This window comes from Pteropus medius, unplaced genomic scaffold, assembly GCF_902729225.1.
Source record: "Pteropus medius unplaced genomic scaffold, Ma_sr-lr_union100, whole genome shotgun sequence".
NCBI lineage: Eukaryota > Metazoa > Chordata > Mammalia > Chiroptera > Pteropodidae > Pteropus > Pteropus medius.
The window spans coordinates 30,673,899-30,962,256 of NW_024354875.1; the positions used below are offsets into that span (position 1 = coordinate 30,673,899).

Here is a 288,358-nt window from a genome sequence, read left to right on the forward strand (position 1 = left end):
ATTCTTCATCAGCTTTTATCAGTAATAAAGCTCATATTTTGATCATCTAGCTGCCTGATTCTTTTGTCTTATTTCCCAGTTGGCTCAGAAGTTGGGTGAGGATGAGGAATGTTATTTTTCCTATACACATTAAGAATTTATCCTGCAGATATATTTACAATGTGTGAAATGACATATATACAAAAATTCACTGCGGCATTGTTTCTAACAGCAAAAGGCTGAAAACAATCTAAATGTCCTTGTAGAATTATTTAAATAAATTAAGACACTGCTGCATAATGGAGTACTATAGAGCCATAAAACTTGAGCAAGCTCCAAAACAGATTAAGTAAACATCCAAACCACAAAACAAGAACAACGTACAGAACTATGAGTATAGTATACTATTAATTGTGTAAGAAAAGGAAAAACACATAAATACTTGTGAGTATATTCATAGACTTTCAATACGGATATACAAGAAGCTGGTGACTTTATTTACTTATTTTATTTTGCCTTGGGGGAAGGGAACTCAGTAGCTAGGTGCCTTTTATATTTGTTGCTCCTTAAAGTCAGAAATAATGGGTGAATGCAAATTCAAATCAGAAATCATCCACCTTAACACAGCATTAAGTACCTATACCTCTTTCAGCTATTATTTATTAGTAATGGATTATAAATTAACCACTCAATCATTTAGTCAATCAAAATGCATTTGTACTTGGTCATGTAAAGTGGGGTGATTGTTACAATTTGACTTTTTTAAAACAATTTACATTTGAATAAATCAGCATGTAATTGAGTAAATAAAATTTTCAAATAAATGGAATAAAAACAGCTTCATAAAGAGTTGTGCAATATGTCAGTTTAAACATGAAAATTTATTTATGTGTTTATTTTTATTTATTCAGAAACTACTTATTGAGAGCCTCGTTTGTGCCAGACCCTGCTCTAAACTCTGGGAAAAACAGGGAAGCAAGACATTGTCTTAGTAGAGCTTCCTCTAAAAGGGCATACAGACAATAAACAAGTAAACAAGCAGATAATTTTAAAATGTGATAGTGCTGAAAGGAAATAAAGCAAAGTTAAGAGAATAGAGTGGCTGAAGTGGGAGAGCAAGAGGGATTATCTTTCCCAAGTTAATTTGGGGGGTGGGGATAAAATTTATTAAACACATATAGCACACCTCTCTGTGCCAAGCACTGTTTTGGGCTACTGGACACAAAGGAGTAAACATAGAAGACACCCTTGCTGCTCTCAAAAAGCTTATGACATTCTGTTGATGCAGACCGACAACAAACGATTAAATCAATATTTAAAATGCAGAGTCACATTTACCACGATGCCACGGGGAAGGCTGGGAATTGCTGAGATTTGTAGAAATGTCCTAGATGGCGTGTGGAAGCCAGGTTTCGACCACTATACATTCTCATGTAAGCATTTCTGGTAAATTGCTTTTGAAAAAGCTCAGAAGAAAGAACTGAATCTTTCTTCTAAGTAATTTGTCATGATTTATTTTCATATTTTAAATAAATACTTTAACACTTAATTTTTTAACTTTAATTTTTATATTTTGTTTCATAAAGATTCCCTCCCATCCCCAAATAATATAAGCTTCAGGCCCCACAAAACCTGGCCGTATCTGTAAGGATGCAAAATCTACCAACCCAGAGATAAGTCTTTTTGGCATGAGGATCATGTTAGGCTGATAGTTTTAAGAAACTGAACACATAGGAAAAGCTCTAAAAACTAAGTTACCCTTTTGTAAGGGACATTTACATATATAAGAGACATCTCCACTTGTAAGGATGTCTCACATTAGCAGGAAGAGGCGGTGACCGTATCTCTAGAACTTTTATCAACGGAGAAGGCAATGACTTAAATCTGCATAACAATCTTACCCTTGTTTACTGTGCTTTTCCTGGTCACCTCCCATAACTGACTCCTCACCCCCAACACCTTTGCTTATCTTCATCTGGCAATGTTATTTAAAGTGGTATTTTCTGCCATTTCAGAGTTACTCAAGTTTTCCTGTGTCTCTCCCATGTATAAAGGAGGTGTATACTTGTTATGAAACTTTAATTTGTTTTTCTCCTGCTAGTCTGTCTTATGTCAATTTGATTATTAGATCAGCCAGAAAAACCTAGAAGAGTAGAAAATCGTTCCTCCCAGACATAGCCATAATAAAAATAAAATATCAGGTGGTCTGGCATGAAAAAAAAGATACATAGACCAATGGAACAGAACCAAAAACCCAGAAATAAACCCAAGTGTATAGAGTTAACTCATATTTGACTAGGGAGCCAAGAATACTCAATGGAGAAAAGACAGTTTCTTTAATAAGTGGTGCCAGGGAAATTGAATATTCACATGTGAAAGAATGAAACTAGATTCCTATTGTAGGCCACTTAAATAAATTAACTTGAAATGGACTAACAACTTAAATTTAAGACCTGAAACCATAAAAGTCTTTGAAGAAAACTCCTTGTATGGGTCTTGCTAGTGATTTTTTAGACATAACACCTAAAGTACAAGCAACAAACTAAACAAATGGGAGTACATAAAACTAAAAAGCTTCTGCACAGCAAAAGAAACAATCAAAAGAATGAAGACAATCTACGGAATGGGAAAAAAATACTTGCAAACCATGTTTGAGAAGGGCCTAATATCCAAAATATATAGGGAACTCATATACCTCAAAAGCAAAAAAAAAAAAAAAAAAACCAAACCCAAACAATCTAATCAGGCAAAGGACCTGATTAGACATTTATCCAAAGAAGATACACGCATGGCCAATATGTACACAAATCATCAGGGAAATGCAAATCAAAACCACAGGTATCACTTCACATTTGTTATGCAATGGCTAGCATCAAAAAGGGAAGTGATAGCAAATACTAGTGCGGATGTGGAGAAAAGGGAATTCTTGTGCACTGCTGGTGGGATTGTAAATTGGGACAGCCACTGTGGAAAACAGTATGGAGGTTTCTCAAAAAAATAAAAAATAGAGCTACAGTATAATCCAGCAACCTCACTTCTGGGTGTAGATCCAAAGGACATGAAGGCACTATTAATGTAGGGAGGAGGCAAGAGAACTAAAATGTTGAATCAAGCTACATTCAGAGACTGCAATACACTGACCAGTCCTGCAGCCAGGTGCAGGGACACCTGCAGAACAAAGGAAGATTTCTGCTGGGATTGCTAATAACCCATTTCCCACACCTGTGAAGGAAAACAAGCAAAACAGAGTCTTTAAGTGGCTGCCCTACACAAAATAAAAATCGTTAGTTCTCTATGGCTAAAAGTATGGGGAACCTATGGATTAAAGGCTGGTAACTGCCAGCAGGCCTTTCACTCTACATATTCTTACCTTTTCAAGCTACATACTCTTCCCCTTCCCCTTCCTCTTCTTTTTTTCTCACTGTATGCCCATAACAAAGGAAGCAGGAAACAAAGTCTTTCAACTGTACTTTATAGGAATTAAAGAATGATACATAAACTGAAAACTCAGGGTACCTCTCACTGTCTTTCTCTCAGTCTCTCTTACCGCCTTTACTCTCAGTGCCTTTACTCTGTCTCACTTTCTTCGTCTCTCTCTGTTGTCTCTGTCCCTCTGAGTCTCTCTCAGGCTCTCTTACTCTGCCTCTGAGGGGAGACCACACTCTATGGAGTGTTACCCCTTCTCCAATAAACTTTCCTTTTGACTCTTAACTTTGATGTGTGTGTTAAATTCTTTCTACATTCTTCTCCAAAGAATCCTCTTCTCTCAGTGCAGGGTTTGGTCCCCCAACCACTTGGGAAAATTTGCCCTGTCCTGCATCACTATGTCAAAGAGATATCTGTGCCCCCATGGCATTATTTACAATGGCCAAGACATAGAAACAGCCTAGGTGTCCACAGAGGGATGAATGGATAAAGAAATTGTGGAATATGTATGTATGTATGTATGTATGTATGTATATAATATATATATATCATTTTATAGTCCATTGTGTATGTGTGTGTATACACATACACATATATACACACACATGCATACACAATGGCATATTAGTCACAAAATCAAGGAAATCCTGCCATTTGCAAAGACATGGATGGAACTTGAGGGCATTAAACTAAGTGAAACAAGTCAGAAAAAGACAAACTGTATGATCTCGCTTATATGTGGAATCTGGAAAAAAAAAATCATAGAAAAAGAGATCATATTTGTGGTTGATGGTTTATTAGAGAGGGGGTAACACTCCACAGACAGAACATAGTCTCCTCTCCGAGGCAGAGAGTGAAAGAGCCTAAGAGACTCAGAGGGACAGAGACAATAGAGAAATGGGGACAGTGAGGGAGACAGAGTAAAGGCACTGGAAGAGACCTAGAGTATTCAGGAATTCAGTTTATATATCATTCTTTCCTTCCTGTGAGTTATAATTTAAAGACTTTGTTTCCCCATTCTCCTTTTCCGATATGGGCATGTATTGAGAAAGGATAAGAGTATGTAGCGTGAAAGGCCTGATGGAAATTCCCTGCCTTTGATCCATAGGTTCCCCAAGATTTTAGCCATAGAGAATGAATGATTTTTTGTGTGTGTCAAGTGCCACTTAAAGACTGTTTTCCCTTCGAGGTGTGGGGAAATGGTTTGTTAGCAATCCCAGCAGAAATCTTCCTTTGTTCTTTCAGGTTTCCTCATGGTCTAGCTGCAGGGCTGATTAGCATATTGAAGCCTCTGAATATAGCCTAATTTAACACTTAATTCTCTTGCGTCCTCTCTACATTATGGTTAGTAGAGGTGGTGGGTAAGGGGGAATTGGATGAGGGTGGTCAAAGGGCACAAATTTCTAGGTATAAGGTAAGTACTAGGAACAGAACATACAACCTGATGGCTATAGTTAACACTGCTGTGTGTTATTTGATATATGACATATACGAAAGTCATTAAGACAGTAAATCCTGAATTACCACAAGGAAAAAAAACTGGAAAAAAAAAGTTATCGGGCGGCGATAAATGTTATGATAAAAAATAAATCGGGATGGAGTGGAATAACTGTGAGGGAGGTACTATTTATATAGGGTGGTCAGCAAAGCCTTTCTGATAAGATGACATTTGTACTGAGGCCTCAATGAAGGAAGAAAGATTAGAAACTTGGAAACAAGTGCAAAGGCCACGAAGCATATGTGCTGTGAGATCTTCTGTAAACTTGTTAACCACAAGGATTTATCCTAGGCTTAGTTAATTCTTTTAGAATACTTTACATCTACAAAAACCTAGGAATAATTATATTAATAAATGCATGCATTCATTAAGCAATCAATTTAGAAGAAATGCAAAAGGTGAATTTTGATGAAAACGAGTTCTTTTTTTTTTCCAGATGAATCTGGAATTTAGGACTGTACAAAGTCTACAAGCTGATTCACATGTCCCCACTTGATCTTCCACAATGACACTCTGAAATCCTAAAATGATTAAATTCTCTATATCTATCAGCGACCCTTTCTAGTCCTCTTACTCTATGAACCAGAACAAACCTTCTTGCATCTTCTGTGAGTCTCCTAAAGTTTGTTTTGTCCAGAGACAAAGGAGGAAGAATGCTTCAAGATGGTAATTCTTAGCTCTGTTTTTAGAGTAAACATACCCATTTAATGAAAACACAATGTTCGTGCACTGAGTGTTATTTTAAGGGAAACAGCAGAGGAGGGAGGGTTGGGGGAAAACCAAAACATCAAAAGGTTATTAAACAACCTGGAATTAATATGTTTTTTAAAAAGTTTCCAAAGGTGTATCCTGGGTTTTTTTTTTTTCCCTATCTTCAATAAAGAAATGGTTATTGAGAAGAAGCATGATGAATTGAACTAGATTCCAAGCCTTCCTGAGGCAAAAGGCAGTCTGTTTTATTTACTTTTATATCTTCAAGGCTAAGCACATGTTAGGCACATGATGTATATTTTTTGGAATTAATGTTAAACTGAGCAATAGCAACCTGTTGATATTTGGGTTTAATTTTATATGTGGCTTTCTTTTTGTTTTTCCAAAGCCTGCCCCGCAAAAAACCCAAGAGAATGAAATGGAGAACTCCCAGGTCCTGTCCAATAGTCACAGAGAATGGGAGACTGCCTGACTGTGGTCATCCCAAGGATTTCAAGGTCCAGAACCTGGAAGGCAGGGCTGGATTGCATGGCTCACTGAGTTTCTGAATGATCACATTATATGGTAGCCAAAGTTGTTTCTGAGATGACGTAGTTGGGGATATAGAAGGCAGGGAGCCCATCATTCTATGCTCCTTTGAGTTGGGGGATATCCCACTCTACAGAATTGCCAAGAAATGAAATCTTGGGGTACACTCTGAGAGACGCAAGGAGATAATGGGAAGCCACATTCACCACTCCTGCATCTGAATCTTGTTTATATATGCTTGTTGGTGCATCCAGAACTAAACCAAAGTAATACCAACTTGAATGGAAGTCAAGTCTTTATTCTTTCCATTCTCCAAACCCAGACCAAATTCTATGACAATTTGTGCACGGTTAGTATTATTTTAAGAGAAGCTAGAGGAATATGCTCCTGCTCTAAAGAATCGAATTTCTAGTGAGGAAGACAAAAACCTTCCTCTAGTGAGGAAAGAAAAAAGAGTGTAAAAATTGTTACATTGAAAGCAATGTCAAAGCTACGTGGTCTAAGACCTATAATGAACCACAGGACATTCACTCCATTTGAAGTGACAGTGTGGAAGCATGCCTTTTCAAATTACTTATATTTTTTTAAATAAAAAATTTAAACATAATAAAAGATTATCTAGTAGGGAATAGCTTTATCTAAACTAGCCTTTCTGTAGACCATGAAACCATATACTTCTACCCCTGACTCCTTCTTTGGGGTCAAGGTAGAAGGCCACAGTACTTAACTCTCAGGGGTGTCTGCAGCTCATTAGTCACTCTCCCTCACTATCAGATAATGACCTACCACATACTTTACTGAAAAAATATAGCAACTAAACAGGGACTCTATTCCACTAACCACCAATTCCTCCTGTATCTTAATCAGTATATTCTATCTACTTGTTAAAAGTGCCACCACTCTATCAAAGTCCCGGGCTTTTCAGGCTCTAGATCCCATCTTCTCTCACTTTTTCAAGGATATCACCCTTACACTAGTCCCCTCTTTCATGGATCCCCAGTTTCTCCCCCTATTTTATGGAATTTACCATCCTTAGAATTAAACTATCATCTTCAAAAAAAAATTCCATTGTTTAAAAAAAAACAACCTAGATCTCCTTCCAAGAGCAGCCTATTTTTCTCTTCCCCTTCATAGGAAAACTTCTAAAAGTGTTATCGGTCCTTTCTGTTTCCATTTGCTCACCTCCCATTCACAGTCACAAGCCACTCTATGGCTTCCATTCCCATCACATCACTGCAACTACTATTATCAAGTCACTATGACTTTTATGTTGCCAAATTCAATAGACGCTTCTATTTCTTGAGCCAGGTTGACCTTTCTCAATTATTAGGTTCTTTTGTAAGGATCAGTAGCCTCCAATATATGGAGGTAAATGAGGGCTATATCTCGCTTCTGATTTTGAACTCAGTACTTTACGGAATGAATTTTATCGAACTACCAGTTAGTCTCCCCTGTCACCATAAAATCTTGAACTTTTATTTCTCCCAATTAAAACATTTCCCCCAAAAACATCAACTCCAATTATTCATCCTGAAATTCTGGCTATTGCTACCCCAAATCACTTAGCTGGCTCCCTGACCAGTGTTGCCTTATTTCTCACTGTAGGTGTAGATTTGTTACTAAAACCTTGAATTTCTATTTTAGCTCCTCTAAAAATTTTGGGTTTCTCAGGACAGTTATCACTTGAAATCTATTATCTGTTAATGATGATTCTTTTTGACAATTTTTCAACAATCAATTAAGTTTTAGCCTAATATATGAGAGATTGCCTGCTGCCCTCTCTACTTCAATGGCTGAGAGGTCCACCTGTACCTAGTGAAATTTATCAGTTCAGTAAGTTCAGAGGCCATTTACCTTCTCAGATGGTGCTATTTAGTGCCATTTTTGGACTTCTTTTTAAAACTGAATTTCAAAAGTTGCAGCCAAACTAATTAGTTACTGTTGAGTATTAAGAAACCAACTCATAATTCTGAAAATGAATGAAGAGAAGAAAAATCAAGCATATATCCTGCTTTTCTTGTACGAGCTGTACATCAAGGAAACAAACTATGAATGTGGTCAACTTTTTTTTTAAATAGAAGAATCCCAGTTAATGAATGCAGAAGGAATGATAGACTATCACCACTTTAATGAAATAATGGATCTATCTAGTCAATGATTAACAGTTGCTAAAAGCTTTATGTGAGAGGCTGATGGGGAACTATATAATGATAGATCAGGCTGACAGTACTTGAACCCACCGAGCAATTTTAATATTCCAAAAAGAAAGACAGACATTATATGCCTCTTGATGTGATGTAATAAGAACACAGTATCACCTACAAAGTGTTTCTTTTAAAATATCTAGCCTGAATCTTATCAAGACTCTATATCCAATTTTTAGTTTATAGGAAATACAGGGAACAGAGGAACATTTTAAATAACAACCCAGGATACAATCAACCAAATCTAACAAATTCTATACGGGAGAATGACTTGATTTCATTAACAAATAAATGATAAAAAATATGAAAGAAAATAACCTATAGATTAAAAGAAACTTAAGAGCTACATAAAGGATACAATATGCGAATAACATTTGGATCCTAATTTGAATAAAGAAACTGAAAAAATATTTACAAAACAGTCAAGGAAATTTGAATACTTACTGGATATTGATGACATAAATAATGTTTGTGAAATTTTATTTTTTTAGTATGATAATGGTAAAGATGGTTCTATTTTTTAAAATAGTTCTTATTCTTAAAGATACAGACACAAAACTTTATGGATGAAATCATGATGCTTGCCATTTGCCCTAAAATAGTCTGGTGAGGGCTTTGGGGAAGTGGGTGGCATGTACATAAAACAAAATTGGTCATATGCTAGTGAATGTAGAAACGGGGTGATATTTGGGAATTCATTATACTATTCTTTCTATACTATTTCATTATACTATTCTTTCTACTTTTGGAGTAAGCTTGAAAATGTCCATAATAAAAATGAAAAAAACAAAAAAACATGGAAAACAAAAACTTGCAACCCTCTGAGCTCTCTTCTTGAGAGTTCTTTTCAAAGCCTATGAAAGGCTTTTAGTAATATCTTTACATTTTTTATTTCTTTTCTTCAAGGCCCCTGATTCTCTTAAAATTCCCCATGGCTCTTTCGAGGTAATGTATTGTTTCGTTTCTATTCTTTAATGAGTAGAATTCTTTCTCCTGGGATTTTTCTACTAATTGCAGTTATGCTTCCCAGTGTGTGGATCAGAGCAGTCCTCCCAGAAGGAGGCGCTGCCCTCCAGCATGGTTCCAACCTGTATTACAGAGAAGATGCCCCAGGCCTTCCTATGGTGTTCTAGTCCCCACAGAACTTTTCTGGGAGACGGCCGCATGACGGTGGAGGCAGATTTCTTAAAGCAGCTTTGCTTCTGGAATGATTTTCCACCACTTTGCTGCCAGAGTTGTATGGGTCAGCATTTCCTCCAGAATGCAACTTACCTGTCTCAATTGGTTTTGTTTCCCTCACCCCCTTCTTCCTTGATGAGGTTCCTAGGCTCTTTTAAATCTATGCCTGTCATCTATCCAAAGGAGAGTGCTTCATGCTCTAATTTAATTGCTGTTGTTGTTGTTATTAAAGCGAGTCTAGTATCTACTTCTTTTGTGAGTATTCTGTGCAGGGTCATATCAGAATTTGTGGAGCAGGATGCTAAATGCAATTTGAGAGCCCTCTTAAGAAAAAGAATACCAAATTAGGAAATAATTATCTTTTAAAATAGATAAATAAATCACGCCAAAGACAAATACCACCAAATCCAGAAGAAATTAATTTTAAATTATTTAACTGAAAGAAACACCTCTATAATACTTTTATTCTTACATTTTTTGGTTGTATAGACTTCAATTACTCTTCATATAACAATAATTTTGTATTATTTTCTATAAAGAGGGTATTTTCTACAGAAAGGTTGTAAAGTTAATTTAGTCTTTCCTTTAGAATAGTTAGAATTTCTCTAGGATGATTTTTATTATTTGGTGCTTAAAAAAATCATTCTATTGTTATTGGTTATGCCTTGTAAATATTTAAAAGAATTATCAAATTTGGGAAAATATCTATCAGTCTTTTTGACACTTGGGCCATAAGATTTCAGGTCATGTAAATATACTTGATGGTATTCATTAATGTCATTAAAATTGTGTAATATAATTTTAGTTATATTTGTTATCATTATTTTCAAATGAGCAAAAAACTGAATTTTTTCCAATGTGTTCTTAAGATTCTCTCCTCTTTGTTAATTGGTTTAACAGGAGGCCAAACAGTCCAAGAAGCTTATTCATTTCTTTTTTCGAAATTTATTTCTTCTTATTCATGAATCACTTCTATTGGTATAATTTGTTTCTGAAGTTAGAATAATTTCTACTGATTTTGTCATTCCCTTTCTCACTTTAGCTTTATACTCCAATAATTTTATCTGAATTTTTCTCAGTTCTTTAATAAATAAATCAGGAACCTATAATTTCCTCACGTATTTTGTTGAAATGTTCTAAAATGTCTGCTCAAACTATAGTTATAATGGCTTATTCTCACTTCAACTTCTTTTTTAAATAGATACCAAAAATGTTATATTACTTCAAGTACCACTAGGCACTATGGCCAATAGGATAAAGGAAAATTAGAAATGGAAAGAAGAGTAATTTTAATTATTTTAGTTAAAATATCTTGCTTTTTGCTAATTCAACAAAAACATGATTTTGTGAACATTTTGCTAGGGTTCCTCCCAGAGCCTTGGGAGGGGCCCATGCTACTGAGAGGCCCTGAAGCTTAAACTTCATTAGCTTCACTGTAAATACACCTCTAATCTTGAAATTGATACAGCTCTCCTCTTACTCCTGTCGGACAAAGTGTGTTCCTGTGTCTTGTTTGCTGAATCTTCTGTTTGTCCCTTCAGATCCACTCTCCACCAGCTCCTTCTTCACCCAGGGGGTTAATCTGTACAGACAACTTCAATAGCTTCTAGTTGAGTTCAGCCGAAGGGGAGCACTGACAAGATGCTGGAGGGAGAGGGACAACATGCTCTTATTTTTATTCCCTTGGCTCCTTCCCTGCAGGGTTGGCATGAGTTGAATGCATCTTATGAGGGCCCTCTCTGTAAAGTCCTCTGTCACCAGTGACCACACCTTTCTTTTACTGAATCAGCCTTCTACATGGTAATGGAGCTCTCAATATTACTAGCCCTGCACTATCCTTTAGGGTTTATCTATGCTCTGCCCACTCCCTTGTGTAAAGTGGTTTATTAAACTCAAATTACCTAATTTGAGTATATCACCTTTTCTTATCTGACTCTGCTACAGTTAGTAACATCAACTTTGTGTAGGCAGCAAATTTTTCACTTTACATTTAACTTGCTCTTTTTTCCTCTTGTAAATGTTAATAAACAGAAACCTCATTTAAAATAAGTCGGGAAGCCAGAAGGGGGACCTCTTAGGCCCTATGTTGACCACAGAGCCCAAGAGGAAGGACTCTGTTTATAATAGCTCTCCCAACTTCCTCTTTTCTTGTATCAAGAAGTTTCCTCTCCTTTTTTTTCTCAGTACTTGCACACGGTTTGCCATTAGACCTCACCTCCTGAATTGCAATTCTTTGTTGTTCTTGAATAAAATCATTTTGCTAGAGAAATTATCTGGCTGTCTATATGTTTCAGGTCAACACTCTTTAGAATCATTCTTTATGAATGTCTTTATTTCGAGATCATCTGATCTTGGAAGCTAAGCAGGGTCGGGCCTGGTCAGTACCTGGATAGGAGACCACCTAGGAATACCAGGTGCTGTAGGCGTTAATAATAAAAAATATATATAAAAAAATAATAAATGTCTTTTTTTCATGTAATCAGCATATGCATACTTCCGAGGTGAGCAATCAAAAGAGAATTATCTTTCTTTAAGCTGTTCATTACCTTTTTTTTCCTTTTTATTATGGTAATACATATAATATAAAATTTACCATCTCATCCACTTTTAAGTGTACAGTTCAGTGGTATTAAGTACATTCACATTGTTGTGAAATGATGCAGGACAGGGCAAATTCCCCGAGTCAGGGAACCAAGCCCTGCACTGGGAGAGAAGAGGGTTCTTTGCTGCATGCAAGAAAGAACTGAAACACCTGCCAAAATTAGAGTCAAAAGGATAGTTTATTGGAGAAGGGGTAACACCCACAGACAGAGCATAGTCTCCTCTCCAAAGCAGAGAGTGAGAGAGCCTAGGAGACTCAGAGGGACAGAGACAATAGAGAGATGGGGACAGTAAGAGAGACAGAGTAAAGACACTGAGAGGGACCCTAAGTGTTTGGGGAATTCAGTTTATATGTCATTCTTTAGTTTCTGTGAATTACAGTTTAAAGACTTTGTTTGCCCATTTTCGTTTGATGATAGGGGTATACAGTGAGAAACATAAGAGTATGTAGCATGAAAGATAAGAATATGTAATGTAAAAGGCCTGCTGGAAATTCCCCGCCTTGGATCCACAGGTTCCCCACGATTTCGGCTATAGAGAATGAATGATTTTATTTTGTATAGGGCTCCACTCAAAGGCTCTGTTTTCCAGACTATATAAAAAACCCCTAGAAATTATTTTTAAAAAACGATACAATACACACAATTTTAAAATGGACAAAACACTGCAACAGGAAGAGAGCTCTCCGCAGTACCAAACCATACTGGCACCCTGATCTCAGACTTTCAGCCTCCAGAACTGTAAGAAATAAAGTTATGTTACAAAAAAAAAAAAAAACCACAAGGCCAAAACACTTGGATAGTTGCTTCACAGAGGAGGATGTCTAAATAGAAGGTAAGCATTTAAAAAGGTTCTCAATATTGTAAATCAGCAAGGAAATGCAAGTTAAAGACACAATGAGATACCACCACACCATTGGTAGCATGGCCAAAATTAAAAAGAATGACGGTGCGTTGTCCTGGATATTTAGCTTATACGTTGATGGTGCAAGTGAAAAAAGATATGACCACTTTGGAAAGCTATTTGGTAATGCATATTAAAGCCAAACACATGCCTGCCCTGTGACCTAGTAATTTCACTCTTAGCTGTATATCTAACAGAAATGAGTGCATGCGTCCACCCAAAGACATTCACAGGAGTGTTCAGAACATCTTTATTTATAATAGCGAAATGTCCATCAACAGAAGAATGGATTAATAAATTGTGGTATATTTATATTTTATATATATACACACACATGCATACATATATACTACATGGTTCCAGCTAATATGTGATAGTTATTTTTAAGGAAGATAGTGACTGGAAGGGGAGCACAAGGGAATTTTCTGGAGTGCTAAAAATGTTCTGTATCTCAATCTGGGTAGTGGTGACAAGGTAGTGTTCATTTGTGACATTTCATTGAGCCATGTACTTAAAATTCATATACTTTGTATGTTACAATTCAATATTTAAAAAGTTTATGTCCTCCAAAGACTCCTTCTTTTCCTTTTATGTGTCTCGAATATTTTATTTTAGACAAGGTCTTAGTAAAGAATTTGTGTTGTTTTATCAACTTCCATGTGTTGCCTCCTATAGAAGTTCTTCTTATAATTTATGTGCATACAATCTGTACAGTGTGTCAAATTGACCCAAGAAAATTTGGTTGTTCACAATTACTAGATAATTTGAGGGATATTAGAAGCCTCCAATTGTGAAATCTAGGTCTCCCCTCAACAACCTCATGCCTAGGTGATCTGTTACAATGAAGGTAGGTCTCAGACAAGACTCTGACACACATTTAAACACCTATTAGCAAGAAGGCAAAAACAGTCCTACAACACATTCTCAAAGCTCAGGGAGGCACTAGATTTCTGGGTTTTAGGCACTCTGACATTCATTTCTCTCTCTCTCTCTCTCTCTCTCTCTCTGTCACACACACACACACACACACACACACACACACACACACACACACACACACACACACACACATGAAAAATCTAGTATAAGCCCAACAGACTTCAGAGTGGTGCTCTTAGCTTGAAGTTTTGATTTGAGTACTCTGCCACTTAGCGACAGATTTGTTGCCTAACCCTGATCAAAAAGATAGAACACTGACATATCTGCCTTGAGTAAGCGTTTCATGATGTTTTTTTCTTCTTCATTTAAGTCAAGCTGGAATAGTAAGTCCATTTCATGAGGCTATCAGGGCTGTTATGGTACTCCAAACTTGGTTCAATTTTGCTCATGACCACATCCACATGAAGCTAGTGGAAAGAGAACAAACTTTCTTCAAGAATGACATAGAAGTTACATAAATCACTTACATACAATCACATCTCATTGGCCAGACATGGTTTTATTTAGCTGTAAGCGAGGCTGGAAAAATGTAGTTTTTCTATTGGCTGTGCACCTGGTTAAAAATCGGGGGCAATTTTATTATAATAGCAGAAGGGGAGAGCCAATATTGGGGGATAAGTAACAGTCTTTGCCATAATGACAAACTGGTTTATGTCAGGCTGCAACCCTTCTCAGCAGAATTTACCGTTGATTACTCCTTCCTTGAGACATTCTCCCCTTTTATCTTCTATGGCACCATATTTTCCTAGTACCTCTCAGGTTGCACTTATTCTAATCCTGTACAGGCTTCTCTTCCTTTATCCAATATCCAAAGAGTGAAATACTAGAGTGTTCAGTCTTGGGTTCTCTTATCTTCACTGTCTATATGCTCTAGAGAGCTTACCTAATGCCGTGACTTTACATGTCTTCTATGTGCTAACAACTCCAAGATTTGTATCTCCAACCTTGACTTCTCCCCTAAGTTCTAAACTCATTTACTAACTATTTATATTTCTCCTAAAGTTCTTTTTTTTTTGACTCAGCATTGTTTGTGAATTTTATCAATGTCAATGCAAGTAGATCTGGTTTGTTTGTTTTCATGATGATATAGTTTATTATTTCATTGTTTAATTATACCACAATTTAGTCTCCTTTTTATTCCCAGTGCTAAGCTCCATACCAGGACATGTAATAAATAGTTTGCTGAATAAGAGTGGGAGTACCCTAACACTCATATGTTTTGTTCTATTAAATACCTATATTCTCACTGACTTGATCAAAAATTGTTTTTAATTATGTTTGGCACAAAGTAGAGACTAGACAAATATTAGTTGAGTGGATTAAAGAGAACTTGATTAATTCCAACTTTAACTACCTGAGCATAATTCTACTAATTTTTTCTCATTGGCTTGATACAATGTTTGGACTGTATTAATAACTGCATTTTTTCCACATAAACACGTTTGCTGTATTTTGGGACTGTCAAAAGGCCCTGAGATCACATAAGATATTTCACCAGTATCATTTCAAAATGTCAAGAAAACTGAGGGAAAAATAAGATTGCCTCACCACAAGAAATTATTTTTTAAATTGACTAAAACTATTGCGTAAAAAGTATACTAATAGGAAAGGTCTCTGGCAGAGGCAATGTTTCTGCACTAGATGGCATTTTGGTCACTTAAAATCATGTTTAACATGTGCTGCTCCTCTTACCATAGCCTAGGCACAGGTCCTAGCAAGGTACAGATTGTATCATGTTTAATGCTCTTAACAACTGAATAAAGTAGGTGATATCTATCGTTGGCCCCATTTTGTACAAGAGATAAAGTTGAGCAACTTGCCCAAAGTCACTGTCTGTAAACTGGTGAGCCCTTATTTGAATGCAAGCAGTCCAATTCCAGAGTCTCACCTCTTAAACACTTATTGTATTGTTTTCTCAACTCTAAGATTCCATGAACCTCTGATATAAAAAAAAAAAAAAATTGACTTGTCCTAACATTCTCTATCACCATACCCGACGTGGGAACTCAATTCCTTAGGAGAGAGAACGCAACTCTGCGGGCCGTGAAAGACAGCGACCGGCGCGCATGCTCACAAAGCGGCGCCAGCTTCTGCGCGGCCGAAGCCCTGCCCTCGTCGGCCGCAAGGGCTGCCGGGACGTCCCCCATCTTCTTTGCGCGCGTTAGGCCAGCCGGCAGCGCTGGAAGCGTCGAGGTTTCTGTCGCTTTTATTGATACTGTGGCCGGGCTCTGCGGGACCAGGACCTTAAAGGTGAGCTACTTCCCGGGGCTAATGAGAAAAGGGTCTGATAAGGTCTGCTTTGCATGGTGCGGACAGCGCGTTCTCTTTTCTTTGCTGCCTCACGCTGGGCGCGTCTGCTCCTCGCCTTCCTCGGCTTCCTCACGTTCCGGGCGTGCGCCGCGTGGGCCGAGGCCCGAGGCAGCGCGCCGGCGGGGATCTTAGAGGGGCCCCAGCGAGGAATGCAGGATCCTGGGGTTCTCCGCACGTGGCTGGGACCCTGGCGAGCCAGTGGTTGCTTTGGGTCGGGGCTCTGGCGGGGTCTTTGGACAGAAGCTGCCCGCATCCCCGCTGCGTCTTTAAAGTTTCTTACCTCTACTGGCTCCCAGTGTCGCCGAAGGCGGGCATTTCGGGCTACCTATGTTAGGTTCTGGGGAGGTTGGTGCAGGCTGTACTCAGGAGGGTTCTTTGGATCATGTGGGACAGAGTGGAGGCCTTAGAATCGGGGGCTGTAGGTGTTCCCCTGGCGTAACTCTTGGGTTTTTAAGGTCTCCCTTCACTCCCACTAAGGCTTCTGTGCGAAATGGGTAGGCGTGGCTAATATTTCATATCTAGTTGTACATTTTGAGAAAGTATGTGATGAAACGAAGTTCCAAAATTGAGTAGGCCTAAGAAGTCTTGCAGGGACTAAGGAGTTCTTTTATCTCATCTCTTGCTTTCTAAGGGGCCCTAGATCATGGCAGTAACTTAGGAATGTAAATTGTGGTCGTCAAACCCAATGCGTAAGATTGAGCAAACTTTGTAGTGGGATATGCACCATACAAATCCCTATTGCAAGAGCTTCTCGTGTGCATCCATCCAGCTTACTGCATAGTAATTAGTGTATAAGCTTTGCTTCCAAGAAGTGTACCAATGGTAGTTCATCACTAGAGTGAACTATTGGCGATATCCTTAATGAGTTCTGTTTGTACAAGATGAATGAGTCGGTGGTTTAATACAACACTGGAGGCAAGTAATTTAAAGTGAGATTTGGTTTTCTGATCCCTACCTAGCAGACTTAACTACACAGCTTCATTTTTACTGCTCTGCTACTCAGGAAACTGGCTGAAGGTTAACCAATATTAATATATGGAATGAATTAGTTAGCATAGCCCCAGTTTAACGTTGTCGTAGTGTCCCCAGGCTCGAAAATTGTCTTTTTCATATATTCCTTAGTATACGATTGAACCTTGACTGTAATATGAGTTTTTCACCTTAAAGTTTTGATACTTAATCTTTGTGATAAGTTTTATTAGTAAGTCAGCTGTGACTAATTTTAAAAGAAATTCGACCCACACCAAAACAAGTAGGACTGAGATGCATAATGAAGATAACCACTTGCATTGTTATAGAAGATGGAAGAATGATTTACTGATAACTTGTCAGTTTTCCATCATTTATTCCAAAGTTTTCTTTTTTGAAATTTGAGAATTGAGTAGAGAAGTTGAACACGGGCCTTTTCTTAAAAATTCTTGAATTTTAAGAAAACGGTGGGATATTGATAATTTTAAAACAATTTTTTTCTGATCTTGAGTTTTATGTTAAAAAAGTAATAATGCCAATCTGGGAAAATTTACAGATAGCCACCACAATGGCTGAAAACGGTGATGAAAAAATGGCTGCTCTGGAGGCGAAAATCTGTCATCAAATTGAGGTATGATCCTTGTGCTATTCAACTGCAAAAACAAGCTGTTTGAAAGGAAATTTAGGGCCTTAAATATAGAAAGAACATTTAGTCTATATATTGACTTATTCATATATTGACCTATTTAACACTTGGCTTGTCTTCAATTTTTAGAATTAGATGTACATATACAGTTTTATATTGGTATAGCAAGTTTATTAAACTGAAGGACTGCAAACATTTCAAAAGATAACATTATAGACTATTACTTTTTTCCCCCCTTTAGGTTTCTAGTCTATGCAGTGAGGATGATAGAAGTACCTTCCTCATAAGGTGGTTGTGAGGATTACGTTAGTTAATAAAATGTAAAACATTTAGCAGAGTGCCTGTCACTTAATAAGATAACATAAAAATCTTTTGTAAAGTACCTTCCCTGTTAAATAGCACTTTATATTTTTGAAATGCCTAGTTTGTTTTTCTGCCCAAATAATTTTTCTCTGCTATTGTAACCTTTAAGAGTATCTGTTTCCAAAGTCCGTTTAGCATTTTTTTGAACTTGAGTATTTAAGTTGAAGCTTTACAGTCTCAATAATGGCTGCATGGGAAATTATTTCTTAATTTATATTTTATATTCTTACTAAAGAACTTCAGATTACATTATTTGGTGTGTTTTTTGGCAGCTCAGAACTTTTTTAAGTTGCACTTCTCTGCCATTTAAAATTTCCTATGTTGCAACTTTCTGTATTAATTTCTTTATAATTGTGAAAAATTACAAATTATTCTATTTAGTATTTAGAACAATAGAACATTTAATAATGTCCTTTCTACAATTTGGCACCTTTCAAATCCCACCTTCTGAGGTAATCAAGATTAAAAGCCTCATGAATATTCTTTTGGTCAGTGTTTACAGTAAAATAATTTTATTTCCTTCTCTTACCCTCACCAAACATGGGATGTATTTTAGGGGAGTAAAGTTTTGTCATTAATAAAATGCCCATTCCCCAATTTAAATGTAGGATATTTCCAGTATTTTTAGTTGTAATAGTTTTATGAATATCTTCATATATGTCTTAAACATGTTTACTGACTTAAGATAAAATTCCTGGAGGGAGATGTACTGGCTCAAGGGTTATGCACATTTTAAAAAACTGTTAATACTTATTGCCAGTTTATATCTCTTCCTGCATGACCATTTCTCTGTGTTCAGGTTAATACTAGGTATTCTTGTTTTTAGAATTTTGGCCAGTTTGTTAAATGAAAAATGCTGTTTCATTGCATTAATTTACATTACTTTGATTAATAATGAGGTTGAACTTTTTATGTTTATAGTACATTTTTCCAGCAATTTTTTAAAATGTCCTTAACTTGTTTTTCTGTTGAGGTTTTTATTTATTTCTTCCCTCTTGATTTATAAGATTTACTAACAAACTTCTGTGTTTGTCTTTTACTTTTTATGCTACTTTTGACATTCTGAGTAGTCACACCTGGGCCTTTTCATGTAGTTTTTTCTTTGCTTTTTATACTGAGAAAGAGTGCCTCTATGCTAAAATTAGATATACATTCATATATTTTTTAACTTTTAAAAATTAGAGTGATTCAATTTCTTTTTTTTTTACTTAATCCTTCCCACGCTGCTTCGAAATGAAGTTTTTCAATACTAAATCCTTAAGTATGTGTTTATTTGTTGTAAGGCTTTCTAGTCTGTTGACATACATGTTAATTACATTGTTTCAGTAATCAATTTTAATTTTATCTTTTTGGTAATTTGTATTTTAAAGAAGAAAACATTGCTTCTCAAGTTATGACATTTTTTTGATACGTATTTTTAAAAAATAGAACTTGGTGATGTAATGGTAATTAAAATTGGATTAGAGTCAATATTATACAGTGCTCTGAAATACATTGTAATTATCTTGCAGTATTATTTTGGTGACTTCAATTTGCCACGGGACAAATTTTTGAAGGAACAGATCAAACTGGATGAAGGCTGGGTACCTTTGGAAATAATGATAAAATTCAATAGGTAAAAACCTTTAAAAAATCATCTTTAGATTTTCTGTTAACAAGCACTACTACTAAGTCTTACAATGCTTTTATATATCTTCAGGTTAAACCGTCTGACAACAGACTTTAATGTAATCGTAGAAGCATTGAGCAAATCAAAGGCAGAACTAATGGAAATAAGTGAAGATAAAACTAAAATCAGAAGATCTCCAAACAAACCCCTCCCTGAAGTGACCGATGAGTATAAAAATGATGTAAAAAACAGATCTGTTTATATTGTAAGTGAGCCTCTAATGCATTTAATTAAATCTTATATGTATTTAGACAGAACATATAGTAGAGTGGGTAGGAAGAAAGGCTTAGGAGTTACAGCTTTACCACTTACTATATATATGTTTTTGGGCAGTATTCTTAACTACTCTAAGTCTTATCTTCATAATTGTAGATTTTTTTTTTTTTTTTACCTTAGAACTGTTGTGAGAATTAAACGAAAAACCCATATATGTACCATTGGACAAAATCTTTGGCATATTGTAAGCACCCAGTGCATATCAACTGTTCTTATAAACAGCTAAATTTGATAGTAATTTTCTTTAGCATATTAGTTTTTAAGTATTTTTTATTGAAAATTTCAGACATACAAAAGTAGATTGGATGTATAATGTACATTATCCAACTTCAACAGTTATTAACTTTTGATTACCCTTGTTTTATCTCTGCCCCAACTGGATTATTTTGAATAGATTCCCAGATAAACGAGTCACTCAGATTGCACGGGAGAACAGTGGCACTTAAGCAGAGCTGTTAAACATTTAGGAGACAGAGATAGATATGTATATCCTGGCTTGATTTCAAGACAAAATGAATCAATTTCTGGTGAATTGTTTACCTGAGAGGTTGTTTGTACATATCTTCCTACTCTTCACAGAAAGGCTTCCCAACTGATGCAACTCTTGATGACATAAAAGAATGGTTAGAAGATAAAGGTCAAGTACTAAATATTCAGATGAGAAGAACATTACATAAAGCATTTAAGGTATGGTTGTATGATGTTACAGACTTTTTCTAGTTGAAAAATATATGGGACATAACTAAAAAAAATCTTTTCTTCCCCTTTTAAAAGGGATCAATATTTGCTGTGTTTGATAGCATTGAATCTGCTAAGAAGTTTGTTGAGACTCCTGGCCAGAAGTACAAAGACACAGATTTGCTGATACTTTTCAAGTAAGTCTTTTCGCTGATATTTCTTCCGGCCACTCAGTTTTATGGAATTGATACACTGGGATAAAGAGCATGGGTTAGCGTCCCGTAATAAGGCCAGTATATTTTGTATCCGTAGGTATCTTTTGAGAAATGCCTGAAATTTGCTTAGTGGAAACTTAGCCCTTTGAGACTATAAAGAAGTGTTTTTCAGTACCTTTTTCCTGTTAGCAATTAATAAAGGAGGTTAAATTTTAGTACTTATTTTGTATCTAAAACTTATAAGTAGGCTGGCTATGAATATTTGGGCTTCTGGTGTAGTTAGAGAATAAATCACTACAATTTTTATCTGTTACTTCTTATCTATATATGCATATTTTTATATGGTATAAAGGATTAATAGGGCTTCGGAGCACATTCTTTAATGTGTGTCTTTAAAAATTAAGAAAAATCATTTTTATGATCAAGTTGTAGACCATCGTCCTCCACTTAGATTATACAGCCTTCTAAATGCTGTGTACTAAACCTGGTAGACTTAGAGATGCACTGTGGTGAATCATGCTATTAGTGTTAAACCCTCAAAAATATTTTTTAGCATGTTTATTTTCATAATTGCTTATTCTTGGGTCTGAGAGATTCTAGAATTTTCTTTTGTGAAATGAACATATAGAAAACTATGAAACATAACTACCTTTTATTCTGTATATGAACGATAAAACCAATATGAGATTGTTTATGGGGTTTCTTTTGGAGGATCATGAAAATGTTCTGAAATTAGGTAAGTGATAGCTGTACAGTCCGTTAAAAAACATTGAATTGTACACTTTAAAACAGTGAATTTTATGGCCTCTTAATTATTTCTTAGTAAAGCTGATATTTAAAAAGAAAGGAGTAACTTCCTTGGCATCTTTTGAATTTTTAGGTAATTACGTTGATAGAAAATATAAATCCTATGCCATGTCTTAAATCATTCAAAATAATTTAAAATCTTTGTTCTCATGAATTTAGCCTCTATATTTTGTGTCCTTTAGGGAAGATTACTTTGCAAAAAAAAATGAAGAAAGAAAGCAAAATAAAGTGGAAGCTAAATTACGAGCTAAACAGTAAGTATATCAAGCTAATTGTAACATTCTAATTCCTTTAAGCTTTGACAAGGATAAGATAGTGGTTCTGTGAAGTGAAGCTGATGATCTCTGAAATGGGTAGTAATATGCTTTTCTTTTGCTAGTTAAACATTGAGGTGTTAAGCCGCCTTGATAATCTGGGGGCCACAATGCATTGCACTCTAGCATTGGACAGCCAAAAAACCCGACTGGTTTTGCTTATTAAATAGTTTAGTGATCATGATCAAGGTTAACTTTATCAGGATTAAATTATATAGTAAATGGAAACATTCTAATTACATTTCTATTTGTAGAGAGCAAGAAGAAAAACAAAAGTTAGCAGAAAATGCCGAAATGGTAAGTGTATATTGCTGGGATCTAAGAAATCTAATACTCAAAATGATGAAAATATCTGAGGATTTTTCATAGAAAATGAGAGGAAATCTGTAGTCATTGCACTAAAATATAGCCAAATATTGCCTAAAATTATTTTTCCAGAGATAATTTGTCAGATTTATGTAACATGTAACTAATATTACCTGTTGGAGAAATTAAATATTTAAGTTAAATCAGAAGCCGTTGTGGAACAAAAGCTGCCAAAGGAAATGTATCAACTGTTTACTTCAAAATAGCCTTTTTATTGTCTAGCCTTTTCTTTGTATAGGTATACTGTGGTATAAGCTATTTCTGATTTGTGGTTGCTTTTGAGAAATTTTATTGCATTGTATATTTTTGTAGAAATCTCTAGAAGAAAAGATTGGCTGCTTGCTGAAATTTTCGGGAGATTTAGATGATCAGACCTGTAGAGAAGATTTGCACATCCTTTTCTCAAACCATGGTGAAATAAAATGGATAGACTTTGTCAGAGGAGCAAAAGAGGTTTGGAAACATTCATATGCTTTTTAGTAATGTTATAGTTTAGGAAATATAATTAGAAAGGAAGCAATTTTTTATTGTATTTATAAAAAGTTTCTATTTGATCATTTACTCCATTTTGTTATTGCTGTCACTACTCGATGTTTGATATGTGGTATTTTCTCAGTTACTGTGAATAATTGTTGGTATTAGTGACTGCACGTTTTGTAGAGACTTTTTTCCCGATGGTCAGTAAAATTCATTGAAACTGGTAATGGCAAGGAAGATTTGCAGAGTAGGAAAAATTACTTTGAAGGAATTAACTGTCAGACTAACAACTGAAGGATGTGACTTATTTTGTTTTTGGTGTAGGGAATAATTCTATTTAAAGAAAAAGCTAAGGAAGCACTGGATAAAGCCAAAGATGCAAATAATGGTAACCTACAATTAAGGAACAAAGAAGTGACATGGGAAGTACTAGATGGAGATACGGAAAAAGAAGCATTGAAAAAAATCATAGAAGATCAACAAGAATCTCTAAACAAATGGAAGTCAAAAGGTCTAGTAATTCTGATTTTTCTCTGACAGTGTGGTTATTTTAACTCATTTGCTTGAGTAAAAATTGTAATTGGTGTTCAAAGACATTGACGAGATTTTAAACATTTCTTTACTGATTCCTCAATTATGTCTCTGCAGGTCGTAGATTTAAAGGAAAAGGAAAGGGAAATAAGGCTGCCCAGACTGGGTCTACTAAAGGAAAAGTACAGTTTCAGGGCAAGAAAACTAAATTTGATAGTGATGATGAACGTGATGAAAATGGTGCATCTGGTAAGTTTTTCTAAGTCCTTTGGTACTTTCATGAGAAATTATTTGTGGGAGAGAAGTGATGTGTTTAACTTCTGTATGAGTGACATTCTTGTATTGTGATTTATCCTGGTTATGCTGTTTTACAATTGGAAAACGGATGTTTGGAGAATAAGTTTAGAGAGCAAAACTTCCTATGAGCTTTTTCTCATTGGTAATTTTGCTCAATATTAATATACAGTAATGTTTACAGTGAACTTAACAAAAATTGTTATTATATAGGACCAGTAAAAAGAACAAGAGAAGAGACAGACAAAGAAGAACCTGCATCAAAACAACAGAAAACAGAAAATGGTGCTGGAGACCAGTAGTTTAGCCAACAAATTTTTTATTTGTTTTAATTAGGTTTTCAGCTGCTTTTGTTTTGGGAAGCTTTTAAAAAGAAAACCGAATTAGGTCCACTTCAATGTCCACCTGTAAGAGAGGAAAATTTTTTGTTGTTTAACATGTCTTTTTGTTATTCAAATGAGGATTTTTTTAAAAAATGTATAGTTCTGTTTGTTATTTCAGATGATTCAAATATCAAAAGAAAGATTCTTGTACTAAATTGCCTTTGTAATATGAGAATGTATTAGTACAAACTAATAAAATATATACTATATAAAAAGCCAAAATTTATTTTTCTTTTTCTGTCCAAAGCATTTGAGAATTTATCTTAAATCAGAGTATTCGCTGTTGATTATAGGCCTGTCCCATAACCCGTCTCCTAGGCTTGTTATTTGTATTTACTCAGGCAACTTGATAACAATAGAAATACTGTAAAGTTTAAGAGACTTACTGATTTCTTTTTATGAAATTTGTATGATGCTGGCAGGTCATATCTCAGCTCTATAAAACAAAAGCCACTTAATGATAAAAATTATATTTCTAAACATTTACCACCCTTAACTAAAAAAAACCTGAAAAAACAAATTAAGAATGCATTAAACGCTGGTAAACTGAACCTTTTAGACCTGTCACTTTAACTTGGTATCCAAGGACTAAGCTGATGTCTCTCTCCCTAAGATTAGCCATGGCAAACCGAGTTGGGCATTTCTGCTATTTTGGTCATTTATACCAAAATTTGAAGTTATAGGGAAAAGTTTAGAAGGATAAGTGGACAAAAGTGTACCTTATGAAAATGATAGTAGCTTCCAATTTTTAATATCCTAATCTATAGCTGGAAATCTCATAATTGCTTATTAAAATTTTGTTTGGATTTTAGTAAAAGTAGAAAGTAGCTAATTATTTTCTTACTAAGCTCTCAACTGAAAACCCATTTTTCAAATTCTAAAGAATAATGCAGGCTATACATTAGATGACAGTAGAAGATAATAGATGTCAATGAGTCTACCTATCCTTCATATTTTACAAAATAAATTTTAACGCTAGGTCATAGGTCTCAAATTTTCATGGGCAATCAAATCACCTTCAAATCAAATCTTGAGGTGTAGGTGATAATTCAGTAGGTCTGGGTAGAACCTGAAATTGTGCAAGTCTAATAAGCTCCCAAGGGATGTCAATGCTGCTGATCCAAGGACCAAATTTGGAGTAGCAAAGCTGTGGTCTGATATACTACTGGAACTGTTCTAAGGTACTCCATGTTGCATCTAATACCTTAAATTAGGTAAGGAATGACAATACTGAATATGTAATAGGAAGACCTTTTACACATTACTATGAACAGTAATAGATCTAGTTAATAACAGCTAATCCACAGTTTATTGTGTAAAAAACATTTTCCCCTTATTGTACTTTTATTTCAGGCCTTTCAGAATTATTTGGATCATAGTTAGCTTTTAGTTGCATGCTTTTCCCATTTCGATGTTTGTGAATATTAAACTTACTAATAAAAATGTATCAAGCATGATTTACTCATAGTGTGATTATATTTTATCCCCCCACTTAAAAAAAACTTCATGTTATTTGATTTCAAGGGCAATTAGAAAATTGAGATAGAAAGGTAAATCAGGCATAATATTTTACACAAATTCCAAACAGGTCTGACCAAGTCCAAGCCCAAGCACTTAATAACTGTAGTTAGTTATAGTGGGTTCTGTCTGAGCCTTGGAATGACCAAATACTTGAGTACTATTAGAAATTTTCAGTAAACTGCATAAATTGGGACAATCTTAGGCAAACACTGAAACCCTGCTTTTATGCTATTTGCTACTATTACCAATCATGCCATTATGCCACACTGAAAAACATGATTTACAGTATTTTCACAGCACCTATATAAAAATGCTGGCTCAGCTAATGCATGTTGACTTTCTTAGATATTTTATGAGAGAATTGTCTTACCTGCAATAATATCTATCTTGATTTTCCATTCTGCAGCTTTCTTTTGAATATGCTGAACATAAATAACATGTTAATGTGAACTGATTCTTAATTTTTAAAAATTTGTTTTTTACTAATACTCGATACTAAGTTTTCAAGCTTTTAAGATTTCATTAGAATTTAGACGCTTAAAGTTTTTTAACTAGACAATGTTTAGAAAATAAACCAAGCCATTTCAATGCATTTCACCATATGAGCCAAATTACATAACTAAATCCAAGTATAATAAAGCTATTTTTTAAAAAAATACATCAAAATGAACAATGTACTCATGATTTCTGCAGCATTATTTCATCAATATATATAACCATCTTGGAAACCATTCAACAGAGTTCTGTCTGTGGGCAGTTCAGTGGCCTGGTATAGTAGTTAAGGACATGGTCTCGAACCAGACAGCCCACATTTGAACTGAAGCTTTGCTACTTAGTAGCTATGTAACCCTGAACTAATTGCTTATTCTGTGCCTCAGTTTCATCATGTTAAATGAGGATAATGGTATCATCAGATTGTTGTGAAATGTGAAAAATGCTTTGAATTGTCGTGGTGCATGTAGTAAGTACTAAATGTTAGCTATTTATAGGTCTAAAATTCTTGAACCACTATAAAATTTGTTAATTTGTTATAACTGCTTTATGAATTTTTAAAATATATATATAACACTCCAACATTAATAGAAATGTAAGTTACCCATAATTCCCTAAGTAAGTTACGTGCATAATTTTCTAGGAATACTTTCATAGAGATCAATTTTTAGTAGTATACGCATTTAGTTCATGTTGGTAGTGTTCATAATACTTAATTGGCACCAAGGTGATTGATAAACTTAGCTTTCCCTAAATTTTAGTTTTAAATATTTCCATTGTAAACAATACTGACAATATGTTTATAAGCGTAGTTTTTTCTTGAATTTAATAATCTCAGTTTGGGTATATTCTCATTATTTCAAGATCTAGAATTTCTGTATAAAGATACAGATTTTAATGCAAATAATATTGCAATTTAATGGGCTCTTAGGATCTTTGACAAATTTGTTAGAAATAAACTGACATGTTTTAGCTATCTGAGACCTAGGTTAGAGAAAGTTTTTAGACGTTAGATTATACAATGAAATGTGGTTGATTCTGGCAGAGATGTTAAAAAATAGGAAAACTTGAGATAAACATTGAACACTGCCTGGCCTATCTACTTTGCTTTAACTACGAGCCAAGAACTTCTCGTAATGCCTAATGAAGAAAAAGATGGCAGCAGCTTTGAGAGTCACACAGCTATTAGCATGCCTGCCAGGATATGCTTATATTTTACCTAAATACTTCTATCAAAAAATTACACTTGATACAAATGTACCTATGAACAGAGAGCCACATACTTTTAAGGCTAGGGTCCACAGTTAATGGGTCTGAGGTAAATTTCAGTGACAATGTTACTAATTATGTAGGATACTTAAGCAAAATTATCAAGTTTATAGCAGATGTATATGTAGAATAAAATAAGGACTGTTAATATTGGAAGTTCATTCTTCATTATACCTTCTTTATATATACACCAGATTAGTTTCTTAAATTTACTGTGCTAATGAAATACTTATGCACTGTCTATTGAAATGCACTTAATGAAATAATTTGCTTAGAATTTATTAAGCTGGCCACAGCAATGCTGATGGGAGTTCCTTGGTAACATGGCTATAGGAATTCATTCAAATAATTAGACTCTGCTGCTTAATTGCATTTTTTTACTGGCATGTTTTACTTGGTCTGCATGAACTGTATATAAGTAACAATATTTGTTATGACAAGCTGTGCAGAAGAGTTCATAGCAGGCTTGACTGCTTATCCTTTGAAAAGCCTGCATATAAAGTTGGCCCTTGCATGGAGTATGGGAACTCAGATTTTGGGAGGGTTTTCACTCTCCATTCCCCTGATACCAGTGGCTTATTGTGCTTAAACTATTCATGCTAATACCTGTTTTGCTGCTTTGGTATTTGGGTATGTGCCAGGCAGGGGTAGTTCCTACATGATCAGTCCCCAATAAAAATCCTAGGCACTAAGTCTCAGTTTCCCTGATAGCATTTCACATGCCCGTCACAAAAATTCACTGCTGAGAAAATCATGTGCATCCTGTGTGACTTCACTGGGAGAGAACTCTGGAAGCTTGCATCTGGTTTTCCCTGGATTTCAACCTATGCACCTTTCCCTTTGCTAATTTTGTTCTGTATCCTTTAGCTGTATTAAATCAAGAGCCATGAGTATGACTACATGCTGAGTCCTGTGAGAATTCCTTTCCTTGAGAATCATTAAACCTGAGGAGGGTCTTGGGAATCTCCTCAACACAAGATTTTTAGATATCAATAATTCGTGGTGTTTACTTTCACATATTGAATGGAGATTTACTTACCAGTAAAGTTATGTTGTGATCTGCTACTTAACCTACATGTATCACTACTCATCGTTAGCAGTATTTTTTTAGCCATGTAATTTTATATTTTTAAAGAGTTATAGATTACCACATATCCAGAATTTGTTTCCAACTGGATTCCAGTACACTGTATTTACACAAAGTATTTTTCCTATAAAACTACTTTAAAATCTCTTAATGTAATAGCTAACAGTGATTAACATGTGCCTGATACTATTATAAGTACTTTGTAAATATTAACTCATTTAATCCTCATAACCATCTAAGTATAAGGTACTCTATACAAGAGTACAGATAAGCATGGGATAAGTAATGAAACTGAACCCAAGTATATTGACCAAGATAACACAGCTGGAATGCAGCAGAGTTTGGATCTGAACCTAGGCAGTCTGGCTCTATTGTCTGTGTTCTTGATCACTATTTATATTGACACCAAAATAATGTACTACCCCTGCCCTTTTCTGGAATACATCTTATATACATACCCCTATGTGTTATATGCTGGCAAGAATAATGATGGAAGAGGTGGGTTCTGAACTCAGATCAGTTTAGCTCCAGGCTATGTGTTCTTAAAAACCAGGGCTTACTGCCTCCTTTACATGTACCAGTCTACACAGGGACACTAGGACCTACAGCCATCAACTACGACTTACCCAGGCAAACAAAATAGACTGTAACCCTAATTATACCACACTTCTGAATTATAGTCTTTTCCTAGTAACAGTTCCTGCCTGAACAAATATTTGACAAAAGAAGTTATATGGGCTGGAAGCTAATCACAAATGCCAGCCAGTTAAAGGGAAAATTCAGTTTTAAGTATCAGATGTTAAAAAAGGTCAGGAGAAATAGATACCCTCGTATTTTGTATTCACAGTAAATCCTTAAAACACTGTCATGAATTTAAAAGTAAATGACAAAATATGATGATTTGAACCTACCTCTCTAGTCGAGGATTTGTGTAAAGAATATACTGCTGTTCTTGCCATTTCCAAAGCAGTCTTCAGAAATGCCATATCTGTCCCTGTTAAGAGTAGAAAAAGCTCCTATTTACATTATGTACCTATTATCAAAATAGAAGATTAAATGAATACCAAAATAGTTCAAATTCTTTCTGCAAAAAGACAAGGTACACATAAAATATCTAAATATAAGGTTGACAGAATAAAACCAGAATTATACTGTCTTAAATAAGGCTAAGGTAGATAATTACACAATAGAATATATAGATGTCAAATTATAATGTACACCTGAAAATTATATAATTGTATTAACTAAAGTTACCCCAATAAACTTAATTTAAAAAATAAAAAATAAGGCCAAGGTAAAAATTCCAGTATATTCCAAATTAACTTTCAAAGAGAACAGAGTAGTAATGACAATGGGGGGTGGAGTTAGAAGCAAGGACTTTTTAAACCATGCATGTCTTTTCTTCTTACTGACTTCTTACCTTCCTTGCCTACAGCATACACGCAAAATAAACAGCCACAATGAGTCACTGTTACTGAGAGACACATGTTGAAACCCTCAGGCATTAAAAAGAGGTTCTAAAAGTATAAAATCTTTAATAGGATTCATAATCATAAGGGTTAGGTAAATCATTTTCGAAAGTGGAGTATAAAAGAATAAAAATATTTCATTTAGTAAAAATTTGTGTAAACAAAGATTGAAAATTTCAGTTCCCTTCCATGCATCAAGCAAGTTCAAACTAAAAGTGTAATAACTAGACAGGAAGGACATTGCTTTATTTAATGAACAGTGATAAACACATAATCCAATCAATGAAAACATGGTTTTAAAAACTTGCTTTTCTATAAATACTCCAGTACACCTGATTCTTGTTACTAACCTTTATTATTTTTGGTCCCAAAGGGAGGATTCATAATTACCGTATCAAATGACTTAGACATCCTGTTAGATAATGAGCACACATCACATTGAACCATGTCAACATTTGTTAACTCAAACTCTTCCACATTCCTATTAAATATTTCCAATGCATCTTCATCTATGTCAAATCCAACACATAACCTATAAATATAAAACACAAAGTGTAATCACTTATAGCTCCCAGGTCAAAACAATAACAAAATTAAAATCATATACCTTTTTAACTCAACTAGTAAAGAGTGAATGTTACTTTTCAACAGCATGATTTCCCAACCTGGCAGGGGTTGGAAACTCAGCTTTGCATAAAGGCATGTTAACTGCTGCTCTCACTATTTTACTTTTTAGTTTGTTTTGATGTTCTGCTCATTCGAAATATACTCATTATCAGATTCTTACTCCCCTTATCTCTTACTGTAGAGTCCCATAATCAGTTGATCCTATTTATGCTTATTAAAGCCGCCCCATATCCAAATAATATATACTGGATCACCTACCCTGCTCCTAACATTGCGGTTCCGATGCTAAGCACTCCACAACCACATCCTAGATCTGCAATCACTTTATTTTCAATGTCATCATATGTATTATGAATTGTATAGAGCATGCATGCTAAAAGATCAAAAACATTAGAGAATAATCAAGTTTATGAATAAAATCAATTTGTGCAACTGACTCTCTAAAACAGTTTGTCTTGCATTATTTAGTCCTTCCCCAAATGGTGTTCCAGATAATTGAAAAAACATAAGGCATATAACCTGGTATGCAGTAAGAGGCCACACAAAAAAAGTAACATATACCAGTGGTTTCCCAAAACTAGTCTCTGCTGACAACACCAAGAACGACAAAACTCTGAAGTAAAATGAGAAAAATATGGTTAAAATGTTATTTTTCCTCAGTCTATTCAAAAACATTGCACACATACATATATCACTTCTTTCTTTGATATTAAATAACTTGTTAATATATAAACTTGGCAACCCTACATTAGTCTCCAAAATCATTTTAAATTTTATTGATCTGTGAAATCTGTAAGTCTGGGAACCACAAATACTGAACAAGCATTAACATTGAAATGGCATAGAACTATTTTGCAACAAATTTGTCTCCTGAACACAGGTACCATAAGGTTAAGCTAGAATGGGAAAGGAAAAGACCTACATCCAAAATATAGCCTTAGACATATTCAGACATTATATTTATGATCTACAGACACATAAATTTATAACCTAGTGAGGCCTGATAAGAGAACTATCGAGAAGTGCAGAAGCTGCTATCGGAAAGGGATCTTTCAAATACACAATGGTCTGGGATATACTGAAGGCTAAGCATGAATAAAACCACTGATACCTCCCTGTGAGTATATGAACCCAACAAGGATTACTGGCCATCATTGATGCCCCAGGATCCAAAGGTTTTAAGGAAAGCACAATTACAGGGACATCTCAGGCTGACTGCAGTTTTGATTACTGCTGCAGGTGTCAGTAACTTTGAAGATGGTTATCTCAAAGAATTAGGACACCCGCGTACATATTACACACCGGATGTGAAACTATTATTATTTTGTAATTGGGTTCCACAAAGAAACCCTAAAGCCAAAAGACATTAAAGAATTCATTATTATCTAAACTGAGAAAACTGGTCTTAACCCAGACACAATTTTGTGCCAGTTTTCGGTGGGAATTACGACACTGTGTTGGAGTTAATTGCTGGTATGCATGTATTTCCCCTGACTTTTATTGGTAGCTTAGAAACAGAACTATATTGGAGCTGGACGGGGATTCCTTCTTGATGGTGTTGCCAACAATTAAATTTCATAAAACTCTTCAATGACTTTAGTAATACTTTTATTAAACATGAACGGTTTTTCCTGTATTTTTTCCCAGTATTAGTCTCTTGCATCAAGCAACATTGCTGATTCTCAGACCATTCTTTAAATCTGAAATGCATCCTCATCTTTATATAGCACCTATTCCAGATTTGTTAAACTCAATCCTTCGATTACCAACTCTAGTATTCATTTCTAGGGCAGAGTACACCGTAGGAATCCTTGTGTTGACAATTCATTGCAATAGGAAATTGCAACGAATTCTTATTTAGCAAATACTTACTGAGCTCTTAACAAGTATCAGAAATTCTTCCAGGCAATGGAAATTGTGTGAACAAGACCAACAAATTCTTTGCCTTCGAGTTTACAGTGCCATGAGAGAAACGGATTTAAAAAAAAAAAAATCTGACAGTGTTAAGGGGTATGTAAAAACCAAACAGTAAAATGATAAAAGTGTATGTGTGTAGGGTGTCTTTAGCTGTGGTGTCAAGTAAGTCTTCTTTAACATGATATGTAATCTTACAGATTTCTTCCAGACGTTTTTGGTATCTAAATAACTGTTCTAATTCATTACAAGAGTAGATAGGATAAACCCGTGAAACATGGGCGTGGTCACCAGCCTCCCTACCTGCAATGTGTGGCCTGGTCGGATACTGTTCCAGAAGAAGCTTGGGCTTTTCGAATCCATCCACTTGTTGCAGGCGACTCTCTAGTTCCTTAAGCCTTAATTTCTTCATTTTAAAAAAAGTGTACGTTCTCAAGGTTTAATGGCACTGGATCTGCAACATCTGCAGAGAAACCTATTTAACCTGAATTTTCCCACTCCACAATCCCCTGCCCATATTTCAGCGCCGCTAGCCAGTGGCCGGGAAGGGGACGCAGAGCGCTTAGGGCACACCAGCCTCCGCCGTTCCCGCTGTCCATGCGCCAGCGGCAGGCGGAGTCTTTGGCCAGCCCCCGACCCGCTTGCCTCCAGGGTACCCAGCGGCGATCTCGGGGTCCTTGGAGACGCGCGGCGGCTACAGCCTGGAGTCACGGTAAGATTTCAAGTACCGCGTCCCGGTATTTCAAAAGACAGCTTGCGCTTTGGGGCCGGAAACTCCACCACGCACGCACGCACGCACGCGTCTGCACCCAGTGGTCCGGCGCCGAGCAGCAACCGCGGCCGGGCTCACAGGTTCCTCCGGCAATACGAGCGTTTCATCCTCATCCACCTCCACCCGCGCCGGGTCCGCATCAACGATAGAGCCCGCCCTTCTCGCAGCCCTGGGTCTGGCCCCAGCCGGCTTGTTACTTGGTCATTACTCTCTAGCGTATCCTTGAGTACCAGCAGACTTTCAAAGGATATGGGACAAAAGGTTGATAACGTTGGAGAAGAGAAGGTTAAAGTGAGTGTGAAAGTCACAGTCACTTTGTTTTAATGCCAGCTGGCCTTTCTGCCTCCTGTCTCCCAACTCCCCTCTCAAAAAGTTGCAATTGCCATTCACCTTTGCTTCCGGGGCCGTTAGAATGCCCTACTTTATTATAACTGTTTCCCTCTTAATAGATCACCTGTGTCACCTCAACTCTACAGGTGGTGAAGTGAGAGAAGCTCAAAGAAGAAAAAGTTTAATGAAGGAATAGGTAGTGGTCTTAAATGCTAGAAAAAGGTCAGGCTTTCATAGAAGAGTGAAAACCAAGTTGTGGATTTTGAACACAATGGAAGCTTAGTAGAAAGTAAATGTGAACAATTCTTAAGAAACGTGACTATGAAAAGAGGAGTGAGAATGGTCGATGCTTGGTACTATTGAGAAGTTTTTGTTGTTTTTTTTTTAAATGATAGATGTGAACATACCTAAATATAGACATGTTAAAACTAACAGAAAGGTAGGTTCAAAATACAACAGGATATTGTTGGAGTTAGGATCCTGAGAAGTAGAATCCAGTGTTTAAGTAAAAGGATCGCCTTTAATCTAGGGAATGGACCCTTTTCATTATTAAAGAAAAAGGAGTGGATGGAAGAGGAAGTAGAAGGAGTGGTGTCTGAGGCTGCTATATGTCTCTCCTTATGCCAATATCACACTGTCTTGATTGTTATAGCTTTGTAGAGAGTTTTGAAATGAGAGATGTGAGTCCTTCAATTTTGTTCTTCCTTTTCTAGGTTATTTTGACTCTGGGTGACTTGCATTTCTGTATGAATTTTAAGATCAATTGGCAAATTTTTGCACTTGGAATTTTCATAGGGGTTGCGATGAATCTATAGGTCAATTTGGGAGTATTGCCATCAAAATAAGTCTTCCAATCTATGAACATTTATTTAAACTTTTCAATTTATTTAAACTTTCTTTAATTTTCAACGTTTTATGTGTTTAGAGTATGAGTTTTATACTTTTATTAAATTTGTTACCAAGTACTTTATTCTTTTTGATGCTATTGTAAATTGAATTGTTTTCTTAATTTTATTTTTGGATTGTTCATTGCTAGTGTAAAGAAATACAATTGATTTTTGTTATTGATCTTGTGTCCTGTAACTTTTCTGAATTTATTAGCTCTAATTTTGTGTATGGACTTCTTATTATTTTCTATACATAATGTCATGTTATCTGCAAATAAAAATAGTTTACTTCTTTCTTTTTAATCTGGATGTCTTTTTTTCCCCCTTGCCTAATTGCTCTGGATAGAACCTCTAGTACAGTCTTGAATAACAGTGGTGAAAATAAGCATCCTTGTCTTATTCCTGATCTTAGAGGGAAAGCTTTCAGTCTTTTATTGATAAGCCTGGTGTTAGCTGTGAGTTTTTCACAGATGCCCTTTTATCAGGTTGAGAAAGTTTCTTCAAAAGCAGTAATTCTATGCACCATTTTGCAAAGTTATATATTTTTTCTCCTGAAATATTGAGACAGGCAAAGAAGTCCTGACAGTTAAATAGATTCAGGATAGTTGTTTTGACAGAGGGCTACAATAGAAGCATGAGAGATAAGACAAAGGGTGGTATTGGTTAGAGGATGCTATGGTATTGGACCAGGAAACCTGTGGCTAGATAGAGAAAGAAATGAAAAGGAAGGGAATAAGACTGAGGGGAACAATATTAGAAGGGTGAGGACTTGATGATGTTAATAATAGGTTTAATGGAAGAAAGAAAGTGAGAAATTAATAAGGGTTGAGTTCAAGTAATGGAATATGGAAGTTGAAGATTTGTATAAAGTACTTGTGGCTAGAGGTAGGAGCAATGATTGACTGCCAACAGGTCTTTTGAAAGATGATGGAAATGTTTTAAAACTAAATTTTGGTGATGTTTGCATATCTTTTTAAATTTCTATGCTTAAAAAAAGCCACTGAAATGTAAAAATGGGTAAAAAATATATTAGTATGTGGATCAGTTGTAAGAGATGATAAGGCTGAAGTTAAGGCCATGAAATTGGGTGGCTGCAGTGGAGCACAGGTAGAAGATCATTGTCTGATGGGCTGTCCACATGGAAACTGAAATCTCCATATGGTGGTAAGAACTTAAGATGTAGAGGAGAGCTGCTTTCAATTGCCAACTCTTTAAAAAATATACAGATTCAAAATTGATTTGTACAAAAAACACTGATAAAGAGGGTTAAAGAGTGATTTCAGTGGATAGCACAAGACTTAGAGGCAAGTACTTTCCCCACATGACCAGGAGACTTATTTACTTAAACTTCAGTTGATGGATTATTTGCTATTAGTTCTATGTAACAGACACCGTTCTAATGGTAAGTGGGAACTGCATAAGATGTGAATCCCTTCCTGTACATAGTTAACAGTTTACTGGAGGAAATGAAAGATAAACATTTGAAAAGTTTAGTAAAAACCACTAGCATCTATTAAAGTGGCCAAAATAATTAGGAGAAAAAAGAAGACACATAATACCAAGCCCTGGAGAGGATGTAGGCATGTGGAATTCTCACACTTTGCTTGTGGGAATACAAAGTGACTTAGCCTCCTTGGAAAAATGTTTGGCAGTTTCTTATCAAGTTAAACATACGTTAATCATGTGATTCAACAATCTCACTCGTTCATATTTACGCAAGAGAAATGAAGACATGTCACATAGAAACCTATATACAGATGTTTATAACAGCTTTATTCAAAATCAGCAAAACTGTAAATAACCCAAGTGTCTACCAACTGGTGAATAGACATTTTGGTACATTCATATACACCATAGAATACTACTCAGCAGTGAAAAAAATGATAAATGCAACAACTGGGATGAATATTAATAGCTGGTTATGTTAAGTAAAAGAAACCAAACTCAAAAAGCTACATATTGCATAATTTTACTTATAAGATACTCTGAAAAAGCAAAACTATCAGAAGTGAATACAGATCAGTGGATGCCAGGGACTGGGTTGGGGGAGGGATTGACTATAAAGGGTTATGAAGACAACTTTAGGGATGATAGACTATGGTGATTTTATGGCTATGCATTTGTCAAAATTTATAGAATGTGCCTAAAAGGAATAAATTTTGCTGTATGTAAATTATACCTTAATAAATTTGATTTTATAAAAAAGTGTAATTTATACATTTATACATTATACATTTATACATTAATTTCACAGTTTTCAAACTTTTTGGTGTCAAGGTAGCTATATACTCTTTAAAATTATTAAGGACTTAAAAAATTTTTTGTTTGTGTGGATTATATCTAATGATATATTTGCATTACTGAAAACTAATACTAAGAAATTTAAAAAAATTCATTTATTCATTTAAAGCAATTATAATTCCATTACATGTTAATATAAGCAACATTTTATATGAAAATAACTTTTCCATAACAAAAAACATTAGTGGAGTCTCTTTAATGTCTGGCTTAATAGAAGAAAGCTTGAATCTTGTATCTGCTTTTGCACTCAATTTATTGTGATATTTTGTTTGGGTTGAAGTATTTGAAGAAAATCTAGCCTGACACACATATTGGAGAAGCAAGGAGTGTTTTCGTTGTCTATCCTGATAATTGTGGATATTCTTCTTTGTTAAGACAGCACAAGTTGAAAGAGTTAATTTCTTGAAGTTTAATTGCAATGTGGAATCTTCAGCCATACCAATGAACTTTTCATACTGTTAAATTACAATCCATTAGTCTACCTGGGATTTGAATAGATTTATTTTTACTCATACATGATTTTATAACATCATGTGAATCCCTTCCTGTACATAGTTAACAGTTTAGTCATGTGGAAAATATTGCTTCATTGAGTTATCCAAGTCTTCTAAAATGTTTTATTATACAATATCAGAAAATCACATTTATTAATATCACCACCGATCTCCTCAGAAAAGTCTTTAATTATTGGAAACACTGTCAGACTCACAGTGGCATATACAAATTTTTCAAAATATTATTTTTGCTAGAAACATTAAATTTTTTTATTGGCAAAAAAACTCAGACATTTTCCATGAAACGACAGACTTATTTCATCCATTTATCAGAAAATGGCTGCCATATACCAAGTTTGAATAACCATAGTTTGCCTGCCAGTCATAGTTTCAAGTAAAATTGTGTGCTTAATATCCAGAATATGTAAAGAATACTACAACTCAATGACAAAAAGACAAAGAAGCCAATTTGAAAATGGAAAAGGACTTGAGTAGACATTACTCAAAATACTATATATAAATGACCAATAAGCACATGAAAAAATGCTCAACATCATTAGTCACTAGGGAAATAAAAATTAAAACCACAGAAAGCTTATACCCATTAGGATGGCTATTAACAATAAAAAGAAAAATAAATGTTGGCAAAAATGTGTAGAAACTGGATCTCTTATGCATTGCTGGTGGGAATGTAAAATATTGCAGCCTCTGTGGAAAGCAATTTGGTAGCTTCTCATAAAGTTAAACATAGTGTTATATCATATAATCTAACAATTTTACTTCTAGACATATACTCCAAAGAATTGAAAGCAGGGACTCAAACAGGTCCTTGTACATCAATGTTTATTTTAGCTTTATTCACAATATTCAAAAGGTGGAAACAACCCATGTGCATATCAATAAATGAGTGGATAAACAAAATGTGGCTTATACATACAATGTAATACTATTCAGCCATAAGAAGGAATGAAATTGGGGTGCATGCTACAACATGAGTGAACCTTAAAACATTATATTAAATGAAAAAAGCCAGACACAAAATGACAGCTATTGTATGATTCCACTTATATGAAGTATCTACAAACATTTGTTGAATTAATTTGCTGCATGGATAAGACATTAGATGAAAATCTGGTTGTTAGTAGAGATTCAGAGAAAGAAACTTTCCTTAGGTAAAAAAAAAAAAAAAAGAAGAAGAAGAAGAAGAAGGGAGGAAAAGAAAATTAGGAAAACTTGTAATGATATTAAATGATAATAAAAAACCCCCAGAAGGTTGTTAAGCATTTATAACCTTGGAAAAGTTGCTCTTGTAGAGGACCTAATGTAAGTCAAACCCTTAATGCACTGTCATACTCCCCCCCCGCCAAATATTTCTAAAGCATGAGTTGAGAAAATTACTAAAAATGTTTTTGCTTCAATATTAAACAAATAAAAGACTGGCAGTAAGTATAGTTGCAAGGTAGTTACTAAGGTAGGAAGGAAAGGAAGGAGGGGAGGGAAAAAAGGGAGAAAGGAGAAAGATGGGCACATGCAGGAACAGTGAATGATTTTTTTTCCAGGGTTTGTTCATATGTTTTGAAAACTGTGAAATGAAGAGTATCACTGCTACTTGTGAAATGGGGATAATGGTAAGTACCTCTCAGGGTTGTTGTGAATCTTAAATATGATCACTTGGAAGAATTCTTTGTGAGTAGTAGGCACGATGTTTCTTATAGTGTGAATTTCAACGTTTGTCATTAGAACTGGTGAACTTACTGTACATAGTAAAGGTCTGGTGTATATTTTGGAGGCTGGGAAGAAACATAAAGTTAATAATGTTGTAGGTAACTTGTATCTTTATGTTCCCAGCACGTACGGCCTCCTCTGCCTTCTGGTAATAAGGGTGGCGTGAGCACAAGTTGGGTCACAGTTCTTCTCCAGAGTTTTAAGTGGCCCTGGCAGAGAAGAAACACTTTTTCCTCTGTTGTGAAGTTGTGGAAATATGTTCTAGAAGTGGGGTTGAGAGAGGCCCTTGTACAGAAGTTATCGGAGACAATAGAGCTGATGCTCACTGAAAGCAAAGATGGAGATGCATCCAGGTTCATCTCCCCTTTCCTTTCATGTTTTATATGATCTAATATGGTCTATTTGGTTTAAGATAGTTCAAGTTGGGTTTTTATCTCTTGCAACCAAGAAAGTCTTGATAAATACAAAAACAATTTTGAAGTACTTACATTAATTTATAAGTTGTCTGTTAAGGGTGTCTTTTTTAACTTTGGAAGCAATGATGTTATCTATCATTTGTTTATAGCTTTTACCTTATCTGTGTGGTTTATTTTAATTTGAAAAGCCAATTTAGAAATATCACAAGATTCTTCTTCATGTTAATTAATATGGAATACATAAAAACACATAGTTTTTTAGATACTATTTTGTAGCTTTCTGTAACCGCAGTATGTGCATTATTTATTTAATGTCCAGTAGAGTAACAGTAGCATGCTTAAATGTAATCCTATAAAGTATAACATTTAAGGGAGTGCAGAGATTTCAGCTGAATTTCAGTTTGGCTTTCCCTCATGGAAATATGATCCTTGTAGGAATTCCCCATGACACAGCACAATGATTTAAGAGGTAATTTAGAAAAAGAGTTTTTATATTACACTAACACACTGTAAAAGAAAAATGTCAGACTTCCTGGATCCAAATGATAGCAGCCCCAGACACTCTAAAAGAACCAAAAATTTGAGAGTCTGTCATATTGACTTTGAAAGCTAAAGCAGTAAAATAGTTTTTCCCTAGATAGAAACTTGATTATTTTATTCATCTCAAAAAATAAGTAATACTTCTAATTATTATTAACTGTTTTATTGAGGTATAATTTCATACCATAAAATCCACCTGTTTTTAGAGTAGAATTCAGTGATTTTTAGTAAATTTACATAGTTGTGCAACCATCACCATAACCTAAATTTAGAACATTTCTATAATCCTAAAAAGATCATTTGTGCCTATTTGCAGTCACTTCTGTTTTTATCTCAAGTAGATTACTCTTTTGCTAATCTACTTTCTGTCTCTATTGATCTGCCTTTTCTGGACAGTTCATGTAAATGGAATCACACAACCTGCATTTTTTCGGTATCTGACATTTTTCATTGACATAACATTTTTGAAGTTCATGTTGTAGCATGTATCAGTAATTTATTCCTATTTATTGTTAAATAGTATACCATTACATGAATATGCCACATTTTGTTAATCTACTTATGAACCGATAGACCTTTTGGATCATGAAGTTTTTTGCTATTATGAATAGTATTGTTACAAATATTTACCTAAAAGTGTTTGTGTGGATATACATTATAAATTCTCTTGGGTAGATGCCTAGTGCGGAAATGAAGGGCTTTACGTTCACTTTATGTTTAACTCTTTAAGTAACTGCCATTTTACATTTTACATTCCCATTAGTGAAGTATGAGGGTTCCTATTTCTCCATATCCTTGCCAAGATTTATTATTGTCTGTCTTTTTGATTATTGCCATTCTAGTGGATGTGTATAGTGGTATATCATAGTTTTAATTTGCATTATTTAATGGCCACTTACATATCTTCTTTGGTGAAATGTCTATTCACATGTTTTGCCCATGTTCAATTGGTTTTTTTGTATTGTTGTTATTACCAATTATTTTAATAGTTCTCTGATATTGAACAGGTCTGATATCATCATGATCAGAATAGGTGGGAAATCTAGCAAATGTCCAGGTTTCTGTACATGTACTGCAATGTCTATGTAACTAAAATAGGGGAAGGTATTTAAATGTTTTGTTGTTGTTGTTGTTACATAATAAAAGAGGCATTTGTCAATAGTGGAATTTTGTAGAAATTTGTAGAAATTTAGGAGTGCGTGGAGATGCTGAAAAAGCTGAATTTCCAGCATGCATCATCATGGTCAAGAATAACAAGCAGGCATCTTTGTTATTCTTTACAGGAAAGCAGTCTTGGAGAAATACCAGTACTCTTCCCCAATTCCCTTAATCCATAGACACTGATTATTGAATACATACCAGTTCTACCTTAGTTTGAAATGTTCCTAGATTTTATTTGGCTTGTAATTTGGTGATTCATTAAGAGAATTATGGAGCAACTTTTCAATTATTTATCATTGTTAAATGCTGATTGTGAAATGCTTTATTAATGTAGGAGGTCAGGACATGTGATATAGTCTGTTCTATTTATGTACAATTCATTTATAACACTGGAAGTTAGTTATGGGAATTTAAATTTAAATTTCGATTTTTAGTTCTTTGAAGGATCATTGATAATCTCTTCCAAGATTCAGATTTTGCTAGATAGGGCAGTATATAACTTCTGGAGCTTCGATTTCTTAGGTCTGAGGTGGGGCCTGAGGATCTGTTTTCGTGAGTAGAGCTTCAGGTGATTCTCAGGATCAGGCAAGTTTGCAAAGCACTGGTGTGGTAGAAAGAGCAGGGCTTTAGAATCAAATAGACCTGGGTTTTAGTCTCATCTCATTTAATTGCTAGCTGTGCGTTTTGGGGGACATATATTACCTTCTTAAGTTTTAATTTCCTTTAATAATAGTACTGACTTTAGAGCAGCAGTCCCCAACTTTTTTGGCACCAGAGACCTGTGCTCCTAGGAGAATCTAATGCTTGGCGATCTGGGGTGGAGCTGAGGCAGTGATGCTAGCACAGGGGGGAGCAGCTGCAAATACAGATGAAGCTTCGCTCACACTCACCACTCACCTACTGCTGTGTGGTCAGTTTCCTAACAGGCCATGGATAAGTAGTGGTCTGTGGCTTGGGGGTTTGGAGACCCCTGCTTTATAGGATTTTTGAGAAGATTAAAAGAAATAACATCTATAAAGAACAGGACCCATAATAAATATACAACAAACATTTTTTATTGCAATTGTTCCATTTAACAACAATAATTAGACAAATTTGAGCACTTAAGGGCAATGATGAAGAAGACTCATTTTGTCCTCAAATGTACCCATTTAGCAGTGGGGTGGAGATGAGCTTTACAGCAAAGGCAATGTTATGTCATCAAATAAGTTCAGGGTCATTGTTTATTTTTTTTGAAGAATGACATGCGCAGACATTGCTAGAATAGAGATGTGGGGTGAGCATGTGGGATGGAGTAGGGTGGCAACTAAGAACAATAAAAACCCAAAGGCAGGAAATGACAAATCATCTTCAGTAAACAGTAAACAGTCCCATTGGTCTCTTTCATATGGCAAACTTAGAGCAGTGTCAAGAGATAAGGATAGAAAGATAGGCTGAGTTTTGAGAGATTTAAGCAGTTTGGCTTGTTTTAATTAAAGATTTTGAACGCAATAATGATTAACCGGGTAATAGTGTGATGGTAAGAACTGGGAGGATCTGAAATTAGAAGGTTGCTTCAATAGTAATAGTAATTCAATAGAAATTAAAGGTTTGATAAGTAGGAATTTATATCTCAAAATGAAATGCAGATGCCTAAAAGACATCTGAAGAATGATGCGTATAATTCCTATAGTCCAGGTAAAAAATTATTAAAATATAAAAAATATTAAAGAATTTCCGTAATAAATATATATATTTTAAGGCGAGTCCCTTCCTTCAGTAGCTCTTAACTTTGAGAGCCAAGAGGTGGTGGGGGAAGGGACAGAGCAGCGTCCCTGGCGAGAGGGGGCGTGTGCAGACAGAGCAGGCACCGCAGCGGGAGGGGGCGTGTGCAGAAACAAGGACGCAGGCGGAGGTGCGCGGCAGCTCTAGGGTATCGCGAGAGTTGGGCGGGCCGAGCCATCGCAGCAGTCAATTCCCCCACCCTCCCGGGAGGAGCGGCCAGCCTTGGGCTCTCCAAATTCTGAGCTCTCATCATGGCGGCGGCGGCGGCGGCGGCGGCCGTCGGGGGGCCGCAGCCGCCTCAACCCGAGCTGCCCACGCCCGGACTGGCCCTGGACAAGGCGGCCACCGCCGCGCACCTGAAGGCAGCCCTTAGCCGCCCGGACAACCGGGCAGGTGCTGAGGAGCTGCAGGCGCTGCTGGAGCGAGTGCTGAGCGCCGAGCGGCCGCTGGCCGCGGCTGCGGACAGCGAGGAGGCGGCGGCTGCCAGCAGCGGAGGCGGTCCGGGGGCGGCAGAAGAGGAGGCCCTGGAGTGGTGTAAGTGCCTTCTGGCGGGCGGCGGCGGCTACGATGAGTTCTGCGCGGCAGTGCGGGCCTACGACCCCGCGGCGCTCTGCGGCCTGGTCTGGACAGCCAATTTCGTGGCCTACCGCTGCCGGACGTGCGGCATCTCCCCCTGCATGTCGCTGTGCGCGGAGTGCTTCCACCAGGGTGATCACACCGGACACGACTTCAACATGTTCCGCAGCCAGGCCGGGGGCGCCTGTGACTGCGGGGACAGCAACGTGATGCGGGAGAGCGGGTGAGTGGAGCCTTCCCCTGGGGCGGGGGTTACGGCGGGCGGCCCAGGCCAGGGTCTAGGGAGGCCGGGAATGGGGACCCTGGAGCCGATTCTGAGCTGTCAAGGGAGAGGAGTGGGGGAGGGTGCAGCCACATGGGGTTGGAGGTGTTTGAGCTGTCAGCGGTGGAAAGGGGGATGGGGAGGAGGGAAGATCGGAGAGCTTGTTTAGGGGACAGGGCTGTGAATTTGCGAGGAAGCCAGGGCAAGTGAGTGATAGCGAGAGAAGAGCCAGTGCATAGGGTAGCAGGAGAGGGAGAAGGAAAGGATACTTGGGGAATCTGGTGTCGAGCTGTCAGTCGTGTACTTGTTGGGAAAGGCTGTAAAGCAGCTTGGTTCTTGGGAAGAAATGATGATGTGATTTGGATTGGCTGGGAAGGCGAAGGTCTTGGGGACCAGATTTGGTCGCGGGATGATGAGAGTCCGGGAGGCGGTCTTGGAACTGCAGGAGAGGGAGGACAGCTTGAGGAAAAGGACTTCTGAACTGTCAGTGTGTCTCAGTACGAGGGAAGGAGCTCTTGAGCTTATGGAGGTTGAGGGAGGAGGGAAGGGGAGGGGCCTGCATGAAAAGTGACTGTTGAGCTGTCAGTGGAGTATTTGGTGTGCTGGAATGACATCTAGAATTGGGCTACTGAGCAGTCAATTATAGAATACCCTCCATACAAGAACAAACAAAACACTAAGCGAATTAGGAATCAAGTGTTAGCTTTTCTCCAGTTAAAAGGGCGCCTTATTCACTGACTAATATGTGACATCTTTCTAAAAGGAGACACTCAACAAAAGCTTTTTCAATAGGAGCAGTGTTGCGACTTAGGACAAAAGACATTTCAGAGGTTGCAGTGAGTTAAAGAGTTGGTAGATGTGGTGTCTTGGCTTGGGACATGATCTTCATGCCTAAGGAAGTCCTAGAGAAAGAAAAAACTTAGTGAAAGAGAGGAGATTTTAGCTGGGCAGTAGTTGAAAGAATGTTAGCAAATCCAGTTATTCAAGTTTTTCAGATTTTAGCTCTTATAATTGTAGAGCGTAATCCCTTTAGAAATGGTCACTACTTCCTTCTTTGGAGTAGTTGTAGGTTACTGTTACTCTAGAATGTTTGTAACTAGATGCAAACAAGGTTCCTAGGATATTAAAAATGAACAAGACATGGACCTACCCCTTAAGCCGCTTACACTGGAGTAGAAAATGATAAATTCCTTTAATACTCCAGGAGTTAGAGGAGGCTTCCGTGCAGAAGAAAAAGACTTCAGAATGGAGGTATTTTGAGGTTACTACTACTAATAGGATTACTAATAACAACAGTAATGACTGCAGCTAATATTTGAGAGCATAAAGTGTAAGACCAACACTTAAAAATACTTTTTAAAAATTAATTTTTGAATAGACAAAATATATAGATAAAAAAGCAAAAAAATAAAAAGTAAAAACACACAGTTTGTGAAGTTTCCCTCCAATCTTGTCTCCCATTCTGCCTAGTTCTTTCCCACCACTGTTAGTTTCTTAGTTTAAAAACCAACAAAGATGAAAATATATTTTGATTTTTCATTCTCTTTTATGCAAAAAAAAACCCATACCACATTCACTGTTTTACACATCTTGCATTTTCCCCTGATCTAAGAGGTCTTTAGATGTCAGTAAATCAGTGTACTCTATTTAGAAAAACAAAACTGCTGCATGGTGCCCTGTGTCATGAATTTGCCTTTATTTAATCATGGACAGTTGGGTTTTGAGGGACAATTGGGTTTCTAGTATGAAATAAAAAACCTGGTATACTTGTCTTTTCACACCTGTGCAAGAATATCAATGGGATAAATTCTCAAAAGTGTGATTTCTGATTTGCTCTCCATAAGACTAAGTATTAAGCAGAGTATGAGACTCTTGTTTCTAACAGCCTTACCAACAGCATTATTAAAACTTTGGATTTTTATTGATTTATTGGTAAACAGTGGTCAAATATTGACTGCTTTAAATGGTTTAATTCATGTAATCTTCAACAACTAAGATTATTACTGTTGTTATTCCCATTGTACAGAAGAGGAAAGTGGAGCACAGAATTTTAAAAAACTTGCTCAGGATTACGCAGATAATAAGTTAGGCATGCTGGATCCAGAGCTTGACCACTCAACATTTCTCTCTACTGCCTCTACAGATAGCATTCTTGTTGGTACTTCTATTAATGTGTTTTGTCTTTGTCTTTTTCTTTTTTTTACTATGCCATTCTTATTTGGGCCTTTGTTTCTTTTTTCTTTTTAAAAACTTACATTTTTAAAAACTGTAGGAGGCACTTCAGAACATCCGAGAAGGAGTTGAAACATTCTTTTATTGATATTTAGACATTTTTACTTCTTAGTCTAGTTTAGCTCTTAAGAGAACCTCAAAGATCATGAAAGTAGGAAGTAATATTGCTTCTATCCTGCATTTTAGAACATAGTGGTAATTATCAGGTTGATCTGAATGAGAGACAAATCTGATATCTAATTGTGATGCTTCCGTGCAGGGGTGGAAATAGGTCAGTAAGTTTCTTTGAAGATACTCATACAGGTTTAGGGCATCTGGGCTGTAGATAGTTTACGTCCTAATATCATAGCTTTGCCTTTACTGACATCTCATATGCATGTATTTATTTTTTTACCCCAGTTTGGCAACCCTCTATGAGTTGATGTATAGTATCTAAAGATTTACTGTCTTTCTGAAATACAGAACTATTGCCTGTATGTGCCAGCAGTTTCCATATCCAGTTTCAAAAAGGCCAAGAATGAACAATAAACAGTATTGTGGTTACATGATTATTCTGAAATATTTACAACTCTTTGGGTTGGATAGATTAAGTTTTCTAGGCTACATACCTAATCTACTGCTTTGAAAGACAGGTGATGTTAACCAACAGTGCAGGTTAAAAGGCTGCCTCTGGGGAGGGGGTGGGGGGAAGCCCACCTCTGGAACCTTTTTAGAACTGGAAATCATCAACAAATTCTATCAGTGTTCTTGGTTGGCAAAGCTGGATTATCTTGGCATTGACAGAATATATTTAACTTTTCTCAGTTTTTGACATTTCTGAAAATCCTTTTAGGTTACTAAATATTGGAAATGTCTTGACTTTGGGGTTGTTTGTTATTCTAACAGCCATAGAAGTTTGTAAATCTCATTGTTCAGTAAATTTTTAAGGAAGGATTCCACTTTTCTCTATATCTGTGTTCTTAGTAACAAAGGAAATCCTGCAGTGCTTTAACCCTTTTCCTGAGTGTTTGACTGTTGTGGGTGTGATTGGAGATGGGGAAGAATCTTGGAATCATTACAACCTGTATTACTATTTAATTTTCAAATTTGTAATTATGGACCTATTTGGGGAAGAGTCAGTTATTTTTGATTAGTAGTATCGATATAATAAATGTGACATTAACAGATATACAAAGCAAAGGAAGAAACAACTGAGAATTCATTTGTGAGATGAGATCACAAAGGCTATGGAAACTATATATTAATTGTATATATAATATCATAGTTTTGCCACTAATGAATAAGTGCAGTCATTGTCACAAATAGTTTATGGATGCATGAGCCAAAAAAAATGTAATGGAAAATGTAAAATAATGTCTGACTTGTTTGGGATTCTGATGGTACTAACTAGAAATTGGAATTTTAAACATTTAGTTCTCAAATTTTGATGCAAAGGATGACCATTTTCATGTTCAATCCTGTATTATAGATATATTTGCCTCCTTGCTGGTTCTCTCTCAGATTCTAAGCTTTTTAAAAAATAGGAACCTTGTCTTACTCTTAATCACAGGCCAGCACAGTCTCTTGCACTTAGTAGGTGCTTAGTAAATGTGGAATTAAACTGGGTAAAGTAGTGGCTGTTATACCTGAAAATTTGTCCTAAGATTACATTGCTTTAGTTTTTCAGGTATTGATTATTAAATCCATAACATCTTTTTTGAAAGTACTTCAGAGATAATTTCTTTCTTAATTTCAAAAGTAATAGATATTGTTTATAACATAAAAACAAATGGATAAAGTAGAAAATAAAGGTTCCTCTTTCTTCCATCCTACTCCTCAGTGAGAGAGTCCCCTTACTTTCTTTTGGGCTTAGTTATACATTTAAAAGATGTTAATTATAATTTACTTAGCATTTGTAGATACTTTGTTATGAGAAATTTTTAGGTTATGTGGTCTGTGGCAATGCCAGAAAAGGAAGCAGTGAGTGTTTGGTTGAATTTCTGTACCTTGCCTTTTCCCCTTTAACATATTTATTGTACAGTGTGTCTTATTAGTATACATAGAATGGTTTTTATTTTTTATTTTAAAATTAAATAGTATTCCCTTGTATTTTCATATTTTTGTATTTTACTGTAATTTATATAGTCAGTTCTTTACTGATAAATGTTTAGATTGTTTCTAGTCTTGGGCCATTATCTTGGGCTATTATATGCACTGTTGCAGTCAGTATGCTTCTATATACTTCTTTGTGTTTATGTGTGAGCATATGTTGAGGATAAATTCCCAGAAGTTATATCTTGGTTAAAGGAAATGTTCATTTGAAACTTTCATAGAGCCATCCAAAGAAATTAATTTACATTTCCACCAACAGTGTATAGAAGAGCGTGTTCCTTCACGTTGTGGCTAGTATACAAACATAATATCACGTTGTGGTATTATCAGTATTTCTGATCTTTGTTGATCTGATAAGGGACAAGTGATATCTTATTTCATCTGTTACTCCTCTCCCCACTGCCCTCCTCTCCCATACTGGAGTATTTTGAAACAAATCTCAGGTGTCTTATAACTTAATTTATAAATATTTGAGTATGTATCTCAGTAAAGAGATATGAACTCTTAAAAATAAAATATAATGCAAGTATCCTTTGACAAATGAATTGATTTACAAAATGTGCTATATACTTAAGATGGAATATTATTCAGTCTTTGAAAGGAATGAAATTCAGTCCAGATTCAAGTTGGTAGAGTAGGTAAATATTGTGCTTGCCTCTTCCCACTACATCAAAATTACAACTAAATTAAAGAACAACCATTGTTGGGAACCACATGAAGACTGGCTGAACAGAAGTCCTATAACTAAGGATATAAAGAAAAAGCCACTTTGAGACTGGTAACAGGGGTGGGGATGAGGAACAGGCAGGCCCCTCACCCATGGTGTGGTGGTTAAGAAATGGAAAAGATATCTCAATTGTGGAGGTACCCCTTGAAGAGTGAGGGATCCCGGCTCCATACCGTCTCCCTAGACCAGGGTACCTCTCCAGGGAAGAGGAGTCCCCGTAACTTCTGGCTGTGAAAACCAGCAGGAACTGTGGTTGAGTGAGACGAAGGGTGTTCCTCTTAAAGGGCCTGTGCATTGACTTACTCACAGACTCACTCACCCTGAGCTCTAGCACTTGGGCAGCAGCTCAAAAAGTGTCAGAGACATATGAAGAGGAGCTGAACTGAGTTGCTTCAAGGCAAGAGCTGGAGGGGCAGGGGGCAGGGCAGCTTGCTCGGGGTTGGAAGGGCTTGCAGACCCCCGCCCAAGAGGCCTCAGAACCTGGTGGCTAGCACCAGAGCACCACCCAACCATTTCCACAAATGATATACCCAAAGGGCATACTAGGCAGGCACCAGAATCCTGCTAAAGCGAATCCTGCCCTGTAGGGTCAGCCCCTGCACACAACAGCTCCTCCACTGTAGTCACAGCTAATCATCCTGAAGGTCAGTACCTCCTATTTATGTGCCAACAGCAACCAAGGGTCAACTATAACAAAAGGCACACACACAGCCCACACAAGGGACAAATCTGGAGTACCCAACTCAGATGAAAAGGGAGATAGTGCCACTGGGTCTCACAGGACACTTGCTACATAAGACCACTCTTCCAAGACTGGGAGACATAGCAGATCTACCTAATACATAGAAACAGAGAGGTAGCCAAAATGAGGAGACAGACATGTCCCAAATGAAAGGACAGGACAAAACTCCAGGAAAAAAAAAAACCAAACTAAAAAAAATGGAGACAAGCAACCTTCCAGATGCAGAGTTCAAATCACCGGTTATAAGGTTGCTCAGTGAACTTAGGGGAAGAATAGATGAACTCAATGAGAATGTTAATAAAGAGATAGGAAACATAAAAAGTGGAGGTAGAAAAAATAAAAGAGAACCAGTAAGAAATGAAGAGTACAATAACTGAAATAAAGAATACATTGGAGCAGGGGTCCCCAACCCCCGGGCTGCATACCAGTACCTCCTGTGGCCTGTTAGAAACTGGGTTGCACAGCAGAAGGTAAACAGTAGGCAAGCGAGCCAAGCTTCATCTCTATTTGCAGCCACTCCCCAGCTCTAACATCACTGCCCCAGCTCCAGCTCAGATCGTAAGGCATTAGATTCTTATAGGAACACTGGTCCCTAGTGCCAGAAAGGTTGGCGACCACTACATTAGAGGGTATCAACAGATTAGATGAAGCAGAGGACTGAATCAGCAATTTGGAAGACAAGGTAGTGGAAACCACTTAACTAGAACAGCAAAAAGAAAAAAAGAATTAAAAAAAAAATGAAGATAGTTTAAAGGACATTTGGGACAACATTAAGTGTACCAACATTGCATCATAGGGGTACCAGAAAGAGAAGAGAGAGAGCAAGGGCTTAAAAACCTATTTGAAGAAATAATGATGGAAAAAACTTCCCTAACCTGGCAAAGAAAATAGACATACAAGTCAAAGAAGTGCAAAGAGTCCCAAACAAAACGAACCCAAAGAGGCTCACATTAAGACATATCATAATTAAAATGTGAAAGTTAAAGACAAGGAGAGAATCTTAAAAGCAGCAAGAGAAAAGCAGTTACCTACAAGAGAGCTCCTATAAGACTGTCAGGTTATTTCCAAACAGAAACTTTGCAGGCCAAAAGGGATTGGCAGGAAATATTCAAAGTGATGAAAAGTAAAGACTGACAACCAAGATTACTCAGCAAGGCTATCATTCAGAATTGAAGGACAGATAAAGAGCTTCCCAGACAAGAAAATGCTAAAGGAGTTTATCACCACCAAACCAGCATTATAAGAAATGTTAAAGGGACTTCTTTAAGAAGAGTAGAAAAGAAAAAAAAAAAAAAGGATAAAAAGTAGGAGTACTAAAATGATATAACTACATGCCTGTCAATAATTACTTTAAATGAAATGGACTAAATGCTCTGATCAAAAGACATAAAATGGCTGAATAGGGAAGAAAACAAGACCCAAACATATGCTACCTTCAAGAGATCCACCTCCAGTTGAAAGTCATACACAGACTAAAAGGGATGGAGAAAGATATTTCATGCAAATGAAAACAAACAAAAAAACTTGTGTAGCAACACTTACATCAGAAAAATAGACTTTAAAACAAAGGCTATATAACAAGAGACAAAGAAGGACATTTCATAATAATAAAGGATTCAATTCAACAATAGGATATAATTCTTGTAAACATTTCTGTACCAAATATAGGAACACCTGAATATATAAAGGAAATATTGATGGACATAAAGGGAGGGATTGACAGTAATAGAGTAATATTAGAGGACTTTAACACCCACTGACATCAATGGATAGATCATCCATACAAAAAATCAACATGGAAATAGCAGCCTTAAGTGACACATCAGACCAAATAGATTTAATTGATATTTTTAGAGCATTTCACTCCAAAGCAGTTAGAATGTACATATTTTTTAAGTGCATATGGGACATTCTCCTGGGTAGACCATGTTATGCCACAAAACAAGTCTCTGTAAATTTAAGAAGGTTGAGATGACATCAGGCATCTTATCTGATCACAATTTATGAAACTAGAGATCCATTACGAGAAGAAAACTGAAAAACACACAAACACATGGAGGCTAAATAACATGCTACTAAACAGTGAATGAGTTAACAATGAGATCAAAGCAGAAGTGATAAAATACCTTGAGCCAAATGAAAATGAAAATACAATGACCCCAAAAATCTATGGGAAACAGTCAGAGCAGTACAAAGAGGGAAACTCACTGCAATACAGGCCTACCCCAAGAAACAAGAAGAGTCTCAAACAATCTATCTTTACACCTAAAGGAACTGGAAAAAGAACAAACAAAGCCCAAAGTGAGTAGATGGAAGGAAATAATAAAGATCAGAGCGGAAATAAATGAAATAGAGTCTAAACAATACAAAAGATCAATGAAAACAAGAATTGGTTCTTTGGAAAGATAAACAAATTGATAAACTTTTAACCAAACTCATCAAGAAAGAAAGAGATGACCCAAATAAATAAAATTAGAAATGAGAGTTGACAACTGACACCAAGAAATACAGAGGATTATAAGAAAATGCTGTGAACAATTACATGCCAAAAAATTGGACAACCTGGAAGAAATGGATGAATTCCTAGAAACATAAATCTTCCAAGACCGAATCAAGAAGAAACAAAATCTGAATAGACTGACAACTACTAATGAAATTGAATCAGTAATCAAAAAACTCCCAACAAACAAAAGCCCTGGACAGGATGGCTTCACAGGTGAATTTTACCAAACATTCAAAGAAGAATTAACATTTACTCTTCTCAAACTATTTCAAAAAATCAAGAAGAGGGAAGGCTCCCTAATTTTTTTTATGAGGTCAGCATTACCCTGATTCCAGAACCATACAATGACATTACAAAAAAAGAAAACTATAGGCTGATATCCATAATGAACATTGGTGGAAAAATCCTCAGCAAAAAATTAGTAAACCGAATTCAGCAATACATTAAAAAGATCATATACCATGATTAAGTGGGATTTAGTGGTTCAGTGTCCACAAGTCAATGTGATACATCACATAAACAAGATGAAAGATAATTATATATCAATACATGCAGAAAAAACATTTGACAAAATCCAGCATCCATTTATAATAAAAAAAACTCTCAGCAAAGTAGGAATAGAGGAATATACCTTAACATCATAAAGGCCATTGTGTCAAACTCATAGCTCGCATCATACTCAATGGTGAAAAGCTAAAAACATTTTCCTTAAGGTCAGAAACAAGACAAGGATGTCTACTTTCACCAGTTTTATTCAGAATGGTATTGGAAGTCCTACCTACAGCAGTTAGACAAGAAAAACAAATTAAAGGTATCCAAATTGGAAAAGAAGCAGCAGAATGTTTATTATTTGCAGATGGCATGATACCATATATAGAAAACCCTAAATACTATACCAAAACATTAGCACTGATAAATTCATTGAAGTAGCAGGATACAAAATTAACATTCACAAATTGGTTGCATTTTTATACATCAGTAACAAACTATCAGAGAAATTAAGAAAACAATCATTTACAATTGCATCAAAAAGTAAAATACCGAGGAATAAATTTAACACATGGAGGTAAGAGACCTGTAGTTGGAAAACTAAAAGACATAGAGGAAAGAAATTGAAGGAATTACAAATAAAAAGGACATGTGCTTATGAATAGGAAGAATTAACATCTTTAAAATGTCCATATTACCCAATACAATGTACAGTTTCAGTGCAATCCCAATAAAAACACTAGTGGCATTTTTCACAAAACTAGGACAAATCCTAAAATTTATATGGAACCACAAAAGACCCCAAATATCCAAAGCAATCTTGAGAAAAAAGAACAAAGTTGGAGGTATCACTCTCCCTGATTTCAAACTATACTTCAAAACTGTAGTTATCAAAATGGTATGGTACTGGCTGGCGTGTGCGCGTGTGCAGACACACCCACCCACCCACCAATGGAACAGAATAGAGTCCAGAAATAAGCTCACACTTGTATGGTCAATTGATCTATGGCAAAGAATACAAGACTATACAATGGGGGAAAGACTGTCTCTTTAAGAAATGGTGATGGGAAAACTGGACAGGTATGTGCAAAAAAAGGAAACTAGACAACTTTCTTACACAGTATACAAAAGTAAACCAAAAAATGGGTTAATGCCCTAAATGTAAGACCCGAAACCATAAAACTCCTAGAAAAAAATAGGAAACTCTTTGATATCACTCTTAGTAATATTTTTTTGGCTGTGTCTCCTCAGGCAAGGGAAGCAAAAGACATAAACATATGGGGCTACATCAAACTAAAGAGTTTTTGCACAGCGAAGGAAGCCATCAGCAAAATGAAAATACAGTCTGTTGAATGGGAGAAGATATTCAATGCAATCTCTATCGATGCAATCCCCACCAATGCAATCCCCACCAATGATACATCCGATAAGGGGTTAATGTCCAAAATTTATAAAAAACTTATACAATTTAACACTGAAACAATTTGATTAAAAAATGGTCAGAAGACCTGAATAGACATTTCTCCAAAGAGGAGAAACAGATGGCCAATGGATATATGAAACATCACTAATTATCAGAGAAATGTAAATTAAAAGCACAATGAGATATCACCTCATACCTGTCAGAATGACTGTCATCAATAAATCAACAAAGAAAAAGTGTTGGCCAGAACATGGAGAAAAGGGAACCCTCGTGCCCTGTTGGTTAGATTGTAAATTAGTGCAGCCACTATGGACAACAGTATGGAGTTTCCTCAAAAAATTAAAAATAGAACTAATTAAAAATATGACCCAGAAATCCCACTTCTGGGTATTTATCTGAAGAAACCTGAAATACTACTTCAAAGAGACTTGTGCATGCATATGTTCATCGCAGCATTATTTACAGTAGCCAAGATATGGAAGCAACCTGTGTCTATGGATAGATGAATGGATAAAGAAGATGTGGTACATATATATACAATAGACTATTACTCAACCATAAAAAAGAATGAAATTTTGCCATTTGCTGCACCATAGATAGATCTAAAGGGTATTATGCTAAGTGAGATAAGTTAGAGAAAGATAAGTATATGATTTCACTGATACGGGGAATCTAAAAAAATAAACAGAACAGAAACAAATTAATAGATACAGAGAACATTTTCATGGTTGCCAGATGGAAGGGGATTGGGGGGATAGGTGAAAAGTGGAAGTGACTAACATGTATACATTGAGAATTATAAAAATAGTCAAGAGGATGTAAAGTGCAGCATAAGGAATGTAGTTAACATTGTAATAACTATATATGGTGTTAGATGGGTACTAGACTTATTGGGGTGATCACTTTGTAAGCTGTATAAATGTCTAGTTGTTATGATGTACACTTGAAACTAATATAATATTTTATGTCAACTGTAATAAAAAAAATAAAAAAATGATTAAAAAACCCCAAACAAAAAACAGTAAAAAGAAAAAAGTGAAATTCAGGCATATGCTATAATATAGATGAATCTTGAAGACATTATACTAAGTGAGATAAGCCAGACACAGAAGAACAATATTGTTTGATTCTGTTTATATGAAGTACCTACAATAGTCTAAATTTATAGAGATGGAAAGTAGAATGATGGTTGCTAGGATCTGGGGGAAGGGGAGAATTGGAAGTTACTGTTTAATGGGTACAGAGTTTCAGTTTGGGAAGATTTTGAAAAAGGTTCTGAGACAGATGGTGGTGATTATTGCACAGCAATGAGAATGTACTTAATGCCACTGAATTGTATACTTAAAAATGGTTAAAGTGATAAATTTTATGTTATTTATATTTTATCACAAAGAACAACTATAGTACCGTTACCACACCTAAAATGGTCACACTTATTTCTTAATGTCTTCAAATATTCATTGTGTGTTCACATTTTCTCAGTTTCTCAGGATCGATTTAGAATTAGGATCCAAACAAAGTCTTCATATTTTATTTGGTTGTTATATCTTTTATCTCTTTTAATGTGTAGTTCTCCATTTTTTCTTCTCTATGATTACCTGAAGTAACTCACATTTTGAGTTTTATGGATTGCATCTCTGTGTTTAACTTTTTTCCTCTGCCCATTTCCTGTAAACCAGTAGTGGATCTAGAGTCTTGATCAAATTTAGGTTCTATTTCTTTTTTTGGCAAGAAAACTTTATAACGGTGCAGGAACCACAGAATGTCTTCTTGTCTCCTTTAATGTTAGGATTCATCAGTGGATTCAGGTGTGTCAGCCTGATCCATTTGTTATCAAGTTCCCTATCATGTTAGAGATTTTAGCAGCTGTTGATTTTCATTGTGCAGATCCATTATTTTATTAGTGGTTGTACAATGGTGATCTTCTATTGAATTATCCTTTCATATTTTAGTGCGAGTTCTCTCTAGCATACTCAGTTTCAAGGATCAGCTATACTCATATTTGTATCTCTAGATATATTTTTCAGAGATCTTGTACTAAAGGGATGTGTACCCTGGTCAAACTTGAGAAATACTATATGCTGTGTCTTCTTGGCTATTTGCAATGCATAACATCTTTAAAAAATGCTATAGTAAAGAAATCTGTAACTTTAAATAACCTAAGTTTCATTGGTTAAATCCAGGGAACTATTATTTTTGAGTCATACTAATTTGAGAAATTTTGTCCATTTGAATATCTTGCCATTACCTTAATATCAGCATTTCTAAAATTGAATTATATATCTCTCCAAAATAGTTGTTTGTAGATACTCCTTTTCTTTCTTCCTTTAGAAAAACATAGGTATCATTTTTTTTCCCCCCATCAGAAATCCCAGCTAATGGTGGCTTAAACCTTGAAGACGTTTACTGTTTTGCGGCTCAGAACTAGTTCAGCAGCTTTTTAGTATCATTGGGCACCCAGGCTTTTTATGAACTTTTGTTCCATCACTTATAGTTTGTGTACTTTTGGTCTGTCTGTAATTTCTTTTGGGTAAATACCTTGGTGTGTAATGAGTGGATCATATGGCAGATGTACGTTTAACTTTTAAAAATTAAAATTAAATTATTGTGATTTTATATATATTTTTAACTTTGACATTTTAATTTTTTAAGTGTACAGTTGAATGACATTAAGAACTCAATGTTTACTTTTTTAAGAAGCTTTCAAAATGTTTTCCCACTAGAGTGTTTCGTTTTCTGTTTTCTGTGATTTCCTTTGGTTCATGGGTTATAGGAGTTTGGGGGAATTTTCAGATTATGTATTAGTAATTTCTAGTTTAATTCTGAGGTAAATAGAGAATATATTTATATGATATCAGTTCATTTAAAATTAAGGTTTCCTTTTTCTATTTTTTAAGGTTTTTTTTTCATAGCCCAGAATATGGCCTGTCTTGGTGAATGTTCCATGTGCCCTTTAAAAATGTGTGTATTATTAGATTGTTGTGTATAGTGTTCTATAAATATCAGTTTGGTCAAATTGGTTGGTAGTGTTAAGGTGATCTACATTGTTACTGATTTTCTTTGTACCTATTCTGTTTATTACTGAGAGAGGAGTGTTGACGTCTCCAAGAATAATTGTAACTGTCTCTTTCTCCTTGCAGTTAGTTGTCAGTTTTTGGTTCTTGGATTCTGAAATTCTTTTGTTAGCAGTACACTTAGGATTGTATGTCTTCTTGGTAAATTGACTTCTTTATCATTATATCATATCCTCTTTCCCTGGTAATGTTCCTTGTTCCAAAGTAGACTTTGTCTGGTATTAACATAGTCACACATGTTTCTTTTAATTAGTAGCAACATGGTATTTTTAAAAATCGTTTTTCTTTTAAACTCTTTGTAAGCAGGGTTGGGCCTGGTTAGTACTTGAATGGGAGACCACCTAGGAAGACCAGGTGCTGTAGGTGTAAAAAAAATAAAATAAAATAAAAAAATAAAAATAAACTATTTGTGTCTTTTTATTTAAATCCCGTTTCTTGTACGCAGTTGATCTTGTTGGGCCTTGCTTTTTTCAATCCAATCTAATAATCTCTGACAATAATATTTAGACCATTTGTATTTGATATGATTATTGATATGGTTAGATTTAAGTCTATCATCTTGCTATTTGTTTCCTTTTTATCCTATCAATCCTTTCTTTGCTTTTCCCCTTTTCTGCCTTCTTTTATTTTTTATGTTTCCATTTTACCTCTTGTTGGTTTATTAGCTTGTTATCATCTTGTTATTTTACTGATTGTTTTATGGTTTACAGTATATGTCTTTAATTTATCACAGTATAGCATAGGAACTTGGTAATAGTTTGTTTATATTTTTTCTCTTCCAGCTTTTATCCTGTTGTACATTTTATTTTTACATAGATCATAGACTCCTGAACGCATTATTTTTATTTACAGTCAATAATTTCTAAAAGAAATTTAAATAAAAAATTATACCTATCTATTTACTATTTCTAGTTCTCTTTGCTACTATATGTCGATCCATACTTTCACCAGGTATCAGTTTCCTTCTGCCTGAATGACTTCATCACATATCTTGTAGTGCCGGTTTGATAGTGATGGATTCTTTCATTTTTTTGTATGTCTGAAAATGTCTTTTGCCTTTTTTTTTTTGCCTTTGTTTTTGAAAGATAATTTCACTAGGTATAGGATTCTAGTACTTTAAAGATATTGTTCCAGTATCTTCTTGCTTGCATTGTTTCCAGATAGAAATGTGCTGTCATCCTTTTCTTTGCTCCTTTGTATCTAACCTAATCTGTTTTTTTTCCTGTGGCCGCTTTTCAGATTTTTTCTTTAACCCTGCTTTTGAGCAATTTGGTTATGATGTGCCTGAGTGTAATTTTTTTTTTTCATGTTTCTTGTGCTGGGGTATTTTGAGTTTCTTGATCCTATTGGTTTATAATTTTAACCAAGTTTGAAAAAAATTTGAACATTATTTCTTCATATATTTTTCTACCTTCCCCTAATTACATGCATATTAGGCTGTTTGAAGCATAGCTAAGTGATGTTTTTTAAATTTTGGGAGGTCTTTTTATCTTTATCTTTTTAATTTTTTTTAGCTTCTATTTCTATATTTTCAGGTGCATTCATCTTTTCTTTTGTCCTGTTCAGTCTGTTCATCTAATCCATTCCATTTTTTATCTCAGATATTGTAGTTTAATCACTAGAAGTTCAACTTTTTTCTATCCTCCATATCTCAACTTTTGAACATACAGAATACCGTTATAATAACTTTAATGTTCTTTTCTGGTAATTCTAATATCTGTGTTAATTCTGGATTGCTTTCGATTGATTATTCTTCTTATTATAGATTTTTTTTTTCCTGCTTCTTTGTATTCTAGACATTGGATGCCTGATACTGTGAATTTTACCTTGTTGGATCCTTAATATTTTTTCTTTTTATGAATATTTTTGAACTTTGTTTTTATATAGAGTTATTTTTTTTGGAAATAGTTTGTTTCTTTCAAGTTCTGCTTTTATGATTGGTTAAGTGGGTGTGGAGAAGTGCCCTCAGTCTAGGGGTAATTATTTCCCACTACCAAGGAGAGGATCTAATCTCCCATGAATTATGAGATTTTCCAGTCTGGTTGCTGGGAACAGACATTATTCTTGGTGAATACTCAAGGGTACCCTGTGTAGATTTCTGGAATTATTTCTCTGTGGAATTCTTTTTGGAACTTTGTCTTATCAACTTTAGCTGTATTGATTTTCCTGCACTCTCAGTTTTGTCTCCTCAGCTCAGGAATTTGCCTGGCTCCATTCGATTCTTTTTCTTTCTGTTGTGGCCTTGAAACTCTCTCAAGGCAGTAAGCTGTGACACTTATAGGACTCATTTCATTTGCTTCTCACCTTCATTAACTGATATCCCATGTCTTGAAAACAATTGCTTTATATGTGTTACTTGTTTGTTGCTTGTCGTTGTTGTTGTTGTTATGGATGAGGGGTAAATCCATTGCCTATTACTCTATTTTGGGCTGAAGTGCAAACACACTGAAGTGTAAGGGTTTTAAAAACTCTTTATTTTGATATGTGTTTTATTTAATTCACTTTTATTAATAAAGTATATTTTTGGAGCAAAGAATAGTATCACTATAGTGTTTTTTCCCTTTAGAGTTAAGTAGTACTTTGATTATAACAGATTGAGGAAAAGTGTTAAAGCCCATCTTCCTTTTTAGAGAACAAGTATATTTTTAAATGAAATGTTTAACTCTTTTAATTAGTATTATTTGCTCTATTCTCATTGCTGTGTTACCTTGGTCATTCACCTAAATAGACTTTTTTCTGTATATGTGCTCCTAGAAAATCTGCTTTCTGCTCTAATTTTGGGAGAGTACTACCTACTTTTACAGAAGGGGGCTCACACCTTCTTAGAAGTCTACCCTCATCTGCTTTCATGGGTAGATTTTCCTGAAAACATGTAATGTCAGGTTTCTTAATTTTTAAGTTAGGTATCAGCCTGTTATTTATAAGGTTGATTAGATATTTGTAAGTTAGAATTTGTATGGCATATCTCTTTTCATCCTTTTACTTTTAACTTAAATATATTTTTATGTGTTTGTTTAAAGTACTTTTCCTTAACTAGACTTACTGTGGTGATCATTTCACAGTACATACAAATATTGAATCATTATGTTGTACATTTAAAAGTAACAATGTTCTATGACATTTATATCTCAAAAAAAGTGCATTTTTTCTAGAGAGAATATATTTGGGTTTTACTTTTCTTCACTCCAACCTGACAGTCTCTGTTTTTTAATTGGTATGGTTAGACCATTCACATTTATTGCAAGTCTTGGTATGGTTTTATTAGCATCCACTATCTTAGTTTTCTGTTCTGCATTACATTTTTTACCCTTCCCCTGATAGCAATCTGTGAGGTAGATATTATTGTCCTCATTTTATGGAGAAGGAAGTTAAGGGTAAAGGTGAGTCTTACTTAATGAGTAGTAACTGGCATAGCTGGGGTCCAGGTCTTCTGAATCGGAGTCTGTTGATTAGATATTGTTTTGAAATGTGAACCACTCATTTGCTTACTGATTAACCACTTGCACTAAGACACACCTTTTTAGAGGTGCTCATATTGCTTATAATTTGCCCTCTATAACTATTTTTTCCTGGTAGTTATTTTTGGGTGAGAGGGCAGTATGGTTTAATCTCTCTAGGCCTTAGGCTGCTTATTCGTAAATGTATACATAGATTTTTAATGCTAGAATACACCTTGGAGGTCATTTACTACCAACTCTTTATTTTGTAGTTGAGATATACCATAGACCTTTGAAGCAGTGGTTGAGATCTCTGTATTTTAAATACTTTCTTCATAATCTAAGAGCACTGGCCTCTTGATTAATAGACCAATGGAATAATGGATTAATTTGATTAATAGATTAGGCAGACTTTTGCAATTTCTATCCTGTGGCTCTACATCCTTTGGATCCTTGTAGAAAATGGAGTTAGCAAGTTATAGCCCTGGAATTGCCGCTTGTTTTTGTAAATAAAGTTTTATTGGAACACACCCCATTCATTTACTTATATTGTTTTATGGCTGCTTTCACTCTAAAGAGGCAGAGCTAAAGTACTTATGACAGAGACTATATGCCTCTCAAAGCCTAAAATATTTACTATGTGGCTCAATAAGAAAAAAATTGTTGTCTCCTATAATACAGATATGGTCTTTTGAATCTAAAAATGTGTATTCTTTCCCAGTGAATTAAAATTATTAGCAAACTTGTGAATAACTATTAAATAAATAATTTGAGATCTCATCCAAACTAAAATACTATGAAAAGATGTTAATTTTCAATAGACATATGCTTGGCTTTAATACTGTCTTTTTTTCTTATCATATACTAGTGTAGGCATAACTAACAATCACTTAAACATTTGAGTTCTAGTTTGAAAGATGGGAGGGAGGACTTACTTATGAATGTCTGAGAAAATGGTGCTGCCATTAGATAAAATAAGGAACCCAGGAGGAGGAACAGGTTAGGTGAACAGAGATCATAGACAACTGGGACAGGAGGCAATTTTTGAAGACTTTCCATTTTGTCTAGCAGTGATTCATTATTTATTATTGATCAGGGTTCATTATAAGCTATGGGCAGATTTTTTTGGTCAGGTAATTACAAAGATGTGCTGGTTCTGAAAATGTAAATAAATTTTCTTTTTCCATATGAATATACTTAGTTTCTTTGAAATCTGCATGAATTTATGCGTGTTGTTCATGTGTTTATATATATGTGCATAGGAGGGAAAGAGGAAGAGAAAAAAAAAAAAGAAACCTGTTAAATAATTCTGGTTGAAAGTTTCCCTGAGTACAACAGGTATTCCCTGCTATTAGAAAATAGAGTATTCCTATGAAATCTTTGTAAGCAGAAATGGCATAAAGTGTAGAAGGAATTACCATTAATTTATATGGAAAAAAGCATTCCCCGAACCAAAAAATTACCTACCAAATCATACCAAATAACACATAAAACCTAAAATAAAATTAACATATAGTAAAAGCAGGAATGATAAGTGTATAGCTTGTATAAAGTAGAAATAATATATGTACAGTATAGTTTCACTTACCAGAATCAGGAAGACAGTGAGCACACTGGAAGGCTGAGAGGTGGTGATAATGGTATGTTAGGCAGAGTTGTTGAAGGTTGAGCTGGTGGGATGTACAGGAGGCTGAGGTGTAGGTGAGAGAGGCAGAGGGTCATCTGTTAACATCTCATCGTTGTCTAAATCTATCAGGGTGGGCAGGTCACTAATGTCTACACCTTCAATGTCTGCCTGTCTCAATATTGAAGGTTGAGGTTCAGAGTTAGTCATCTGCTGTGGCTGATGTGGAAGGCTTGATATATGACAACATGTTTAACTGCTTTTGCCTCACCACATTTTCCTATTGTACAATTCTTTGTAGGCACTCAAAACGCCCTGCAAGCCTGTCCTAAACCTACATGCCCTTTCAAAATTAAAGTCATACTTTTCTGCAATCATTGCAGTATTGTCAATCATAGTGAAAATCTAATGCAAGTGCTATGTATTTAGTTCCTGGACGACTTCACTTTGGGGCCATTTGCTGTTGTATAAGGTTTCAGTTCATATCCTTTACTCTTGCAATTGCATGAGCTCTTCATCTGTAAATTGTTGGTCGTGTGACACTAAAACCTCTTCAACATTATCTTCATCAGCTTCCACAAACCCAGCCTCCTTAGTCAAAATCACTGTTACGACATTTATTGTTGTTGGTTTGAAGCCTTTAAGTTGTTCACTACTTTGTGACATGGTTTCCTCCAAACACAATTTCTCATTGAGTCTGTTAGCCTGTTGAGAATATCTTCAAGGTTGGTGATTGCCAATTTTAGATTGTACTCTTTCCAGATCTGTTGTAAAGATGCTTTTGAGTTACCTTTTCTGTCAATGGCACTTACGATAAAATTTATCATATTTTGCATATAGTGAACCTTAATTGTACCTATTAGGCCTTGGTTACGTGGTTACATGGTTGCAGCAACTGACATCATATTCAGCAGTAAGAAAACAACACAAATGTTACCACCATACTTGGTAATGCTAGGTGGATGAGAAGCACAATTACTGACAATCAGAAGATACTTGTTATTGAGATTAGTTTCTGTACAGTATTTTTCAACAAAAGGACTAATGTATCCACTCATGTACTCAGAAGAAAATAACTTGGCTATTCCAGCTGCTTAGATGTGAATGAAACACAATAGAAAGTATATTTTTATCAACACCTTTGAGTGCCTTGCGTTTTTCTGAATGATATACCAGTGGAGGCCTAAGGACAGACAGCATCACTAGTGGTGTTGATAGGCGTTAAAATAAATCTGTCTTGTGCCTAGCCTGGTTTTCTTCTATCAAAATAAATGTATTGCTTGGCATTTTTTTCCAATAAATTGCGCTTTTGTCACAGTAAACACTTGCTTATACAAATAACCACCTTCTATAATTATTTTCTTCAGTTCTCCTGAGAACTTTACAACAGCTCAGGTATCAACTGAAGCGCTCTCTCCAGTAACTTTTAAGCTATGAAGCTGCCTTCTCCTTGAAAACTTGTGAAACTACCCATGACTACCTTTATATTTTTTAGCAACACTTTGATCAATGTCATTCATTGCTTTCTGTTTCAACTTATTAAAAAGACAGATTCTCCTTAAGTATAAGATAACAGGACACCACACTTAGTACAGCCATCAGTCCACTCAAGCAATAGACTTTTTGTTTTACCTATTACTAGATACTGAATAAAAGAGACCACTTTGCTACTAGCAGAACCAATAGTAACTTCAGCAGCTTTCAAGATTCCTTCTCTCTGTGTGTAAATAGGATATAGTAGATGCAGACAAGATTAGCGCATGTACAGTGTCTTTGTTTTGTTCACTTTGATTGAAATGGTTATGATCAGTTTTACGCTAAGTGTAATGGTTAATTATGATCAGTTTTACGCTAAGTGTAATGGTTAATTATGATCAGTTTTACGCTAAGTGTAATGGTTAATTATGATCAGTTTTACGCTATGGCCTGTTAGGAACCAGGCTGCATAGCAGAAGGTGAGCAGTGGGTGAACGCAAGTGAAGCTTCATCTGTATTTGCAGCCGCTTCCTAGCACCAGCATCACTGCCTCAGCTCTACTTTAGAATATCAGGCCTTAGAATATTATATACTTGTGGGTGCCAAAAAGGTTGGGGACCGCTGCCTTAGGACTTAACTTGCTAATGGATGCACAAAATAAACTGAGATAAAACACAGGTGCTTATGGACACAGTTCAAAGTTATGTTGTCTTGATGTTGAGATGCTCAGTGTAGTTCCTGGGAAAGGAGCTTGGTGGTGCCACTTTCACTGCTTGGAGTGTGTGCTGCGTCTATAAGAGCTCGCTGCAAAACAAATGCTGAACACTATTTTTGCTTTTTGCCTTTTTTCGTAAAAGCAGAAATTCTCTTTGGATTTCTTTTGATTAATGAAAACAGGTACTAATATATATTTTCCATAAAAGCCAAGTGGCATAAAGTGAAGTTTTAAAAAGTGGAGATAGTTATATATTGTTTATTTTTTAAACAATAGAAATAAAATGTAGGTGTTCTTTATCTCTGAAAGTATTAATATTGTCATAGTTTTGGTAATTATATTTATCATGGCTTACTCGATTACCATCTTTTAATTAAGTACTCTGAAAGAAAAGAGGTTTGGGTTTTTATAAACCTGAAATTAACACTGGCGATTAGGGTTAAACCCTCTCATTGAGAAAAAGGGAAGTGCTACCATCCCTTAAGTTTATTTGTGGAAATGTTGAGTAGGGGTTTTAACTCAGATTCCGAGTTTTTATATTACTAAATCTTAAGTGTTTTTTATGTTACCAAATTTACATACATAGGAAAGCATGTATAAAATATATGCAGATTAAAGAATTTTAGTTAAATATGCACCACTAAGAAATAATTAAATATTGATAAATATTTGATATTACTTTAATATAAAATGAATTTAAGCTATTATAAAATCTCAAGATAGTGAAGGTTTTTTTTTTAAAAGACTAAAAAGAGCTATGGAGAGTATTAAGTGATTATGCAGTGACATTAGAAAGAGGTTAGAGAGAGTCAGCCTTAATGCCGGTATTAAAATACTATATATAATAGATTCTTAAACTAAGATACTTTTTCATTGTCATTTAATTAAAAGTACCATGGAGCCCAGATTCACCCCCCCCAGCTTTATTGAGGTACAGTTTACAAAACTATATAAATTTAAAGTGCATAATATGATTTGACATATATATGTATACCACAATAAGGTTAATTAACATATCTACCACCTCCCATGGTTACTTTTTTTTTTTTTTTTTTTGGTGGTCATCTTATAACTGAAGTTTGTACCTGGGACCAATAACTCCTCATTCCCCTCCTCCCAGCCCCAGACAACCACCATTCTACTGTCTCTTTCTATGAATTTAACATTTTTCAGATTTTCACATATGAGATAATAACAATATTTGTCTTTCTCTGTCTGACTTATTTCCCTTAGCATAATGCCAAGTTCATTCTTGTCACAAATAGTAGGATTTCCTTCTTTTATGGCTGAATGATTTTCATACACACACAGAGTTGACCCTTGAACTACATGGATTTGAACTGCATGGGCCCACATAGTTGGGAATTTTTTTCAATAAATACTGTAAATGTATTTTTTCTTTCTATGATATTTTGAACATTATTGTAAGAATACAGCATATAATACATATATAAAATGTATTAATTGATTATTTATGTTATTGGTAAGGCTTCCAAACAATAGTAGGCTATTAGTAGTTAAGTTTTTGGGGAGTTAAAGTTACATGCAGTTTTGAATGTGTCCCTAACCCCCTGTTGTTCAAGGGGCAGCTGTATATATGTGTGTGTGTATGTATATAACATATATACATGTGTATCATATATACCACATTTTCTTGATTCATTTATTTGTCAACTGATCAAACAACTTGGTTTTTTCCATGTCTTGGTTATTGTGATAATGCTATGATGAACATGGGGGTGCAGATATTTCTTTGAGATAGTGATTAAATTTCCTTCAGATATATACTCAGAAGTGGGATTACTGGACCATGTGCTATTTCTAGTTTTAATTTTTTTGAGGATCCTCCATACTATTTTGCCTAATGCTGTACTTATATTCCCACCAATGGTGAACAAGAGTTCTCTTCTCCACATTTGTGTCAACATTTGTTATTTCTTTGCTTTTTTTGACAAAAGCCATTTTAACAGATGTAAGGTGATACCTCATTGTGGTTTTGATTTACATTTACCTGATGATTAGTGATCTTGAGCACTCTTTCATATACTTGTTGGTCATTTGATGATTAGTGATCTTGAGCACTCTTTCATATACTTGTTGTCTTTGGAAAAATTTCTATTCAGATCCTCTGCTCATTTTAAAATCAGATTATTTGCTTTTTTGCTGTCGATATGATTTATTTATTTTGAATATTAACCCCTTACCAAATAAATGTTTTGCTGATATTTTCTCCCATTCCTTAGACTGTCTTTTCATTTCATTGATTCCTTTGCTGTGCAGAAACTTTTCAGTTTGATGTAGTCCCATCTGTTTATTTTTGTTTGTGTTGCTTGTAATTTTCATGTCATATCCAAAAAAATAATTGCCAAGGCCAATATCAAGGAGCTTTTACCCCAGTTTTATTTTTCTAAGACTTTTGTGGTTTCAGGTCTTATATTTAAGTAATCCATTTTGAGTTAACTTTGTGAGTGATGTAAGAAAGGAATCCAATTTCATTCCTTTGTATGTGAATATCTAGGTTTCCCAGCACCAGTTATTGAAGAGATTGTCTTTTCTCCATTGTGTAGTCTTGGCTTTCTTGTTGAATATTAGTTGACAATATATGCATGAGCTTATTTCCAGGGTTTCTATTCTGTGTCATTGGCTTACATGTCTGTGTTTTACTAAAACAACTTTGTTTTAATTACTATACCTTTATGACGTAGTTTGAAACCAGAAAGTGTGATGCCTCTAACTTTGTTGTTCTTAAGATTTCTTTGGCTATTTGTGGTTTTTGTGGTTTCATACGAATTTTCAGATTGTTTTTTTCTATTTCTATAAAAAATGCTATTGAAATTTTGATAGAAATTGCATTGAATCCACAGGTTACTTTGGATAGTGTGGAGATTTTAACAATATTAGTTCTTCTCCTCCATGAACATGGATGTCTTTTCATTTATTTGTCTTCTTTCATCAGTGTTTTACAGCTTTCAGTGCATAGGTCTTTCAACATCTTTGTTAAATTTATTTTTATATTATTGTTTTTGATGCTATTGTATGTGGGATTTTTTTCTTAATTTCTCTTTCAGGCAGTTTATTTTTACTATATAAACATGGAATTGAATTTTATATGTTGATTTTGTATCCTGCAGCTAGTAATATTAGTTTCTAACAGTTTTTTGGTGCAGACTTTAAGGTTTTCTATATATAATATCATGCCATCTTGTAAACAGAGATAATTTAACTTTTTCTTTTCTCATTTGGATGCCTTTTATTTCTTTTGTTTGTTTGTTTGTTTTCGCTTGATTACTCTGGCTAAGATTTCCAGTGCTATGGTGAATAGAAATGATAAGAGTGGGTACCCTTGTCTTGTTCTTAATCTTAGAGGAGGAACTTTTAGCTTTTCACCGTTGAGTATGATGTTAGCTGTGGGCTTGTCATAGATAGCCGTTATTATGTTGAGGTACATTCCCTCTGTATCCAGTTGGTGAGAGGTTTTGTTTTTGTTTTTGTTTTTGTTTTTTTTTTTAACCGTAACTGGGTATTGAATTTTGTTAAATGCTCTTTCTATATCTGTTGAAATTATCTTATGAGTTCTTATTTATTTATTTAATTAAAGAAATGATTTAAATTTTTGTTTTCTCCTGTCTACCTTTCATATGGATTCTACCCTTCATTTTGTTAATCTGGTGTCACATTGATAGATTTCCATATGTTGAGCCATCCTTGCATCCTAGGGATAAATCCTACATGGTCATGGTCTATGTTCTTTTAATATGCTCTTGAATTTGGTTTGCTAACATTGCTTTTTGAGAAATTTTGCATCAATATTCATCAGGGATATTGGCCTGTTGTTTTGTTTTCTTGTAGTGTTCTTATATGGCTTTGGTATCAAGGTAATGCAGTGTTTCCTCCTCTTCAGTATTTTGGAAGAGTTTGGGAAGGATTGGTGTTAATTCTTCTTTAAATGTTTGATGAAATTCACCAGTGAGGTCATCTGGTCCTAGGCTTTTCTTGTTGAGAGATTTTTGATTACGGATTCAATCTTTTTAACTTTTTATTGGTCTTTTCAGATTTTCTATTTTTTTTACTCATTTAGTATTCTTAGATGGTTTGTTTTGAGGAATTTATCCATTTCATCTAGGTTGTCCAGTTTGTTGGTATATAATAGTTCATAGTTGTCTCTTATGATCCTTTGTATTTCTGTGGTATCAGTTGTAATATCTTCTCTTTAATTTATAACTATTAATTAGAATAATTTTTTCTCATTTAGTCTAACTAAAGACTTATATTTAAAAAAAACTTAGTTTTATTGATCTTTTCTATTGTTTTTTTTTCATTCTCTGTTTTCTATTTTCATTCTACTGCTAACTTGGGCTTATATTTTACTTTTTCTGGTTCTTTACTGTCATATTTGGTTGTTTATTTGAGGTCTTTCTTTTTTCTTAATGTAGGCATTTATGAATGCTATAAATTTTCCTTTTAGAACGGTCTTTTGGTTTTGGTTTGTATTGTTTCCATTTTTATTTTAAGATATTTAAAATTTTTCCTTTTGATTTCTTCTTTGACCCTTTGGTTCAGGAATGTGTCAATTTCCATAAATTTGTGAGTATCCCAGTTTTCCTCTTTTTTAATTTCTAGTTTAATACCTTTGTGTTCAGAAAGGATACTTGATAAAATTTCAGTCTTATTGACATTTTTAAGATTAGTTTTGTGACCTTACATATGATTTTTCTTGGAGAATGTCCTGTTTCATTCTTGAGTAGAATGTGTATTCTGCTGCTTATGAATGGAATGTTCTGCATATATTTTTTAGGTTCATTTGATCTGTAGTGTCCTCCTGTTTCCTTATTAATATCCTGTCTGGATGTCATTGTTGAGAGTGGACTATTGTAGTCCCCTTCTATTGTCGTATAATTTTTATTTCTTCTTCTAGTTGTGTTAGTATTTGTTTTATATATTTAGGCGCTCTCATGTTGGGTGCATAAAAATTCACAATTGTTATATCTTCTTGATGACCCTTTTATTGTAATATTCTTCTTTGTCTCTTGTGACCATTTTTTTCCATCCCTTCACTTTCAGCCTGTGTGTGTCATAAAGCTAAATTGAGTCTCTTGGAGGCAGCATGTCATTGGATCTTAGTACTTTTTTTTATCCATTCAGCCTTTCTGTGTCTTACAGTTGGATAATTGAATCCATTTACATTTAAAGTATTTATTCATAGGTAAGGACTTACATTGCCATTTTACATTGCATGTTGTTTTCTGTTTTGTAGTTCCCTTTTTCCTTTCTTCTTGCTGTCTTTTTTTGTCATTTGATGACTTTTTGTGGTAACATGCTTTTGATTTGTTGCTCTTAATTTTTTTGTGTATCTACTACATATTTTTCTATTATGGTTACCACAAGACTTACATAAAATATAAGTCTTTCTTAAAGATGATAACCTAAAACTCTGTAGATTTACTCCCTCCCCTCACTTTTTAGGTTATTGGTGTTACATTTTCTATCTTTTTACATTATATATTTGTTAACAAATTATTATAGTTGTAGTTATTTTTAATATAAGCATTTTTAACTTTTATATGAGAGTTGAAAGTGATTTACATACCATATTTGCAATAATATAGAATCTGAGTTTTACTATCTATATATTTACTGGTGATTTTTATATACTCCCGTTTTCACAATGTTAATTAGCATTCTTTCATTTCAGCTTTAAGAATTCCCTGTAGCATCTCTTATAAGTCATGCCTAGTGGTGATGAACTCCCTTAGCTTTTTTTGTTTGGGAAAGTCTTTATGTCTCCTTCATTTCTGAAGAGTGGCTTTGCAGGGCATTTCTTATATTCTTGGTTGGCAGTTTTTTTTTCTGTCAATATCTTGAATGTATCATCCCGCTCCTGTCTTGTGAGATTTCTGCTGAGAGATTCGCTTATAGATTTATGAAGGCTCTCTTATTTGATGATTTGCTTTTCTCTTGCTGTTTTCAGATTTCTTTTTGTCTTTGACTTTTGACATCTTAATTATAATATATCTCAGTGTAACTCTTTTTGGGTTCAACCTATTTAGGGAATTTAGGGCCGTATGAACCAGATATTCATTTCTTTCCCCAAATTCGGGAAGTTTCCAGCCATTTTTTTTAAAAAATAGACTTTTAGTTTTTCTCTCTCTTCTCCCTTTGTGATTTCCATAATCTTACATTGTTTTTTTTTAAATGGTGCCCCATAAGTCTCGTAGGCTGTCTTTAGCTTTCTCATTCTTTTTCTTATAGTACAGTTATGATGGCAGTTAATTTTTTCAGATATTTTCTGAACATTTAATCCTTAGTTTTGAAAGATATATTTTTCTGTGTGAAGAGTTCTAGATTCATAAGTTGTTTTCTTCCAGCACTTGGAAGAAAATATGTCTCTCCATAGTGTTCTGGCTTGCATAGTTTCTGATGAAAAGTCTGCTATCATTTATATCTTTGTTGCATTGTATGTAATGGCTCATTTTTTCTGGTTGGTTTGAAGATTTTTTTTGTTATCACTGATTTTCAACAAATAGATTATGATGTGTCTTGGTATGCCTTTAAAAAAAGTTTATTCTGCTTGGAGTTTGATGAATTCTTGGACCTGTGATTTTATGGTTTTTTAACAGATTTGGAAAAATTTCAGCCATTCTTCACATATTTTTTTGTTTCCCTTCTTCTGCTTTGTGGGATTCCAGTGCAATGCAAGACTTCCTGTTATCCCACACCTCACTGAGGCTCTGTTCATTTTCTCAGACTCTGTGCTTTATTTTATATAGGTTCTTATTGCTATGCCAGTAAATTAACTGATATTTTCTTTCTAATTTCTAATCTGTTGATCTCATTGGTGTATTTTTTGTTTCTGAGAGTGTATTTTTCATCCGTAGATATTTGATGTGGGTTTTATTTATCTCTTATTGTGGTGTAAGTTGTGAGGAGATTCCCCCTGCCCCAAATCTTGGCTGGTTACTCAGTTATCTCAAGAGCATTTCTCTGATTGAACCATATTTTCCTCATAGATTTGAAATCTGCCTTTGTCATAAATTAAATTTCACATTTATTTGATTCTGTTTCTGGACCCATAGTTGTTTGTCTATGGATATGTTTTATCATGTGCCATTATCATATTGTTCAATTTATAATTTATTTACTTAATAATTTAACATATTTACTTCTCTAATTTTACTTTCAAGTCTTCTGATCTTATATGCAGACTGTAATTGAATTTAGAACTTTTAGTTTTCATAAATTTTTTGCTTTTGGTTTCCTGGTACTTTAGGCCCAACAAATAATATTAAACATGTGTAGATGGAATTTAAAATGTTTCCTTTTATTTCTGAACTATTTATGTAATTTAACAATTTTAGAGGTGAGATGAATCTATACCTTAATTAAGCTATACGTATTAGAGATGTAGAAATGTCTACCTAGAGAAATGGTACAAGAACACATACTGGTGAATTTAGAATTGAATTCCTGACCTGAATCCTCCTTTCTTTACTGTATAGTTTATTTAATTGTATTTATCGTTAATGTCTATATCTAATCTCTAGAATGTAAGATCCCTAATGGATGGATACAGTTTTGATTATTTTAATTTTAAAACAAGTTTTAATATCTGATAAAGTTACTTTATCCTCATTATTCTTATTTTTCAGAATTTTTTTTAGCTATTCTTACTTTTCCCTAGGAACTTTAGAATGAGCTTGTTTATTCCTTATTAATATTTTTACTGAGTTCATAGTAAATATATAGATTAGTTTAGATAGATAACGTATATCTTTATGGTATGCCTTTTGTGATCTTCAGTTTTTTTCTTTTTTTAACAATTTTTATCAGTTAAATTTGTCCTTTAGTGTTTCTGAGAGTTCCCCTTTTGTAAAATGAAGACAACAGATTATTTTAGGGGCTTTTAGTCTGGGCAGCATTCCAGAGATCTCTGTGAATTACCTTACATTATATGCAAAATAATGTATTTGTTATTTGTGCTAAATTGGAAATGAGATGCGCATGCCAAAGGCTAATTTTTAGGGAAGCTTATCTCAGATGTTTTTTACATTTTTGAAGCATGTGGCTGAGTTATTTTAGTTGGCCTCTCCTTGTCCTCCTTTCTCCTTTCCAAGTCTCGATAATTTCCAAATGGACCTCTGGAATCCTCTTTTCTTTCTCTCCTCTCCTACTTCATTTCCTTCCCTTCCCTTCTCTTAGAGTCTGGGAATTCTGCTTTTAGTCATTTAAGTTTTGTTTGTGACACTTCACCGAGCTGCATACTTATCTTTTGGGCAATTTTCTGTCCGTCATACTTCAATAAATTTTTTTAAAAACCTGAAGTAAAATAAAATTTTGAGAGGTTATTTTATCAACTGTTTATGTAGTTCTATTTGACCATTCTATTATTGCCATAACATTGTGCTCCATTACAGAATATTTAACCTTCTTAATCATTAAAAACCATTGGGTTCCTTGGAGAAAGTATCTGTGACCTGCGAACTGCTGAACACATTACTTCCTACCTCTCTCTCTCTCTCTCTCTTTTTTTTTTTTTGAGCCATTACTGTTGTCTGGAAAGCTCTCCTGCTGTTCACTTGGGGAGAAATCTTTAGTACCTGTTTATATGCAGTTGCATTTGCCAGGTCTCTTGATAATATGCAGTTGCATTTGCCAGGTCTCTTGATAATATGCTCTACATATAGAGCTTCGCATGTCTAGTCTAGCTCCTTCATGTCATATGACCTGTATCCTAAATATCACCTCTTAAGGAAGGCCTTCCCTGACAAACTCAATTTGAAGGAGCCTAATGGATACATTCTATAAATTATGCTGTCAAATTATTTTCATAGAGCTTATTACTCATATTTATTTTTTTTGTTTCTCTGTCTGCTACTGCCCCATTCCCCCACAATAGAAAGTTAGCTCCATGAGAACAAAGCCCCTGTATTCTTTAGGTCTAAGTGCCAGGCATGTAGTGTTTCTTCAAAGCACATTTGAAAAACTGAGGTTATTAAGTGAGTTCCCAGTTATTCTTGAATTGGACACCTTTGAAATCATTTTTGGTGTTCTTCTATTAGAGTAAGTCTTTGTTTCATCAAGCCTTTATTGAACATTTGCTATGTAAGATGCTTTAGTTCCCACACTATGGTCGGTTTAAAATACAAAAACTAATTTTGTTTGTTAATCTTATTGTATGTTACATTCACATTGGACAGTCCTATGTTATTTAAACTAGCTCACAGAGCTTGGTTCTTCAGTCTTGTGGCTATTAATTTGTTCAATCCACAGCCATCTGAAACATTCCTGTAACCCCAGTTCCTAGGTTGCTTGGACCCTTTTAGCTGTCCCTTGGGCTTAGTTCCAGGTTGAAATTTTACTCCTTGAAGCCACTTGACACTGTTCAAATTGTTCTTTACTCTCTGCCCAGTAGCTCTTTTGAATTAGTTTCTGTCTTGCACAGAGTGTCTAAGAGAGCTTTCTTGTGCCCTCCTTTATCTACTCTTTCTCTTCCTTCTTTTCAACCATGAAGGCTTTCATTGTTTGTGCCCAGTATATTTTCTTATTCTTCTATTTTGGCTTTCCATCTCTTTTCTCTCCTTCACACTTAGTTTGCAGGCACTTTAATGATCTTATATCACCACTTGTTCTCTGACCTGTGATTTTTTATCTTTAAAGGCTTTTAAAATAGAAATTGTAGAATTTTAAAAGTTTCCTTGATTTTACATAGATTTTGTGTACCCTAGCCGAAAGAGGTTCTTAAATTCATATTTCCCTTTAAATAAAGGTTTGGACCTTAGGGATAATAATTACTACCTTTTTCATAATGTGAAATAAGATGTAGAAATGATGTTTAGGTGGGGCATTGAGACAACTGAGGAGGCTACTCAGACCCTGCTCTTATGTCTGCCTAGAGGACTGAGGAAATCAATATCTCTTTTCTGTAATCTCCTGGACCTAACAATTGGAAGCTCTGCCTTAAAGGTAGATAGATTTCAACAGTCTGTGAATCCTTTGAATGTTTTATTTTCTTTTTTTGTGTATGTATATATATATTTTTAAGAAAGAGTTATAACTTTTATTAGATTCTCAAGGGAGTCTATATACCAAAGGAGGTTTAGAAGGAATGCTTTAAATTATGGAACTAAAACCAAATGAATGACATATTTATTATTGTTTATTTATTTTTGGTATGATTTTTTCCTCTTGATGACAAAGTTATAAATATGTTTCTTTTACAAAATTCAGACATTACATAGGTAGAATTAATGTAGAAAGTAAAAGTATGCTATATCCTATTTCTAGTTAATTTATACAAAATTAGGTGTAAATACAATTTTTCTTCTTACATACATCAACATTTTTTGCCTTTTCTTTCTCTAAAGTTTTATTTATAAAAGATTATAATATATATATACTACTCTGCAATTCTTTTATTACTTTGTTTATCTTAGAATTCTGCTTCATTACTTGTTGATCTACCACATTCTTTTTAACAAGTACAAAATATTTTATGGATCTACCATAATTTAGTTAACCTTCATTCTGTTACTGAACACATGAGTTGTTTCTAACTTTTTTTCGTGGGTGTATTCTTTTAAATTTAGGACTATTTCTATATAATAAATTTCTAGAAATAAAAATGCTCATCTAGGGTTATGAACACCTAATGGTTTAATAGATATTGTCAAAATGTCACCAAAAACTGAATCTATTTATACTTCTATATGTATAACGAAAATTTCTGAACATCCTTTCAACAATGACTTAGTAAAGTGAATCTTCCCCAATCTGCAAGATGAAGAAAACATTTTGTGTTATCAAAATTTTCAAACATACATAAAAGTAGACAACAGAACATTTAATCTCCATATATCCATCACCGGACTCAACATTTATTAGATTTTTGCCACATTTCCTTTATTTGCCCTTTTTCTCTTTGCTGAAATTTTTCCTACCTTGCTCCCTCCATCTCCACTACTTTTTGAAGCAAATCCCAAACAGTATGTTGTCTCACCCTGACATGCTTCAGTATTCATCTTTAAGAAAACATTCTTTTTAAAAATTTTTAGATTTTCAGTACATTTCAAGCATATATAACTTTCAAACATATAAAAGCAGCATAACTAGTATTATCTTTCATTAGAAAAAAACTCCTTTGGTGGCATTTAAAATTAAAAACAATTAAAAAATTTTCAATTATAGTTGGCATACAATATTATATTAGTTTCAGGTGTACAACATAGTGATTAGACATTTATGTAACTTAAGAAGTGATCACCCCAATAAATCTAGTACTCATCTGACACTATACCTAGTTATTACAATATTATTGACTATATTCCTTATGTAATAGTTTATATCTTTATGACTGTTTTGTAACTACCAATTTGTACTTCTTACCCGCTTCTCCCTTTTCATTCACCCCTCTAACCCCCCTCTCATCTGGTGACCATCACAATGTTCTCTCAATGTATCTATGTATCTCAGTGTACCTATGAGTTTATGTTTTTTTTTTTTCCTTTAGATTCCACATGTACATGAAATTACATGGAATTTGTCCTTCTCTGTCTGACTTATTCCCCTCAGCACAGTACACTCTAGGTCCATCCATGTTGTTGCAGATGGCAGAATTTTATTCTGTTTTATGGCCAAATAATATTCCGTTGCATATATGTACCACCTCTTCTTTATCCATTCATCCATTGATGGACACTCAGATTGTGGTGGCATGTATTTAAAGACCAATTCAAACTACATTCTTTTGACTTGGAAGGAGTACTTTATTGGCTTTAATATGGCCCATGTTCTGTTTAACGAGCATAACAAAATGAACCACCATCTATCCATCTGTCAGTTTTAACAATTAGCAACTCATAGTTGGTTTTGATATACTTCTGCCTTTTCCCCTTCACCTAACTGGCATATTTTGGAGCAAGTCCCATACATTATAGCATTTCATCTGTAAATATTTATATAAATATAAATAAAGAATTGCCTTTCAGTGGTAACTACAATGCTGCTGTTGTCACACACACACAGAATAATTCCATAATATCATCAAATATCTGTGAACATTTCCGTATATAAACACGGTGTCATTATCACACCTAATAAAATTATCTATTGAACTAGTATCCAGCTCATAATTAGACTTCTTGAATGTATGAAAAAATGCCCTTTTCAAGTTTGTTTTTTAGAATCATTTTACATAGTACATGTGGTTATTGAGTCTCTCGGGTCTATTTAATTAATTAATTAATTAATCTATTTATCTACTTATTTATTTTATCTATCTATCTATCTATCTATCTATCTATCTATCTATCTATCTATCTATTTATTGGGTCTATTTTAACTTAGAATTGTCCTCCTACCTCCTATTTCGCCTGCCACTGACAGATTGCAGAACTGAGTCAGTTTCTTTTTCTTTCTTTTTGTCTTTTTTCTTTTTTTTTTTGGGCAAGGCAACCCTTGGTTGACCCTCAGAAGGCAACCCTTGGTTGACCCTCAGATTGCAAGGACTTTGTCAGCTTACAATTACTTATTTTTTTTATTTTTTATGCCTATAGCACCTGGTCTTCCTAGGTGGTCTCCCATCCAAGTACTAACCAGGCCCAACCCTGCTTAGCTTACGAGATCAGACAGGATCCAGCTTGTTCAGGGTAGCATGGCTGTAGACTCAGTTTCTGTATAATATTCTCCATTTATAATTCGTCTGTTTACTTTTTAGTGATGTCATGTAATTTGTTCCTTTATCTCCTATGCTTCTAATAAATAGAAGGTAGTTCTAGCGGTTTGATGTCATTTACGTTCAATGTGTTTGGTAAGAACACTTCATAAATGGTGCTGTGTATTTCATAAGCATCATAGAGCCTGATTTTTTCACTTCTGGTCATACTAAGATTGGTAAAGATATAACAGTCTGATCTCTGGATAATTTCATTTCAAGTCTTCCTCTAATGGCTCCATTGCATGGAACAAATATTTCAGTAGGTATCACAAAATGGTCATTTTCTAGTTACTCATTTTTTACTTTAATGAAATTCATTCCTTTGATAATTTTTTAAACAAAAGAAATATACTTTGTTTTATTTACAAAAAGCATTTTATGAAACAGAATATGTACAGAGTTATCCCAATTCTGTTTTCAATCATATCAATTAAGAAAGGGAAGATATTTATTCAGTTTTATTTGCTGATTTGATAACTCATTGCTTTGATTTATTAGAGAACTTGAACATCTTTTCACATGTATATTAGCTATTCTGTGCATGTTTTGTGAATTGTTCATGACCTTGCCTGAGTTTTCTATTGTTTTCTTTTGCTTATTCATTTTTGACAGTTCATAGATCATAGATATTAATCTTTTACATATTTTACTTATTATAAAAATTTTTTCCAGTTTATAATTGTCTTCTATATAGAAGCTTTTGATTTATGTAGTCAGTTTTTATCTTTTATGGCTTTTGGTTTCTGGTCGTACTTAGACTTTCTATACCTTGAGTTAATGTAGTGGGAGAGTTTGGTTTTTTCCTGGTAATTTTTTTTTACATTTCATTTTGATCTATATGGAATATATTTTGCCTGTGGTGTAAGAAATGTCAAATTTATTTTACGCATTTAAATAATCAATTGTCCTAAAGCAGTTTGTCTTTTGCCCACTGCATTGAACTGAGATGCCACAGTTTTATATTAAATTCACAAATTTACATAGTCTCCTTCAACTCCCTGTGGTCCATTGATGTTATCACATTACCAAATATTTTTAATTACAATAGCTTTTGTAATATGTTTTAAGATCTAGGTGACTATCATCTTTTTTTTTTTTCAAGTTTTACCGAGTTTTCCCACACACATACTCTCATTTGAACTTTAGAATTAGCTCGTGATTGGGGTTGAAATCAAGTGGTATTAAGTTTTGTGGGACTGACATTAAAAAAATGGTTTTTCCATTTGGGTGTGTTGTTTTCTCTATTCAAATCCTTTAAGTTTTCAGCTAAAATACTTTCTACACCTTTCCTAATAAGATTAATTTTAGGCATTTTATATGTTTAGTTTGGTTATTTTATGTTTGGTCACAAAATACCTTATTTGTGATCATTGGATTGTGAATATAGAATCATTTATTTTTGCTCAAATATACCAGTCATACTTCAAAATAAGTATAAATAAAATTGGAATGTATATACTTAAGTGTTTAAATTTTTAAAATAAACTTCAGGTATTTCTATCACTTACCTATTCATTTGTGCAATAAGTTAGATATAGTTTAGTTAAAGAATACAAATGATTGGGAAATGATCAATTTATATTTAATGGTTTATAAAGGATTGGCGTAATAAAGTAGTAGTTAGGGTAATAAATTGCAGTTAAAAATATAAACCCTGTAATGAGATTTTCTTTTTGTATTCATTCTAGTTGGATCCTAGCTAGTATGGCCTTTTATTAGGAATAATTCTCCCTCAGTGCCATTTTTGATTCAAAGGCCTATTAAAACTATATTCTTTTAACTTGCTGTCTTAAAAATCATAAAGGAAGAATACTTGGCTTTGTTATTTGCTTACATTTTGTTTATGGATATTATAAATAGGACTACTGTAATCTGACAGATTAGACATCACTGTTAATTTTTTTTTCTTTGTCATATTGCAGGTTTTGCAAAAGGCATCAAATTAAATCAAGTTCAAATATTCCCTGTGTTCCCAAAGACTTACTGATGATGTCTGAATTTGTTCTTCCAAGATTTATTTTTTGTCTCATTCAATACTTACGAGAAGGCTATAGCGAACCAGGTATGTTTAATCTACTCTTTGTTAGTACTCTTTTCAAGTTCCCGATTAACAAAGTTTAGCATTAATAACGAGTTGTTTTTTTCAGATTTTTTTCTGCTTAATAGTTTTTATTTATGACTATGAAATACTAAATAAAAACACTAAATATTAATTATATAAACTCATAGATGCCTTGTAGTTGACTCAGTCACTCTGTGCTCCTGGGAGCAAAGATGTTTTTGATCAAACTTACTTGGCCTTTTGCTTATGAACAAATAATCATTTTATAGGGTTAAAGTGACTTTATATGTAATTATGATAGAGCACAATTAAGAAGTCCTGGAAATGTTTGAATCTATCTTAGATTTTTAGAAAATTAAACTACTATTTCACCAATATTTTTCTCTTTCTCTCCTCCCCTTTTTTGATAGAGGACTATATGTTTTTGTTCCCCTCCATATATAACAACTTATGAGAGAGAGTCAATTGGTTTACTCCTGTGTTACTGGTAGAACATATGCTAGTGTTAAAAAGAGAAAAACATGCAAATTTCTTACTTTTTAAGATTTATTCACAATCCTGATTAATATACTTTAGCTAAATATTTGGATTTAGATATCATCTATTAAAGTTCTCAGTCTGACATTGTGGATTATGGATATCAGTTAATGGTATAAAACAAATTTATTAACTTTTTGTAATTTCGTTTACCTTTCTAATGACACTTGCATTTTTATCATATAAAGGACTGCATTTTCCATTACTTTGGAAGTTTTAATTTATTTAATACTGTAAATAATCTTACATCCAATTTGAAACTATGGCATACATCTTTATCTTTGTCTATCCCTCCCCCATCCTTAAAGTGTGAAGAAATATTATATAGCATCTTCATTACACCTAAAGCAATCATGTTACCTTTGTTGTGAGCAAATACTTTCTACATTTTTAGTAAAGTATGCAATCCTTTAAGTACTTGTACTCCTCTCAGAGTACGTGACTTAAAACATAGAAAGAAATATTTTCATTTAGTCCCGGACTACTCTGGCATGTAGGAACCAGAGACCAGCTGGATTATTGAACTTGTCTTCTGTATGATTTCTCATACACTAGTTTACAGACTTTTTGGGAATTTACATTTTGTATTTAAAGTGTCTTATTTTAGAAAAGTAATAGGTAGAAATTATTTATTGTTAGAATCTTAAAACTTAACCATTAGTTTAATCACAGATTAATTTGTACAAAAGTGTGTTATATTAATTTTTTCCTATGGCAACATTTAGCAGTTATAAAAGGTAGATGATATAGATACATAGCTTTGATAATTATGTGTTACCATTATCTGAAAACATAAAGGAATGAATGGAAGCACTTTTTTGTTTTAAGATGAGCTTCATGAACTTCGAGTCACAAAATTTTATTCTTTATATAACCACATGTGCTCAGCATTCATTTCTTCTGTGCAAAAAAAGAAAAAAAAGATTTGAAAATTAAAGAAAGGACTGGAAAATTTTCAATTTGTGGTAATGGAAGTTCATAGATTACATGGTTTTACAGTTTACTTGCGTTCCATTTCAATCAAACATACTTGGCCTTTTGCGTATCAATAATCATTTTATGGGGTTAAAGTGACTTTATATGCAATTCTATTATGATAGAGTACAATCTGGAATTTCATCCACAGATTATCATTGTACTAGGTTGTGAGATCCTTGGTGTAGGAACTATGTCTTATTTAGTTTTGCTTCTCAGTGCCTTTCATGGAGTAGATGCTGAATAAATGTTGAATGAAATTGATGTCTTCTTTTCTGGGCACACAGGTCTCTTATATGCATTCTTCTTTTACCAGTTATAGTTAGCTCTAAATCTCTCCATTTACTTTTTCCTTTCAGACCTCAGTTTCTTTAAAACATCTCTTTATTTTTCTCTTAAATATTCTTTTTCAGTTGCTATTCAAGTTTTTTTCTTCTCCCTCTATCTCTACTAGGCACACATTGCCTGGTATTTTAAAATTATTTTAGTAAAAGCACTCATGTTTATGAAAACAGTTATTTTTCATTTTAGTTGCTTTGACCTCCAGCTAACATGAGTCTATATTTTTGGAATATGATAGAGGATGTGTTGTTTGCTCCACAGGTTTAAATTTAGAGCTGACATAATTTTGTCCTAATATTGTCATAGTACTCTCAATATATTTTATTTCTGTCTTGTTTTATTTTAGGGAATTATCTTTACTTTTTCTGAGATACTATCTAATTTTGAAATGATCTTATGATTACATTTATATATCTGGAAATATAGGGCCCTCAAATCGAAATCTTTTTACACAAATTAAATGCTTAATACTTTATGAAGTTATGTCTTTTCTGCATCAACCCTTTCTTAGAGGACTGAATTCCTGAGCAGGTCTACTCACCCTAGGCTGAGTGCTGGGTGGATACCTACTTTCTAAATAGAGTTCTTATATTAACTTTTTTGATTATAAAATACTATCATCTAATTCATTATAATTTAAAAGAATAAAATATTGTTATTATCGAAATATTTTAAATAAAGTTAATTATATGTCTTTTTAGCAGCAGATGTACCATCAGAAAAAGACCTTAACAAAGTCCTTCAGCTTTTGGAACCTCAAATTTCCTTTTTAGAAGATCTAACTAAAATGGGAGGAGCAATGCGGTCTGTTCTTACTCAGGTTTTGACAAACCAACAAAACTATAAAGATCTGACTTCTGGTGAGTAAAATGTTAAAAGAACATTAACATTTACTTATATTACTATAATTATTAAGTATTTTAGAACTTAAAAGTAAAATGTAGATTTTTTTCATAGACTGCTAAAGCTGGAAGTTATTAAGAATACCTCTTTTATGGGTGAAGAAGCTGAACTCCAGAAAAATTAAGTGACTGGTTCAAGACCTTACAACTAACTTATTTTGAAGTTGGGACTAGAACCCAGGTCTTCTAACTTTTGGTGTGACATATTCATAATTATACTCTACCTCCCCTTCTCCAAACAATAATAACAACCACTCTATGTCTTTATTTTTGGTATTCTAAACTTTTGGGTTATATGGCTGAGGATTTTATAATAACGTTGAATTCAAGTTATAAAATTTGGAAATGCTATATTGTTATATACACATGAAAATGTTATATAACAATATAGCATGCTATATAAAAGCATATTCAACAATTATATAAAACACTTTAGTTTTTATACTTTTTAGCTCAAATTTATAGTATAATAAATATATCAATTATTTTAAAATCTTGTAAATATTTTAAATGGCTTTTTTTTTTGCTGGCTCATGAATAGCATATTTTGAAAATTGAAGTTTGTTTTGTTTCTTTAGAGCGGTGAACATTTTCATGTGTATTGTTAGTTATTTAGAGATAGTCTTGATATATTTATTTCTTCAGCTAATACCTATTAAATATCCACTGTGTGTTGGGCTTTGGGCTAGGTATTAGAGCTTGGGGTGGAAAAGGTAATAACTAAACTAGGTAATCTTGTTCCTACCCTTATAAAGCTTATGGTCTAGTGAGTGAGATGACATTAAAAACCCCAGACCAAAAAATTGTGTAATTATAAACTGTAGTAAATGCTATGAGAGAATAGGAAGTTTTTATAAAAACGGAGTCCTGATTTCACAGAGATGAGGGGAGTTGGGGTGGTAATGAGTTAGAGTCCAGGTAGAGGACATCTTCTGCTTTTGACTATTGGACTAGCTCTTATACCATAAACAACATAAAACTGGAAAAAATGCGAGGCACCGAGGTTCGGCATTCGACAATAGGCAATACAAGACTGTAAAGCTTTGAGAGAAAGAAAACCATAAGATGAGCCTCACGATTGCCTTGAATCTCTCTTTCGGGACAACTTCCTGCCTGTCATTAGTGCAGCAAGCTGGCATAGGAGCAGAACATGGTGGTCCAATTGGGCTAAGTAGGGCAACTGAAACTAGACTCTAGGGCAAAATACCAAGAGGTAGTAGGGAAGATGTATATGGGACCCCTGAAAGTGCTTGGCTGAGGACTGAGATACATGTGTACAAGATGAGACTACCTAAGACTTCTTAGATAGCGACTGCTATGGGGTTAAAAGCAGAATATAGATATTAGAGCTTAAGCAATATTGGGAGACATTGGAGTTTCAGTTCAGTCAGACCAGAGAGACCTTATTACAATAACCTAGGCATTTAGTTGAAACAAAAGGCCAAACCTAGAATAAGGTCTATTCTAGGTCAGCCTTAATGAAACCTAAAACCCTGATGGTATCTGTAAGGGAGATAGAGTTTGGAGATTATTCCTATAAGTTTAGAGGGCCTTTTACTATTATTCCATTCTCCATAATATATTAGAAAAAAGAAAAAAACTAGCAATAATTAATAAGCTGAAATGTAAAAGTGAAAGTTCTAGGATTATTTAATTCTAGAACCTAAACTTTTCAATATTTTATGGAATAAATTAGTTTTAATTGATACTTCTATAGAAATTATGCTTTTGATTCCTTATATATGACAATAAAAGGCTTGGTACAATAGGAATTAACAGTAATTTCAGTTGTAATATTTGAAAATTTCACTCAGACATTGTCTTCTCCAGAAAGCTTTTCTTAAATACTCTGCTTTGGGTAAATCTGGCTACATAGTATTATGAGAGCACGGATTGTCAAACTAAATAGTGAAGTCAGCTACATAATTGTCTTTTATCATATTATCTGACTTTCTTTATCACTAATTTTCAACATCTTTGAAGGCAGGAATCATTTATTAATTTTTGTACCATGCGTCTGATGTATTTTAGATGCTCAGTTCCTTAGCAGATTTCATTATTTGTTCTAAACATGCTGTGTGTACATTTTGGGATTGTTAGGCTAAACATGAGCACAAAAATGTTGTCTGAAACTTTTATTCATTCTAGGGTTTCCCCTTCATTAGCATATTCACCTATTTTATATAGGCATATATTAGTGATTGAGTTGGCTGTGCATATATTTTGAACAAAATGTATTTTTTCTTATTTTAAATTTGTTTTAAATATTAGGTCTTGGAGAAAATTCTTGTGCAAAAAAAAGTCATGAAAAGTACCTTATAGCTTTGAAGAGCTCTGGACTTACATATCCTGAGGATAAACTTGTATATGGTATACAGGAGCCATCTGCTGGTACTAGCACTCTGGCAGTTCAAGGTTTGTCTAAATGTTTAATTTGGACAGTAGTAACTTGCTGTATTAAAACAGAAACCCCTCAAACCTTACTCATCATTGAAGAAATTTAAATAATGTGTCATTCTTTGTAAGGAAAGTAATAAAAGATACAAAAATTTAGAAGCAAGAATGAATAGGTTGGCCAAAGAAGAGATTAGGCACTTTTCTTAAATGGAATTTGGTTAGTTAATTAAGGTTTTGGTTCTAACTAGTGAAAAATGTAGCAGTTGTTATATTTAAGAATTGCCCAGAACTTTGGTAAACCATAATTTAAAACTAATAAGGGAGAACTTCTGAAACACCACTTGTGATGATTAAATTTGGGTTTTCACTGGAGATTTCTGATCAAAGTATAAAATATTAGGTCCAAATTTATTAAAGATAAATGTTGGACTCTGCTAAGATAACTGTTAGAATGAAGTGTCTTACTATAACAAAACTTAGTTTTTGATATTATTATATTGCAAAGTAATTTTAAATTAAAGCGTTATATAACTATGAAGGGCAACTTTTTTTTCCTTTCCAAAGGTTTTGCAGGTGCAACAGGGACATTGGGACAATTGGATTCTTCAGATGAGGTAAGATTTAAAATTTAAAACTTTTAAAAAATAGAATTAAAAAATTTTAAAACTGTACAGATTTGTGGATATTATCTAGTTTAAATTCGTTTGGTAGACAAAAACACTAAAAACACTAACACTAAAAACACTAAAGCTCAGAATGGACTAACTTAGTCAAGATCACACAATTAGTGACAGAACAAGGACTACAACTAGATTTTTACTTGTTTAAAATTCATTTCTCGGCTATCAGTTTGAAATTTCAATGTTTATAGTATTAATAAATATTTCTAATAAGTCTTTTTAACATTACTGTATTTTCCTAGTATGCAATTTATAAGGGAAAATTGCTTTTTACATATATTTGTTTATAACCTTAATGCTTATAAATTTAAATTGCATATTTTTATTGCATTGTACATATAATGATTGATTTAATGAGTTTTGAAACAAAATTGTGTTACATATAAACACATCTTTTTTCTTTAAAAATCTATTTTGATTTGATAATATTAAATTAACTGAGCCAAATATCTTCCTTTTGTTGAAAGCATGATTTCTGTTACTGAAGTCTTATTATAATTGATTTATTGCCTTATAATTTAAACTTTATGGTAGTATTCTCCCCCACAAGAAAAAAAAAAGGCTCCCATAAAATCCAACATTCTGTGGAGTCTCATTTTGGACAGTTTTAAAGAGTTTTCAACAAATTGGAGAGGCAGTTTAGTATGCTGCTTAAGAGTTTGACTCTGGAATTATAATACCTGGGTTTGAATCTGACTCCTGTACCAATAGTAGTGTGACTGTGGGCAAGTGTCTTAACTTCTCCATGTCTAAATTTCTTCATCTGTAAAATGGAGGTAATAATAGTACTTATTTCCTGGCGTTATTGTGAGTATTGAATGAGTTAATAACTGTAAGCACTTAGAGCAGTAGTATCTGGCATATTGTGAATACTATATGTGTTTGTTAAATAAGATAAAATCTTATTTTTAAAAATTGGTGTAAATGGTTAGCTAAAATTTTTGCTTTGTTTTAAATTTTAAAGAGTTACTTTTAAGAATAGTAATATTGCTATAATCACAAATAGAGAAAACTGGCAGATATTTGAAATAGACTTTCAGAAATATATAAACATTTAAATTAAAATGGTAATAATTCCATTTTGAAGTGAGAGGAGGATATCGATGAGGGTAAGAGTGCTAATTCTTTATCTGTCAAAGAAGGAAGTGATTAGATAATAAACGTCATTTTAAACTGCTTTTTCTACTTTCATTAAGGGCATGTGGTGGGGTGGGGTGGCTTCTCATAAGGCGAGATCTGGTAATACTCAGGAGTTGAATGTGAATGGATGCAAGTGCACTTCCTTAATTAAAGCCAAAAAGATAGGAAAGGAGCCTGGTAACTATCACCAGTAGAAACTTTAGAAAACTATTACATAATGAATTTAGTGATATTATAGAACCCTTTATTAAAATATTTTGATGTGATCTAGAAAATTCCAGAGTTTTATGTTAGTATTTATATGGTTGATTAAAACTTTCATATTATTTTCATATACTGAGCATTATACATCCCAACAGCCTTGCTAACAATTGTACTTTATTTTCATGAATTAGATTTGATTTCTGGGCATGTGGAAAGCTGATATTCAACATAGATACTTTCTCCTATGTCTAGGAAAGAAGTAACATTCATTTTTGTCTTGGCCTAAACTCTCCAGATTAGCTATTAAAGTGCTGGTGGAGTCTTTAGTTGTATATTATTGCACTGCAACAACGTTGTTTTGTAGGAAGGTCCTATTAGGAGATCCTTTTGTGAGCATGAGTTGAGGGGCTTTTGAGTCTTTTCTAGAAGCAATTTCTAGAGGCATATAGAGGATTAGAAATACAGTCTTTCTTTGTTCATTACCATTCTGATTTGTGTTTTTTAGGTCTTCTCTTCCTTCCTCTTAGATTCATAGTTTCAGCAATTTCTGTGTGTAATGTGTTTTATATAATTATTTGTTCCTTAATTATAATTGTCTCAGTGTAAATATAGTAAATACTTTTTGATGGTGATAACTTCAAAATACTTCATTTGAGCATCTGTATTCATAATGCACTATTTTTGTGATAATAGCTGAGAGTTACTTTAAGAGCATGTGATGAATATTTAATGTATATATTTAAAGGTAGTTTAGATTCTTTGATTTTTAAATCATTTTATAATAAGACTTTTAGTCTATTTAAAAGTATTTTTTATAGTTTATATATTTATTGTATATTCTAATTGGTATAAAAATGGGATCATTTGGGCATTTGAAAGCTAAAGTTGAAGTTGAGTTTAGTTGGAAATAGATTGAGGGATATCTACTCTAGTTTTTTTTCCCTTTCTCCCCCCAGCTTTATTGAAGTATAATAGACAAGTAATTGCTCATATTTACATTGTACAATTCAATGAATTTTTTTCAATTATAGTTGGTATACAATAATATATTAGTTTCAGTTGTACAGCATAGTGATTAGAGATCTGTGTAACTCATAAAGTGGTCATCCCACTAAATCCATCTTCCCCCTTACATATTTTTTACGACATTGTAGACTATTTTCCTTATGCTACAATTTTATCTCCATGACTATTTTATATCTATCTATTTGTACTTCTTAATCCCTTTGCCCTTTTTTACCAGCCCCGCCCAGACTTCTCTCCCATCTAATAGCCCTCAAAATATTCTCTGTATCTATGAGTGTGTTTCCATTGTTGTTGTCGTTTATTTTGTTCTTTAGATTCCACATGTACATGAAATCATGCAGTATTTGTCTCTATCTGACTTACTTCATTCAGTGCAATATCCTCTAGGTCCATCAAGGCAATATCTTTTTCCTTTCTCTTCCTTTTAGTCCGTGTGTGTCTTTTAATCTGAAGTGAGTCTCTTTTAGGCAGCATATGTAGGGGTCTTGTTTTCTTATCCATTCAGCTTCCCTATCTTTTGGTTGGAGTACTTAATTCTTTTCCACTTAAGGTACTTGTTGATAAATATGTAGTTATTACCATTCTTTATTCATGTTTTTGATTCATGTTTTTTTTTTTTCTTTAAAGTCTCTCCAACAATTCATATAATACCGGCTTGATGTTGATGAATTCCTTTAGCTTATTTTTGTCTAAGAAGCTATTTATTTGTCTTTCGACTCTAAATGATAGCTTTGCTGGATTAAGCGTTCTTAGTTGTAGATCCTGGGTTTTCAGCACTTTGAATATTTTGTACCAGGCTTTTCTGTCCTGCAAAGTTTCTTTCGAGAAATCAGCTGCCAGTCTTACGGGAGCTCCCTTGTAGATAACTAATTGCTTTTCTCTTGTAGCTTTTAAGATTCTCTCTTTGTATTTAACCTTTGGCATTTTAATTATGGTATATCTAGGTGTGGGCCTCTTTGGGTAAAATTTTTTGGGACTCTCTCAGCTTCCTGGGGTTGTATGTCTGTTTCCTTCACCAGGTTAGGGAAGTTTTCCATCATTATTTCTTAAAATAGGTTTTCAAATTCTTGCTCTCTCTTCTCTCCTTCTGGTACCCCTATAATGCGAATGTTATGTTTGATGTTGTCCTATAGGCTCCTTAAATGATCTTCCTTATTTTGGATTGTTTTTTCTTGTTGCTGTTCTGATTGGGTGTCCTCCGCTACCCCATCCTCTGTATCAGTGATTCGATCCTTCACTTCATCCACTCTGTTGATTCCCTCTAATATACTCTTCATCTCAGATATTATATGCTTCATTTCTGACTGGTTCTCTTTTATAATTTCCATCTCCATTTTTATGTTTTTTATCTCTTTGTTAAAGTTTTCACTGAATTCATCTACACTTCTCCTAGCTTCATTGATTATCTTTATAACCAGTGTTTTGAACTCTGCATCTGGTATATTGCTCGACTCCCATTTTTGCTGGAGCTGTGTTCTATTCTTTCATATGGGACATGCTTCTTTGTCTCCCCATTTTGGCTGCCTTTCTGTGTCTGTTCTTATGTGCTAAGCAAATCTCCTGGTCTTATTAGTGTAGCTTTGTGTAGTAGGTGTCCAGTGGCACAGTCCTGAGAGGGGTTTAGCTGCAGGCCAAGTTTAGCCCAGCCTGTGCCCCTCTGGGGCCACCTGTTAAGATTCAGCAAGCAATCCATAGATGCTTTGCTTATAGTTGCCTCAAGAAGCCATGCCAGAAACTGAGATCAGCTGCCACCAATGTGAGCCTTGGTGCCGCTCAGCAAGTGGCACAGGACTCGCTGAGGACACAACTGAATGTGGCTTGGGTGAGGCCATGAGTTGGGGGAGGTGGAGTTTCAGGGAATCCTTGGATGGAGTGACCTCTGTTATCTAGTTCGATGACGTCTCAGCTATGGCAGTGCTGCGTCCACACACTGGGACGAGGAAGGGCTCAACAGAAGAGCAATGGATACAACTAGCACTTCTGCCTGGGAGAAAGCCTCGCCTCTGGCCCTTGCTTTGACAACTCTGTCCCCCCGTAAGTTCCTGGTGCCCCTGAGCAGCCAGCCTGGTGCTGGTGCTCAAAGTGAGCAGGTCCATCACCTTGAAAGTCTGCTCTTGGACATGGTCCCTGTAAGAGGCGTCTCTTGCTGCCAGCTGCTGCTGCCGCCTGCTGCTGCATAGCCTCTGTCTCGCTCAGCTACGTGAGACCAGGCAGCCTGACATCTTCTCCCCCTCTTACCTCCCAACTGTTTGTCGTAGGGTGATTTCTTATTTTTCTCCGTAGGGGTGGGGTTTCTGTTCATCTAGAACCCCAGGCACCTCTGCTTGCTGTTTGCTCCTTGTTTCTGTCTCAGCTTTGATGTGGTTGCAGGAGGGGATGAGCAAAACTTCTATCATCTACGCCATTTTGCCTGGTTCTCTCCTACTTTAGTTTTTAAGAGAAACTTGAGCTTTAGAGTTAGATCTGAATTTGAATCTTGTCTCATAATATTACTGTGCTTTTTGCCAAATATTTAACTTCAACTGCCACATCGCATGCCCGGTCCCCAGATGATCCCCAGGTTAATGTTAGGATTAAATGAGATTACATAAAATTAGAAACTATCATGACCAGATACAAATTAGGCTTTTGATAAATGTTTCCGGTCCTAATGCTTTATGTGTAAAAGAGATTCAAATATTTGAATTTTTGAGCTCTCGTGGGTCACATTATAGATATTTCTGCTCCTTCTTCCAAAGAATACTAAAGCACAGTACAAAAATAATTACGTTTATCTTTAAAAAATTAATTAGAAGATTAACTAAATATTATACAAATAGATGATAGTTGTTTTACCAGACAATTCAGATAAAAGGCCCCTCTTTACTCTCACTAATACTGGCCTCTCCTCTGGGTAACTACAGTTAATAGTTTGATGTCCTTGACAGACCATTTTCTTATGTAGTTAAATATATGCTTATAGAAATGTATAGTGTGTCTGTGTGTGTGTGTGTGTGAGAGTACATAAAAAACGTTATACTATTTTGTGTCCTTTTATTTCCTCTGTTATGTATTGTACAAATCCATCTTTGTTTGTACTCTTTTATTTCCATCTACTGTATGGTATTCTGAAATATGAATAAACTTCAGTATATCCAATCATTTTCTTAATCTTCAGTTTTTTATTATAAGACACAATGCTAGATTTCTTTTCGTGTAGATGTACAAATAGTTCTCTAAGTTGTGAAGTTACTAGGTTACAGGGTATACATATCTTAAATTTTAATAGATTATATTTTTTTCTGAGTATAAAAGTCACACATACATATTCGAAGTGAAAAGTATGGAAAAGTGTAAAATAAGAATATTACCTGGGGCAATCGTAGAAGAATTTTAGTGATAAGTTCAGGAAATTTTTTATTTTAAGATTGTGATTATAATTTTTTACACAAAAAGTCATTTATGTTTTATTGATTTATGTACTAGAGAGCCATTGCTTTTTGGTTCTGAACACATTTTCAAATCTTGAGTTAGAAAAGTCGTGTAATATAATGAAGCAAAATGAGAATTAGGAGAGGTATTTTGAAGGTTATAAAAATTAAAAATGCTAGATCTAAAAGTGGCCTTAAAGTTTATCTTGTCTAACTTTCTTATGTATAGATGAGGAAGCTGAATTCCATAGAATGAACTGATTTACTCAGGCTAGTGAATTTCTTCTAGTTAGTGGTAGAGTTGGAAATGGACATACAGTCTCCTATCTGTTGATTTAGAGTTTTTTCTGTAAAGTGAATGAGCCACTGTTCTTGTTACTATTGCTTTACAGCAAATTTGTCCTAAACTTTGTGGCTTAAAATCATCATTTTTTTTTTTTTTTTTTTTTTACTCACAATTTTATGACTCAAGAATATGGGAAGGACAACTGGGAGGTTCTCACTTGGGTTTTCTAATGTGATTCCAGTTAGTTGTTGGCTGCAATTGCAGTCTTCTGAAGGCTCAGCTGAGATGAAGATTTAAGATGGCTCACTCACAGGACTGGCAGTTGTTGCTGATGTTCCATAGGGAGCTCAGCTGACTCTTGACCAGAGTGCCTACGTGTGGCTTCTCCAGCATGGTGGTTTCAGGTTGTTGGACTTATTATGTAGTAACTGGATGAGCAGTATTAAGAGCAGAAGCTATAGAGCCTTTTCTGAGCTACCCTTGGATGTGACATACTGTCATTTCCACTGCGTCCTTTTAGTTGTGAGTGATTTGCTGAGGTGGGAATAGATTCAGTGAGAGGGGACATAGGTCCTACCTCTTAATGGGAGGAATGTCAAAGAATTTGTAAACGTGTTTTAAAACTTACACAAACAGTTTGTGACATTTGTTAGTCTTTTCCTTGGTTGGATTCTCTTGATACCTAATAATTACGAGTGAATTACAGCTAAATAATATACCAACTGTTGATTATAGGTTTTCTCCATGTATTTCAGTGGTACTTACCTGTTGGGAAAAATTATAACATGATAATGAAATACCACTGTAGCCAGAGAGGTTATTATGGAGTTTTAATTAAAATTAAAGTTTTCCTTAAGTTAAATACTTTTATACATTGAGAGAATAAAAGCTTATGTTAAGATTATAAGATATTTTTGTAAAAATTGATCTTTACCTTTGTAAAGCAGAAGGGAATAAAATTTTACTAGCATTTATTGCAGCTTTAGGAACAGAATATACTTTTGAATTTAATAATGAAATTATTTCTGCTAGTCTCTTGTTGGAGTCCTCTATCCTGTTGTATTCTGCTTTTATTTCTTAATGGGAAACATTATTTTATTAGGACCAGTAACTTACATGGAAAAAATATTTCATTTGGAGCTAAGCATCATAAATAAGAAGCAAGTTAAGTATTTAAAGGGGTGTCAGTTTTAGAATGATTTATTTAGAGAGAAAATATAGGCATTTCCACCTACTCACTTAAAAACTAATGGCATTAATATTTTAAATTTGTATTGCAATTTTATTCTTTTAAAGGATTTTTTATTATATTACTTAAAAAGATAAAGAATGCAAGCAATAATTTAATAAAGGACAGAATACATAAAGGTGAAAGTAGATGAAGCAATAAGATAGAATGTGATAGAAGAGTACCCAGATACAGATGTTCGTGAACAAATACCTATTTTATGCCATTTAAAAATTTCATTAATGCTTTTAAAGTCATATTGCCCTGATTTTTGGCAACTGGTATGTTTGCTTTTAGTATTTATATTTGAAATTTATAAATGAAGTGATGGATAAGGCTTAAGGATTGGAGTTTCTACAACCTTACCCTACAGGCCCATGGAATTACTGAGCAAGCCCTTTTCATGATTTCATTCTTGTAATTTAACAAATTATATAAAAAGGAAGAAAGGATGAGAAGAGGATAGTGACATCTCTATTACTACTATAGAGATTGAATTAGAACAATTTAAAAACTGTCGTAAGTTAGAATTTAGGATTGGAAGAGATTGTAGAGGTAATCTAATCCTACCACTTTATTTTAAAAAAGAAGAAACAGATTTGAAACTACAATAGCAGCAAGATTTCTATTTGCAAAGAGTTTTATTTGAATGAGTGTACATATTTCAGTCTACTTAATTTTATTCATACATGTTGTGTCAGATATTTGTCTCTGCTATCTCTAGACTAACAGAACATTATGTACTCAGCAGTGCTATTTATACACATGCCATTCTTCATATTACTACTTATTTTTTTGTGTAGCTCAAATGAAACAACAGTAGAAAATGTTTGTGTTGAATGGAACCAAAAAGAAAAGAAAATAAGCAAATTATAACTTTGTGGTAATTTTAAATTTAGATATATATTTATTCATTTTTTGTTTAGAATTATTTATAATCAGATATTTCAGTTCAAAAGAAAACAGTCTCTAGTATTATATGTACATGGATCTAATTAGAGAATTTCCCAGAGAAAGTAAGATCTTTTAGATTAAGATAACTTTTGAAGGAAAGATTATATTCAGTGTGGCCATTGTCATAAGCAAGTGTCCACTTATCTGTGTGTAATGACCAGATCATTAATTTCTGTGACTTTAATGTATTTAGCTGTTAATACAAATGAAATTATTTCAAACACTACCCCCCCTACCCGTGCAGCTATAAAAAGATGAATGTCCACTGTGGAAAAATTGAAAAGTATAAAAAAATATAAAGAGAAAATTTACCTACAGCCATACCATCCAGGGATAACCATTGTTTATTAATTTTGCTTGCTTCTAGTCTTTTTCCTGCATACACTTATATAGTTGAGAAATAATCACTTAAAATAAATTACACTGTAGATATGCTCTCAATATTATTGCCTTTATTTAAGACAGAATCCAGGTGAATAGTTAAAACTAATTTGTCAAAACTTGTAGCTAAGGCAAGATTATTAAAATTAAAAGTCAGAGTTGCTTTACATAAATTAATAGGTAAAAGAAAATTAAATATTTTTGGAGGTATAAGATTTAATTTTAATTTGTTAGTTATAAAAAGTACATTAATGGTTAAGGGTGGGATGGGGAATCACAGAGACTTGGTGGGGAGGACCTTAACAAACATCGACTATATTTTTTTCTAGTGCAGGAATTGATTTTACAACATTCCTGATAATTGGTAAGTCTCTCCATAAACACTTCCAGTGGTAGGGAGCTTATTTAGTTTGAGGCAACTTGTTAATTACTAGGAAGTTCTTCTCAATACTGTGTTAAGTAATTTTCACACATTTCTTATTTTCCTCCTAGAAAGATTTTTATTTTTATTTCCATATAACACCCCTTTAAATATTTAGCTTTAGTTATTTAATATTATTTTCTGTACGTACCTCTTTCAGTTATTCACTTCTTTTAATAATCTATGATCCGCTCAGTGTACTATGTTGGGACATCCTTTGGTTTTTTTTGTTGGCCTTTCAGCAGCTACGCTAGACTGTTGGCAGGAACTCCAGTGGTCAAATGAAATGCCTAAGTTTTTTTTTTTTCCCCCTCTCATACTTACAGCTGACATGTTAGAGCTCTCTCTCAGTTTGCACTTGTGCAAGTTGATTTAAAGCAGACAATCTCAGAATAAAGTGTTTATAGAAATCCTTGTTTCATTTTATTGTTCTAATCTCTCAAGATCTTTGGATTTTATGTTTATAACCGGATATGTTAAATATTCCTTTTAGCCTTGTGTATTCTGTATTAACCTTCTTTGAGTATTGTTTTAACTACTGTGAATTTACCTGACTTCTCTTATGGAGCTCACATTTTTTTCATCTGTCTAGTAAATATATCCAAGAAAGAAAGACAGACGGGTTAGTGTGGGTTGAGAAACCATATGCAGATTTTGTAGACTTGGAATTTGAATCTATTTTTCTTATCTAATTTTGGACAAATATACATACTTTGTGCCTGAAACACATGTAATGTGTTTCTATTTTACATCCTTTTTTCATTTATAATAGTGTTTGAACATCTATCTGGTGACAATGAATATAGAGCTCTAGCATTGTTCTTATTCATAGGGTACAGGTATGCTATAATCTATTTACCCAATCCCCTGCTGTTTGAAGCCAAAGATTCTCTTTTTTTGTTATTGTAAGTAACATTGTGATGAATAGTTATGCATATAGTTCCTATTCACTTGTCTGATTATTTCTTTAGGATAAATTCCTCGAACTGAAATTTCTGTTCCAATGATAAATACACTTTAAGGACTTATGACATGGGTATTGACAAATCGCCATTCAGGAAAATTGTACTACGATATACTCTCATCAGCAGTGTGCAAGAGTACCTATTTTCCCACTGGTTTAGATGGAGATAATCTCCTTTCCTGTGGTTGATATCTACTGTGATGTCAAGCCAAACTCACCGGTCTATGTTTCCGGACTTTTGTTATTGTGCCTTTGCTTATGCCGTCTTCTCTTTTTGGAATGACTTTCCTTACCTTTGTCTGGCTAATTTTACTTGTCTTTTAGGCTATAAGGCTGCGAAATTTATAGAACTTCATATTTCCATGACCATGCTTGATCAAGGGTATTTGTTTCATAAGAAGTTTCTATTTGAAATTATGATGTAATCCTAACTTGGAATATAACATAGTTTTTCTAGATTTGTCTTTTCTCTCAGGGTTAGGAGAACAGTTTCATAAATGGCTGTTAGCTAAAATCTTAAATCTCAGAATCCCCTCTGCCCTTTGACATGATTTTACATCCTTATGTCTGTTTTCTGTCTTTTAAGTCTACAAATTTCATTCTGGTTGACTTTCTCCAAGGGCAAGGTGAGGGTGGCAGAGGAGGAGAGTGCAGAGTATAGTTTGACTGTCAGTCCTGGTGCCATCAAGGCTTTAGCAAAGGTGAGGATTAACAGGGAGGGTATATTGAAGTGCTCAGTGAATGCTGAATGACTGAACTTACTGGTAGCTGTGGAAAACCCAAGGATGGCCCTGAGGACTTATGCTGGACTTGACAGAAACCTGAAGTTAAGACTGGTTGTAAGCCAAGGAAGTTACACCAGCAGATAGAACAACTCGAAGCTAAGGCTATTTTTCAGCTTTAGAGATTTGAGAGGCTCCAATTGAGAAATCTGGGAATTTGTACTACAGTCCTAACATGCATTGTTAGCACAACAGATCGTATGCCAGAATACTACCACATACGTCTTTATAATACCAGTTGGCTCATACATGTTTGGAAAATAGGAAAAATATGTCAGTGTAACATAGAAGTTTTGGATTCATATGCTGTCTTTCCTAGTTTAGGAAAGCTAGGATAATGGACTAGAGTCATAGCCTTTAGCTGCAGGGGAAAAAAACTTGAACTCAGCTACAAAGACAGCAAGAGCCTTTGCAGCAACATTTTAAGAAAATTAGAAGTGTGCACCTATATTCAGGCTTTTTCCCTAAGAGGCACACCCCTAGCTTCACCTTAGTTTTGCTAGTGGCAGGCCGCTTCCTCTGCTCTTTCCTTGCCTTTGTCTCAGCTGGCTAGCTTCCCACTCTCTTGTTGTGGTACAGTGTACCATCCCTTGAGATTGCCTGAAACCGCTCCAAGATGTTTGCCTGGGTATCCAAATGATCTCCCCAGGTACCGGTTATGGCTTTTGTCTGCTTTTGCTTGTTGTAGACTCTTTAAAGCCTTTCCTTTATTTATTGTTTTACCCTTCTTCCCTTTCTTCCTTCCTATGCTAATCAACTCCCTCTTCAGCTTCTTTGTTTATTTGATGTTATGTTTATAAGGTTAGGAAAATTTTTATTTTGGTATTTTGGGGTGTTAAAGAGTCTCGCATTTGAAACAGATTAAGTTTAAGCACTCTTATATTTTAATACTAAGGATTTTCATTATATATTTTAGTCAAAATTAGCATTGAAAAGGTACTATAGCAGATACATAAAAGTAAATGTGTTAATAATATATAAGCATGACTATATTATATATTTAGTGATTTATAAGCATATTTATGGTTATATAAAATACATAAATTCATGAATAAAACTATTATAATGCTGATTTTGTTTTTCTTCAGGAGGATCAGGATGGCAGTCAAGGTCTGGGCAAGAGAAAAAGGGTCAAACTAAGCGGTAACACCAAAGGTATTTATATTTAATTTTTTCCTTGTATGAAAAGCTCCTAAAATGCTTAATCACTAAGAACACTTGATTTGTTAGCCATATTCACACCAAAGCTGTTTGAGAAGCAAGTTACATTATTAGATTTGCCTAATGATTTCCTTAATAAAGTATTATTAGAGGGTGATCGTAGGGCTCAAATAAAACCTTTACTATTGGGATTTTGTCTTTTTTTTTTTTAAATATAAAACATTCATTATCATATTTGATCCAGAAAAAAGTACGTCTTTTCATTGATTCTTTGATTTGAGTCCAGTGTTTTAGGTGTAAAGTTTTAGTTTGGTTTACATGTTTTCATAATCTGGGTTATGCAATTTCTAGAATGAAAAAGGATAAATAAGGGAGAGGTGGTGAAAGAGAGAGCAAGAGAGAGAACATGAATGAATGAATATGAGAATGAATGAGAAGAATAGCACTTAATACACAGTTCTCAGTAAGGAGTTAATACATGTTCACTCAAAGAGGAAGTAGATATGCTTGTAGTGAAGGAATAGTTTTGTAATAATAGTAATGAGTGATATTTATTGAACTTTTTGTATATGTTAGACATAATGCTCTATGTGTTGTTTCATTCATTTTCAAGGTAACTATATGAAGCAGATTTTATTATTACTATTTTATGAATTAGAAAATGGAAGTATGTTAGAGATCACAGCTAATAGGAGGTTGATCTTTAATTCAAATCCCAGAGCCTAAGCTCTTAACCACTAGGTTTTCTTGGCCCTCACTAAAAGCTTTTCTAGAGTACTTGTTTTTAGTTAGCAGCCTGTACTCTGGATTTTTGCCATGGATTTCCAAAGTTTAACATGGTCTATTGTCTGGTTTATTATTGTCTGTTACAGAGTCTCCAGTGGTTAAAATAATATTTTGATGAAAAGACGAGTTTTACTTCTGGTGCTGATTAAGTGTATCTTGTTTGGAATGTTTAGGACTGCCTGGAAAGATTGGGCAAGCAGGTAGCTTCAGTTGAGGCTCATTTTGTAAGTCTGTTCTTAGTTGCTTAGGCTGCTGCATTTAACTTGTAGATTGCTAGCAAAGGGCATGAAATTTGATCTGTGGTCCAGGATGCATACATACACACATGCTCCCCTTTTTCCTGGCTCAGCAGAGAACCTGTAATGCCTGAAGAAAATTGGAAACCCATATGGCTGCTTGGCCCTTTGACTTACCAGAGTTGTCCATGTGTATTCTTGAGTCCTTGAGACACATCTGAATTGGAGCAGATTGTTAGACACATACTTGAGTTTAAGCTTTAGGGATGCCCAGAAATATACCTGTTATGGTGTAAGATGTCATTGTTTTCCTTTAGCCTGATCAAGCTCTGGCTGAAGGTACTTTTTATGCAGACTTGAAGTTTATTTTCTTTTATCCTGAATTTTTTTTGCTTTTGGGATTGGATTGTCTTCTCTTTCTTCCTCCACTGGTAAGAAGTAGTAGAGATTTCAGACTTGATCCGTTACCATTTTTAGTTTAAGTATGTATATGGAAGAAACAGCTTTTTGAATTAGTAGAACCTCTGGTTTTTAAAAAGTGCCTGTTGCTTTTGAAGATTATTGAGGTAATGAGTTGCAGAGCCTGAACTCTGCTGTCTAATTAAAACTTTTACATTTCTCATGCATTTATACTACATACTGGTTCTTCAAAAATTTCTTTTAAAAATTTGGCTTACGGTAGTTTAGGCATTGTAAAAGTCATGACAATTTAATCAAGATTTTAAAGGTAAATAGCCATACATGACTAATGGAAGCATTTCTAACCACATTTCCATACATAACACATAAAGCACATAACATAGGGTTTAAATATCTTGGGAAACTGACATCACCTAGTTTAAGAACAATAAAGAATTGTGGAAGTTTTTTTTTTTTTTGGTCTGAAGATGAAAAAATCAAATTGTTCGTAATTATACCTATTTTCATTTTAGTAGATGCCACAGCTTTTCTGATACATTTGGATTGTTTTATTTATTTAAAACAAAGTGAATGTATCTTTCTTTTTAAATGCTTGACATATAATAATTATGGTAGTTGCAGGCTTTTCATTTGACTAATGTAAGCATGTGGAGTCATAACTGAATTGTAAGATTAATATGGCTAGTTTTGTTCAGCTTTGTAAATGTGTTAAGAAGCACTTGTCTGTGAGGGTTTTATTTATTTATTTATTTTGGGAGTCTGTGAAATTTTCAATTATTTTAGCGCCAAGTGAATTGTGAGAATTAAATTGGCTTCAGCAGTGTGCTGTGGATCATATTTTAATTTTTAGTTATAATCCTTACATTCCTGCCACATGATCCACTTGGGCCCTAATTTTATTACTTTTTTGGCTTTGGCTCTATTAGTGTCTGTCTCTGAATATATTTTAACTTATTTCTTGCAAGACTGGTTTATTTCTGTTTTTAAATCATTGTCATATCCTGGGAATGAACTATATCAGGAGGAAGAGTTTTCTGTTTTAAGAGTAGAAAATTATGAGATTTCAAAAATAAAGTTATTTAGTTTCTAATAAAGGGATGTATAGTGTAATCATATTTAGATTTTTATTCATATTACATATTGTTTATACTGAAGGCCCCTTTGAAAGGGAGTTAGGTAGAGAATTGGTAAATATTTTTGCTTCTCTGTAGTTAAAATTATGGTTTCTCCAGAAATATAGAAATTATTATTCTGAAAATAATTACTAATGGAAAATTAGTAATTAATTACTAATGGAAAAATGAGGTTAAAGTTATATGTAAGAACTGATTCAAGTCTTTTTAAACTCAGAATATTTTATAGAAGAATCAAGAGGGCCATGGCATACTGAGTTTGTTGTTCCTCTTTTAGACTCATTTCCTGAGGGAGATGTGGTATGAACACATTACTTAGTAATAGAAGAACTGTGAAACTGGGGTAGGGTTAACTGAAAAAAATGCTACAAGGTTATTATCCTGCAAGACAATTTGAACTGTAATGTAGTTAGGGCCGTATCTGAATATTTTGGTGCATATGATACTGTTTTTTCAAATCTTTCATGGAACTCTAGTTCTTGCTTAAGCACTGTCACTGAACCAGTTCATTCACAGTTGACACTTGATGTTCTTATTGATGACTGAGAGCAGTAGTCCAAGATCATTTGCTCTAACAAAGATTAATAGAATTTTCTAGTTCATTTTTAGGGAAAAAAATTAGAGAAAGCAAGAGAAAGAGATAGCTAAAGTATTAAAAACAATCAGTTCTTCATATACCTGTTGAGACCTTTCTGTTGACTGTGTCAAGGATGCAGAGATTAGCAAGATACAGTCTAGATTCAAGGAGTGATACTTTTCCTCATATATTTTTACTAGAAAAAAAGTAAATGCTTCTGTATATTAGAGCAAGCAATATATTAGTAACTATTTCTAGTGAAGTTAGTATTTTATTTATGAAAGATAATTGTGAAGAAATAGATAAATTATTGAATGTCAAGATTTCCCTCCTTTTTCTAAAAATTAAAAAATGTAGATAATTTTGGACTTTATGTCTTTAATAGTATGTTTTTAGCTTAAAAATTATTATTATTTTAAATTAAGTACCATGAATAGTGTTCCTGTAAGGTAATTATTTTGAATCTTAGTAGAAATTTTAGATAAATGGCTTATGTTTATGGAAAAGTAATTACTTATTATTTTTTAGTTGCTACTTTATATTAAAATATAAGGATTCGGTATTCTGTAATTTATATGCTGTGGAGATTATAGAAACCTAGCTTGATGTTTCCATATTATCACTAAATTATTAAAGGGGTAGCCTTAATTTTTAGATACATTTAGGTGTTTGAGGTTGATGGGTTATTAATTATTGTAAGATTTAAATGAGATAAGGAAAAATCATTAGGTGATAAATTTTTTTTTGTATGCAGATCAATCCATAATGGATGTTTTGAAACATAAAAGTTTCCTAGAAGAACTATTGTTTTGGACTATAAAGTATGAATTCCCCCAGAAGATGGTAACTTTCTTACTCAACATGCTTCCAGATCAGGAGTATAAGGTATCTATATTTTTTCCCTTTCCTTTCTGAGCTTTGTTTCCTTTTCTTTGCCTTTTCATTATTAAATCTTTTTGATATATTTCTCAGCTGTGGCTTATTGTATTGTAGCTCTGAAAACTGATATAATACTATGAAAGAGCATTAGCTTCCTCTGTTGCCAACACAGGGGCTGCAGAAAAAGTGTCATATTGTAGATCTGTGACAGAGGACCACTACTAAAGCAGAATTCCTGAGGGTTGCCTTTCTGCATGGAACTTGATCCAGAGTGGATGCTGGGGGACAAATACATTTGCACAGATAAATTTTTAGTTACAAATTATAATAAGTTTTCTAAAGGAAAGATACAAGGTGCTATGAGAATGTGTGATGGGGGCAGCCGAATTTAGATGGTGGTATTAGGCATGGGAAAACATGGGATTAGTAGCTGCTGGCCATAACTGTTAAAGGCAGAACAGTTATTGGCTCATGTACACATGTAGGTAGGTGAAGTCTCCAGTCCCAGAGGGTCTGGACCCATCTGTTAATCACCATATAGTTACGGCAGTGACACAACCTAGTGTATGAGAAGAAAATAAATCACGCTGTAGTTCTTACGGTTTAGGTAATAAAGCTTTATTAGCAGTGACATTTTAATAATGCTGTTGTTTTGTGTATTTTTACCTGCTTAAGAAAACAACAGAGGAAATGTACGTGTTAGAGTATTTAGTCAGATTAGCAGTCAGCTTTCAGATCAAATAGAAGAAGGTATTTCTTTCGGTGTAATCACGTTGACTCGTTAAGTTGTATGAAATCCTCTGTGATAGGTTTTAGCTGAGACTGTAGATTTTGTTGTTAAAGTAGCACAGAACAACGACATATACTTGGACATTAGTAAATTAATGTGTTTTGAGCATAGTGAAAATTCATATTTTAAACCATGATATTGTAATTGTTTTAACATTTTAATAATTTAAAATGCCTATTAAAATTGTTTAACAATTAGAGTATTTTGCTAATGTTCCAGTAAAAGAGGAAAATGTGACTTTAGACTACCATCATCATTGAAATTATTTTTACAATTACCTTGGACATTTTTACAAGCTAATAATAGTTTTAAAATGTTAATATAATATATGGGAAAATGTGTTATAAAACTCAAAGTTAAATTAACGTGTCTTTTTCTTTCTATTTAAAAAAATTTATAGGTTGCTTTTACAAAAACTTTTGTTCAGCATTATGCTTTCATTATGAAAACACTGAAGAAAAGTCATGAATCAGACACAATGTCTAACAGAATTGTGCATATTAGTGTTCAGTTGTTCAGCAACGAGGAGCTAGCCAGACAGGTAACAGAAGAATGTCAGCTGCTGGATATTATGGTCACTGTGCTATTATACATGATGGAAAGTTGCCTTATTAAAAGTGAGCTACAAGGTAAACTCAGAATTATTTTCACTAATTTTATTATTATTACTATACAGTGTATACCTAGCCTTAAAAACTCTTTATATGCTTAAAATAGTTTTAAAAAGATTATAAAATAATACACGTTTGTTAAAGAAAAATTTGAAAATTTTCAGCAAAATTTAAAGAAAAACTTTAATTTTGTAGTTTTGTTATTCACAAATAACTTGTTAACATGTTTGGTATTACTTTTCATTTTCTGTGATATGAATATATTTATAGATATAAATACATTAAAAATATGCTACCGTATATACATTTCAAGAACACGGTTTTTAATGATTGCAGGTATTACTATCACATGGTTTTACAATAATTTTTTTAACCATTTACTTATTAGACATGTCCTATTTTTTATCAGCCTTAGACATTTTTATATGCCTGTACTTTTAAAATTTGTTTTATATTTTCATTTATTATTTAATTATAATAAAAATAACAAAATATAGATGCAAAATAACTTACACCCAGAATTCTATAAAATAGTTTTTATGAATTTGATTTGAAGGTCCGTAGTTGTCTTACATATTGCATATTACTTTCTTATCCTTTATGTCTCCAAGTGAGCTCTTGTTGCAGTCACTTCTGGAAGCATTATGGTCAGATCCCACTGGTGTATGGATGTGTATGCTGTAGCCACGTCTCCTGTTCTCCCTCCTACTTCATGCCACTTTGTGTGGCATTTCCACCGGTCTGTCAGTTCAGGATTAAGCACTTCACACCATGAATATCTATTGTCTCAATATGATTCCATCAAGTGGAAAAAGAAGTTAGCTAGAAATGTAATCCCTTGTACCCTTTCTCCTAATACCCTATCTCTGGGGGCCTCTTCACCATTCCACAGCCTGTCTCTCCCTAGGTATCCCCATCCACTTAGAAACTGCCTTGGATTTGAGGCTGGGAGGAGCCTGCTTCTCTGAGAATATGCCTATACTTTTATAATTTAAAAGTTGGACTAAATCTTGCCTTTTCTGCGTTTTTCGATTTTCTTCTTTTGTGCCCACTGTATGGTTGATACCCCTCAAACTGCCATATATCTAGGACCTCTTCACATTCTCATTTCTCTGTGGTTTTTCATCTTAACTTTACCTCCCTGTAATAATTTATATTATTTTAATATTTGCTATGTACTAGATACTTTGTTAATATTATTTATATGTTTAAATTAAGCTTCTAAACAACTCCAAGATTGACATTATTACTATTCCCACTTTAAAGATGAGTAAATCGAGACTTAAGGAAGTTAAGTCATTTACTGTAAAGTATACAGATAGTAAATGACAGAGCCAAGAAGGACTTCATAACTCCTGATGTGAGAATCTTTGTTCTTAACTATGACAAGGCCAGGCCAACACTGATAGGGCATTATCTTCTCTTGTTGCCACTTGGAGCTAACTTTAAAAATAACAACAAACAGTCCTTCAAATTAAATCTTAAGACCTTTCCATTTTCTGTGGAGGAGAAATCTAATAGTTAAGACTTGCATTGTTTTATTGTTGCCTCCTTTTGCATATCAGCTCCTATTTTCTCTTTATACTGATGGTCTATTTTCAGTATATTTTCATGTAATACCATAGCTTGAACTTGTTATATGCTCAGTATAGGACACAATGCCTTATATTTAATAATAGCTAGCTAATAATTATGATAGTTACTACCTTTTGAATACTCACTATATGCCATGCTTTTTTCTCAGTACCTTATATGTATTATCTCATTTAACTACCAGTAATTTTGTGGAGTAGATACTGTTTTCTCCATTTTGTAGACGAGGCAGTTGCGGCTTAGAGAGTTGAAGTCAATGGTCTGTTATTTTACAGCTGTAAGTGGGTAGGGCTTGGGTGTCTGACTTCAAAACCCATACCTTTTTGCCCACTGTGCAACTCTGTCTTCCCATTGTAGGTGTGGTGGGAGAGTAATACATTATTCACATTAAGTAATATACCTCTTTACTTTTTTAAAGGAAAATTTAAAAGCTGCTTTGTATTAGTTATTCTGTCTTCATGTAAGATGACCTTTTCTGTCTTAGAGATTTAGCTACATATATTGCTTTTTATTTTTTAAAGTAGTATCTATCATTATTCAGGTGTATCAATGATGTTCTTATATAGAATTATATTTAGAGGTCTTTTCACAAAAATAGAATTTCAGATTAATAAACTAGAAATTTTTTTAGAGTTTAGAAGTATCTGCTCTTTTGAAAAGAATCTGGAGTCTATTTTCTTGACTAAGTGGTTTAGCTATGCTTATTATACATGGTTTGCATTTGGTCTTAGAGAAAACCGTTTTGGTACAGCTAGCTATCTAACCATCCACACTGCTGCCCAATCTAAAAACCTAGGAGTCATTTTTGGATTCTTGTCACGAACATCACTGTCTGTCCTTTACACCTTCTAAATGTCTTAAAATAGCCACTTCTCTGTGCCTTCACCATAGTTCAATCCGTTGTAGTCTCTAGGCCTCTACCACTAGTTATCACCACCTTCCTTCAAGTCACTTTGCACACTACACATCTGATTATATCCCCTCTTTTACCACCCCAAACCCCCTCCAGTGGCTTGCCATTGTCTTCATGTGAACTCTAACCTCCTGAAGCTGATTTATAAGGCCTCTGGCCTCATTCGTGCCACCCATCCTTTATATTGTTTGTCTCAGTGAATTCATCCTTTTTTTATACAGCTTCTTCTACTTAGAACACTGTTTCCTCCCCCATCCCTAGTTTATTTGGCTAATCCTAATTCCTGCTTCATTCTGTAAATCTGTTTAAATATCAGTTCCTTGGGAAAGTCTTTTCCTGAATTATAGACTACTTTTATTTGTTCTTATGACTTCCTGTACTTTTCTTATTATAGCCCTTATCACACTCTGCCTTCTTAGATATTAACCTCAGTGGAGAGAGAGAGACTATGTAAATCTTGCTTTATTTACCACCTTCTTTTCAGAGCTTAATAGACTACCTGTCCCTCAGTAAGTGCTCAATAAATATTTGTTGATCATTGGATCTCATCAGCACAAAATCATAGCTCTATATATTTATAGTGACTAAAGTACCTGTTGGGTAAAAATAGAAGTCCTAATCATTTTATTTCGTTAAAGATTCCAAGGTGTTTTTCACAAGAACAGTAGTATTTAAAGCAGTGTCAAGAAAATAGTGATTTTGATTAAGTATATTCTGCTTATTCATCCTCTAGTTTTAATTACATAGAACAGTGTTTTTCAGTGTTTAAAAAATTTTTAAATCCCAGCATCCCTAAGCACTGTCTCATCAATATCAGTGGCTCAGCAACTCACAGTGGCAGTAGTAGTTTTCAGTCAGTGGGCTTTTCGGAATCTCAGGTGTGGGTAATTTGTAGAAAGCCTCTCACCCCTACTCCCTCATTAAGTTATACCTTCTCTCATCCTATTGAGAAGCACTGAAAGAGAGCATAGTTAACTTTGTGGGTCCTGTTTTTATATATGGTTAAATTTCAATGTGATAAGAGCTCTCATATTGGTTGAGCACAGGCCTCAAGTTCAACAGCAAAGGCAGCACAGTAGGTCTGAGACTCAAATTCCAAATGCTTGTTTAGTTCTCACTTGTTTAAGTTCATACCTTGCAGAAAAAGCAGATATAAACCTTGCTAGAAGAAAGTGACTGTTCATATTAAAAAGCAAGAATTGGATAAAATAATTTCATGGACTGAAACCTAAATTTAATGTATGTAAATTAAGAAGTTCAGTAAAAGCCTTCCTCACTGATGAATTTGACAAGGAGGTGGTTAGTTGAAAAAGATGGTTAAAGTGAGGAATCATTAAACAAATGATACATATATATATCTTAAACAGTAAAATCTAACTTAAAACACAGAAATGCATGTTCATTCTCCAATCTTTTAATTATGGGCAAAGCATTTTTAAGATGTGGTTTCCTTGACTGAAGTTCTTTCATCTTTCTTTTATATTACCACATCTGTAAAGCATTATCTGTGATTTTTAGTTTCAGTTTTTTTAGAGTAGGAACATTAGATCTTTGTGAAGCAATCTGGGCATAAAAATCTTTCTAGGCTTTTATGATTTTTCTTCTCCAAGATTTTTTTAGCGTTTTCTTAGGCATTTACTTTTATTGTCTTGCAAAAGTTTATGATCCAGTTTTTGTAATACCTCTCTTTATGCATTCATATTTCATCAGTTTTTATACTTTTAATTTAAATTTTATAATTATAATAAAAAGAACAATTAGCATGAACAGAAACAAAAACTGACTCTGAATAAGCATAAACCTCAGCTTGTGTACTAGGTAATAGGCTATTAGCTTTGAGCATTCTGTGTATTATGGGTATTGTATTTTATAGCGGAAATAGGAAGCTTGTTTGTCTAGTGAATCCGTTAAATAGGAATAGGTTAAGAGAGCTAATGTATATGTGCTATAACTTCTAATAGTAAAGATTTGGGGCAAGCATAACCACCTCCCCCAACAATGTATTTAAACTCTGAGGATATTTTTTTAAAGGCTTAACATGTTTGTGTTTTCTGTTTTTTCATTTTTGACATACTGTGTTTGCTAAAACATTATATTTACATATTCATTGAATAGAAGAAAGCAATTTAATATATATTGCTTAAATCATACAAATGTGATTGCTAAGATGGAATGAGATTAATCTAGGAATAAAAGCATTTTGTTGATTGGAACTGAAATACTGCATTATGTCATTAGAATCCGGAAAATAATGTGGTCTTGTAAACATAGCTAGCTCAGTATCATGTAATACGTTGGACATATGGTAATGATTAGTATAATGACGTGCTAAGTGTTATGTTAACATTTCATTTAAAATATGTGTCTTTTTCCATTATACAGGTGGGGAAATTGATTCAGAGTCTAAGTAACATGCCTGAAGCCATATAGTTATTAAATGGCAGGCTGGGGTTTGAACTTAAGTGTCTCCGATTCTACAGTGTATAATCTGTGTCATTGGTAAAGTTTAATTTTTAAAAACTTATTTTTGGGCTATGTGTGTCTGTTTTAGATGAAGAAAATAGTTTACATGTGGTAGTGAACTGTGGAGAAGCGTTACTGAAGAATAACACTTATTGGCCTCTTGTCAGTGATTTTATTAATATCCTTTCTCATCAAAGTGTGGCTAAGAGATTTTTGGAGGACCATGGTTTGTTAGTTACATGGATGAACTTTGTGTCTTTCTTTCAAGGTATGAATTTTACTTTTTTGTTAATTTCTTTAGTTTACAAAATGCCTAATGCCGAACTATCAAATACTAATTATAAGATAATAAATAGCACACTATTCAGGTTACATACGAAGTGTTTCATTTTAATTAATTGATATTTGTAAGTACTTTAATAAAGTATTCATGAAAACATTATAGAGTTATGAAAAATGTCAAATTATTAAAAAAGAAACAGGAGAGTAAGAATTTATTTTAGTATTTTAAATTATTAATCTGGAAGTTTCTAATCTGTTGTCTAAGAAAGATTCATAATGCTTTTATAAAAATTTCAACTAACATCAGTTAAAATAGTTTTGACTTTTTTATTCAGTATATTGTATTATGTTATATAAGAAAGAGACAATTTACAAAGTGATTCTAAGAAAACTTAGTTTGTAAAGAATTCCAATAAGACTTGTTTTATTTTTTAAAATTTATGTATTTTTATACATATTGTTTATATATGCCATTTGTGTGCATGTTAGAATGTGTTTGGTACTAGGAAGTATTTTACTTGATTTTTAGTATGAATACTTGCTAATATTTTGCAAGGTTTATATCTGTTTTAATTTTTGCAAGGTATGAACTTAAACAAGCGAGAACTAAATGAGCATGTGGAATTTGAGTCTCAGACCTACTATGCTGCCTTTGCTGCTGAACTTGAGGCCTGTGCACAGCCAATGTGGGGGCTCTTATCACATTGTAAAGTTAGGGTATGTTGGAAATATTTTTGTTGATTTCTTTGTTTTCCTTTAAAAGAATTAAGAAAAAGATGTGAAAACATTGATTTGTTTACTTGTTTATAATAATGTTGCAGTGTTTAATTCTGAACTCATCTCTGTGAAAGCTGACTTGAGGCAGCAATTATTATTCTTAGGCAGGTTGGAATTTATATTATAAGATCTTTCCAGCTTTCTCTTATTGTGAATAGTTTTGGGACTTTCATAAGTCTCTACTTTCATCTTTATTTCATTTTACTAATTACCTGTTAGTTGCCTAATGCTTCTTTTAAGGGATGAAGATAGTCTTCAGTAACATTTACATTTTTAGGATACCAAGCACAAAATCAGTATATATTTCATACAATTTCCAGTTGTATATAAAAAGAATCTAAGGGTAGCATAGCAGCAACATAAATTCTTATAATTGGATAAGAAAATGCTTATTTGTAATTGCGTGTATTTATGTCTTTCTATACAAGTATATATTTTACTTTTGCATTTTAAAGTATTGATTTGATGGTTCTCCAGAATCCTTGGACAATCCAAAAAAATGGAATGTCCTGATCCTACTAAACTAAGGACTTGACTAAGATTTTGCTGTATGAATCCCATGAAGTCCAGCTTGCTAGCCTGTACCAAATAAGCATGCTGGACAAAATTTTACAGTGGAAATATTTTGAAATCTGGATTCTGGTCTGGGCTCTGCTTTTCTTAGGTTACTGGATCAACTCATTTACAAGTATTTGAGTATTTGAATTTCTTAGTTTCAGTCTTTTTCTTTATTTTTATGGTAAAATGAAACAAAATGGAAATGGGATAGCAGAGGCTTTTGCCCTTTTTCACAGAGTTATTGTGAGGCTCTTTTCCATATACTCTTTAAATATATGTGTTCTTTTAAGCAGATTTATGTTTCCTCTCATGACTTCAGCTATTCTCTAAATCCAGATGACTCACAGTTTGTTACAGTCTACCCATGTTCAAATTTCCAACAACTCTGGGTATTCATGTAGCTCTCCTTATAGGTAAATGAATTTTCTCAGGTTCCTAACTGAAAAATCATCTGTTCATATTGTATCCTTTATGTTCATTTAATGGTATCTTACATGATGCAATTATCTAACACACGAACTTTCTCCCTGGTATACCTGTTGTGTTCAACCTGTAATCAGATGCCATAAATTCTCTCTTTCATTCCAGTAATGTCTCCCTACCACTTCTTTCCTCTGTCTTAATTTATTCATATTTTTAAAATCTAGGTTTTTAAGGTAATTTCTTAACTGGTTTTCCTACCTCTAGATTCTTCCTACTATAATCTGGACCAACACTTAAGTTACTTTTCTAAATTCTGTGCATATCTCTTCTTTGCTTAAAAATCATTCAACTTCTTATCTGTCTACAGGAAAAGGCCTGTGTTTCCTGTAGACACATTTAAGATTCTCCACAATTTTTACTCAATTTATCTCTCATAATTCACCTTCCTATACCCCTTCTACCTCTGTGCCTTTATTGGGTTGATTACCATTCGTCAATATGCAGTATGCTTTCCTGATTTCTATGCTTTTGTTCAAGCTAGTCCCTTTTTTGGCATATCTTCTCTCATTCTCTCTGCTTAGTCCAGTGCTGCTTTTGCATGAGAATCATCTGGGAAACTTTAAAAATACATATGCCTAAGCTCCACTGTCAGAGATTTTGATTTATTTGATGTGCAGTAGGACCTCAGCAGTGATTCTGACTATTGTGAAGAACCGCTAGTGTTAGTGTTAGCTTTTCAAAAATTCTATTCAGAAGACTTAACTGATGTGTAATCTGCTCATTTAAGTTTTTTCAGTCAGATTTATGGTTCCAATCCAGTGTTTTCTTAGTACCTTGTTTGATTTCCACTGTAGTATTTATTAAAAAAACTGTCATATAAGGTTTGTTTGTTCATTCATTCAAAAAATGTTTATTGAATACTATTCTGTGGTAGATACTAATTAAATACTTGCATTTATGGTGTTGAACCAAATAGATATGGTTCTTGCTGTTATAGAGGAGCCTTATAAGTGAGATAGACATTAAGTAAATACATAGATTTTGTAAGCTTTTAATAAGTGCTCTATGAGATAGTAACAGGTGGTTGTGAATGTATGTGGAACTTAATTAGATTGAGGCTCAGAAAAGGCCTTTCTGAAGAAAATATGAAGCAGCCAACTATGTGAATAAAATTGGGGTTAGTGGGGGTAGTCAGGGAGGTAGAATGGAATAGCCTACCTCCAATAGCAAAGTGATTGATCCTTTTAAGAAATTTGTGGCTGGAGTAATAAGTGGAACATTGAGTTGGAGAGATAGGCAGGGATCAGACTATTAAAGCAGGTCCTTATAGATCATGTTAAATAACCTTGGATTTAATTTTAAGGAGAAGCCAGTGAAGGTTTTTAAGCAGGGGTTTGTGTGATTTGATTTACATTTAAAAGATCACTCTGATTGCTGGGAAGACTGATTGAGAGGAGTGTGGGGAGCAACAAGACTAGAAGCACGGAGACCAATTAAGATGCTGTGATAATAGTCTAGATGGTAAATTCAGGTTTGAAATTCAAGGTGGATTCAAGATACATTTTGGATAGCAAAGATGTATTTTGGAGGTACAATCAATAGACTTAGTGATGGATTGTATATTATTGATGAGTGAGAGAAAAGACTTTTGGGTAACTGTGTATGGAAATAATATTTACAGAGGTAGAAAAGATTGATAGTAAAGCAGGTTTAGAGAAATCAGAGTTAGTTTTAGGTAAGTTAAGTATGTGATGTCTATGAAAAATCCAAGTGGAAATCGTGAATAGGCAGTTGGAATATATGAGTTGGAATATATGGCTGTATGTATCTCAAGCTCAAAAGAGAAGGCTGGACCAAAGTTATAAATTTTAGACTCTTGGGAATATATATAATATTTATTGCCACACGAAGAGATAAGACCAAGTAGGAAGAGAAGAGCAGTAGACCCGGAGGAAAAAACTACTAACATTTGGATGTGGAGGGAGAGGAGAAAACCAGAAGAATTCAGTATCATATAAGCCAACAGAAGACAGTGATTCAGGAGGAAGGTTGATATGATATTGATACGAAGAGACAGTATTTTAGGAGGATTATTCTGACAACTGTCTTGAGGACGAATTTGGATTATGAAGCTGGGGAGTTAATGTGATAATGAGAAATCATTGTTTCCAGACAGTAGTTTATTTTTCAGCTTTGAAGGCCAAGATTGCAATGTGTTTTGTGGTTCCCTTAACTTAAGAGGTGAAAGAACAGGGAGAGAGAAAGCTCATATTGTCCTGGTATAGATCTGAGAGTAGTTTCTCAGTTAAAAGAATATTTAGTTCCTAGATAAGATGTTCTCTTGACAAGCACCTACACTATGCCAGATATTGTTCTTTACACTGTATTCTTTATATTTTTATCAAATCCTCATAACATCTCTTATGAAGTAAATAGTATCATCCCTTTCTTTCAGAGGTTAAATAACTTGCCCAAGTTCACACAGCTACGGGTGAAACCTGAGTTTGAAAACAAATCCATTTGATTTCAGAACCAGTGCTCTTTACCACTTTACTATAATTGTCTCTTAAGTAAGAATGTCTTTTGCAGCACTGTTGTCAGGTTTTAGAAATGTAAACTAGAAGAAATACTATTTTTTAAAGTAAAAAGAAAGCTATTTCTTTTTGTTTATATTTTCTACTTATAAAATATGAAACTAAAGGATAAGCAATAAAAAGAAAACTTCACTTACTTTTTGCCCTGAATGCTGTTCGGTTCCTGAAAATGTTAAGAGCTAGTTAAGTAATACTAGGTTAATAACAGATAGAATGGATAAAGGGATGGCACATTTCTAGAATCTTATTAATTTTTGCTTTCTGAACGAAACAAGCAAGCTATAAAGTCTCCATCTAGTGGCAGTTTTGGGTTACTGCAGACTTGACACGAATTTGGCCACTACTCGTTGGGGCACTTGTCAGACTTAGTGCTAGACTATGACAGAGCATTTTACATACATTATTTCATTTCCTTCTTCTTAACAGTACTAGTAGGTAGGTAGCATTAATTCTCATTTTTACATATGGGTAAATTGAGACTCATAAAATTTAAATAATTTGCTCAAGATGATAAAACTAACAAGTAGAATGTGTACTGGATTTTTTTGGATGAGTATGTTAATGGTGGGGAGATAGGAGAGAGATGATTTGAACAGATTATAAAGTATGCTGTATTTAGGAATGGAATTAACTGGCCACCTTTTTAAAGACTCTTGATACTTGCTTTTCATATTGTTCTCCAGAAGGGTTGAGTCAGTTTGCACTTGTGCCAATAGGCTTTAATGATACCCTTTTGCCCAAACCGTTGATAAAATGGGAGAACACTTTTTTCCTTTTTTTTTCAACATTTGTTTTTAAAAGTTTTTTTAATCCGTGAATTATCTGCCATTCTGATTATCATGCATATTTATGGTAACTTATAAGTGCCATTAAAATTTTTCAGTAAGAGATAGGGAACAGAATGTGTAAAATAATATTTTTATAAAAATAAATCTTGGGGGGGGTGACTCTATAGTGTAGTGGTTAGCCCGTCTGCTTTACACGCAGAAGGTCCTGGGTTCCCGCCCCCCAGTGGAGCCACAGACCCAACCCCCCAATCCTCCCTCCTGCAATCTTGCCCCTGCAGGCCCAGGGGGCCCCCCGGCAAGCATGTGGGAGGAGACGCCCCGCTTTCAGAGGTCCATCTCTTAAGGGGAAATGGCAACATCCATAGGTCAGGGGTGGAAGTGGTGGGAGGGGTTTAAAGAGCGGGGAAAAAGATAAATCTTATATGGCATAGATTAAAACAGAGTGACTGTTGGCAAGGAAACAAGGCAGATGATATTTGGTCTGGTTGGTAGCAGAAATAGGTGGAAATAGGAGTAAGCCTGCATGATAATATAAAGGAAGAATTAATAGGACGTGGAGACTGAGCAAGATGAAGGAGAAGTCAACAGTGAATGTGAGACTTGTAGCATTATTTTAAAGGCCCAGAATTTACATATGTAGCTGATGAGTTTAACCTATTTAACTTTGATGTTCTTTGTACTTTTATTATACATTGAGGCCCCCACATGTTTTTTAAAAACATTTTTTTGTTGCAATAAAATTCACATAACTTAAAATTTACCATTTTAACCATTTTAAAGTATACAATTCAGTAATTGATAGTGTATTCACAAAATTGTGCAACCATTACCACTAATTCCACGACATTTTCATTACTCTCCAACGAAACCTCTTACCTTCCAGTTACGTTTTCTCATCTTCTGGAAACCATTGATCTCCCTTCTGTCTGTGTGAATTTACCTAATCTAGACATTTCAAATAAATGGAGTCATACAATAATTGGCCTTTTGTGTCCGGCATTTTTCACTTAGCATAATGTTTTCATGGTTCAGCTGTATTGCAGCATATATCAGTTAGTACTTCATTCCTTTTAATGGCTGAATAGTATTCCATTGCATAGATATACCACATTTTACTTGTCCACTCATGCATGGGTTGATTTTATTTTTTGGCTACAATAAATTCTTCTATGAACATTTGTATACAAGTTTTTGTGTGAATATATGTTTTTAATTCTTGCGGGCATATGAAAATAGAATTGCTTGGTTAAATATGTTTAACTTAAAAGTGGCTATACCATTTTACATTCCCACCAGCAATATATGAGAGTTTCAGTTTCTCCACATCCTTTCCAACACTTTTTATTTTATATATTAAAAATTATAGTCATCCTAGTGTGGAGTGGTATCTTATTGTGGCTTTAATTGTATTTTCGTAATGACTGATAGTGTTGAGTATCTTTTCATATACTTATCTACTTTTGTAGATCTTATTTGGAGTAATGTCTATTCAAATCCTTTGCCCATTTTTTTGAAGAGAGGTTATCATAATTTTCCCATTTAACTTAATACTTGCCTATTTCACTGGATTTATTTCTCCAGAAAACATTATAATTCTCTATCACAAATTCTTATTTTAAGTGGCACATACTTATCCTTTTTTCTTCTAAATTTTGTTGTGAACAAAGTATTTAAAGGCTACTTAGCATACTCATATGTTCTGTCCTTTTTATTGTTTTTTTTTTTATTGTAGTAAAATATACATAACATGAGATTTACCGCTTCAACCATTTTAGATGTCCAATTCAGTGACATTAAGTACATTCACAATGTTGTGCAGCTATTATCACGATCCATTTCTAGAACTTTTTAATTGTCTCAAAAGACGTTCTGTACTTGTCAAACAATAACCTTAGGGCATTTATAATATTTTTGGAACCTTTTGAAATGGAACCTGGTTTATATTACATAAATCTCTTTCAGCTTTGATTCATTTTAAGGATTATATTATATAAAAGGTAGTAGATTGTGTTCTTTAATTTTCCTAATTGTCACTTGTCATTACTATTAGTTTGTGAAGGGATGATTTCTTGAAATGGCTAATGTGGTTATTTTGAAAAAAAAAAATTTACCATTATATATATAATGCATATGACTTATTTTTATAAATTGCATGTAACTAAAAGTTGAAATACATATATATATATATATATATATATATATATATATATATACTGAAAATTTGTATAACTTATGATTTCAGGAAACTCAAGAATATACTCGAAATGTTGTTAGATACTGCATTGAAGCTCTCCAAGACTGGTTTGATGCTATTAACTTCGTAGATGAGGTATGTATATTTCGGATATATGTAAAAACATTTAAGAAAAGTGTTAGGTCTCATTTAATGTTGAAAATAATGAATACCTTTTCATGGGATAAGGGAAAGAAGTCAGAATGAATATAATATCATTAGGCTTTAAGAAAGGAGATGTGAGAGACCAGTTCTATGACATTTAGGAGGTTCCACAGTGCATTAATCATGTTTGCTTATTTCCTGGAAAAGGATATAATTTTTAAAAAATGTATATGTCTCAGTATTTGTCAGGAGTAAATTAGTTTCATTTGAAGAGGTAAAAGTGACAGTGCAAATGTGAATAGGATAGGGGAGATTAATGGAAAAGGTATCAGTTGGTCAGCATTCTTCTATGGGCTTTAACAAGAATGATTGTTGTTAGTGAACTGAGACAAGTTGGTACAGAACATCCTCTGTATGATTAAATAAGGGCTTGCTTCTAATTTGTCAGCCAAGTTTACTATTAGAAGCCCTTTCTATTCCTCTTACAAAGTGGTGTCAGAATATTCTGTATGTAGAAGGAAGACCATGTTTCAGACTACTTCAACCCCCCATCTGATTTCTGAACCCTAGAGAGATAGAACCCCTGCTCTCTTTTTTTTGGTGGTGGTTGGGTGATCTCTTATTTCTTTTCTATTCTTTTCTAAATACTTTGTTATAATCACAAACTTATCAAAAAGTTGGAAGTAGAGTAAAAAGAAGTTTGTTTTCTTGAACCATTTGAAAGTTAAGTTGTTGACTTGATGACCATTACCCTAGATACTTTAGTGTATATTTCCTGTAAACAAGGACATTCTCTTATAAAACCTGATACAAATTAGAAACCTATAAAAATTAGGAAATTAACATTTATGTTATTACTATCTAATCCTTAGAACTCATTCATGGTTTACCAGTTGTCCAATGATGTTCTTTATAGTAAAAGCATCTTATTCAGAATCACATGTTTCATATTTAGTTATCATGTCTAAGTAGTTTTTCATTTCTTTTTACCTTTTAGGACAGTGACATTTTGAGGAGTATAACTCAGTTATTTTTTGGAACATCCTTCAATTTGGATTTGTCTCATGGTTAGATTAGATTATGCATCTTTTGTAGGAATATTATAGAAGCGATATTGTGGTCTTTTTATTGCACACTGTATGGTGGTTTATGATTTTTGTTTGTCCTATTACTGATGATGTTTCCTTTGATCATTTGATTAGGGCTGTGCCAGCCAGACTTCTTCACTGTAAAGTTACTCTTTTTCTCATTGTAGTTAAGAATTTTGTGAGAATGTACTTTGAAACTATGTAAATATATCTGTCCATCTAATTTTCAATTAATTCATTCACTTTTATCTGTAGGGATTCATAGTTTCTATTTCATTCATTGGGTTATGATCTGTTATTTGATGTTCAGACTGTTTCAGATTTGGCCAGTGAGAGCCCCTTTAGCTGGTTTCTGTGTCCTTTTGACTCGTCCCATTAATCTTTGAGGACTTCCATTCTTTGGCCAAACAAAATGTTTTTGATTCACCTTATATGTTCCCTATTTCATTCCTGGAGTCAGTCATTTCTTTAAAGATCCCTGAAAACTTTTAGTAGAGAATAGTATTTAGAAAGCAAGATCCGGCTGCTTGGTCTGCTCACTGCTCTTAGGTTTTCTCAGTGATCAGAAGTTAGAAATACGTGTGTGTGTGTGTGTGTACATATTTGCATCTGTATTTCTTTGTCAAGTATGTATATTGAAAGCTGTGAGTTCAAACTGAAATTTTAACTTCCAATATAATACCATAGGACTTATTCTAGATTTCCCCTACAGTGAAAAACCTGGCTTCTATTATTTTTAATACACTTATTTATTTGACTAATCCTCTTATAGATAACCGATTTCTCATCTCAGTTGCCTCCTTTTCCCCTACATAAATGCTCTCTTCTCCCTGCATTCTTTGCCCCCCTTGCCACATGTGGACACCCTCCTTATCTTGCTAAGGCTCTCCCATCTTGGACTACCCTTCTGTGAAGAAGCCCTTCTCACCTTATATGTGCTTTGAATTCCCACACTTGGCTTTTTCTCTTTTTGAATGCCCTCTTCATCCTGCTTTGGGTCTGATGACCATTTGGCCTTTTGCACACATGGATAATCTCCTTACCTTGCTTGTATTTTGATTCCCTATTCTAGGATGGCTCCTTATGTCATTGTCTCCTTTACCTTTGTCAGGCTCCGACTTCTCATCCCAGGTCAGTTCCCATATGGATGTCCTCCTCACCCTGATTATCTCCAACATATTATATTAGATTGCCCTGCCGTATGGATGCTCTTTGGGCTCTTCTCAGATCTGACTGCCTGTGCCATACCACATCCTTTGTTAAACCACACATCCTCCTTTTTTTTTGTTTATTTCACCCAAAATATTTCTGATATTTCATACCACCGCCTTCACCCCATATCTGACATCTCCCATCCCCTACCCACCAGTTGCCTATCTCACCCTTGGCTCTGACATACTTCTTTGGGTTCCTCACCTGTAATTGCCTATTTTGCTGTATTTCCTCTGTTAACCTTGCCCTCTGCCCCCGCCCCCTCCCCAGTCACTTTAGGATGGAATTGTTCAGAAGGGAAGAGCCCCTTGCTATCTTTAATCCTTCTTGCCCCAAACTAATTTATCTTCCATCCCTGATTACCTCTCCTCCAGCATTTGAGTCTGCATTTGGCCTTCAGTCTGGATTTTGTCCATTTGGATTCTGATTCTGCCTTCATCAAATTACCATGATTCTTATCTTGTCTAAATGTTGGTCTTTAAGCTTAAACTTTGTTTATATAAATGGTAATGAGTCACTTCAGAGAAAACATTTTCTGGCCTCCAGTGCTCCATCTTACTTTCAACTTGCTTTTAGTCCTTCACCCCATCTAGGATCAGTCCCTCAGATGGAGCTTCAGCTGGAGCTTATCTCAATCCAATTCTCATTGGTATTTGAAACTTTAGGAATTATTGTTGAAATGGTAGTCTCATTAAGACAACAGGAAGATTGATGTATGGAAGCATTATATCACACACAGAGGGTTATGTAGTAAGTGTTTGACATGAAATTAAGCCATGGTTCATCTCAAGGGTAGAGTTAAAGACATTAGAATCATGTATGGTATTCAGAGTGGCTGAACTAAAATAGTACATTTGTTTTTCACACAAAAATATTTTTTGAATGTTGTAAAGAATTTACATATATTTTTAAGAGTAAATAAGTAGAGAGAATGTAAGTAACAAATTGTTTTTATGGAGTTTAAAAGTTTTTTTGTTAAAGTGCTTTGACATATTATATTCTTCAAAATGACCCTATGAAATAGAGAAGATTTTATTATCCCCCACTCTTATGTAGATGTGAAGTGGATATGAAGAGATATTAAATGACTTGCCTATAGTTATGTAGCAAATTACTAGTAGTTCTGGATCTAGAGCTCACATTTTTCAACTTTTGTCTCGTAGTAAGTATTTCAACTATACTGGTTGTTGGCAATGGAAAGAGCTTTAGAGTCAGGCAGACCCGAGTGTAAGTTGTGGCTGTGCTACAGACCAACTAGCTATGTGATTTCAGATAGTTTTTTTTTTTTAAGCATTGCTTAGCCCATCTTATCTCTTTATTGAGGATGATAATGTTAGCCAATGAGGATCGACTAAGAGGCATATATTATATGTGTGATAAATATTTGTTCTTAATCTTTGTGGGTGGATGTCAGAAGTTATTATGGAAATCCTGCACAGATGAAGCAAATAATATTTTTCAAACTGAATTAAGCCAAACCCAACAATCAAATAGAATAAAGAGATGAAATAAATTTTCCTTTAAGGTAGGCCATTTAAGAATCCTCAGATACATGAATATTACATAGGGCAAAATTTGTGAGTATGTAGCAAGGTAGTTTGACTAGAGTCCCCTGAAAAGGGAGTAGTAGAACATGCATTCATTCAGCAAATGTTTATTGAATGTTTACTATGTTATAAACGTTGGGGCTACAGTGATGAAATAATTCCTAATTTAAGGAAATGCAATACAAGTAAATAATTAATTTGATTTCAGTGCTTCTGTAAAGTTGTAACCAGGTGCTATGGGGGAGCATAGAGTAGAGCATCTGAGCTAGCCTGAGGGACCCAGGAAAAACTTCCTAGTAGAAATATCATTAGAGCAAAGTGTTAAAGATATATTAATCTAGTGGGTAAGGAATGTATAGCATTTGAGGCAGAGGGAATAACATATACAAAGATATAGAAGCTTGGTGGGTTAAGAATACTAACTGTGGTGCATGAGTTTATGTGATAGGAGATGAAGCTAGAGAGGTAAGTCCTGTCTTCTAAAGAGGTGGAAGGTTATCAGAAGGTTCAAAACTTTAGGGAACCATTAAAAAATTGTGAATGGAGGAAGTACAGAGTAAACTGATGTTTTGGTAAGACTACTTCCTGGCAGCATATAGAGGTTTAAATAGAGAAATGTGTTAATTAAGATGTTTTTGAATGTAAGGAAAAAGTATATTAAGGCAGCTTAATTTAAAAGAAGGTAATTTATTATGAGTAGAGAGAGGTATTTCATGGATCTTGGGCAGCTCAGGGACTGAGCGGAAAGTTGAACAGGAGCTCCTGACTCGCCTTTGCTTAGCCCCATCTGCCTCATTTTTTCCTTCCCTCTCTGTAGGTTGGCTTTCTGTATTTCTTTATGGCGTGAAATAGTATTTTTCAATAGTTGCCTAATGTCACAGTTTCAGGCAAACTCCAAAACCTCTCTGCAAATGTCTCTGAATCCCATTTCAAATTTTCAAGAGGTAGAGACCTTCATTTCCCAGTTTAGGTTAGGTGTCCCCTGCCCTGATTCCAGTCAGATGTGGCTACTATAAACTTGACTCTTAGGGTCTAGTCCGTGCGTGCGTGCGTGTGTGTGTGTGTGTGTGTGTGTATTGGGAGGTGGGATAGGGACGGATGCTCTGAAAAGATGACGAGGGTTGTGAGTTAAGCACATCCTACAAAAGATGTCTTTATAGAGGGTGAGACTAGAAACAAAGACTACCACTGAAGTTAGACACTAAATGTTGAGGGTCTGAGCTAAGATTGTTTAGGGGTAGTCTGGAAAAAGAAGAAAGTAGATTTAAGAGATACTTAATCAAATTAACACACTTGGGTACCTCATCAGATGTAGGAGGCTTGTAAGAGTTAAGGAGTCTGCCTTTCAAATCTGAATTATTGGGAATTTGGAGAAGACAGATTCAGGAGTATTGAGTTTTAGAGCAAAGATACTGAGTTTGGTTTGGATACAACTGATTCGTGGTCGCCATGGGATATTAAGTGTTGATGTTCCAATAGACACTTGAATGTAAGGTTTGGAGTTTAACTGAGTGAGAATTCTGCTGAGATTTGGGAGTCATCTCAGTAGAGTTGGCATTGAAGCTATGAATCTGGATAAAGTCACCTAGAATGAGAAGAGTAGAAAACTGAGAATGGAATCTGAAGAAGGGAAATTGAGGGAGATTCTGACTTAGCTAGTTAGTGTAGAATATGATACGAAAATAGTTATGGTAATAAAGGGCAAACTTATTTTTAATTGTAAAATACATATAACAAAATTTACCATCTTAACTATTTTAAAGTATGTAATTCAGTGGTGTTACGTATATTCACATTGTTGTGCAACCAATATCTAGAATTTTTTATTTTGCAAAACTAAAACTCTATATCCATTAAACTACTCATTTTCTCTTACCATTCCCCAACCCCTACAACCACCATTATATATTTTGTCTCTACGATTTGACTAAATACCTTATATAAGTGGAATCATACAGTATTTATCTTTTTGTGACTGGCTTATTTCACTTAGCATAATGTCCTCAAGGTTCATTCATGTTGTAGTGTGTGTCAGAAATTTCTTCCTTTTTATGAAAGGCAAACTCTTATTTATTATAATAATTTTCTGTAGCCATTTATTCACTCACATTTTGAGGAAGATGTTATTCTCATATTGGTTTTAGAAAAAACTTTCAGGGATGGTGACATATTGCAACTCTTTATACTGATATTACATTAGCATAATCATCTGAATATTCTGGATAAAAATTTTTTACATGAAAAAACTTTACTAAAAATTTATAAAAGCATTAAAAATAAGTAATACCTTTTAAATTAAATTTTTTTCTTGTTTATTTAAGAGGGACGACTGTTGTGTACTTTTGCCCTATAGTGATAGTGTGACCCATGGGATTTACAGATTTAAAATGCAAATTTTATAATATTCACAAGAATGCCAAATGTCCACATATACTGAACTAAGCTTTCTTTTGGAGACTGTGTGTTCAGCACAGATATAGGGAATATCCCACCCAGTTTATGAAGGAATCTAGGCAAGCCGTTCACCTACATTCAGTTTAGGGCTGTGGCAAAAGCCTCTTACCACTCTAAATATAACATTGGAGTCCAGACTACCTCCTCTTACCACTCTAAATATAACACTGGAGTCCAGACTACCTACCTACTGGTTAACTTTAGGAAGTTACCTACATTTTCTAAGCTTGAATTTCCCTATTTATAAAATGGGAATATTAATAGTTCCTGCTCCATAGGCTTCTTGTGAAGATTAAATAAGGTAATGTGAATAAAGTGCTTAGCATGGGGACTGGCACATAGTAAGTGCTCAATGACTGTTAGTTGCAATTTTTGTTCTTATTACTATCATGATATTTGGTATGCATACATTTGAAGATTCTCAAATGGCCTCCTGTAAAGGGAAATCTCTCCTATCCCTTGTTCTGTGCTAGATGCTTCAAAGGAGTCAAAGTTGAGTAGTATACAATTTCTGCCTTTAAGTAACTTGCAGTCTAAAATGGAATAATTTTATCTACAGTGTTTTTTAAAGCTATATCTTCTAAAATGTTAAGTTTTGATTAAAAAGTATTGGAATAAATCAAGGCGAAAGTGTGGTTTTAGCATTTTTAAAAACTTCTTTGAACTTCTGTAAAACATTATTTGACTCGTGGGTTTGGTTTGTTTCTTCCAGCCAGCACCTAACCAAGTCACTTTTCATCTGCCACTACATCGTTACTATGCTATGTTTTTGAGTAAGGTAAGACTGTCATTAAACAATTTAAAAAATTCAAAAATAAATATTAAATTAGTAACTTTCTTTATCATAATTTTTAGGCTGTGAAATGTCAAGAACTAGATTTGGATTCTGTTTTACCAGATCAGGAAATGTTAATGAAACTAATGATTCACCCACTCCAAATTCAAGTATGTATTCAGGCCTTTAAAGTGTTTTGAATTGAATTCTTTGGTTAAGTAAGTCTCTCTTTATTTTATTTTTATGCCTTTATCATTGCTTTTACAGCCAAAATATTTGAAAAAAAATTTGGTAGTTAAAATAACAAAAATAGTTTTGGTATTTTTGCCAGATTATAGTTAGGTGTTTTTGCTTTTATGAGATTTACATTTAGTTATAATTTCCCCAGGAATTCTTTTCACTATATTGACTTACAGGAGAGTTTTACAGCACTGTTTTAGGAGTTAGGAGACCCAATAAAGTCTATCCTTGGTGCCACCACTGTTTCATTATCCATGTCGTTTGGGGGTAATTCACCTACTCGATTCTTGGTTTCAGCATCCGTAAAATGAGAGGAGGGAAAAGAGAGAATTAGCTCGCATAAGTCCTGCAGTTTCTTTCAATTCTAGCACTATAGTTTTGTGGGCCAACCTTTTATGTACGTTAGAGGGACTTGCACTTCATTTTGTTTTTCTGGCAATTTTAGATTTGTTAATCATTATTGAACTTTAATTTTGGGGGTTAGGAATAAGTATAACTATACTTTTTTTTATAACTTATAAAAAAGTTATAACTATACTTTTTTTTACTTGATACAAGATATGAATACATGAAAAATGAAATATGAACAGTAAGAAAATTTATTCTGATCTGACTTTCTCTTATTTGGAAAGTGACTAGTTTGGATTGAAGGCTGAGTTAGGGCGAATTAAATATACAGATTATATTCTTTGACTTTGAACACTTGGCTTTGTTTTATGCTTATTCCTGTGTTTCTTTAAGCATTATGTATGTTTGGGGAGAGTAAATATAAGTGCCACTGATTCCTCATGAAAGATTTCAGTGAAAATTGCTACAAATGTATCCAGGAGTCATGGAAAACTAACTCATGTATAAAGTCCAGAAGAAGGGACTATATAAAGCACTCAAAATGTTTAAAGTATATATTTGAATTGACATTTAAATTGAAATAGAATTGAAACTAACATTGGACAGAATGTCAGGCTCATACTGGGGTTAAGTTATAAAATATTTTGAAATGATTGTTTAATATAACGTGATTTTATAAAGATTGAATTTAGATGACTTCTTTGTACAATTTATGTAATTTTTATTTTACTAGGCAAGTCTTGCTGAAATCCACAGCAATATGTGGGTAAGAAATGGTCTGCAAATCAAAGGACAAGCCATGACCTATGTTCAGTCTCATTTCTGTAATTCCATGATTGATCCCGACATTTACCTATTACAGGTAAGCCAATTTGATAATGCAGATGTTGTACTTTAGGGATGTCTCATTTGTACCCACAGGATTTTAATTTATCGATATGATAAATGATGGCAGAGCGAGGTCATTGCTATTCAAAGAAAGATTTATTACTTACATTCTCCAAGAGAAAGGGGCATATCACATCACGCAGGACCACTGAGGAAGCATTAGATTTTGGTCAGGAGGTAGAAGCAGGAGTGAGGGGCAATAAAGCAGAACCTTTATTGGGGTTTCCACAGGAAAGGCAAGGCAAGGCAAGGGAAACACATTAGGATGGGCTAATTTGAATAATTCTGATGAGCTTTGGGGTGTAGAGGCTGTCCCCAGCTATCTGGTACCTGGCCTTGTGGGGGTGGAGGGAATATTGGCTTGGTGTGTGAAAGGTAGATAAAGGGGCGATTTATTTGCATGTAAGAAGCTTGCTCCCAAGTTAAATTGCTTATTATCTCTGGGAATTAGCTAGCCCTGAAAGGGGAGTAATCTTTCCCTGGGTGTGTAAGGCCTCCCAAGATAACAAAACATAAGATGCAGAAGAAAAAGATTAATATAAGAAGTAAAACTGAATATTAAGCAATAAAATTTGTGGGGTTTTTTTTGATCTTTTAAAGGTTTGTGCTTCTAGACTTGACCCAGACTATTTTATTTCATCTGTCTTTGAAAGGTAAGCATAATTTTATTAAGACAGATATTAGGAGGTATTTGGAATTTAATTTTGTTTTAACTTAAAAAAGTCTCTCTCAAATATTTCTTGTAGATTTAAGGTAGTGGATTTGTTGACAATGGCTTCACAACATCAAAACACAGTACTTGATGCAGAGCATGAGAGATCGATGTTAGAAGGCGCTCTTACGTTTCTTGTGATTCTTTTGAGTCTTCGTTTACATCTAGGTAAAAAGCACTAATACTAGTGCTTGGGTAGTAACTATTCTTCTCCCTTTCCTCCCCTCTCCAAGTGTTAGTAACTGGCTTATGGAAAAAAGGAAATGATGTGGATATATTTGAACAGACTTTCAAGCTCTTGATATGCTATACAATTGATACTCCTTTTAGAATATCCTTTAAAAAACCATTGATTTGAGGGAACTGCAAACTGCAGGGTAGTTAAACTGCAGTTATATTTGGGGCATTGCATTCTTTGCTCTTTAATTTTTGACATATTTCATTTTTGGTAAAACAGCTTAATGTATGGCAAATTGTTTTTTATAATTCAATTCTGTTTTTAACTATTTTAGGAATGTCTGATGATGAGATTCTCAGGGCAGAGATGGTAGCCCAGCTGTGTATGAATGACAGGACACATAGTTCATTGCTGGACCTCATATCCTTTTAAAACTTTAATTTTATTTTAGCAGGATCTAAATAATAAGTAATTTTTATGGATTAAAAATATATAACTTTTTTGATTTAAAAAGTTTTTTTTTGAAGTTGAAAATAGTATAGAAAAAGAACTTAGTTTTTGTTTAACTGTGTTCAGGGCTAGTGGCAGATGTTTTTGCCTCTAATTGTTGTCTCTCAGGGACCTCTTGTTAGACCTGGTTTAGACTGCAGGACTGATGGCTCTGGGCACTCCAGGATATGACCTTCTAGGACAACGTTAGTGAAAGGAAGCTGAATACTTTGTAAAAGGCAGCTGGGTCTACTTTATCTGTATAGCCTGGCTGCAATTCATAGTTAAAATGTAGAGGTATACCTTAAAATTATTACCAGGATTTTAAACATTTTGAGGATTTTTTCTTAAAATTCAGTCTTAAACCAAGAGGTTTTTAAGGGCAGAGACTATTGTCTACAAACTTTGAAAACTTATGGTTCATTGAATAGGGGTGATCATACAGTTTATTATTGGACACATTATTTTTTGTTACTGTTAATAAAATTTTAGACAAAGATCATTTTGCAACTTTGTGGTAAAAACTTATTTTGTAAACTTTTGGCTGAATTCACTTTGTGTATTTTGAATATGTTTGGAATAATTTCCTAAAATTTTGTGAAATAACTCCTATTGGAATGCCTTCAAGGTTTGATAACCTTGAAGATTTTAGTAAGCAGCATCAATTTGATATTGTTTGATGATTTCTTTCAACAATTATGTATTGTATATCAGTGCTATAACAGTAAAAGCATTCTCTGTAACTTTGAATTTAAAATAATTGTATAATGGGAAACCAATGAGAAAGAATGTGATATTTTTTTTTTACTTTCAAGGTGATATTTTATGTTTTTGGAAAAATAATCTTTGCTTATAAAAATCTTGGTTAATTTTTAGCATATTCGCTGATTTGCTAAGTAAGAGAAAGCACATTACTTGCAAAATGTCGAAAATGGGAATTAATTTTTAAAAAGTTATTTTTCATTTCTTGAAATTTGATTAATTTGTTTTTGGGGAAAATATACTTTGGGACTACTTTAGCATATAATTTGTTAGTAGGTTTCTAGATTAAAAATATTAAAATTCACAATTAATAAAAAATTATTATTGAACTCTTGTATTATATAGCCCTCTTGTGGCCAACCTTTTATATTACAGCCAATTACCTTGCCCCTTTTTTTAAGCTAGAGTACCTTGGTTAGATTATAAAACTCACTTTTGGTCATTAATTTTTTTCTTGACACATGCATCATATTCCAGAAAATCCAAATCCCAAAAGTGGCATTATTCCGGGCAGTTATAGCTTCGAATCAGTTTTATCAGCTGTAGCTGATTTTAAGGCTCCTGTTTTTGAACCTGGAGGTTCCATGCAACAAGGCATGTATACTCCTAAAGGTATGTTTATATAAATAAACATTCTTTGAAATATCGGTTTTCATGAGTTGTGTATACTGAAAGAAAATGTTTTGCCTTTTATTTATTCTCAGCTTTGGTATTTTTTCTTCAGCTTTCTTATAGATGTGTTTGTCTTTTATGGTATACAATGATATCACTTCTATTTATTTATAAATCTATGGTTTTATGTTCCAGTAAGGCTTCTTACATGACTCTGAATTATAAATGGAACTTTATATATGAACTCTAGTTCATTTTAGTATTTGAATAAACTAAATGAACCACATTATAAAACAAAATATATACTTAAAAACATTTTGAATGTATTTGCTGTCTAAATTTGATTTTGAAATAATTCTCACTAAAATTTTAATTTTAAACAGTTAAAATTAAAATCTATGTAGAATGTTGAAACATTTTCTTGCATTTTGAACCTCTGTAAATAGATAGACTCCTTCCCCTTAAGTGGTTGGTTTTCTAAGGTTTTCCCTCTGGATTCATAGATATGTTTGAGAAAAGCCAGAAGTAGGTGAAGTCTCGATTCATAGTCTTTTCTTTTTAATTCTCACATTTTCACTAATCCGAGTTAAAAATTTGAAAGAGATAGCAGTTTCATGCTTCTTGACCCCCTTAATACTCATTGTCTAAATGAGAAATTGATGCCCACGTTGAAGTTATAAATAGCATGTACTGTGTTTGGCAAAACACAGCAGAATAGGCCTTATCATGTGGGATTTTTTCCTGGGAGTTTACCAAAGTAGCAAGAACAATCCAGAGTATTCGGTTGGAATATATTCTATTAAAGGAGAAGCACAATATTTCTTTATTACAGAGAATATTTTGTATTTAGATGAACTTCCAAGTAGTGGTGTTCTTGTATAGTGCAGTGCTTATTAAATATGATGTGAGGTTTACCCCTGTCAGATTCATTCATGGTCCTTATTAAAAAAACAGGTTCCTGTGCCTCAGCCCCAGTCTGTTCTCATTAGGATCTCTGGAGATGTATTCTGGGAATATGCTTTTTTAGCAAGCTTTATAAGATGATTGCCATGAACAATAAAGTTTGAGACACTGAGATGGAGCATTGGGCATTTGGAGTTTAGAGTCAAGAAATTGGGTGTCATAATTCAAATATGGTACTAAATTGTATTAGCTAGTTGTGTGATGTTAGAAAATCAATTTATCTTTGGATTTGACTTATTTGTGAAAGGAGAGAGTTGGAATAGATGAGTGATTTTTAAGCCTTTAAAAAGTGGTTGAAATAAGCCTTTTTAATTTAGGAGAACTAAGCCTTAAGTGAATCTGTTACACAAAACCAATAAAACCAACCCTACCCTTGAAGTGTGTGTGGTTAGTGGACATTGCTTCTCATCTGTTTTGCCATCTCCTTCCTCCTAAAGTGGGCCTTGTTAAACTTCTGTGGAAATTCACCTCTAATGGAACACTGTTTGAAGCCTGCTGGACAACTAGTTAAGCACTGAAGTTTCTTCCATTGCTCTGTTTTTATAATTTTCATAAAAGCATTGGCATTTTAATTGGAAAAATTAATAGATTTAAGAGTGAAAGACAGTAAAGGATAATAGAAACAATAAAAGCCTTTGTCTTTGTGAAGACCTATTTTAAGGATCTTAAGTCATACTTATGATAATTTAAAGTGAATAGCATGTTACCTGAAAGTAGGGACAATTGTTAATAGTTTCTTATGCTAGAAAGTTGAAATTATAGATGTATAGGGAGAAGCTTAAACTTCTAAATATCATCTCTACTATTATATACTTGGCATGCTGTATTTTCTTAAATGAATTCACTTTTTTAAAATTTTGCCTCATCCTAACCACGATTATTAGTTTTTATTTGCAATGTAGAATTTTCTAATACGTATTAATATAATTATATAATTATTTTTAAAAAAGCTTTGTGTAGTTAGTACTTAAAATGGTCTTGTGTACTACCAGTTGTATATACAACCACATATGGGATAGTGGTTTCTAATTATGGAGAAGGTAAGGAGATCAATTATCAGTTTCAAAATGTCAGTACCATAACAACTTTCAAAAGTGTTAACGCATTGTGTTTCTTACTTGCTAGTAGGCATTTTATCAAAAAAAAAAAAAACAATGAACTAAATGAACTAAATTTTTATGATGAGGCATTACCATATAAAACTTTTTGTTCACTAGTTCTTGCTGAACTTAAGAGAACATTCATAATGATGAAATTATGATTTTTGACTTAGAAAAGTATTCACTACATCAAGCTTATTAAGGCAAACATATAATCAAATTAAACTATCCCATATTTTAAATTTAAAATATACTTAAATGTAATTAGTCATTAGAAATTGACTTTATTCCTAAGAAGTCAGTGTTTTGTTTCTACTTTCTTTTGAATACTAGCCGAAGTCTGGGATCAGGAGTTTGACCCCGTCATGGTCATTCTTCGCACAGTTTACCGTAGAGACGTGCAGTCTGCAATGGACAGATATACAGCATTGTAAGTCTGTTATATTGATTAGAATAATAATGGATATTTTGTATGTATATAGAAAAATTCCAGTTATAACACAAATGTGATATGCTGTCAGTAAAGTATAGTCTCAGTCTTTAGAGAAGATACAGACTGAGATAAAAAAATTTAGCTGAGATGTTTATTCTCTAGATCTTGATCCAAAATTTGATGTTAATTTGATAAAAATAAATTTTATAAAACACCACAAGTAAACAGAAATAAAAAAATAACAAACTTACTTAGTTGCTATTTGACCAGTGGAATTCAAAGCTTGGTTTTGTGTTGTTCTGCTTTTAAACCAGTAGAGGTGGCACAAGTTAAGAGAATAAAATTGTCTTGACATCAGAGATGACGTATATCTACAAAGTATGGTAATATTGCTGTGTTCTTGACAACTGGGAAAGCTTTGAAGGGTACCTTTTTAATGAAGAATTCAATTTTGTATGTTATTGTTGTAGACTATTTTTAAAGTGTTTTTTTCACCTATTTTTAGACCTTAGTATTATATTGTGAACATCATAGGCTATCATCTTTTATTTGTGCTTTTCTAAAGCTTAAGTTAAACATTTGAAAAACAAGTTTAAAATGATAAGATGTCTTTAATCTTGAGAAAATATTTTGTCCTGGTTACTATCAAAGTGTAAATATAGATATTAGGTATAACTGAAACTTCTCTTTTACCAAGACTTTGCAGTAATAGATGTATATTGAGTTAAAGATCCATCACAAATATATCTGAAGAAAGTTTGTAGTGCTGAATTTTAGCATACTTCCCTCTGCCCCAAAACAAAACTTATTTCAGCCATTTGCATCTCTCTTTACCTTTCTCTAAAACCCTTGGGGAGAGAATCTGAGGTTCTCATTTCTCTGCTTTCTTAGCATTGCTTTTTATGCTTATATGGTTTTATAGCTGTTTGCTTGTAGGCTTTTAGTTCTTGAGGAAGATATTTTTGTCTGTATATGTCTTTTATATCCTTAGTACCTATTTCAGGGCTGGCATTAAGAATATATTTGTTGAATAAATACATTTGAGTGGTTCACTTTGGAAAATGAAAAGATGGGCAGAAGGAAACATTTGCATGGAAAACCTAATGTGACTTTCATAAACACTGCTGTCTTAAGTGGTTCTGCCTTTTTTCATGGGGTAGTGGTAGTGGCCGCTCATTTATGTATAAAAATTTAAATGTATAGTAAATTTTATTCTTTTTACTTTGTAATAGATAGAAATTCGGACTGGGATTGGGCTGAAACTTTCAAAGCCTTGAAAGTCATTAAATAATATAAACAGTTTTAAAGGGAAAATTTTATTTTAACAGTACACATTTATTGAATGTGTTATATGCTAGGACCTCTATAAAATAAAGAGAACTGTATCTTTTATTTTGCACATAGCAAACTTTTAATTGAGCTCCGAACAGTTAATTTCCATTATTTGGACTTGTGGTTCTCAACCAGGAGTGATTTTTATCCTCCAGGAATATTTGGCATTGTCTGAAAACTGGGCAGGTTGTTACTCACATCCAGTAGAGGCTAGGTCTCCCCCCCAACAACAAAGAATTATTTAGTCCCAAATGTCATTAGTGTTAAGGTTGAGAAACCCAGTTTAGACCTATAATGACATACAGGTAACCTTTTCTGTTTGCAGGTTATCTTGTGTTTTTAAATGTATTTGTGTTATTATTATTTAAAACTACATCATAATATGATTTATAATTATTTCACGTAGTTAGGGAAAACTATATCCTCATAGCTATTTTTATTTTTCCTTTTTCTTATTTTGCTTTCCCCCCCTCCCCCCAATTCTCTTATTCCCTCATTTGGCTTTTTGAGTTCCTGTATAATATCTTTATAGTTTCTTAGAAATATTTCTCAAGTGCTATAATGTTTCTTGGCAGTTTGAAAATCTTTATTTTAAAAGAAATGTATATTTAAATAAAACAATAACAAGGCAAATAAACATACTCTCTGACTTCAGTCTAAAACCTTTAAACCATTTTCTTGTAAGTTAATCTTTGAAATTTTATGTGTAAACTATTTATATTCATTTAATAACATTTTGTATACTTAAAGTAATTATCATACCTAGGAAGAAATGTGTGTGTTTCCATGTAAAACTTAATTTTTTTGGAAATTTATTTTGTATGTGAAATATAATATCAGCTTCCTTTATGTGATATCTTTTATTTGCTGTATATTTGACTGTTAATTGACTATTTTAGTTCTTATTAAGGCATAACTAGGAAATAACCCTAAACTGTAGGATTTACTATTACTTGGCTATTGGTCACTTTCATTTTCTTTTAATTTTAAAGGTACAAAAAGGGTTAAACTGTGATTTTACCGAATCTGGTGTTTTATTTGCAAGAAGACAATGGAAATGGATCATTTTTCACTAGTCTTTTGAAGACTAGTGAAAAATGATCGGATAAATTAAAACTATTATGTACTCAGAACTAGCTTGGTGCTAGGTACTTTGTAGGCAATCAGTTATTGCTAAATGAGTGAAAAGTAAATTTCTTTAAATTTTTGTGCTGAGAGTTTAAGTGAAAATAGGTCATTTGCGTTATATGATATTTAGATGTTTAGAATCTTAGGATCTTATTGCTGGGAAAGGCCTTCAATATTTATCTAGATTCTATAAAATTATCTCGGGGCCATCACTGGAAGAGTGGGTTGGACAACAGCAAGAGGAGGCCTAAGCGAATGCAGGTGGCTCATCTTGCTGCCATCCCTTCCTCCCAGTACCCCTTAATGAATCGGTCAGCTTTTAAAAGGAAAACAAAAACAAAACAACAAAACAAAACAAAACAGCAGTTGGAAAACCATCCATTTAATTCAATGTTTTATTTTACATATGAGGACATTGTGGTCTACAGAAGTTCAGTGAGGTATGTTTGTTAAGGACAGTGTTGGAACTATTGTCAAGGCTATTTCCAAAACACAAATGTGATTTTTATACAATGGCTGTTTTAAATTCAGCTGGAAAGTAAAAATTTTAAAACTATAATTTCTGATATTTTGTTGCATCCCATCTTCCATCTTGAAGGTTAATGGCTGCTGGCCCATGTTTGAAAGTATGATGTATGAGTGTATATATATCAGTTTGTCTAAAACTAGTCAATAATTAGGTGTCGGTTTGAGACACTTAAAAATTTTTTTGCTGTCATGTAGCTTTTCATTTGCATTATTCCATTAATGCTTTTGAAAAGAGCAGTCAAAATGATGTATTACCTGCTGCCTTGAACAAATATATAACCTTTTTTTGGGAACACTTTATTAACTTATGTGCTGCATGTTTAGGGGGTAGTGCTTAAAGCAAACAAAGAAACAAAAACTAAAAATTGCTTTTCTATATACCAAATGAAATAGAATAGTTGAAATACTTTATCATAAACTATTGGGATTGCTTTGAAAATTATGTTTGTATGTAGCTACTATAGTGTTATATAGAATCTTTTTAAATGCAGACTTAATTCTAGATAACTCATTTCTCTGAGTATATATTAATATTATTAATATATATAAATAATTTTTTTATTTTAAAGATTTTTTCCCCTTCACCTACATAATGTCTGTTTCCTCTGTGTTGAGTTATCTATTGTTTGTCTCTAGCTTCCGTGTTAGTGGCATCCTTTGGATATCTGATAATTCTTGTGATAAAGAGCTCTCAGTGCCTTGGTGGAACTTGTCTATTCTGAGCTTAATGGAGGGTGATTTGGACAAGCAGGTTCACTGAGAAGCCCTCATGTTAGTCTCTTTAGAACTTTTTTTTGGTCTGGTGAGATTCCTTAGAGAAATATATTCAAATATTGTTCAGAAGGCAATGAATTCTCCAGCCAGAATTCTGTTAGAGTGGGGAAGGAGTTTTCATCCAATCTTCATTTTAGCTTCCTATCTCTCCACCTCCAGTTTTTGAGGTGCCAGATGCTGCCAGTTTCTAAGCTTTTTGAGGATTCTGCAGTGTAATTTGGATTGATTCTCAGCTTTCCCTATTGCTTTCTTGTGTTTGGCTTTCTTAGGTTTACTAGATGAGTTATCACATTTGATTTCTAATTAACACATTCGCTTTCCGTGTTTTTTTCTTTTCTGATTTTCCCTACCTTTGTGATTTTCATCCTTTAAAAAAATACCATTACTGTAGTTTTATTGGAGTTTTGGGTAAAAGTAAAATTAAATATTTATGTTCATTCTGTCATTTTAACTTTAAGTGCTAAATGTATAACTTATTTAGTTTGCATGCTCTAGATTACTAGTTGAGGTTGGGTTTTTAACAATCTATTTCCCTTCATGTTTCTTATTGTGAGAAATGTGTATGGATTATTTTGTTGATTTTTCTATTAGATTGTATAAAGTTTACTAGTTCTACAGTTTTACTTTTTATATTTTATATAAAAAGTAGTGATTTATTTACTTTTTCCCTACAGAAAACCTTTTGCTCCAGGACCGTTTATTGAATGATCCATCCATTTCTCAATGATTTGTAATGCTAATTATATCATATACAATTGATCCTCATCATTTGCAAAGTCTGTATTTGTGAATTTGGCTACTTGCTAAATTTATCTTTAAACCCCAAATTAATTAATACCTGTCGTACTTTCTTGGTTATTCGAGATATATGTGGTCATGCAGAGTGCACCTAGATGAGGTCAAAGCAAAGCTCTGCCCTCTTGTTTCATCTCTTACACTGTAAATGTCCTTTTTGTGGTCTATTCAGTGCCATGTTTTTGCATTTTAGCCCTATTTGTTGGAGATTTTGCTGTTTAAAATTGTCCCCAAATGTAGTACTGAAGTGCTGTCTAGTGTTTCTAAAGGCAGAAAGACTTTGATGTGCCATGTAGAGAAAATTCATTGTTAGATATGCTTTGTTCAGGCATGAGTTATAATGCTATTGGCTGTGAGTTCAGTGATAATGAATCAATAATATGATATATCCAGAAAAAGGTAGAGGAAATTCACTAATCTGTACATGAAGCCATTTCAAAAAGTGCTTAAGTAACATCTGTAGTGTGTGATGAAGCCATGAGAAAGCTGAAAAACTAAATCTAGACTCATGAGCTGATGACTGATAAAAAGGCGTAGTGTGTAGCATTGTGTTGAGGCTGAAAGCCAAAGAAATTTATTGTCATGTTTACCCAAGGTCAGGAAAATGTTAAACCCTTCTTGGCTGGTGCTGGCTGGCTTGCATGTTTCAAAAGGTAATGTGTGAAAAATGTTAAACTTGTAGGCAGGGTAGGTTCTGCAGATCAGGAGGTGGCAGAACTTGCTAAGAGTTATTCAGGAAATGGATAATATGGAAGAGCAGATTTCCAATTCAGTGTGGATGAGACTGCCTTGTTTTATAGACATTTTCAAAGAAACTTATATAATGCAATGGCATTTAGATTGACAAAAAACGTGACCCCAGACATGCAGGAACCTAACTCTGTGTTTCCCTTAGGAACAATAATTCAGTGTTTGTGATGACTTTATAGAACATAGCTACTATGAATAAAGACAATTGATTATCTTTCTATCAATCAATCATCTATCTATAGGTCTATTTCTCTTTTGTTCATTCTATAAACTAATACTATACTGTCTTAAATACTGAGTCTCTTTCCTTTCTCCTCTTCCTTCTCCTCTTCTTCTTCTTCCTTTTCCTACACCTCCTTCTCTCTTCTATTTATAATAGTTATTCTTGGCCTTTTGCTTTCATGACCACATCAGATTTAACAATAAAACCTGTTGGATTTGATTGAAATTGTACTGAATTCATAGATTAATTTGGTAGAAATGCCATCTTAACAGTAATGCATTTTTCTATCTATGAACATGGCATGTATCTCCATTTATTTAGTTCATCTTTAATTTTTTCCAATAAAATTTTATAAATTTTTTCCATAAAGGTTTTGGATATCTTTTGTTAGTTTTATTCAAAGTTATCTTATAATTTTTGTAGATATTGTGTGTGATATATTTCCTGAAATTACAGTTTTCTCTTTGTTTTAGCGACTAGGAATGCAGTTGATTGTTGTTGTTCATCTTAATGTTCAGCCTGATTCTTATTAGTTCCATTAATTTATAGATTTCTTAAAACTTTCTATGTGGACAGTTAAATTATCTGGGAATAATGATCATTTTATTTCTTTGTGTATACACACAAGCACATTCTTGTCTTTGCTGGCTAGGGTCTCTAGTATAGTACTAAATAATAGCAGTGATGAAAAGCATTCTTGTCTTTTTCCTAATGTTTTTCATGCTTCACCGTTAGATATAATGTTTGTTTTAGTGTTTTTGTAGTTACCCTTTATCAGGTTGAGGAAGTTCTTTTTTATTGTATGCTTACCAGGAATTTTTATTATGAAGGTTTTTATAATTTTATCGAGTGCTTTTCCTACATCTGTGTAGGTGATGGTCTACAATCTAAATATTCTTGCATAATTGAGAAAAACCAAATCTTGTCATGATATACTCTTTTTTTAAAAAAAAATAAAATATGGCTTCATATGGTTTACTTGTTTTTAAAGAATTTTTTCCATTATACTTATAAGAGTGATAGTCTTATGATTTAAAAAAATAATAGTGTCCGTGTATTGGTAACAAGGTTATATTAACATTATAGAATTATCTGTGTATTTTTACCCTTTTGCTGGTCTCTTAAATTTGTCAGAGATTGAGATTATCTGTTTCTTGAGTGTATTTTTTAAATAATGGCTTTATTTAGATACAATTCACACACAGTTCACCCATTTAAGTGTACAATTCAATCAACGGTTTTTAGTATGTTTACAGAGTTATGCCACTATCACCATAAGAAATTTTAGACCGTATTCATCACTCTAAAAAGAAACCCTCTATGTATTCCTATTTCCCCAGCCCCCACACCCGTCCTAGAAAACCACTAATCTACAGTCTGTTTCTGTAGATTTGCTTGTTTTTTGGACATTTGGGATCAAATGTGGTCTTTAACTGGCTTCTTTCACTTAGCATGTTTTGAAGGTTTATCCATATTGTAGCAGTATCAGTACTTCATTTCTTCTTATTGCCAAATGATGTTCCATTTGTAGGTATAGTTCACTTTTATGTATCCATTTATTAACTAATGGTTATTTGGGTTCTTTCCAGTTTGTGGAGCCAGTGCAAATAATACTACCATGAATGTTTGTTTTCTCTCTCTCTCTCTCTGCCTCCCGGCACCCCTCCAACCCCCACGCCCCATGCTTTAGCATAGCATATTCCGTAGGTTATCTTTTCACTTTTTGGGAAGTGTCTTTGTAACACAAAAATTTTTAATTTTGAAGAAGTCCAGTTTGTCTATTTTTTTTGCTTTTTGTTGTTCGTGCTTTTGGTGTCATATCTGTTGCTTAACCAAGGTCAGAAAAACTTATGCCTGTTTCCCTCAAGAACGTTACAGTTTTAGCTCTTACACTTAAGTCTTTGATTCCTTTCGAGTTGATTTTTACATATGGTATGAGGTAGTGGTCTAACTTTATTATTACTATTGAAGTTTTTATAGAACTTGCCTATTCAACAACTTGGGCCCCATTTTTTATTTTTTTGTTGTTAATTTAAAATCACTGACTTACTTTCTTTAAAGTCCTGCTTAGGATTTTTATGTATTCTTGAGAGGAATTGTCAAGTTATATTTCCCTTAAATCTTTTTTCTTTAGTATATAATTAATAATTTAAAAATTCTATCTGCTTTTTTATTCCTATTATTTATTTGTATTTGCTGTTTTTTGTTCTTAGTCTTATCAGAGGACTGCCAGTTTTACTTTTTTTAAAAAAAATAAACTTTTGATTTTGTCATTTCTTTTTCCCCACTTGTTTTCTATTTCATTATATTTTCCTTTATTATTTGTTATTTTTTAACTTAGTTTGGATTTTTTTCTTTTATCTTGGATGCTTAGTTTTTGGTTTTTTAAAAAACATGCATTTAAGGCTGTGCATTTCCTTCTAAGTACTGTTTTACTTGTATCTTACAATTTTTTTCTAGATAGTTTATGTTCTAAATGTTTAAAATTTTCTGTTATGATTATAGTGATCTCTGAATTACTAAGAACATAGTGTTTTCAAATGTCTACATGTCTGGAGTTTTGAGTTATCATTGAGTTGATTTCTAGTGTTATTTGCTTTGTGACACATAGTTGTGGTCCTTATATTGGTTCTTTTGGTATTGTTCAGATTTACTTTGCATCTTATTATTTCATCAATTTTTATAAATGTTCTAAATGCACTTATAATTATGTGTATTCTCTAATTATTGGATGTCTTTATTTGTCTTTGGGTCAAGCTTGTTAATTGCATGGTTAAGAATCTTCAAAATTTTTACCAATTTCTTTTTCTTGGATTTTCTATTAGACAGAAATACGTTAATATCCTCTATTAGTGAATGTGTATTTGTCAGTTTCTCTGTGTAATTCTCTCAGATTTTTGTGTTTTCAGTCTACTATTATTATATACATGTTCATAATTATTATCTTCCTCGAGAGCTTTTTGTTTTTCCATCACAGAAGAGACAGACAAACTTCCTTATTTCTCCTTGTGAGTTATCCTTTCATTGAGGTTAAAGCTTTCAAAGGTCTCAGCTTTATGTGTAATCTCAGGTCCGTCTCTGAGCTCAGTGCCTTGAGGAATGTCTGCTTAAGGACTTTAAAACCATTGGCAAACAGCGTTGGTGCATGTTAATTCTTTTTTTCCTGGTAACTTGATGAACTTCACTTTCTTATTTTGAGTTCAAATATGCATTCAAAAGGTTATATTTAATATTTTATTCAGCTTTCCCAGCTGTAGTGGGAGAATTTTTAGATTATCTATTTTGTTTAATTGTTGCAACTGGAAATTTCTTTGTTTAGTTCTTTATTTTGTATTCTTTGTTTGTTTTCCTTTGTTAATGTTTTCCTATTTATATTTCTTTCTATTTCTCAGCTTTCTCTACTTATTTTTATTTAATTCAAAAGGAAATAGTAATGTTCATTGTGGAGAGAATAGATACCCGTTTACATTTTTGAGCAGTTTGATGAAAAATAATAATGCATAGAAGAATGTGATAAAAACTGAAGTCTATAAATCATTTTTTAAACTATAGTTTAATCCTGATTCTATCATCTAATTTTAGTTTTGTTTTATTTTTACAGTTTAAAACAGAGTGGAAAATTCCCTGGAAATCCTTGGCCTCCCTATAAGAAAAGGACACCACTCCATCCCAGCTATAAAGGTCTCATGAGACTTTTGCACTGTAAAACTTTACACATTGTGCTATTCACTCTGCTTTACAAGGTACAGTAGTAATTTGAATAGAGAAACTCAGACTAGAATTTACTTCCATAATTTTCAAATAAAAGTGCTAAATGATAATATTTACATAAAAGTACCATTTATAAAGCAAAGTGTATTTATACATTTAAGATGTATGAGGATATGTCATAATTACATATATGTGAATTCTAAGTTGAAATTATAGAATAGCTATATCATTCTTTGTAGGAAACTATTCATGTTATCCAGTTTCCAATAGGAATATTTACTTTTGGCTTCTGTAGAACAAGAAGTGAAATATTGTGAGAATATAGGAGGAATGGAATGAACAACAGGGACCAAATGACCACCAGAATCCACTAAAGTGACAAAACTAAAATGGCAGCATTTGGTGGCCAGCGACCCTGTGTTTAGTGTTGTTCTCTCCCTCTCCTTCTCCCTCGCCCTCGCCCTCGCCCTCTCCCTCGCTCTCTCCTTTACCCTCTCCCTTTCTCTTAACTCTGATCAGGAATGTGACATGGAGAGATTTGAATGGATTCCAAAGTAACAGCATTAACAATTTTCTTTTGTTAAATATCTTAGAAACTCAAAAGATGATACTTATACTTTTTTGTTACCTAGAATTTATTTTATTCTTGGGTCTTCTCACACAGAACTGACATATTTGGCTAACATGAACTGTGTACTTAGAAATTGTATACATAATATTGTGGAGTGTGTGTGTGTGTGTGTGTGTGTGCGCGCGTGCGTGCGTGCTGGGGGTATGTATAAAACAAGCATGTATATATCTAATAGATGAAAGACAAAAGTACTATACTCATATAGATAAAATAACTCTAGACGCTTAAAAAGATTATAGACATAAAACAAAATTAGATGTAAATAAAACAACTGTTTTTTTCTTCCTAATTAGAATTTGAAAAATTAAAAATTAAATGCCATAAAAAGAAAAGTAGGCATATTTTTTCTGAAAACTTCCAGTTAACTACATACACATTTTTTAATTACTTATGAAAAAATACACTAAATTTAGTTAAGTAGATACTTTAGTTTTTTTCATACTTTTTTTTGTGTAGTGAAATAATGCTTTTATATATCTGTATTCCCCTATTCTTTTCAACTTGACCAATTTTTCATTTTACTTGTAAAAGTTACTCCTGTTAAGATTTTAGACACGTGCCTCAAAAAGTATCTTGAATAGTTTATTTTCATTCATTTCCAGGAGGATTATTCAGCAAAATGATTCAAAATGTTCTGTTCTTCATTAAAAAAATAGAAATTTTTTTCTTCCTAGAAAGATATTTATATTTATACAAGTAACAGACATCTTTTGAATATTTACTTCATGCCAGATTTTGTTTCAAATGCTTTATATGTACTTATATATATTATTTTGTTTAATTCTAGCAAAAATCTTTATGAGTGAAAGTTCTGTTATTCTCATTTTTCAAATATGATCATTGAGCTTTTGAGGTTAAATAACTAGTTCAGATAGTGAAGCTGAGTACTGATCTAAGTAATGTCAATAATTCATTATTTAAAAATTAAAGAAGCCTACTGCAAATGATTTGTGTTCTTTCAAATTACATTTTTCAACCTTTTCATTTGCTTAGTGTAAAAACTGTATTTTATCAGAAATATGAAGGCAGTGTTATTTGTTACAAGAATATTATGAACAAATTTTTGAAAGTTTGAACTTTATGGTAGTTTTTCTTATTTTAATAATAATAGAACTCTGACTGACATTGTATTGGCAAGTCAACTTTCTAAAAATCAATGTCAGTAAACCATTTTATCTCCTGACATGTTTAATGTTAAAAAACATTAATATAGAACATGTTAATAAAACTCCCCAGAAAAATCTTTTTTTTTTTTTTTTGGTACTATCTAATAAAATGATTTTTTTCCTTAGCTTTTAAGTTACTCATTTGAAGCTGTAAGATGTAATGTCTCAGGATTTCAGGTCAAAATTTATTTGAATTTAGCTAGTAAGATTTTGCTTCTCAAGAGAAAGCAGTGTAGTAATGATAGGCAATCATTGGGAGTCTAAAAAGTGTTCTAGTGTTGCTTACTCTAGCTGGATGTGTGGCTGAGCCTTGGTTTCCACTCTGGAAAGTAGTGGCTTAGAAAGGATGACCTCTGTAGCCTCCCAGCCTTCAGCTCCCTCTTACTGCTGCTCTTGCTCCTCCTAGCATCTGTACCACCTACCCACTATTTGTTGAACCAATTGCTAGATACAGTACTAAGCAAATCACAGATATTAACTCATGTAATTTTCATAACAATTATAGACTATTATTCCAGTTTTAAAGATGAGAAAATTAAAGCCAGAATCAGTTGCTCAAGGGAAAATAGCTAGATATATACAGAATTTATATAAAAAATGCACTTTTTAAAAGGTTTTGAAAGTCTATGTTTCTCACCACTGTGCCACAAAAAGATGGGTGAAAAAGCCTTCTCAGTAGTCAAAATAATCATTAGAAAGTCAGTGAATTGAAAGTCTTTATTCTTTAGTCACAGTGGATTAGCTCTTAAGTGACTATCCAGTCCCTTCAGCCATTTGGGCAGTTTCTATTAGATTCGGCCTACACTGTCCTTTTTTCGCCTTCTGCAATCTTACCCACAGCTGACAATGCCACTCCCTGTAGAACCTCTTCTTCTTATTCCTTCCATTGTTTGGCCTGATGGTATTTTTATAATGAGGACAACATGATAACTCTCAGTCTATTCTGGTTAGTAGTTTGTTGCATTTTATTGAATGAGCGATTGGTGTAGGTTAGCCCTGAAATCCTCCATAAGATATGTACGACTTGTATTGTGTAATCCATCAGATTTATTGATGTTTTCTCAGAGAAGCGTCTCTGCTAACCATTTCTTTTTCCTTTCTAAACCACAAACTGACATACACATTTACGTAGCTGCGCAAAATACTCAGGCTCAGAACTTTAATTTTAGAGACAGATTTTGAGAACATTAATGTTCCATAAACATTTATTTGTGCTCCCAGTTATATGTCAGGTGCTACATCTGTGTGAATTATCCTCTTTAACAAACTTATTTATCAGATAAATAATAATGACTTTAGTGAACTATTTGATGCATTAACCTTTAGGAAATTAGCAAACTCTTATTTCTAGATGTTGCTTAAAATATGTGATCTTGCAAGGGATCCTGTATTTTGGTTTTAGTTTATCTTTTCACCAAAATGTAGCTTTACTTACATATCTAATCGTGCCATATATATGTACCTGCATATATATGTTTATGTTATTTTTATCTGTAACATTAAAATGTTTTAGGATATTTAAATTTAAAAGAAGTAATTACAAGCCATTTTCCCTTCTTTTTAAAGATATTGATGGATCATCAAAATCTGTCAGAACATGTACTCTGCATGGTTTTATATCTGATTGAATTAGGACTTGAAAATTCAGCTGATGAGGAATCAGATGAAGAAGTAAGTAGTTTCTTATATTTTTAAATATTAAAGTTGTAACATGCCTTAATTAAAGGTAGTATGTCATCTTGAAATGTGTTTATAGATTCATCATACTCTTCTTACGAACTACCAGAAAAGGCCCTTTTTGATCTTTAAATACATATGTTCTTTTAGAGGTTTCACTGATACATTAAACTCTACGTATGGAATTATTGAATTTCATATTTGTAAATTCATAATATGTAGATCTAAGAAAAGTAGTTAATGAATTTTTGGTGTATGTAACATTAATTACTGGTAATAATCAATTGTTAGGACTTCAGTCTAGAAATTTTGATAATTTGATTAGGGATTATTTTTGAGTGGGAAATTTTTTTCTGTAAAGATTTTAAGTTTATGGAGTAAATATTGTTTTATGGGAGAATATTTAAAAGTACTTAATTATACAAGTTAATATGTTTCAGGACTCCATAAAAGAAATTGCTACTACGAATCGAGTTTACAAATATAATATCTCATCTCCCTCAAAAAAGATAAAATACAGCAAAATGTAACAGCAAGAAAAAACAAAAGACGAGGCAGTACTTTGTAGTCTAAATTGAATCAACATATATTCATTTTTAGATATTAAAGGATCATTAAGACCCTTAAAAAGTAGATCAGACTTATTGATTTTTCATACTTTCTTCCATAATTAGTCCAAATTAGCATTATTTGGCTATATTATGAATTATTACTAATGAGTGATGGAAAATATTCTGTCCTGTCAAGTATTTCCGGATTGAAAAATATATTTTTTTGAGGAGAAATTTAGCTGACTTCGTTGAATTTGCCCATATTAGTACTGAGAGATTTATTCTTGTATTTTGTGTGTGAATTTGGATTTATCTGCATTTTATATGTGGATGAGACAATAGGCATTCAAGAATATGATAGGCAGTGGATGATTATTTGGGCTTGTTACATCTCCATATTACCTTAGATCTGACTTGACAAAGGCTGATATTCATTATGTTTATGTTTTAGGCATTAGTATGTGGACCAGAACGTTGTCATGATAGTTGGTTTCCCGGCAGTAATTTGGTATCCAACATGAGACACTTTATAAACTATGTTAGAGTGAGAGTTCCAGAGACTGCTCCTGAAGTGAAGAGAGACTCACCTGCAAGTACCAGCTCTGATAGCTTGGGTTCTTTACAAGTAAGTGTAGAAGAGAGAAAGAGAAAAAGGAAAGGCTTTATGTTATGTTGGGATATGTTATTTATATCATCTCATGATATTCAGAAGAAAAATAAATGTGGTTGTAGATAACTTTAAATTGTCTTTTATTTGCTTTGCTATATCTAAGCAACTTCTGCCTTACCTTTCTTTTTCCTTTAATCTGCCAGAGTTCACGACGGCCTAAAGTTCTTCAAAGAGAGGTAGATGTATATGATACTTGTGTTAACTAGCAATATAGCTTTAACTGGAAATGGGGAAAAACATTGAAGTATTTGTGTGTGTATGTGTATGCTTAATTAATATGGTTAAATTTAAAAAAGCATTTCTTTAATGTGTTTGTGTGTTATATAGTGATTTAGGCTTAATTTTAAAGAAAATTCATATTACTGAACTTAAAAAAATAATACTGAGTATTTAATAGTGGGTTTTTCTTAGTAGTGTTAGAGATATTTTAGATGAATTATAAGCAGCACATTTGGATCTGTTTACATTTAGCATTGTTACTAACATCTTAAAAATAAATGTGTCCTAAATCAAAATAAATTTAATCTTTAATTGCTGGCAGCATGCCCATTTATAATTTTTTTTTTTTTTTTTGCTTCTATGGCAGTTAATTAACTTTGATAAAATAAATCCCAAAGTCTTAAACTCCATATATTGTATATTTGGACTCATTTTGAAAATCAGCTCTCTCATTGCATGTAGCTTAATTAATTTTTAAAAAGCAGAAATGTCTTGAAGTGACATCCCAAATACCTTAAACATGTCTAATCTCTACAGTCTACATTTTTGTGAATAAAGAACATTGAATCACACATTTCTTGGAGTCCATTTTTAGGAGCGTTCTTTGCCTTTGACAGTGTGTTTTTGCTGTGAACATCATGAAGAATTTTGATTAAAATATTGGAATCCCTCTAAGATGCAGCTTTTGTCTCTAATAATTGTAGAGAGTACTTTAAAAAACAGCTAGGATATTGAAAAATAGTGTGTAATATATTATAGATGCTCAACTGATATTGGAACATCCGTTCTACTCTAGCTTAAAAAAATAAATGAAATCCATTAAACTGACTGTATCTTAATTAAAAGATGATTTCTAATAGCCCTAATGCAGTATGACTGCTTTAGCAAAAAGGCTATTTAGAAAGTAAATCATTGAGAAAAATAGTTTAAAAAAAATCTGTTCAAATATGATGTTTCATATTTTCAAATATAAAACATCAATTTGATTTTTCTTTATATTTTGTCTTAGTGACTTTGAGCATATATGTTAGAAGTAATTTTCAAGCTTTTGAAGTTCCTTAAAAATGAAATTAATTAGCAGTTCAGATTCATTAATTGGAAAATGTAACAGTCTTCTAAAAGTTAGTAAATAGTATTCTTCATGAATGTTGGATAGAACAGCTTTTCTTTAAACAGACGAGGAACTTAGTTAATGATTTCTTTTCAATATGGCTATAGATAGTAGTCAAGCTTTGTCTTATTTCCTCTGATAGGTAGGCCTAGGAGTTTGCAATAGAGGTGTTACTGTGGATAATCGCCTTTCTCCTCATTGTTTTCAGATTGAGTGGAAATAAGAATATTTGATAAAGAGAAGTGAAGGGACAGATTTCCTTAAAGAGAAAAATCTATTAAATAAATATATGGATGAAACTTCGAACATTCCCTTGGAAAATATAGTACTAATATGTTTTTAAACTCGACACTGGTTAACTTCTCTTCGTTTCTCTCTTTCTCTCTCTCTCTTTTTTTAATGGTAGAATTCTGGTACAGCTCAAGTTTTCAGCTTAGTAGCAGAGCGTAGAAAGAAGTTTCAGGAGATCATCAATCGCAGTAGCAGTGAAGCACATCAGGTGGTTCGTCCCAGAACTTCAAATAAATGGTCTGCTCCTGGTTCAGCTCCACAGTTAACTACAGCCATTTTGGAAATTAAAGAAAGCATATTGTCTTTGCTAATTAAACTTCACCACAAACTCTCAGGAAAACAAAACTCCTACTATCCTCCTTGGCTTGATGATATTGAAATTTTAATCCAACCGGAAATTCCTAAATATAGTCATGGAGATGGTATAACTGCAGTAGAAAGAATTTTACTAAAAGCTGCATTGCAAAGCAGAATGAACAAACGCATCATTGAAGAGATATGTAGAAAAGTGACCCCTCCTGTTCCACCCAAAAAAATAACTGCAGCAGAGAAGAAAACATTGGACAAAGAAGAAAGGTAATTTTTTATTTTTAATGTTTTGAACATTTAGTTACAGTTGTAAGATTTGATATATTATCCATTTTTGGCCATCTGAGGCTAATCACCTGGATTTTAGCAGCTGTAATTGTAGCTGATTATTTTTTAAGATAAATGGAAACAAACATAGTCAGTGCTTGTATGTACAGTATACTTTAGTTAGTTGGGGGTGCGAAGATGAGAGTTTCTGACCCCAACATTAAATTACTGCCCTAAACTTGTAGGCCTCTTTGGAAAAATTGCTACTTCTGTTATTACTGTGGGGATCTAATAATTCTGCTGTTTTCAGAAACGATTATCAATCCACCTTTAAATGAGACTAGAAAAAATTTTAAAGTATTTTGAATATTTCTCAGTATAAGAATGATTGTTTTAGTTCCTTTCGGTCCTTTCCAATCTTTCTAATATATAATTACTAATTAAGTAATGTTTTAAAACGTATTTACGCCTCTAGCTTTTGAAACTTTAGATTTCTTTTAATTTGTTGTTATATCATAATATTTACAAAATCTTTAAAAAAAACCTTTCTGGATGATATTCCTGTTTACCAAGATAAGCGGGGGATAGGAGGAGGCTCATGCTTAGCAGTAAAATGGATATGCTTGGTTTTGTACATTACTGAATTTAAGGAGGACATCCAGATTGTTAATGCTGCAAAAGTTCAGATAAGGTCTATGGCCATGCTTGCTACCTTGAACACTCCTGATCCCAACTGATCTCGGAAGCTAAGCAGGGTCGAGCCTGGTTAGTACTTGGATGGGAGACCACCTAGGAAGACCAGGTGCTGTATGATAAAAAAAAAAAAAAAAAAGTTCAGATAAGATTGGCCATCCCATTTGATTTTATAGTTAGGAAACGGTCATCTTTGGTAACTATATCAGGAGCAGTTTTAGTCCCATACATAGTTGTACTTTATTTCTCATATAATTTTGTTATAGATAATTTATATTATAAATATACAGAAAAGCTTTCAGTATATTAAGAATTTAGGAAAGTTCTTATTTCTCATACCAATTTATAAATAGGAGTTGCTATATATAACTAACATAATTTAGATGGCAGTTCATTAATGTTAAATTAATAACTTCCTAGAATTTAATAGATCCGATACACATTAGAAGGTTGAAAATGAAAATAAATTTTTATTAACTTCTAAAATGGTAATATTTTTTGATTATAGAATAACTTTTTTTTAAGGAAGATAAACATTTGTGAGTTAAAGTTTATTTGGTTAAAGGTATTTTGTAATTATAATAGATGTGATTCTAGAGGACATAGTTCAGATACTATTTTTACAAAGGCTCCATAGCTGTTGTAATAAATAATCTAAATTTTTTTAAGGCTTTCGTAATAGACTTTGTTGCCTTTGAACGACGATGATATTAGTTTCAAGGACTTGAAACTAATTCAGGAGGAGACAGCTAAGGATTAAGATGAATCTAGTTGAATCTTACTATGCTTCTCACATTGTCTTTTCTCAATTTATTTTGGATTTTGGATTAAATTTTCATAATAAAGGCAGAATAGTTCATAAACACTTAATGATGATCCATTCCCAAGTACCTCATCTGTAGAAAAGCTTGGCATCATAATAGATTAACTCCATAGAAAACAAGATACAAATATGAAATTTTAAATGATTGTCACATTATGGAACCTTGATATCTCCACTTTTGGGGTAATAATGGAAATTCCTGAGTTGTACTGAATCTGCCAGAACTTGTTTATGTCTTTATTTACATGTATATACCTAATTTAGAAAGAAATGATTTAAATTTAAAAAATTCACAAGGGAAAAATGACAATGACACTTTCTTTCTGGATATTATAGAAAGCTAGTATAGAAATGCCTTTTTTTTTTTTTTAAAGCAGCTTAAACCAACACCCATTTATTTACTCACTGTTACTCTATGTTGAAGTCTAAGCATAGTGTGACTGGGTTCTCTGCTCAGAGTTTCACAAGGCCAAAATCAAGGTGACAGCCATAATTATCTGGAGCTTACACTCTTCCAGGCTCATGTGGTTGTGGCAGAATAGAAGTGCATTTTAATACTGGTGTCAAGCAGTTACATTTGAGATTTTCTTAGGTTTAATATATGGATTTTGCTTTTTGAAATATTCTTTTATGGACATGCTTTTTCTAAATGTAAATATATATGTTCAAAGTTGAGCTGTTAAGTGGCATAACTGATCGTTTTAATAAAAGAAACATACTAAAAACTTATGAAATTATGAGTAGTGATATGGGAGACCAAACATGTATCCTGTTAAGGCTACCACCGCTTATAGCATTTTTGGAGGTCTCAATGCTTTGAGCATCCACAGCATATTTTTGTTTGTTTCCATTTCTTCAGTGGTTGCAAATTTTTGTCCTTTGAGGATGGATTTAATTTTTAAAACCTTTATTTTGAAGAAATCTCAAACTTATAGGAATATTTCAAAGATAGTACAAAGAACTTCCTGGACTATTTCAGAGTAAGTTGTATCCTGAAATACTTTAGTGTGTGTTTCCCAGAAATAAGGGCATTTTCTTACATAATATCAATACACCTTCCAACATAAGTAAATTAACATTTTATTCGAGTATGATAAAATCTTTAGATCCCATTTTGATGGTTGTTCCAGTAATGTTTCTTATAGCATTTTAAAAGATGCAGTCAGGAATTACTCATTGCATTTGGTTGTGTCTCTTGGATCTCCTTTAGCATGGAATAGTTTCCTCAGTCTTTCCTTTATTTTCTTGGCCTTAGCACTTTTGAAGATTATAGGGCAGTAACGTTAGAGATGTCCTTCAATTTGGGCTTGTCTTCTGTCCTCTTATGTTTCAATTCAGGTTTTGCATCCTTGGCAGGAGTATCAAGGAAGTGTTGCTATTTTCTTTTGATTGTATCCCATCAGATGTCACATGACTTCAATTTGTTTTGTTACTGATGATTAACTTTGATCACTTGATTAAGGGAATATCTGCCAGACTTCTTCACTATCAAATTATCCTTTTTCCTCCACTTTATAATTAATATGTAATTTGTGGTGAGATACTTTGAGATGCTGCAATATCCTGTTTCTTATCAGTTTTCAATTTATTCATTTATTAATATCAGTTTGGATTTATGGATTTCTAATTTATTTTATTGATTGTAATCTCATATGTTCATTATTCATTTAGATGCTCAAATTTTTCTAGATTTGACCAGTTGGAGTCTCTTTAGCTGGTTTCTATGTTCCTTTGATTTATCCCCATTATTCTTGAGCATTTTCTTATTTTCTGGGGCAAGAAGATAGTCCAGGTTCATTTTGTATTTGGAATCAGCCATTTTTTGAAGGAATCTTGGTTACTTTTAGTAGAGAATGGTATTTAGAAACCACAATCCATTTGTTTATTCTAATGAGGTATAGCTATTCTCAAATACTCTTAGTGGACAGAGCTAGGGAAAATTATGTGTGTGTGTGTGTGTCAGAGAGGGAGGGAGGGAAGGAAGAGGGATAGATGGAGAGAGCGGGGAGTGAGGTATTAAAAACTATGAGTTTACCCTAATAATCCCAATTCAACACCATAGGAGTAATTCTTGTTTTCTCTTTCCATATTTGTAACTCTTCCACAGTGAGAAACTTGGTACCCATAATCCTTAGAATATATTACTTTTTTTGGTATTTCCTTTTATGTGACTAATTTCTTATACTTTTGCCCCACAAGAATGCCCTCCTGTGCCAGGCTGTTGGGTCTTGACACCCTCTGCCATCCTCCATGTTCAGGAAAGGAAGAGAGGGCAGCAGTAGATTTAATTTTTTTTGAAATAACCAGTGTCATTGAGAGTTAAGTTTGAATAATAAGGTGAGTCATCAACCTGGATAATAATATGTTAGCTCAAAAACAGTATAAAACATTAATGTTAGTTATAAAATAATAAAGTGAGTTTTCTTAAGTGGATTCTAAATTATATTTAAAGTAAATGTTAGCAAAAGAGTGTTAAACAATTTTGAATATTATTAGCAAAAATATATACCTTTTCATGGTAATGTGGACCACACTACTTGACTTTATAGATGTTTGTGATTATCTCCAGTAATTGGATGTGAGCGGATATGTGAATAATCTGAAAATCACCTTTAGCATTCCATTCTTCTAAATTCTATATTCTATATTCTTGAATTATTTCACATTAATAGGATAATTTTTTTAGATTTTCCATAGAAATGATTTCATAAAATCTCAGTTTAGTAAAATGCTTTGACTTTTATAGTATATAGCTATAATAAATGGTCATTTAAAGAAACTGCTGTAGTATACTCTATCCATTATGTTTTTAGTGTCCATTGTATTATGGGCTGTGATAAATTTCTTTTTGAGTTTCGTTCAGGTAAAAAGTTTGTTTTTCCCAATGAGCTAATATATAACTCACCTTTTAACCTTTTTATTTTTCTTCTTCCTCCCTCTCCCCTCTTGTTTTATTTTAACAAGGGTAAAAATTTATACTCACTAGTATTATTAGCATCCCCAAATCTAGGGAAGCCTATTTCTTTCCTTTATTGGTTTACTTTTATTTTTTTATTTTTATGTTGTAGTCCTGTTACATTTTTTTTGTTTTTATTTTTTCAACCAACATCAAATTAAAATACTCTTTGGAAGTAGATAAGGGATAAATAATAAATAGATGGAGCTCGTGCCTTTTGTGCTGTCTAGAGCCTCACGTGTTCCGCCGGCCTAATAAACTCTCCTTCTTCTAAAAAATAAAAATAAAAAAAATATAAATAGAATATAGTGAATTAATCCAAAGGAGTAGTCATACTTAGATTTGGAATAGAGTTTTATTCTTTGTTATATTTGAGACTCTTTTTATATTCTTTACTTCAAACAAAATAAACTAAATTTGGAATATTTCCTAGTAGAAACTGGGAAACTTTATCTTTATGGCTTCTATTCATTCTCTATTAGGAGAGACCTCTTCTTAAGGTAAGAGTAAATCTGACTATTGTCATTTAGATTCTGTTCATATCTAAGCATCATAGCTTCTTTTAGCAACCAGTTTGCTTTTGTTTGTACTTGGGGCTAAATTGTGAATTCCTTGCTAAAAAGACTCTTTTTGTTTTTGCTATCACCTGAGATATTCGTAAGAAATTGTGTTGTTGGAAATTCAAATTTTCTCCTTTAATTATTATTTTATGTTTTAAAATAAATCTTGGGTTTTACTTTTATCTATTTAAGCCATTGATTTTCAAACCAATTTAAAGCAGTGGAATACGTTTAAGGACAATCTTACATGAAATTTAAGACATAATTCAGAAAATAGGTTGTTCTAGCTGCGTGCCAAGGCCTTTTCATACATTACATACTCCTGAAAGATAGCAGATAAGTCTTTAGCATGTCTGGTGCTTATCACTTTATTTCTGTTTAATCTAGGCGACAAAAGGCTAGAGAGAGGCAGCAGAAATTGCTTGCAGAGTTTGCTTCACGACAGAAAAGCTTCATGGAAACTGCAATGGATGTTGGTAAGTTAAAATTTATTAGTTTAGGACTCTCATAATTTCAGTTAGTACCTTAGTGATTATCTAGTCTAGACAGATGATTTGTGGTCTTTATTTAAACAATAGAACGATGGAAGATCAGACCTTTATTACAGGCAGTGCATTGTTTTTGAGTAGCTGCAGTTGTTAGAAAGTTCTTCCTGATGGTAGCAATACAGTATCCTCCCTCTGTTCTCTTCTGTTAAACTGCCCTTTAGATTTGTGAGGTTCACCAATATGCATTTACTTATTCTGTTCTTTTTTTCCTGTGAAATTATCCTAAGACCTTTGAGAATAGTTTTCAAATACTTTTAGTGTGCTTCCTCCTGCCACCCCTTCAGTATTTTTTAAAATCAATTCACTTCTCACTTCATTACAATTAGTATTAGTATTTGTATGAGAGGCATTGTCATTTTCCTGTATGATGGTAGATTACTATTTGTAATCTTTTACAAAGATTGTAGAAATAGATTAAATCTCAATTAATCTCAGTCTTTAGTTAACCAGCATACTCCCTTCCTTGACCAATTCTTGCATTCCAGTGATTTTTTTAGACAAATATGCTGAAAGAAAATAAACTTAAGCCATACTTAAGTGTTTAGTTGAAATATATACACATATGTGCATTCAAATATGCTATACCTTCTTTTGCACTTTTGTGCATTTAAGCACACATAATCAATGTCTGGAAGAAATATGGAGAGAGTGCCAGTCCAGATTTAGCATAGTGTCTTTTAAACTATCAATGGTGGAGTTTATGTTCAGGATATAACTTTGATATAAAGAATTCTTAAATTGTGTTTATTGGATTCATTTAGTATCAGTTGACTTTATACAAAAGATGAAGATTTAGTTCATTGACACTACTTATCCTTTTTTCTACTTCTTTTACTACTTTCTGTCCTGAGGGAAGTGCCAAGCAAACTGAGCAAGTTCAGTCAAGGTTCAGTTAAGGTTGAGGGGGGAATTTGGGTGCTGAGTGATGAGTTCTGTATTTAGTCCTTCTGTTAATTATTCTGTTGTCAGAATCTTTTCATACTTATGACTTCTGACTTTTGCATCACTGACTGATTCTAATGGACAGATCAATTTTTCCTTTTCTGTAACTTTCTCATAATATACAAGTGGTTGCAGCTTTTGTGGTTTTCTTTCATGTGTCATCTGTCAGCATGTCTCCATCTCCTCCGATCGTTTAGGAATTTAATTGACATCTTTTATATGTTAGTTGGTGAAATTCTCTTTTACAACTTCATCCTTTTTGTATAGTCTTATAGGAATAATTTTTCATTATTCCTTTACTTTTATTTCAGTGATTTTTAAAAAAGATGAGACAAAAACCTGTGTTTAGTCTATAATCTTGAATTATATTCTTACCAATATTTATTATTATAAAGTATAAAGTTAAAATTTCTATTATAAAAGCATTAATTTTTATTATAGAAACTTAGAAAACACATATAATCAAAATAACAAAATAATATATTTTTACTACCAGATTTCCTAACCTAGGCTGTATCCTTACAAATCTTTTTCTAAGTATATATGTATATAAATGCTTTTTTAAAAAACCAAAATGAGATAATTTCACCCATGCAATTTTTTTCTTAAGATAAAATTTCAAACATACAGAAAAGCTAAAGAAATAGTATTATAAATTCCCTATACCAATATAACCTTCATCTAATTAATTTTTTTTTATTCTCATGCTCTCTCATTTTCTGTCTCTCTATTAATGGAGTATGTTATAGACCATCACATCACTTTACTCAGATATTTCAGCATTCTTGTCCTAGAATTGAGAATATTCTCCTATTCAACCACAATATATTATACATAATAAAATTACTTTTTCCTACAAAATAAATAGCTTTATAATGCTAACCTTGATATTATGTTCAACAATCAAATTATCAAACTAAATTTAAAAAAATTAAAATTGTTTAGATAACATTTTGTCCTTCAGTATATTCCACTAAGGGTATAGAGTCAAAGTTCTGTGTTCTGAAGTCACTTGAGAGCAATCCTGTTTTGGGGAGGTAATATAACCAGTTTGATGTACCTCTTGGTTTATTTGTTTGCAACTTTAAGAACTTTAAAAAAATCTTAGTTAATAATACTTTTAGAAATTGTTTCTACATATTGTTTCCCAATCTCAAGTGAGATAAAATGAAAAGTTTCTGAGGAATTGGTTAAGCAGAGAACACCTAGTTGGTTAGCTAGTGTTGCCTTGAATAGGAGAATGACCACCTCATTTCCTGAGGAGACTGGAGGGAAGGAGGAAAGAGTAGATGGAGACAGAGGTAAGTTCCACCGAGCATAAGGGAAATGGGAAGTTCAGGTGATCACTTGGTTGCCTTAGTTTTCGGAGTTAAGTGAAAAGAATGCCACCAGAGGTTTGGAATAGTTGCTGAAGAGAGTGGGAGATGTTGTTCATCAAGACTAAGTATAAAGATTGATAAACAATCCTTAAGGATCTGTTATATTCAAGATTATAAATTTGAATGTCATTAGTCTGCAAAGTTATTGACTCCCTCTTCTAAATCTTACTACCTTTTGGAAGGTATGACCTTTTTTGGCGGTAGCCAGGGTACAGGAAGAACAATTGAGGGATCAGGCAGACATGATTTCTAGCAAAGGCAAGTAATTCATAGAAACTATCAGGATAACGAGCTCCACTCTCTCCCAGTCCTGGTTTTTGCATGCTGCACTGGTGACAGGCGAGGTAATATAGATTCATGAGCACTTGGTTTATTTATGTTATTCATGGACATGCTAGTGGGATCCTGAACCATTCAGATTTGTATATTTCTTTTATTTATAACTCAGTCCCTTCCCAAAGAGATCTATTTGACCCCGGAAATCCATCTGAAACTCCATTTTCATCCATTGCTCAAGATAAAAATTGCAGTCACATGTCTCTCTACCTCTGACAACTTTTTGCTTCATTTGCATGTGACATTATGTATTATAATATTATTAACACATGAAACTGGGCCCACACATGAAATATACTACCTGGCAGTAGTAAAGATACAATTTAATCTTAGTCCAATCTCTGCTTCATTTGTCAGATTCCTTTTGTCTTCTTGCCTTATTTCCTATCTGCGTTGTAGCAATGTAAATATTCTGTACTTGTTTCTTATTTTTCCTTTATCTTTATCGTATTTATCTTTATGTATGACGGATGCTCTCCTAAAATTTTTAGTCTGGTAATACAACATTCAGAATATTTCAAATTTATAACACACAGTACTTTACAAATTTTCTAATCAAATACAGCCCATTGTTAGATGAAAATTTAAGGACAAAAGCTTTTCTCTCTGAATGCAACAGATTTCTGCTCTGTGATTAGAACTTACTTATCTGTTGTTTAATGCCTTTCTGTAGTTATCAGGTTTCCTATGTGAAGAGACTCACCTCTGCATTTCTTTCCATAATTTTCTCTTGATCACTAATCCCCATTATTTATTTTCACTAACCATCTAGGTATAGGAGTCAAGATGTTAAATTATAACCTTGATCCATTTAAGTTTATCAGATAGATAGGGCTGAAATGCAGCAGAATGGAGTTCCAAGTGCTAGTTAAGATGCTTAATATAGAGTAAGAATTTATTTTGGAAATTATTTGGTGATCTTAAACATACTACATTTTAATCAGAGAAATAGACAGTACAGAAAAACATAAAGAAGGGACAAACTTTATCTCTAATCTCACCATCCAAAAAACATGTATATTACTGATGGTACTGTATAGTAACAATTTTGTATCATACCTTTTTACTCAATATTTTAACATAAAAATATCCCTATATTATTATTATTAAAACTCCTGGTAACTATAAGTTTGAGAGAGGCTGTACTTCATTAGAGAGGTAGCATGGTATAGTGGTTATGAGCATGAACTCTGGAGCCTGACTGCCTAAGGTTTGTATTTCAACCACTCCATTGCCTGGAGTAATTAACCTCTTGTTACATCGGTTTCCACATAGTTAAAAAGGGATTATTATCAAGCAGGTCCTGAGATAACATCATTTCGTTCAACAGTATTTCATTATAACGCTGATGAGATTCCATAGGAACTTAACTCTTGTTTATATTAATTAGCCTATGGTAAAATTGGTTTCATTATATGTCATTCCACTTAAAAGTCACAGAATCTATCGACAGTTTTGAGTGAGGACCTACTATACTACCTACCTCATAGAGTTGTTATGAAGATGGAATGTATTAGTACATTTAAAACACTTAGAACAGAATGCTTGGCACATAGTAAGTTGATAAGCATTGGCTGTTAATATTATCATTTTCTATAATTTTCTTAATCAGTCCCACATAATTGGACTTTAGTTTTTTTCCTAACTTTATTATAAATATTGAATAAGCAATAATTTTTTTGGTGTAAATTTTGGATCTTCTGAGAGTATGAATTTTGGGGGATGATGATGAAGAGATATATATTTTTGTGTGTTAACTGTGTATCTAGCAATATGCTAAACACATTCTGTTGGTAGCCTGGGGATAGGATAGAAAGGAATAGATATGAGAATGGTTGTAAAGTAAGAATTAACAGACCTGATGATTGATTGATGGATTGAATGATTCAGGCACAAGGCATAAAGATAACAGCTGGCACAGATCAGAATTTTGTTGATTTTTATTGTTGTGGAGGGAGCTGTTTATTTTATTTACTAATACAGTTTAATTTGAGGTTTATCCTCTTATTTTTTAACTATGTATGTGTGCTATCATTTATGTAAGAAGGGGGTTGGTGATATAAATATATTTATATACATGTAAAATATTGAGGTATAAAAATGCTTGTGTCCCCTTCTTAGGTAAATGATAACATACTATGTACACTTTTACTACCTTGCTTTTTTCATTTAATGTTATGACCTGGAGATTCCACCATGTAGTGTATAGATATAGTCTTTATTCCTTTTTCTAGCCATTTAGTATTCCCTTTTGTAGATTTTTCCATTTTTCCATATTCAAATGATTTTCTATTATTGGACAGTTTATTTGTTTCAGTCTTTTGCTATACAACTAGTATCATAATGAATATCCTTGTGCATGTGTCTTTTTGTATTTTGATAATATATCTGTAAGAGATTTTTAGAGGTGGGACTGGTGGGTCAAAGAATAAATACATATGTAATTTTGCTGTATATTGCCAGATTACTTTCCCAGGGGCTGTATTGTTTCGTATTCCCATCAACAGTGTGTAAAAGTATCAGTTACCCTATATCCTTTTCATTAGAATATATTCTCAAACTTGTGCGTTTTTACTAATAGATGAAAGAAGTGGTATTGTGATCTAGTTTTAATTAATGATTTCTCTTATTATAAAAAAGGACATTGGTTATGTCTTTAGCTGCACAGTTGTGGACTTTGTTCCCTTTGAAGGAAAATGAAAGAAGGTCATATGTTTTATTTTCATGGTTTTAGCACTGTTTCACTGTCGAAGATTATCAAGCCTTACTTTTAAAAACTCTAGAAAAGATGACTTAGCAGCCTCTTTGATATCGTATTTTGGTATTAGGATTTCCTTGAAGTTTTCAAGTTGATTGTACCAAGACATAAAAAAAGGAAAGCTGTCTTTGTATGTGAGGTAGAGTTAATGAAATTCTAGTTCTTTGGCACTTACTGTGAGACTGAATTATTTCGCATCACTTTAAGTCAGGTATTTCTCTATTCTCCTTTGAACTTGAGAGCAATCAGAAACATCCTCTCTTTTCTGTACTAAAATTTTCTTCCTAAAAAAACAGTAATCACATATCAGATCTTACTGGCCTTTGGTACTTTCTTTTGAAATCTTTTCATTTTGACCCATTAATCTTATTTTCATAGACAATGAGCTTTCTGGTTCTGATTCTATTCATGTATTGTTTTTTCTCTGATTTCCTTATTGGCTTCTTTTTGTTTGTTTTTTATTAATGCTGGGCATTATCCAAAGTTCTATTTTAGGTTTCTGTCCGTTTCCTCTCAGTTACTCTTAATAACAGATATATGTTTATCTGCATGAATTCTTATTAAAACATCTAAACTTGACATCTTTTCTCTTTTTGTCATGTAGTTTTACATATTTATTAAGATATGTCTTCATCTTTTAAACAAATCATTAATTATTCCTGCTTCCCTGATCTTCCTTAATTCTCTCTGCCTATTTCTTTGCCACTATGGACAATATCACTGATCTTCATGAATTTAAGAGTCTTGATCTGAGAATTGTTATCGACTCACTATTTTATTTCCTGCTGATAATGACATCATATCACCAGGGGGTTATTGTTATTTTTTATGGTAGTTCTACTTTATTAATATAATGGTCATATCTATATGATTTCCTCGAATAAACAAATATATTGATAATTACTGCTTTTATTTTCACTAGAATTGAAAATAAAAGAGAAATAGTTTGTTTCTCTTTTATTCTAGTAGTAAATATTGCCATTTCTTTCCAAGAGCTATAATGTTGTTACAAATTTCCCTTCTGAGGTGCCTCAAAGAAAATTAAAACAAATAATTTCCACCTTATTTTCTTAAATTATAATATTTTAAAGGCTCTTTTTGATGCAAATATCTTTGCCTTTGTGTTTTTCCTTCCAGTTTTATATGTGAATTATATAACGTCAGAAGTGTTTTTAACCAAATATTATTTAAAGTCTTTCATTATATCAACTCTGTATTTTTTGTCTTTTTCTGAGTAAATATTTTATTTCAGCAAGATATTTTTTCCATAATTTTATTACTATGTAACTTTATTGGTATTGAAGCTCAAAATTATCTGAAATTTTTTTTTTTTTCACATTTTCATTGAAGAGAAAATTTTCTCCTCAGATTCTCCTGAGACAGATATTCCTATGGAGATCACCACAGCAGAACCACAGGTTTCTGAGGCAGTATATGATTGTGTTATTTGTGGACAGAGTGGCCCCTCCTCTGAAGACCGACCTACAGGATTGGTTGTACTGTTGCAAGCATCTTCAGGTAAAATCAAAGTAATTTTTCAGTTGGAACATTTTAGAGACAAAATATATACAACAGATTAATAAGTATCAGTATTGAATGAAAGTTAAATCTTTGTCTAGATATAACTGTAGATCTGTATAGCAAGGACAATTTATATCAAAGATTCTTAATCTGATTTTATCTCACTTTCCTGGACTTGAGTGTTGGAAGAAGCCCTTAACAGAGAGATCTTTCTATATGTTACATAACCTTTTCCCTTAAAATGTGGTATCACTAGCGTTAGGTGGTCAGTTACTGAGTACAGTGTTCTTGGCCATTTAATTGTTCTAAAATCTCAAAGTATTTTAAGCCCAGAAATATTGTCAGCTTAAATATTTTAACTATATAAGGCATTTTCGGTAGCTTTGCCTTTATATTTTGAGCTCTACTAGAAGCAGTCATTCTTGAAGCAGCTTGTTGATTGATATGTTTGCCAATCTGTAGTTAAATTTTTTTTTTTTTTTTAAATTTGAACAATTTGTCTGAATGCTCTCCATCCTCTCCTGAACTGAAGTATTTTGAAGTAGGGTTAGGGTTAGAAGATATAACAGTTATAAACATATGCACCAAACAACAGAGACTCAAAATATATGAAGCAAAAATTGACAGAATTGGAGGGAGAAATAGTTTTACAATCATAGTTGGAGACCTCAATGCCCCAGTAAGATCAAAATAAGTAAATAAGTAAATAAATAAAATACTTGAGCAACACTATAAAACAAACCTAAAAAACTTATGTAGAACACTCTATCCAATAACAATAGAATACACATTTTTTTTTTAGATTGTACATGGGACATTCTCCAAAATAGACCATAAAACAAGTCTCAATACGTTTAAAAAGATTGAAATCACCCAGAGTATCTTCTCCAACCACAAGGAATGAAACTAGAAATCCTTATCAGAAGGAAAACTCAAAAATTCATAAATATTTGGAAGTTAAGTAACACATTCTTAAACAACCAATGGGTCAAAGAAGAAATGACAAATGAATATAGAAGATATTTTGAAATAAATGAAAATGAAAACACTATGTACCAAAATTTACGTGGGGGAGTGAAAAACAGTACACAGAGGAAAATCTATAGCTGCAAATGCTTACATGAGAAAAGAAGATCTCAAATCAATAACCTACCTTTATACTTTTAGGACCTAGAAAAATAAGAGCAAGCTAAACCCAAAGCTAGCAGATGGAAAGAAATAAAGATTAGAGCAGAAATAAATGAAATACAGAATAGAAAAACAATAGAGCCAAGAGTTGGTTCCTTGAAAATGTCATCAGAATTGACAAATTTTTTTAGCTAGACTTACCAAGAAAAAAACACATAAATAACTAAAATCAGAAATGAAAGTGGTGACATTACAATAGACCTTAAAGAAATAAAAGACTTTAAGAGAATATGACAATTTTATGTCAGTAAATTCAGTGTCCTAGATAAAATGGGTAAGTTCCTAAAAACAAACTACCAAAACCAACTCAAAAAGTAGAAAATTCAAGCAGACCTTAAACAAGTAAAGAGATTAAATCAGTAATCCAAAACATCTTAACAAATAAAAGCCAAGGACTGGATAGCTTCACTGGTTATTCTACCAAACATTAAATAATTAACACCAGTTCATCTCAAATTTGTCAAAAGAAAAATAAAAAAAAGAAGGAATACTTCATAGCTCATTCAAGAGGCCAGCATTACCCTGATACAAAAGCCAGATAAAGACATCACAGAATCTTAGCAAAGCAAATCCAGCAGTGTATTAAGAGGATTACACATCATGGCTAATTATATTCTAGTTGCTAGCATTTACCTTCTTCTATCTCTTCTTTCTGCTACTGCTATAAATCTCTTCAAAACTGGAGGCCCACAATGATATGCCTGATATTCCCTTCCCTAAGAGTGGCTCTTCCCATGCTTATTGAGTTTTATGGTAATATATGGCACTGTATGTTAATATCTTCACTCCCTTTTTTTGTGCTTTGATGTTTTACAATAATAAAAATCTTAGTATTTGTTTTATCCCCTTTTGCCATATACCTCTTTTCCCAACTTTTCTTTTTGAAAAGTTCTATATCTACAGAAAAGTTGAATACCCTTTACCTAGACTTACCAATAGTTAACATAATGTCATATTTTTCTTTATCTCTAATCTACACACACATTCTTCCTCCCTTCCTCCCTCCCTTTCTCTCTCTCCAGAAGAAAATGGCAGACATCATGACATTTTATCCCTAAATACTTCAGACTGTATCTTCTAAGAACAAGGATATTCTTTTATATAACCACAGTATCATTATCATACCCCAAGAAATTTAATATCAAGACCATCTAATATTCTATATTCCAAATTCTCTCAATTGTCTCAATATTTTTATAGCATTTTTTTTTTTTCCTGATCTAAGAGCCAAGCAAAGACCAAGCATTGCATTTAGTTGTCATTTCTTATAAGTCTTCTTGAATCTGGAACAGTTTCTTCAACCCCTTTAAAAAGTTTTAAAGAGTCCAGTTCTGTAGAATAATGGCATCACTTGTCCTATTATCTGTGATGCCAGCGAAGTTTGATCACTTGGTTAAGATGGTAGGTAATCTATAGGATAATACATTGAGACTCTAACAATTTACCTTTTTCCTTAATGTTCCTTGCCTGAATCATTGATTGTGTTGTCTGTTACCATTATTTATTCTTTTCAATACTCAATTTTCTCAAATTTGGCTGGTCAGAACTCCTTTAGGCCCTCAGTGTTTGAATTACCCTTTGCTTTTTATTACCCACAATTCCAGGCCAACTTTGCCCTTTTCTCCAACCCTGGACTCAGGTTATTCTTCAAAGACCTCTGTGTTTCCATGTTGTAAGAAGTAGTATATTTAGAAATGAAGTTTATTGATACTGGAGAGTCATAACTTGTAGGCTTTTACAGTGGACAGATTTTGGAAAACAGCCTCCATCTTTCAATCCATCCATCCATCAATCTGTTGATCCAGTCGCTCCTTGAAAGCCTCCCACCATCAGGTCATACCTACCTGCAGAGTCTGCCGGAAGATGGGCAGGAGATCCAGCAGAGTGGGCCGCATGGACCAGTCTGGTTCACTGAAATAGCAGCCTCTCAGACTGATGCTCCTGCTTGGGATCTCCTGCAAGAGAATCCGGACCAAGTGCTCATACTTCATGACTTGCTCATACTTCATGACTCGCTCAAAGAAGAAATTGACCTTCAAGTTGGTGGTGTGCCTGGCCAGCTTGGCCCAAGACATGCCCCAGATGACCTGCCCGTGGGGGTCATGAACGTGGCATTTGATATTTATGGTCTGGAGGGTACTGGAATTGTTCTCACACAAGTCCTTGAGCAGCTCATCAGAGATGCAGTCGTACTTGAGGGTCAGGGACACCAAGTTGCGGAACATGGCCATGGTCTTGTTGAACTCAGAGCTGCAGTAGACAGCGAGGTGTTGGCTGAAAAAGTCCTCGATGTTGAGCTCTGATGCCATACTCTCATTCCTTAAGTAGCTCAGAGAGTTCTCAACTCTCAACTCTCTGAGCTACTTAAGGAATGAGAGTATGGCATTAGAGCTAGCTCAGAGAGTTGCTCCACGGTCACCTTGGCCCCTTTCAGGTTGAGATAATCCAGGTGTTTGCCCATTTTCTTTAAGTAGAAGGTCAAGCTTTTGATGAATGAGCTCTTGATGCTATGCCTCCACACTGACCCATCAATCTGTTGATCCATCCATCCAGAGTTCATATTCACATTTTAGTGTTATTTTAAAAAATAAATACTGGCATATTTGAAACTTTGTTTACTCTGTAGAAGACAACTAGAATACTACTTTTTTTTGGTCTTTGAAAATATTCTAATAGTGAAAAAATTAGTGTAGCTAGTGGTACATAACTCAGCTTTTCTTGGTGAAAATCAGGTCTATGTATCGGTTATTTAATGAGCTCTTATCTCTGTTTATAAATATAGAGGTTTTTTTTTTTTTCATTTCTCAAAGGAAATATATTTTTCAATTAAAGTTGACATTCAGTGTTATTTTATATTAGTTTCAGGTGTACAGCATGGTGGTTAGACATTTATATAATTCACAAAGTGATCCCTCCGCTGATTATTAACTGTCTGGAACTATACTTAGTTATTACAGGATTATTGACTATATTCTCTATGCTGTACATTACGTCCCCGTAACTACCAATTTGTACTTCTTAATCCCTTCATTTTTTTACCCAGTCCTCCAAACACTCTCCCATTTAACAGTCATCAATTCTCTTTATCTCTGAGTCTATTTCTGTTTCGCTTGTTGGTTTATTTTGTTCTCTAGATTCCACATAAAAGTGAGCTCATGTGGTATTTGTCTTTCTTTGTCTGATCTGTTTCATTTAGCATATTGTCTAGATTCATCCATGTTGTCACAAATGGTAAGATTTTGTTCATTTTTTTTTTTTTTATGGCTGAGTAATATTTCATTGTATATATGTACCACAACTTCTTTATCTAGTCATCTGTCAATGGGCACTTAGGTTGCTTCCATTGTTTGGCTGTTGTAAATAGTGCTGCAGTGAAGAACATAGGGGTGCATATATATTTCGAATTTGTGTTTTGGATTTCTTGGATAAATACCCAGAAGTGGAATTGCTGGGTCATAAGGTAGTCCTATTTTTAATTTTTTGAGGAACTTCTAAACTATTTTCTATAGTGGCTGTATCAGTTTGCAGTCTCACCAACAGTGCAAGATAGCTCCCTTTGCTCCACATCCTCGCCAACACTTGTTTTTTGATTTATTGATGATAGCCATTCTGACAGGTGTGAAGTATTATCTCATTGTGGTTTTAGTTTGCATTTCTCTGATGATTAGTAATGTTGAGCATCTTTTCATATTTCTGTTGGCCACGTCAATATAGTTTTGGGGCAGTGCCGTGACAACATTGAGCCAAAAAAGTTGCCTATCACTGAAGAGGAGCAGATTTACCCTTGGGATACATGTGCAGCAGTTCACGATGTGAGGCTTTCATTATTACAGCGTTATTTTAAGGATGTAAGTACCCTTTTTATCAAATAGAATTTTTTGTCTGCAAAGTTGATAATTATTTCCTTTCAGAGTCTTATTTGATATTTTTTCTTCTACCAAATGTCATTCTCATTTGCAATCTGAAAGTTTTTTAGAAAAAAATATTCATATGTGGGTAGTAAAGAAATGGAAATCTGTTAATAAGTAAAAATTTCAGATTATAAATGTTATACCTTTATTTTAAATGTTGTTTATTGTGATGTATACAAATTCAATTCAGTGGATATAAGTATAACCTCTGAAAACTTTTAGATAGTGCATGAATGTTTTATGAAGATTTTTGCCTCCTTTTACTTTAAAGATATACAACAAAATCTCATTACAATGCTTTTTAAATGTAAAGTAGAGGCAGCCTTAATTTGTGGCTTCTGTGGTTTCTTGTGAACTTAATAGATTTTTTCCAGCTTTTTGTACCTAGGGGCTTTAGCATTCAGGTATCAAAAGTCTTAAAAGATAAGTTTTATTTCTTTAGTAGCAACATCATTGTTAATTTCTTTATAAAATTTTTATACCATTTTTAATATTTCCTGAATAGCTTATTAGAAGGGGTTTCCTTTCACTGGTTGTTTTTTAGATGTTGTATCTTGAGTTAAGTAAATGTATGATAATAATTTAAATTACTTAAAATTTAAAGTGAAGCATTATTTTAACTATATGAGATGATTATTTTGATAGATTTCCAAATACAATTTTTTCTTGTGCATAATGCACTGGATTAAATGGAAGAAACTTCCAATAAAATGGAAGACAGAATACTTAATTAGAATAAACAATAACTGACCTAGTGATGGTAAGAATCAGAGTAGAGTGTGGTTCAGTAGTCTGGACTGAGGAGAAAGTTTCTAGTGGATTCTGGAGGAGATGGTGGCTCTAATTAGGGAGGTGTCATGTATCATAGACAGAATCCCAGGTCAGAAAACAAGTTTGGTCCTGATTCTGCCATTTCTTAATAATGTAAGCTTGGCCAAATAAAACATTCTAAGACTCAATTTCCTCATCTGTTAAAATAGGGATCATAATGATCTTTCATGTAGTAATTTTTAACCCAGCAGGTTGGAAATTTCTCTAGATAACTTTACATATAATAAAGTTTGGTATAAATATAAAGCGATGTTTTTAATATTCAAGCTAGCCCACTTAGGAGGACTCAGGTGTTAGGCTTTATAAGGTAGGTTGGGTTAGGTAATGAGCATACTTCCATATATTTTTAGAGGCTTTAAAATGAAATTATCATTATTTGGAAAAAGAAGCATCTGTGTGTGTATATGCATGTATATACACATACAGACTCGTACTTTTTATTATTTCTTTGAATTTTTTGCAGTGTGTATATATTACAGTATTAATTAGACTTTGATAACTATTTTCATTTTTGAAGAAAATGTTGAAATTGTGTTCTGCTTTTGCAGACATTTACTACCACTTTTCTTTAGATTTTGTTTTCTTGCCATACTTGGTTTTAATTTTATCAGTTTGAATCACTTTAGAGTAGATGAGTAACGATTGATCCTAAAGCCAAACAGAAAAGAAAAATGACTTGATTCAATCAAAATATAAACCAGACCCAAAAGAGCAAAATAATTTTGAGGGAAGGGTAGATCTAATAAAGGAGAGAAAAAGCAGGATATTTATTACCTGCAGCCAGAATAGTTATTTATTTTTTTAAAAAATTCTTGTTTTTTATTAAAAGGCTCTGAACTAAAATCTAAACTGGACTAATATCTGTTGTGTTTCTGATTGTGAGATTTTATTCCTATATTAATACTTTTGTGTACTTTCATAATGGTTATTTTATGCATATATGGTATGCACCCTGGACTGTGCCATTTCTTATATTGGTTTTATAGTCCCCTGAGGGACTGGTCCATGCTGTAGATGCTTATTGATTTCTAACTGAGTTACTCTAGCAAAGTATACCAGTTTGGTAGCTAGACAGACTGTATAGAGAAGAATTACTATCAGTAGGCACTGATACTGATTATAAAATTAATGCATGCATATTAGAGAGTTGACATGTATAATTTTAGTAATGTAAGACAGTACAGTTACTGTTGAAACTGGAAGCATGATATATGAGAGATAAGACACAGTGGGGGAAGGAGCGTGAGCTTTGGAGTCTGATAGACTTGGGTTTGAACTTGGGCTCTACCTCTTATAACTGAGTGATCTTGGTAAATTTTTCTTTTTTTTGTGAAAGGGATAACAACACTTACTATGTGAGGTTTTAACAAATATTGAGGTTGTGAAGATTCAATGTTAAGCACTTAGCACAGTGGAGGGAACACCACTGAAGTCTTAAGTCTTCCTAAATTATTAGTCTTACATTAGTAAATCGTTTCCTGCTTTTTTTCACTCCAGCAGATTCATATAAGATGTCTAACAGTTATATTAACAAGTGACTATTTTCGGTTTTAAAAGCTAACTGATTTTATTTAAAAAGAAAGATTAATTACATTTTTATAATATATTGCCAAAGAGAGCAGCTTGTTTATTAGCTGACTACTAAACATTCTAAAATTATCTAATTAATATCAAAATCTGCTTCTACATTAAGTGGCTCCAAATGGTAAACAGCGATGAGCAGGTCTCCTGTTGTTTTTCTGATTTGTAACAGTAGAAGCTGGCTCACTTGCTACAAGTATTTGATTTGTGCTGCTGCACATATTTAAATCTTCTGGTAAGACTTTTTGCACTGCAATATTTTAAACTTTCAGATGCTGATGAAGAATCGTGATTTAATATTAGAACTTTGTTTACTATTGTTTAAAGATGATTTGTTCATTTTTCATTGTAATGTATAAATTTCTTTCGAATATAAAAATAAAAAGATTACTCAGTTTTTATAGCTTTCAAATCTTTCATTGTATGCTGTCACTCATGTTACATCTTATGCCTGATACTGATGTGGCTCAGCCATCTATTAACTATAGACTCTAGACAGTAAACTCAAGTTTACGCCCAAGTGCTGTTTGACAGAGGCCAAATGAAAACTCAAAGAAAATTACTTTAGGGGAGGAAAATCTAAGCCTGTTTATAAGTTGAAGCAATTAGCAGAGAAGTTGAAAATGTAAAAGAGGAGATAGAAGCAATTAACTTTTAAAACAAATTTCAAATGAGTATGTAGTTGGCTTATATAATGTTTCCTTTATTGTGTATTATATTAAACTCTTGTAAATAGTAAGGCACTTTTTTGGGTTATTCTTATGACCAAATTTGTACTTTAGAGAGATACGTGGAAGATGTATATCATGGAGAGAAGAAATCAGAGTTAAGGAGACCAATTAGGATACTTTATATAAGAACCTTCTTCCACTGTAGTGAAAGGGAGAGCTTAGCTTGTGTTTTTGAAGTGGAAAACCCCGAGGATTTGTACAGACATCCCATCCTCCCAGAGAAGGTGGACTCTCGGGTTCATTGTAAAAGGCCTGCTGCATCAATAAAGCTCTTGACTTATTGGTATTAAAAAAAAAAAAAAAGAAAAAAAGAACTCCCTTCTCCACAACAAATGATACAATCTAGAATATTATAGTGGTGAGGAAGAGAAGAGGCCCAAATGATGAGTTATTTAGTAGATAGAATTTGTATGATTTGAGAACTAAAACTGTGATGTGAAGGAAAGGGTGTGATATGGAATGACTCTGAGCTTTCTCGACTTGGTGACTAAATAGATTGTGGAGTGTTTAAATCAGAAGGAAAAGGAAGGTTCATGGAGAAAATGACACGTTTTTGACACATTGATTTTATGTTATCTGAGAGACGTCAAACTGGAGATTTCTGGTTGGCAGCTAAATGTTTGTATGTCAGTCAGGGAAGAGATCCAGGTTTGGAGGATAGTTGAATTTACAGATTAAATTGCTCAGAATAGTTTTATTAATGAGAAGAGAGTAGCACTAAAAATAGAATCTTGAGGTATATAAACATTGAAGAGGCAGGTGAAGAAAGAAGTCTTTAAAAAGGAGGCCTAAACCAAATGGTTAAAGAGATGAGACAAAATCCAAAAGAGTTGCATTAGGGAAGTAGGCACTTTAAGAAGGAAGTTGTGAATGTCACATATCACAGAGAGATTAAGTACTATATAAAATAAACAACAGCAGTATAGTTAATACTGAGCTATAGAATTGTATTGAGAGCTGGTATTTTATGGGGTAGAGAAAGGCTAATTCATAATTCTCTTTCATTATGAGCATAGATATTTGGAAGCTAAAACTTTATGGTGTTTCTAGTTTAATGGCATTGCCTTAGGACTATCACGTCAGGTGTTACTTTATGTCACAAAAATAAAAGTTCATATTAGTATCACAGTGTGAAATCATTCAAAGGCTAATGTTGATATATTTAGATATGTAGGTACATTTATACTTATTTAAAATTAATTGTATTCTTTTTTTTTTTTTTTTAAGAGTTCTTGTCTCTTGGCAGTATCAATTGGCTGGGAAGGAGGTGTTTATGTACAAACCTGTGGCCACACATTACATATAGATTGTCATAAATCTTACATGGAATCATTACGGGTAAGTTAATTGAATAATTTTTAAAAGTGTGTATATCTTTCCCAGTTTTAATATTTTTTACAGCAAATACATCCTAATTCACTGTGGGTGATTTTGATCATCATTTGTACTACCCAGCCTCACAGTTCCTTCACTTCAACATTAGGGGTTTTATTTTTTAACTCCGCTGTAGCAACTGACTTCCATGGCTGTAATTTTAGACTTTGCTACTCTAGCTTAGAAATATTAAGCTTTACTATTCTACCATATCATTTTCTTATATGATTATTTTTCAGATTCTCTTATTTTCACTCTTATTAGTGCATTTTGTTTCTGGCATCAAGATCTTCAATCCTTTAACCATTTTTGCATTTTTTGCTAGTGTATTAGCTCTTACCTAGCCTCACTTTTTTGTTCCAATCATTTAATCTACCTACTTTGCTCTTAGATCCAGGCAGCTAGCCCTGCTAGAAAAATCATAAAACAAAACCAGCACCTCTACAAATTTGTGGTTTCCTATAATAGTGCCTTAGACTAGGGTCACTGACTGTAGATATCACTTATCAATTCATTTATCTGTCTTTGATCAGTTTCTTCACCTAATCTCCTCAGCAGCTATTCTATACCTTTGCCTCCCCTATCTCACTCTTTGCGTAAATCCCAAGATCCCTATTCTCTCATCAGATTTCTGTCTCTTCCTTTGTCACCCAAAAAATAGTGGTTCTCTGTGTCATACTACTTTAGCTTCCTACCTTGCTTTTTTTCTATTCCCTGATAAATGACTTTGCATCCTAACCAATCCTTTTCTATTTTTTTGACATAGTATTTCTTCCGTTCAGGAATAATCTGTTTATGCTCTAGTATTTCTTTCTCTACATCACTTCAGAGGCCTTGATGTATCAGTAAGTAACCTCTTTTCTTCTATTTCTTCAGTTTTTCTACTTGGTCTGTCCCATCTTTTCAGTTCATAAAGACACTAAAGTATCTGCTTTTTAAAATTCCTTCCCCTGACCTCGCATTCATTCCCCTATACCTGCAGTCTTTCTTTTTCTGTCAGCCTAACTTCTTAAATACATGGTCTACTCTATTCCCAGATTCCTAACTCAGAAGCAGTGGATTTCTCTGTTTTTCTTTCCTATTCCTTACCTCTCACATTCAGTCACTTATCAAATTCTATTGATTCTGTCTCCGTAAATTGCACGCAACTATATTCTGCCGTTATTATTCCCACTTCTACTTTTTTTGTGTATGCTTTCATCTCTTATCTTGACTATTATAGTTGCTTTCTTATCCGTTTCCTTATTGCAAGTCAAATTTAATCACTACATTGATCTTTCTAAAAAGTAAGTCTGATGGCATACGGCTTAAAAATCCTTTACTGACTTCTTCCTAATGGGGTAAAGTTTACTGTTCCCTGAATGGCATTCAAGGCACTACATGATCTGGGCTTGTGTGTTGCTTTAGCTTTATCTTCCATCAATTCAGCATTAATAAGCTAATTAGTAGCTCCTTAAGCACATTATGCATTTTTCATACCTCTTTATTTAGTCGTTCATTTGACAGATATTTATCCTGTAGTGTTCTAGGTACTATGATAGATATTAGGGACAACAACAGTGAATAATACACAGTTTCTTCACTCAAAGAGTTTACTATGCACTGTGTGAGACAGAAATAAACAGTGGCGATATTTGTGCTAAGTGTTATGAGGTATGCATAGGGTCTTATTGGAGTATCTGCCAAGTGCCAGAACATTTGATAAAGTAAGGTGCTTGAGTGATGAGAAATATGACTGGAGAAGTAATAAGGGGTCATATTATAAAAGGCCTTGTGGTTTATATTAAGGAATCTGGACTTTAGACAGATTTTTTACAGAGATATGTTACAGCCATTATAGACTCTTAAGCAGAGATATGACATGTTCACATGTCATTGTGGCTGTGTAGGTCTCAGGGGATTATTGTGGGATTGCAGGAGAGTAAGAAAGAATGTGGTGATATCATTTAGGAGGTAAGAGATGATGGCAGCTTGGGCTTAGTCATAGCAGTGGAGATAGAGAAAAGGTTAGATATTTGAAATATATATATTATATATGTATATATGTGATATATTTAGAAGAAGGGTTTTCTGAGAGATTGCATGCAGCGCATAAAAGAGAGGAAAGAATCAAGGTGAGAGGCGATGGTGATCCTTGAAAGAATTTGGGAATAAGAATCTCACATTAGGTAGATCATACTGGCAGCGATATAGTTGGGAGACTGGTTAGGACATATTTGCAAGTGGGTTAGAAGGAAGAAAGTGGGTGGAAGGACTGATGGGATTTATTAACTAGGTATTTGGGGTGGGAGAAGTCAGGATGTTAAAGTTGCTGCCGTGACTCCCATTTTTCTGAGGAAAGAGGTGTAGCTTTATGTTCCTAGAGTAAGGGGGCAAGGCTGGGGTAGGTGAAGGGACTTTACAAGTGAGGAGGCGATCTGGATAAACCACTTTGGAATTGGGTAAGATGTTAGATATTCATAGGATGTTGGAGCAAGATTTCCAGGCAATATTCAAGGCTCAGTTGAGATTGGAAACAGTTTGTAGAAGTTATTTCAGTTTTCTCCAATAGCGCTCAGTTTGATACAGAATTGGAGAAATCATACATTGGGTTAATTTTTTTGAAGGTTTTGTTAGGTATGTATGATGGAAAGACATATGGAGGGGGACGAAAAGTATTGACTTGAGAGTTTTTGAAGTGGTAGATTATGATGTATAGGCAGGATAGGAAAGGCCCAATAAACTGGGACAAAAAGGAGGTACTAAAGGAGACAGGAGTTGTCAGAATTTAAGGTGTTTGAATTTAGTATTTTCAAATATGGAGATTTGGGGTCCTTATAGGACAAGGGTGTGGTCATGGTAATAAGTGCTGGAGTTAGAGTAGAGGTTAAAGCCATAGGAACTGATGAGGTCAAGGACTAAGATATAAGATGGGTTCTCCACATGCACACTGAAGTTGCATAGGTGGATGGTAGGACTTGGAGTGATGAAGTACCAAAGTCTTCAGTGCTTGAGGGCAGTAGATAACAGTAAAAAGGAAGGAAAAGGGTGGTATCGTTAAATGACATGAGCCACAAAGACAGGAGAATTCAAGAGTAATGATCTCAAGCCAGCACTAGAGATGAGAAAGATACTGAGGTGTGAGGGATGTGGGAGAATGAGCAGTGCCTAATTGAGAGGGCTTCTGGGCAGGCTTCAGGAGAGAACCTAGTTTCAGTCAAGGTACGGAGGACCTCCATTCTTTAAGATTAAGGCTATAGGGAAGTTTATCACAGAATGTCCTTCAATGACCAGGATCCTTACCCTAGCCTTCTAGTACACTAGAGCACTAAATTAAGAGCTAGGAAATCTGATTTCATCCTGACATTTTCATTAACCCCCTTTGTAACCATAAGGAAATAAATTTCTTTTTTATTCTTTGTATCCTTTTTTCTCATCATTTTTTTCTTGTAAGTAATAAAGGTCATATTGTAGCCTTCATACATATACATTAATGTGTTAAAAACGTTTTGAGATAAAGCATTAGGTTAGTGGCAGAATAAGAGAGAGATTGCTAGCAAAAAGAGTAATATAATGGTTAGGACTACACAACAGCAATGTCCTAAAATAACATAGATGTGGGACGATGTCAGGCAAAAGAAAGGAACAAATGTGTCAGCCCAGATTCCTGTCTTAAGTCCTCTGATTAGTTAGCATGTATTGCAGTCTCTCATGAGCAAGAGTTTCCTCCTAGGTGTATGCGTATTGTTTCAAAAATTGTACTTTTTCTTCCTCTTTCTATCAGAACGAAGGTGTTAATTCCCTTTTTATTGCACTTATATTCTGAATACTCTAAATTTTCCCCTTATCCATTAAACCTAAATAAACCTACTGCATTAAGTTCAATGGGTTGTATTCAGCAGATAGAAACTTTAGGAGACACATTACATTTTTTTTTTGGCTTAATTTATGCTTTAAAAGCTGTCTAGCCCACATCAAAAAACATGGACACACAGAGAATAAGCCCAGTAGATTATGAAAACGGGGCAAGGGGTAAGAGGAAGGTGATTTACTTTAACGTGCCCTGTTTTTTGACTCATTCTTTATTTTAAATCCACATTTCAGATTGATGACATCATTATTTGAATATTTCATACTGAGAGAAGAGTAAGATGCTTATGTAGTTCATTGGTTATGGCAACTATTGCATGATTGCCATGACGTAAGAAGTTATTTGATAAGCTTCAACAGTTAAATGAGAAATGAGATGTTTTTATGACATATTAGAGATGTCTTTTTTTGTATGATTCGTTTATTTGCTATAAAATGTAGTGGTGTAAATTTTGTTTTCTGTAAAAGTGTGCATCATACATCTCTATGTTTATTTCATCTTTTAGAATGACCAGGTTCTTCAGGGGTTTTCAGTGGACAAAGGAGAATTCACATGTCCTCTCTGTAGGCAGTTTGCAAACAGTGTTCTTCCTTGTTATCCTGGAAGCAATGTGGAAAATAACCTTTGGCAGCGTCCTAGTAACAAAAGCATACAAGATCTCATAAAGGAGGTGGAGGAGCTGCAGGGACGACCGGGAGCTTTCCCAGTAAGCATCAGTGTAAGGCAGAAATATCCTGATTAACTCAGCTCTACTTTTCAGCTTTTGTTTTCATTCCGTTTCTAAGTTACTCTGAACCTTTATACATTTAGTAGAAATTACTTTTAGAGGTTTTTCTCTTATTTGTGGTTATTAAAACAGAAATGAGCATAATAGAACAAATTATTACCAAAAGCTATATTTTTTCCTTAGTCTATAAGGTTAGATATGGTTAGACTTTTTCTAAGAGTTGAAATATTTAAAAACAAGGCCAAATTATATATATGTATTTTGCAGTGTAAAGTACAGCCTAATCATTTAAAAATATGCTCATTAGGTATATTAGGATTAAGATAGGGTAACAGGGGTCAAATATGTGGTGACAGAAAGAAATCTAACTATGGGTGGTGAACATACAATGCCCTACTGTTCAGTCGTACACCTGAAACTTACTGGATTTCGTTAACAATGTCACTATAATAAAAATTTAAAAAATTAAAAAAACTTTAAAAAATATGATGATATATTTAGACATATACACACAGTGTATGTATGTGTAATTATAGATTTACATACACACACAAGTGTATACTTAAATTGAACCATTCACTTTAAGTCAGTATGTTTTACTGTGAGATTTAGTGTAAGTGCACCCATCTCTTATCCCATCCAGTAGGATTTATTTATTTGATTTAAATTCTTAAATAGTTCACCTTTATTATGGATTTATGATATAGTCCTTGAGAGAAGTGGCAGCTATGCCTGATTTATCTAGTAAATTTATGAAAACTATGAATATTTGACTTTTGAAACAAATTCATAGATTAAAGCCACTCAGAATCATCTCTTGGCAGTTCCTTTTCTCAGTTGAAGACTAATTTTAGAGTCTGTCTGACTTTTTTCTTTTTAAATCCAAGTTTTTATGGGTTTAAAATATGCTTAAAGTAAGGGATATTCATCTTTGAAAAATGAACTTAAATCAAAGTCAAGATTTTTATAAATATGAGAACTATTCTAAAATATAATTTTAATGACACCTGCTCATTTGATTAGAATATAGTTTGTGTGGTTAATTAATGGTGGGGTTACAGAGATACCAGTCACAATATAGAATTAGGATTAAAAAAATCCCTAAAATAAGAGAAAATAGTTCTTGATCTGTTTGGTCTTTGTGCACTAAATGAATTTATAGTAATTAGCTAAGGTTACATCTGTTTTGACTTTTTAACTTTAATTTTCTAGTATGTTCAAATGATAAACATTGTAGTGTTAGACTATTATTAGAGAAAATGAACATAAATAAACTTTATATTTCTGTTTGTATTTTTTATAGTCAGAAACCAACTTAAGTAAAGAAATGGAATCTGTAATGAAAGACATCAAAAATACTACGCAGAAGAAATATAGAGACTATAGCAAGACTCCAGGCTCCCCAGACAATGATTTTCTATTTATGTATTCTGTTGCTAGGTAGGTATATATAGTATATACTTTTATATTTTCTTATTAATATTAGTTGGTTTTATTGTTATTCATATTTATTTGAAGAAAGGACATTTTTAGTGTTGGTTGAAATTATTGCTAGTTTTAGAACCACCTAGAAGGACTATAAAAGTATAATTTTCCTTCATTCTTTGAAGAGTTTTAATGAAATATTGGGTTAAGTGTTATTAAGCATTATAGCATATGTGGAGAAAAGTGTATTGTTAACATTGTGAGGCAGGTATCTCTCGCAAAACCCGTGAGTATTATATATGAAAGGTGGTGTTAAGAAATTACTGTTCAAGTTCTGTCAAAAGGTGATGATATAGAGAACTAAAACATTGTAATATGGTAAACATTGTTTATTTATAAAAAAATAAAAACAGTAAGAACTTATTTGTTTTTTTTTTAAGCTAGTGAAAGATCTAATAACATCCTAGAAGACAGTGGTTTAGAAAAACAGATAAGAGAGAGGAAACATGAGATCAGGCATGTTCTAAGCCTCTATTAGTACCTAGCCAGGGGCTCAAGAAAACAGGTGAATAATTCTCATCTTTCAGATTAGGTAGATTAGTTTAATTGACTGAGTAAGGTGTTCAATACCTAAGAAATAGTTCCAAATAGAAATTTTAGAAAACTTAATTGAATGAAAATGGAGAACCATAAAAGAAGTAAATAGGGGAGAAATGGGCGCAATTAGAAACTTATAAACACAAGTCTGCCAGAACTGATACTGTAGACACATGGATATTTTTAGGAGCGTACTTCGTATTTTGTCTAACATGTATTGTAATAGGCAAGATTTAGAGAGATAATTTGCTCCAGTCATGCAGCAAATTAGCGGCAGAATAGGACTGGAACTCAGATCTTTTGAGTTGAGGTCTAGTGTTGTTCTTGCAGTTCCTATCTTCCTTTTTCCTCTTCTGTGTTTACCTTTTATAGGTTATATATGCATCATAGTCATCATAGCCATATATAGTTCATCATAGCCATTCTCTTTGCCCCATTCCTGGAGCAGCAAATAACAAAAGGGTATAAAATGTAGTCTTTAGAACCCAGGAAAAATGGAACCAGAGCTAAGAAATTTGCAGCAAGCAAGTTATAGCTCAAGATAAAGAAATACTAGGCTTTGGTCTAAGAATGAAAATGCTGGGCACAGATTGATGGAAAAGGATCCTATTGAATTGGGAAGTAACTTTCTAGTTTGCATGTTCCTAGACTGTTGTTATTTATCCATAATAGTTTGGGGAAGTTATTACAGCTAATTTAACATTTTGTTTCTGGAGAGTTACTGATTTCATATTTGCAATAAAATACACTTTATGTGAAAACCAAATAGAATATAATTTAATTTTCCAAGGTTTCAAGGTTTTATAAAACTTCTTTAGAATATTGTGATAATAATGTTATAGAAGATTGGGGTGAATGTACACCAACTTAGTTATGGTATGTGTGTGTGTATACACATTATATACAGTCACATATGTTACTTAAAAATGAGGATATGTTCTTAGAAATACCTTGATAGATGATTTTGTCATTGTGCAGACATTATAGAATGTGCTTACACAAACCTAGGTGGTATAGCCTACTATACAACTGGACTATATTGTGTAGTCTGTTGCTCCTAGGCTACAAGCCTGTATAGCATGTTACCGCACAAACACAAATTAAATCAAGCACAAGGGAAAATAATGCAATCAATAGATGTGATAAACAAAAGATGTATGAGTTGGCTGCTGGTGTAACATGGCATACTGTTTTATAGCAAACTTTTTGTTTTGTAAGTAGACAGTACATTCTAAAATAATGATAAAAAGTGTAGTTTAGTAAATACACAAACCAGTAATTTAGTTGTTTATTATCATTATTAAGTGTTATTATGTACTGTCCATAAATGTATGTCCCTGCTTGTATACAACTGGCAGCACAGTAGGTTTGTTGACACCAGCATCACCACAAACACGTGAATGATGCATTGTGGGATGATGTTAGGACAGCTATGATATCATTAGGCAATAGGAATTTTTCAGCTCTGTTGTCTTATGGGATCACTGTCGTATATTCTGTCCATTGTTCACTGAAATGTCGTTATGCAGTTCATGACTGTATACACACACACACACACATTTATGTTGATTCTTTATTTATGCCTTTGATTTTAGTAGGATTGACCTTATAAGAAAATTCTGGTTGAATGGGAATGATCCGTATATGGAATTTTGCTGTAGTATGATAAATCCAGTAATTTGTTTTAAATTTAGTGGAAGTTTTAGATTCCTACTTCTTTAAGTATAGAAATAACTTATAGAATAAAGCTTGTTGTGATAATGGGAGACATTTTGAATCAACATATTTCAGTTTTTCTCTTTTATGGAGAAGTAGGAAAAGATGTCATATGTTATATACTAATGATTGGTATATAGAGAAATAGTAAATATGCTCTCCCTTCTTCCCATCCTTCTCTGATTACTAATGATAAACTCTAAAGCTGCAAGGTAATGATTCTGAAAGTGAAAGTATATAACCCTTAAAAACCTCATCATCCTTTGTAAAGTTCTCACAGTGAGATTGCGTGCCTTCTCTAAGTTTGATTTAGTCATCCAAAAGAAAACAAACAAAAACCAAATTGACTCAAGAATCAAAAACATGAGTTGAAGGGGAAAAAAGTATGTTGTGTCCTATTTGAATAGGATGTAATTCTCTCAAGATAGGAAACCGGATTCCACCTTAAATCTAAAAACTAAATAAGATATAATTTAATTTTCCAAGGTTTCAAGGTTTTACAAAACATCTATAGAATATTGTGGTAATAATGTTATAGAATATTGGAGTGAATGTAGGCCAACTTGGGTCTGGTATGTGTGTGCGTATACACATTATATACAGTCACATACGTTACTTAAAAATGAGGATATGTCCTGAGAAATGCATTGATAGGTGATTTAGTCACTGTGCAAACTTTATAGAATGTGCTTACACAAACCTAGATGGTATAGCTTATGCTACCTTATGCCTAGCATATAACCTTATTTCATAAATTCTTATGAATACAGATTATATTTTTATACCTAAAAGATAGACATTAAAATATTTTTAAGTAAAATATTTAGAACTAAACTTAATTTGAATCACTTAACTTTTGAATTAAATGTTGTGATTCTTAAATATATAGTTTATTAGAATGTGTACGTTTATTTATTTGACATTAGTAATTTTAATAGAAGGCAATCCTAGTTTCCCAGAGTGGAATTTCTCCCTCCTAATTTTATTTGTTCTTTGGGGAGCTTAAATTTTTTGATGTTTAGAAATAAAATAATTCTAGTGGATACTTAGCCTGTAAAGCTGTTTCTTTTAATAATTGTTTTAGAACTAATTTTTTTGGTAGGACTGTGCAGATCTCTTTGTTCTTAATTTTATTTGTATAATGAAGCCTTGGAAAATTTCCTGAGGACAGCAGACAAGAAATTGTTGGAATGCTATCTTTTTGTTATATTAAACAAATCAAAATCATTATATTTAAGTTTTAATGTATTTCCAAAATGTTCTATTGCAAATATCAGTCATTCAAATGGATAATGGAAAGTTAATTTGGGGGAAGAAAGCTTTCTTCACTTTAATACCAATTTATTTTTTCATTATTGAAGCAACAAATAACACTAATTTTAGTAATTGATTTTTCCAAGGATTTTGGACCCAAGTTACATATAGCATAGAGGTATTGGTGAGTAGCACTTGCACTGTATTTTATATGGTGAGAAACATGGAAATGGAAAGAAGATGAAACGAGTAACTGAGATGTAGATGGAGAGATATCTTTAAATTACAAGCAGGTAAACTACTCAGTAGAGTGAATGCACCTTGCTTTATACTTCAGTTGCTTTATAAGTTTAAACTTTATAAACTAATTATGTTACAAATAAAAGAGATGCTTGCTAAAATATCAAATTATGAATTCTTTTTAAAACTAAAAAATTCTTTTGTGAAACAAATAATTTACCCACCCTGCCTTTTATTGATCCACTGCTGGATTTAAGGGAATAGAAGGAAGGGTCAGCAAAAGAAAGAGAGTAAACTTCAGGGACAAAAGAGAATCTTATCATTGGTTACATATCAAAACAAAGAGATTATAAAGTCCTAAATTTTTGAGCACTTTGCTAGGTACCGTCAGGGATTTAGAAGCTTATCTGAAATGGTCCCTGCTCTGCAGGAATTTACAATTTAGTTGGAGAGACAAAACTAATATACATTAATCTGTATAAAAGAATACAGTTTGTTTAAAAATATATATCATTGAGAAAGTGTGTTAGGACTTGAAAAAGGAAGATGAGCAAATTGAAATATAAAGTATATGGAAGTTCTTCTATCCTGTCCCAAGAAAAGGGAGTTAGTTCTCCATAACTCCTGAAGGAGTTAGAGCTTGAGTTGTGTTTTATATAGGCTATGGGATGGATGAAGATACTTATCTTTGAGAAATTGAGTAACTTGCTTAACCAGTAAATGGTAGGCTCAGTCCTTGAACCCACACTATACCAGTGTGTGTCTGTGTGTGTGTGTGTGTACAAATTATACAATTTTTTTTTCATATTATAGCTCTAGAAATAGATGTTGGTACCAAAGGTGTGGGGAGATGGAGTGAGGGTTGTAGAGTGGAAAAGGGAAAGCAAACCTTGATCATATGAAAAGAAGCTGGAGTGTAATTGGAGGAGTTTTATGTGGATACGTCTAGGTGGCCTCCATGAGAGGCTTTAAGTAGTTTTTCTCATTTTTTTAAATGTAGAGATTTTCTCTTTTTTTCCTTTCCAAACTAATTTGATTATATTTGTATTAGAAAATATAGGAAGTAGGGTCTACTTTTCTCTGAGAACGAAAAAGCTCAGAAAACTCCTGCTCCCAGCACATCTTTATTTTTGCATTATCCATTTTGGAGGGCAGAAACCGAATATTGTGTTGTGATTTTCAACAGTGAGGGAAGATTAGACTGGGGCATTAGATGCATTTGTGTCTTCCTTTTTCTAGCAAGTCTCGAAGGGCCAATTTTGTTGTAAATGAAATAAGGACAAGCTGATGGTTAGGGCCTCTGACATTGATTTTTAAAGTCCTAGATATTATTATGATACTAAACCTTTGGATAGGTAGTTTTTGTTTTCTTAATTCAGAAAGAAGATTGTGTAGGAGATCTTCCAAACATAATGTGAAATAATAACATTTAGTAGTTTCTTTGAAGCATTCTTTAAAATAAAATTCTTGGTACATATTTGTCATCTTTTAAAGTATCTAATTGATAATCGAATAAAGAGAATTGTTCTTGTATTTATATTTTAATTAATATTTTTGCAAATTATGCTGAAATAAAAGTTGACATTCTGGTTCTGACATTTGATTATTAGAATTGATCATGTTTCTCGTTAGCTCTTTTTAAAAGTACATCTAGGAAATCTTAGTTTTTATAAGAGAATATAGCCATTAATTTTTTCCTACAGATTAGGCAACAGAAGATTTGTGAAAACAAAATGTATTGATCTCATTTATATTCCCTTGATGAAGGAACACATGCTGGTCTCCGCTCGTTTTCTGTCCACTAATATGAAATCCTTGTCCCTGCTTCCTTGCTGGTAGGTTTTTAGAAGTTCAGTGAGCAATGCAAATCGCCTGAAGGGTGGAAAATTCCCTTGTCACACAGATGCCCTTATCAGCAGCGACCAGATGGAGCTCTGAGCAGGAACATTATCAATGTTAAATTGCTTCTTCTCCCCACTTCCCCTCCCAGTGGAGAGGATTAAAGTATTTCTTTAGGAATGGGTGGCAACTGTACAGATTTAGGAATATTAATATTTTTTAACAGTTTGCATTTATAAGTAAATATATGAAAATGGCATTTTTAAATATTCTGTGTTCAAAATACAAAATCAGTTCAAAATGTTTTGTTTTAAATAAAATAGCATAATAATTGTTATTGAATTCACTTGCAGAGAGTAAGCTTGAAACTCGGCTGCCTTTTTTTTTTTTTAAGATGGGAAATAGCTCATTATTAGTGTCAAATGCATATCTTCGATATAAAGAGGTTTATTCAGTTTTAGTTATGGCAAATAAAGGTGTGTTTAGGTTTATTCATGCTATTGAAGTAAAAATACAGTTTATCACTCAGAATTTTTATTTATTATTTTGGCAAAATTGGCTATTTTACTGTTACTGTTTTGAGTAAATCTTTCTGTATCAGTTTGATTTTTGAAATGTCAATTTACTAATTATTGCTATTCTGTAAACTAGTAATTGCTAAATATATAACTTCAGATCTATTTGAACAATACTGATGTTTAGCAGTGTCAGTAATTACACACCATATTTTAATAAAACTGTAATTTTAGAAGTCCACAAGAGAGACTGCTGTTAATTATATTTGTTGTTCATAGCCACTTTGATGTTAGTGGTGTTTCTTCATGTTGATTTCTAGATACTGTCTAAGCTCTAATGAATGATAACCATTTCTCTGATAGAAAAATGGATATGCCCTTGTGTATTGTATGACAGTAACCATCTACTCAGTGGCTAACAGTTGGAGTACAAATTCTTCACATTCATATGCAGGTTTATGAAATGTGTTGCAGTTATTTTCCTTATGACCTAGTTTTTAGTATTTGCCAACAGTTGGAATTTTGTAACAATTACATTGTGATATATGCAGTTTTGCAGTTATACATATGAACATATAAGTAAGGACGGATAAACTGTTCCCTTTTTTATTTCGAAATATCATAAAATACGATTATTACTGATATTGCATAAACTCTACTTTCGAAATTATACAGTTGAAGAACTTTATTATTTAGGTTGATTCAGGCATATCAATAAAACAAAAAGTGTAGCTTCAACCTAATGACTGAGATATATTTTAATGCTTTATTTACAGAACCAATTTGGAACTTGAATTAATTCATCGAGGAGGCAATTTGTGTTCAGGTGGTGCAAGCACAGCTGGCAAAAGGTCTTGTTTAAGTAAGTGTTAGTGCTAAATTAAAAAAAAAATTCTATTTATGTCATATTTGAAAGCATATACAGATAAAGTGATCTTTTGGTATATTTTCAAATTCTTTTTATGTTATACGTAATCAGTATTAATAGTGATTATATGCTTTAAATGGTTAATCTTGTATTTAGAAGAATCATATAAATATTTAGCTCTTTCTATACTATGTTTACTCAGTAAATAAATGTCATACGAATTAATCAGATTTACATTGGTTCAAAATTAAAACAATATATTATTCTCATCTATAAATTGTCCTCAAACTCGAATTGTCTGGATTTAAGAAAATCTTTTTATAAAGACAATTTGTATTGCCTACAGTTTCCTATATATACATTTGGTCCCAAATCACTAGTGTTAAAATATTGCCTAATGTAATTTGATGGAAGATAAGCATATAATGTATTCTTTTGAAAAATGAATGTATTTTCTTAAGTGCTAAAAATATTAGTAATTATTAAAAATTACAATACATCTTCGTTTTTCAAAAATACATGTATGTATTTTTTAAAAAGATATTTGTGATTTTGGAATGATTTAAAACAAAAGGCTTACCAAAAATACCTTCCTTGAACTTTCTAACATCAAGATACAAACTTATGTGAAATTTCAACTGAGTTACTTTTAAAGTTATAAATAGTTACATTAGATTTTGATATTTTATTTTGGGTTATCACTTGATTCCTAGAAGTTTGATGTTTTGGAAGTTATTTTTTACTGAATGTTTAGAATTTATTGCCCTCTTGACATGCATACTTAAATCCTACTTCTACCTAGTGATTTAGTATTATATTTTAAAGAGGTTGTTGATACATAGGAATTTTAACTTCTAGTCTTTGAATTAACAGAAACTGTAATTTCACTTATATAAATTATTTTTGTTAACTTATTTTTAATTGACGTTTGGCATTAGCTGATAATATTACAAAAACTATTAGATTAGAAAATGATTAGTAAAGGAATTTCAGTTTTATGTTCAAAACTCTACTTCATTTTTTTTTCTCTTAGGTACTTAAGCTTATCCAAAGGCTTATAAATTATTCATTTTTCAGAATCCTAAAAATAGTAAAATTCTAGCAGCAACCACTTCAATTATCACCCTCAATTTAAATTTAAATTATTAAATTGATAGTTACTTTCAAGCTTTCATTTCTTTTTATTTCCCCTTTTAGAAAATAGGAGATTACAGAATGCCAGTATAGAAAAATTTGTATGAAACTCATTCTAAATATAAGTTAATACTGTTTCTGGTTTTATTTTTTTCCTTATCAATTATGTTAGTTCTTTTCCCCCAACTTTATTAAGGTATGATTGACAACTAAAAATTATATATATTTAGCTTATTCAAAGTGATGTTTTTGTTTTTAGTTTTCATATGATTTATTATGGTTCATTACTTATGCATTATTTATCCTAATATTTATAAAAGTAGCTTTATAAGTCATATATATAGAGTATATTGTATGTTATATGAAATCTCACTATTTTGTAAGTGTGTAAGCTTACTGTATTTGTTATTTGCTCAAGTCTACTCACCCCTAATTTAACTTGAACACAAGAACTTAAATAGATGGTCTTTCATAGGCTCTTAGCTCAACTATCTCATTTTTTTATCTTCCAGTAGAAATTTAATGGTATTATTAAACAAAAACTGTCTTCTCCATAGATTCCTTATAAGTCAGATTTGTTTTTCCCCATTCATTGGTTTTCTATTACCTCTTAAATATCTCACTTAAAAGTGTCTCTTTTTTTAATAATATTTTAGAGAAAGAGTGAGAAAATGCTCTACTAATTAAGCAAATGATAAGGGAACTTACACTTTTGGAATAATGTTTCATCACAACTTTTTGATAAAATTGAAGATTAGTCATGAAAGATTTAATAGATTTTGTTTGGAACAGCTTAAGTAATGCCCGATAGATAATTATGGGAACACATACATACACACAAGGTTGGAGGAGGGGTCAGAAGTGGTAGAGAAGATTGTTCTTTCTACAACAATAAAAGCAGAAATATTACTGGCCAAAGTTATACTGAGAAATCAAATAAAATTGCAGTGGAACAATGCCATCCAACACATATTCCAGCAAAATTTTTAAGTGTTGAGGTACAATGACCAGTATCTAGTCAAAATAAGAGTTCATTCCTAAATATGTGTCTGGGAAATTTTCCGTAGTAAAAAATGAGCAAATTACTTTACATAGCAGCATACTATGGTATTTTAATCATACCTTACATTTGTCAAAGCTTGCATTTGAATTCAGCTCTTTTGACTTAAATGCAATTATGTAAGACGTTTTCCTTGCCTCTAAGTGTGCCGAACGATACAGGATGTTTAAGAACTTTCACCTATGGGCTTAGTCAAAGACATCCATCCTATAGCACACTGTTGACTTGGAATATTTCCAGGCTCTGCCACGCTAACCCTCCTGTTATCTTGTCTGTTTCCTTTTGCTAGCCTTTCACTGTGACTCCTATTTTTGATTTGGGCTACTCCTTCAGTTATTTCCTCAAGTTCTGCTTTCTTCTTCCTTGGATATCAGTCGGTTCTTTATTTTTTACCAGTTGATGGCTCTTGGTCCCAAATCTTTGCTCCTGGTGTGAGCCATCTCCATCAGCTCCCATATACAGCTCTGCTCCTGATTCCAGGATTGGAGCTCTAGACCTCATAACTATCTACCGCTGGAAGGTCAGGCATTAAGGACCTTGTGTTCAGCAGATAAGACTGGTTCTAGATAATTTATTATAAGATAGATCAGATTACTGAAGATCAATTTTGTAAACTTATTCAACAATATCTTTACACAGCCTTACTTGCAGGATGAAATTAACATAAAAATAATTTTAAGTTGCCTGTACACACCTAAGCTGGATTGCTTTCTATGAATCACACACACAGTGGGCAGTTATTCACTACATGCATCATTTCTTGATAAGATAATAAATTGTATCAAAATTAAGTTTCATGATTTCATGATTTTATAGAGAGATTAAAAATTGAACTTTATTCAGGAGAGGTTAAGGCAAATCCTTGCTTTGTTTGACATTTCCATTTGGCAAGCTTGACCTTATTCTTTAATAGTGGTAAAATTCTGACACCTGTGGCTTACTAAGGTATTTTTTTCAGATTTAAAAATTATGAACTCTATAAATCAGTTGAATCACAACTTTTGTTCTGTTCTTTTAGTTTTTTGTTTGTTTTTTGTTTGTTTTTGTTTTTGTTCTTGTTCTATTCTTTTTGTTACCCTATAACAGGAGGGAAATTTGACCACCAAATTATAATGATCAAAGTGTATAAATTAATATAAAAATGTGGAAATTGCCTCCTGACTCTATTCTTTATGTTTAGGCAGATGTTTTAGGGCAAGTTATTTAACCACAGATAGTAGTACCCAACCAGAGGATTGTTGTAAGAATTCAGTTTTACAATGTAGATTCAAATCTTCAAAGATTATAAATCTCTACATTCCTGTTTTTAGTATTTCAACACTACCATTATCAAATTGGGGGTGGAATGGGTGGGTAAAGAGAACAGAAGCAAGGTAAAAGTTAAATTTTAGCTCAATTTTTTTTAAAGCACTCAACAAACCTTCGATTGACTTGTTAAGAGATGAGGTTAGAAGGATAGAATGGGTTAGAAGGATAGAATTTATTCCCAAAGGCTGATAATAGCTTATCTATTGGGAGCAAAATACATTGTTAATTTGGGGAGGCCTGGGTTAGAAGGGTAAGAGTGCGACTTGAAAATTTGAGCTAAGAGGGAACTTTAACTGTTCTTTGAAGTCTTTCTGAAGGTCATATGCTTTGTAGCCCAGGTAGCCAGGCCTTCCTGCATTTGTGATTTGCCTATTCCACAGATAATAATTTCCACTGTTAGGGTCTAGATAATAATTTCCACTGTTAGGGGTTCTGAGATCTTGCTTGGCTTAGGGCAGGGGAAGCTCCTTTTTTTCTGCAGTGTGATTAAAAGACCCTCCCCTTCCCTCAGTTTTAAAGATGGTGCTCATTTTAGATCTGGATTCATGGTGTGTGCCCTCTTTATAAGAAGGAAATTGGGAGTCCTAAGAACTAACCTTAATCTTTACACATAGGACTGCGTGTATGTAAAAGCAGAATTGTGTCTCTCCCCACTCCATGTTGTCCCATGCTGTACTGTAGAGGTAAAGGGGGATGCTGCTAGTCATTGAAACCTTAAAATTAGGAGAAAAATTCCATGAAACTATACTCATACTTTGATACTTGAGGTAACCAGAGAATGATGGCATAGTATACCTGAGAGTGGGCACAAAGGAACTCCAGGAGGCAGGAAAGGAACATAGGATGGGATGTAGGAAAGTAGAAATTTAGAAAAATTCTAAAGACAGCCCTTGCCTTCAGTATTTTCCCATTTATATATAAGGAATGAAACTTCTCCTAAGTAAGCAAAACTCTGCTACCTTAACCCCAACTTCTATGTGCCTTTATTGTCTAGAAGCAACATAGAATACAGTGCTGGAAGGAACATTGGGTTGGTGTTAGACGATTTGGATTCTAGTCCTGTTTGTTATCTTTTGGACTTAAGGAAAGTCACTTAACTTTTTCTACCTTATTGTGCACATGGGGATGATGATACCTGTGTTGACTAACATAGCTATCATGGTTAATGTATGGCTCAAATGGTATTAGACGTATGAACTAAAGTATTTTAAATTTTAATATTTATGTTAAATTTTTTCTTAACCCTTTAAAATTCCTACCATGACTGCTACTTTATTCTTTGCCTAGACTGGTGAAGAGTGGAATGGGGAAAGATAAGTCAGCATTGTCACCCCATGGCATGAACCTTCTGTTTCTTGGGAACCAGAGCTACCAATCTTCCCTTCCTAGAGTTGATCCCAGGTCTCACTTGAGAGCTCCCTCCCATCCACAGCTAATTTCTCAAGAATGTGTAGAGGAAGCAGGGAAAACTGACTCTCTTGTAAGAGAAGTATACCCACACATATTACATTCACCCTGGGATAAATGGGTAGAACCAATTACTCACTTTGATTATTCAGTTACAGAGAAATTGAGTAACCCCCACCCCCACCCCATGGTAATTCAGAGAATCATTTGTCTAGTTGAGATTTTTTTCATTGACAATTATTTTTAACCAGTGATAACTGTACTTATAGGACTAAACTTAAATGATCTGGAAAGGCAGACCCAGTTATGTTTACCTTAGGTAAATTTTAACAGTGTTACAATTTAAGATAGAGCAAATTTATAAAAGTCTTTGGGATAACTCTTGTCCTTCATGTGTATTTTTGTCTTAATGACCAGTATGAGTTATACTAAGAAATAATCTACCAGTTAGTTTTTGATTTCTTACATATTTTGAAATAACTGACAGAAACAGAATTTCCAAGCTCAATGAACATCTGTTTCAAAAGCATTTTTAAGAGGTTTTACCGTGTAATAGCTTTGGGTTCAGTTTCCTTAAGTGGATATTCCAGAAGTCATAAAAATTGGCACAATGGTATTTCATGTGTATATAGTATTCATAGTCACAGTAGTATTTCATGTGTATATAGTATTCATACATATAGTCATACACATAACTCTGTTGATTTTACAATAAAGTTGGAGTTACATTTTTATTTTATAGGTTTTTTTTGTGTTTAAAATATCTTTAATATTGATAAAGGTAGAAGGGATTATTAAATCTTACCTTTTTGTTCTATCTGAGAGTTCTTATAATTAAATCATAGGTTTTTTGTTGTTGTTGTTCTGTTTTTTTTTTTTTTAAGGGCAAACTAGTCATTCAGTGGTGTTTTTTTTTTAGTAATGGTATGTCTTGTGCTTAAGCACATTATAGTACCATAGATTTGTCACAGCTTTAAAGAATTTGAATTGATAATTCAGAAAATAGAATTTTTCATCCCAAGAGAGTGTCACACTAACATGGAGAAGAAAAAGATGGGAAGAAGTAGTTCAAGCATTGCTTCAGTTGTTAGAGTTGAGAGGTCAGTCCCTTTAGGAACAGTGAAATTAGGGCTGATCGATTGGCCTACTTCTTGGTTACTGAGCCAGCATGTTGTTGTGACAGAAAAGAAGTATAAATTCATCATGAATTTTGTGCTTATATTATATGCTTTTTTACAGGATTATTGATTTAATTATACAATATTCAGCATACTTAAAAAAACTCCTATCATATGTCAAGTGCTGGGCTAACCCAGGAAGTACAAAGAAGAAACGACACCATTGTCGTCTTCAGGGAGATCTCACCATCTAATAGGAAAGGAAACATGTAAAAAATATTTACAGAGCTATATAGGAAGTGATAAAATAGAGTTAACTCAAGGTACAGAGAGTCCATAAAGCAAGGGATGATTTTATCTGTCTCAGGTATGGTATTAGAGGAAACTTTAAAGAAGAGCACTTGAGCTGGCTCTTGAAAGATGTGTCAAGTTTGACTTGAAAACAAGAAAGCTGAGAGAACAGTTTACAGACAGACTGAGACAACATGAAATATTGGGGAAAACTTAGGAAGGGAAGGAGAGGAAAGAAGGTTAAAGAAACCTGAAAAAGAAGATGGGGATTGGCTCACAAAGGGCTTTCTATACCTATTCCTTCAGTGGTTCACCAGCCAATTATGAGATAATATGAATAGCTTTATTGTTTATAGGGATTGGTAGGAGGTGAAACATGAGACATAAAGCTGAATGAGCACTTCGTTGAGTAATTTAGTTGAGAAATGAAATAATGGTGGTGTGGAGCAGAAGAGGATGGATCTTAGGAGGCAGAACCAATAGGATTGGTAATTGGCTGTGGAGGACAAAAACATTAGAGATGACTCCCAAGTTTTTCCTTGGATGTTTGCATGGACAGTGATATCATTAATTCACATAGGGTTAATAAGATGAAATGAACATTGGAGCTGGACTGGGCTATATACAATCGGTTTAGTTTTGGATATGTTGATTTTCTGGTAACTGTTGAACATCTGAAGTGTTATAGAAATTTGTGAATAATAAACTTACAGGTAGAGATGGAAGTTGATCTTAGATGAAATAGTATCCACAGGATAAGAGGGAAAAAGGGCTAAGAAGGAATCCCTTTTCCTTTCTTATGGAGAATGCCACTTGTTAGGGTTCAGTAGAGGAAGAAGAGCATGTACAAGTAACTGAGAAGAAATTGTGTGAGAACCAGGGAAGAGTGGTATACTGAAAGATTAGGACAGAAGAGAGAAGAGATCCAAATCTAGAACTTCCTGGCTCTTACTAGACAGTGGTGCCTTTTATACATATGTCGAAATCACAGCACACCTGTAAGTTAATTTAATGATGTTTCTCATTTACAAACCCTTTTATAAATATATGCCTAAGTCTAGAACTTTAAAATGTATCATTCTAGAAAAGGAGTTATCTATTCTTTTTGCTAATGTTCAGAATTTTAATAATATGCTTTCTTGATAATTATTTTCAACTTTCAAAATATGCATACAGTTGGTGTTAATAACATTTTCCATTTTTGGTTTTTAACTTTTTAAAAAATTTTATTATTAGTTTCAAGTATATAGTACATTGGTTAGACATTTTTATCATTTATAAAACAATCCCCCTAATTGCTCTGGCTCTTCACCTAGCCATTACATTAAGGCTAACTGCATTCCCTATGCCGTGTTCCCCATGCCTGTGACACTCTATCAGCAACTAATTTGTACACCTTTAACCCTTCACCCCATTCTCCTAGTTCCCCAACCCCCTTTCTCTCTGGCCATCACCAGATTGTCCTCTATATTTGTGAGTCTGTTTTTGATTAGTTTGTTCTTTTTGTTCCTTAGATTCCGCATATAAATGAAATCATAGGATATTTATCTTTCTCTGTCTGACTCACTCAGCATAATAATTTTTAGGTCTATCCATGTTGTTGCAAATGGAAGGATTTCATTTTTTTAAATGGCTGAGTAATATTCCATTGTATATATGAACCATAACTTCTTTATCCAGTCGTCTCTTGATGGGCATTTAGCTTGCTTCCATATCTTGGCTATCGTAAATTGTGCTGCCGTGAACATAGGGGTGCATAGATATTTATGAATTATTGTTTTGGTTTTCTTTGGATAAATACCCAGAATTACATTTGCTGGGTCAAAAGGAATATCCATTTTTAATTTTTTGCGAAACCTCCAGACTGTTTTCCATAGTAGCTGTACCAATTTGCAATCCTACTAACAGTGTATGAGAGTTCCCTTTTCTCCACATCCTCGCCAGTACTGGTTGTTCTTTGATTTATTGATGACAGCCATTCTGACAGGTTTGAAGTGATATCTTATTGTGGTTTAAATTTGCATTTCTCTGGTGATTAGTGATCTTGAACATCTTTTCATATGTCTATTGACCATCTGTATTTCCTCTTTGGAGAAATATTTGTTCAGATCTTCTGCCCATTTTTAATTGGATTGTTTGCTTTTTTGTTGTTGAGTTGTATGAGTTCTTTATATATTTTGGGTAGTAACCTCTTATCAGATGTATCATAAGTAAATATCTTCTCCCATTCAGTCGGTTGTTTTTTTTCGTTTGTTTTATCGATGGTTTCCTTAGCTGTACAAAAACTTTTTAGTTTGATGTAGTCTCATTTGTTTATTTTTTCTTTCGGTTCCCTTGCCTGAGGAGATATATCCGAAAAGAAATTACTGTTAGCAATATCAGAGAGTTTACTGCCTATGTTTTCTTCTAGAAGTTTTATGGTTTCGGGTCTTACATTTAAGTCTTAATCCATTTTGAGTCTTTTCCTGTATATGGTGTAAGAAGGTGGTCCAATTTCTTTCTTTCTTTCTTTTCTTTTTCTTTGCATGTATCTGTTCAGTTTTCCCAACACCATTTATGAAGAAACTGTCTTTATTATATATTCTTGCCTCCGTTGTCATATATTAAGTGAGAATATAGTCAGAGATTTATTTCTGGGCTCTCTATTCTGTTCCATTGATTAGTGTATCTGTTTTTATGCCGGTACCATGATGTTTTGATTTCTGTAGCCTTGTAGTATAGTTTGATAGCAGGTAGCGTGATACCTCTGACTTTGCTCTTCTTTTTCAATATTGCTGTGGCTCTCGGGGTCTTTTATGGTTCCATATAAATTTTAGGATTATTTGTTATAGCTTTTTGCTTATGATTGTAGTTTTTCCTTATTCTATATCTATTACTTTCAATAATTTATTTAGTATAAGAGACATTTTAACTGCAAAATGAATATTAGAGTTAATTCTTACTAATGAGTCTCAAATTTTGAAAGCACAGAGAATTGTATAAATATAGTTCAAAGTATTGATTGTTATTTGGCCAATTCTCTTTATCTGCAATTTCTAGCATTGTTTTTGAAAGGTAGATGTGCCTCATTAGATGTTATTATTTTTTACTTTTAGTTAAAGCCAATACCAAAGACTCTTGTTATGTATTGTATTAATAGTTTTAGAAGATGCGTCAGGGTTACAATCTCAATTTTACAAAAATGTGTATGTTTATGTGTGTTAAAAAAGGAATTTTGTACCTGTCTTGTAATCAAGGAAAGTATAGAAACCCCAAGGAGAACTGGAGTGGTAGAAATAACTAGGTAGTAGTAAATCTTGAATTCTATTAATAGTTTTTCCAATAAATATTAGGGTGACATGGCATCCTCTGGGCCTATTTCCTCAACTGTAGAATGAGAGAATATAAGAAGTTGAAAAAGTTTCTTTCTAACATTTGTATATCTTTAATTATGGTAGAGGGTAGGAAAATAGGCAAATTGTAACGTTATTTCTGTGCTGGCCATGGTTTCAATGTAAAACAAGAAGGTTTTATTAAAAAAGAGCTTTTAAGTTTAGTTAACACCTATATAAAAAGAATGCAAAACTCCCCACCTTGCGACTTCAGTTAATCTTAATATTTTTTTGCTAGAGGAATTTGTTTTTTAACACTTTTAGTTTTAAGCACTTTAAAAATTGTAAATTTACATGGTAAAAATAATCTCTTATATATAATTGAATTGAAGTAAAAATGACCAGTGTATCTTTCATCATGTTATTTCTCTGCTAAAAACGTTCCTTGTTCTCAGTATTATCAATGGAAAAAGGTTACTGGGAAAACTGGAAATTTCAGAAACTTACCTCAAAATTCGGCATAACAATATTAACCTAATTTTTGTGAAAATTAATTGAAATAATCTATGAAATGTTTAGTTTTGATTACCTTAATTTAGAGAATAAGTGACAACAGTATGTTTGTGTCATTGACTAACTTTTTTCTGGTTTTAAGAATTAATTTCAGTCATATGTCAAGAAGTATTATCTAACTTTCTAGAAAATGACTTTTGATTCACAAATATTTTTGAGTATTTGTGGCGGAACAATTTAATGCAGTCCTTGTTATTTATAACAAAAAAAGTACATGTGATATAAAAGAAAAATTATAATTTTTTCCTGGATAATTTAAAACTTTTAAATAAAAATATTTTTTACAAATGTCATGAACAGAATTTGGTGAAAGCTAAGACTGATAGATTATTGTTAGGGTTTGGATGGAAGAAATGAAAATAGCTGGATTAGTCCTCCTAAATAATTTTCTTATTTCAGTTAATTTTTTCTTCATGTTGACTCAAAAGATAATGAAGTCACAACTCAATCTAAAGAGGATTTAGGGGAAAATATTAAGTAAAGAAAGAACTTCACCTAACAGTAATTTATATGGATGTTATTGTCCAGTTACTCAGGGTAGGATATTGAAGATAGCAGTAAATTTTGGTTAAAAAGAGACCACAATAGTGAGAAGTACAAATTGTCAAGGCTGAAGCATAAAGCCAAGGAAAAATAGATCTGTGACAGCGAGAAAAATGAACCATTCCTGAATTAAGATTAAGCATAAGGAACAGTCCAGATTCCAGTAAAAATTATTTAGCTATATTTCAGAGTTTACCTTAAAAGAGAGCATGAAGTAGTTGGTACTTAAACTTGGTAAATTATAATTATAAGGATAGGAAACATTTCCTTATGAATTGGTTAGAAATTTTGTCTTAATTTTGTTCTGGAAGAATTTTATAAACTTTCTAATTACCTTTTCTTCAATTCATTTAGATCAACTGTTCCTTGTATTAGCCTTGCACATGCGGCTTTATAGCATTGATTCTGAGTATAATCCATGGAGAAAGCTTACTCAGTTAGTAGAAGAGATGAATTCGCAGTAAGTATTTTTGAAAGGTTAAAGTCAATTAAAACTTTTTGAAAAATGATTAAGTATAAAAATAAGATTGAAAATCTTTATGAATATGTTAATTTTCTTTATGAAACACAAAAATAACAATAAAAATTGAGAACAGTTTACCATTATGCTTTCTGTAAAAACTGCATAAAAATCTCTACTAAGTGAGAAAATCTTTTAAAGAATCTCATTAGTTTTTATGCAGGTAAAACATTCAAATGGAAGTACATGATGGCTGGTTGTCCTTTTTATGTCAGAATTGATCAGTGGGTTCAGGAGGCTTAAAGTCTGATCCCTCCATTCTAAAGGCCCCATCAGCCTTTCAATTAATGATTTTTGCAATCCCTGATGATTCCTGCCTAAACTCGGAATTTCATTAGGTACTACAAAATAATGATTTAAAAAAAAAACCTCCCTTTGGATGTACAAGATACTGGATTTATAGCATCGATGGCACTGAGGAGCATGGAGGAAGCATAGTCTTTATAGTAAGTGGTGCTGGTTAATTGGCTATTTATATGAGAAACAATTAGCATTGACCCCTACCTCACATAGAACCTATTTAGATTTTGCCAGTTGTTTCAGTGATATCCTGGGAAATGCAAATGCAATCAATGCAAAGAAAATTCAAGATCATGCTTGTGTTTAGTTGTTATATCTCTTTAATTTCCTTTAATCTGAATTGTTTCTTTTACTTTGCATTTCATGACACTGACTTTTTTTTTTTTCTTCAAGAGCTCAGGCCCATTATTTTGTAGAATTCCTCAATTTATTTTTGTCCAATATTTCCTTGTGGTTAGATTCAGGTTATAAACTTTTAGCAGAAGTACCACAGAAATAATGTTGTGTTCTTTTTAGTGCATTATATCAGGAAGCACATGCTGTTGATTTGTCTTGTTATTGATAATAATAACTCATAATTTGGCTTATGTGGTATCTGCCAGTTTTTCCACTGTAAAGTTATTATTTCATCCTTTGTAATCAGTACATATTTTGTGGGAAGATACTTTGAGGCTATGAATATATCCTGCTACTTATCAAAAAAAATTTTTTGTGTGTGTTTTTTGTATTTATAGATAAAATAGCAAGCTAGGAGTATTTTGCATGTTATGACTAAGGAAAATCACTTTTGTTGATATTGGCTAGTAATTTTTTTTCCCTAGTTAGACTTGCATACCCAAGGACAAGGGTGGTATGCAAATAAAGTATTAGAATGGCTCACTCTTTGAGTCTAAAGATGTTCAGCAAACAGAAGGTTTCTTAAGTAGTATTGGCGAATTAACAGTTTAAAGAACAGACACAGGTACTGCACTTTCATTATGCTGATTGTTGGGTTATGTTCTTTTTCAAGCCCTAAGATTTAGTACCCATTAGGATAGTAGTAAACGCTGTAAACACGATCAGTGCTTACTTCATGCTAGGTATTTTTGTACTTAGCATATATAATTTCGCTTAACCATCACCATAACTGTGCACACTAAGTACCATTGTTATTCCAGTTTTTACATAGGAAGAACCTGAGGTTTAGGAGAAGTTAACATATATTCTGTAGGGGCACACAGCCATTAAATAGAGCTGGCATTTGAATCCAAATTTTTCTGATTTCAGAGCCTAAATTCTTAACTATTATCTATGCTTCCTTTCCTAGTACTAAAAGATCTAAGGAATTTCTGGGAAATCTGGTTAATTCCTCCCCCACTCCCTCCCATATTTACTCTAAATTTTTTAGGTTCATTAGTTCACTAACTTGTAGTGCTACAGTTAATTATAATGTCATCTGTGTTGCATAACTACATTAGATTTTTAAAAATTGAAGTATCTTTTTTCTTTTCTCACTTTTAATACTTTTCAACATAAAATTTTATGCCTAATGGTATAGGTTTCTCATATATACTTTTTTCTATAATCCTCTTGAATATTATTTACTTATTCCTTTTTAATTTCCATTGTATTGATAATCAGCTGGTTTAGAAATAATATTGGAAAATTAGGCCTGTTAACTAACCCACCCATTTCCTCTTATCATCCATAGAGTTAATAGTAATGTACAGTTTTTGTAATGTACATTTTAAAGATTATCTAAAAACTTTAGGAGATAAAAACAATTATTTATCTTAAAATGTCAAGCGTTTAAAAGATAGTTATCACAACGGTGGTATTAAACCCCAGTCAAAATCTGTGGTTCTTTTTTCTACAGGGAGTGTATCCATCTATCTACTCATTCATTCTGATTATGTGCCTACTGGATGCCAGGAAAGATCCATTTCTAAGTTCTCAGAATGATTGCTTTTATCTTAGTAGCCAATAGGCTCCAGATTATTGTTTTTGTAATTTTATTCTGATTATAAAAATTGTATTTATTGTATAATGCTTAGAACATACAGAAAAGTTGAGAAAGAAAATAAAATAATCTGAAATCTTATAACTTATGTGTTATATGTAGTTTATTATAATTTAACAAACTCATGAACCATAAGAATGAGAGCAAATATAAGGGGAAAAAAATCGATCATATTTTCTAGGAATTCCTCTACTACTGTTAATATTTTGAGATATTTTTGGCTTTTAATTAATTAATTTTTGTTTATTTTTATTATGGTGACATTGGTTGGTTGACGAAGTCCAGTACGTTTCAGATGTTTAGTTCAACATATATATATATATATATGTTTAGTTCAACATATATATATATATTATATATATATAATATATATAATATATATATATTATATATATACACACATATATATAATATATATAGCATTGTGTTCTTTTTTCCATATATATTATGAATTTTTAAGTACTATTTAATCTCTACTGTATCAGTCTTATAATCTGCATTTAAAATGAACACATAACAACCAAATTCTGACATTATTAAAAATTCTTTAAATTATGTACCTAATTTATTTATTCATTTCTGTTGTTAATCATTTAATTTCTTCTACCTTAATATCAGATAATGTGTTAAACACTTCTTGACCTGTCAGATATAATCCTAGAACTATGAATAACATGAAAAGATAAATACTTTAGACTTTTAGTTATTTATTTGATAAATACTCACTGTGTGTCAGGTACTGTTACTTAGTACAACATTGCTTTTCAGAAAGATTGTACCTATATAACCTGTCACTAGTAATGTAAGAATGTCCCCATTTCTGTCAGTCTTGATTATTATCGCTTAAAAAATATGGACTAACTTGATGGATAAAAATTGGGTTCCTAAAGTAATAAAAATTTATTTAATTTCTGGTAAAGTTAACTTCACATAAATATTTCATATTAGCTATTTGTGTATACTTTTGTGAATTATGTATTCAGGACATCGGTCCATTTTCCTGTTGGCATCTTATTAAATTTTTTTCGAATGATTTCTTTTAAAAAATTCTTATTTTATATTAGTTTCAGGTTTACAGTTCATTGGTTAGCCATTTATAGAGTTTATTAAGTGATTCCGCATTTGCTCTAGCAGTCATCTGACTCTACACTTAGCCATTACAATACTATTGACTATATTCTTTATGCTGTACTCTATGTCCCAGTGACTATTTTGTAACTACTAATTCGTACTTCTTCATCCCTTTACCCTAATCCCCAACCCTCCTCCACTCTGGCCATGACCAGATTGTCTTCTGTATCTGTGAGTCTATTTTTTAGTTTGTTCCTTTTGTTCTTTAGAGTCCACATATAAGTGAGATCATGTGTATTTATCTTTCTCTGTCTGACTTATTTCACTCAGCATAATACCCTCTAGGTCCATCCATGTCATTGCAAATAGTAGGATTTCATTTTTTTATGGCTGAGTAATATTCCATTGTATATATGAACCATAACTTTATTGAATTGTCTATTGATGGGCATTTAGGTTGCTTGAATGATTCTTTATGGCTTAAAATATTAAACCTTATTCTATTGAAACTTACCCCCCAAATATGTTCTTTTAATATCATACTTTTATTGACATATTAAAGTTTTAAATTTTCAAGTAACCAAATCAGTGAGACCTTACATTTCTTATTTTGACTTTCATACTTAACGATGCCTGCCTATCCCACCAGAGATATGATGTTTACCTTTATAATTGTTATTACAATATGTTTCCTGTTTTAGGATTAGCTATATCTGCCTATATATTCTTCGTAGAGTTTTCTTATTGGATGATTTTAAAATATATATATGTTTAATCTACTTGGAATTTATTTTCATCAGTAGTATTTGATGAAGATTTAAAATACATTTTCAGATAACTATTTTTTCACCAATTTTATATCCCATTCATTTTCTACTAAGTGTTAGTATAAATGGTCATGATTAGAGACTTTCCCCTTTGTTCTGTTGGTCTACAAGCCTATTTCTGTAACAATGCCATGCTGGTTTACTTATTGTGGAGATGTCTTGTGTATATCTCTGATTGGATTACGTTCTACCCATTTCTCCCTGCCACCTCGCAATTTTTCTTTACTGTTCTTACCTGTTTATCCTTCCAGATGATCTTTAGAACCATTTTATAAATCTTCCCTTAATTTGTTTTTTGATTGGAGTTATTTTAAACTCAAAAATTAATCTAGGAAAAATACTTATCTTTATAATAGACAGTTTCTTCAATTTAGGAATATTTCCCATTCTTTTAATTCATTTTTTTTTATCCTAGTTTTGAAACATTTGTTAATTATACATTCTTAATTGTATTTAATATAGTGGTTGCTAAATTTTTAACAAAGACTATATGAATAATCATAATTGAGAGTATAATCTTAAGTATAGAGTCATTTATCTCAAGTCTCATCTGAAGCATAGCTTCAGAATTTAGTTAATTCTGGAAGCTTAAGATTTACTTTTGTTCTCTGACATTAAAAATTAAACCTACAAAAAAATTTTAACTTTCTAAAGGAGTTTAAAAATTCTTTTAGAATAAGATTTGCTTTATAATATATTGTGTCTTTCATGGCGCTACATATCCCTAAGGTTTATTATCTTGTCTTTTATAGTGTATTTTAAGTTCTGCTTTGGTTATTTATTTATTTTTTTTAGCATGGAAAATGTTAAAGATTTTATTTGACTTTTATGTTAGTCATAAAGTCAAAACAACTTTTTAGCGAGATATTAACCATGCCTTTTCAATGAGTAACTTGTTTGTGAATTGTATCTGTTCTTTTTTTAATAATGTGAACATTTACTCTTTAGTGCTGTTTGTGAAAGCAAGTGTCCCATTTGGCACTCCATTTGTAGTGAAACTAATTCTTTTAAGTTCCATTTAATGATTCATTTGATTTCTGTAATGTAAGAGATCAGATTCATCATCAAGTTAATATATGCCAATTGTTTAGTTTGTTCCTTTTGTTCTTTAGAGTCCACATATAAGTGAGATCCTAAAGACCTAATAAAATTTCTATTAATTTTTTCACATAAGGCAAATTCAAGGAAATATGAGTGTAAAAGATTATATTTTTAGGCAAATATATGGCCCCTAGCTTTTTCTTTTGAGATTTTTTCAGTCCCTTATGAAAATTTAATTTCTATTCCATGGACATATATGTGAAATATAACATAGAAAAAAAAAGATATGTGATACTGTCTACAGTGATTATGCACTTTATTTTAGGCTGGGAAATGAAGAACAACAGCCTGAAGTTCCAATTCTTTATCATGATGTTACATCTCTTTTGCTTGTCCAGATCTTAATGATGCCACAACCGTTACGCAAAGGTATGTCTTTATAAATCAGATTCTTAGATATAGTCTATATAATGAATATTCTAAAAATCCTGGGGACAAATATAGTATTCAGTCTGATGGAAATGTTTAGAGGTAAGTAACTTTTTTTTTCTATTATTAGTAAATAATAATATATATAAAGAAGATGACAGTGAAATAAAAAGTTTTTCCCTTATGGGTCTATTCTTTTTAGCTTTTTAGTCCATAATGAGGTATAGATATGGGCAAATCACTCTGAAAACTTTTGTTTTGAAAAGTTAAAAAGATAATACAAAAATATGAAAACAGAGCAAATTGTCAGCCTTAATGCCTTCACCCTATATACACACATACATATTTTGATATAGTAGTGTCATAGAGTTATTAAAATGTGATGCTTCATCATTTTAAATTAGTATTAATGTCATAATACTATGATATTGGCATGTTAACATTAGCAACATTTTAATTATTGCTACACAGTCTACAGTTTTTATTTGAAGACATTTAAAATATTCTGTCAAATAATTAGCTGTTCTCCTTTGGTGAGAAGAAAGGTTTCTGCTTTTTGTTTTTGTGCTATTATAAATTACACTAGAAAGAACATTTGTGGGTGTATAAAGGCCTTGTTACTGGGGAAGATATTCTTTGTGTGTACTTCAACTTTACCTTTTGATAAAACTTTTTACTTAAGGATATGAAGTGATTATTTATTTTGAATATAGGTAAATTGATATTTCATGCAGATTTAAAGAGTTAAATAATGTCATTAATCAATAAACATTTTATTTATACTAGCACCATAAATTTTGGATTAATTATTTAATTATAACATTTATATTACATATAATTCACCATTTTAACAACTTGAAAGTGTACAATTCATTACATTTACTATGTTGTACAACCATCATTATCTAGTTCCAGATTATTATCATTAGCCCAGAAAGAAACTTTGTACCCGTTAACCAGTCACTGCCCATCTTCCTTCTTCCCCTAACCCTTGGTAACCTACTTTCTGTCTCTATCAATTTTCCTATACTGGATATTTCATATTAATGAAATTATACAATATATGCCCTTTTGTGTCTGGCTTCTTTCACTTAATCATAACATTTTCGAGGTTCATCCATGTTGTAGTACATGTCGTAATTCATCCCTCTTTATGGCTGAGTAATATTTCATTGTAACCTACCTTAATACCACATTTTGTTTCCATTCTTCAGTTGATCATCATTTGGATTGTTTCCACCTTTTGACTATTGTTAGTAGTGTTCCTGTGAACATTCACATACAAGTTCCTGTTTGAACACCTGTTTTTAATTCTTTAGGTACTTAGCTAAAAGTGGAGTTGCTGAATCATAGTAATTCTGTGTTTAACTTCTGGAGGAACTGCAAAACTTCAGATATTTTTTAATGTTATTTTTGGGGGGATTGGCTATGTCTGTGAATTTTGCATACTTTAAAATATGAACCCATCAAATGGCCTATTGAAATTCATCTCTTTGTAATATTAATGATAAATTCTTCAGGTTTTTTGTGTTACTTTGGTTAGTTTTCCTTAGTTTAGGGAAACAATTTCTTTGGAGTTAATGCTGGTTTGCTCTGTGCTCTTCTAATTATACTACTAGTAGTATATTTTGAAATCTAAAAAAATATTACTTTGGTTTATAATGTCATAAAAATATTTAAATATACATTTTATTTATAAACGTAATTACATAAACATGAAAAGCTAAAAGTGAAGGAAACTTGCTATATACAAGTAGTTTTATTTCTATAATATTTATCTTAAAAGAAAAATATTTTAGTTAATAGTAAAGGACCTATTGTATCAATATCTGAGAGCTGTAGCTGGTGCCTCTTCCTCATCTCAGATGGTAACTGTTCGCACTAGGTTTCAGCAGAAGGTGAAGTTAATACAGAAGGGCATGCAATGCAGTGAATTAATTGAACTTAGTAAATTTAATTCAGTAGAAACGTATCCTAAAATTGTTCAGTAAAATGTGAATCAAGATAATTGATCTACTTAATTTAATAATGGTTAAATGAATAGAATTGATTCAGGAAAACATCTATATAAAAATTAATGACACTGTTGGTAACTATACCTTAAAATAATATCATTTAAAAAGTGTTGTTTAGAGGACAAATTTAAATAACAAATGTTTATTTGGTACTTAGTTGTAAAAGTCGTTGCCTGATTCAGTTCAAGAAATATTTAATGAGTACCTACTATGTGCCAGGTTGCTATGCTTCTTTGCCTGATGGAGATACAGAGATGAATAAAACATGGAGTTTGCCCTTGGGAAACCAGAGAGCTAAGTGTTTAGCAGTCATTAACTTTAGTTAGAATTATTTTTATAAGCCTGTGATTTATATTATTTCTTAAAACTTAATTCAAGATTGGGTTATCTGTATTGTTTTTATAAAACAGCTTCAAACACATTGTATAATAGTTGCTCGCTATCATTGTAATAACGAATTCCTCTTAGAATTTAGGGCCAGAAAAAAATTGCCATTCTCTATTAAATCTTTTTAGTCTGTGACACATGGAGAACTGAATAGAGACCATTATTTGAGCTTTATATTTAACAGGATAGCTTTATTTAATTGCTAGGAAGTTCAGAACTCAATTATATTAAGTTACTTTAATTTTTTTTGGATAGCTTTCTTTGGAAGGTGAGAAGTTATAGATAGGTAGAGTTGTTAATATAGATTTTCCTTTTCTACCCCCCTGTTAATATATGGGTTAATAGTTGGTCTTTATTTTATCTGTGTTTTTATTGTAAGAATATATATTTGTGTACCCATTAGTTACTGGTTATTATTAGAAGAGAAAAGTGAAATAAATATTACTATTTGTATGTACTAGAATGTTAAATGTTTCCCACGGTTTTATCTGAAGGTGATACAGAAGCCTACCTTAAGCTCTTTAATGTTTAGCACTGTTTTCAGGTTAAAAGACCTTTTTTTACACCAATTGTCTCATCGGAAGCTTTAATTAATATATTAAAGACAAGCATTTATTTTTCTTTCATCTCTTTTCCTGTCCCTATATTTATCCATTATACTATCTGTTGCATCACTAGCCTCCAAGAATAAGCTCAAAGTAACTTTTGATACATCACTATTTCCAGGTGTTCACGTTTAGTTCTTTTATAACTTAGGATCAAGTTTGGCTATATGTAATAGAGAAGAAATCTCAGATAACACAGTAACTTAAGTAAGACAGAAGTTTATTTTTCTTTCATGTAGAAAGAAGTCTGAAGGTAGGAGGTAGGCAGATGAGGTCCTTCTACTTTACAGCACCATATTACTTATCTTCGTGTTCCAAGCTAGTTGCTAGAGTTCTAGTTACCACAGTCTTGTTTACGGCAGCAGGATGTCAAGTTGAGGGAGACTTCACCCTCTCTTTTAAGAAGCCCTCTTAGACATTCTATACAAAACATATTTCTTAGGCTAAAATTCTTTCATCTTTTGAACCTCCAGGATTTAAAACATGAACTCACCATTGTTTTTAGGAAGGATCAGTTACTCAGGTTTGGATCATGCTGCTGTTTTTTCCACCTCTCTGTCATTGAGGAGCTTCTCAATTCTGTTAAATCATGCTTTATAAAGTTTATAGGATAGAAACTCCTGGGTTCTCTGGAACATCTGGTACTGGGTGATTATAGATTGTCTTCTGCTTCCAGGATCCCATAGGCAGGGCCCATGAAAGAAAGATAGAAGAGTGCTTATTATTTCCCATTTACTTTCAGAAAGGAAAGATCCAGTTTTCTTTTTTTACAAAGCAAGGCTTTAAAAATAAGCTGTTTATTTTAGAATATCTCAAGCATGTATAACGGTAAAGAGCAGAGTTTAATGAACCCCCATGTACCCACCAATTATCAACTCATGGCCAACCTCATTTCATTTATACCCCCATCTATTCTATCTTTCCTCCCACTGTGGGTTATTTTGAAGCAGATCCAAGACATCATATCATTTTATCCGTATAGTCTTTAGTTCGTATTGCTCAAAGATAAACATTCTTTCAGACATAACCACAATACTATTAACCCATGTAAAAATGGACAGATTTGCTTTAATATCATTAAATATCCAGTCAATTTTCAGTTCGTGTAGTTGCTTCTTGCAAATGATTTGTTACAGTTAGTTCGTTTGATTAAGGATCCAAAAAAGGTGCACACGTTGGATTTCGTTATTTCCCTTTTAAAATCTGTGAGTTTCCTCCTTTTGCCCTTCCTTCTTACATTTTATTTGTTGAAGAATCTGGGTCTTTTGTCTGTATTTTGCTAATTGTATCCCTACTGTATAATTTAATAACATGTATTTTCTACAGATAGATTTAGACACCTGGTTCAGTTCCTTATTTTATTTTTCATTTTTTTGCAAAAATACTTTATGGTTGGTGTTACATACTCTCATCAGGAGACAATTCCCAGTTGTCTCTCTTTTTGTGACATTAAGGCATTGATGATTGCCTATACTTATTTTATAATTATTTCATTTGTTAAGTGGAATTCTTATTAAGAAAAATTTCCTCATCAACTATTTGTTTACCAAGTGATAGAGTTGGTATAGGAAAGGCAGTTTAAATACCTGATAGTTTTATTTACCAGAAAAATGAATGTTTTTTAAAGCATCCTCCAAAGATGCTTTTTTTTTAAGTAGTAGTATGAATTTATGGATTTTAACAAATTTTATGTCTTTCAATTGCAGTGTAGAATAACTCTTTAAACACTTGTGTTTAGTTCTTGAAGGCCTTTGTCTTACTGATATGACCCCAGTGTCTTTGATAGCTTCCTCAGACCAAAGCTTTTTAATCTGTGATTTAAAAGTTTATTAGCCTCAAGGAATCCATGAATATCTTAAAATGATATAGGAAATTTTTATATGTATATGTGCATTTTTATTTGAGATGTTCCATAGCTCTTATCAGATCTTCAAAAGAATATTGGCTCCTAAAAGTGAGTTATTTATAAATTCTCCTGAGGGTTCCTGGCCATAGACAAGTAAATAGTTCTATAATAAGAAATAGCAGTAAAGAAATTGCTTTTTAGTTGTTATAGAGTCAAAAGCAGATTATAGTGGGATGAGAAAGGAGAGCGAGATGAGAGAACAGAGATAATGAACAGAGAGAATTATCAAGAATTAATACGGGAAAAGAGCAGAAACTGTATGTGGATGTAATTCAAGGATTTTTTTTTGTTGTTTGTTGGTTTGCTTTTTAAGATAGAGTTTTGAGCATATTTAAATATTTGCCACTTCTCCATTTCCATGAAGTAACTCCTGGTGGTCCTTTACCTTAAGTATTACCCTTTTTTGGAAGCCTTTCTTTTGGATGTCCTTTTTCCTTTTCCCATAATAACTTGTCCATAGTTCTATTTTGATATTTGTCATAATAGTAGATTTTCTTTAATATCTTCCTCTCTAGACTATCAATTCCTCCAGGATCAGCACTATGCTTATGTATTTCCATAGTGCCTCCCTGGTACATAAAATGCTTAGTAAATGTTTGTGGAATGGATGTGTTAAATGTCCAATTTGCTGGTAAATTGCTTATTTTCTATTTTAAAATTCAAGAAGGCTATTACTTTCATTCGAGTCTTTATATTTTATATTGTAATCACTTCTATATGTTTGTTGAAATCGTTGGCAGTTTATTAGACCCAAACTTCAATTGCCTTGAAGTATACCCAAGGGAACAGCATTAACTACCTTATTAGTTGTTAGATGGACTTGAGGTCTTTCCTCACTTCTGTGTTGATTAAAGAAAGTCTTATTAAACTATTTGGTTTCTTCACTTATCAAAGAGAAAATAGACTCAAGCTTATCACACACAAAAAAACACATCACAAACTGATTTTTGTTGTAGTCTAGACTTTTTGAAGATAATCCGAGCACGTGTATTTAATAACTCAGATCATAAAAGAGAAGACTTAGAAGATTTGATGTTTACATGGATATGTGCAAAGTGATTTATGAAAGCAGTGGAATAGTATATTTTTTTACAAAAAATTTTCATGATAATTTTAGGAAAAGAGTAAAATGTTTGATGCCATCTTCAGATGATGTCTTGTTTACTTGTATAATTTTCCCTTTTAGGGTTTTGTTATTTTATACATGCTCTGTCTACCTTGTCTTAAAAGAAACTTGAAGCATTTTGTATTAACTCTAAAACTGTTTATGGAAAAGGAACTTATGCAAGCATCTGAATTCTGTTTGTCTTTTTGTTTGTCAGTCATTAGAATACTCTTGCAAAACCTGGCTACTCACTAAATATTTAATTGTCTGATTTTTGAAAATTTCTTATTGGGTTTGTATGATTTACCCACTGAAGAAAATGTGGTTTACTTAGATTTTGTTGGTATCATTCCAGAGTCAAACTGATATCTCAGTTAATGTCACTATCCTTGGAACTATTTATTCTTTTAAAAAATTTTATCTTGTGAAGAAAAATAAATATAGACAAAGATTTACATATAACATCTATTTAAAAAGTTGATTTCATGAGTTATAATGTTTCAAATTCTTAAAAATGATGAATTGCATATAAAAAAATCACATCTTCTGAAATAGTGTATTGGAGGTAGATATGGTACCTATTTAGTAGTTTAATCATCACAGCAATTTACAATAGGAAGTAAAGAATATAGTTTTGCTTTGTAATTCTAAAGAAAAAATTTACTTTTTAAAGAACCTCAGGCTAACATTTCTTTCTTGCCAAACACTTGTTTCTTATTTGATCAGTAGGAGCTTTTATTTAAGTAGCTTTGAAAGTACCATGTCTCCCTGCCCTGCCTCCCCGCTCTTCTCACCCCATTTCCTATCATCCAGTAGCACAATAAAACTTAAAATATGTGTTGTTGTTTAAAGTCTGTTTGCTTCTAAGGCATTTCAAATAAATATTGATCTTATTTTGTTGACTCTCAGGTGTTTTGGTAGTGGATTTTTTTGTTTGTTTGTTTAAACACATTGACTGAGAATAGGTGTCAAATCCTTTTTCTTTTTAAATTTTGATAATTGTATTTTGAAGAGCTTTCCTCTTTTTTGCAACCTTGGAAGATAGGAACCTGTTAACCTGTTATACACTTCATGTGAGTGATTTCTTATTTCTTTCTAAGTTCCTAAAAGACATTGATTTTATACATGGTAATTATTCAAAAAATAAATATTTGTTAAATGAATTAGAGAAAGTGAGAACTTAAGCTTAAGCTGTGACTTTAAACTGCCAGTTTAAATATTTTAAAAATGATAATGAAGGCAGACAAAGTAACTGAAAAAAGAAATTAGTACTTTGCTACAACAAAAAGCTAAAATTATGCATGCAGTAGCTTTCGTTTCTTTAAATACATTATTTCTTTTTAATTAAAATAATTTGTGTAGTTTCCAGTGAGAAGAAGCTATATGTGAGTGGTGTCTCTAGGTAATATAAATGACTTCCTGGTTTAAGATCATTTTGTTTGCATTTAGTAGAAAAGTTCTATAATTTTCATCATTCTATTAAAACATATAATTAAGTAATAGAATACTCTTTTCTTGACCTTGATGATACTATCCTTTCCTGATTTTTCTCATCTCTCCTTCTACTCATTTTTAAGGCTCTTTTTCATTCATATCTTCCTCTCGCCACTGTTTGAGTTGTTCTTTAGTTCCTGTCTTCTTCTCAATTTTATCTTCTCTCGCATAGCTTCAGCTGTACTTATTCTTAATGATTCCCAATTCTCTAGCTTCAGTCTACATTTTGGTGAGCTTCAGGCCCAAATTCCTACACATGCTCTCGACTCAACATAATGTGACATTAATTCATTTTTCTATCCAAACTTGCTCTTGCTGTTTTCCATTTTAGTCAGGGCTGCTGCTATCTACTCTTTGTATAATGAGAAACTGCCATTGTCATCTACCTTCACATCTCCACCAAATCTTCTGTCATCTAAATATTTCTGTAATTTGATCCATTCTCTCTATCATCAGTACTCTTTCTTAGCTCAGGCCATCATATACACCATCCCTTGATTTACATGGTATTTTTTATGCGAGTTTTTTTATATGTGGTAAATATTCTCCCCGTTTACACAGACTTTTTATATACAGTTTCTATTTATGCAGTCTAATTTTACTTGGTTCTTTTTCATATCTATTATTAGTGATTACTCTTTCTAAAAACAGTAGCTTAACTCAGCAATGTACAAAGAACATATTTACTAACACAATTATCACTGGGACATTTGAAAATTGATTATTATGCTGTGGTCAGTAACAGTTGAAACAAATTTAACAAAATGTTAAATCACCTATCGATAGCTGTAGGAGTTGACATGACACACCCATTGAGTCATAATTCAGTTATAGATACTCGTAACTTATATGCATATTACTTGGTGATTACATCACTAGCACTTAAAGATGTGCCATAATTAAGTGTAAGTAAATGCAAATAACCAATATTATATATGAGCTGTTTTTACTTAGAACGGTTTTAAAGGGGACATAAATATACTTACAAATATTTCAAGTGATGAAGATAGTGACTTTGTGCCAATTAAGAGAAGGTCGTTTGCTTTAGATTACAGCACAGACACTGACAACAAATAAAATTTATTATTTTTCTGAATTTTCATTAGCATTTTTTTGTGAAAATATGTGAAATAAATATTTTTATGACTTATATTGGCCTATTTCTTTAGTATTTTTTTTCTTACTGATGGACTCTATGCAGTTTTCTTCTGCATAAAAAAAAAAACGATGCGTGGAACAGATAATCCATATAAATCAAGGAACAGGTGTGTGTGTACTTTTGCTCTCTGCTAATAGGTATTCTTGCTTCTAGTCTTGTCTTGTTTTAGTCCCTTTCTCTTAAGAAGCAGCAATGAATATTTTAGAATTCAAATCTAATATCAGTGACCTGCTTAATATGCTTTGTGGCTTTTCATTGCCTAGTTTAGGTGCTATAAATCAAATGCCTACAGACATCAAATAAGTAATGTAAACAGTAATATTAATAACAACAGATATTTACAGATTGCCATTGCCAATTAATATTTGAAGCATTTAAGTGTTTAAACCTTATTTCACTTAATCCCTTTAAGGCAGATGATATTATCCCTATTTAACAGATGACCAAGTTTTTAAAAAGCACAATTTTTAACTATCTTGCTTAAAATCAGAAGAGTCAGAATTTAAATTTAGACAATTTGGCTTCATAGCCTAAATTCATTCTTAACAATAATTCTGTATACTGATCCCTTGTGAAACAGTCTTTGGTTTGATATAATTAGGAATGGAGGACTGTGGCAAGCTTGGCCAAAAAGGACAGTTATTACTCAGCCCCAGGTACTTGTTGGCATGTAAAAATATGGGCCCAGTATTTGTCCGATTTTCCTACTTTTCAAGGATAAGTGGAATTCTTGACTTTTACAAGAAATAGCCTATTTTTAAATGTCAGTAACAAAAAATGAAATGGGGTAAAGATAACCCAAACATCTCTGCAGACTGCATTCAGACAGGTAGCCTATAGTTTGCAACCACTGGTCTTAAGCATAAAGAGTACTTTTCCATCTTCATCTCTGAAAAATCGTACGTGTGGTCTTATTAAACACTGGACAGTTTATAGTTCTTATAAGTCTTAGTGTCTTTCTGTGAGTTTTGTATAAATGACTTCCTCAGTCTGGAATCCCCCCTCCCTACTGCATCCCATCTCTACCTTATTATGGCTTATTTTTCTTCATCATTCAAGACTCACTCTCCTGATTGGGGCAGTAGCTTTTATATTTTTTCTAACCTTAGTCTATATTAGTTCCTCCTCATGTTTCTTCCCATTACACCCTGTACATGTTTACAGCCATCTGTCTCTCTCTCTATCCAGACTGTAAGTCCTTATTGCCTATATCCTGGCATGTGTTAAGTACCTAAGTGTTAGGCTGTTTAGAAATCTCTTTAGAGCTAGCTTATAAGCTCAAAGGAAGAGCACTGATGGACTCACATGACCAAAGTGTAGGAGTCGCGGGTGGAATAGGGACGACCAGAAACAGAACTTAAGATGCTGGCCGTGTTCTTGCCATCTTGAGTCTCTCCTCTCTGTGGATCTCCTTCATTCAGTCTTGTTTTAGACAGTCTCTGCCATTGACTCGGGTACTTTCAGACTCATCTTTATACCTTCCCTTTACCTCCAGTTAGAAAAATCCCATCTAGGTACTCTGATTATCTCAGCGTATATCAGGTTCCCATCCCAACCCATCATTATGGATAAGATACAATGTGCACACGTGTGCGTGTGTGCGCACAATTTGAAATCATGGAAGATTTTCCTTAGGAAGTGACTTTTAAGGTGTCATCTGATTAAATTATCCTGACTACAGGGAGAAAAAAAGTGTTTCAGCTTGTACTAAGACCCAGTGGAAGGATGCTAAATATTTCTTTTAAAAAGATCAGTCTGTCTGTAATGAAAACAACAACAACAAAAACAACAACAACAACAACAAAGCCCAAATAGATTGCTGCAGCACCCAATTAGAGGTGCTGTGGATAAACCACTGTGAAGAAAAGAGTTACCATAGAAAGCTTGACTGCTGTCCTTTGAAAGGCCTGCTTATAAGGTTGGCCCTTGATGGACATCTGGAAATGATGATTTGGGGGAGGTTTCTACCAACTCCAGAACTGATAAGAGTGGCTCTCTGTGCCTAAACTGTGTAAACATTGTGGCTTATGCTGACCACACCTGCTTTCCTCCTGGGAATCTAGAACTTTGGTATGTACTAGGCAGAGAGTGCCTATGTGACCTGCTCCCAATAAAAACCTTGGGCACTGAGTCTCTTAATGAGCTTCCTGGTATATATTTCACACAGGCTGTCACAACTCATTGCTAGGGGAATTAAGCATATCCTGTGTGTCACTACTGGGAGAGGATGTTTTAAAGGTTTCCTCTCCACTTCAGGTAATATGCCTTTTCCCTTCACTGATTTTACTTTGTATCCTTTTACTGAAGTAAATAATAGGACTATATGCTGAGTCTTGTGAGTCCTCCTAGGGAATTATAAAACCTAGAAGTGGTCTTGGGGACCCCAATACAACTTATTCTGAGATTATGGATCTAGGCAAAAAAGGATAGAAGCCTGGTCCAGGGTATTGGGACTGACTTATGAGATATTTTAAAAGTAGAATTGATAAGATTTGGTGATTTATTTTAACATGGGGGATAATATCGGGGATGTCTACAAGTTTCTGAATTTAGCAACTGATTAAATGGTAATACCCATTTACTAGGGGAGCAGAATAATATAATAGAAAGAATACTGACTTTGTATGGATTCAAGTTCAAACCTAGGTGCTTATTAGCTTTGTTATACCGGTATATTCTTTTGAAGCTCAGTTGTCCAACTGAGACTATTCTGAGGATTGAATGAGACAGTTGGGGAAATTTTCTCAGTTATGGTATATATAAATATTGACTGTGATTATTAGGTTATCACTTATTAAGTGCCTAATGTGTCCAGATGTTACCAGGCATTTTATATTATTGTTACCATGCTTTTGTATTGTCACAGTTCTCACTGAGTTTTAAAATAGCTGAGTTACACAGCTATTCCAAGGTTGAGGGGCGTTAGAACTCTGGTTTCTAACACAGAGCACACTTTCCACTATGTTAAATGCTTCTCATTTACATATTTTGTGGATGAATAAAGGAACTTTGCTTTCAAAATTTCAGATCTGTTTTAAAACTCAGAGTACCTCAAATATTGGGATTTCTTTTTTTTTTTTTTAACTTTAAAAGTTCTATATTATAATGTATTACATTATCTTATTATTTACAAGATCTGTATCATATGAGAAGTAAATGAAGTGTTGTTTTTAAGCAGTCGGACTCCCAGACGTTGTTAAGCACCTGATGTTCATTTAGTAAGGGGATTTGCCAAGGTTACACAGCTCATCCAAAGTTGAGTGGCATTAGCACTCTGGTCTCTTAAGACAGAGCACACTTTCCACTATGCTAAATGCCTCTCATTTACATATTTTGTGGATGAATAAAGGAATTTATTCATAATTCATAATTTCAGATCTGTCGAGTAAAAAAGTGTATCATCACATTATAAGCTCCTTTTATTAATTCCTTAAGTATTGAACAGAAACTCAATTACACATGCAAGGAAAAGCATGTATTTATGAAATTATCTTGAGTACAAAATGTCTAGATTCCAAAGAAATAATGATCTTCTCTCTCTTTTAGACCACTTCACCTGCATTGTGAAGGTACTTTTTACCCTACTGTACACACAAGCTCTTGCAGCACTTTCAGTTAAATGCAATGAGGAAGATAGGTCAGCCTGGAAACGCACAGGTGCTCTCAAAAAGGTGAGTGTCTTGTCTGCATTTGTCATGTAGTAGTTCAGTGAACTCATTTAAATTGCAGATATGAATGAATGAGATTAGGTGTTTGAAAGGCAAAAGAAGTTTTTAACAGTGTTTTAATCGGCTAAAACAGTTAAAAATGTTTTCCTTGTACAATGAGGTCTTCTGCATCTATCTCTAATCCTTGGCTTTTATCCCTTTATATTTGGGCAGTTTTGTTTTGCTTTTGCTACAAGTCTTAAACTTAGAGAAGTTATAAAAATTGTGCTAACACAGGGAGGACATAATTAAAAGACTTACCTGTTTTACTTATCTGTTACCTTTTCTTCTCATCCTTATCCCCAGCATAATCCAAAGATAGCTTTTGATTCATCACTTCTAAATTTAAAATTGTAACCTTTTCTTAATTATGCCTTTTTAAATACTTCCTTTTCCCCATTTTAGAATATGTTTAACTTCTTAGCAAATTTAAAAGAATTCTCTTTAAGTTAAAATTATGTGAACAATTTAGAAAAATTGTGCAAGATTAGTTCAATGTAAGTATTTTCAGTGGCTTGAGAACGAATGGGATACTATATATAGAACCCAAGAACTGACTGAGTGGTTTGGCTTAGAGATAGTTAAAATACGAAAATTACTTCAGTGTTTATTTGGGGAAATTGGTAGGGAAAAAATAATAAGTCTAGTATAAACTGAACCTCTGATTGGCTTATAACTCTTAAAGAAGTTTTATACCTCATTGAACAGTTTGTTAAAATCAGACCTGCTTGTTTAAGAAGCATAGAATTTAGACAAAGTGTCTACTCAACACAGCACTTACTGCATCTCTCAACTCTTGATCCTTTATTTAATCCACATACCTTTGCCACCTACACCATAGAATTCTTCTGATCTTGATTCTAGGTCTTTCATCCATGGTCTTAGAAATCCTCTTCTTAAGCTTTATTAGCCTACTCTTTAAGTTTATTCAAATATTGCCTTTATAAAATAAGGTTTACTGAGACTTCTTATATATAAAATTATTTGTCTTATACTGTTTTATTTTAATTTGAGAAGAGTTTAGTAAAGGGACCTGATTTTTTATTAAAGTATAGCTGACATACAATGTTATAGATGTTTTTATAGTTAAAAATTAGGACAGGATAATACTACATGGCTGAGTGAATATGGCAGAAAGGAAAGAGGAGTAATTTAAAAGATAATGCATGATAATCTCAAGATCCATCCATGTCGTTGCAAATGGCAATATTTCATCTTATGACTAATATTCCATTGTATATATGTACCACATCTTCTTTATTCAGTTATCTTTCAGAGGGCACTTCAGTTATCGTGCTAAGTGAAATAAGTCAGAAAAAGTTGAGAACCATATGATTTCACTTATATGTAGAATATAAAACTGAAAGCAACAAACGAACAAGACAAACAAAAACTCATAGACACAGACAACAGCTTAGTGGCTACCAAAAGGAAAGGGGGTGGAGGGAAGTAGATAAGGGTAAATAAAGGGAGTGACAGAAGGAAATTTGACTTTGGGTGGTGACCACACAATGCAATATACAGATGACATATTATTGAATTGTACACTTGAAACCTATATAATTTTATTAACCAATGTCACCCCAGTAAATTTAATAAAAAGAAAAAAAATAATGTAAAGAATTGATTATCGAAAGAGGCACATCCAAGGAAGTTCTAAACTGGAAAACTCCAACATTACTGAAATAAATTTTATTAGTGAGCCAGCAGGTGATTTATTGTTCAGATTTTTGTTATGCAAAGGGATACATACAAAATACCAAACAATAGTTCCTGACTTTTTGGAATTTACAGTCAAGTTGAAGAGAGCACAGTAACGAGTAGAACAGTGAGGGACTGGAAGAAAGACCGAATATCATCAAATAACAAACTCTGTGGTCCAGATTATCAGTGCCTTAAAAATTCAGGATAAAGTTATATTCCACAGCATTTACTTAATTCTTACATTTTGTTATTTAAAAATTGTAGTTAATGAGTAGAATAAGTGATATCACAGCAAAGTTATCACGTTATTCTGATTTACACTTTACTATAATTTGCAACAACCTCTAATATCAGTGAATATTGAAAGAAGTGCATTTCTTTATGTGTAAAAATATTATTGAAAGAAATTTGAATTTGTAAATAGCCATCATTTTTCCTTTCTTATAAAAAGTATAGTCATTAAGCTTAATTATTTTATAGACTTAATGTAATTCTCTGTACATTCTGCAATAAATGTATTGTCCTATTTTTACATTAAATTGTACAATCCTATTCAAGAAATTTGAGGAAAGTTATAAAAGAAAAACTCTGTTCCATATTTTCTTCTTTTTCATGCATATATTATTTGTACCACTATAATGAGTATACATATACGTCTATTGGTCTTTTTCACATCAATTATGAACATTTTTTATACAGCTAAATTTTTTATTTTCATCGTCTATAAAATATTTCTGTTGATATGTCATAATTTAGGTAACAGCTTCATTTTTGTTGATTGTTTCAAATTTTTCAATATTACAGTGCGGCATTGAATGTCTTGGGCATATAGATATTTTTTTTCTTTTGGATTATTTTCTTAGGAAGAATTTCCAGTGGGAGAGTTATATAGTCATACTCTATGATTTACATGTGTTTATTTATACATACATTACATAATTTATATGCTGCCTTTTAAAGAAGTATTTAATCATCTACCCAATTTCATTGTGAATCCAGAGGTATATTGTGTACAGGTTTCAAGGAATTGAAGCTTACATGCTCAAAAAATAATGTAATCACATTTTATACTCTACTCATTGAAAGGTATTTTTTCCAATGTATTTTTTATTGACTGATGGAACTGTATTTTAATATTTTTCAGAATACATGTGATGCAGAAAAGTCTTATGAAGTATTATTGAGCTTTGTGATAAGTGAACTAGCTAAAGGAAAATTATACCATGAAGAAGGAACTCAGGAGTGTGCAATGGTATGCTTTCTCTAAGACAAGATGTAGTTATTATTTAGTTAAAAATTTAGATTTTTGTTGTCATTATGAATACAATTTTTAAAGCTAAATCTGTTATAGAATGAATTGTTCAGATTTTCTTTTTTAACTTTAGGTTAGCCCTATTGCTTGGTCTCCTGAATCCATGGAAAAATACTTACAGGACTTCTGCTTACCTTTCCTCAGAATCACCAGCCTTCTTCAGCACCACCTTTTTGGGGAAGATTTACCCAGCTGCCAGGTATAATTTAGGGTAGAGAGTAGTGAGCCTTGTTTTAACAATTAGCTTTTACAATTTTTTGAAATATACTGATATCTAGTATAAAACTATATCTATATACAGAACTGTTATATAAGTATATGGTAGACTAACTCAAAGGAATACATTACTTAGAATATTTACTGTTATTGTTATTTTTATATTTATTAGCATCTACCTATTTTTATGATAATGTTAATAATATTTTATATTTGAGCAGTTTGGAATTAGATCAGTGATAGTAAATGCTCAAAACTGAAACAGGATCATAGTACTCATATTGACATTTATCACTATTTTTATCATATAGATATATTTATCACTTTATATATTTATAACTAATTATCTGCTTTTAGTATCTTTTTAAAAGTTATACTGGTCAGAAAGCTAATTGTTTAAAGATATGATGGTATTTATGTAATTTTAGAGCAGCAAAATGTTTGATTTGTAGACAGTTGTATTAAAACTTGGATGAATGAATTATCACTGGTTTAATTTGTTTGATAAAACTGTGGGTCCATGTGAGTAGGCAAGGGAGTCACAGGTAGAAAAGCAGAAGGTAAGTAAACCAAACTATGCTTATAGCATTATGTTCTTTGCATTATCTGCCATTCATTTTTAGTGAATTTGATGTGAGAATTAAGGCATTTATATTTATGGTCTTCGAAACCTGAAGTATCTTGGAATTAAGCAATTGATTGTTCCTTTTCTCTTAAGTAATTGACAATTGCATTGAATAGTTTGGATTCTTTGTTTTTTATCCAGGAATTTGAGATAAATTCTGTACATATGTCCCCAAAACTTTCTATTTAGAGTTATAAGATATTGAACAAATTAAAAATATTTAAAATTTTTTCACATTTCTGTATTGCACCAATATTCTAGGAGAATCTCCTCAAACAAAAAGTAGAGATTGTTTTATGCCCAAAATGGATAGAATATTGTATGTCAACTGTAATCGAAAAAATTTTTTTTAAATGTTTAAGTAGGAATTAAATTAAGCAGTTGAGTTTTTCTTTTTAAACAGTGATCAGGTACTGGAAAACCAAAGTAAATTTTAAAATATAAATATTTCTAAAATAAATGATGGTGATTTAACCTGCCAAACATAAGGGTTGTCAGAGCTGTTTTGTAGTCACTAGAAGATTGGATGGGGGTGAGAGATCTGTGGAGTCTTGGTCTTGTCAAATCAGGTAACTCTCTTGAAGCCCACAGCTTTAATCAAAGCACCTTAACTTAAGCCATCTCTAGCACTAATGATAGTGAGTATGGGCACAAAGAAGGGGCTGCCCAGACAGGATGCTTACCTGCATCCTTCCTTTCTCTTCTTACTTGTGGTCTGTACTTGCTGTCTACAGTTACTTTCTACTCATTCACTCCTTAACCCCACAAAATCTGTTTTGTTTTTTTTTTCTCCCTACCAGTACTATCTTGCAGCCTCAAATGTCACTTAAGGACCTCCTGATCGCAGCACAATTTGATACACCTCATTACACCTTCCTTCAGTCTCTCCCCTCCCCTGGGTCCCATGACACTGCAGCAAGAGTTTTCAAACATTTTTTTAGCAGTAGAACCCTTCTTGCAAATGGGATCTTGCCTAGAACTCCAAGTGATTAATAGTAGCTTTATAGTAAGACTTAAAATCATGCAGTGTAAGTCCTCAAAATTTGTTCTTTTTTTTCAAGGTTGTTTTGGCTATTCATTGCATTTCCATAAAATTTTTTAATCAACCTGGAAATTTCTACCCCAAAACTAAACCTATTTGGATCTTTTTTTGGAATTACATTGACTTTAAATATTAATTTAGATCTGACATCTTAGGTAGAAGAGCTGATGTTATAATATTATAATGTTAACATCTTAACATCGTTGAAAACTCCAATAGTGGATCTCGTATTTTCTATAATTTGGATTCATTAAGCTTCTTAGATCTGTGGGTTTATAGTTTTCATTAAATTTGGAAAAATTTGGGCTACTTTATTAAATATTTTATATCCCTCTTACCTCTACCCCCTCTTCAAAAAAAATTCCTCCATTAGATATTTTCTTTCATATTTATTTTTAAATTTTAACTTAAAAGTATATTTCTTTCTGGCACATAAGCATCCTCAAGCATGGAGATTAATCAAAGCCTACTACTTCCTTCATCAACTTTTCTTTCTTTACGTAGGCCATAGGCTGTGATTCTTTGTGTTCTTATTACCTTATGGTTTATTTTGTCATTGGTTTTTATTGGAGAGTATTTTTTCTCTCATGAGTTGGAAAGTACCTGGAGGCAGAAGCTGTTGAACTGGGCATTGAAATTTGGTCTGGGTTTTCGGTATACAGTGATGCCTATAGTAAGGTGCCAGACATGTGCTTAGACCAAGGAAGAAATGCATTGATAAGGATGCATGAAAAAGAATAGTGCAATGTCGTTTCAGATAGATTAAGGTGATAAAATAGATTAAGTGGATCTTGAATTTCACATGAAAGAATTTGGACCATTGAAAGATTTTGGACAAAAATGTGACATGATTCACATTTTATTTCGGGATAAAACCTTATTCTAATATAAGACAGATCATGGGGTGTGGAGAATTGGAAGGACTGGGAACAGAATAGTCAGCTGGGGAAGGACATATTAGAAATAAAAGAGAATAGGGAATGATTAGAGATTTCAGATATGGAATAGTCAGGATTTGACAGCTAGTTGCATATGTGGGAGTTGAGGGGGAAGAGTCACATTGTACTTGGGTTTTGAGCCTTGAAGACTTGAACCTTTTAGGGTCCATTTAATAGAAAGAGGAAATGTGGAGCAGGTTTTTAGGGGCCCTAATGACAGTACTTTGCATATATTCAAAGTGAAGGGTTAGTTGGACCATTTCGATATATTCAGCTGAACTGAAAAATTAAGACTAAACTAAGATAACTTTAGATAGAAGTTTGCTGTCTCTTTGTTTAGATTTCTGTCATCTGGGTAATCTCATTTTTACATGCATATGTAATATATATGTATATACGTAGTATAAAATATATAAATATATGTACTATGAAAACATTTGTAGATATTTACTTGCTCTCACATTGTGCTTGCTTTGGTTTTTTGTTTCTATTAATCATGGTATGGTATAGATAGGTGTAATTTATGCATACTTTAACTTTTGTGGATTTGACATTTTTTTCTTTATGTAATTTTTTTTATTTAGAGTATAGCAGTTTTCCCTTAATTTTTTTTTTTTTTTGTATTTCTCAAAGTTAACTCAAGAATCATTTATTTATAGCCCTTTGTTTTATTTGGGGGAGAAAGGACTAAACATTTATTTGCTCAAAGATACTTACAAAGCAGTTCATAATGACCAAGTATTAATTAACCAGTTTATAAAACAGGATCTCATTTTACCATAAGGCGATTGAAGGATGAAGACATGCCTAAGCCAGTAAATCAGTTAGAGGTAGCATTTACCTCATTCATCTGATAGTATTTATATTAGTCCCTTTGTTCATTTCCTTACCTGAAATTATCTTTTTGAGAGGAAGGATGGAGGTGCATCTGCAAGGAATTCAGTTGATCACACTCCTCAGCTCATAGCATGCATAGTGTCCTAGTATTAATATTCCTTCTTTTTCTCCACCATTGTACCTTAACCATTACTCAGGAGTAATGTGTATATCAGTATAAACTGGATATAGTGTTGTTTTGTGTTTGTTTAATTTGCATAACTGGTATTGTGCTATAAATCTTACATCTTATTTTTTTCTACTAAATATTAGACCATTTAGACCCAATTATGTTGCTCTAAATGATCTTATCCTATTGCTGAATAGTGGTATTCCAATATATGTATATTTCACATTTTACTTACTCCTTGCTGATGAACATCTAGACTGTCACCAAATCTTTGCTATTACAGAAAAAATAAATTGCTGCAATGAACCTAATATCTTGTGTACTTTTAAACTTTCTCTGGGTTCTGTATCTACTCATGGGATTACTGGATCAGTAGGATACATTCTGCCTGTTTGCTTTCTAAAATGCTGCTCAAGGTTCACATTCCCATTGGCAGTGCATGAGGGTTCTTAATTTCTTTCCTGTATTTGCCAGCACTTCTTACTATCCAGTGTTCTAATATTTGCCAGTCAGATGAGTACAAAGTATATCCTTATGGTTAATTTAATTTGCATTTCTAATTATAAATGTGATTGATCATCTGTTTATATACTTATTATTAGCCTTTTAAATTTCCCTCTGTATTTTCCCTATTCCTATTCATTGACCATTTTTAAAACTTGAGTTTTCTGTCATCATGTTTCTGCTATTTTGCTAGTTTTACTCATTGCAGATGTCTTTTCACAGACTATCGTTTGGCTGTATTGCCTTTTGTGGAACAGAAATACTTAATGCTGTCAGATCTATAAGTGACTTAAGCTTTTGGAATCTTATTTTAAAAATCCTTCTCCAGTTTGAGATTGTAAAGTTATTTTGTGTTTTCTTTTTTTTTTATAGTTTTATCTTTACATTTACATTTTTTATTCAATCTGGAATTTATTTTGTAGTAAGGTATAAAGTAAAGATCTAATTTTTTTCCTCTATTTGATAAGACAGTTTTCCTGAAACTAGTTATGAAATAATCTATAAAGTAATCTAACTTTTTCTTACTGATTTTTGATGCTAGCAGGTTTCTGTGTTTCTGGTTTCTTTATTGTATACAATTGAGCTATTTGCTTCTGTACTAGTAACAGACAATTTTAACTACTGTGGTTTTATTACAGACATTATATCTGGTGGGGTGAGTGTCCTTTTTTTCTTTTTTCTTTTTTTTCTATTTTTTTTCAGTTAGCTATATATGGACCTTTATCTTCATATATAAATTTTATAATCAATTTGTAAATTTTCTTTCCAAATCCTTCAAAATATTGGATGAGAATTACTTTGAATTTATAGTTTTAAGGCATTGAGCATAGTTTATATGTCCATTTTTTTCAGATCTTTTAATACTTGTCATAGAATTTTTAAATTGTCATCTTAATGTCTGGAGCATTCTCTACAAAGCTAATCCTAGAGGCTTTATGCTGTTAATTCTCTTTAAATTATATCTTATTTTCTATAACATTCTCTGATTACTTCTTGCTGGTATAGAATAATACTATTGACTTTATATGTTCTTGTGACTGGGCAGTTGCTGAACTCTCTTATTCTAATCATTTGCCTCTTGATTTTTTTTAGGTATTCTATGTAATTATGATTATATCATCTGAAATGACAATATTTTTTCCCCTTCAGTTCTTTAATACTCTTTTGTCGTCTTAACGCATGTCCAGTATTATTTTGAACAGTACAAGTAATAGCTTCCTTTTTGTGTGTTCTATTCCATAGAATATGCATCTAAGTTTTCTGTGCATGTATTTTATAGTTTGTTTTTATTATAAATGAAATCATTTAAAGATTACATTTTCTAATATGTTGCTGAAATGTAGAAAGCCAATTGGAATTTTTGAAATTAATCTGTATTTGGCCACTTTGCTAATAAATTCAGTGACTGTTTCTAATAGCTAGGATACTCTCAAATTTAACAATTCATTTTTTAATCAAACAATTTGTTAAGCTTGGGAAGTCATCAAGGCTGGTGCTTAGTACATGTTCTGACGACAGCAAGCCTGCTCTCCATAATAATCTGATAGACTTTCCTAATTTAGTTAAATATCTTAGTCTAACACTATTTCTACCACCATATTAGGGCTAAGTATAGTAACCTATATAATTCTTTTATCATTTCTCCAACTTAATGTCTTCTCTCTTACTTATCCTCAACTCTGCAATTCTTTATGGAGGGACTTCAGGTAATTTTTGAATTCCATAGCATTGTTTTTAAAATATTTGTGTATGTGTATTTTTTGGAAGAAAATAATTATTAGATTCTCACAGGGGACCATGTTACCCACTTCCCCACCACCAAAGTTGAAGACCACTGCTCTAAAACATCATTAAGTCTTTTTCTTTTCTTCTATCTGACAAAAATACTTTCCCTGTGGATAATAATAATAGCTAGAATTTATTGTACACTAACTATATGCTAAGCACTGTTTTAAGTGCTTTTCACTTAAATTCATTTAAGCTTCACAACAAGTATGAGGTAGCTATTATAAGCCTCACTTTACCAATAAGGAAATGGGCACAGAAAGCTGAATGGCTCAAGATTCACAGCTAGTAAGTAAAGCAGCCAGGATTTGAACACATTTAGTCTGGATGCCAATTCTGCACTATTAACATCTGAGTTATGCCGCTGCTTGCTACACAAAACATTTTTTGAGCAGTACAGATAATTTTCTTTAGTATTAAGTCTGTAAAAACCACTGTAATATTGCATATTATACTCTTTGATCTCAATATAACTATTAATACTCTACCTATAGATATCTCGTAGTATATAATATGGTAATTGATTTATTGATGCCTGAATAGACACACTAAAATAGCAAAAAATTGAAAATATCTCAAGTATCCATCAATGGGAAACTGGTTAAATAAATTATGGTTTATTCAGGTAATGGAATATTCTTCAGAAAAGAACAGAATAGAAAGTTTTCTATGCTAATACAGAAGAATCTCAAAAATATATTAAGTAACAAAAGGCAAGCTGTGCTTATATTAAATGCAGATGGGGAGAAATCATAGTATTCATGTTTGCAAATGTATATAAAATATTATGGAAAATACATTAAAAATTATGGTTAGGTTTTACCTAGGAGTTGATGTAGTGAGTTTGAGATTTAAGGTAGAAGGGGAACAAGATGGTTGAGAGGCTTTCTTTTGAAATGGTATCTTTTTATAGTTTCTAGTTTTTAAATAGTTTACAGAAAAGGTATCTTTTTATAATTTCTAGTTTTTTAATTAAGTTTACAGAAAAGGAAAAATGTATTTCTGTTTTGAAAAGGTAATCACATTTTTCAAAATTTGAAGATATTCTATTAAAAAATAGAATATTTCTAGTTTTTACATAGTTTACAGAAATGGTATCTTTTTATAATTTCTAGTTTTTTAATTAAGTTTACAGAAAAGGAAAAATGTATTTCTGTTTTGCAAAGGTAATTACATTTTTCAAAATTTGAAGATATTCTATTAAAAAAATCTGTTTTACCCCTTTTCCTAGCTGCTCAGTTGCTTCAAGTGCTGTCAGTTCCCTCTGTATTATTTCAGAGATGTTTTATGCTTATACAACTAAAAAATGTGCGTAGAAGTGTATTATTTTAGCCCACTTTTTTACACGTAGTTTTATAGCTTCCCTATTTTTTTTTCACTTACGAGTGTAATTTGGAGATCAATTCATATTCAGTACATGAAAACCTTCCTCATTTTGGTTTACAGGTTTATAATATTTCATTATGTAATATACCAGGATGTATTCAGTTCCCTGTTAATAAAAATTTGGATTATTTTAGTCCCTTGCTATTTATAGATACCACAATGAATAATAGTACATGCAAACTATTTTGCATAGTTTTGATAATATTTTTATGGTTATTATCAAATTTTCTTTCATTGAAGTTGTACCAAACATGTTAATGCCAGCAATTATGAGAGTTTCTTTATACTTGTGTCTACTTAGTGTGTTATTAAACTATTTGATCTTTGCATTTAGATCTTTTGTCTGGATAAAATATATCTCAGTAAAATATATCTGGTTTTAATTTGCATTTCTCCTAAGATTGAGCATTTTCTCTATTAAGGAGCCATTTTATTTTCTATACTATGACCTACTTTTTACATAATACCTCTTCTGAAAATAATTAGAAAGTGGAGACAGTGAGAAAAACAATTCACTATCTGACCTTAAAAAAAAGTATCTCATGAGTTTTTCTTTGTTCAGAATAATCTGCTGCTCTCATCTGTTTTGCCAGAGTCAAATGATAGGGAAGAATGAGAAACTTTTCTTTCATTTTTTTCTTCTTCCATAAATTTTTCTTTGGTTAGGTTTCTCTCATTGTAGTGATTCACATTTGGACTCAACATCTGCTTCATGAGGGAAGCCTAGTAACTTTGAAGTAGCCTATTGATCCCAGGGGATGCCTGTTGTAGGTCTTTGTTAACTTCCATCCATTGTTAAATATTTCCTGGCATTGAGAAGATGAAAAAAATATTGCTGTTTTTCTACCATTAGTAGTTCTTGTCTTCTCAAGTTATTTTTTTTGCCTTACATTAGAAAATAAATGCCCTGTCTCAATAGAGGAGGAACATATAGTGTTGTAAATATATATGGACAAAACAACAAAACCCCAAATTACATAAAGCAGAAATTAACAGAATTGAAAGAAGAAATACACAGATCCACAATTACAGCTGAGGACTTCAGTGTTTTTTCTTCATGGTCAGGAAATCAACTATGATAAATGAGACATGAACAATAATGTCAATCAACTTGATATAATTGGCATCTACAGAGTACTTTACCAAACGATAGCAGAATGCATATTTTTCATAAATGCACATGGGACACTCTTCAGAATATACTGTATGCGAAGCCATACAATAAGTATCAAATTTAAAAGAATTGAAGTTATTATACAACATATGACCAAATGGAATTAAATTAGAAATCAATAACTGAAGGAAATATGGAAATCCACAGATGTATGGAAATTAAGCAACACACTTCTAAAAAACTTTGTATCAAAGCAGAAATCACAAGGAAATTAGAAAATACTTAAACTGAATGAAAATAAAAACAATATGGCAAAATTATATGATGCAGCCCAAAATAGTTCTTGGAGAGAGATAGCTTCAAATGCTTATATTTAAAAAGATGAAAGATCTAAAGTCATTTATCTGAATTTCTACTTTTCGAAGCTAGAAATAGAGCAAATTAGACTCAAAACAAGTTTAAAAAAGGAAATTACAAAAATCAGAGCAGAAATCAATGAAGTAGTAAAGGAGAAATAGTAGGGAAAATCAGTGAGTCCAAAATCTGATTCTCTGCAAAGATCAATAAAATGGATAAATCTAAATGTCAAGATCTCAGCTGAATTGAAAGAGAGGGAACTGAGTCGCTAGGAGTTGGAGTAGCTGATTAAAGCAATAAGCCAAAAACGAGAGTTAAGCCTTTAATTACTTAATGTGATGGTGTAAGCAAGGGGCCAAAACCAGAGAAAACACTGACCCCCCCTATTCAATTTACCATGATGGAATAGACTGACACATCCATTGAGGATCAAGTAGATCAGTGCAGATTTGGGAGTCCATTGAGGGAGCCCCAGACAAAGAATCTGGCAATTTTTCTGTACTCTGAGGTGGAGGAAAGTAGAGAGATAGGATGGGGAAAGTACTGGGTACTGAGTCAGAGTGGGAAGTGTCTTTAAGGTTTCCCCTTCTTTCCATAAGGTAGCCTTGTCAGAGAGACCAGAGAGACCCTTGCCCAAGGCCTCAGATAAAGAGGCCTGGAATAAAAGCACCAGGGCTAGGAATGTAAATATATGAGAGCATGACTGGCCAGGGGGGCCTGGGGTCTTGACTCCAAATCTCTTCAGAGATTGTGATGCCTTGGCTCTGTACCAAGTGTGTAGGGAGGGTAGTTTTCACTTGTGTGTCCTGCAAAGTAAATCCTTTTTAATTGCCTTAATTAGGCCTAAAAAGTCATGCATAGGTTTTTAACTAAGAGACAGAATCTTCACTATATTGATAAGAAAACAAAGAGAGAAAGTAAAAATTACCAGTATCAGGAGTGAAGGAGGAAGCATCCGTACAGAATCAAAAATAACATTTGCCAAAAAATTTGATAACGTATATGAAATGGACAAATTCCTTGAAAGATACAAATTACTAAAACTGACTCAAAAATAAATAGAAAATCTTGAGTAGCTCTATATCAAGTAAGAAAATTTATTTTAGTTATTAAACTTTTATAATTATTATCCTTCTATAAAAGAAAAGCCAAGAACTTTATACCAACAATGATGATAATATGGTGGATTTTATGACACATTTAAGGAAGAAATTATATCAATACTATACAAATTCAGAAAAAAAGAGGAAGAAGGAACTCTCCAAATTCATTTTATGAGGCCGGTTTTACCTTGATAATTCAAACCAGACATCAAGAGAAAAAAAAATCTGTAATTCCATCTTTCTCATGAACATAGAAGTAAAAGCCTTAACAAAATATTAGCAATGGAAAGAAAATACACCTTGACCAACTGGATTTATCTTAGGAATGCATAGTTGGTTCAATACAAATAATTAATTTAATTTACCATAATAAGAGACTAGTTTTTTGTTTTTTGTTTTTTAAGCATATGATCATCTCAGTAGTCAAAGAAAAAACATTTGACAAAATCCAGCACTCTTTCATGGCAAAAACACTGAAGAACAAAGAATATGAGAGAATTTCCTTAACTTGATAAAGGGCATCTATGAAAAACCTATAGCTAACATCATACTTAATAGTGAAAGATAGAAAGCTTGCCCCCTTAGATCAGGGACAAGACAGGGATGGCTGCCCTCATCTCTTCTTTTCAGCATTGTATTAGGGATTCAAAAAAGCAGGCAAAAAAGAAATAAAAGGCATCTAGATTGGAAAAGAAAAGGTAAAACACTTTCTCTTTGCAAATTAGATAATCTCGTATGTGGAAAATCATAAGGAATCTCCAAAAAAACTGTTAGAGCTCATGAATCAGTTCAGCAAGGTTGTAGAATACATGATAAATGTACAAAGAAAAAAATCAGCTGTATTTCTATGCACTAGCAGTGAGCAATCTGAAAATGAAATTAAGAAAATTTCATTTATAATAGGGTGATGAAAATATTCTGGATTTAGATGGTGGTGACAGTTGCACAATTTTGTAAATGTACCAAACCCCACTGACATATACTTTTAAAAGGTAGATTTTTTAGTATATGAATTTTATCTCAATTTAAAAATATATTGAGAAAGGACTTGCATCTAGAATTTATCAAGAATTCTTATAACTCGATATAAGGTGTTTACAAGGTGTGGAAAGATTAATTTTATCTCAGTAGAGCTGGGCAGTCTAAGGTCTCATTAAGTGGGCTCAGAGGAGGCTTTCCTGGGAAAATGGAATTTGAACGATGATAAGAATTGCTCCAGTGGATAGAGAAAAGTAGACATACTAGCATCCTAAATGGTTTTTCAGTTGAATAAAGAGGGATTAGGAAGTACATTTGGTGTTTATAAGACTAACATACCTTAAAAATCAACTTTCAGTACGTGAGTCCTTTTGGGTAACTGATTTCTCTGGTTCTCTTATTACTGAGTAGAGCTTCCGATTGCTTGGCACTTAGATCTCTGAAGTTTGTTTGTTTGTTTGTTTGTTTGTTTTTAAACTCCACTTCCTTTTAAAACTGACTTTGTTTCACACTCATCCAGGATCGAGGCAAATTATTTATTTAGTACTGCCTCTGGTGAAGTCCATCCTTTTCTGTTTTTCTTCTTCATCTGCAATGACAGCCTACCTCTTTTTAACCAAAAGTCATTTTCCCTTTGCCCCAAATTAACATTTGCTTTCATAGAGTTACTAGGTTCTATAGACTGTGTTCATCAGATATGTAGCAACACTATTTAAAAAATAAATGTATAAAAGAAGCAGATGCTGTGGCACTAAGGTGTTAAATTCTAAGGGGATATTTGGATATAGCAGCTAGAAGACTTTGTCTCTCGTCTTTGCTCCTCCTACTCCTTTTACTTTTCTTTAGTTGACTGTTAGTTTTTCTTACTATCCAAAAGTAATTGATGAGGATGACATTTAAAATATCTATAATGAGAATATTCTTGATGCAATGTCTTAAGAATTTTCTATTTCATGTCTAAAAGGAAGAAGAAGAATTTTCAGTTCTTTCCAGCTGCCTGGGACTTCTGCCAACATTTTACCAAACAGAACATCCATTTATCAGTGCCTCCTGTCTGGATTGGTCAGTTCCAGCATTTGATATTATATCTCAATGGTGTTTTGAGATAAATTCATTTACTGAAAGACATGCAGAACAAGGAAAGGTATGTAAAAAGAATAACACTAATTTGCCAAAATGATGATGTGCTAATAGGTAAGAGAATAATGAAGAATTTGAAATGCCAGGTCATTTGTTCTTGGCAGCATTTATTTAATTATATTGAAAAAAAAAATGGTTTACTTATATAATATTTATGAGTGTGTAAATAGAAATATTTCTAAATTTTATCTGAATGGATAAAACTAAGCTCTTAGTATGCCACTTTTAGTTTTTTTAGGCTGTCAGGTTTTTATTGAATACCTTAAACATTAGCATCAGACTTGGAAGATACAAAGGAATTTTAAGGTAGATAAGGAGTCTGTAAGCTTAACTAGAAAGAGAACTGTCACATAAAAATCAAAGATTTGGAATAGCAGACCTAAAGGTCATGTTTTTAAAATTTGCTGGGCCAGTGCTGCCAGCTCAGCTGGCAAAAGGTTTTGTATTGGAGACAAGTGAAATGGAAAGGCAGAGTGGGGACAGTGGTGAGTGGCTCTGAATGCCATGGTTTGGTGCTCAGACTTTCTTCTACAGCTAGAACTACAATTTTTGTAAATAATATGATGAAAGTAGTATTTTATAGAGGTAATCTGGTGGCTTTTTAGTAGGTAAATTGAAGTAAGGAGAGAGGGAAACCAGAGATGATTATTTAGGTGGTAAAGAAAATCTGGACTATTCTAATAGTAGAAATCAGAATGCAACCAATGCAAGGGACATTTGAAAAAAATATGTAAGACTTGGTCACCAGATATGCATGACTTTAAGATCTTGCACTTAAATCATGAGAAGAATAGTAGCTAGTATAGAGAGTTCTGATAGGAACCTGCTCCTGCTTAAACACCATTGATAAGGACTCCTTGCATGGCATTCTAGGATTTTCACCATCTCACTTAACTTTTTACTTCATTTTGTACTACTCCCCTGCCCACTGCCTTGTTCAAACCACATAAGAGTATTTCTTTCTAAGTGTGCTATATATTTTCGAACATCTATGCTATTGCTTATTACTGTTACTTTTATCTTACCCTTCTCCTGTTGTATTAATCACCAATCTAGGCTTTGCTAAGATAAATGTTACCTCTTCTATAAATCTTTGTCTGATAGTCCATCTTATTCTACAGTCCTGATCCCTTCCCTCTGTTGTGCTGTATGAGAATAGTTTCGCCACTTTCTCTTAAGTCGCCATATTTATCACTTTGTTTATTGTGTCAACTGTGACTCCACAAAGCAAAAATTATTTCTTATTTATTCTTGAATCCCTAGTTCCTGTAAAGTGCCTGATGTAGACTAGTCACCTAATAAATATTGGTGGAACACTTAGGTGGATTGGTAGAAATAGAATTGATGAGAGGGGAGCCAAGTTTCAGGGGAAATGAGAATTTTAATTTTAACATCAAAAGGACAATAACAAATTAGTATTTCAGATGACTGAGTCAGGCGAGACTTAATTTTTAAAAATTTGAAGTGAATAATAAGGTAAGGTAAACATAAATAATAAATGTCTCTACTTTTGTTCAGTTCTATATTTTTGTTGAAGTTTTTAAAGAGATAATATCTCATTTTATACCTTTTTTTTAAAGGAAAGGGAAATTCAAGAAGTTAATTGAACCTTGGATATTACGTATAAAAATCCTTTTTTCCTGTCTAGTAGTTTATTCACAGATTATAACTAGAATCTGAAGTTATATTTTGATGTTTGAAAACCTTCGAGGAATGATTTGGAGTAAGAAATGGACATAATTATAGAACCAGGACAGGAGAAAAAAAGATGAGCATACTTAAATTGTTTTGTCTTTATATGAGCCATTGGTTAAGCAATGGATAAAAATTAACTTATTTTATAGTGTAAGAGCAAGCCTATATTTTAGATGAATGATTATTGGTGTGGAAATTGATGGAAAATAGGTGTTTTTTCTATAGGTGTTTTCTTCCAGCTGGTGCCAAATAAAATTCATCAGCAAAGTAGCTTATCATTTAAAAGACCAGTATTTTTTTCAGATGATTGAGTACATGTTAAGATCAGTTAATTTCATAGACATCCACCTATTGCCTCATAGCTTTCTTTTTGAAGAAAACTCTATGGTTGGAGGCTATGTAATGTGGGCTACTGGAGAATTTACAGCCTAATCTAGATAAGTATCAAGTTCAGTGAGGACAAATTTCTGTTCCTTCCACTGATGGAAGAATTCCAATATAGTCAGCTCATTAAAGAATATGCAATGTTTTGAGCCAGGGTTGGGCACTGACTCAAAAATACATATTGTAAGCCGACATTGTCCTTATTCCTGCTTCCATGGCCACTTTATCCATTAACTTATTGATAAACACCAAGTTAGCTACTTAATTACTGCATTGATTTAGATGAGTTATAGCTTTAGATAATGTGAAATGATCAACATATGAGTTGCCTGCCATCATATAGCATTTTAAGATAATATTCATACTACATTTTATTTATGTGTAAATGGAGTATTTACATCTAGAAAAAAATTAGTGCTATTATCAACATTTTTATATACCTGAAAATAATAATTAAAGTGTACCCTGCAGGGAAATTGAACTAATTTGGTATTTTTTTCCCATGCTTAAGCAGAATATTTATGAAGAGTTGTAGCCCCAGCACTTATGGATATGAAAGGTCTTAGTTTGAGGAAGGAGACTGTGGATTATAAAGTATTGAAATAGAAATAAGAGTTAAAACTGTGACCTTTCTTAAAGAAAAAGCTAATGAATCGTTTGTTTATCTGAGAAAGGTAAAAACTTGGTTTTTAAAACTGAACTGTTTAAAATTTTGCATTAAGCAAATAAGTCACGTTTTTACAGACAGTTTTCTCATTCTTTAAAGAAAATCCTTTTAAAGAATAAGTATTTTGCCTTACTGACTTAAATACATAGGACTAATGAATATTTTTGGATAACGTTTTAGGCCTTGCTTATCCAAGAGTCAAGATGGAAATTACCACACCTACTGCAGTTGCCTGAGAATTATAACACCATTTTCCAGTACTATCACAGAAAAACCTGTAGTGTCTGCACCAAGGTTCCTAAAGATCCTGCCGTTTGCCTTGTTTGTGGTACTTTTGTATGCCTGAAAGGACTTTGCTGCAAGCAACAAAGTTACTGTGAATGTGTATTGGTAAGCAGTTGTAAATAATATAAAATTTATGAAACTCACATGGAAATGTGGTATTTATAGGGTCAGGCCTGCTCTTCAAGTTTAACTACTCTTTGAATAAAATGAACAATACATATAAAGGTTTTGTTTTTTTTTCGTTCTAGTTTTTTTGTTTGTTTTTCTTTTTAATCCAGTGGAAGGGTTAAAAAAAACACCTGAGGCTTTAAATAAAACCTTTCTTAAGTCTAATTTACTTCCTCTCCTTACTCCTACTGCCCTTTAATGATACATACTTTTTTAAATGCCGGTGCTATGAAACAACAGTTGTATATGCTATTAGGTTGGCTTTTAAATACAGCTTTAGTTAATCTTTACCCAGATTCCTCTTAATGTATTATTAATAAAGTGTTAGAAATGAGATTGTAAATTTAACTTAGATGAAATCTTATTAAAATTTGAAAAAATATTTGTTTTACATAGAAGAAATTTACATAAGGGATCTTATAAAGTCCATGTGATTATGAAGTTAATTGATATATTTTTAATGTTTTAGCATTCTCAGAACTGTGGAGCCGGAACAGGGATTTTTCTTTTGATCAATGCATCAGTGATTATCATCATTCGAGGCCACCGCTTCTGCCTCTGGGGTTCTGTGTATTTGGATGCCCATGGAGAGGAAGACCGGGATCTTAGGTTAGATGTGCATACACTTATCTGGGTGTTTTATGAAGTTTGGTCAGTGAGAACAATGTGCCATTTCTGGCATTGAAATGATAATACTTGTTAATTTTTATATTAAGAAATCCTGAGTCATTAGAGCTGTTTCTAGTTTTTGAGATATTTTCCTCATCAACATGCTAAGGGAACATGAAATAATCCAAATTACTATGTGAAATTTTTGCCATGAGGAATTTATTTTTTAAAAATGTGAAATCTTCATTATATTTTATTACTTTTAATACTTTTTCCCTCTTTTTATTTCTAGGCGAGGCAAGCCTCTCTACATCTGTAAGGAAAGATACAAAGTTCTTGAACAACAGTGGATTTCTCATACTTTTGATCACATCAATAAAAGATGGGGTCCACATTACAATGGGCTGTGACTCACCACCTCAGCATTGCATTATATCGTCATTTTCATTAAGAATTTATCAACAATAAGCTTTAACTTAATTTGGGAGATTAACGCTTTTGCTGAAGGAAGAAAAGAAAACATATGTTATAAAGTCTTTCCAAAATTAGGTGCTTGGTAATCACATTAATGGTATAAAATTTTTTTAAAAAGTATCTGGAGATCATAACAAGTAAAAAGTTAAATCATTCTTTCGTTATTTCCTTTTTTAAAAAATCTCCAATTAATAAGCACAACTTGACAAAATTATTTAAAACGGATTCTCCCAGCAATCCATATCAGTTGTTCATTGATAGAGTGGGTGTGATTTATTTAAAGTTTTACTGCTTCTTTATATCTGTGTGTTTTAATTTGCATCTGCTAAACATAATGCACCTTTTCCCTCCTCCATTCTTGTGTTGATTTGAGATATTTGCTGTATGTAATTAGAAAAAAATGTAAAACATGATTTATGTGAAATATTGTATAGTAAAAGTTGGTCTAATAGTAGAACTTTAAAATTTTTTCTTATTGTGAGGAATCTGTTAAAAGTTTAAGGCTTTGCTGAAAACTTAATTCATTCTCAGGAATTTCATAAATATTCTCCCCAGGTAAATAATTGAAATAGTTGTAAAATAAGTAGATAGCTGCTGTTAATATGATACAGTACATTTTGGGAGACGTGTGTGGTTGGGGGAGTCCTTAAAAATCAGAATTTCCATTTCAGTTGGATGAATTAATAGAAGTAGTAACAAATAGATTTTACTATAAAATCAAAAGTTTTAAGAGCAAACACGTGGCATATTTTGATTCTGCGCATGTCTACCTTTTATTACCAACCAAGTTTTTGTTTAAATGACTGGACTGAAAATGCTCAGACTTCCCCACAAATGAAGCATAGTTTTGGAACTTTCCTATCAGCTCAAAAGGTTCATCCATAATGTATTTGTGCAATGTAATCACTGCAATTTCTGCTTGGTTTCCTAAAGCGGAGGGCGGGGGATGGCTCAGTGGTGATGACCCTCATGAATGAGCCATGCATCTGCATTCTTCTTAGAAGCTGCTGTGAAAAGCAATTCGTGTTTGTAGGGTTTTTAAATCAGGAAGAATGGGAATGATTGAGCTAAAACCCACTCAGTAGGGAAAGATTACAGAAAAGCATGTTATATATTGCTACCAAGATTTTTCTTCCAAATAATTTGATGATTATTTCATACATAGTGCTATCAAGCAATTCCTGGTATTTTGGACTTACGTGGCTTGTTATATGTAAAATTACATTTTTACATGTAAAAATAAACAAAAAACATCTAATGATAAAATATGAAAATAAAATATCTACAATCTAAAAATTATTGAAAGACGTGACATTGCAGAATATGCAAATGGACATTAAATGATGGCCTTGAATTAAAATAGAGCAGAACAAACAGTACATATTCAAATGTGTTCAAAAAGTCAAAAAATTATCTATAGCTCTACAGCAAAATACGTGGAAATAGCTTGCTATTTTTATATACATTTCCAAAACATTAAGATAACTTTCTGAAAGACTAGAATGATTCTGTTTAACTAAATAGCTGTCCTTTCCAACACATTGCTACTTTTTAAAATAATGTATCATAAGTTCAGCCTATCATATCTTTTGCATCAGTCATTATAAATACCAGACCATTTGTAAGTGTGGTTGAAGAGCAAAATGCTAATTTACATCTCTAGTAAATACTGTTTCAGGATTCACGAACTTGAATAATTCTACAGTTTGAAACTCTGATGCTATATATACATGGTATAATGTATTCAGACTTTGATTACTACATATTTAAAATGGAATGTTTTATGGTTGTGCATATGGATGTGAAGTGAAAATATTAGCCTTAACATTAAAATTTGGGTTTGATAGTGTTTATTTTGATATTGGTGAATTAGTCACCAGTAAATTTTAAAAAAGCACTTGGTTGAAAATTGTACTTGAATACATACATGCATGCTGCTAAACTAGAACTTTAATTTCTCCCCCCCTAACTTTTATAAGTCCCATTTATAAACCCACTTTTAAAAATAACAGGTCCAAGTTAGAGTGATGTGTGTATATTATTCAAAAAAATGTACTGGTGTGATATCTTGTATGAATGATCATTTAAATACAGTACATTACTGTAGAAGCTAAATCAATCTTTATAATTAAGCAGAAATTATAAAACTAGGAATAATCAACATTGTAAGATATGTTAATAAAAACCTACTGTCATTTGGTTTGTGAAAGGTCCTTAAAATGTTTAATGCTTACATTTTTTTTTTCCAAAGATATTGACAATACTATGTATAAGTGAGCATAGCTGAAAAGATGAAAGCATAACATGACTAATAGTTGCTTTAAGGTGGAGTTAAGTGTAAAAGGTTTGCTTTTCCTCTTTTTATTTTCAGAGCTAGATCCTATTTCTTCTATCCTTGTCTCATAATTAATGCAAAGCTTTTGCTCAGATGTGTTTTTGGAAGGTGGGGAGAGGGAAACAGGTGTGTAAATCCATGGAACACTGTTATGGTCCTTGCTGCTTTCTGAAAATTCCCAGCTAGACATCAGACATCTAGTGTGCTTTATGATAATTTACGTTTATTTTCAATGGCCCATGGTCTTGTTTGAGTTGAAAGACCTCACCCCTACCCATCTATCCTGTAGCTCACCAGCCAGTTATCAGTTAGGGATCTATAAACCATCTTTCTGCTTTATGTATTTTGATATTTATTGATTTCTGTGACTTAGAAAAGATGCTGTCTAAAAGCACTGAAGTCTTGGAAGTGACAGACGTATGAGAAGAGATGTAGCCCAAAAGTCTCTGTACCATTTCCAAGATCATAATTGCTAACTCACAAGTTCCTGTTGTTGGCTTGTATTTGACGTCATGCGAACAACAACAAAAGCCAAAACAATGCAACATGGTTGTAACCACTGGAATCAAGTCACCAAGACAAAATACATTTACTGGTGGTTATGCCTGACACTTAATAGTAGGAGAGCAGAAGAATTGTTACTGTCTCAGTCATATTCACAGCACATAGTTCTTTCCTTTAACTTTATGATCTGGCTGGATGATATCAAGCTCTGCTTAGTTTATCAGGGATGGGCTGGAGTGGACAGAAGGATAGCAACATGATCACTTCTCTATTTATGATACTCCAAACTCCCTTGACAATGAAGCATATCAAGTATAGAAGAGCTATACCATTCTTAGGGTACAGTAATCAACTAGCCAGTGGAGCAAATGTAACTAGCTGCTATAGCACGTTGAAAAGGCATAATGAATGAGACCTTAAGTACAGCTGCCTTTATGTGAGTTAAATTAACGTAATGTGGCAATGCCCAATTTGTTGTGGCAGATCCCAAGAACAGGCCAAAAGAAGGAAGTTCAAGAGCACAGATAAATGCTTCAGCTTGAGGGGAGGGAAAAGGGAAAAGAGAAAGGAAAGTTTTGAGCAAAGAAAGTTTGTATCTGATTTCCTCTTATCTTGGTGACAAAGAAGCAGGATCATCTGTTGAGAGTAAGCAGGCCTACTATATTCTGGGGGCTTGCGGTAAGACATAAAAGTTTAGATGTACGCTAGGACAGAACAGGCTAGAAATAAGGAGAAGCACCACAGAAATCATAGAGAGCCCAAGAGAATTAGAAGCCATACATTTTAATAAAGCCAATTCGAAAGATTCTCTGACTTTATGAAGCCCCTGAGATCTTGAACCTGAAAGATAGAAACCTGAAATTCATGATTTGGGGATTTGGGAGGTGGGTACAATGTAAGGCAGTAAGAGATTTAGCAGTGCTGTTTGAAATGAGTGTGGGGTCCATGCTAGGTGAATTGAGGAGTATAGGATTGGAAGTCACGGTAAGATTTAATGATCAGATTTAATGTGAACTTTCAAAATTTTCTTTCAAAATTATGAAAAATTGCTTTAGTGTTGAAGCATTAAAATTCATTTATTCAGTAAATGTTTATTGGGCTCCTGTGCACCAGGCACTGTGTTAAATTTTGGAAATACAATGGAAAAGAAGCCCCTTTTCTCACAGCTTTTTGTGTGATTAAAACTACAAATGGTGTATGTGTGTTTGGGGGGTGTTGGGAAGAATATAGGATACTATAGCGAGGATCTCTAAACCAGACTTGGGGAGTATAAGGAAGCTTTTAAGGAGTAGAGATGTCTAAAATGATCCCCAAATACTGTGTAGGATATACCTTGGTGAAAAGAGTATGGGGAATAATGTTTCTGGTGAAGTGAATGCCATTTGCAAGATTCAGAGTTGAAGTGAATGTCATTTGCAAGATTCAGAGTTGAGAGAGAACTTCTAAAGATCTGAGGGAATCATTCTGACTCTAACATAGGTGCTTTTGAGAGATAAGTAAAATATCAATTACAGAGGGTTTTGCAAGCCGCCTAAGAGTTTTAGACTGTTTAGAGAGGAGTGGGAAGCTATCAGACTTGCATCTTAGACAAGTCTATCCAACTGCACTGTGGAGAAAAATCCAGATTGAGAACATCTGCTAGGTATCTGCTGAAAGAATCCAGACACGACATAATAGTTGGCTCAACTAGCGGAGTTGTAGAGACAGAAAGTAGTGGGCACTACTAGAAGAGAGTTGACAATTCAGTAGGGTAAGGGAGAGCAAGGAATATTTGTTACGTGCTTACTATGTGCAAGAAATTAAGCTGAATGCTGGGGATACCACATTGAACAAGACAGGGTTAGTGTCTTCTACAGTCTAGAGGAAAACAATACTAAGTATGTAATTACAAGTAAATGGAAGCTATCAGCAAGTTAGGCAGAGGGCAATGGGAACCAATAGACTCATTTAGTTTGGGGAGTTCACAGAAGGCTACATGGTAGAAGTGATGTTTAAGGTGAGACCTGAAGAAATGGTAGAAGTGAGCTAGGTGAAGGAGAGAATAAGGGAAGGCATTCTTAAGGGTATATAACTCATAGGCCCTAAGCGTGGGCAGGGTACACTGGATCTTGAAAGCATTTTGCTAAGTGAAATAGGTCAGAGGGGAAAGGACAAAAACCATATGATTTCACTCATGTGGAATATAAAACAAAAAGTAAACTACCAATAAACAAAAACAAAACTCATAGAATAGTGGTTACCAGAGAGGAAAGGATGGAGGGAGGACAAAGTGGGTAAAGGGGGTCAAATATATGGCGATGGAAGAAAACTAGACTTCAGGTAGGGAGCATGCAGTAGAGTACATAGATGTTGACTTGTAATATTGTACACTTGAAAATTATGTTATTAACCAATGTTACTCCAATAAAATTTAAAAAACTAAAATGTTTGAAACAATACGGTTGAAGCATCGAAAGCATGGAGTGGGATGTGTGACAGGATGTGATGCAGAAAGATAGCACAGATCAGATCATGGTCTCTTGAGCTATGCTATGGATTTTGATCTTTATCCCAAGGGCAACAGAAAGTCATTGTAAGAGGTTAAGTTGGGCAGTGAATGATCACATTGCAATATTAAAGTGATCATTATAACCTTAGTTTAGAGCAAGGGTCAGCAAACATTTTCTATAAAGGGCCAGATAGTTTCTGTGACAACTACTCAACTCTGCCATTGTAATGCAAAAGCATCTATAGACATATAACATCTAGTAATGGCAAATTAAGTGATTCAGACTGTTATCTATTCCTGTGTAACAAATCACCCTAAAATGAATATAACAAAATAGTACATATTACACTGCAGTTTCTGTGGACCAGGAATCCAGGAGTAACCTAGCTGAGTGATTCTGGCTCAGTCTCTTACGAGGCTTCAATGAGGATGTCAGCCAGGGCAGCGATCATCTGAGGCTTGACCAGGGCTGGAGGGTCTGCTTCCAACCTCACTCATGTGGCTATTGGCTAGAAACTTCAGTTTCTTGTCATGTGGCCCTCTCCACAGGTGTAGCAGCTGATTTTCCCCAGAGCCAAGTGATCCAAGAGAGGGAGAAGGAGAGACACAAAAACACACAAAAACAGGCCCAAGATGAAAGCCCTTGTTTTTTTTATAACTTAATCTTAGAAGTGGCATCTGATCACTCTGCCACACATACCAACCCTGGAACAATGTGGCTGGGGTTTATACAAGAGTATAAGGACCAGGCGGTGGAGATCATGGCGGGGGGTGGGAAGGGCATCTTATTGAAGAAAAAAATTGAAATGAGCAGGCAAAAGTTGAATAGTATTTCCATCATCTCAAAGAATGCCCCCCAAGATATTTATTAACTACAAAGGGAAAGATAGTAACTTTACAGTAGAGAAACCTGGTAGACACCACTTTAACCGAGTGATAAAAGTAAATATCACCAATAATGAAGCATATTCACGCCATATTAAGCATAATCCTTAATATGGTTAACTGAGAAATATACATTTCTCTAATAAAACTGCAAAGAATACATAACTTCATGCTAATTATGTGAAAACATCAGACAAAACCACTTGCAGGACATTCTGCAAAAGAACTTAACAGGACTCTTCAAAAAAGTGTTGAGGTAAAAAATGAGGAAAACCTGAAGAATTGCTACACACAGGAGTCTAAGGAGAAATAACTAGATGCAATGTGGAATCTTGGACAGTAGTGAGAAAACTGGTGAAATTCAGATAAGGTCTGGAATTTACTTAATAGTAAATGTTAATTTCTGATTTTGATAATTTTGCTATGGTTATATGAGTTAACAGGAGCAGCACAGTAAGGAATACATAGGAACTCTGCACTATTCATGCAGCCCTCCTGTAAATCTAAAATTTCAAAATGAAAAGTTTTTTAAAAAGCATAGTTTAAGAAAACTTTCCTCAAAAGAAAACTAGTTCATATTGAAAACCCTCAGAGTAGCAGAAAAATTGACTCTTTAACAATAGACTTCAAGACATATCCTAGAAACAAGATTAGAATATAGAGATAAAAGCTCTCAGGACCTACAGACGAAAGAAGATACAATAATTGAAAAGGGCAAGAGAATTAGATTGGTACCAGACTTCACAACATGCAAAGTAAGGCAAAATGCAAAGCGGAATTTTCAAAAACCTCAAGGGAAGAAAGTGTAACCCAATGATTTTAAGGTCAAGCTAGCCTTTCAAGAATCAAGACCATAGAACAAACACTTTTAAGCATGCAAATGAACCTTTCTTGAGAAAATCTGTAAGTCTGACTTCATCCAACCACAAATCGACTGGGGAAACCATCAAAAAAGCTGATGGAATGGAGGTAGTAATTGTATTCCAGCTCTAGAAAAAACTCTAGTCTTGATCACGTACTGTAAAACTTTCCAGTGCCTCGCTGAAAGAAAGACCCTCTCTGGAGGATGATCATTCAAATTCTAAAATTATTTCTGAAAATGTTAAACTGAAGGAATATGTTGAAAATACACGTAAATCAGAATCAATAGAAAAAATAATAAAAACAACTAATAATAAAAACAAATAAAAAATATAAACAAGGGACTCTAGATATTAAAACTATGCCTTTTTTTAAAATTTGAAAAACTAACTGAAATTAAGAACTCAATGGATCTGTTTAATATCAGATGAGATACAGCTAAAGAAAGACTTGATAAACTGCATTATAAGTCAGAGAGACTAAAAGGTGGAAAATGAGTAAGAAAGGTAGAAGACATAGAGGACATTGTGAGAATGTGAAACACTTGTAATTGCAGTTCCAAGAAGAGAGGGGAGAGAGAATGTGGCAGAGACAATATTGAAAGAAGTAATAGCTGAGAATTTTCTATAAGTGGTGAAAGACATTGAGCCATAAAGTAGTTCAATAGATTCCAAGTGGGATAAATAGAAAGGAATCCATATCTAGACACATCGTAATGAAAAAAAAATCTTAAAAGGTTCTCAATGGAAAAACAATGAATTATCTTCAAAAGACTTCTGATTTCTCAGTAGTAACATCTGAAACAAGAAGAGAGTAGAAAAATATCAAGTGTCGAAAACAACTCTCAGTCAAGGTTTCTCTACACCAGGAGTCCCCAACCCCAGGGCCGCACAGCAGGAGGTGAGTGGCGAGTAAGCTAGTGAAGCTTCCTCTGTATTTGCAGCTGCGAGTAAGCTAGTGAAGCTTCCTCTGTATTTGCAGCTGCTATCCAGCCTCAGCTCCACCTCAGATCATCAGGCATTAGATTTTCATAGGATCACTGGTCCCTGGTGCCAAAAAGGTTGGGGACTGCTGACCTAGATTATCTTTACTGATAGAGAAATTACTATGAGGATTGGGATAATTTGTAACAACAACAATAACAACAACAACAAACAGTAAAATATGTGTCAGTTGTTTAGGAGTTGATGGTAGGCAGCAAGAAAGCTGATAAAGGATGAAAGGGAGATTAATGTTATCCAGGGGCAAAGTATTTGTTAAGCTGTTGTCTGCAATAGTTTTTAAGACAGGTAACACACCTAATGAATTTGTAGCTATAGGGGAAAGGATTGGAAAACAGAATGTGTTGCCTGCTGTTAGCTACAATACACAAGATATTACAAAAGAGAGAGAAGCTCAGAAAAGAACTGACCATTTTGTACCAAGAATAGAAAACACAGTCCAGAAATTTGGGGAATTGAAGAGTCGGGAAACACAACTACTCTCAACCACAACCACTGAAAGATAAAACTGAAAAAGTTTTGATTAATGAAGAGTAAACTCAGACTTGTAGCAAAGATTAAATGAGATTATGGTTTTGACACCATTGTTAAAAGCTCTGGAAAGCCTTTGTGAAAGTACTTGTCTCAGAATAAACTAAGGGTACAACATCCAGTACATCTTTTCAGTTGGACAGAATGATTTAGGGAAAAGAGACTAAAGATGTGGCTCTCACACTTTTAAGCTCAATTTACCTGCAAAGAAGTGGGAAGAGAGTCATGGAAACTAGAAAGCAATGAATAGAGCAAATACGAGAAGAACGTCTAGAAAATTGTTGATACAGCTTTTGGAACATGAACTGACCAGATGCCAATAGATAAAAGGCCTACTATGTTTTTTAAGAGTTGTATTGTTAAAGAAACCATGAATCTGGATATTAAGTCTATGACTCTTTAGGACTTAAAATGACTGTACTGCCAACCATACATGGGAAAAAAGTAAGTTGTTAGAGAGCAGTGCATCTCCCAAGGAGGCATATCCTCCAATGCCCACTTGGGATGTGTAATGGAAAGGGAGCATACTCCCCCAGCATAGAAACAAAGGCCACAGAGAACCGTGGACAAGGGGGCTCACCCGAAGGAGCAGATCTGGACCAAAATCAAGAAATATCACACACCCAGAAGGCAGAGGGTCTTCAAAATATCTTTCCAGCCGGATTTCAAAATTGCTATAGATCAGTAGCTGCTGTATTTTTAAAAATTTTCCATGTTCTAAATGGAAATGTTTATTGTGTTTATTGCATCCCCTTTTCCTTATTACATTTTCACATTTTATGTTTTTCTATGTAATTAGGAATTTTCACTAAAATTGACGTTTTTCCTCTGGATGGGTTTTTAATAAATATGAATTCTTAAATGTATACAAGATCACTTATGTGTCTGTTTTTGAAGTGTTCTAAGGAAAAATAATCATTCAAGTGAAATCTCCAGAAATTATAAATTAGATGTAAAGGAGCAAATGTCTAAGTTAAGTAAAATATTTTATCTAAATGGATTATGACAGTTGTAGATAAAATATATATGCAAGTAATAAAAGTCAATGAGAAAATTTAAAATAAAATAAAATGTTTTTGGCTTAAGATGTTTGAGAATTTCTATCTGGAGTCAAATATTTTATTTCAATATTATTTCATTGTTTATATTGGCCCATATACGCTAATTTGTTTCCTTTAAAAAATAGATTATATTTCTTTTGCCATCCATTTGCCAGTAAATCTTCTAAGTTATCCCAATTAGTTATGCCATATGGATGCTTTTAAAGTATTATAATTATGTAATTTGCCTTCAGGCTTCTCTTTTCTTTTATGACATTTGGCTTTTTTTTTTTAAGCTTATATTTTCTCAGTGACCTTTACATTTCTTTGGATCAATGCTCTTCACTTCCATTTTTCCAAAGGAGATATCCATGATGAATGATTACGTAGAAATGATTCCATTACCTTGGAAACCCAGATCTATCAGATTGGTTGCTTGCATGCAATGGACATTATATAGTCAAGCAATTTCTCCTAAGTGTTCTTGATTATTGAAAGTAACAGTTGCTTAAAGGAAATTACTTTCTCTGTAATTTTCCACTATTAATTACTTATAAAGCGAAAATCTATCCTTTTCCTCTATAATATTACCGTATAGTAGCTCTAATAATAAAATTCACACATAGTTTTATTTCTCTATAAGATGATATAAACAGTAAGGCTCTTTTAAATCTATTGGGGAAATTATACTCTTGGTTCTTATGTGGCTTTTCTCCTAGGTTGTGCTTCATGTTACTGATTAGTTTTATAGAGGAAAATAAGACAAACTCTAGATTACATGGTAGCTAGCAGGTGGGTCTCCTATTAAACATATCATTAGGCATTTCCCATCATTTTTTAAATCTTAAATTACTTTCATTATCTTTTTAAATTTATATATATATTTTCAATTATAGTTGACATACAGTATTATATCAGTTTCAGGTGCACAACACAGTGATTAGACATGTGTATAACTTATGAAGTAATCACCCTGATAAATCCAGTACCCATCTGACACCACATGTTATTACAACACTATTGACTATATTCCCCATGCTATACTCTACATCTCCATGACCATTTTGTAACTAACAATTTGTACCTCTTAATCCTTTCCTCCAGTCACCCATCCCCCAACCCCCAATCTGACAACCATCAAAATACTCTCTTGTTTCTGTTGTTTGTTTGCTTATACTGTTCTCTAGATCCCACATATGACATTTGTCTTTTTCCGTCTGACTTATTCCACTCGGCACAATACCCTCTAGGTCCATTCATGTGGCAGATGGCAAGATTTTATTCTTTTTTAAGGCTGGGTAACATTCCCTTGTATATATGTACCACCTCTTCTTTATCCACTTATCCATTGATGAACATCCAGGTTGTCTCCATATATTGGCTATTGTAAATAATGCTGCAATGAACATATGGATGCACATGTCCTTTCGAAGTAGTGTTTTCAGTTTCTTTGGATAAATACCCAGAAGTGGGATTACTGGGTCCTTCTTTGTCTCTTGTTATAGCCTTTGTTTTAAAGTCGATTTTGTCTAGTATTAGAATTGCTATTCCAGTTTTTTTGTTTTTGTTTGTTTCCTTTTTCATGAAATTTTTTTTTCCATCCCTTTACTTTCAGTATGTGCGTGTCTTTTGATCTGAAGTGTCTCTTGTAGGCAGCATACGTAAGGGGCTTGTTTTTCTTATCCATTTAGCCACCTTATGTCTTTTGATTGGAGCTTTTAATCCATTTACATTTAAAGTAATTGTTGATATGTAGTTATTGCCATTTTATTATTCATATTTTTGATTTTTTTTCTTATTATTAAAGAAGTCCCTTTAAAACATTTTTTGTAATGCTGGTTTGGTGGTGATGAACTCCTTTAGTTTCTTCTTGTTTGGGAAGCTCTCTTATTTGTCCTTCAATTCTAAATGATAGCTTTGCTGAGTAGAGTAATCTTGGTTGTAGGTCCTTGCTTTTCAACATCTTGAATATTTCCTGTTAATCCTCTCTGGCCTACAAAGTTTCTGTTGAGAAATTACCTGACAGTCATAGGGGAGCCACCTTGTAGGAAGCTAACTGCTTTTCTCTTACTGCTTTTAAGATTATTTGTCTTTAACCTTTGGTGTTTTAATTATGATGTGTCTTGGTGTGGGCCTCCTTGGGTTCATCTTGTTTGGGACTCTGCACTTTCTGGGCTTGTATGTCTATGTCCTTTGCCACTTTAGGGTGGTTTTTCATCATTATTTCTCCAAATAGGTTTTCTATTCCTTGTTCTCTCTCTTCTTTTCTGGTATTCCTATGATGTGAATGTTGGTACACTTGATCTTGTCCCAGAGGCCCCTTAAAGTATCCTCATATTTTTGGATTCTTTTTTTCTTTTTGATATTCTGATTGGGTATTTTCAGCTACCTTATCTTCCAAACTGCTGATTTGATATTCTCTTTCATCTAATCTACTGTTGATTCCCTCTAATGCATTCTTTATTTCAGTTGTTGCATTCTTCATTTCTGATTCATTCTTTCTTATATTTTATATCTCCACTTTTATTTTTCCTGTCTCTTTGTCGAAGTTCTGAGATCACTGAGCATCCTTATAACCAGCGTTTTGAACTCTGCATCTGGGAGATTGCATGTCTCCACTTTGTTTAGTTCTTTTTCTGGAGCTTTGTTTTGTTCTTTCATTTGGGACATGTTTTTTTGTCTCCCCATTTTGGCTGCCTCCCTGTTTTTGTTTCTATGTATTAAGTAGGACTGCTATGTTTCCTGGTCTTAGTAGAGTGCCCTTATGTAATAGGGGTTCTATAGGACCCAGTGGTGCAGTTTCCTCGGTCACCTGAGCCAGGTGCTCCAAGCGTGTGTCCCTTGTGTGGGTTGTGTGTGCCTCCCCTGTTGTGCTGTTTACACATCAGTGGGAGGAATTGATTCTTAGGCTGATCGATTGTGAGGACTGGTCATGACTATAGTGAAGGAGCTACTGTGCAGAGGCTGACCCTACCGAACAAGATTCACTTTAGCAGGGCTCTGGTGCCTACCAAGTCTGCCCTTTGCGTGTGTTGTTTGTGAAGGGGCCAGCTGATGCTCTGACTTGGTTCAAAGCAGCCATCAGACATCTCAGGCCTTCTGGGAAGGGCCACAGAGTGATCTGCAGATATCTTCCACCTGAGCTAAGCTTGGAGTTGCCTGGGAGATGCTAAGCTATGAACTAAGTCTGGCCGCCACTAATGCTGGGCTTGGGGCTGCTCAGCAAGAGGTACGGGGCATGCTGAGGCCAGATACTACTAGTTTGGGGTTTGTGAACCTTTAAGCATTTTAGGAAAGCCTGCATCATGAGCCAGGATGGGCAGTTTGTATGGAAAAGCCATTAGAAGTGGCGAGGGTGGGCCCACAAATTGGGTGGGTAGGGTCTCAACAAATCGTCAGGGCGGGGCAAACGGTGTTAGCACGTTTGATGGAGACTAAGATATGGTGGCTGCCTGAATCTGCACGCTGGGAAGGGGGAGGGCTCAACAAAGGAACAATGGCTTCTGCCAGCACTTCTATCTGGGAGGAAGCTGCCCCTTCCGCTGTCGCCCGTAAGTCAGACAACTCTGTTCCTCTCCGTATGTCCCTGGTGCCTTTTGAGCTGGTGTCCTAGAACTGGATCTCAGTACAAATAAGTTCATGTGTGGGCCCTTTAAGAGGAATGCCTGGGACTCCCTCAGCCCGCTGTTTCACTCAGCCGCAATCTCCATTGGTTTTCACAGCCAGAAATTATGGGGACTTCTCTTTCTGGTGCTGATGCTACAGGCTGGGGCCACTTGCTTCTCTGGGGAGGTCTCCAAAGCCAAGATATTCCTTTCCATTCCTGGATGTGCGGCCAGATTGTTTCGCCCTGCCTACCAATCTCGAGGAGGCTTCTTCTGTAAGTCCTTAGTTATAGGACTTCCGTTCAGCTAGACTTCAGGCAATTCTCATTGATAGTTGTTCTGTAGGTTAGTTGTAATTTCGATGTGGTCGTGAGAGCGGGCAGGCACAGTATTTAAGCATTTACCTACTCTGCCATCTGGACCGGAATTCCTATCCCTGTTTTTGTAAGCTCACTGATGTTTAGTCTGGAAGATTGGGGAATTTTTATGACACAGGTTAGGATATTTATCCTAATATTGATGTACACTTTCCATATCTCATCTATCCTGTAATTCTTTTTATTAACATCACCTGGAAGATGTAGAGAGACCGTGCTAGATCAAGATCCTAAGTTGATGGAGAAGCAATGCTAAAGCCGTGAACTATTTATCTTTGTGACTGAGAAAAGCATTTGTGAAAGTACTTGCTTCTGTTGCAAATGATATTAAATGGATGGATCAAGAGAATTGAGTAGAATGTCTCACTGCTCAGCTTTTCTGACAAGATAGAAAGATGAGAGAACATTTGGGAATATTGGCACAATTAGAACAGATGCCTCTAAGGTGAAATTGATTGTATTATTACTATTGCTCTTCATTAGGAAGTTAAAAAAAGCCACACACATGTAATCTCCCTTTCCCCAACCTCCAGGATTCTGTTTATCAGTCTACTTCCTAAAGCACATCCGTACCTTTCCCCCCCGCTCTTGGAACAGCTGAGGAAAGATGTTCTCTAAAGCGGGGCTGGCAGCTGCCAAGGTTTCTAAAAAGACCAAACAATTCAACAGCCTCATGACAAAGAAGTCCTGACTTTAATTTTTTCAAAGCCCCGGAGGAGTCATTTGAACTCCTGTCCAGACCTCTGGCTGTGCGTAGCTGTTCCAGGACCAAGTAGATGCCAAGGTGCCTGACAGAACTAAGTGGTGCTAGAAACACAAAACTGTCCTACCATTGACTAAGAACTTCTGCCCAGTTCCCAGGGAGCAGGTTTTTATCCAGCACTTCTGCAAATAAAGCAAAGAAGTAAATAAAAGGGTCTTCATTATTAAATTATATTTTATGAACCTCAAAGAGGTTTAAGAAAGGCCCCTTTGATTGGTGGGACCCTAAAGAAATGCTACCTAGAAGCACTGTGAGGGCTCTCCACCAAGTTGGAAGGGGCCTTGGAAGATGACAGTACAGAGACATTTACACTAACTTCATAAGCAGTCCTCACAAGCTGTCTAAGCTCTCAGATATAAAAGGTGACAAATAATTAAATGTGGAAGCAGCTACTACAGAAAGGTAAACTTATAGCAATAGGAAATGACAGATACTAACAAGAGGGGAAACAGAAAAACTACTATAATAGTCCCCAGAACTCAAAAGCAACCACCTGGGCCCAATTAGTGTAGGACTAAATAGCCTCTGGAGTCTTAAATCTATTCTAGAACTGATTTAAAACCATTTATTGGTATTTTTGTGAATGCCCCTGAGTCTCTAAACAATGCTTTGCCTTGTTTAGGAAGTTGGAATATATTTGTTTAGAAAGATTTTTGTCTCACATTACTAAAATTCTAAAGTTTTCTGTTTAAATGATTAAACTTTCAAGTACTGGAAGGTTTAGTCATCTAAAATGACTCATGGTATGAGATTCAGAGAAGCCCAAGGAGCAAAGTTTCAACTTGAACACAGGTGTGTTTGGGTTTTAAATCAGTTGACTCTTGGTACAAATTATACTTCTCATTTTGAAAGGTGTAATTTGGGGCTTCACACAGACATTTGCAAATAGTATTAATATGATTCATATGGCAATGAATCAGAACCACAGGACCTATTTTTCACTTGGAATTTATATGGGCTTATAAACAAGTTACCAAATAGATTTGGTGCTCTCAAATTAAAAAAAAAAAAAATTAGAAATATAACTCAAAGTGTTCGATCTGCTAGAACCATGTGTCTTTTTGGTTTGGTTGGTTATGTCCTGGATTGCTGGAATTGGCCAAGTGTAGGGCACACTGGTCTTTGGCTGCTAAGAATCCAGTCCCCTTTCTTAATGTGGAGGGAATCCTGGTGGAAAGCTGAGCTCTACCTCTCATGTAGAATCCAGAGGGGCTGAAGCATCTCTCCTAGACCCAAAAGGATGTGAGCATGTGACCCAAGACTGGCCTGGGATTGGCCTTGGCCTTTGAATCTACAGGGAGTGCTAATCGTTGGTGAATTCGACATTATTATAATAAAATAGAGAGGAGAGTCAAGGTAGAGGTAAATGACTGCCCTTGGAAAAAAGCAAAGTAAATTTGTAAGATAGTCTTGTGCGTGTGTATGACAGAAGTGTCATATCTTGAGGTATAAATGATGATGAACCAAGGAAAATGGAGATAGCAGGACTAGAGAGAGCCTCTGTAGCTGCCCTAACATTTATATACTCGGGTGAGATGCAGGCTGGATTCATTGATGCAAAGGGTAAACGTAATTTTGATAGTAATAAAAATACCTTATATATTTTTAATACTTAATATGGGCTAAAGAATTAGCATGAATTTCTCATTTAATACTCATTGTTAACATATGTAGTGTGGCTGTTCATGTTCTCATTTTATAACATCAGTCATGCCTGCTATATTGCCAAATCCAGGGATCATTTTTAAGTCATCATCCTGATCTTTAGAAGCATAGAACAGATTAATCCATCCCTTCTGCGGAAGTTTGCCTACTTTGTTTTCTAGGGCACTGTATTTTTTTAGTAATCCCATTTTCTGACCATGCTTTGTTACTTTCCCCCTGCTCTCATCACTTATGTGGGGGTCTTCTATTCTAAACCCTCACACTCTCTATTAGTGATCCCATAATCTATAGTGCCACCTACACCTTGTTGATGCTCAAATAATAATACAAAAAACTGAGATTTATCGAGTGATTTCTGTGCTTCAGGTTCTTTTCAAACTGGTTTACATGTGATAACTCATTTAATGCTCAACATCATGAAGTAGGTCCTATTATCATCTTGGTTTTATATATGAAGAAACTGAGGTACAAAGACTGTTCAAGGACACCATGCTAGCAGGTGGTGGAGGCAGAATTCCAACCCAGGTGGTTTAGCACACAGCCCCTGAGTATGGGACCAGAGATTATACAATAATGGGAGCCCTTGTTAAGAAAAATAAGGCAAAATTACAAATAAAAATTAAGTATAAAAGTGAATTTTAGAGTAAGAAAAAAATCATAACAAATTGCAAATTTTGAAGATCTGACAGAGGCTTCTATTTTTGGCTAAAGAGTAACAGGATCCACATTTACTTCCTACCTGATGCAACCACCAAAAAAAGATGGACAAAATATATGAAACAATGATGTTTTATGACACGGTATATCAAGCAGCAAAGGACAGTGATCCCTGAGAAATGAGAAACATATGAAATAAACCTTACAATTGCTCTGACTTACTGAAAGTTTCCAGACAGTACAAAGAAGGAAAAGAGCTGCACAGAAAGAGAATTCAGAGATCTGCAGAGGGTTCCTCTTAAGTATTTGGCAGAGTGCTTATTAGTGCATGTGTAAAAGGAAAGTACACAGGCCAAGGAAAGAACCACTAAAAGGATTAGAAAGAAGATTACCTAGTATTTTTACAAGGCAAAGAATAGTACTTCTTTCTACCACCTGGAAACCCTCAGAATTCTCAAAACATTAGGTAGAGTACTCAGAAGCATATTGCCTCAGTGAGGAAAACAGTTAATTATAGACTAAATAGTGACAGATTATACATTGCAGAAGAAAAGAATAATGAACTTGAAGACATAGACATATTTAATAATTCTAAAATAAGGCAGATAAAAAATAATTTAAAAAAATTAACAGAGCATCTATATGCTGAGGGACATCTTCAAGTGGCCTAACATAAGAGTAATTAAAATTCCTGAAAAGGATTTGAACAAAGAAAAATTATTTGAAGGATAACGGTCTCTAAATTTCCAAATCTCTTTAAAACTACATAAAGTTAATGAACCTCAAGCACAAGAAAAATGAAAACTACATCAAGGCACATCATTATCAAATTACTGAGAAAATCTTAAAAACAGATTAGAGGAAAAATGACACATTAAATTTGGAGGAACAAAGATACTAATGACAGCAGATTTTGCACCAGAAAAAAAAACGTTAGCAAACCACGAGACAGTGGAACAACATATTTAAAGAACTGAAAGAAAAAAAAACTGGCAATATAAGATTTTAGACCCAACAAAGACAGTTTTCAGAAATGAAGGCAGAATAAAGACTTTAATAGACATACAAATACTGAATAAATTTATCACTGAAAGAGTCACAGCTGAAGAAATGTTAAAGGAAGTCTATTAGACAAAAGAAAAATGATGCTAGATAGAAATATAGATCTACAAAAAGGACTGAAGAGTACTGGAAGTGATAATTATGTGAGTAAATAATATTTTTATGTTATGTTTAAATCTACCTATCTAAAATATAATCATTAGTCATCAAGGAGATGCAAATCAAAACCACAAGAAATACTACTAGGATGGCTATAGTAAAAAAAATGAATTGCAATGTGTTGGTGAAGATGTGGAGAAATTGGAACCCTCATACATTTCTGGTGTGTATATAAACTGGTACAGCTACTCTAGAAAACAGTCTAGCAATTCCATAAACGGTTAAACATACAGTTACAATATGACCCAGCAATTCTACTTTTAGGTATATACCCAAGTGAAATAAAAACATATGTCTATAAAAAAAAATGTACTAGAGTGTTGAGATTCATAATAGTTCCAAAGTGGAAACAACCCAACTGTCCATTAACTAATGAATGGAGAAAAAATGGTATATTTATATAACGAAATATTCAGCAATAAAAAGGAATAAAATATTGATACATATTATGACATGAATGAACCTTGAAAACATGCAAAGTGAAAAAAAACAGCATAAAAGATCATATATATGATTGCATTTATAAGAAATGTCCAGAATAGGCAAATCTATAGAGACAGAAATTAGATCAGTGGTTACTTAGGGCTAGGAGGGCTGAGGGATTTGGGAGATAGTGGCTAAAGGTATTTTTATCATCCTTTTAGGGTGATAAAAATATCTGGCATTAGATAGTGTTGATGGCTGCACTGTCTTGTGAACATACTAAAAAACCATTGATTTGTACACTTTGAAATGGCGAATTGTCTAATATGTAAATTATATCTCAGTGAAACTGTTATAAAAATAATTTGCTGCTTAAACAAAAATAATTGTGAATTTTATAGCATGTATAAGTAGGATGCATGAAAACGTATTGTATAAAGGCTTAGAGGCAAGAATTGAAAAATACCATTGTATGGTTCGTATGCTCTAGGTAAAGTGATGTAATAGCACTTGAAAGAACACTGTGTATATTAAAGATGCATGATATAATCCCCCTAAAATAAGGAAACAAAGAGTTATAGTCAATAAAGGAGATAAAATGAAATCGTAAAAAGTACTCATCTAAAAGGAGGCAGAAAAATAGGGAGAAAAGAATAAAGAACAGATGGGACAAATAGAAAACATGATAGACCTAAACCTAACTTTATTAGAAGTCATAATAAATGTAAATAGTTTAAAACTCCAATTAAAAGGCAGAGATTGTCAAATTGAATAAAGAAGCAAGAACCAATTAGACATTGTAAGAAACAGTCTTTAAATATAAAGACACACATATGTCAAATGTAAAAGAATGGGAAAAGTTTATCCTTGTTAATATCAATAAAAATAAAGCTATAGTGGCTATATCAATATTAGGCAAAGTAGATTTCAAGTGAAGACTATTATTGCCAGAGCTGCAGAATGTCATTTTTTAATAACCAAGCGGCCAGTCCATCAAGAGGGCACAAAAATCCTAAATATTATGCACCTAATAACAAAGTTTTAAAACGCATGAAGTGAAGACTAATATAAATGCAAAGAGAAATAGACAAATCTTCAATTATAGCTAGAGATTTCAATACCCTTCCAACAATAATCAATAGAATAAATAGAGAAAATTTATTCAGTATTTGTTATTTTTATTTAACAAGGATATAGAAGACCGAATACATAATCAACCAAATAGACCTAATTGCCATTTAGAGAGCATGCCACCTAACAAGAATGGGAGACACATTCTTTTCCAGTCCATTTACCAAGATAGACCATATTCTGCAGCATAATGTCTCAATACATTTAAAAGGATTCAAATTACTTAAAGCATTTTCTGTAATCATAGTAGAATTAAATAAGAAACCAACGAAAGAAAGATCTCTGAAAATCTTCCAAATCTTTAGAAACTGAAGAACTATATATCTAAATGAGTCAAAGAAGAAATCAAAAGAAAAATGAGAAAGTATTTTGAATTGAATAAAAAGAAAACCATAATCTATCGAAAAGCAGGTAAGGGCAGGTTGTGAAGGGTTATAAGGTATCCCGAGGCAAGTTTTGAGGGTGATGACTATATTCACTATCTTAATTGTGATGTACTTCAGTATCTTGATGGTGATAATTTCATAGGTGTATACTTATGTAAATATGTGCAGTTCTATGGCGATTATATCTCAATAAGTAGTTAATGAAAAATCATCTAAAAAACTGACAGATACCATAAAATTAAAATATGGGAAAATAACATACTTTTATTAATTAACCTGCTGACATTTTTAATTCTAAATGTTTTTGCTGGGTACTATTTAATTATCTTTTTATACAACAAAAGTTTTGTAACACTTTCTACAGAGAAAATAGAAAGAATTCAGTTTTCCTCTATCATTGTTAATCAAAATCATTTTTTATTATTTATATCTGAGCAAATTTTTAAACTGTTTTGCTCCATTGGTGACAATTATGCATTCTGCTTTGGTATCATTAGACATCATCAGAATAAAGTGAATCAGATACACTAAAATGAGATTTGCTGGGATGCAAAATCACATATTTTCATCTACAGATTTACTTGCTATTTTTATTGCTGCAGTAGGATTGGGCCCTATCAACACAGGAATTTTGATATAGTCTCTTTTGCGCAATTCCAATTGTATATGCTGCATTTAAAAGTATAATTACCGAGGGCCTATAGGTACCAGACACTATTCTATGCTGTGCATAAAATCCACCCCCCGCCTCCAAAAAAAAATCCTTGTCCTTATGGAGCTTACATTTTAATGGCAGGAGACATCAAATAAAGTAATAAAACTCAAATTTTATAGTATGTTATATCGTTAAGTGCTATGGCAAAAAATAAAGTAGGGAATGAGAACTAGAGTTCAGTTTTATATGGTGTGGTTGAGGAAGGCTCGCTGAGAAGGTGAGTTTTGAGAAAAAATATGAAGAATCTAACAGAGAGAGTCCTGAGAATATCTGGAGGGAGCCTGTTCCATATGAAGGAGGGACAGCACATGCAGAGACCACACTGAGGCTGGCATGTGTGTGGAGTGCTGAGGAAACGAGAGTCTTCTGTGGGGTGAGGAACGTGAGAGCAGTAGGAGAGGAAATCAGAGGAGTGAAGGGTCCAGATTGTACAGGAATGCAACTTTTATTCAGGGGGAAATGGGAACCATTGGAAGATTATGAGCAGAGGAGTGACATAATCTGATTTGTGTTTTAACATGATCACTATAGTGGACTGAGTTGTGGCCCCTAAAAGATTTTTCGAAGTCTTAATCTCCAGTATCTATAAATGAAAACTGATTTGGAAATAGAGTCTTTGTAGATGTAATAAAATTAAGGATCTCAAGATGATATCATACTGGATTTAGGATGGTCCAAAAATCCAAATATTCGTGTCCTTATAAAAAAAAAAAAAGAGTGGACACAAACACCCAGAGACACAGAGAAGAAGGTCGTCTGAAGAAGAGGTAGAGATTGGAGTGATACATCTTCAAGGTCAAGGGATGCCAGATTGCCAGGAATCACCAGAAGCTAGTCAGTCAAGAGGTGAGAGACATCTAGATATTCTCCCTCAATAGCCTGTAGAAGTAAGCAACCTTGCTGACACCTTGACTTCAGACTTCTGGCCTCCAGAACTGAGAGAATAAGTTTCTGTTGTTTTAATCCCCCGAATTTGTGGTTATTTGTAATGGCAGCGCTAGGTAACTAATATATAATCATGTGGGCTTCTGTGTGGCAAACTGACTAGCGAAAGTAAAGGAAACCCCATAGGAGGCTATTGCAATAATCTAGATGAGACTGGTGATGTTTATACCAGAATAGTGGCAATGGAGTGGTGAGGAGCAGTAAAATCCTGGAGATATTTTAAAGGTAGAGTTGAGAGGATTTGTTGGCAGGCTGGAGGTGGGCGTGAGAGGAAGCAGTTTTGTTTAAATGATTGTGGAGGCTAAGTAGCCAAAGAGGTGGACTGTGCTGGTTCTTAAGTACGTGTTTCTCAGCCAACCATGCCTCGGCTTTGCCAGCTAGCTCCATGTTAAGCTCTGCTGAGAGGAGGTGCTAGAGGGAGATACAAAGCTGGGGAAGGAGAAGGGACATGCGCTATCGTGTTGACTTCCTGTTCCTGTCAGTGACATGGAAACAGTACCTGGTTTCAATTTCTAGCTTTTCTTCTCATTCCCAGAACCACTGGGCCCCTCAGGAGTATAAGCACCTGCCTCAGAGGTCTAGTCTAGCTCTGTGGGACTCCGCTCCCAGAGGTTCAGATGACCACAGTCCTTCTGTCTGATCCCTTACCCTGTGGCTGTTTCCTCTACTGACTACCTCCGTGGTACCTCAGTGGTCCCCTTTAGCTTTTTCAGTTCTCTAGCATCTGGTTGACAATTATTTATATTGAACTCTGTTAAAATAACTGTTGTAGTTGCTAGTTCCTAAGCAGACTCTGACTGGCACAGAGAGCATGGATGACTCCAAGAAAAACTTAAATGGGAAGAATGGAGTTGCCTCAGTTGAGATAGACAAGGCTGTGGGAGGAGAAGGTTTGGAGTTTGGATTTGGATAAGTTCTTTTTTTGATACTTTCCAGACAGTATAAGAGGTCCACGATAGATACTGAGTGTGTACTGGCTGTATGAGTTCTGAGTTCAGGAGAGAAGTCTGGGCTGAAGATAGCAATGTGGAGGACATGCATATGATTTAAAGACGTAAGACTGCAAACCTGTCTGAGGATACTCTGGGTCTTATTTTTCTTTTTAATTCTAGTGTGTTAGCACAGATCTTGGTACAGAGAGAGACTTCATAAATATTTGTTGAACAAAGAATAAATGGATAAAAGAACCAGTGAATGGCATTTGTTGAGTTGTCGTGATTGCAATAGTAAACTTTTCAAAATGAAAAGGAAGATTCCTAAGAATGGAAACTAAAAAGTCATGGAGCAACATAGATGGATCCTCAGAATTGAGCCAGATGCAGAAACCAGGGTGACCAGGCTCTGAAGAGGGCATTTTCCCTCAACATCAAGCATCCTCTTGCAGTGTTTTGGAACTCAAAACCTGGTTTCTCTCAGTTCAAAACTAATATTTGGAAAAGGAGGCTCTGGTTGCCAGCGGCTGAACATGAACATCCCTTCTCTGAGCTTCCTCATGAATAACACTTGACCTTTCTTTCAGTATTTCTTTCTTTTATTCACCCTGGCTTCATACATACCATCAGCTTCAAGTTCCTGTGAATTATTAATTATTCATCTCTTGTTCTTTATCTTGAGAGCGGGAGTTCTTCGGGGTTAGTCTCACCTTCGGTCGGGTAGAACGATGGCAGGTAAGGCCCTTCCTCCTCTGGCCAGGAGCTGCGTGAATGAAAAATAATGCCTGGGCCCTGACGTCCCAGGCGATCACTTCGGGCTGGCACAGGCCAAGGGCTGCAGGTGTCAGGTGGCTGTCACGATTTTTGCTTGTTCATTGCAGCAGCATCGGTGGTGAGCAGTGAAAGCGCCGAAGGAAACAAAACAGGGTAAGAGAAAGAATTCCCAAAGCCACATCCTTCCACCTTGGAGAACTAGACTGTAGGTCTGTCTGATGTGCAGAAGTTGGGCTTGATCTTTCTGGTGTGGCTTATTTGTTTTCATCCTGAAGAAGAATTTCCCTTTTGAAAAATCACATAGCTACATTTGCAAATCATGTAATCATGATGATCTCAGCTGCAGCCCAAGAAGAGTTAAAATTAGTGAGGTTTAAGCAAATCTGATTTAAAATGTGATTGAAAACTAGTTGCTGTGGACTCCCTGCCACCACAAGTATATTTTTGTTCAATGTGTTCTTGCCGGAAAAATGTTACGCAACAGTGGTGAATTTTAGTGCAACTGTTTGTGCGTAGTAAATATGAAAGTTTTGCCTTCTAATCAGGTCCTGCGCTCTCATGATGTGTCTGTCCCCGCCCCCGGGAGTTTTGCACTTTGGCCTTCCCCGCCCCACCCCTTTGCAGTGCCAGACCTTCCCATCCTAGAGGAGCCTGAGTAGCCCAGTCCAACAGCGAGCCATGGTGCAGATGGCTGCCAGGGACTAGTTCCTGCTGAGAGGAAACTTTGATAGCAGGCAGGATGCTCAATTGCTTAAATTCTTCTTTTGCCCTTTAGGACTTAGAGGAAATAATCTACCTGGTTTTCCCCTATAGTTCAAACACTTTTAGCATGCAATCGGTCCTTGACATTCTGGGAAAGCTTCAGCGTTCCAGGCGTGGGTGGATGGTGGAAGGAAGGGGGGCTTTCCTTTTTTCTGCCCACAAGAGGCTGAGCACCCCACCCTTCCTCCTTGTCTCCCAAGGCTGCCCTCCACAAGGCGGTGGAACAGATGGCTGATGGAAGGCCACGTCACTGTTATCAGGAGATGGCGATAGGATTACAAGGTTTAGGACGGTTGAGAGAGACCAGAGAGGCATGCGTTTCCTTCCCTCATTGTAATCACTGCACTAAAATTGATTTACGCCAGTCCATTGGCTGTGAAGTCGGGCTGGGAGCACCTGTGCTGGCGGTCTGTCTTCAGACAAGAGAAGATAAGGGAGATCTGAGGAGCAGGTAATCAGGAAGCATTTAAGGAAAATTGCCTGCCTTCCTAGTGTAATGTTTTAGGGCTAACACAGCCCCACTGATAGACACCATTTGCCTTTTTTTAAGAGTTATGATTTTTAAATGACTGCAGAGCATGGTGTGTGATCACAGATGCATCAGGACTCAGTGTGTTCACCTTCGGTAATGCGTAACAGAAAAGCTGGTAGTTGGGCTGATCTACTGATGAGGCAAAAATGTGGTTGAGTGAGCACAAGTTCTTCCGAGGCAGTGGGCTTTACGCGAGCCCGGAGCGGTGCTGGCTGGACTGCTGCTGCTGTTGCCTGGAAAGGTCGTGCCAGGAGTAGCTGTTCTCAAGCAGATGCTCCCTCACAGGCAGAGGAACTAAATGCTTTCGCTCCACTGCTCTAGACCATCCTCAGACTCTTAGTGGCGACCTCTTCTGCATCGAGAGTAACTAGTTGGTGTCCTTGAGCCCTCAGTTAGAAACATGAAGAATGCTTACTGGAAGGATATTGGGGCAGGCAGGGACCCCTCAGTGGGGATCGTCAGACTTTGCTCTCCTTCCAGATGAAAACAGTCATTCTCTATGTGACATCAGAACTCCTATGTAAAGAGTGAGAAACAAATTGTTATCACGAGGCAGTTTGGCCTGGATAAGACCATGTATTTTGATATCTTGGCTCTGACACATGGCTTGGGTGTGTTTTTAATCAAAAAACATTTGCCGTAGTACATTTGAATACCTTTCATCTGCTTTTCTTCGGTAATGACCTTGGGCTCAGCCAGAACCTTTTGCCTGATTGTGAATAGGCATTTTCTTAGCCTTTTTGCCAAATAAACCCTTTAATTTCACAACAAGAGATGATATGACAAGTTAATTAGATATCGAGATATAAGCATAAAGAAAAGCAAAAAAGAAAAATGTGCTGTCAAAAATTCACGATAGAAATCATTAATATTTCTCTAATCTTCGACATACTTCTAAACCCATAATTCTTTTTTTAAAAAAAGTCTTTAAATGAATAATTGGGAAGCGGCAGTGCTTTTTACTATTAATAAGCCTGGTATAAATTTTCAGTGGCCTTAGGCTTGTGAGCAGGAGTGACTCAGGATTCCGTTAGTGCTTGGAAAGAGAAGTGCTGGGATAAAGGCTTTTTACTCATCAACTGGCTGGCCCAGGCCCCTGAGACTGCTTGATTTTCCTGGTGAGGAAGGAGATCTAAATGGATTTAAGGGAAGCTACCAGCTTACCTTCTCTCCCTCTCTCTTTCCCCCTCTCTCTGCCTCTGACTCTTAGCTTCAGTCACTGTATTTCCATTTCTTTCCTTCTCCTTTTTGTTCTCTCTGTACCTTCCTTTCTATCAATAAGCTTTGCAAAATAGTGTACATAATTGCACACACACACACTCACACACAGTGAAAAACGTCTGGAAATATATGCACCCCTGACATTTTAACAGTTTTCTCTGAGTAAGAGGATTATACATGATTTTACTTTTCTCCTGCATAAATGTCAATATTTTCAATTTTTCTTTGAGCATATCTTTCACCATCAGAAATTTTTAATAAAAAAAGAACTAGGATACTGAGTAGTAGTCTCATATAAAATGAAGGTAAAAGGCAACTTTCCTTGCAATGTGAAAATGCAGTTTAGACAAGATTGTTCCCCCTCTTGACTATTTATACTATCTCTTGGGGGCAGAGACAGCATTTCGTTCACTGTCATTTCCTCAGGCCTGGCATAGCTGCTTTCACAGAATCAGCTTTGATATACATTTGTGGAATGAATAATTAGAGTGAGATCTATGGTACAAAAGAAAGTGATTTTGAAGGAGGCAGCTGTTCAGTGTTCAAATGATGCTATCAAAGATTCAGTCTAGTTGACATTAAGTAAAAAGGATAATGAATTTGAACTAAATGCTCTGATGGATAGAACTTAGGCAGGATCTAATAAAAACTCTCATTTTAAACCCTAGTAATCTTTTATTAAAGAGAATATTATAAACAGGGGCCCAGAAGTGGTTGTCTCCCTGGAAATATAAATCTGGCATACATTTTTTAAGCAAGGGAGTCTTTTGTGGGAGTCCTAAATACTGGTATTTGGTCACTCACTAAAAATATCTTTAACAGCAATTGTGCGATGTGGGGGAAGCTCCATCATTTCTGTGTTTGACAAGGCTGTTTTTTTTCAAGGGGAAATATTAATGGATTTACCTGGTGCCAAACCTGCTTATGGAGGGAGGACACTGACCTTACAGTCTCCTCATTCTGTGTAATCTAGGTGTTCAGCCAGCCGGGGCTCGAGGTATCTGCCTGGCTCAGCAAAACGCCCTTGTAGGCAGCTTCCAACACCCCCTGGAAACGACTGCCTATGAGTATCTGGTCTGAACAATACAAAAGTTTAGCAGGTTAGAAAATGCTAAGCTGCCTCAAACAGGAGATTCACCAAGCCTATAGCTGTGATGGGAGAAGTTAAAGCTCCCCCCAAAGGGAACACTCTAGGACTTCAGTGGTGGAGAATCCACACCCAGTCTTTCTCCCCAAATTGCTTATCTAGTTGTCATGTCTCCTCAGGACTCAGTTCTATCACTGATTTTTTAGACTATTTTCTGCTGAGCGAGTTGCTTAGGAAAAAAAAGAAGCAAATCAGTAATAGCTAATAGAGCTTGAATTGCTAATGATTATTTGAGGACTTGTGCAATTTCTACTTATTGAGTAGTCACTTTATTTACTTGCAGGATGAAAACAATCTTGTGAGCAAGTAATCTTTATTTATTTTGGTCCTATAAAAAGACCTTTCCCCCCCGCCCCTGGAGTGAGGCAAAGCAAATATATTTCTCAATGTCAAAATAATATGAAAAAAGACTGAAATTTCAATGAGGATATTTCTCAAGCACATTTAATGGTCAGCATCAACTAATCTGTGTTTCCATTTATGTGGGCAATCGGGACTGCTGCAAGTCTATAAGCTGTTGTGTCTAAGATCTCATTAGTACTCATGGAAATATGACTGTGAATGGTCTTTCTTCTAAAGATAGATGTCTGCCTGGTATGGATGGGTGTCTTTGTGTGTCCCTGCTGCCATCTCTGTGTGCATGCTGTGTCCTTCAGATCAGCTTTTGAGGCCCATTTGAAAAACCAGAGCCCTTAGAATAGAGACAGATGATTCCAGGGATACTTTGACCTTCTAAAGCCTTCGTGCCACTATTGGCCAGCTGCAAACTGTAAAAAGACATCTATCTATTCATCTTCCCTGCTTCCCACATTCTTCCTGTTTCTCTTCATTCAAATATAAGTTTGCTAAATGGTTAAAGCATAAGTAAGTAAAAACAATACTGCCTCTGTCCAGAAATTACATGCTTGTTTTGTTGAGGGCCATTTATTTATTAGATGCTTTGCTGCATGTTATATTATCTTTGCAGTCTACTGAGCCACCTTGATTGGATACTGGGAGGAAATTATTTTTTAATGTAATTTTATGCTTAATTTATAGATTGCTGCCTATGTTTTTGTCGTTATTTCTGCTAGCTTTTAAAACTCTATTAATACGTTAATTAGGAATTTTCTTTGTTTTATAGCCTAAGGCTATTCGATGATCAGGCAGAGTTTCATAAATTAAATAAGTAGATATGGTTCACTTAGAGAAAAAGAAGAAAATAACCAGAGAAAGTAAACTATTTGGGGGAGTGACTATAATCAGTTCCCTAATTTAAACAAAGATCTCTGCCCACAGTACAGAGCTTTGGAGATTTGAGGAGACCTTGGCTTCCTAAAATGATGGAGCCTTCTGCACTGGCCTGCCCTCCTTGTGTCTCAGACACAAGAAAGCTTTCAACTATCATGTGCATTTGATGTGAAAAAGGAACAAAAAGTACAGAAAACTGAAGGCCTGTGGGTACTAATCTTGACTTGCTAATTGGGTATGTAAACTTAGGCAAATTATTTACTTTCTCTGAGCCTCATCTTAAAAAGCGTCAACAATATCTACTTTTCCTGTCATTATAGGGCCTTTATATGGGAGAAATGACAAAATGAATGTAAAACTGCTTGTTATATTGTAAAGTGTGCAAATATAAGGCAGAGGCACATACTGGCAGCTCCTGTGTCAAATGCTGCACACATATTTTTTGGACCTGCACTATACTCTAAAAAAAATAGAGTTAACATTTTAAAATAGAATAATTTACCTAACATTTTGGATTTCTGGCTTCTCTGGAAAAAAACAAGCCATGTAGCAAACTGGGCCCCATTTATGTGTGCCTCAATTGACCTGAGTTGAATTGTGGCAGTCCCTTTAGATGGGCCACATGGTTCTCCAGATCCCTCAACTGCCATCCTTCCCTGGCACTACTCTGACAATGTGAGTGGTTCCTTATGCCATTCACATGGCTTACCTGGCTCCTGCGTGCGTTAAATTTCATGGCACTTGAGGAAGATGTTAGGCTGCTTTGATTTTGTGGCAAAATCCATTGGATTTGGACTGTGAAGATTAGAGCTAAAGCCCCAGCTTTGGCATTTTTCAGCCTGGACAAGTCTTTCTTTTCTCATATGTAAAGAAGAAATATGGTAACTGTCTCACAAAGTTTTAGAAAGATTTTACACAAGATAAGGTCCTCTATAAACAGAGTAAGCAACATTATATGTGTATATATATGTATATATGTATGTACATATGTATGTATATATGAATGTATGTATGTATATATATATTTATATATATGTACATATATGTATTAGCAAATAAACAGTTATATATGACCACGATAATGTGTTGTGTAACAAATAATGTCAAAAATCTCAGTGGCCTAATAGCAGTAAACACTTATTTTTGCTTATGATTTTATAAGTTGGATGGATGGCTGTGCTGGTCTCAGCTGGGTTCTTTTACATGTGTGTGGGGCCTTGGCTGAGACGACTGTGCCAGCTCAGCTCTGGTCCATGTGTCTCATTTTCCAGAAGGCTAGCCTGGGCTTGTTCTCATGCCAAAGTTAGAGGAACAAGAGAGAGAAAGCAAAAACGTACAAGTGCTTTTTCAAGCTTTCGCTTGCATTCTATTTGCCAACATTCCATTGACCTCAGTAAGTCTCATCGCTAAACCCAGAGTCAAGGGTTGGGACAGAAATCCCCAACCACATGGGAAGGCACTGCTAAGTTATACAGAAAAAAGATCCAGGAAGGAGGAAGGATTTGGAGCCATTTTTGCCGTCATTCCGCCACAGTAGTGTCGACATAAGAACATCCAAACCTGCAGAAAATGTTTATAAGAGTTTATTCACGCCAAACAGAGAACATGCTTGGAAGCAAGATCTCAACAGACTGAGAAAAATGCTTCCCAGGATGACAGTTTGAAGTTTCTCTTATATATTTGGAATTAAGGAGGGAATGTATGAACGATTATATGAACATGGGAGAAAGCAAGGCAGGGAAATCTCTAATTGGATTACAGGATAGTTAACAAGATTATGCACTCTCTTAAGGGTTGTTATGCTTCCAAGGAGCCTGGAAAAGAGGCATTTCAAAGGTATGTTAAACAAAATGTTTAATACAAGATGTTTAACAAGGCATGTTAAACAAAAACAGCAAACAGGGCTTGCTTAAGGCAAAGATAACTATTCACTAGGGAAGTTATAGGCCTGAGATGTGACTACCTACCATGACCTACCCAGTTAGGAATTTATGTTTAGATCACCTTGTGAGGTTACTGTCAATTACTGAATTATTATAGAGCCCCATTTTTGTCCATAGTAGGGTAAACTAAACTGCTGTGACAAATTTCCAAAGCATGTAATGGCTCAAATGCAGTAGAAATTAATTTCTTATTCATTTAATAATAGTAGTCCTCATTGGAAGGTAGCTTTCTTCACATAGTGATTTAGGGACCCAGGCACCTTCCATTCTCTAGCTCTATCATCACCTAGGTCCCATCATTGTCACTGTCAACCACAGGATATAAGGAGTTGACAAACTTCTTCCTAAATTGCCAGGTAGTGAATATTTTAGGCTTTGGGGGCCGTATGGTCTCTCTCCCACTAATTCAACACTTCTCTTCTAGTGTAAAAGCAGCCACAGATAACACATAAAAGAACGGCATGGCTGTGTTTCAATAAAACTTTACTTAACAAAAACAGACAATGAGCCAAATTTCCCCCATGAATTACAGTTTTCTAACTCCTGCTCTAGAGCTAAAGGCCTGTTGATATTGGGTAAGTTAATGAAGAGGACAGTTTTATCAGATACTTTGCCCATGCGATAAGAGGAATTTCCAGCTTTCCAGCTTGCTATATCTGTTTCTTTGCTATCTGGTGCTAAACCACTAAGCCAATTTTCATAAGCACATTTTTCAAACAGTAGCTCTCCACTTCAAGATATGAATTTCTGTCAGTTGTGGTAGCTTAATTGCTTGAAAAAAAAAGACCCCAAGACGTGTAATGGTGCAAACATAATAGAAAAGTATGTGTGTAATAGTTAAGGCAGGTAGGTATTCCTTGTAGATGTGTGGCTCTTCTTTACATGGAGATTTAGGAGTGTGAATCTACTTCCCTTCCCTCTTGGGGCCTTTTCTCATCTTCTCATTTTGGCCTGCACCTAATAGTTAGAAGAGGAAAGAGCATGGAGGAAACGCATCTGCTTGTTAAAAGATTTGGTCATAAATGGCACACATTACTTCTAATTTTCCCTTGGGGATAACGCAGGTACACAGCCACACATAACTGCAATAGAAGCTGGAAAATCAGTCTAACCCGTAACCAGCTACAATAACATTACTAGGCAAAGAAAGAATGGTTTCGAATGGACGGTAGTGTTAACTCTGACAGAATGATTCTTAGACCACAAATATCCCAATGCCTAACACAGTGCCAGATATGGAGTAAATATTTGACAAATATTTACCAAAGAAAGGAGGGAAGGAAGGAGGGAAGAAAGAAAAGAAGGAAGGGAGAGAGAGAGGAAGGAAGGAAGACTCCAGTGCATGTGTATGCTTACTCATTTACGGACAGACAGGACTGCCTATAAAGGATTGTGCTTTCCCATTTGGCATCACGTTTTAATCTTTTCAGTACTAAGTACTTGTTTGTGTCCCTTGGATTCTGTAAATGGTATACTACAACCATTAGCTTGTCCTCTTTTAATGTTATAGACCTAGAAGGAAGAGAATTAAACATTATTCATTTTACTTAAGTAATTAACTCATTCATTTTGTCACTTACATGTAAGTTGATGGGAAGGAATGAGGAAGAAACAATATAAGAGCAACTAGAATACAACCTCCCTAAACATTTAGGGTCAGAGTCATCAGAAATTCACAGAATAGTGAGAAAGTGTGCCCTCCCACCTTTAAAGTATATGTGCATGGACTTTCTTGAGGTCACCTTCATCACAGGACTTTGAAGTAATCCAAATGGCACTCTCGAGGTGCTGCCTGTGTCTGACCAAGGGCAAGGCCTCTGAACGTTGTCTCTGGCTGCACACAGGGCACTTCTCTGCTCAGTCACCTCTTGCTACCTCTGTGGGGTGTTTCATGGTGGAATCTCAAGAAATCCTGGCATCCTCACCATTGAGGACAGCGCTAAGGGAGGGAGGGACTGAGGGAAAGATCCTTGGCACCATGCAGAACTCAATGCAGGGAAAGAGGAGAGGCCGGAAATCACTGCTATTACCTTTTCTCAGGTGAAGGAAAGAATGAATACAGAGGTCTATTTGTAGAACTCAAAATGATGGGTAATGGGCTGGTATCTACTTTGCGGGCCTTATGGAGATTCAGGGATGGTTCTGGCCTGCTCCAGTGTATCTACCAGACCTAGGATTTGAACTCCCATCTTAGCTTGACCTTTTCTCATTGAGTTGGCTTTTATTTGTAGGTGTGTATGGTCTGCTAGATACAATGAGGACTAACCAATGGCTAAAGATGCTTTGGCCAGGGCTCCCAGCTGTGACCTGTGATCACTTTTTAAAACAGTGCCACAGAATTTACAGGTCCCACCTCTACACAGGGTATGGGAGTCTACAGAGGAAGGGAAAATAACCATTAAAAAACTCAACTTCTGGATTATATCAAATCTGGCCAAAGAATATAAACCTATTCAATTATTTGAGATAAATAGTCTAGGAAAGGATTCAATATTTGTCAATCTGATAATGTAAAAGAAAATTTATTTCTGACCATTTCGACATGCTGGAATTCTGGATTGAATTGGAATAATGGGCTACAGGCTCTTCCTTATTCCATTCCACGTGATTGCACTCCATGTCTTTCTAGTCCCTTCCCTTCCTCCCTTCCTCCCTTCCCTTCCCTTCCCTTCCCTTCCCTTCCTTTTCTTTTGCTTCCTTTCCTTTCCCTTCCTTTCCCTTCCATTCCATCTTTTCCCATTTCATAATACTAGTTCACACCTCATGTTTCATAGTCTACTTGTGCCTCATCGCTTCAAGTGAAATGTCAATTATGTCATAATCACTAGGGCAATCACTGAAAAAACTATACAAAGATGTGTAGTAAGGAAATACGTAATAAATTTAAATGGGATACAAAAAAATGTTCAAATAATCCAAGGCAGAGGAGAGGAAAGTAACTCCAGCTAATACTAATTAAAAGCAGAGATTATAAAAATGAATTAAGAAAAAAAGAACAGAGAAACAAAAAATAAAACAGAAAACAATAAAATAGTAGACCTAAATCCAAACTTATCAATGATTATATTAAATGTAAATGGTCGAAACACACCAATTATATTTTATCAACAAAAAACTTACTTCAAATATAGTTATACGGGTAAAGAATGGAAAAAGATTATATTAGTTTTCTATGCTGTGTAACAGATTATTACAAATTTGTGGCTTAAAACAACATGTATTTTTTGTCTCACAGTTTCTGTAGGGGAGAAATCCCGGCATGTCTCAGCTGAGTTCTTTACTCCCGGGTCTCACCAGGGTGTAACTGGGTCTGTGGCCTCGTTAGAGGCTCGATGAGGTTCCTCAGGTTGTTTGGCAGAATTTATTTCCTAGTGGCTACAGGACTGAGGCTTCAGTTTCTTACACATATAAATTTGTTAGATGAAATGAACTAGTTTCTTAAAAAACCGGAAACTACCAAAACCAACCCAAGATGAAATAAATAACCTGCATAGTTTTATAACTATCATGAGTAATTGAATCCATAGTCATAAACCTTCCAAAAACCAGATTTCACTGGTTAAGTCCACCAACTATTTAAAAAAGAAATCAATCCTACACAATGTCTTTCAGAAAATAGAAGAGGAATTCGTGTGTGAGGGGATTTTAAGCCAGGGTCTGGGATTCATTTGGTTATTTTTTTAATAAATAATTATTGAACACCTAAAGAAAAAAGGAGAGGAAGAAACACTTCCTAAGTCATTTTGTGAGGCCAGCATACCCTGATACCAAAACTAGTTAAAGGCCATACAGGATAACTCCAGAACAATATCCCATGGACACAACCCCCTCCCCCTCCACCCAAATATTAGCACATCAAATCCAGCAATATAAAAAGTACTACACCAAGACCAAGTGAAGTTGATCTTGGAAATGCAAGTGTGGTTCAATGTTTGAAAATCAATCAATGTAATCCACTCTATTAACAGTCTAAAAGAGAAAAGGCTCATGATGATATCAATTGAAGAAAAAGCATTTGAAAAAATGAAAAATGTTCAACGTTGATTCATGCTAAAACCTTACAGCAAATTAAGATAGAGGGGAATTTCCTTGACCTGATAAAGGGCAGCTATGAAAGCCTTGGAAGTAGCAAAACTCATGAAGACTACTTAGATTCTAGGCAACATTGTACCACAATTGCTTTCCTTGTCCTAGCATGGTCCAGATTGAAATCCCAGGCAACACCATTTCCCAGGTTGTGCTTATTAGTTCTGACAATCCAGAGACCAGCAGTTGGTGGGAGCGTACATGCAGCCCAAAGTGAGCTCTGCTCCTTGTATTGTGTGGCCCTGGCTTCGGGACTGGTTGTTTTACCATGACGACATGGTGCAGGAACGGGAGGATAAGAAGAACATTAAGTTGGTGGAGAATCAGCTTGCTGAACAAGGATAGAGACTCTGAGAACAAGGCTGTGTGACAGAAAGTTGGCCATTCAGCTGAGCCTGGGTGCCTCCCGGGAACCAGAGCTGGCAATCAGCCTCCCGCAGGAAAACAGCAGGGACCTGGAAATGAGATATCTGAAAGTCAAGGAGTTGTTGGCAGTTGAGTCAGAGCTGCAGAACCAGCTAGAATGAAGACCTTTAACTATCAGCATCAAGCAACGCAGCAGCAAGAAAGGGCTCACTAAAAAGACCAGGAAGAATTTTTTTTTTAAATGAAAGAGTTCAGAAAAAATAAGGCTTTGCTTAATTAATGTTGCAGTCTGCCGGAGATTCCAAACAGCAGAGTCGTAAAGAGAAATGTCTCATTAAGTTTATTCTCTCAAGCAGATGGGTGCACTCGAATCTGTAGTCAGGCCCTTTGCTTTTGAGCTTATTTTTCTCAACTGACTTTTCATACTTTCTTCTTAATGACCTGGAACTTCTGACTATCCCAAACTCTTCCACGAGTTCAGTCTCTCAGGCAGTTCCGGCAGAAAAAAAGGAGAAGTTCAACAATGAGACAAAATTGGAAGTATACTTTTGGGGGTTCTAATATCCAACACACACTCAAGGATAGGTATGTGATATCTTTTTCTGTCTCGGCCCCACTGGAATTGCTAATGAAATGCAGCAGTTTCATCACTCAAAGGATGTGTTGGATAAAGTGAAGTTTACCTATAGCTCTGAAATTGAATTTCTCTAAGCAAAGAAAGTGTAGCATGTTGCAGAGAAAAAAGAAGGAGTGTGGGAAAGTCTCCAGACCAAACCAGCTCTTCTAGGAAAGCAAAATCACTGGCGCTCTCGGTGGCCCACAGAAATCACAGCCTTCAAGGCAGTGTGGTGTGGTGGGGCGCTCTCGGCCGGGGAGTCAGACAAGCTGGGTTCTGACCCACATTTGCCCCATGGGTAGTGGTATAATGGGCTCTGGAGTCATTCAGTCGGGGTTCAAAGTCTAAATCTGGCATTTTCTCATCGTGTGACCTTGGGCAACTTCGTTCACCTCTCTGTGCCTCAGTTTCCTCATCTATTAAAAAGAGATTATACCCATCTCTACCTTGTAGAATTGTAGTGAGGATGTGTAAAACATCTGGAACCATACCTGTTTATAAGAAAGGCTGTGTAAGTGTTTGCTGTTATTACATACCACCTGTGGCCTAGAGCAATTACCTCTGTGGTTTCAGTTTCCTCAATTGTAAAGCTAGAGGGTTGGGTTTGGCCATATTTCTCAAAATGTAGTCTGAAGACTTCTAGCATCAAAATAACACAGGCTATCAGTTTAAATAAAATGTCTTAGAGTGGGGCCTGGAAAAGGGCTTTTAAAAATGCTTCCAAAGTCATTCTTAGGCATGTTTATTTAATTGTAGCGGTGCCTCTGTAATTAAATGAGCAATATTTGAGCACTGAGCTGCTTTGGGAGGAAGGGAGAAGTTATGCCCTGCAGGCACTGACCCTATAACCAGTGAGTGGAAGCCGAGCCAGAGTTGGACACAGGCTGTGCCCGTCCTTGCTTCCTGCAGAGTGGAATTATGGCTGGAGATGAATGAGCTGCTTTTTTCAAGAATGTCCAGAACGGTCCTGAAATTACCCAATAAAATTTCCTTTCCCAGTTAAATGGCCTTAGGGTGAACCCTTGAATCTTTTTGACAATAAGCATTTTTTAAAAAGTCACTTGTTGGAAATCACAACTAATTGCTCCATCTTCTATGCCCTCATCCACATTATTTCTATCCTATAGTAATTTGCATCCTACTATATTATAGCGAATACCATGTGTATCTCTCCTGGGAAACACGAGCTTCCTAAATTCAGGCCAGAGCCTCATTCATCTTGATATTCTTCTCTCTCTTCCTTCCTTGCGCTAGCATTGTAGCATAGTGATTTGCATGTGATTGTCCTATTATACATGTTTGTTGAATGAATCAGCAGAAGATCCAGTTTGAACTGAGTTCCTGGGATGGAATTTACAAGTGGATGATCCTAGAGCATGCACTGTAACCGATAAGACCCACTGACACAAAGGCAGTGGAAAAAACCCTGCCTCCATCACGAAGGCCTCTGCAATATTAATACAGTGGAAGAGATAAATCTTAATTAGTAGCAGGAAAAAGTGATGATGTATCAAGGTTCTCAAAATGTCAGACAGTTGCTGGGCAATCAATGCATTTATACCCACAATCCATTGCACTGTGATACTGAAACCAATACTGCTAATTAAAGGTGTAATGACAATCAGCCAGATCACTGTTAATTGATTCTTAATGCTTCAATTACTTGTTTTTATGCCAGTTGAATTTAATCAAAAGGGGTCAGAAGGTACTATAAGACTTATAATTTTAAAAGGATTTGTATGTATTAGCTTTTAGGTGCATCTTTTTCAAAATCCGAGTGAAAGGATAGCTGTATTTATGTACACTTTACTCACTAATTAAAGCTTTTGGAAGGTGAAGATAATTCTTGCTGACAAGTAGATATAAATATTTCGTCAATAAGAAGAACATGCTATTGCTCCTTAGACTTTGGTTGCATATTCTATTTCTTGATCCCCTGCTAGAAAATAACCCTTTTTTTCTAACTTGAGAAAAACTTTCAATTGATCATGTGGTCCCTTTTGCCATTGTCGTCTTTTCCCTTTCCTGTCATTGACAAGTCAGGGGGAGCAGTGGTTTGCAGCTCCGCTGGTACCTTCACCCCTACAATGTGACTTCTGCCTCCATTGCTTAGCATCACTAGCAAAATGAAATGGCTTTTTCCTAGTCCTCAGTCTTTTGGTAGCTTTTAACCTTACTGACCACTCTTTCTTTGGAACTTGGCCCTCCTAACCTCTCTGCCAGAATATTTTCCAGAAGGGGATTAACACAGCCTGCAAGATAGGCAGGGAATAAGAGCATGGGGGCCTACTGTGTTTAAGAGGGTAAGGAAAACGCTGGGGCAGAATGGTGGCTCCTTCCCTGGAAGAGGCCAATCAATGGTCAGCAGGTTAGAATACCCAGGCCAAAAGGCAATGGGAAATTCCAGTCCAATTCCAGGCCCATGTCCATATTTAAAGGGGCAGGGTGGGAGAGATCTCTGAGAGGGTGGTGTGCAAACAGGGGATTTTAGATGCAGAATAAGGCTATTTAATCAAGTCGACAGAGGTGAAAAAAAAAGAAACATCAGGAAATCAGCCCAGTCTTGGACATAGGGTTGGCAGGATAAAGAAAAAGCAGGCTCCCAACTGGCTGTCTGAGGAAGAGCACTGGGCTTTTCCTGGGTACTAGACATAGGATAGATGCTCCATTTGGCATTAACTGGAGAGCCCTCATGTGGAGTAGTGACTTGGAAAACTCCCTGTTTCTCCTTTACTCCTTTACACAACACCCCGACAGCAGATGTGTGGGTTTTCTACACTAAACATTCCTGACACTAATTGTCTGTGGTTAATGTAGACTCCACAGGTTAAGGGCTCAGTTCCACAGGATTGCCAGCCCGCACTTCAGACACCAGTCTCAAGTAGCAGGTCCCCAGGTTCCATGGTTACTGACAATTTCTGTCTGAATTGGCTATAAATCAGAGGTTTCTTGACCTCTTTCATGGATTAGATAACTTGCTAGAACAGTTCACAGAACTCAGGGAAACATTTACTTATGTTACCGGTTTATTATATAATAAAGGACATGATAAAGTATACAGATGAACAGCCAGATAAAGAGATGCACAGGGTGAGGTCTGGAAGGGTCCCAAGTGCAGTAGCTTCTGTTCCTGTGGAGTTGGGGTACACTACCCTCCTGGTACATAGATATGCTCCCCAACCCAGCAGCTCCCCAAACACTATACTATGGAGATTTTTATGAAGGCTTTAACATGTAGACACAATTATTAACTCTGTCTTCATCCCATTTCCCCTTCCCTAAGGGGTTGGGAAGTGGGGCTACAAGTTCTTACCTTCTTATCATGGCTTGGTCTGTCTGGTGACCACCTTCCAACCTGAAGCCTTCGGGAGCCTACCCAGAGTCAACCCATTAGAACAAAAGATTCTCCTATCAACCAAGAAATTCTAAGGGATTTAGGAGCTCTGTGTCAGGAACCAAGGTCAAAGACCAAATATTAGAACAAAAGATAGTCCTAGTGTTCTGACGATTTAGGAAATTAGATTTTAAGGTCTCTGGGCCAGGAATTAGAGACAGAGACCAATATACAGATTTTCTTGTGGACTAGGTGAACAAGGCCACCACTGCCCAGAGTCTTCTTTTTTGACTTTCGGATATTTGAAGAAAACCTGCTTGTCAGCTTATACCTACAGTTTGCAGATGACTGCAAGACACTGGGACAGGGCGGACACTCCCATGGCTTCTTCTTGGTCTATTTTCCACAGTGCTCAGTCCTCATCCTTCTTTCTCATCGCTGATATTCTCCATTTTGGTGATCTCATCTCTGTAGCTCCGTTTGGAGAGGCAACACGTTATGGGGATGGAGGGCTTTGGAGTTAGGCAGACTCAAGCTGGACAAGCTGCCTCCTACTCAGTCTGCTTAAACCACAGTTTTCTCATCTATAATTGGCCTCATTGGGTTTTTGTGAGAATTACATACCATAAGGCATTTGAATAGCCCAGCACAGTAGCAGTCGTATTGCTGGTCCTTGCTTATTTTAAGCTCTTCCTCCCCTCCATCTCCATATCCATATTTTCCAGTTGTGAACTCATTTCCAAGCTCTGGGTTCCATACCTACAGTGGCTTATGGGTGCCACATGGAAGGCTTTCTCCTGGTCAGACACTGTGCTAATACCCTGATTTACATAATCTCAGTTACTGGAATTGTTCTCATTATAGATGAAGAAAGAGAGGCCCAGCGAGATTATGTAACTCGTCCAAAGTCACACAGCTATATTCAAACCCAGGTTCGTTTGACTTGAAGGAGCTTATACTTTTCACATCTACATTTGAACTCATCTTCCCTGATGAGATCTGCTCCTTTCCAGGAGAAGAATCAAAATAAAAACTTCCAGTTCTCTGACTTTTCCTGTCTTAACTTTAACGCCATCCTCTTACCCTTCACACCTGTGCATATTCAAGCAGTCATTATCTGTCCAGATCATTATTCCTCCACAGTGTCCCCCTTTCTGTTCTCCTTCCACTGTCGCCCTGCCTTGGTGCTCAGCCACCAGGTGGGGATTCCCAATCTGCTGCCAGGAGTCACATTTCTTCTTGATTGTTCTTTGCAGGGCATAGCACAGTGGTGAGCAGGGCAAACTCTGGAGCAACTGCTAACTGTGAATACTGGCTCTACCTGTTACTAGCTGAGTGGCCACGGGCAAGTCACGGTGACGACTTTGTGCTTTAGTTTCCTAGTGTCTACCTCAAAGCGTTGTCGTGAGGATTAACTTTGTCAATATTTACAGAGCGCTTAGAATTGCATCTGCAACACAATAAAAATAAATTGCAACCAGACCAATTGTCCAATGCTGATCTTGGAATTCTCTCCAGAAACTCCTTAATTTAACCCTGAAGAATTCAAGGTCAGAGTTATCCCAAAATATCTGTCCAGCCTGACCCAGAGAACCCCTCTGATAGTTCTCATCTGATCAAACTTACCTTGTGCTTTCCAGATCTCAGCCTTGCACACCTGATTCTTGGCTTGCCCTTCCCTCTCCTGTGCTCTTACTCATCTTCCAGGTCTCCTCCTTCTCCATGCAATCTCCTTAGTAAACAGTGGTGGCTTCTACCTGAGACTTAGAGCTTATCCCACTCATTGTGTACTTAATTGTGACTTGCCATGTGATATTTCTTATATTGCATTATTGTGCATTTTTGTCTAATTTGTCACACTATTTATTTGTCTATACAATTTAATTATACGGTTCATGGTGGGTAGATACCCTGCTTTTTGCTTCTTTGTATTCCCTATTGTGTCTGGAATAATATCTTGCACATCACAGATGTCCTGTAAACATTCGTTATTGAACCAGAAACCATTTTAAACAAAAATAGCTGACATGAGGTTAAAAATAACAAAATTATGTGTAACTTGGTTTCTTAGTGAAATCTTTGTTTAATTTGTAAAGTTTAGAAATTAACAATGTATTTATCCTATTTGCTACCTTGAAATAAAAAAAATCTTAGAAGTTATAGAACTTTATCATTTTCTTGAATTGTAAAATGATATGTAAATTGAATATTGTTTGACTAAATTATTTACATTTGGATATTTTAATATATGAAAGAAGCTTTAAATTTTTTTTGAAACATGGCCAAAAGTCAAGAATATAAATAATCACCTAATTTAGTAATTTTAAGATTAGATAGAAGCTAAAGAAACCTCAGCATTATTTAGTTCTCTTTGCCTTTAGAAGGAATCGGCACCTATCCATAAAATCTATGCTTGCTTTCTTTTCTTTTTTCTTTTCTTTTCTTTCTTTTCTTTTCTTTTCTTTTCTTTTCTTTTCTTTTCTTTTCTTTTCCTTCCTCTTTCTCTCTTTCTCTTTCTACCTTTCTTAATGCTCAGCTTAGTCAACTAACTATTCTAATTTTCAATACCTTTTCAGAAATAGAATTCTATCTATCATGTTAAGATAACCCAAATTCTCCTTATCAAAAGGCTAAATGGAAAGAGGAGGAAAAGGGGAAGGAACAAATATGTTATTTCTATGACTAGTACAATTCTGTAGTATTGCAGCTAGGGACCCAGTCATCTGCCTGGTATAAGCCATTTATTTAATCTTCTTAATCTTTTCTTTGTGCTGAAAAATTCTAGATTCTTGAGCTTTTTCAAGAACTTATTCTCTACGACTTAAATTTTGTGGCTATCTTTTAAACCTTCTTTAGTTTCACAATAAATATGAAGTTTCTGGTATCTAGTGCTTTTTCTAAAGGAATTTTTTTTTCCACTGGAATCTATCCTCCTCCCCTTTCTTTTAATGTAATGATGAGTTGAACAAGAACTAAGGGAGTCATCAGGTTCTGTTCATTCTTCCTCTTTAGCACAGGTCTCTGTGTATGTACATGTGCATGCAGTCTTCTCTCAAAAGACCAACTTTTAGCTAATATCAGTATGAGATGTCTAAACTCTCCTTCTAGAATAAAGTTTTGGGCTCTGGGAGCCTGGCTTGGTGGAGAAAATAGAATAGGGTTATGGTGAAAACATGGTCTAGAGCACGGGAATCTTCAAGACCATTTTGTCCAATCTTTCCTAGTAGACATCTGTTGTTTTGCCCACATAGTATCCTTTCGCTGTTTATCTGGGAGAAGTCCCATTTCCTATGGGGAGCTCATTTCATGTGACCTGAATGGGGCAGACCTGGCCCCCATCTCACAGGAGTGAGTATTGACTCATGTTTGGCCAATCAGAGGGCTCCATATTCTGATTCATAGTGATTGGTTCAGGGCTGGACATATGACCCAAGCCAGACCAGTCAGAGTCCTCCCTGGGTCATTAATTTGGAGCTGTGAGTTCACTGGGGGAACTATACATTGTATAGTCACTGTGGGTAGCTGGTGGCCATCTGGTTTTTCATGTAGAGAGGTCCTGTTAGAAATACAGAGAGAGATCTCTGATTGAATCCTTTGAGTGATGCCTGAAATCAATCTATTCTTAGACATGTCTGGAATCTAAGCAAAGAAACTACCTTTTAAAAAGGCTAGTTTGAAAAAAGCTAGCTTGAGTTTGTTTCTTTCACTTATAAACAGTGTCCTGACTAATACACTTCTCATTTTATACACGAGGACACTGAGAGCTAGAGAGCCGAAGTGACTGCAGTAGCTTCTTAATTAGAATTCCTGCTACTGGGTTGAGATTGCACCTTTTCCCTCACTTACAGTCCACTCCTCTCTTTGCTCCCTGATGGCAGAGTGATCTTTTTAAAACACATATGTGAATGTGTTATTGCACTCTTTCTGGTGCATCTTTGAGGACTCTCTCGTTGCCTATGCTGAATACAACTGAGGCTTCCCAGTATGGCACACAAGAGCCTTCAGAATCAGTTCTGCTTATGTCCCCACACTCCTACCTCTTCTTCTCCTTGATATGTATTCTCCAGCTTTGTTAAAGTACTTATGGTTTCCCAAGCATGTCATGCCATTTTATGCTTCCTTCTTTTGCCACCTAGAACTCCCTCTGTCTGAAAAGCTTTTTATATCCTCTGCAAACTTTGCACTTTCATTTGTCCTTCAAAATTAACCCAATAAAATAAGTGAACCCTGTCATCATTGATGGGGCTAGGTATCTAATTTGAATTCCAGTGACTTCCCTGAGATGACTCGGCAAGTAGCCAGGAATAGAATCCAAGTCTCCTGACTTTCAGCCCAATGTTCTCCTTCTGTCTCACAATGATTTTGACCTGGAAAAAGGTTCAGTGGACCCTTAATTCTGCACCATTTACAAAAGCACATTAGTTTCACTGGATCTACACCATAAATAATCCCCACCCTGGCATCTGGAATGGGAGCAGCAGACTTCACTATACTATCCTATACTATACTTCACTATAGGACTTTTAATGTACCACTGATTATATGTTCTCTTTCAGGTTATGCTAATACTGTAAAATGCACGAAGTATAGTCGTAGCTCTGGGCTCTAAGCATCTGGTCTCCTAACAGCATAGCAAATAATAGTAAACATGCTGTAAGTCTTAATGAGCTACTTGAATAAAATCATTTCTGTATAATCATGACACTATTATTAATAATATCAGTCATTATGGACAGGTCTCTGGGCCCCACTCTGGCCCAATTAAATAAGAACTGCAGAGGCTGAAATCAGGTCTTATGTTTTTAAAAGCTCCTGTGGTGATTCCAAGGCACAGTCAGGGTTGACAACCATTGGCTTGTCACTTTCTCCTTGAGAGGTGGTCTGGGCAGAATTTATAAAAGTTTTGAGCTATGGACAAAAATTAGAGTATAAAGAAAAGACATGACTTATTCTAAAAGAGTTACAAAATATATTTACTTTTTAATTGTTAAGGCTAAATGTTGTCTCAGGCTAAACTATTTTCTTCATCCCTTTTGAACAGGCAAGTTCCTTACTTGCTGGCTCAGATAGCCAGGTCAATAGTGTGTGTTTTCCAGGAACCACTACAGCTTCCTCCAAATGGCTTTGTTCTACAGATTTCCCCCACCAAAAACAGCCATCTCATTTATCTTTGAAAAGAGAATTTTACTTGCAATGGTAAAAAAAAAAAAAAAAAAAGTTCTTAAGGTTATTATCATCTCTAAGAGAATTTTTTCTAACAATTATAAAATAATTTTTAAAAATAAGAAAGAAGTGGGGAGATAGAAAAGGGCAAGGGGGATTAAATATATGGTGACAGGAGATTTGACTTTGGGTGGTGAACACAGTGCAATGTCCAGATGATGTGTTTTTGAATTGTACACTTGAAACTTATATAATTTTTATTAACCAATGTCACACCAATAAAATTTCAAAATCTATTAAAATTTTTTAAATTTAAAATTATGTTAAATTACAAAATACATAAAGCTTATAGAAAAGAGCATAAAATATAAATTATAAGTGAAAGGAGATCCCATGACCCATCGATTCTACTCCGTTAACAAGAGAATAGATAAGCTGTGATATATCTTATGAAAAGGAATACTACTCAGCAAAACAAACAAAAACAACAGAGAAAGAGCTGCTGATAAACGGTACAACCTGGATCAATATTTAAAAACAATACACTGATTGAAAGAAGCCCTAACACCAAAAAGTACATACTGTATGATTTTATTTATGTGAAATTTTGTGAAATTTATATGAAACTTGGCAACTGGCAAAATGAACCTGCGATAGAAGTTTGGCCAGTTATTACTTCTCAAGGGGGGTGAGAATTAAGTGGGAATGGGTACAAGGGAATTTCTGGGGCTATGGCAATGTTTTGTTTCTTGTTATGCACTTGACAAAATTAGACTGAATGGTACACGTAAGATCTGACCACTTTAACTAAATGATACTTCAACTAAAAAATAACATTAAAGAAGAAATTTTATAAAAATAGTATTACCTTGAGGGATCCTTAAGAGTAAGCTACAGAGTCTTACTCGTTTCTTATTCTCTATTTATTTTAATATCTGCAACAGAGTACAGATAAATGTTTGTCGAATAAAGAGTAATAATATCCCGTACTCATTCACATTCATCATCTTAGTTAATCCCTGTAGTAACCCGGTGAGTTTATAGATGAGGCCCAGAGAGGCAATGAGAACCACCTGAGGTCACATAGCAGGTGGTGGTATAAGCAGGATTTATACATGGGTCTCCGTCACAATCATCTAACTTTAAATTTAATGCTAAATCCATGAAATTCCAATTTATGACATTCAAATAATCATTGCATTTTTCCTGGTCAGTCTTGTTAATTGAACATGTATTATGCATACATAACTTCTAAATTTAAAAAAATTATGATAAAATTATTTAGAAACTTGGCATGATTTAATTGCCCTTTAATATAAATTCTACCACAATGTGGCATTCTCCATAGATTTCAAACAGGATTTGGGATAAGTATCTCCTGGCTATAGGTATCTTACATAAGAGGTAATTGAAAATCAGAGATAAAGGGAAATCTTTCCCTGTCTTTAGTCAGGTTGCCATTAAAGCTACTGAGTAGAGCAGACTTTCAGGTAGGCCCTGCTGATGTTTAACGGTGCTGGTTTATGAAGAAATCCCACTGTCCACTGTCAATCCTTAACTTTCTGGCCCAGAGAAATCCTCTCTCCACTGGATTTAATAGTAACTAACCTTATGGCAATGTAATAAAAATCAGCATGTGGTTGGCTTTGATGCTGTTGGCTCTTTAATGTGAAAGTAAGAGGAATCAATTCCTATTTATTCAACACCAGTTGTGGGCCAAGAGCCCAATGCTTTATGTTTGATTTCTCCTTTAATCCTTACATCAAAATGAAGTAGGTACTCTGGTCTCATTTTACAAGTGAAAAAACTGAGGCTCCAAAGGTTTGCATATACTGGCTAAGGTCATATAGCTGGTAAGTGGCCAAAGCCAGGATTCGAACACTGCTCTTCTTCACACTCAGAATATGTTCCATTTGCTACTTCTGTGCTGTCTCCAGGATTCTGCCTGATGCTAAATGCCAACCACAGTTTTAGAAGGGGTAGTAAACAGAATAATGCCTCCCTCCATCCCACAAAGACGTCCACATTCTAAGCTGCAGAACCTGTGAATAAGTTACCTTACATGGCAAAAGAGACTTTGAAGATTGAATAAATAAAGGATCTTGAGATAGGAAGATACCTTGGATTGTCCAATGTAATCACAAGTGTCCTTATAAGGAAAAGAGGGAGGCAGGACAGATTGGGGTCAGAGTTAGAAAGAGATGTGAAGATGCTGTGTGCTGGTTTTGAAGATGGAGAATGGGCCACAGCCAAGGGATGCAGGTGGCCTCTAGAAGCTGGAAAAAGCAAGAAAAAAGATTTTCCACTAGAGTCTCCAGAAAGAAAACAGCCCTGCCAACACTTTGAATTTGGCCCAGTAATACCTATTTCAGTCTTTTGATCTCCAGAACTATAAGGTAATAATATTGTGTTATTTTAAGCTACTAGGTTTGTGTTAATTTATAGCAGCAATAGGAAATTAGTACAGAAGGGCAAAGCAGTAAGGCAATACATAAATTATCTTCTTTTGACTCTTTAAAGGAACAAATTTAATCTTCTCTTTTAATAGCTTGTATCTTGATTAGAAATCCTTATGGCTAATACCAAGTTAAAATATGCTTGCATTGTAAGAGTCTTAGTGATGTAGAAGGAATCCAAAATTGTCAAGGCTTTTCTATGGAAATGACAATAACAAGGTAGGCGGCACTGAAATTCATAAGAGTAATGAAATAATTTGATAATTTATTACTTTATTATTGTGGACATTATCTGACTTCCCATCTTAACTCACAATATTATTAAATTTAGTCATCATGTATTTAACAATGCCTACTATGCAGCAATAATCATTCTCTGTATATCTGTAGGGACGTAGGTAAGTAGACAGATAAACCGACACATACGAATTCTGTAGTGCCTCAAATTCTGACAGGCAGATTTTCATTTTAAGTATTAGTTCACTTACCATCTTTGAATTAGGAGGATGTATAAATGTTTAAAAGTTTATCAGGTATCTGATTACAATAGAATATAAATAATTCAATATAGAAAATTACCCCTTTAGAGTTAATAGAAGTGGCAAGTAATATAAATTCGATATAATATAAATGAGTAACTTCAATTTTATACTAAGTGGCTTTGATGATTAATCTTTTTTTTTCAAAAAAAAAAAAAAGAACTAGAACTCCTGCCAGAGAAAGAACACTCTGACATCGATTAGATCTTATAAAAGTTTGATTCATTTTTTTTCTATTAGAGTTCATTTTGAAAGTTAGAAGAATATCTTGATGATAAGTGATGTGAAAAATCGTTCACACAGTATAACCATCCAGTTAGAATTCAAAGTCCCAATCAAATTGCAAGGCTGCTCATTTATCACTAGACCTGCATAACTGGGAACCCAAGGTTTGGTCCTGTTGGCTGTGAGGGGCTGCCTAGGGCCTCAATTATTGGAGAATTTAACTATATCTCACTTGGCCTAAGTGCGCTATTCCAGAAGTTCAGCAATCTAGATGACCTCTCTGAGCTTCTTTTTTGACTATTAAATGGAAGGAAATGTTTTCCAAAGTCTCTTCAATTGTTAAAATGATATTTGATTCCAATGAGTGAGCCATAGTTTTGCTGGGATTTTCTCCCCACTAAGAGTGGTTTTAATACAACTATTAATTAATTATCAATTAACACTGTATTGGCTCAATCTAGTTGATGTATACTGACAGAGCACCTGCCATATTTAAGAACTTTGCTACATGCAGTTGAAAAATAAGGATAAATATAAGACACAGAGGACCCATCCAGTGCTTTTGTATGAATTATGAAATGCTGAAGAACTGGGTGAGCGACTTTGCCTTTGTCGTCATTAGACAAAATTTTCCTTTTCTTTGGGTAGATGAAGCTCCACGCCAGTGCACATGTGTTGGTGAATGGAGCACGAGCTAGATTTTAGCTCCTGCTCTCTCCTTGACTGGATGACTTTGGACGGTATAAAACCTCCCCAATCACACTTAGCAACTGAGGAAAGAACAGTCCTCACTTTGTAATCTAGTTGGGGAAATAGCACATCTACTCTGCATCCAGTTCTTACAAGTTACTTCTAGTGGGTGCATTGCTGATTCAGTTCAGATTAAATCAGAACTATGGTAATTTCATTCTTAACAATTCTTGTGAGGAAAACACCATATGGCTGTTTGCAAACTGTTTTGTCAAGTTTGTTTTTAAATATTCAAAATGGTTATGAATTTCAAAAGTCTTGCAAAAAAAAAAAAAGAGGTTGCTAAATGTCATCTATCTATTTATCAAACATGTTTTGAAAACTATTGCCAGGCACTGGAGATCAGTAGTTGATGGTAAACAAGACAGCCACCATTCCTGCCTGCATGAAGAAATATTCTGGGGAAAAAAAGTAATAAAATAGAGACACTCTAGATCCTGAGAGAGAGTCTTGTTCTTTGCTAATATCAGGGACTTACTGAGCAGGAGGAGTTGGAGCAGTGATGTAGATGGTTGCCAAGGAAACCTTCCCTGGTCGGACAAATAATATGTGTGGGACTGTGGATGTGCAGATGTGCGTATCATCATACTTAGCCTTTGTACTCTGACTTTGAAAGGAAAGGAGTCTGAAGTCTTCACTTTGATAGGCAGTTAGAGAGTGCCAGAGGTACTTAGGAGAATTAAAAAGGCTAATTAATTGGTCTTCCTGAGAAGGAGTAAACAGATAGTTAAGACTTTAGAGGCCAAAGCATCTCTGAAGTCACAGTGGAAGCAAATGTGAGAGCTTTCCTTGGGAGCTGTGTGCGTGCATGAAACCTGGAGGGTTCTGACACCGAAGTAAAACAGAGAAATGTCTATACTTGTCTTTTACTTAGAAGAGCCAGTTATTGAAAACAACTCATTCAGCGTTGTTTCACCAACATATAATAATATTCTTAATATATTTAAATGTTTTTATTTTATCATTCTCTAGTCTATGCCATATCTTTCCACTCAAAGTTATGCATAAACCTTAAAAATACTCAAATCCTTTGATCTAACAAGTCTACACCCAGGACTTTAACCTAAGATCAACAGTAGGTATACAAGGATTCGTATAAGAATGTTAAGATGTTGATTGTAGTAGTTCTTAAACATGAGAAAACTGGAAACAACAAAATGTTCATGGGGTAGCCACATAATAAAAAGAGAAATGGTTAGTAACAACTACATTGTAGACTAATGGTTCTCACATGAGAGGCACATGATATTCTCACTCATCCAAGCAGCACTAATCTACCAGGAAGTTTTAATTTGAGGGTGGGATTCTGCTGAGATGTAGCTTGGGAAGGAAAGTGTAACTTGAAAAGGGTCTTTGCTGGTGATTCTGATACCCTGAGTGTGGGCATATCCCCTTTTAAGAATTTATTGTACTTAAATAATTGTATACCTACTACTGTAATACTTCTAAAAACTCAAAAAATCAAACAGTAGATGGTGAACTCTGGTAAAACATACACACATTTAAAAAAAATATCTTAAAGAAAGATACTAAAATATTGATGATAATTAGTTCTGGGGGCAAGATTATAGGTGATTTTATTTGCATGTGTGTCATTTTCTGTATTTTTCAACATTTTGTTTACAAATGTGTACTACTTAATGACCAGAGAAAAGGAAAACATTCTTGAATTTAAAAAGGATGCAAAAGTTAAAGTAGGAGTTGCTCTTTTCTAAAGATTTCTGAAGGGTATTGATTTGGACAGAAAATAAGCAATAAAAAAAATAAGTCCATGGATTGCTTATTATACTTGTTCAGTCTCTTAGTTATCCATAGCTTAGGAAACCCCAGCTTTTGTCTTACAGTAGAACTAAACTCAAACATTACAGCCCCTCCTAGCTGCTACCCAAATTTTATGACCAGTGACTAAGAAAGTAACCTCGAATGTGATGGCAAACACCTTAGTTCTCTTTCAAGTCAACTTTGAATCTGAGTGAATTTTTGGAGAGTCAAATGGAGAGTCCAAACATAGCCAGGGCCCTGTGGAACATCCTATGGTGACACATACACAATGCTATAGGCAGGTATATGTGTTACCATTGATGTGGAGAGCTGGTAACACATATACCTGCCTATAGCATTGTTTCACCAACACATAATAATATTCTTAATATATTTAAATGTTTTTATTTTGGTCATTCTCTAGTCTATGCCATATCTTTCCGCTACCTCTCTCTTTTTTCTCTCAGCACCTTGAGGATAATTTTCCCAGGGGATTGAACTTTTCCTTTTGGGGGTAGGGTTAAAGATTGGAGGGTAATGAGTTGTGGAAGATCACTGAACCAGGAGGTCAGATGCTTGGGTTCTAGACCTGGCTCCACTCTTTAATTTCTTTTTCTTTGTCAGCAAAATGAAGATAAGAGTGTCAGCCCTTTTTGCCTTCAAGAATTTCTCTAAGAATTGAATGAGATAACGTTTGCAAAAGTGTCATGAAAGCTATAAAATGTTAAACTTGAATAGGGTAGTATTACTTTTTGAAGGTAAGCAGCCTAGATTTTCTATAATCTGAGACTTAAGGGGCCTACTGATTGTAAAATTGCTGTGGCCAGTCCCTGTGAAGAGCAGCAGCCTCTTGCCTCATGGAGTCATTTCCTCCTCATTCAAAACCATGGATGGCAGGACCAGGGTTTGTGCCCACCTATCTCTCTCAGCTTCAACCTACACAATTCTCTTTCTGCTTCCTAAGTTCTGGCCGTACCACAAATCTTTCAGTTTCTAGAATATGTTTTTGCCCTAATGCTCTCTACTCTCTGGAGAAAAAAATGACACTGTGCTTCACTCAGCCAGGAGCACTCCCTTCCTCTTTCATCTCTTCTTCTCACCTCCTTGCATGACCCCTTAGTACAATGCTTCTCAAGGTGTGGTCCCCGGCCAGGAGCAGCCGCATCACCTGGAGACTTGTTATAAACGCACATTCTGGGGCTCTTCCCCACAACCTATGTCTGAATTTGGGGCTCAGAACTCTGTTTCATGAGCCCTCCAGGGAGTTCTTATGCACCCTGATGTTTGAGAACCACTGTACTGTAGCTATGATTCTCAAACTTCTCTGCACATTAGACTCATCTCGGAACCTTTTAAAATTGCTGGTACTCAGAGCCACACTCCAGAACAATTCAGAGTCTCAAGGGGGCGGGACCCAGGAATCAGTATTCATAAATCTCCTAGTTGATTCCAAAGTGCAACCAAGTTGGAGAACCACCTCGCGGCTACATTACCTCTGTCTGTCTCGGGCTCCCATGGTACCTTGTACTTCTCTTCTGTAACATTCATGAACAAGAGTCTGCTTTACATCACTAGGATCTGTTACACCATGACACCAGTCAATGGTGATAGAATGAATCCGACTGTGCTTTGATTAGAGGATATGTTAGAAGAATTAGTTAAAAAATACTAACACCAAAAAATTTCAACATGGTGTTATCTAAAATATGATTGGGACAAGATTATGGCAATATCATATAGTTCCACAGAATTTACGATGAAGGCAGATGGTTCTTTACGTAGAGAGAAGTATAAAAGTGTAGGAAAGACCTCCTTTCACCCCCCACGCACCTGGAACATGACCCATACCAAAAGCAGACAAAAAGCTCAGTCTTTGCCTTTTTCCCTTCAGGCATTCTTTCTCTCATGTCCTTTCAGACACGAGTGAGCTCTGTGTGTATCCAGTGTGTGTGTTTGTGTTCATGTGCCATAAAACAGATGAATTCTAGACCCCCAAGTTTTTAAAACTGCAAATTAAACACATTGCCTGTTTTTCAGTGGCTGCTCTGTTTAGGACAGACTTAATATCCAGAGATCCTATCTCCTTTTACCATTACGATCTGTTTTTTTAAAATACCAGCTGGTGACTTTGGTTCTCATTTAACTTAGAATGTCATTTGGAATTGAGGGATAAAATCCATGAAATGAAAATGTGGATATTAAAATAGAGCAGAAAATGGATTATTTGGTCCTGCTAAAAATGCATCTGTTTAGAGTAAAACTTAATAGGATGCTCTTTGGAAAAATTATTTAGGGGAAGAACCCAAAATTTAGCTCTTTTTCCCCTTCCTTTGTTCTTTAGCCACCAAGCATGGTGCCTGGTGTCCATAAATGGATGGAGGAGACTAAAAAGGTTAACCTGCAGTAATTCATTTTTGTATTTTATAAAATGCTTTGCTAGTTTTGAAATGTTTCTGCTGTATAAAGAGTTTAAAATTTAAAATCTTTATTTCTGATGTCCTTACTTTCTGAAGGTGTTTTTACTTGGGGTGTGTGTGAACTTGTGCATAGATGTGGGCATATATGCTTATGAATGAACATGATGAAGTTCTTATTATTTCTGGCTCTTTGGAAAAATAAATATTATATATAAATTTCTCAGTTATATTAATTGTCTTTGTTACATAAAGAAATTACTTTCAATCTTCATTCATTCATTTATCTATTCATCCATCCAGTGAATCCTTTCTTTCAACATTATATAGCCATGTACCAGGCCCTATGTTAGGCCTTGGGTATATAACCTGATAAGTACAACCTTTGTCCTTGTGTTGCTGATCATGTAGTGATATCAGCACCTGCAAAAGTCATCTATGACATTATTTTGCTTCTAGATTCTTGAGCCATTGCTCAATGTGTGTATTTCTCATTCTTGATACCATATTATTATTGATACCACTATTTTTATAATCATGGTATCATTATTATGTATTATGATTCTTGATGCCATAATTTTCCCTGCCATTCTTAGATGAACCTTTAAACAAGCTATCTTCCAACATTATCAGTATATCCCAGAACAATTGGACTCCCAGAATCAGTTGATGATTCTAAAGTAACACAAATTAAAGGTCCATTCAGCGAAAGATCTCCTTGGAGAGAACAAACAATACACTTCATAACTTGTGAATTAAAAATTTTCATGGTGCTTTAGTAGTTACCTCCATTAAAGATAGCAGCTCAAGCAAATTAAAAACAATTCTATCTCGTTTGCCTATTGTTATTTTTTAAGCCTGATATAGAAGAAAAATTATGCAAATGGATGTCAGGCTGTTGCTACTGCACTGACGGGGAATGTGTTATAACTCGTTTCTTAGATAGAAACACTTAATCAGAAGCATATCAGGCTATCAGCCATTTGCAGGAGCATGTCCCTTCTTTTAGATGGTGTATTGAGCAAATAAATATTGTCGGGATTGAGGTAGGGGATAGGGAGTTATTGAAGGAAGGCAGGATAAATTACTGGGATTCTATCATCTGGAAGGGCTTGGGGCAGATCCCTGGTAAATATGGTTTAGGCAGTCCTTTGCTGGGGCCTGAGCCGGCTGTCAATGACCTCCAAGACTATATCCCGCTAGCCTTCCTGTTCTGCTCGTTCTGTGAAAAACTGCCAGGACAATCTCTCTCAAAGAAAATTTCCAATTTCACTCCACTGTTTAAGAACTTGGTGTGGCTCCCTATTACCTCTGGGATCAGATTTTAACCCTCCAGTCTGCCTGAAACTGCTGTCATCCATTGACTCCTGTGAACTGATTCAATTTCATCTCTTTTTTCTTTATTAGTTTCAAGTATATAGTAGACAGTTATATAATTTATGAAATGATCCCCCTTATTACTCTATCGTCCTTCTGGCTCTACACATAGCCATTACATTACTACTGACTGCTTTCCCTATGCCATGCTTCCCATCTCCAGAACCCTCTATCAGTTACTAATTTGTACTTCTTTAAACCCTCACTGCTTTCTCCCAAGCCTCCCCACTTCCCTCTCCTCTGGCCATCATCCGATTGTCCTCTATTTGTGGGTCTTCAACTTCATCTCTTGATTATATTTATAGCCCTTCTATTTGAACCAGATGTTTTCATATCCTATTCATTCATTCATTCATTCATTCATTCAGCAAATAGATGGGATGATCGATAAGTTCAGTCCAACTATAAAATTCTATGATTCTACCAGCTCTAATGTGAGTATCTATTATGTGCAAATACTGTGAGGGATACAAGAACATAGAACACATCTTAAGATTCTATGGCAGGAAATGGAAACACAAAAGTGTTTTACTAGCAGAGGTAAAATCTTTCTTCTCTAAACCACACTCTTATATCTGCATCTTCTGAGCGTTCTTTCTTGGCTCCAGATTTCCCTCCTGCCTCATCTGCAATAATCCTTTTCACTTCTTCCTTCAAAACCATACCTAAATTTATCTGCTCCAAGAAGCATTCCTGCTGGAGTCTTGGTCTTGGGTTGAATAGACTCTTCTTCAGAATTTATGGATGCAGCTAATTTAATGTTATTTGGCTCTTGCTACCTGCTGCTTCGCAGTCTTCAGCTAATTTTACATGGAACTGCTCACTGCAGGCAAACGGGCCCTGCCTTCGTGTTCCTAGCTCTCCCTCTGTCTTCTTAGCCCAGTGCTCTACACACAGCCCAGGATATGCTGCTGAATGCCATTGAAAAGTCACTTTTCTTTCCTCAGGAATTTAGATCAGAAACTCATGGCATATCCCCTGGGTACATCTGCAGCTCAGAAACGTGAACCTGCCTATAGGCCTTGACCGAGCCCCTGACTCAGAAAAAGATGATTAGATTGATTGTGCAATGTCTAGAATGAAGGAGCAATGCAATCTAAAGTAGAGGAAATATAAAATATTACATGAGATGCATATGGGGCCTGGGAGAACAGTTTCGATTCTGCTGCTTGTGCTAGTAGGAGACACTAAATAGATCAGGTTCACTACCAATTACCGTCACGTTAATCTTGGCTAATAGTGAAGCAAAACCCCCAAGGATTTGGTAGATTTATCAACCCTTCCCCACAATAGCTATCTGAGGCTAACATCACTTGGAACGGGGGGCAGGAGAAAATCCTCTGGTGACAGTGTGTCATGTATTCTGGTGCATGCACTCCTCAAAGGCAATTTCTGGGCCTGAAATGTTCTGCTGTTTTTTGGAGGAATGAGAATCCAATCTCAGATGAGCCGGATTCAGGAAATAGGTCATCGATATGAGTGGCAGTTATTTTTCTCCCAGTTTTCTTCTGTGCTTGCTTTCGATTGCTTTTCTGCAAAAGACAGACACAGCTGCCGTGGCTGGTAGGCAGTCAAGGGGGTGACAGACACTCTAGCCTCAGGCCCTTGTTAGGCACCACTCAGATTCCTGTGTCCTCAGGACCAGCATCTGCCTTTTGCCTAGGCCGTTAAATTCCTATTAAAGGAGTGCAGAAATACCACTCCTTAAGCATTGCTTTTTACGCACGTGCGCACGCACACACATACACACACACACACACACACACACACACACACACCATAGTTCATAGCCACTTGATTTGCCACCTGCAGTTTGTAATAGAACAGACCTGTGGGATTATAAACCACTTTATTTCTGCACAGAATTTCTCAGCTTGAGGCCAAATTGAAGGGCATTAGTCATCAGTAATTTGCAGTTTTTAATGCATTTCACTCAGAGATTTAAGGCAACTAATGCTAAGATAAATTTCCCCATGCTTTAGTGAGGAAATAAAAAAAATCTGATCATTCAGTTAATCATTTGTCATAGCTGTGGTTATGTATTATTCCTCAGTGACTGTAACATCGTGATTGATTTGTGATCTGGTAACATGATAATCTGAATGATATTAGATCAATTAAATTGTGCCGCAATTCCTTCCTTCCCACGCCTGCACCATATTGGTATAGGTTTCAAATTCAAATTCATGGAATGCCAGAGAAGGGAACTTAGAGATAAACCTAGAGAAATCTTTAGAGTTGCCCAGGGAGCTCTGTCAAGAGATCATTAGAGTTGCACAGGGAGCCAGTTCTCAGTCTCTCACCTGGAGATTCACTGTCAGCTGCTCTGGGTTTGAACAAGAACAGTGAGTGGTGCTTGGAACAAACTTTGAGACATAGTGATTAGCTCAACCATCTCATTTTTCAGATGAGGAAAATGAAGTACAAAGTAGTGAAGAGATTTTAGAGATTTGCCAGAATTGCAGAAATATAAGCCTGATGCTCCAGACTAGGTCTTCTGGTTTCCAGTTCAGTGCATTTTCCACCCTCCCAGAGAGGGGTGTGTTTTTCCTGCTCTAGAATTAGCTTGGCACTACCCGCCCCTTCCGCAGCAGAAGCGGAAGAAAGAACTTCAGGTCAGAACTGTGGTCTCTTCCTAGTTTTCTTGCCTGCCTGTAGTGCCACTCCCTGTTTCCTCAACAAGGTGAACTGACCAAACGGAAGTCTAAGGTAAGACCCAACGGTTAAAAAGCAGCCCCCTCTTTTTACTTTCTTTTCTGCTGCTAAGAGATCCCTCACAAAGCATGATCTCCATCCTCAGGCAGCGATCTTCCTTCTCACATCTATTCTAATCCCATCCTTGGTACTTCCGATGGTGAATGTTCACCTGACCCTGCCCCACTCTGCAGGCTCCCTCTAACCCCTCGTTATCCACAATAAACAGGATGGTTCCAGAAGTGTCCTCTGAGGGCAAGATATGGGAGCAGAGCCCTGAATGCTAAGAGATTGCCGCAACGCTTGGGCTGGAATAGAGCAGAGGAATGTTTCTAGGCAAGGCAGCAACCAGTACTGGCCCTCGGGCTGGCGGGAATGGGCTCGGTGTGCTTCGGGATTGGGCTCGGCTCCCTCTGCTGAGGGAATGGGCTCCTTGTGCTGCGGGGATGCGTGGCGGCCACGGTGAGTGAAGAGTTGACAAGATCAGAGATGGAAAAAGCGGTCAGGTCGTGAAGGGCTTGTGGGCCGCGGTGGGAGAAAGGTGGATCCTGTTCCAAATGCAACGGCGTTTTGTATAACTAAAAACGTGTATACTGTTTGGGGCGGGGCCGAGAATGGAAGCGCAAGACAGGCAAGGAGGCTGTGGCGTGGTGGCAGACGTGGATGGTGTGGACACCTGGCCTGTGGTGCCCAGGTGGAAGTGCCTGGCTGAGGCAGTGAGGGGTCCTTTTCTAAACTGCCCCAAAAGCTCCTTGGGGCCTTGCAGTGGCCTTAGGGGTGGTGGTGACAAGTGTCTGGATTCAAGAATGTACTTTTATTATAAAAAAAGTTTTTAATTAAAGCATTCATTTTACTTCTTTATTTTAAAACAGATATTTTGAAACAGAATTTACATACCATACAATTTACATACCATACCCGTTTGAAGTGAATGACCTGATAGGTTTTAGTATATTAGATTATTAATTTTTTAAAATTATGGTAAAATACATATAACATAAAAGTTGCCATTTTAACCATTTAAAGTGTACGATTTGGTGACATTAATTACAATCACAGCGTTATGTAACCATCACCACTATCCATTTCCAAAACTTTTGTTTTTAATTGAGGTAGCATTGGTTAACAACATTATATAAGTTTCAGGTGTACATTACAATTCAATATCTGTATACACTATAGCATGTTCACCACCAAAAGTCTAGTTTCCATCTATCACTATATATTTGACCCCCTTTACCCATTTTCCCTCTCTCCATTCCCCTCTGATACCCCTTAATCTGTTTCTGTATCTATGAGGTTGTTTTTTTGTTCGTTTGTTTTCTTTGTTCATTTGTTCCTTTTTTGTTTTACATTCCACATATGAGTGAAGTCAAGTGGTTTTGTCCTTTCCTTCTGACTTATTTCACTTAGCATAATATCCTCAAGATCTATCCATGTTGTTGCAAATGGCAGTATTTCATCTTTTTATGGATAAATAGTATTCCACTGTGTGGGTGTGTGTGTGTGTATCACATCTTCTTTATCCATTCATCTGTCAATGGACACTTAGGTTGTTTCCATATTTTGGCTATTGTAAATAATGCTGCAATGAACATAGCAGTACATATATATCTTTTCAATAGTATTTTCATATTCTTCAGATAGGTACCCAGAAGAGGGATTGTTGAGTCATACGATAGTTTTATTCTTAATTTTTTGAAGAAACTCCATACTGTTTTCTATAGTGGCTGCACAAATTTACATTTTCCACCAATAATGCACAAGGGTTCCCTTTTCTCCACATCCTCTCCAACACTTGTTATTTCTTATTTTTTTGATAATAGCCATTCTGACAAGTGTAAGGTGATATCTCATTGTGGTTTTGATTTGCATTTCCCTGGTGATTAGTGATGTTGAACATCTTTTCATGTGCCTGTTGGTCATCTGTATGTCTTCCTTGGAAAAACATCTGTTCAGATCCTCTGTCCATTGTTTAATTAGGTTGCTTGTTTGTTTTTGTTGTTGTTATTGAGCTGTGTAAGTTCTCTATATATTTTGGATATTAACCCCTTATCGGTAATATCATTTGCACATATCTTCTTGCATTTGGTTGGTTGTGTTTTTGTTTTGTTCACAGTTTCCTTTACTGTGCAGAAGCTTTTTGATTTGATGTAGTCCCATTTGTTTATTTTTGTTTTTGTTTCCCTTGTCATGAGAGTCAAATCCACAAAAACATTACTAAGACCTATGTCCAGAAGCTTAGAACCTATGTTTTCATCTATATATGTTATGGTTTCATGTCTTACATACAAGGCTTTAATCCATTTTGAGTAATTTTGTGTATGGTGTCTGGTGTGAGATAGTGGTCCAGTAATGTTCTTCTGTATGTGGTTGTCCAGTTTTCCCAACACTATTTATTGAAGAGAATTTCTTTTCTTCATTTTATGTTTTTGGCTCCTTTGTCATAGATCAGTTGTCCACATATATGTGCAGGTTTATTTCCAGGCTTTCAATTCTGTTCCATTGGTCTGTGTGTCTGTTTTTCTGCCTGTTCCATACTGTTTTGATTACTATAGATTTGTAGTATAATTTAACAGGAATGTATTTTTAGAGTGGACCTGACAGGACTTATTTATTGTCCATAGGAGTGCAAACTAGTTATGTATTTGTGAAGTAATTTGGAACTTGTTAGAATAAGAAATCTTGTAAATTTGAAAGATTTCCTTCCCATCCACTTATAAACTTTAATGATTAAACCGTGTAGTTTTCTATTTTGATCTATGCTATAGCTTGGTGACTATCTTAGTCAGTTTGGGCTGCTACAGCAGAATACCATAGACTGGGTGGCTTAAACAACAGAAATTTATTTCTCACAGTTGCAGAGGCTGGCAAATCCAAGATCAAGTTACAGCATGGTTGGGTTCTGTTGAGAGCCCACTTCCTGATCTGTTGTGTCTTCATGTGGCAGGGAGAAAGCCATCATCTTTCTAGTGCCTCTTCTTATAAGAACACTAATCCCATCATGAAGGCTCCACAGTGAAATCCTAATCACCTCCCAAAGGGTCTACCTCTAAAACCATCACATTGGGGATTAGGGCTTCAATATATGAAATGAGAGAGTGCGGTGCACAATCATTCATTCCATTACAGTGACTTTTCACCTTAGAGCGTAAGATTTCATCACAGGAGAACAGAATTACTTTTCTAAATAAAAACAAGGATTTTACAGACTGTGTTCTATTTATTAGTGCTGTTTTAGTTACTTATGATTTTTGTAAAGTATGGTTACTTCCACAAATAAAATATATTTTTAGGCAGCTGAATGAGATTTTTTTTTCATCTACAGCAGCTATTTTGCAAAAGTTAGAAGCCAAAGTGACAAATGGCTTTATTACCACCCCATTAAAACTATGGCTTTTGTCTGATTTTTCTACAAGTCTTTAAAAAAATGACCTATACCCATTGTTTTTCCCTGTCAGCTCTGTGAGCACGGG

The 288,358-nt window shown here is 34.2% G+C and overlaps 4 protein-coding genes and 2 pseudogenes across 10 annotated transcripts in view; 4 read left to right on the plus strand and 2 right to left on the minus strand.

The window, feature by feature from the left end:
- The first annotated feature begins 16,063 nt into the window (after nt 1-16,063).
- On the plus strand, nt 16,064-24,488 carry SSB (small RNA binding exonuclease protection factor La). Its single transcript, XM_039856012.1, has 12 exons — nt 16,064-16,218; nt 17,804-17,878; nt 19,768-19,871; nt 19,956-20,130; nt 20,781-20,888; nt 20,976-21,076; nt 22,084-22,155; nt 22,470-22,512; nt 22,894-23,034; nt 23,383-23,569; nt 23,707-23,838; nt 24,097-24,488. The coding sequence occupies exons 2-12, from the start codon at nt 17,816-17,818 to the stop codon at nt 24,183-24,185; spliced, it is 1,215 nt and encodes a 404-aa protein (XP_039711946.1). The 5' UTR covers nt 16,064-16,218; nt 17,804-17,815; the 3' UTR covers nt 24,186-24,488.
- METTL5 (methyltransferase 5, N6-adenosine) lies at nt 24,242-33,425 on the minus strand. 2 transcript variants are annotated; one of them, XM_039856014.1, is made up of 8 exons: nt 33,291-33,425; nt 32,949-33,108; nt 30,990-31,104; nt 30,455-30,636; nt 29,547-29,629; nt 26,158-26,209; nt 24,653-24,702; nt 24,242-24,288 (listed from the first exon to the last, which is right to left on the minus strand). In XM_039856014.1, exons 2-8 carry the CDS (start codon nt 33,055-33,057, stop codon nt 24,250-24,252), a joined length of 630 nt encoding a protein of 209 aa, XP_039711948.1. In that variant the 5' UTR covers nt 33,058-33,108; nt 33,291-33,425; the 3' UTR covers nt 24,242-24,249. The 2 variants fall into 2 exon arrangements, with proteins under 2 accessions (XP_039711948.1, XP_039711947.1); XM_039856013.1 differs by having other exon boundaries at nt 32,949-33,410.
- Nucleotides 33,426-43,231: 9,806 nt separating this feature from the next.
- Nucleotides 43,232-231,240, plus strand: UBR3 (ubiquitin protein ligase E3 component n-recognin 3). Of its 6 annotated transcripts, none has more exons than XM_039855612.1 (39): nt 43,232-43,834; nt 79,038-79,177; nt 81,736-81,891; nt 84,205-84,348; nt 84,895-84,944; nt 96,895-96,961; nt 100,874-101,004; nt 102,189-102,417; nt 107,457-107,636; nt 108,234-108,367; nt 115,033-115,119; nt 122,142-122,207; nt 122,285-122,374; nt 123,526-123,654; nt 124,281-124,333; nt 124,427-124,560; nt 124,905-124,990; nt 126,292-126,433; nt 128,830-128,926; nt 138,061-138,202; nt 141,534-141,638; nt 142,647-142,820; nt 144,602-145,062; nt 150,482-150,570; nt 157,426-157,575; nt 162,481-162,614; nt 167,048-167,158; nt 171,550-171,762; nt 173,075-173,211; nt 180,134-180,219; nt 191,325-191,430; nt 197,054-197,157; nt 209,375-209,499; nt 212,384-212,491; nt 212,625-212,750; nt 224,570-224,749; nt 227,672-227,881; nt 228,414-228,553; nt 228,846-231,240. In XM_039855612.1, the coding sequence occupies exons 1-39, from the start codon at nt 43,287-43,289 to the stop codon at nt 228,961-228,963; spliced, it is 5,682 nt and encodes a 1,893-aa protein (XP_039711546.1). In that variant the 5' UTR covers nt 43,232-43,286; the 3' UTR covers nt 228,964-231,240. The 6 variants fall into 6 exon arrangements, with proteins under 6 accessions (XP_039711546.1, XP_039711541.1, XP_039711543.1 ...); XM_039855607.1 differs by having other exon boundaries at nt 81,733-81,891; nt 157,408-157,575; nt 228,846-231,236; XM_039855609.1 differs by having other exon boundaries at nt 43,287-43,834; nt 81,733-81,891; nt 157,408-157,575; nt 171,550-171,750; nt 228,846-231,236.
- LOC120597271 (uncharacterized) lies at nt 76,946-77,064 on the minus strand (annotated as a pseudogene).
- LOC120597363 (uncharacterized) lies at nt 145,754-145,876 on the plus strand (annotated as a pseudogene).
- A 54,256-nt stretch (nt 231,241-285,496) lies between the features above and the next one.
- Nucleotides 285,497-288,358, plus strand: part of MYO3B (myosin IIIB) — a 361,097-nt gene continuing 358,235 nt past the window's right edge. Inside the window, exons 1-2 of the mRNA XM_039855816.1 lie at nt 285,497-285,598; nt 288,344-288,358. The exon at nt 288,344-288,358 is cut by the window's right edge and continues 86 nt beyond it. Coding sequence (XP_039711750.1) covers nt 285,497-285,598; nt 288,344-288,358 — 117 coding nt within the window. The remainder of the gene's footprint in view (nt 285,599-288,343) is intronic.

What these genes read in the sequence shown, in the direction of transcription:
- SSB (XM_039856012.1), top strand. Translation starts at nt 17,816, where the DNA reads ATGGCTGAAAACGGTGATGAAAAAATGGCTGCTCTGGAGGCGAAAATC. An exon ending in AAATCTGTCATCAAATTGAG is followed by an intron (nt 17,879 to 19,767) that starts GTATGATCCTTG and finishes ATTATCTTGCAG; the next exon opens with TATTATTTTGGTGACTTCAA. An exon ending in TTGTCAGAGGAGCAAAAGAG is followed by an intron (nt 23,035 to 23,382) that starts GTTTGGAAACAT and finishes TTTTTGGTGTAG; the next exon opens with GGAATAATTCTATTTAAAGA.
- METTL5 (XM_039856014.1), bottom strand. Translation starts at nt 33,057, where the DNA reads ATGAAGAAATTAAGGCTTAAGGAACTAGAGAGTCGCCTGCAACAAGTG. An exon ending in TGGGACCAAAAATAATAAAG is followed by an intron (nt 29,630 to 30,454) that starts GTTAGTAACAAG and finishes TACTCTTAACAG; the next exon opens with GGACAGATATGGCATTTCTG. An exon ending in CAAGATAGATATTATTGCAG is followed by an intron (nt 24,703 to 26,157) that starts GTAAGACAATTC and finishes TTTGTTTTATAG; the next exon opens with AGCTGAGATATGACCTGCCA.
- UBR3 (XM_039855607.1), top strand. Translation starts at nt 43,287, where the DNA reads ATGGCGGCGGCGGCGGCGGCGGCGGCCGTCGGGGGGCCGCAGCCGCCT. An exon ending in AGAAGGCTATAGCGAACCAG is followed by an intron (nt 79,178 to 81,732) that starts GTATGTTTAATC and finishes ATGTCTTTTTAG; the next exon opens with CAGCAGATGTACCATCAGAA. An exon ending in GTAGAAGAGATGAATTCGCA is followed by an intron (nt 191,431 to 197,053) that starts GTAAGTATTTTT and finishes ACTTTATTTTAG; the next exon opens with GCTGGGAAATGAAGAACAAC.